The 264871-nt window shown below is 39.5% G+C and overlaps 3 protein-coding genes across 6 annotated transcripts; 2 read left to right on the forward strand and 1 right to left on the reverse strand.

The window, feature by feature from the left end:
- The first annotated feature begins 35514 nt into the window (after positions 1-35514).
- LOC104604184 (uncharacterized) lies at positions 35515-51946 on the forward strand. The gene is made up of 5 exons (XM_010268450.3): positions 35515-36026; positions 45811-45923; positions 45997-46368; positions 50185-50893; positions 51529-51946. Exons 1-5 carry the CDS (start codon positions 35804-35806, stop codon positions 51597-51599), a joined length of 1488 nt encoding a protein of 495 aa, XP_010266752.2. The 5' UTR covers positions 35515-35803; the 3' UTR covers positions 51600-51946.
- Positions 51947-92830: 40884 nt separating this feature from the next.
- Positions 92831-207637, forward strand: LOC104588783 (Tryptophan/tyrosine permease). 3 transcript variants are annotated; one of them, XM_088899381.1, is made up of 14 exons: positions 92838-93238; positions 93461-93501; positions 94295-94387; positions 96659-96733; positions 99024-99073; positions 113087-113176; positions 145017-145073; positions 176428-176497; positions 193606-193707; positions 193780-193832; positions 205717-205867; positions 205982-206066; positions 206694-206822; positions 207327-207637. In XM_088899381.1, exons 1-14 carry the CDS (start codon positions 93001-93003, stop codon positions 207506-207508), a joined length of 1416 nt encoding a protein of 471 aa, XP_088755507.1. In that variant the 5' UTR covers positions 92838-93000; the 3' UTR covers positions 207509-207637. The 3 variants fall into 3 exon arrangements, 2 of the variants coding, with proteins under 2 accessions (XP_088755508.1, XP_088755507.1); XR_016083105.1 differs by lacking the exon at positions 205982-206066 and having other exon boundaries at positions 92831-93238; positions 207327-207389; XM_088899382.1 differs by lacking the exons at positions 176428-176497; positions 193606-193707; positions 193780-193832 and having other exon boundaries at positions 92835-93238.
- A 4927-nt stretch (positions 207638-212564) lies between these two features.
- LOC104588773 (uncharacterized) lies at positions 212565-225108 on the reverse strand. 2 transcript variants are annotated; one of them, XM_088899380.1, is made up of 3 exons: positions 224849-225100; positions 223811-224013; positions 212565-214706 (listed from the first exon to the last, which is right to left on the reverse strand). In XM_088899380.1, exons 2-3 carry the CDS (start codon positions 223833-223835, stop codon positions 212731-212733), a joined length of 2001 nt encoding a protein of 666 aa, XP_088755506.1. In that variant the 5' UTR covers positions 223836-224013; positions 224849-225100; the 3' UTR covers positions 212565-212730. The 2 variants fall into 2 exon arrangements, with proteins under 2 accessions (XP_088755506.1, XP_010245149.1); XM_010246847.3 differs by lacking the exon at positions 223811-224013 and having other exon boundaries at positions 224849-225108.
- Between the last annotated feature and the right edge of the window lie 39763 nt (positions 225109-264871).

Below are 264871 nucleotides of genomic sequence, written 5' to 3' on the forward strand. Positions count from 1 at the left end.
AGCTATTCCCATTTCAATTGTGGCTTCCGAGTCTGCTTTCAACACTAGTGCTAGATTGGTGAGTCCTCATCATAAAAGACTTCATGTTGAAACTTTGGAAGCATTAATGTGTACTCAAAATTGGTTATTGAAGCAAATATAATGTACTGAAATTAATATTATAAACTATTAATTTTCTTTGATGTATTTCTAATTTGATGTCTTTAATCTTATTTTATTGTCTTTTCTTTTTAAGTGTTCATTTAAAAGTTACAAATGCATATTACCATACAATTGAATATGATTATGATGTTGATGAGGTAATAAATATGCTTCTTAACTTGATTATTGATGTTCATGAATTTCGTGATTCTTATTTATATTTGTAATTGAAAATTACTTTAATTTTTGCAAAAAAGTGTCTTTACAACAAGTCAATCAAGTTAGACTACTTGGATATTTAATGATGCCATGATAAACCATGAATAGGTTGTTTTAGAGTTAAACTATTTTTTAATTTAGTACATTTTACTTGGTGATGTTGAATGTTGGACAAATGTTAATTTTAATGTTATCTTAGTGACTTACTCCCTTTTAGTTAGTTGTTTTTACTAATTAAAGTATGTTAATGGATTGCATATGTACAGTCTCTTTATTGATTCAGGTATGTGGTGTAACCATGTAGTCTCATTCAGAATTTCAATTTTTTTTGAACTTCATTTGTTAGTTGACTTAGTCAAGTTGGAAAAGAAGCCAAACAAGTTGAATAATGGATTGCCTATATCTAATAATGTTTTTAGATTGAATAATTAATTCCAAGTGTGCCCACATTGAGCCTTATTACATAAAATTGTGACATCAAACCCAAGTGTATTAGAAGACTATAGTTGGAAAAAGACAAAAAAAAAACTCCCAATTGGGGTTGATTGAAGTCACAAATGAATCAAAGATTCAAAATAGAGTAATAGACTTAAAAAATGAAGGCAATAAGTCATTCAATTCAGATAGATAGATAGATATAGATATATTTCTATATATATATATATATATATAGATAGATATAGATATATTTCTAGCTTGCAAATTCCAAAAGAACATTTATGGGAAGATACAGTAATACACCCAATGGAGCATTAATTGATTCATAATATGTTAGCAATTTATGATTGGAATTTAGAAATGGACTCAATAATTGGAAAAAGATAAAAATTCAATGGCTATAATGTTATATGGTCCGTGTAGCTAGCAAGGGTTGTGACACTTACATATGGCTAGTCTGCATGCTATTGGTAGAAGTCTAAAAGAATCTGTTAATGGGTTTCAATGATCCACCCATCCACTATCCATGACAGTTAATTGTATGAAGAGTTTAGAAGTCCATTTTAACAATTGACCCATAAAATGGTTTTGTTTTTATAGTAACTGGTAACGAAGTAAAAGAAAACTTATAAAATAGAGTAAAACAATAATTCGTGTAATATTGTCAAATGCAATTGAGGATCCGGGCCTCCGATAGGGAACTCATCCCCATCAGGGTCGAGGATGGGGAAGCATTTCTTTCTGAGATGGGGGTGGGGGATGATTCAGAAATGGGGTCGAAATGAGGAATGTAATCCCCTCCCTGAACCCACCCTATTGCCATTCCTAATTTTTAGCTGAAATTTGGTAGGGTGGGGTTTTTGGACATTCTGAGTTGATTGGTGGGGTTGGATTAAGCCAACTAGGCCTAAATCAGGCAGATCTTGAAAAGTACTGGTTTGGTCAATCTAGGGCTTCGAAATGGGATCTTGGTGCGATGAAGGGGTAAATAAAGGCAGTTTTGGGTCAAATTTCAAAGGGTAGGTTTTTTGGGCAGTCTCAGGTGATTGGTAAGATCAGATTGGGCAAGATGGGCCTAGATCAGGAGGATTTAGAATCCAGTCAATCTAGAGTCTCGAAACAAAATCTAGGTGTGATGGTAAGTAAGGTGTTTTGGGCTAAAATTTTACATGTGGGTATTTGTTGGTGTCCGAGATCTGATGGTGATGTTTGATTAGTCTTGGAGGGTCAACATCGTAAGAATTTGGGTCAATGGAATGATACTAAATGGAATCTTGGTTTGATGAAAGGGTTCGGGGTTCAAACTTTATGGACAAGCATATTGGTGTATCTGGAGTTTAATAGTGTGTTCTGATCAGTTCGGATGTGTTAAGAACAAGGGGACCTAGGTTGTGCGTGTTTTAAGATAACGAAAGGGGTTGAAATGGAATCTTCGTTTGATGGGAGGGTAAATGAAGGAAATTTGATTTGAGATTTGTCGAGTAAGTATTTTGGGAGGTCTTGAGTTTAATGGTGGTATTTGATCTAATGATTAAGGTGTAAATAGGGGTTGATCGAGGCTATCGAATTGGTATCAGGTAGATTTAACAGCGGATTTGAGGGTTTTGGGGCTAAAAGTTGGGCCTTTTGGGTATTTGGATGTTTTAGAGAGATTTGATGGTTCGATCAGGTGTTTGGGGTAAATTGGAAGTTTAGGTGGCGAACTGAACAAAAATTGGTTGCTAACAGCTACCCTTCTTTGTTGTGAGGTAGGAAAGTATAAAATAACAAAGACCAAAATAAGCACACACAGATTCTTGTGACGGGTATAATTGGAAAAGGGGTGAAGAAAAGAAGGAAGAAAGATTGAGGCAAAGGAAAAAAAAAATCCATAAAATAAAATAAACAAATAAAAGAAGAAAATGAGAGAAAAGAAGATAATCCAAGCTTTCCTTTTTCAAATTATGGGTAATATACAAGTCCAAATAAATTGCTCAATGCAATTGTTTATTAATCTAAATCAAGCTTTTCATTAGTTTTGATGAGTTTTGAAACAGTTTTTGTTCTCATGATAGAGGTCTACATTACTTAAATCGTATTGCATTTTGCATTCCTTTAGCCTAGTTGGCTATAAAAGCACTACCAGCCTTTCCAACTACAGGATAAACTTAAGTCACCTTCCTAGATTGGTTCCCCCTATTACCCTTAGTTAATCCATTCCCATTCTAATGCAATTAGAACCTAATAAATCAACACCCATCACACTCAGCACCTTAACTCTGACCTTTCCATTAGTATCCTAGGAACTCTTTAATTAGATAGCCTACTCATAGCATCTTACCCTCATCATAGGTGGCCAATCCACTCCTAGCTTCATGCATATTTCTTTATCTACCTAGGTGTTCATCCCAACTGGTTTTGAACTAGGGGCAGGCCGGTTTTATTGGTGTTTTCTCGATGTTTTGTTGGTATTGCATGGTTTTCACAATAAATTTTACATTCTTCATCATCCCATCTTAGTTGCCTTAAAGAAAACTTCCCACCACATAACCCTTAGCTGATTTCTTATTCCCTTAAGTTGTCTAGATAATTTAATATATATATATATTCACAATAAGATGTTACATGAATAGACTAGAATGCCCCTGATTAGTGATGGGACACCTAGGCATAATAAAATAAAATAAAATAAAATATGTTTAGGCCCAATAACTAAAGGCCCATAACAGACTAAAGAACTTAAACATAAAAGATAAAATAAGCCCACCAACACTTAACCACTCGAACCACCACTCTCCCTCAAGCTAAGCAAGGATGTCAGACATGTTTAGCTTGCCAAGTAAGCCTAGGAGCTTCACTAAAGATAGTCCTTTTGTCAAAATATCAACAACCTACGTCACGAAGGGAGTATAAAGAATGCAAAGTTCACCCAAGACAATTCTCTCTCTTACAAAGTGTCGATCAATCTCAATATGCTTAGTCCTATCATGCTATACTGGGTTATTTGCAATGTTGGTGGCAGCCTTGTTGTCACAATACAAGTTGAGAGGACCATCAACCTTCATCCCAAGCTCACCAAGGAGGGTCCTAAGTCGCAATAGTTCTACAACACCATGTGCCATAGCCTAATATTTAACTTTTGCACTTGATCTTATAACCAAATTTTCCTTTTTACTTTGCTAAGTAACCAAATTCCCTCTAACAAATGTGCAATATCTACAAGTAAAATTCCTATCTCCAAATAATCCAATCCAATCTACATCAATATACACCTTAATTTCAATTTTATTGTGCCTTTTAAACAAAATTCCTTTCCCTGGACATGTCTTTAAATACTTAATGATCCTTTCAACTGCTTTCATATGAGGAATCTTTGGAGAGTCCATGAACTAGTTGAAAACATGCACTACATAAGCTATATCAGGTCAGGTAAGAGATAGATATATCAATTTTCCCACTAGCTTTTGTTATCTTTCTTTATCAAGGTAGTCCTATCCAACTGATTCCTAGAGACACTGATTCTGCTCTTTTGGAGTATCTGTTGGTTTACTCCTCATCATACATATCTCCTCCGGAAGATCAAGGACACACTTCCTTTGACATATATAAATGCCATCTTGTAATCTTGCAACTTCAATTCCAAGAAAGTATCTCAGATGGCGTAAATCTTTGATCTCAAATTCAAATGTCAATAACTCATTCAGTCTTTTTATCTCTTCTGGATCATTCCCTGTAATCACCATATCATCCACATAAACTACAAGTGTTATAAGCCTACTATCCTATTTTCTTATGAACAGGGTATGATTTGCACCACTCAGAGTGTATCCCACTTTCTTCATGGCCCCACAGAGCCTTTCAAACCAAGTTCAAGGAGATTTCTTAAGTCCATATAATGCTTTCCTTAGCCTACATACCTTCCATGAAAATCATAATCAGGTGGAGGGTTCATGAATACCTCCTCATGTAGATCACCATTCAAGAAAGTATTCTTCACATCCAACTGATGTAGCTCCCATGAAAAATTTGTAGCTAATGAAAATAGAACCCAGATTGTGTTAAACCTTACAAATGAAGCAAAAGTCTCATTGTAGTCAATTCCATCCTTCTGAGTAAATCCTTTTGCCACTAGCCTGGCCTTATATCTTTCAATGGACCCATCGTCCTTGTGCTTCATAGTGAACACCCACTTACATCCCACAATGTTCTTCCCTTCTGGTAAATCAACTAATTCCCAAGTCCTGGATTTCATTTCCACATTCATAGCCTCTATCCGTCTTGGGTTAGACACTGCCCCTGAGTACTTAGTAGGAACATGAATAGAGGAAAGAGTAGACACAAAGGATTAATAACGAGGAGATAAACATGAATAAGAAACATAATCAGCAATGGGGTGTCGAGTAGTACAAGAACGAGTAGGCTTACGAAGAGAAATGGGAAGGTCCAAATAATAAGTATGAGTGATGGGATTACTTGGAAACAATGAGACAGATTGATTCGAGTGTGATTAGTTGTTGCCATAAGTTGGAGGATATTTTTTTCTTCTTTTGTAGGGAATTATCGTATCTTTCTGTTGCATATTAGTATTATCAATTGCAAAAGATGTAACAGGTTCAGAGGGAGTCTCACTAGATTCACTTGGGTAGTCAGGAGAAGTAACAGGTTCAGTGGGAGTCTCACTAGATTCACTTGGGCAGCTAAAACTAGAATTATTATGAGGAGGAGATGGAAGGCATGAGGCTAAAAGAGTCACAAAGAAGGAGGGAGAAGAAGAATCCTCTTCCATCATACTAGTCTCCCCGTGAAGAAAATTCCTAGAGGATTGAAAATAGGATTGAGACTCAAAAAACACCACATCCTTGGTGACATTTTTTTCTTTGTAACTGGATCATAGCACTTATGACCTTTTTGTGTGGGAGAGTACCTAGAAAGACCCCTTTTGTAGCCCTAGGATCCAACTTAGCCTTCTTAGGATCCTTGACATGAACAAAACACACACAACCAAAGACTCTAGGAGGAAGAGGGAAATCTTGAAGGTTATAAAAAAGGATAGAGAAAGAAATTCTCATGCCCAATACCCTAGATGGCATTCGATTTATCAGATATGATGCTGTGAGGACTGTTTGATACCAATAGTGCTTGGGAACATTGTGTTGAAATAGTAAGGCTCGAGCTGTCTCCAATAAATGTCTATTTGTACACTCAATAACCCCATTCTGTTGAGGGGTACTAGCACAAGATGACTGATATAACATGCCCACATTCTCCATGAACAGATTCAAGGAGCTTTCAAAATATTTAGTAGTATTATCTAAATAGAATTGCTTAATTTTCTTGCCAAACTGAGTTTCAATCATTTTACAAAATGCCATGGTTATCCATGGTAATTCATCACATCCTTTTAACAAGTATATCCATGTCCATTGTGAATAGTGATCAATAAAGTTGATAAAGTAACGAAAGTCATTTATAGAAATAAGAGGTGAATGGCCTTATACATTAGAATGAATTAAATCAAAAGGAGCTTGAATTTCATTACTAGAAATTGGATAGAATTCTATGTTGTTTTGATAACTGACACACTTCACAGACCAAACTCTAACTCGAAACACACTTGAACAACTCAGGAAACAACCCCTAAATTGAAGAAAAAGGTAAATGACCTAGTTTAGCATGCCACAGATGTAACTTAGCTACTGACTCCTCATTATCTCGACTACTAAAAGTAGATGATCGTAAAGCTGAACTGATGTCTACATCAAAATAATAGAGACCTCCAGACTCATGATCGCTCCCAATCATTCTCTTCGTTAATCTGTCCTAAAAGACACAATGAGTAGGAAAGAATGTTATACTACAGTTTAATTTTTGGTAAGATTAGAAACATATAAGAGGGTGGAAGCAAGATTAGGAACATGTAAAACAGAATTAAGAGAGAGATCCTTGCTTAGGTTAACCTCCCCTTTCCCAAGGATGGTGGAGAGGGAACCATCAACAACTCTCATCTTATCTTGGCTAGACATCAAATGATATGAAGAAAATAAAGAAGACATGTGTATCATATGGTCAATAGCACTGAAATCAATAATCCAAGAATTAGACACTATAGGACTAGTCACATTGTGAGCATAGACAATACCTGGTTTGGCAAGAGAGGTGGAAACAAGGGAATTGTTCCTTAGACAAGCTAGGGCTCGGCTAAGGATTTCTACATCATCAACAGTGAAGTCAAAGGACCCTAATGTGCGGGAATTAGTGGTCTGTCCCAATGGAGGAGCTACAACTATAGGTATGTTCTTTGGGCTTTCACCATTGTTACTTGTGACAACATTTCCACTTGTTGTTTGACCCTTTTGAGGCTTCTTGTCTTTCCTTAATGCAGTTGGTTTCAGGTGAGGATAAAGAATCCAACAAGTCTCTTTCAACAATATATCACCACAATGAGAGCACTTGAGATGCCTCTTATCAGAATGCTTGCCCCCTTTTGGGTTGAAGAAATCAAGGTTAAATGCTCAACAAGCGATACTTGGACGTCAACTTGCATCTCTTTCTTTCTAACCTCTTCATTCCTTACAAGATAGTAAACATGATGTAAATCTCAAAGTTCATCCCTTCCCAAAATTTGGGATCTTATGCTCTCATACATCGGGTCTAAGTCAGCCAAGAACTAAAAGCTCTGCATTTTTCAATTTGTTTATCATGCCTGTCCTTATCTCTTGTATTTTCCCAATCAAGTACAAGGTGGTGTCTAGTTCTTCTCATAGTCCTTCTAAAGTTGCAACAGACATATATCCCCTTGTCTCAATGCAACAATTTCTTGGGTTAGCCTATATATGCTTGCATTGTTTTTCTATTGTCCATAGGTTTTGGACACCTTCCAAATCTTAAATGTTGTAGTGAAGTTCTAAACAATCCTGGCTACTCTTAGAGTCATTGAGGCAAGCAACCAGGACATAATAATAGCATTCTCCTTATGCTAGGTTGAGTAACCAACATCATCCTCTTTAGGTTCTTGTTTTTGTCCATCTATATAACCCATAAGTTCCAGGGAAGTAATGAAAAGCTTAGCTGAAACAGACCATTCTCTAAAGTTGTATTCATCTAATAACACACTGGTGATCTGTAAGATATGTAGATTTGGATTTTCCAGGTTTGAAGACCTCCCACCAGTCCTATTGTCCTTAGAGGTCACTTCTCTAAATATTGAAAACATATTCTTCCTCTTACAATAACTATAGCTATAATCTCAACAAGAGGAACAAGATTTCAGACTTACAGGAGATGTTACTAGGTTGGAAACATTCTCTATAACTGGATTGAAGCACTCTCTGTAACTAGTTCTGGGCTGAGAGTAGCTTCTATGTCCAAAAGAACACCACTTCTGAAAGTCAAACTTGGGCTATGACCACCCCTTGCGATCTGTTCTAACTCCTAGACAACAACTAGGACTGTCCACTCAGTCCTTCTTCCTAGATCTGTTCTACACAAATCTCTCTAGTAGTTGAATGGCTACTAACTGTTGTAGAACCACTAGTAGGGCATAAACTATTGAAAAAGAAGCTCTCCTTAGGCCCTACACCCAAGAGAAACCCTAGATACAAACCTTTCTATTGCCAATGATCAGTCCTAGGGCTTATTCACAGTAGCAGAGATAAGAGAAAAAGAAAAAAGAAGTGAGAAGAGGGAAAGAAGAAAGGAACTAGCTGTAAGCAGTCAAGCTGAATGGTGCTCTGATACCATGTTTGCTGAAATACAGTAGTAGAAGAGAAGAGAAGAGAAGAGAAGAAGTTTGAGAATGGGCAGCAATGTGTTCTCAGCCAGATAACTAAAGGCCCATAACAGACTAAAGAACTTAAACATAAAAGATAAAATAAGTCCACCAACACTTAACCACTCGAACCAACAAAAACAAAAGTGCAAATAAAGGAAATGTGACATTAATTCATCACTAAAAAGAGCAAAAACAAATAAAAAAAGAAAAGGAAGTTGCCAACAACCTTTCTAAATCAGAGGAGTTTCTTTAGGACCATGGTTGCTAGTTTCAAAAGGGTTAAGATAACAAACTCAGAGAACCACATGTCATCAAGATCAAAAGACTTAAGGAAGCCAAATGTTGGGATAAAGAATCAAAATCAGTCCTTAATAAGCTCAACATTGCCACTGAGCATAGTGCCCATTTGTGAAGATATAACCAAGTTAAAGCAAGATCTGGAGGAACTAAACCATATTCAGTTCTCTCCTACACCAAAATTTAATGAGTTGTGCATATGTGCAGGGTTGGAACTACCAAAAGGTGTTAAAATTCCAAACTTTGAAAAGTTTAATGGGAGAAGCTGTCCTAGAGTGCATCTAAGCACATACTACGGAGAGATGTTTCAGCTTGGAATAGATGAGAAGATCCTCGTTAAACTTTTCCAACAGAGTTTGGATGGTGAAGCACTAACACGGTTCGCATCGCTTGAAGTAGATATGAAGAAGACCTGGAATCAAGTGGCCACAACTTTTCTAGAATGGTTTGATTACGACATAGACTTGGCTCTGGCAAGAAAGACAGTAGAAGGCATGCGAAAAGCATTGGAGGAAAGTTTTGCTGAATATGCATACCAATGGAGATCCATTGCTGCTCAGTTGAAGATTGCCAACCCTTTGGAAAAAATGATCGAGTTGTTTCTAAGGACCTTAGAGCCACCATTCTCTACGTTCATGAAGTATGAAGATTTCAAGGATTTCAAGAGCATAGTCACTATTAAAAATAGAATTGAGCATGACTTTCGATCAAGAAGCCACAATCTGACTACAAGCCCTTTACCATCTTAGGAAGTAAATGAAGTACAAGTTGTTATTGGTAATTACAAGGAATTTAGTCTCTAGATCGAAAGTGTCCTGCTTCTCCTTCGCAATCAGATAGAAGGGTTAAGTGAAATCTAACTCTATTCCCGATGCCACTTTCTCAGTTACTTCCTCGGATGGTACAAGAAAAATGTTTGGTTTTTCTTCAACTAAAACTAGTTCCAAATCCACATGCTCAAAGGCTCAAATTGAGTACATTCTGCAATTATTGTTAAATGTCAGGACAATCTACTGATCAATGTGTACCTCTTCGGCTTGTAATATAGAACCTTATCGACATTGGAATCTTTTAGCCTTAACGATATACCGCGAGTTCTATTCATTTGGTTTTGTATTCCTTTCCCATCTTGCTTATAATTGAAGTTGTAAATAACCCGAACTACACTCAGTTTGATCCCTTACGAGGGGTACATAGGCAGCCTGGGTAGTGGCACTTGGGTTCGACCAGGATAATAAAGTAAAAATAAAGTTCATAATCAAGTAAAATAGTGGTTAATCATCTTTCCTTTAATCTGACATTTCAGTCCTAGACTCCTTCATACCTACTGAACAGCCTTAGGTTGCCTCCTCAATAGGTTCTACCTTACGTTAGCTAAGCATCTTTTGCATCATTTTCTCGCATTTCAATCACACCACCAATGGCACCCACACATGTGCATGTTTCTATCTTTTCCTCTTATTGTGAGTCTGCATATGTTATCCATTGCTTGAGGTTCAGTGCTCCTAGGAGGTGAAGTAGGGAAGATAAAGGATAAAGAAAACTAAAAACTTGATGAGGTTAACCTAAAGGTTCTGGACATGCTGCCAATACTCTCGAATGATAATACTAAGCGAACTAATTCTTGAATTGCTCAGTTGTGCTTAATGAAGGCTTCATTATGAAATCATCTTTTCACCATCTCTTATTTCCATTCTCTTTGTATTTTGCATAATAAGTTCAGCTTCTCTGGTTTGGTGTTTTACTCAGAAAATGTTAGGTCCTGTTGGTAACCGGTTTCTAACCCACCAAGAGTTTGATATCTCAAACCAGAGCAAACCCATTTCACATACCCCCATCTGGCATGCCTTTGTCCTTTCTAACCCTTGTAGTATCCACACCTGCTCCCACAACTTTTAGACCACCACCTCAACCAACATCATCATATTAAACTAGTCATCCAAGAATGTTCACCTAGTGGATCTACATTTCCCAAGAAACTATTAGTCATATCAATCTCACCCCCAACAACTTCGTCTCATGCATCTTCATTACCTAAGCTGGTACCACAAGCTCCAGCCTAAGCAACCCAACATGATCGGCTACCCCAGAAGAAAGAAAGAAGGGTACTCACCCAATGGCCATGCACTCATGCCCAATTGTTACATTTTCTTGTTTCGAAGGGATATCTTAGACCATTGAAAAGGAAACCACCTCTAGAACCAAAGCCGAGGAAGTATAATGAAAATGTGTTTTGTGCTTATCACTAGGGACCCGGGCATACTACCGATCAATGCTGGCCACTGAAGTTTGATATTCAAGATCTCATCAATGGGGGTGTATTCGATCCCACGAGGGAAATTCCAGACATGGCACCACCCATGCCTAAGAACTTGATTCATTAGAGGATATCATCAGTTTTGTTTTGCTACATTAGGAACTTTTTAGTTATTACTTTCTATTTCTCTTTTACTCTTTGGTAGTTTGGAAATGAACTCGATCATTATACAACTCATATTTCGTATTAATGAAAGTTTTTACTTAGTTGGTTGATTTTAGTTTGACATTTTTGTTTTAAATAAAACAATGAGTTTTAATAAGGGGACTTTCTAGCCTAGGAAAGAGATAAAGTTGTCGCTTCCCTCAGGAAGATTGTACAAAGCATGACTTTCTTGGATCGCAGGATCAAAATAAGCCTCAAAGACATAACTTTGTGAAAAAAAATGATTGTTAATCGAAGGTCCGCCGTTGGAAATGTCTAAAGAGGGAGGACAATCCTATCAGACCAAAAAAATAGTATCCATTCCCAAGCACATCCATAGATAAGCCCACCATTAATAGCTTAAACTAGGGCAGTCATAAGGTTGAAGTTATTGTGATGGGACTAGAGGCCATTATCGGTCATTTTTATTTTTCCTTAAATTCCCTGCACTGTCAACATCGCTAGTTAACTCATTGAGCTAATTTCATCAAACCTTCTTATTTGTTAAACCAATCAAATTCCCAAGATGTTTTTCTCTAAAGGGGATACAAAAAAATTAGAAAAAAAAAGACAAATGGGAAATGGAAAAAGAAAAGAAAAGAAAAAAAAAAGGAAAAAGAATCACTCTCATTCGAGAAATCTCAAAACATTCAAGTCTTGAAGCTATCAAATGACATAAATACCCTTGAGTCAATTGAACTCAAAATGTGTGCTCGACATTTATTTCTTCCCTATGTGTTAAGTATTTAATGGTGAAATGATGAGAAGCCCTCTTTTGGTCAATTGCTTTATCCCTTTTCATTAAACCATTTTTATTATTCATTTCACTAGTTATCCCTTTTGAGCCTTTGTAGCAACCATTCCTTTAAATAAAACCCTCCTAAGAGGCGAATATCAAATGTCCAATTCTACATGTGAATCTCAATAAATTGAGAAGAAATAGAAGGAAAGAAATTAATTTGAAGAATTAGGGCAAGTGCACAAATTAGAATAATAATAAAAAAAGAGCAAGAAAGAAAAGGGGTTGCAAAGATAAACTGGGGCAGCCAACTGTTGCTAGAAGAAGAAGAGAAGAACAAGTGAGAGTGACTAGGGCAGACTTGATGATCAAATTGATAAGATATTGTCCAACAGCGACATCTATTCTTAGTTTTTTTTTAACCATACCTATTTACATTTCTTCTTACAATAAATTCCTCCTTGATCACCCAGATGCATAAACCATAGTATTGAAAGACATGAAGAGCACTTTGTTTCATTTATGGTTGTGAGAGTGTTTGATTGAGGAAAAATAAGAGTACAAGAGCATAATATTGAATAAAGCCCTAAATATGGAGTTAAGCATTCGATACCCATTATAGTTTAAGTTTCTTGGGCCTTTTATCTCTTGTTTTAGGACCCTTGTCCTAGGCCATGTTTTGTCCTAGATGGAAGTCCTCATCGATCTTTGAGAAAATGGTAAATAGGACTAGACAGACCTAATAAGCTAGCAAGGAAGGAATTGAAAATAAAGAAAAAAGAAATTGAGCCCGGTGATCCTCTAAAACCGGGGAAAAATGGTCCAAAAGAATAATTTATTCGTTAGAAATACCATGCATCAGAAAGTTGAGTAATCAAGTGAAGTGATCAATCACCTGAAGTGTAGTAGAATTACCATTTAACCCAATTTGAGCATGTTCAACTCTATCTCTCATTTGGAGTTTTCCATATATACCCATTTTTTGAGAGATCATCAACTTTGCTACCTTAATTGAGCAACCAATCCTTAGCGTTAAATTATCTTTTATTGATCCAAACTAGGGTAGCCCCCCTTCCGATGGGTGTTTCTGCATGTGAATCTTTGAACGGAAATCATTGCATATCCAATGTTGATGTCTTTGAGATTTGAAATATATTGATCATTATTTTTCGAGAAGGAAATGGTTGATTTTATCTCTTATATAAGTCTGAATAATCCCTGATGGAACTCTATCTTTGAATATCCATTGCTTTAAATCATCTGAATATGGCATTTTGCATTGTGTTTTCCTTGATTAATTGATCAGTTAAAATTTTCATTTGAAAGTCATTCATTATATGATGAATTGTGTTTTTAAGTTAATCATATCATGCTTTTTAAAATCATCTAGCATCTATATAGTCATATCATTTCCCACCTATGGCATACAAATCATTGTTTGATCATGATAATCATATTTGTTTCAAAGTCCCTTGTGGTAGTAAATTCCTTCATGGCACCAAAGTCCTTCGCAGAAGAATGACAATGTTTTGTGAATAATTGCATCATGGCATAGCATGGCTTTTGTTGACTTTCTTTGCAGCATAGTGCATCCTAGATACATAAGTCACTACTATTCTAGTTAAATATCATTAACTCCTTGTCGGGTTTCAGTTAAAAAAATCAATAATCTCTCATCCGAATTAAATCTTCTTCAAAATCCTTCGTGGCATCAAAATCCCTTGGGGCATTAAAGTCTGTTATAGCACTAAAGTCCTTTATGACATCAAAGTCCCTCGCAACAAAATATCAATGTTTTGTGTATAATTGCACCATGGCATAGCATGACTTTTGTTGATTTGCATCGCGGCCTAACACATCCTAGATACAAAAATCATCACTATTTCAGTTAAAGACCATTACCTCATCAAATTTTAGTAAAAAATCATTCATTTGCGTCAAATTTGTTTCAAAGTCCCTTGTGGCATTAAAGTCCTTCATGGCACCAAAGTTCCACGTGACAAAATAATAATGTCTTGTGGATAATTGCATCGTGGCATAATATGACTTTTATTGATTTGTTTCGCAACATAACGCATCCTAGATATAGAAATCATCATTATTTCAACTAAAGATCATTATCTTATAGCACTAAAGTCTTTCATGGCAGCAAAGTCCCTTGTGGCAAAAAAAAAAATCAATATCAATTTATCGCCTTTAAGCATAAAATTCATTAATATTTCAATTAAAAGTCATTAACTTCTCATCTTAATTATATTAGTATCAAAGCCCCTCATGGCAGCAAAGTTCGTTACGACATCAAAATCCTTTGTGGCATCAAAGTCGTTTAAGGCATTAAACTCACTTGTGGCAGAAAAATCAATATCAGGTTCTCATATTTAAGCATGGAAATCGTCTGCTTCAACTAGAAATCATTAATTTTTTATTTGAATTATATTTGCTTCAAAGTATGTTTTGGCACTAAAGTTCCTTATTGCAACAAAGTCCATCGTGGCGTCAAAAGTCCCTTGTGGCACCAAAGTCACCCAGGTGAAGAAAATTAATATTGTAACAAGCTTCTCGTTGATTTATTGACATATAGTGGATTATTGATTGCACCGTGACATAATGCACATTTTATCGTCATCATTGTCTTTATTTCTAATTACAACACAACATGTCATAACTCAAAAAAAAATGATGATGAAGATGAAAATGAAAAATAAAAATGATAATAATTAGAACTTGGTAACAGATCCTTCACCACCTTTTAAGCGTGTGACAACATGTCCATAAATCCCACATCCTTTGATGATCTCCCTATTGTGTTAAAATTCCCCATCATTTGCCATGGAGCACAAAGGAAAATCATAGCTCAGGGCATCATATTAATCATGCATTATTATGTTAATGAATACTGGCGTGCACTTGAAAGGACAACACTTTACACCATCATTACATTTATCGAGTGTTTGGTCAAAATTGTAAGCCTCAATTGCTCTTGCTTGGAAGGATGCATCTCACTTAACCAAAGAGCAGTTGCGCTATATCAATTATAGGACCTCTGTCAAGTTTTCAAAATGTTTTACTAAATCTTTTAAAATGTTTTCTGAATAATTTGTATTTGTGTTGTGATTGTGCTTTGCGATAAGCTTAAGTATTTTGTTTTTGAATTACTTTCAATGTTGTATTTTGATCAGCTTTTAATGCCTTCCTTTACGACAAATTTATCCTGATTCTTTAAGGTTTCTAATACCTAAGAGGAGTCACTTTTACAAAAGTAATTGGTTTTCACAATGGGTTGCTTTTATCATTGTTTTTCTTTATGACAAATGTACCCTGATTCCGTAAGGTTTCTAATACCTAGGGGGTTACTTTAACAAAAGTAATTGGTTTTCACAATGGGTTGCTTTTCTCGTTGTTTTCTTTAAGGAAAAGGTACCCTAATTCCGTAAGGTTTCTGATACCTAGGAGGGGTCACTTCACCAAAATAAATAATTTTCACATTATGAATTGCTTTTATTGTTCACTTCACCAAAATAAATAGTTCGCACATTATGAATTGCTTTTGTTATTTTTCTTTATGGCAAATGTACCATGATTCCGAAGGTTCTTGATGCCTAAGAGAAGTCACTTTGCCAAGAATATAATGGCCTGAACACGATGAAATGATGTTGCATGGTAATTCCTCTTCTTCGCCTTTTCCCCCTTCACCATAATCTTCCTTCTTTATCTCGCCCCTCTTCCAAGCCTACCATTTACAAAAATATCTATGTGCTTCTTTTGGTCTTTATTGTTTAGTAATTTCCTACCTCACAACAAAATAGTTTTCACATTATGAGTTGCTTTTGTTGTTTTCCATTATGGAAAATGTATCATGATTCCGAAGGTTCTTAATACTTAGGAGAAGTCACTTTGTCAAGAATAAAATGGCCTGAACATAATGAAACAATGTTGCATGGAAACTCTTCTTCTTCGCCTTTTCCCCTCACCATAATCTTCCTTCCTTGTCTTGCCCCTCTTCCAAGCTTACCCATCATAAAAATCTGTGCTTTTTTTGGTCTTTGTTATTTTGTATTTTCCTACCTCACAACAAAGAGGGGCAACTATCAGCACCCGGTTTTTGCTTAGTTCACTGCGTGGACCTCTAATTTACCCCAAACACCCTATCAGACCCTCTTAATCTCTTTGAAACACCCAAAAACCCAAAAAATCCGTACTTTTAGCCCCAAAGCCCCTAAATCCACTATTAACCCATGTAATACCAATCCAATGGCCCCGATCAACCCCTATCTACACTTTTACCCTCATATTAGACACCACCATTAGACTTAAGACCTCTCAAAATACCTACCCATAAAATTTTAACTCAAGATTCCTTTGTTTACCCCTTCATCAAGCGAAGATTCCATTCTGATAATTCTCGTTAGCCTAAAAACTCGGAACTCAACCCTTGATCTTAAAACATCTGAACCAATCAAATCACATCATTAAACTTCGGATACATCAAAACACATGTCCATAAATTTTCAACTCCAAGTTCTCTCATTTCTCCCTTCATCAAACTAAGATTTCGTTTCGGATCATCTTGTTAACCTAAATTCTTATGATCTTGACCCCTAGATCTATTAGACATTACCCCAAGATCCCAAATACTTTAGAATATCCACTTGTAAAATTTCAACCCAAAATGCCTTTGTTTGCCCTCCCATCGCACCAAGATTTTATTCTGAGACACCCAATTGACTGCCTGATTCAGGCCTATTTGGCTCAATCTAATCCCACCAATCAACTCAAAATGTCCAAAATCCCTACTTTGCCAAATTTCAACCGTAAATACCCATGTTTGACCATTCATCTAAAAAGATTTTATTTTGGCAAATCTCACTAACTTGTACATGTGTTCGTTTGGAATCCCATGTGGGCCCCACCTATTGGACCCAAGAGAGGGGTGCTTAACCCCTTCCCTCTCCTATCCGAGTCTTACTCGGACTGATGTAGCCAATGCCCTGGTTTTTGGAGTCACTATTAAACCAAAATGAGTTTTGATGTAGTTCCCGGAGGTCCCATCACCTCCACTTCCTAATCTGATAGGTGGTGGCTCCAAATCCAGCCCAAATGAGCCATTTTTCGATGCTCACACTTATGGATCTCATACTCAATTCTCAAGTTTAAGCGAATTTAAACTTACCAATAACCTTTCTTTGAACTTTGTACTCTATGTTCCATAATTGCATAGAAATCCTTTATCCGAGACTTCTCTTACAAAGTCTCATAATTGTTCTATAACATTCTTTCCATCTCATTTTCTTTCAGGATTTGAGTATAGGGAAGATGATTGGTAGTGGACATGAAGCCGATCGAGTTTATCTTCTTGATCAATCTCCAAAATTAGGGTTAAGTCAATTGAAATTGTGGGCATGTGTCTTTTGGTTCTTTAAAGTTTTTGTTTTCTAGTCCTTTTATGTCCTTGTCTAGTTCTGGTCTACAATGTGAAGTTTGTCAACTATCAAAGCAATATAGAACCACATATTTTGCAAGTAACAAAAGAAGTAATGTAGTTTTTCATTTAATACATACTGATGTTTGGGGACCTTATTTGATTCCATGTATAAGTGGCTATAAATATTTCATTTTCTTTATTGATGACTACTTGCAGTATACTTGGTTGTATTTGATGAAGAATTAAGATGTTTTTTCAATTGTAAAAGGCATCTTCAGTATGGTGGAGACACAGTTTAAGAAGAAGATTAAGATTATCAGATCTGACAATGCTAAGGAATATTTTGAAAAGCACTTACAAACTTTCATTGAAGAGAAATGAGTGATTTACTAGAGTTCTTTTCTTCATACTCCCCAACAAAATTGGGTATTAGAGAGGAAAAACAGACATGTGGCTGAAGTTGCTAGAGGATGACTATTCTAGATGCATGTTCCAACTTGATTTTGGAGGGATATTGCTCTAACAACTATATATCTTATTAACAAACTTCCCTTGCTCACCTTTCTTCTCTAGTCTCCTCACCAGTTTCCTTTCCCTGATAAGGATACCTTCCATCTTCCTTCTAAGGTTTTTAAGTGTGTTTGCTTCGTCCACGACATAAGTCTTTCTAGGTTAAAATTTGATCTAAAGTCTATCAAGTGTGTCTTATTGGGATATTTTTCAATCCAAAAAGGGTACCATTGTTATAACCCTTGTTTAGGAAAAAGGCATGTGTCCAAAGATGTCATATTCTTTGAGTATACTCCTCCTTTGACCATTCTTTTCACGGGGAGAATGTTAGTGAAGATCGAACTCCTTTTTGTATGTCAATTTTTGTTTTGGCTGCAATTGATGTTGTTAATCCTTCTTCTTCTCTTCCTCTTCCTCCCTATGGTGGCAGTAGTACTCCTCTTGTGCTTTCTCCTTTGCCTCCTCCTATTCCTTGGTCTTGTCACCAGTGATTCATTAGATGGAAAAAGAGTGACTCTAGAGATTGGATGTCCATTACAATTTGACTTCTCGAACTTAGGTCATTTGGATTCTAAACCTCTTATTATTTCTAATGCTTATGTTAAATCTGTTACTAAGCCTCTTAGTGTGGATTCTAACATTAACCTTCCTATTGCAGTTTGTAAAGCAAAAAGGGCATGTGCTAAATATCCTATCTCAAACTATGTCTCTTATGATACTTTATCTCCTTCTTATTGTGCTTATATCTCTTTTATTGGTTTTGTTTTTATTCCTCACAGTGTTACTGAGGTAGTGAAATTCCCTTATTGGAAGGATGTTGTGAACCAGGAAATAGAGGCACTTGAAAATAAAACTAGACATGGGAAATTGTTTCTCTTCCAGAAGCCAATGTTCCTATCGAATCTAAGTAGTTGACATGGTGAAGTATAAAGTTGATGGCTTAATTGAAAGATATAAAGCTTAACTTATGGCAAAATGGTACACTTAGTCTTATGCCATTCATTACCAAGAAACCCTTGCTCTAATAGCCAAGATGAATTTAATCCGAGTTATCATGTCTCTTTCTACCTACTTTTTTTGGCTCTTGTATCAAATGGATATTAAGAATGTCTTTCTTAATGGAGACCTTCAGGAAGAAGCTTACATGGAATTTCCTCTAGGAGTGCACATCTTAGGAGTGAAGGAAATGTTTGTTGTTAGAAAAAATCCCTTTATAGCCTTAAACAATCCCCTAGATCTTAGTTTGATAGATTCATAAAAGTTGTCTTGAAAATTAGCTTCTTAATATCTCAAGCTAATCATACCTTGTTTATTCAGGAAAGCGGATGAAAAAGTGATTATGTTGATAGTATATATCGATAACATTGTTATCACAGGGGATGATATTTCTCAAATTGCTGAACTAAAGTGTTTTCTTACTATTGAATTCAAAATTAAGGACCTTGGAAATCTCTGGTATTTCTTAGGGATTGAGGTCACAAGGTCAAAAAGGGGCATTTATATTTCTCAGAGGAAATATGTCATTGATCTACTTCAGGAGTAAGGAAAATGGGATTGTGAACCAGCTAAAACTACAATTAATCCCAATCATAAGTTGGGAGTTGATGATGGAGATGTCCTTCCTAACAAAGGTGTGTATCAAAGACTTGTCGGTCACCTTCTCTACTTATATCTGACTAGACCAGATATATCATATGCTGTGAGTGTGGTCAACCAATATCTGCACAAGCCTAGATCATCTCAAATAATAGAATACTTGCCTATTTAAAGGCATGTCCAGGAAAGGGGATGTTGTATTCTAATAACTGGCATCTGAAGGTAAAGGCCTATTCTAATGCTAACTGGGCAGGTTCTATTGATGATAGGTGGTCTACTTCTAGCTATTATACCTTGGGATGGGTGGTAATGTTATATTTCTAAGTAAGAAATAATCAATTGTTGCTCAATCTAGTGCAGAGGCAAAGTACAAAGTTATGGCTCGTAGAGTTTCAGAATTGTTTTGACTGAAGAACTTGTTGACAAAAATGGGTGTGTAGATTGATATTCCAATGATATTACATTGTGACAATCAAGTTGCCATAAACATAGTTTGCAATCCTACTCAACATGATCGTATAAAACATATAGAGGTTGATCAACATTTCATTATAGAAAGAGTTGGCAATGGAGAGATTTGTTTTACCTTTTGTGAATTATAAGGAATAGTTAGCTGATTGTCTTACTAAAGGTGTCCCCAAATAAAAAATTGATAACAATTTGTACAAACTATGCATGACAAATATCTATGCTCAACTTGTGGGGAGTGTTGAGAGTGTAAGCACATTTATGTCCTTTTATGTTTTTTTTGTACTAATAAGTATGCATGTGGCAATTCTAGATGGTGGTCATTATAGTAAAAATATATCCAAATTTTTCTATAAACTTTATATGTTTTTTTATTTTTTGTTTTTCATTATTAATTAGATACAGATTGCAAAATTCAAATCTAATTACATAAACACCTCATCCAAATATGTGATAATCAGATTAAATTGTGAAGTTTCAAATATCATTGGCAGGCTTGCCTATTTGGCTAGACTCTTCCTTTTATAGTGTTTTATCTTGTTGGTGTATCTTTTTTTATTTTGTTCATTTATAAAAAAAAATGTAATATTTAAATAGAGGGAATTGAATGAGGTGACAAATAGCTGTTCAATTTACAATTTAAACCTTATAACTAAATAGGGACTAAGTTCAAAAATGAGTATTTTAGTAACTATTTAAAAAATTGAACCAAGCCGGATGGTCGAACCATTTGTCCCAGGAACCGATTAGTCATCAGTTCCGTTTTGGCCCTGAATCGCTATTTTACAAAAAAAAAAAAAAAGAAAAACCGTTTAAATGGTCAGAGAACCGCTAACCAGGACAATTTAACCGTAAAAATGTTTAACCTGATTAATAGCTCTCGAGTTCCTTCCAAACTAATTCCAAATTTTTTATTTATTTTAAAGTATAAATTAAAAATTAAAAATTAAAAAAACTTTCATATCTCATAATCTTGTTTGATTATTTCCAATGACCAAAATTAGTTAGGATTTTTAGTTTTTCCACTTTGATTTTGAGTCTTCTCATTTCTATAATTCTTTTAAGTTGTAACAACAAAAAAATGCAACTCGAATGAAGAAATTAAAAAATCGACGCAAGAGATGAGAGATTAAACACCGATCTTATATTAAAATCTGAGATACACCAATAAAGCAAACAATCTGGGATTTGAGAGAGATTTAGAGACATGGGAGAGGTGTGTGAAGAGGGCAAACGGTGTTTTAGCGGCGGTGATGATGAACATGGAGGTAGCTTATGGGTGCAAATGGATAAGATCATGATCTGATCTGAGATCCGATCCTATTTGGTCGAATTCGGATCACCCCCTGTTCAGATCTGCATATCGAATCAGATACTATGATCCAATCAGAAATCAGATCGGATTTGGATTACCCCTATCCGATCCAGTATATATTATATATTTATATTACATATATGTGTTACTTATTTATTTATAAATATATTTTTTATATTATATTTTTATAAATTTGTTATATTATTTATTTTTTACAAAAAACATGTATATATATGATGAAAATAATTAAAAAAATACTTGTATTTTTTTTACTTTATTTAAATTAGCATGTTTTATTTTTCTTTTGATAATTTAATTTTTAAAGAAAATAAGTCAGACCGGATCAGATCAAGCTTACCGATAGGATTTGAATTCAAATTGAATCTTATCAGATCCAATCGGATTAGACCTGACATGAACATTGTCTAATCAAATTTGAATATACCATGATTCGAATCCAATTCAATCCGTTTGCATCCTAAGATAGCCACTAGCAGCAATTCCTTCTTCTTTTCAAGGCAAAACAGTTATGCAACAATGATCTATGAACATGGTGACAACCACCTCTGACGATGATTTCTTCTCTTCATCATCTTCTTCTTCTCTTTCTTTTTTCTCACTTTTCAACTTTAACTGATCATTCTCAAAGTCTCACACTCCCCTCTCATAATAATGTATATATACGGTGGACTTTAACCTAATCTTAATCTAGCAATTAAAATAAAAAGATACATTATATTTTACATCTTACTAGTTTGACCTGTTTAAATTAAACAGTTGAACCGTTGGCCCGAAAATTGGAAGCCAAAGTAGTTTTGTTTCTATGTTGGTTTTTAAAACCTTGATTTTAATCAAAAGAAAGTTCAACAATATTATTCATAGTTTTAATAACAGTGTAAATATAGAATTATAGATATGTTCAATTTTTTCAATAGTTTTTTAGTATTTTTAAGTGTGAAAATAATTATGACATGTCACATTTAATTTTTTGTTTAATATGATAAATACATGATATTATACATGTCCCTACATGCTTTTTTGCAAAATTTTTGTATTTTATTAATTTTTGTTATTTATTTATGACATTAAAGGTTAACACATTTAACCCAAAAGTTGAACTACTTATTATTCACTTTTATATTTCATTTTTGGTTAGTTCTAAATTATGTATTTTATTTTCATTATCAATAAAATAATTATTGTTTCTTAAACTTATTTTTTTAATTTGATTAACACAAATACCATAAATGTGTCTAATTTTTTCTACATTTTTTATATTTATTTCTATTTAAAAAAATTTATTACCTAGTTATGATTTCATAGGTTAATCAATTTGATTCAAATGGTTGAATTTCTTAGCCACCACTTGGATAAAGAATGGTTTTATTTTTTAGTCAAATTTAAAATATATGGGTTTATATTGTTAAAAATACTAACATATATCTAATTAGTCACATTTATTAGTGAAAAATAACATAAAATATAGGATTTAATAAGAGAAAATGGGATTTAATAACTTAAGTATAAGACTTAATGAGAAGGGATTAAATGAGGTGGAAAGTAATAATTGAAGTTACATTTTCAACCCTTACAATTAGAGATGGATTAAATACAAAAATGTGGTCATTATAGTAGTCATTAAAGCTAGCATTAAAACTATAATAAAATGACCTTTATATCCTTTTTCAAACAAAGAAATAAAGGGTAATTTTAGTCCAAAAAAAGTTTCACACCGCATTCACACTTTTATATATAGTATAGATTTGGGTGCCTACTCAAGGCCTCCTTGTAATTTTGCTCAAAGGTTAAATGAAAGGTTTCTTAATGTGAACAACAACACACCAAGCATTCTCGACAAAACTTCTTCTTCTTCTTCCTCTTCCTTCATCTCTAAACCTTCTAACTATAATGTGGTTATGAAGCACACAACATGCTACAACAATCTTTATTTGTGTGTCGAAGTCCAAGTGTTGGGTGACATTAAGGATTGCCCAATGCTTCTTTAGAACACTGAAAGCATGGTCTACTACATTTCTAAATGACACTACAAGAAAAATAACTTTTAGCGGTATTCGCTAAAGGTCCCTAAAACTGCTGCTAGAGACTTTACCACCAGTAGCAAGCTGCCACTAAAAGACTGCTAAAAATAACTTTTAGCAGCGCAGTCACAACTGCCGCTAATACTTGATTGACTACCGCTATAAGTTTGGTGTGCTTTTGTTTTAGCAATAGTTGTGACTGCCCCTAAATCTTTTTTCTTTTCATTTTATCCATAATTTTTTTTTTAAATTATTCCTAGTTTGCTTCAAATAACCTATTTTGTCTACATTCATCTAAATTAGAATTAAATACAAAAAATAAATATAAATACAAATTAAAAGATCTATTTTTCATTCAAAATATTTTTCTACCAAAAAAATAATACATTTGAATCACAAATTAATACATCTTAGTTTCAAATTGATACATTCTCTAATACAAATTTCATTGTCCATTCTCAAAACTCAAAATACTAGTAGTTGGTTGACTCCTCTCAAAAGTCAAAACCCATACTTATTTAGATAATTCCTACACAAAGTTATCTAAAACAGTAGGTGGTCTTGCTTTATGTTCCTTGATTGACTCCTCTCTCAAACAACCACTTGAGTTATTGCTAGACATTGTTCACAATGTCTATAAGATTGATGTCCAGCATGTCCCAATGATTCCTATATAACACAAAGAGGTAATTCAAGACCAAAAGATTGTGAAGTACAGAAATTATAACATTAATGGATGATCATTTTACCTTTCCTTTGAAACCTAAGCCTGTCCGCTTACCAATGACTTTAATATGGATCTTTTCATTTAAAGGGGCTTGTTCTAGCATGAACTGGAATTCTTCCTTCCAACATGGGTCCCGAGTTTTCCTCATCATCTATAGCAAACAATATTAGACACAAATGAGATGAAGAAAATACTTCAAAACACAATTTAATTAATTGCAATAAGAAAGATAATGTAATTTGAAAGCACATTAACAAGTTGATGCCTGATGAGAATTCTAAATAGAAATGAACCATCAGAATCATCTCAAATTGAAACTTCCTAGTGAACACAATTTATTTTATACATAGTTTGGAAGAAAGGCAAAACTATAATCCAAGTTTTCTTCTGCTCCCCTCTAAAAAGGATAAGAGCATAAGTGTTGTTGTGATGCTTTCCCTCAACATCCTTAGCCCCTTGGATGACAACTGAAAGTAACCCTGCCCCACTCAAGGCTTCATCTTCACAGACCATCTTAGACAAGGCTAATCTGACTAATCTAGTTGATGGTCTAGAGGATTAAAGGATATAAGAATGCAGCAATTTGGACTTGTCCAAACAACCCTTAATTTTCCAGCTTAGAGCTAGATTATCTGAACAATAGACTTGAGTAAGTATTGTGGTTTTAGAGTAATGATGACATGTAATTTCCTAATGCCTTGTACATGCATGTTCTCTTGTAGGGTGGTTTGATGGGTTGATGATGTTGATATCAAATTATGCAATTTGTTCTTGGAATGTCCTTTTAGCAAATTGGCCAAAAATAGTGGTTTTCCTCTAGATGGAGATATCGGATAAGATTTAGTTTGGGGTTTTTCCTAGTACTAAGGACAAGCAATAAAGTCCTATTTGGATGTTGTAGGAGTATATTCTATATACTCTCTTATCCTTGTTAGAATCAATCGTAAATCCAAAGTCTAATGTAGCTCAAAAATTGATGAAAAATTGTTCTATTAGCCTAAAATTTTGATATGGGCAGTCATTAATTGGCACCCAACAGACTGCTAGACCTTCTTATGTCTCCTCAAGATCCTGACTCTAGCTGGCAGCATGCCCCATGGATTGGTTGGAACTCACTTTGGACTTAGCTAGTCAAGTTGACAGGCTTCCTGATCCAAATCCAATTAGAAATTTGGCTTTAGTACAAGTAAAACCTCAAATCAAAAGATGACAGCCCACGTTTCAGTCACCTATGGGTTAAGCTTGGTCTCTTTTTATCTTCATGAAGAAACAAGCCTCTCATGTCATGTCTATAAGATAGTCCAATGTTCAAATGCTGTTAGGTTAATAAAAATCTGTAAATGAATCTTTGTTTGCAAAATATATGTACCAACTGAACTATTAGTAATCATAGAGGTTGAACAACCTTGCGTTCATAGAATAAATCTCCATCCATTTTGGGTGCCAACTTTCTATCCTGAAACAAATTAGCTCATTTGTCAGCTAATGCTTGGGATGATGTTGCCCTTTTGGTTGGATGCAGAGCTCAGATCATCTCTTCTACTATTGGTGCTTGCCAACTCATGCTCTACTTAGTTAAGGAATTTGAACATTCTACTCTGAGCTAAGAAACTCATAATTTAGTAAGATATTGTTGTATTGTTGGAAGACCTATTGTCCACCCAAAAGGAACCATATTATCATACTAATAGATTATATACTCATTTTTGCCTAGATTAGATTCCAAATGAAATGAATAATATGAATAGGGGTAAATCTTTTACCATGAGATACCAGCTTCTAACAATCAAAGGATTGATCACGGATAGGAGAAACTGGGAAAAAAATAAAATTAAATGCAAATACTTTAAACAGATAGAAATGCCCCTATGAGAAAAATTTTAGCTTAACCTAACAATAGGTTGTTTACTAAGTCATTCGAGAAGTGATTGGATCTTTTGAAACAAATGGGTAAAAATTATATTGTTCCAGACTATAGCTATTACTCACCATGTAGTGTAGGAGGAAAATTCCTCTAGCAACCCCTCCAATCAAAGGAATTATTTATGTTTTTCAACAAAATAAAATAAATTAAAATGAGTTGCCTCGTCATAACTCATAAGTATTTCATACTTCATGCATAGTGTAGTAAACTTGTTTTTTATCTTCTTATCTATAACTTTTACATCAGTATATGGAAGTCATGGAGGACATTCATATACTTCTTCAAGAGGCTTGGCCTATTTCTTATACACATCATTCAAAACTATCTGTACTTACCTAACAAATACAATGGATTAACAACCGTTGGAGACTTCTCTTTCATGTTTCTTATTCATTTATGATTTCAATGATAACATTCTTGCATTTGTATTACTTGTTTTATGAGAACCTTATTGGTAATTTTGTCATCATTTATGCATCCATTTGATGAAATAGCTTGCAAATCAATTTCCACAAATATTTTTTTTTTCTCCTTTAGAAAATGTTCTTGAAAAAGAACTTAAACAAACATTTAAAGCAATTGACCATATGTATTTCAGATTGCAGTTATAACTCCACCTATTGAGATTCCAAACAAGGCAACTAGATCAACCCAATAGCTGCATCCTCCTCTCAACAAAAGGATACTCTCATCCATGTCTAGGAGGGCAGTTACTACACACCCCTGACATGATCTTGAGATAGGTACATGATTTAAATGCTACATGGCATCATTTGATAATTATTCAATCAGTCTTTATTTGTTAAATTCTATTTTAAGCATGGTATTCAAAATCAAACATGGAATTTTTAGTGTTTAATCTTTCAATTATCTGTGCCAAGATAATGACATCACAACTTATTGTATTGTATCTTTGGATTCAGGACTTGGAGCACCAAAATTTTTTAACTGTGTAAGGATACCATACTTGATTGATTGGTATCTGAAACTTGGGTTTCATGATGAGATGTGATTAATATCCAGGTATTGCAATTCCTATAATAAAGGCTTTCTTCCCTTGTAAAAAAATGTTAAACAATGCAATCTTCTGATATGTATTGACATAAAAAGTTTTAATTTTCTATTAAGTTTTCATCGGGGGGTCAAAATTTTGAGTTTTATGGTGGATGAGGCTCATTTTACTTATTGAATTTTACTAAAGAAACTTCCAATTCTTCTAGGTGGTTAAAATAGGAAAAGGGAATAAGGTGAAATATGAACTAGACAAAAAAACTAGCATGATCAAGGTAACCAAGGAACCCATAGTCTATCATATTTATTAGTTGACATCCCCTTCATGTTCATAAAGGGTTTCATTTGCAGGTCGATCGTGTACTTTATTCATCAATTGTATATCCCCATAACTATGGATTCATCCCACATACACTCTGAGGACAATGATCCAATGGATGTTTTGATCCTCATGCAGGTATATGCAAGTGTCTATATTCAAATCCTACTCACAATAGTATATTTGAATGATAGTAATGCAATAAGATTTGGAAGTTGAATTCCTGCACAAGTATGCAGGAATTGCTTGATATCAAGTTTTCTAAGTTTTGAAAACTCAAGAAATGTTAAAACTTCTTCTTGAGCAATAAAATTTGGATCTGTATCTCAATTCAACTCGGTTAAGCATTTTTTGGACTGCATGGAGCCAGCTACATGAATCTTGTTTTTTTTTTCTTTGATAAATTCTACATGAATCTTGTTTCACCCTCAATGCCATATCCACCGAAGATTTGGATCTTGTTTTCAGGGAGCCTAACACCTAAATGTGAGAGAGGGAGGGGGAGAACCATGGTCCGGAACATGATTTAGACCTATGGGTGGCGTAGAACTATGGGTCAGACCCATGGTCCAGAACTATGGGCCAGACCCATGGTTCAAACAATGAGCCAACCCATGGTTCAGACCCATGTAATGTTTAATTTTAGACAATTGATCCAATATATCCAAACAATAATCTTTCACCAATAAACCCATGGATGTCATATGATGCATTTGAAGATTTTACTAACCAGTTTTGCCCCATTAAGCACAAAACAATTTAATTTTTCTGATCAATGCGCAAAACAATTTAATTAGGTATATTTCTTTTGTTATGTTTTTTTTTTCCTTTAACAAAAACAACAATTGTTCACAAATATGGCAAAGTGGGATCCTTGGGAAAGTTGCATGCATAGCAAAATTAATGTTGAAAAAGGTCCTACAAAAGAAGGAAATTCAATTTGATCAAAAGTTAATGTTGTTAAAACTTCTTCATAACAGTAATGTTAATCTGAGCTAAACAATCTATCAATTAGGCTATTAATGACCAAAAATAACTAAAGAATAAAATAAGCTCATTTATAGTTTTGTGGTTAAAACATAAGGTTAAATCAAGAAAATACAATCAGGTCCCTTTCTGGTTCAACACCTAATACAGTTTTCAAAAGATTGCTTCTGCATGCGCATGGAGTGTCTTCTTATCTTAACTCTTAAGTTAGCTATTTGGAGATAAGGCAACAACCAAATGGCTACAAAAAGATAACCATATTTTATAAAAAGACAACAAAATGCATTTAAAGGTCCTCACTTGCCATAAAATGCTGACTAGTGAAGTGCAGTCCAACCATTCACATCATGGAAATTGATACTAATAACACCTGCAACTACTGTTGGTGCTATGGCCCAATCATAACCAAGAGCAGCTGCTAAATGCAACACACCTTGCCCTTCCTTATCTAATACACTAGGACCGTTTTCATCTTCAATTACGTTGTAAAGAAGTCATGCATGCAACTTCTCTTTCATTAACTTTTGCAGTAATTGATCCTTTATTTGATCTGGAGAAAATTCCTCTAAGGTAAACTTCTCCATATGGAGCCATTCATAATCATCTTCCTTCATTAACAAACTAATTTTATTGCTTATATGAGCTTTCTCACCAACATTGCTGGTGAGAATAGTTGGGTGACTGGAACATCCCATAAATCAACTTGGGTTTAGCTTGCCCTGTTTTTAGCACTTGCTTTGTGAGATTGAAAGGAAAAAATTCCTACTTAAGTGTACTTGATGCTAAAGAAGGGGAATTAAGATCTGAAATTTTGAATTAGGGAACAAAGCACACAGCTTTAAAACTAAGACAAACCTGCTAGGACACTCAAATATAGAATCTAATTCTCAATGCAACTCTAAATACCTAATAATAATCCTATTTAATCTAAACAAATTCCAAAATAATCTAAAAAATACTTAAGTCCACTCTGACATTGTAATCCAGTTTTACAATGAGAACCTATACATAGCTACCACTAAGTTCTCATGGTTGTTCTCTGTACTCAACATGGGATATATATTTTACTGTACTTCTTCCTTGTATTCTAATTAATTTGTTTTCAATGTACTATTTAGGTTGAGTCTGGGAAGAGTACAAATACAAATTTGTATGGTGCAAAACCTTTTTTGTTTTATATACTCTTTAGCTGAAGCAAGTCCATCTGTCCATGCTCCCTTGCAGCCTATAAATTCTTAAATGGTTGTTCTTTAGGAGATATTTTCTTTCTTTGATTTCTATCCTAGGGATAAAACTCAAAATCATGCTTTAGATTTCATGAACAAGACCCCATACTAAGACAGAGGAACATAGCAAACCCAAAAATGATGACATTTCTGGAAACCTAGTTTATGTATGTTCCAACTCTAAAATGTTTTGGGTATATAATACAAGGAACTGCAATTGCCCCTTAAAATGATGATATTTACATGGTAGTTACTCTTTGTGCCATGAAATAATAAGAAATAAAGAACTCCAATTCTACATGAACTATTATTTTTGAAATATGGAAATCACCTCAAATTTAACACTTGGAGAAAATAAAACTATAAAAGAAGATCATTATTAGGGTTGTGATTCAAATTCACTAAACCTATTACATCATTAAATGTGATTACTACCAATGTATGTTTTATACCTACTATTGGCTTAACTATCATAAAAAAAAAATCAAATAGATTAACTAGAAACAATCAATATAAACAAACAAAAGGATCTGAACCTATAAAAGTTAAAGAAATCACTAACATTCGGCTAAATAAGTTCCAAAAGCATCTACAATGAACATAGAGTGGGAAAGAGAGAGTCTCACATGTTAATGTCAATATCTGGTTGTCTATTTGGTGCTGATAAAGCGAAGATCGAGGTCACCCTTTAGTTACCGTTCGGTTCTGAGAAAATCCAGACCAAGGTCATTCTCTGGTTGTGAGAAAGTCGAGATTGAGATCGCCCTCTGGTTTCTGTTCAGTTGTGAGAAAATCCGACTGAGGTTGTTCTCCGGTTGTGAAAAAGTCAAGAGAGAGAGAGAGAGCGAGACAGAGAGGATGAGACACAAAGAGAGCGGGAGAAAAATGAAAGAGTGAGCAAATGAGTGAGACAGAGAGAGCGATAAAAAAATGAGAGAGAGAGAGAGTGTGTGTGTGTGTGCAAGCGGGCGAGCGAGCAAGACAGAGAGGGTGAGAGAAAGCAATTTTTAGGGATTTATGTGGGGAAGGAGAAGAGGAAATTTGGTGCTACCTCTTAAACAATGGCAGTCGACAATGTTTTTAGGCGATAATTTTAAACGACTGCCGCTATATATTAGCATTATTAGTGGTAACTGGCCTATAGCCACTTCTTGAACTACCGCTAAAAGTGTATTTTTTTTGTAGTGTGATGAACGTTTGTGGTTGAATATCTCTTTAGGGGATTTCAACAACCGCCCTCATATCTCTTTAAGGTGGTATTTGGTGTTGCAATTTTCTATGTAAGTCTAGCATTTTTTGTATCTAGCATCTACTAAATAATATTTTCCTATTTAAAGTGATAATTTATAACAAAAAAATCAGTTATAATGATAAAATTGGTTGCTGAAGTATCAAAATGGATGAAAATAACAATATAAGTTACCTTTTGGGACATGAAGTTTACATTCTCTTCATAGGGAATCTTAGAGGATTGTGACATCTATGGCGGAATCCTTCCATTCAGCCAGTACATACTTGAATTTTAAATCAAATGTGACTGTAACCATTACATTTTGAGTTGTTTTTCCCTTTATACCATGAAACTTGCCTTACTCTTCAACAAACACTTTGCATGGCATATGAGTGCCATCAATTTCACCTATGTAGTCATACAATTAACTAAATTGTGTCACATGTTTTGCCCATAGGGTGTTTGTGGAAATGTAATAATTACTAAATTATCAAAACATACCTTAAAATATGGTATAACTTTAAGGGTCATTTCTAATCTCAAGGGGTACTTATATGATTGTACAAGTAATAAAGGGTACAATTTAAGTACACCATGTAAGGCTTTGTGAAAATATTGACTTACGGTTTCTTGTTAATGCACGAAGGTAACATGTATAACATTATTTCTTTCATTATGCCCTATAGTGTGCAAAAACATTGCAACTTGTTTTTTAACAAACAAATTAATGGTTGGCTAAAATCCATAGTGCATTATAAGCAAGTGACACAATGAATTAAAGCATAGCTTTTTCATTCTAACTTGCAAGAGATGAAATGCCTCACTACTAAATATGTTGTTAAGAAAAATTTCTTTCCCCGATATCTTAACATCTTGCACCTTTTGACTTATAGATAATGTATAGTATCTGGCCATAACAACCATTGCAACAAAATTCATCATGGCACTAATGGCCCCATTGATTCATCGATGCTTGACCACAATTTCGTGTAGTACCATCATGTTTGGTGGACAAAACAAAATTATGTCATGAAACAAGTTCCATTATAAGATAATACAAAAAAATTAGTGGAAACATTTACCGGTTCCTTTTATCTATGTTTGACTAGGAACATTAGGTCATAGAAACAAAGTCCCATCTTAAATAAAAGTTGAATTTCGTAGTGGGACTAGGGACATTATTGTTACCTTTTTTTTCCCAAAAATATACATACTAATTCATAACAACAAACTTATATGTCTTTGATTAATTTGAACTTGTGGATTAAAGATCCAAACACATTCCACTTAGTTAAGGTACTTTGAATTAATAGGATGAGAGTGGGTCCAACTGCAATAAAGAACCACTCTAGTTGGTTCCATCTATTAAAAGCTAGGAGAAGTTCTTTAAATTGACGATACAAGGAAGAAGTTGACTAGCTTATTGAAAAAGGGGATATACTTGGTTTTGACACATTAAATCTACTTATAATATGTGTAATTTTGAAGAGGACACTAACAATGGTGTTGATGAGCCATTTAATAATAATCCTTTTTAGGGTTCACTATTGATAGAAGAACTTAATTTTGGAGGTCTTAGTGGGCATTGGACTTTCTTTTGTTATCATCCACAAGATGCTTCATGAGTAGTAAGGGACAACAGTGGGTAGTAGCCCTTCTATCCTCCTAACACCAAGTAGGAAGGGTGTTGACCCTTTCTAGCCTCTTAACACCAAGTGAGAAGGGTAGTGGCCCTTTCTAGCCTCCCAAACTTTCTTTAACATGGAAATTTGGCTTAAATTTCTTTATTTTGCTTTTGCTGGAACTTCCTAACATCATATACCCCAATTCCATAAAACCTATCTACCTTTGGTTTCATTGAGTACTTCTTAGAGACACTAGTTTTTTATACTTTTTTTTTTTTATGCTTCAAAGACCTATATTCTCTTTAGTTAAGTTTAACTTGTGCAATAATTCTTAGTTTTTTTATGTACCTTATGTACTTTATATGGAGAAATATTTTAACATCTAAAAGAAGGCACACATACTCAAATAAATATAAAAGAATTACTCCTTATTGGGTGTTACTTACCCAAAATGATTTTATCTTCATAATTTTAGTAATGGTATCTCAAATTAAATTCGTTTACTTAACTAACAAAAAAGTTATTAAAATGCTATACTCTTTGTATTTATTGTTATGATGACCCTTTAGTAGTGTGAACTTTCTTCTTTTAAATTTCCATTTATTTTTTTTCCATTGAAGTGGGGTGAAAGACAAAAGGCAAACTGTAATTGTTAAGTTATTACCTATAAAAAATTTGCTATTTCAAGGTATGTGCAAAAGATATGTTAGGAATAAACTCCACATTTGTGATTACCCTACATAGACAACACAATCTATAAGCTTCTGAAGTTAGAAATAAACATTCCATAATTCTAACACATGTGGCAAGTATATAGCCCCTACCCCACTGAACACAACAATTCAAATTGATTGTTCACCACCTTATTTAATTAAATAAACAAATAATTAAAGAAGTAAACCTTTCCTCATTTTAAACTGTTTAAATGATATCTCCTATTAGGTGTACTATGAAATGAGACATTTTGAAACAAAAAACTTATAATAATAAGAAAACATAAACATAAACTATTCTAGATGCTAATTAACATGGGTTTCAACAAGAGGGATTTGTCAAAAAAAAAAAGTTTAATAGGGGATTCAACTTCTTTAACTGAGGATTCAACAAATTTATAAGGGGTTTCAACTTTCAACTAGTTTAACAAGGGATTCCACAAGTTTAACAGGGGATTCAATGAGTTTAACAATGAATTTCAACAAGTTTAATAAGGGATTCAACTAACTTAACATTGGATTCAACAAGTTTACCATGGAATTTCAACAAGCTTATATTAACCAAAGAAAATTTTATTTTACAAGAGATGCATATCTTCTTGTAATAAGAAAACATTATATGATATTAAATTTTCTCTATAATAAGCAAACACGATAATAAATTAAGTTTTCTCTGTAATAGGGAACAATATAGGAATTTCAACAAGTTTATGTTAACCAAATAAATTTTTTAAGGGGATTCCATCTATTCTCTTCCTATGAAGAATGACGAGTACCATATATTATAAAGAATTAATTAAGTATGAAATCATAAAGAAATAACAAATAAACAAAGAAATTCAGGACAAATATAGACTTACTCAAATATTGAAGACAAATGATTAATTGGAAGCTTATCTAACCTAAGAAAAATAAACAAAAAAAAATATATGAATTTATCTTCACATCCATTGTTCAATCCTTAAAATGGATAGGAACAACCAATCTAGTACTCAGATTTATAAACGAACATTGTCAGTTTGGACAAACACATTCAATTTGAGTTCTAGATTGAAAAAAAGGTGACAAACACATTCAATTTGAGTTCAATCCTTAAAACACATTCAATTTGAACTCTAATGACGTTCTCATTTTTTTTTAATTTGTTTTTCTCAATGTTTTAGGACTATAATCTTCTTGAGAAGAATAAAAGTTTTGGTTGTTTATTGACATTTGGCCTTTTGGTGTCATTAATTGAATATAGTCTTGAACCCTATTTTACATTACCGATAGGGGTGCTCATAAAAAAACCGGAAAACTGAACTGGATCGAAAAAACCAAACCGAAAAATGCGATTAACCGAACTGATTGGTTCGATATTTCTGAAAAAAAATGAAGGACCAGTTCGATTTTCAGCTAACCTAGGAAAAACCAATGATTAACCGAATTAACTGATATATATATTTATATGTATATTATATATTGTTAATATATGTGACATTATATATATATATATATATATATAAATATATAAATATATACATATATTATATTTATTTTATAATATATGTTATAAATATAAAAACCAAAAAATCGAAATAAAAAACCAAAACCAATCAACTGGTTATCCAGTAGTACCAATTTGACTTCGATTAAGAGAGATGCAAAAAGCGATAAGACCAATTTGGTTTCAGAAAATTGCCCATGGTAAGGGTGTCAATGGACTAGACCCCGTCTAGTCTAAAATCAATTTGAACAGATTGGACGAACCAACAAGACATATTGCATTGGATATGATTCATCTGTAAAAAATTTATATTAGACTGGACCCCGTCTAGTCCATTGATATAAGATAAATATATAGGTGTCAACGGACTGGATTTGGGTTTTGGTTGAAACCAGTATAAATTAAAACAAATTTGAACAGATTGGATGGTCCATACATTGAATTAGACTGGTCCAAAATATTCATTAGATTGGATTGAATCTGGTTCATTTGTAATAGACTCACATTGGACTGGATCGAATTGACATCCTTGGGCCATGGTCGATTAATCGAGCTGTGAGCACTGAGCACCCGTAGACTTATCGATGTAGAACTTCTAGTCTAGATCGAGACCCGACAAAATAGGCAGGTCGGTCTTTGGATATGGGTTTGTCGGCGACCCGATTAGTGAAATGTCGCCAGGGATGTGGTACGTGCCGATAACCCTGTAGCTGAGATGGTGACTCGGTGTTCCTCTTAACATGGAAGCGAGAGATCAAATCTGCGTAACTGCAGATTGTGCATGATAAGGTCAGTAGACCTCGCGTTTATTGTGTCTTTTTAAATCTCTTTATTTTTTTTAATATTTATATCTTGAGGTTGAAAAATCCAGTGAGAGTGATTTGCAGTCTCTTAGTCTTAACTCGAGTCTTCATCAGTTCTTCTTGCCTCCAAAGCTCCACTAATCATAAACTAATCAAATTAATTGAATCAGTTAATCAAAACTATCAAAAACAAAACTCTCCAGGATCTCTCTCTCTCTCTCTCTCTCTCTCTCTCTCTCCTTTGGTCCCTTGTATCACTCTCTCGCTCTGATGAACAGATGGCAATGGAGGAGTTTGCTTCAAATTTAGGGCAAGTAGACGGAAATGGAGATTAAAGGGGTGATAGCTGGGTGTCAATGGGGAAAGTTGAAGAAGAGCAAGCGCTGCATTCGACTGTAATCGTAGGAATTCCAGATGAAAATGCGGGGAATCGATGTGAGATCAGCAAATTTGTTCGATTCAGATGTGTTATCGTGCTCCTGTTCGGTGTAGCAGTGTTGTTATCGGGGATATTTTCGTTGCCGCCGTTCTTCCGATACGGGAAACAAGGGGATCTGGATCTAGACGCGCAAATTAGAGGTAAACTTCGATGCTTTTCTCGGTTTTGTCTTTTGGGTGCTCAGAGGTGGTTTTTGGGACGTCTTCGTTGTGGCATTGTTTGCAATATGGGGATCTTCTGGTTATTTTGGTGGGTTGTTGCGGGTTTTGTTGATTTTAGGGTTTGTGGATTAATGGATGATTTATTATGCCGCAAATTTGAGTTTTGGTTTGATGGGATCTTAGTTCTTGCTAGATGGTTAAATTTTGTTTGGCTATAATTTGTGCATTTCTAATTTTGGGTGGCTTCTGAGGATATATTAAGGGGTCTCTTGACCTGCATTTTGAGAATGTTTGGTATATCCAAATTTGTGGTTGTTGTGGTTGAAGTTTGGAGTGTCAATAATCTTTTAGCAGCAACATTTGGGGAATAGACAATTTTCCCTACCTGCTTTTATCTTATTTTTCATGATTATTTATTTACGCACATTTGGTGGATGACTGGGGGCGCCAGTTTCCTAAATGTTTCCATATCTGCCTATATTCTAGTAAAGATGTTAAACTTCAATGCATTGTTTCTATCTTGAGAATTTTTAAGTATTTGTTTTGCAGCCCTAAATAATTATTGTTTCTATTTTGATGCCTTTTATTTCGATCAAATAAAGTAATTTTAGGGTATACTTTGCTGAACATGATAATTGAAAAGTGGAGTTTGAAAACCTGTGGCATGCACCTAGTTAAAAAAGGGTTACCTTAAGATTAGTGAAATCTTTGATTTTGGCCAGTGTTTTATTTTCACTTTTATTGAAATGGTTTCATTTAAGATCCAATTTTTTTTATCAGTGAAAATGATTTTATTAAAAAAGAGAATATTAGTACAGAGAATGGGTAGCCTCGGCTACCCCACTGTCCAAAGACATTCCACCTAAAATTTGCTTTGTAGACTTACAACAGAGCCCAAAAACAATGTTCCCTGTTAGCCCCTTGCTTTGCTAGCTGGTCTGCAAACCCATTTGCTGCTCTTGGAGTCCACTGAAATAAAACCTGCATATCCTTTGTGGAGTGATTAATTTTCTTAATTTCATTTCTGAATACCCATGGAGCCTTTCCGTCCTGCTTCAGCCAGCTTATCACCACTTTGGAGTCAGTCGCCTTCTACAACCAACTTCCTTACAGCTATTTCCGAGGCCTTTTGTATACCGAAAACCAGAGCTTTTAGTTCAGCTGTAATGGAGTCTCCCCACCCAATAGGGCCGGAAAACAGCCCCACTACATTCCCCCTATCATCTCTAATGACCCCACCAATACCAGCCATGCCTGGGTTGCCAAAACTGCTCCCATCAAAGTTTAATTTGAGGAATCCCACTTCAGGAGGATTCTAGTTTCTTACTACCTTCTTTTTAGCAGATGACGAGGAAGCTACAGTCCTCCAGTTCCTGATTATATCATTCACAGTAAAGTCTGAGAATGACTCCATCGATTTTACCCATGAAGTCACTTTTAACATAATCCCCTCTATCAGTAATTCCTTACACCTTTTTTTCCCTTCAAAAATCCTCAGATTTCTTTCCTCCCATAACATCCAAAGTACTGCTGCCCGTGTGCATCTCCATAAGGTTTTCCCCCTTCTCTTTGGCCACCTGAAAGTGGAGGCTTCAAACAAACTCCCCAGGCTCACCGGGGTATCCCACCTGCAACCAAAGAGAAAAGAACCACTCTGATATGCTGCTAGCTACAGGACAGGAAACAAAAATATGAAGAGCAGTTTCACCATTAGATTCACACAAACAACACCAATTAGGTGAAGGGCACCAGCCAGGCCTCCTCCTCTACATCAGATCACAGGTGTTAATTGCACCATGGTAAACTTCCCAACAAAAGGCACCCACTTTAGGGGGAATAGGGCGACCACCAGACTTCACGGAATGGAAAATGGACCGCAGGTTGAAAAGAAGTCAAAGCTTTGAAGAAGGCCGCACAACTGAACTCACCAAGGGGGTTCGGAATCCAAATTCTAGTGTCTTGCTTGGTAGAATCTATACAAATCCCATCAAGCAACTGAATAATAGGAGACACCAAATCCAATTCCGAGTCATGCACATTTCTACGGAGACCCAGGTTCCAAGCATACCCAGATTGTGAGGGAGAGGGGGACAGGAAGTCAGCAACCGGTTTTCCTTTAAAGCGGGACAGAGAAAAATCCTTTCTTCCCAGGACCCTGGATTGCTGGGACCAACTTTGAGTAATGACCCTTATTATTGAAGTTCTCTTTGTTCCTCTATTTCCAGTGCTGTATGTGGTGACAACTGTGTTTTCAAACCCAAAGACATGAATTGAGCTTCTATGACCTTCAGATGGATTATGGCATATACCTTGAGCTTGTGATTTAAGCATTCTATACCCATGTACCTTTTGAAAAAAAAAAACATAATAATTACAGAGTGGAACAATATATTTAACTCAGTAAAGCTGGTATTTGTTTCTTCAAGAACTAGGATTAGTATGCTTATCATGGAATCTCAAACTGTGGAGGTGGAAGGGAATTTCAGATGGATTATGTTATATACCTTGAGCTTGTGGTTTAAGTATTCTATACCCATGTACCTTTTGAAAAAAAAAACATAATAATTACGGAGTGGAACAATATATTTAACTCAGTAAAGCTGGTATTTGTTTCTTCAAGAACTAGGATTAGTATGCTTATCGTGGAATCTCAAACTGTGGAGGTGGAAGGGAATTTCCAGGTGGTGATAGGATGAATGAATAAAGGGGAAAAGACTTCTCTTGTGGAAATGCTAGATTCCTAGCTAATAGACTAAATGTCTTTCAGATGGATTTTTTTTGGGTGAATTTCAGATGGGTAAGAAGATGATACATTAGTGGATGCTCTTGTCAGGGAAGGTGTAAATAGGGGGAAGCTGTATCAGGAGCCTGCCAACTGAGGATAGTAAAGTGATGGTGTAAGTTTGTGGTGGTGACGTGGTGTGCAAAAGGTCTCTTTTGTAGTCATTAAGGGAGAGCCAGGTAGCTATATTATTTGTTGCAGGATATTATCCATATCTATATATTAAAACAGAATGTGCCGAGCTGACACTTTCCTGTTTTCTGGTTGATTTTGAAAGGTACTTATCTTTTTTTTCCTTTTTTTTTGAAGTTTTCTAATTTTAAAATTGAACAAAAAACTCAACTAGCCAATCACCTTTAAGACTTTTATCTCTCTTCATTAACTCACCATTAACTCTCCCTCTCCTCTTTCTCAATAACTCCATTAAATTCATTAACTTTATCTATATCTATATCCATTTTAATGTAACTATAATTTTAGATATTTACATTAAATTATAATAATTTATAAAATGTAATTATATTAAAATGGAGATATTTAATGATTAATTATATTATTAGGCCAAATAATCTACTTTTGTTTAAACGATAGTTAATTTTTAAATTAATTAATCAAGTAATTTGCTTTTCAGAATAAATATTATTTACTTCACTTAACAAATAAAACCAATGTTTTAAAAGCTGGCTTAGAGGCTGAATGTTTTTTGCGTCTAGGTAACAAGTCAACGGTTCAATTGTGCGAGTTGAATGAATCAAACCGTGACATGCTATCCATCTCTCACTCTCTCTCTATATTTATATTTATATATAATGTAATATAATTATATTTTGTGTGTATAACATTCTAATTACATTTTTTTTTCAGTATAGCGGGGTTGCAAAGATTTGTATGTTGTAACCTCTGACCCAGTGGGTCAAAAGGGTCAGTGGTTCAATTGTCCAAGTCAGTGACGAGTTGAAAAGATTGAATAAAACATCATAAAAATTATAATCCATTTATGTTCCATATGAAAATTATAAAAATTAATCAACCATAGTAAAAATAATTTAGTAAATTACTTAAATAAAATAAAAATAATTATTAATTGTTACTATTGACAAAAACATTTTTTTAATATAATAAAAATAATTTAATTACTAAAAAGTAACAAGATAAATTAAAAACTAATATCCATTTAAAATTAATATAAAACTAATACAAAATTATCTAACAATTGTTAGTTTATAACTAATTTCTACTAATTTAAAACCAACATAAATTCCAAAGGAAAAGAAAAATCTTAATATAATTAATTATAGTTAGTAAGGATTGATAAAAACAAAAATTAATAAAATTTTATTAATTTTGGATATAGTTTAATCAATTTAAATTCCATTTAAATATAGGGAAATTTATAAAAACCTCCTTGGATTTTCTAACAATCTTATGAACCTCCCTGTTTTTTGACCTTAACAAAAACCTCCCCTATTGTTTTTAAAAAAGGTGCAAATACCTTGCATCAGTGTTCCAAATGGAAAATGCTGATGTAATGCATTATTTTTTTAAATATCAAATTTATCCTTAACCAACTTCATTCAAATGTAAATTTACTACAATACCTTGAAAAAAAAAGGGTTTGCTTCTTTTTACTTCACTTCTACCTTTTAACCTTACTTCATCCAAGAAGAGTAGAGAATATTACTCTTTGAAAGTTTTAGTGAAGGGTGGAGTTGAAACTTTAAATTGTGTATGATAACACCTTAACAACGATAAGGGTATTTTGCTAACTTCGACATCTTTGTTATTGAAAAGCATTGATTAAAAAAAACTTTGTTATTTAAAAGCTAACGGAAAGGAGGTATTTGCACTTTCTTTTTCAAAACTATAGGGTAGGTTTTTGTTAGGATCAAAACACAAGGGTGGTTTATAGAATTGTTATAAGAGGAGGGTTTTTTTTGAAGAAGGTGAAGTATTGTATTAGATTAAAAAGAAGAACCCATGTGCAATGAGGACCTGTACAATGGGGCGTCCTTAAAGAAGCTCAATCAAAAAAAGGTCCAACACAAAAAAGAGGTCAGTTGGACGTCCTTAAATAGATCATGTACACCCAGCCAGTAACCAAGTAAACCTATAAGATTATTTTCAGCCTTCTCAATGCTTGAAACTTTAAGGTAAAAAATTTGGCGATTTCTTTCCTTCCAAATTAGCCAAAAGATAGCAGCTGGGAGGGTGTTCCACAAAAGTTTACCCCTCCTGTTCGGACCTCTAGCTGCCCAGCCTTGCAAAAGTTGAATAATAGATTCTGGGGAGCAAAAAGGAATACCAAAACAGGAGAGTACATTGTCTACAGTTGCTGAGAAAAGCTGCAATGGAGGAAGAGGTGGTTTATGGATTCTGGAGCAGCATTGCAAAGGGAGCAAAGAGAGCTCGAAGGGCATTTGTCTTTTCAATAACCTGTCCAAGGTTAGGCATCTTCCATGAGCTGCTACCCAAACCAGAAAAGCCACCTTTGAGTAGGGGTGTCCATGAAAAATCGAAAAACCGAACCGAACCGGAAAATGCGGTTAACCGAACCGATCGGTTCAGTTTCAGTTTGGTATTTTTGAAAAACTAAAGGAGCAGTTTGGTTTTCGGTTAACCTACAAAAAAACTGGCGGTTAACCAAACCGACCAGTATATATATTTATATGTATATTTTATATATATTTTTAATATATGTCACATATTTTCTATATATTATATATAAATATATGTTCATTATATATATATATAAATATACACATATATTATATTTATAATAATCTATTTATAAATTTATTATATATTTTTATAATATTTATAATATATTATATATCATTTATTATTTATAATATAATATTATACATATATTTATATAACATATATTATAGATATAAAAAACCGAAAAACCGAACCGGTCAAAAACCGAACTGGCGGACCAGTTAACCGGTGGTGCCAATTTGGTTTTGGTTTGGAGAAATGGAAAAACTGGTGGTACCGGTTCGGTTTGCAAAAATTGCCCATGGTTCGGTTAACTGAACCGTGGACACCCCTACCTTTGAGGGGATGTGGGGAGTCCAAATTTTATCCCAAGGAATATTAGGGACCTGATTATCTTCTTGTAGTAGGGAGAGAGAGAGAGAGAGAGCCGAAGAAAGAGCTGACTAAGAATTCACCAGAAGCAAAGGACCAGATTCTTTCATCTTCCAAAAGGGGTTAAGTTTGAAGTTCTCAAGATGGTTCATCAAATCAGCCAGAGGGCCCACGTCTCAAGTCATTTATATTCCTTCTAAAGGTTGGCTCCCAACTAAACTCCTCATTAACTTGATCGTAGCAATCTTCCGCCACAACATCTTTATCAAGGGCAATATCAACAAGGGAAGGGATTCTTTCTCTCAGAGTGAGGTCTCCACACCAAGCATCTTTCCAAAACCGGATCCGGTTTCCTCTGCCTAACATGTAGCTAATTCCTTTCAAATAATCAGGGAGAATTTTGAGGATGTTGCTTACTTGCTTCAGACTATGCACCCCAGGGGAGAAAGGCCAGGGGTGGAATCCCACCCAAGGGATGAAAGCCCGCATTTTCCAGCTACAGCTCTTCTCCATAGACTTTCTCTTTCCTTATTAAACCTCCAGCACCATTTACCAAGGAGAGATCTGTTGGCTTGCCTGAGGTTTCTGATACCTAGACCACCCAAAAAGTAGTACAAAATGAATAACAAACCAATAAAACTTAAAAATTAATAAAAAATAGCATTAAGATACAAGAATAATACAAATTTATCTAGAGCTTAGGAAATTGGCCACTCTCACTAAAGCACAACTTGGATTGTGATTGGAAAATTAGATGCAAAAAATAATGCTTGAACTGGACCTAGATGGCCACTGCTTCATTAGAAATGTGATAGAGTTCCTTCCTCAATTTTTCTTCATAAAACCTATGCATCGCATGGGTCCTGACTAGTTAAGTTTTAACAAAATTTTTTCTGATTTATTGATGTAGGACTGGGGTGACCAAGCATGTGTCTAGGAGAGTAATGATGGGTTAGGAAGAGTTTAAGGATGGTTTTAATAGAGATCTGTTATAACTGCAAGACTTATGTCTCAAGATAGTGAAAACATAGAGATCAGGAAAAGAGGTGTATGATAGGAGGTTTTCAACGAAATTTTGTAGGTAAGATTTAGAATGAATAGTTGCAGAGGGCAACCGAGTTTGGTAAAGTTTGGAGTATGTCTTGCACAAAAGGATGAAAATATTGCCTTGCCCGTAAGCTATGGAACTTAAGGTTCTAGCCTCTAAGTGAAATGCTGAGGTGAGATTAGAGGGATGAAAGGTTGTTAAGGTCTACGGGAGCAATCAGAGAAGGTTTGACATAAAAAGATGAAAATTGTTGGAAAAGGAAAATTTTGAGGTTTGATGAAAAACAGGAAGGCTTACATAGATTAGTTCTAATCCTTTTAGAATGTTGAATGAGTGCCTTTTGATGAAGAATTTAATTGCTGTCACTTTCACCCAAACCCATTCACAGTTGCATGTGACCACTGACTTGTTACTAATCTCCCACTTATATCTCTCCCCTTCCCTAATCTTTACCACATGTCTCATGTAAAGCTCCCCGAAGGGCTGTTATTCTTCTCCAAACCTCCTTTAACACCTATATGTCCACTCACAGCAATCGGAATTCCTTTAATACCCTAGTCAAGAGCCATCTCATCTTCTTCTACTTTCCACAATGTTATTTCATCTTTGTCTGCAACCCCACTTTCTTCATCTTCTTCAGAATTTGATCTCTCACAAGTAATGAGGATGATCTCTAATAAAATCACTTCCACAAACAATTCTGCCGTCCCCCACAACTGCAAGGTCCTCTCTCCTTTGATCATCACCTTAATTTCAGACAATTCACTGGCAAAACTTAAATCAATGAACGAGGTAACTGAAGGGCTAACAGCTTCAATAATAATTCTCACAACCTTGTTGAATTTCTATAAAATGATCATAAGCATCTCCAGTAGCATGGAATTTCTGAATACACCAAACATGTAGTTCAATCCCTGCTACATATATCTACAACAGTTCCTTTGGCATCAACTGATTACAAGAACCGAACAAAGGATTCCAATGATCCAATCACAAATCTGGACTGCGATAATGATGGATTTCCCACTGCAATATGCTGTCAGCGTCCTCTTTACTTGACAACATAGGGGTGGCCAATCCTACTATTGTACTAAGAAAAACACAATAAAGAATTGCCACTATCATTGGAAACTCAAATTTCACGTAAAGTACTTAGCTAATGACTATGAAAATATAGAAACAACTAAACCATGACTAGACAAATTAAACTATTAGACCACAGACCCTATAGGCAATATATGAAATGGCTGAAATGCCTTTACTGTCAAAAATATAGAAGTACATAAGAAATTTAAAATACTTCAACTTTGACTTATTTGCTCCTGCATTATCTATTTAATGATCAATATATCTTTTAAGTAATTTAGCGTGTTCACTCAACTCAACTTAGGAGCTGTTTGGTAACAGCTGAAGTTGCTGAACTGAATGACTTATTGATTTGTTTTTTAGTGGATAAAATAATTAAATAATAAAATATTCAAGGTATAGTAATCAGTTCAACTTCATCTTCAGCCATTAAGGAGCCTAGAACCTCCTTAAGAAAACTTATCCACTAAAAGACAAAGCAATAATCTGTTCAGTTCAGCCACTTCAGCTGTTTTCAAACAGCCCCTCAGCCTTGTCTCAACTATATAAGGTGAGCTACATGAATCCTTATCTGTCATTCCACTCTGTTTGGTGCCATATCTATTGTTAAATTATGGACCCCTAAAATCAAGGAAATTGGAGTTTTTTTTTTTTTTGGAAAAGGTAAAGTAATTTTATTCAACTCAAAAACATACAAGCTGGGATCAGACCCAGAAGGGCAATCTGAATACCACATCAGTTACACTTTCCTCCAGAATTCAGAACAATAAAAAGAAGACAAATTCAGACTTTTAAATTCCTCAGATACAGATATCCAAGAAATCAGTTTGCCCACAGCTCTCTGAACAAGGAAATTGGAGTATGATTGTTATGCATTATATATCAGCCTTGCGCCTTTTAATAAAATTTACTTTACCTTTTCTCATTTTTTTTTCTTTTAATTTCTAAATAGACAATATTATTTGCACTCTTCTCTATCATCAGGAGAGAAAAGATGGTTGGTTTGTAAGGTGATTTTAAACTCTATGGACTGCGGTATGAGAAACCAGATTCAGTCAGCGCAATGCCCATTCGAACAGCCTTTATAGCCTTGCATTGGGAATATCTTCCCATGAAATAAATCACGTAAATACGGAGATATTCCCAATGCAAGGCTGTAAAGGCTGTTCGAACGGTGTTCGAATGTGTCTTGCACTGACTAAAGCCGACCTCTGGTATGAGGCCTTTCTCTGAGCTTTTTGTCCATGGGGTGCTCTATTTGACACTGATCCCTTTGTGTGCAGTGTGCTGCAAACTCTTTTTACTCATGTTTTCTGTGCACTTATCTGATTCAAAAAATAAGATTATCTTGCTATCAAATAATGAAAAGTGACAATTATCTTGAAAAACACTGGAAATGCAATGTTCGCGTGGGAGTTGGGGGGCACTGGGAGACTGTCTATGGTTCAACATCAGCATTGTCAATCGGCCCTTGTGTTTCTTTCTTGCTATCTATTTCACTTTATTTGGTTAGTTCAATGATGCTTTCTTGTTTAATATGAAGCTGAGATGCCACTGAGCTGTGGCTAGTTGCTGTGTGAAAAATTTTAATAAATTTAATTTTTTCTTATTTATTTTTTATATTTTAGGCAATTTTAAATTCTGAAACTATAATTGCCAGGCATCAAATAGGTGGCATAATGCTTTCATATTTGCAATTGATGTTTTCTAATTTCTTAATCAGTTTATACTTTGACCTCACAAAGTCTGTTTTCCAGCATATGATGTAGTTGCAGCATTTAAATTGCAAAAGCCAGTTTCTCTGCTAAAGGCAAATATTCTGGAGCTTGAGTCGAACATTGTTGATGAGATAGGTGTTGCCAACTCTACGGTAGACAACCTTCCTCTTTTCCTTCTATAGTTCTGTTTGTGTATTTCTTCTACTAATATGGTGATCAAAACAGGTGGTTGTTATATCTCTGGAACCCTCAGCTTGGCCAAATTCAACGGATGTGGTGTTTGCAGTAGTTCCATACTCAAAAATATTGAATATATCTTCAACTGCTCTCAGTTTACTTAGATCCGGTTTTGAAGCATTGGTTATTCAGCAAACATATCTCCATTTGAACTCATCACTGTTTGGTGATCCATTCTTCTTTGAAGTGCTAAAATTTCGAGGTGGAATTACAATTGCCCCTCCACAGAGTGCATTTCTACTGATGAAAGCTGAGATATTTTTCAATTTCACCTTGAACTTCTCTATTTATCAAATACAAGAAAATTTCATTGAATTAAAGAACCAGCTGAAGTCAGGGTTGCATCTAACTTCACATGAGGTTTGGCTGTTATCCATTTTCATGTTATATTTTTTCTTGCACTTATATTTTCCTACATGGGACCCTTTTTTTGTTTGGATAGGGGGTATTAGTGTCAGAATATTAGTTCTAATTACTTTCTTGTTCTTATATTCATTTTCTGAAGTGTACACCAACATTCTCTCTTATAGCTAGTAAACTGCCACCATCCTTTGTTTTCTCTTATAGGTGAAGAAACACAAAAAATCCTGCTGTTAAACTGAGATTTTTTTTTTTTTGAAGAGTAAAAGGAAAATTTTCATTATCAATAAAATATGGAAATACAGTCCAAGAGATGACAAGGTGGCACCTCACCAATACAAGACAGGTACAGACTAAATAACAGATACTTGTTCAGCATTACAAAGTTGTATTTCAAGGACATTCCAACAATTTCCCCCCATATCTGATATACTAATTTGATCAAATTCTGGAAGCACCAATACCCAGTCCACCACAATATCCCCAACCAGGGCCACAAGCACCTCAATATCTTTAGACTTAGCTTCGAACATTCTTCTGCTTCTTTCATTCCAAAGAACCCAGCATATAGAAAAAGGGATGCAGCTCCAAACTATCCTTTCTTTCCTGCTGCCATTGATCCTTGGTCATTAGGAGAACAAATCTGCTGTTGATCTTGGCTGAAATACCCTGACCCCAAATAGGAAGGAATAGAGTTCCAAATGAAATTTGCAATCTTACAAGAGTAGAACAGGTGACATACTGACTCTTCATCTGAAGAGGATAAAACACAGTAACTTGCCAAGTTGAAACCTCTATATTTAAATGAATTTTTTGATCAATCTATTTTTTTTTTCTTAATTATCTGGAGTTAGAATGATGTCCAAATCCACTAACGATGCAAAGGCTTCCACTCTAGGAGGAACAGGATTCCCCCAAACTCCTCTTGGTCTGAATCCAGATGATTCTTAACCAAAGCCAGATAGAAAGATTTTACAGTAACCTTCCCATTGCTACTTTGAGTGCTTTCTTTCCACCACAGCCCATCTTTTGAAGAAGTTGTAACCTTTGATTGCTGAAGCTTTTCCAGCAATGATATGCACTCTTCTAATTCCTGATCCATCAAGGTTCTTCTAAATTAGGACACCACACAACATTATCACCCCCAGCTCAAAATATTGATCAACCTTGACTTGGTGCTCAGTCAACCTGTATAGCTTCGGGCATATCTCACACAACTTCCCTACTCCACACTACTCATCCTCCCAAGTCCCACCTTGAAACTAACTAAAGCTTTGAAGTCTTGGTTGAATTGCATTATCCCTTTCCAGACACTCAGCCCATTAGAGTTTGACACCTCCCTCAACTCCCACCCAAACCTCACCACCCCATACTTCCCAACTACCATCCTCCTCCAAAGAGAATCCTTCTCCCTCTCCAGCCCAAACCTCCACAATCATTTACCCAAAAGAGCCTTGTTGAAGATTCTAAGCCTTCTAATTCCCAATCCACGTCTTCCTTTTGATCTACCCACTTTGTCCCACTTTACTAGATGAAATTTCTTAGTTCCTCTCACCCCTTCTCACAGGACATCCCTTTGTAACTTCTCAATCCTTTCAGCGACCTTTGCTGGAATCTTCAACAGTAAAAGGTAATATGTTGGTAGACTTGATAGGGCACTCCTAATCAGTGTAATTCTGCCCCCCCAGAGATAATTTGCTTTCCACCTCTCCAACCTCTTTTCCACCCCTCAACTATTGACTTCAGACTTCCATATCCTTACTGCAGATGTTTTAGTTCCCACTGGGAGACCCAAGTAAAGAGAAGATAACTCCCCAATTTGGCATTCTAAAATCCACAACAAATTGCTCCAACTCCTCCTCCCTACTTCCCACACACCAATTAACTGGCTCTTTGCTAGGTTAACTTGCAACCCTGTGAGCATTTCGAAGTTAGCCAATATTGCCCTTAAACTCAGCATCTGATTCACTGAAGCATCCAAGAATATTAGAGTATTGTCAGCATACTGTAGATGAGAAATAGAAGGACCTTTTGATCCCACTTTAAAGCCTTCGGTCCAACCCAATTGAGCACCATTCTCCACGAGCAAATTCAGCACTTACATAACTAAAACAAACAACAATGGGGAGATTGGTTCCCCTTTCCGAAGTTCTCTGGATGCTTGGAAAAACTCCATTAAGAAATAAGGAGAAGGAAACAGATGAGACACAAGCATACACCTAGCTTCTCCACTTCTCCCCAAATCTCATCAGTCTTTGCATCTCCTTCAGGAAATCCCACTCTACATGGTCATAAGCCATCTCAATATCAATCTTGCACACCAGCCCTAGTCTCCCACTCCTTAGTCCTGAATCAATACACTCACTAACCACCAACACCCCATCCAAAATCTGCCTACATTCCACAAATGCCATGTGTGTTTCTCCCAGTAATTTAAAAGGCGTGCCTAGGCGCACAAGCGAGGCACATTTTAGGGTATGCGCCTTGCCTAGGTCCTAGGCGTAGCCCTTTCAAAAGGCGTCTCAGCCTAGGTGTGTCTAGCGGCTGGGCTAGGCGTGTGCCGAAGCTTCGAGAACCCCCTATTTGGTAGTGTTGTTCATTCATTCATCCTAATAAAATATCTTCTTAAAAAGCAATTAAAACTATAAAATCATTGTTTTTTTGTGTGAGAACTAAGAATTTAAGACCTTATGTGGACTTGTTTGGGCTTGCCTTGAGGGGCGTGGCACAAAAGCGGCTCGTAGAATCAGGAATGTAATATGTTTTACATCACATTAGCTACTTGAAGTAATGCAATTTAGAAAAAAAGAGATTGTGGGTTTTATATGCTTGAAAATGTTTTATATATTTGATTTTATTTTTAAATTCTCATTTGAATATGCTTTACATGTTATATTTATGTATTTTAATTTTAGATAATAGGTTTTTAAAACATTTATTTTAAAATTTTAAGTTTATATTTTTATTAATATTATGTTCAATGTTTTTTTTTTTTATTTTGACATTTTTTTTATTTTTAGCTTTTTTTTTACGCCTTGCTTAAAAAGGTGCACGCCTTGCCTTGCGCCTTGCGCTTTTAAAACACTGGTTTCTCCCACCACCTCTTGAATCAATACACTCACTAACCACCAATACCCCATCCAAAACCTGCCTACATTCCACAAGTGCCATCTGTGTTTCTCCCACCACCTCATGAATTACTCCTCTCAACCTCTCTTGCTGGCAGTTTCTGGTTTAGTTGTTCAATGTTTAGTTCTTCAAGACCATGACCATGACTTCTTCATGACATCATTGTTGTAGGCTTAGTACAAATGAAGTAACATTAAGGCAAGTAGTGAAAGAGGGTGCCAATAAAAAAAGTAGTGAAACCCGGTGACTTGAGAGGGATTCCTTGGTTACTTAGGGAACTCCAACTAAAAAAGTGGTAAAGAAAAGGAGAAGGAATCTTCTTCACCATATTCCCCATTTGTGTTCATTGAGGAATCTCCATGGTGGTTCCTTAGGCTGCGTTTGAATGTGGTGTAAAAGTAAAAGTACACTGATGGAGTTGTACACTGATCAGTTTAAAGTTATGGACCGTTGTAAACTGGAAAGTGTGATTACTGATGTAAATGTTTACATCGTTTTTGTTGAAGTTGTACTGGCCTCCTACAGAGAAGCGAAGATAAAAGAGCAAGATTTATTAATGTCATCAGCTCAACTAGTTTAACCACTTACAAGATTACCATGTTGTCTTTTCCGATTTGGCCCTTGGGGCTATTCATGGAAAGACTTTGTACTTATTATTTTGTGTTTGACTATGCTTGTGAAATGCAGAACTTGTATCTGAGCTTGACAAATATGCAAGGCTCAACAGTTGATCCCCCCACTACTGTTAAGGCATCTGTCCTGCCAGCAGTTGGGAATCTTCCACTGCCAAGGTCAAGGTTGAAGCAACTGGCACAAGCTATCACAGGTTCTCCTGCAAGAAACCTTGGTCTCAATAATACTGTATTTGGTCGAGTTAAGCAGGTTCGTCTCTCATCAATTCTGGAACACTCCCTCAATGGTACTGGTGGCAATAATGGTGTGTCTTCATCTCCTAGTCCCGCTCCTCTACCTCACCATCACCACCACCACCACCACCACCACCACCACCACCACCACCACCATCATCATCACCATCACCATCACCATCATGCTCAGATTCAGAATCATCATCAAGATATCCATCAGGCTCCTACACCTGCAGCTGCACCCGGTAATGGGCACCAGGTGAAGCCCCCCTCTGGTTGCCAAGGATCTATTACCAGGGCCAAAAGGCAGTCACATTTAGTTCCTACTACTGCACCGATGGTTCCTCCTCCCGGTTCTGCTTCGCCACCAGATTTGCATGTAGGCTCTCCTGCACCAACCTTGCATCAGCTTCGTGGATCTTCTCCTTTGCCAGCTGTGATTTTTGCACATATTCATCCTCCAAGCAAGAGCATAGTAGATGTAGAGCCGCCTGATATAACCCCATCTATTTCACCATTGCCACCTTCGTGTGAGTCATCTATTATGTTCTTTATTTAGTGCATTCTTTACATTTAACTGTGTTATCTGTAAGGCAAGTTGTTTTCTGAATTTCACTTCATGTACCATGGTTGGCATGTTTTTTATCCGTTACATATCTGTTTTCTGAAATTAGATGATGCTGTGCATTGAGGTTACATATCCGTTACATACATTGGTTAATTGGATGATGCTGTGCATTGAGGTTATTGGATTTAGACAGTTTTCCCCCTTCTATATATTGTTCTATTTATTGTTTATGTATGACACACCTTTTGCATGTTCTGTCTTGATCATGTGGCTTGATCGGTAACAGACATTAGTTAGAATGACAGAGTGGTGTTTAGTTGTTTCATGGCTAACTTTTAGGGCATCAAACATTCTTTCGGCCCAACTTTCATATATCATGTTATTTCAGTAGCATTGCTTTATAATGCTACTGAAATTGTAGAACATGGATCAATTTAGCATCATGATATCTCATTTTGAAATGGTTGTATAGTCATGTTTCTCGCTGTCTCAAAAGCATGTTAGAAATAATTACCTTATTGGTGTTTCTATTTGTGAATGAATGAATCCCAAGATCTAAGCATTGCTTTATAATGCTATATTTTTGTGTTACTTCAGCTTCTGCAGGTCTTCTTCCTCCTGTCGAATTAGCAATCGTACTGCTGTTATTGGTAGTATGTCTTTTCTGACAGAGAAAGGGAAATGTGTTCTTTTTTTTCCTCGGCAAAGTCGTCTCCAGTTTCCGACGGACAAAAATGGCACGTCGGACCTGGGCATTTCAAGTGGAAAAGAAGCTGGAGGAGCTCCGCAAGTAGGAGCTGCGTGAAGAATGTGCCCAGACATTGGAGTCAATGGAGTGAGTATATTTTGTTTTCTGTGTAAATATTGATATAATCAAGTCAGCAGATGTGTTTCAGGTCAAAGCCACAGAGGTGGCAGGCCCTTGGTAACATGTATTACTGCTGGTCTGCTGTATGTGTATGACTGTTCAAAAAATCCAAGGAAAAGAAGTGATCTTTTGCCACGAGAAACCAAACCATGGTTATCCTTTCATTTTCCTGATATTTTCCTGAGAAAGTATGATTGTCATACTTTAATGACCAAACCATGGTACCGGGAAAGTATGACAATTTAATGACCAATCAACCTGTATCATCCAACCAACTGGTAATCAATCAATCGGTATTTCTTCAAATTCACGTGGGTTTTCTGGTTATGCTACCTTTTCAGTATACAGAGATTGTCCTACTGCTAGGGTGGTATTTGGTAAAACTGAGCTTTTATGCAAGGTCCAAAATATCACAAAAACACCAAGTTCTGATTTAAGCTGTTTAATAGGTATAAGTTTAAACATTAATGTTTATCTTCATATATGCATTTTTTAATTTGTCAAATTTATTTGTTTGTACAATCGGAACAGAGAAAGTGGGAGAATGAACCAAAATTCAAGGGGAGGTAGTGAATCATAGGTGGAATTGTTGATAAAAAAACAACAAAGATTTTTGAGGTGGACTGAACCATAAAATTCTCTAAAAAAAGTAGAGTAATGATTGTTAGGCTTACCTAGGAAAAGCGCAAATACAAATATGTAATACAAATGAGATGGCGTTAGTGAACACTCTGAAACCAGATTCAGTCAATGCAAGGCCTGTTCGAACAGCTTTCATAGCCTTGCATGGGCAATATCTCCCCATTTAATAAAGCACAGAAGTATAGAGATATTCCCAATGTAAAGCTGTTCGAACGGGTCCTGCACTGATTGAAGCCGATCTGAACACTCTCGAGTTGGGCTTCAGTCAGTGCAAGCCCATGCTCATACTGTTCGAACAGCCTCTTGCAACTTTGTGTTGAAATTATCTCCCCATGAAATAAAACATAAGTTGTTGCATTGGGAACATCTCCCCATCAAATAAAACATATAAGTAAGGAGATATTCCCAATACAATTCTGTTCGAATGGACCAACTCAACGCTCTCTGTTAAACTAAATCTTCTCCGGCAAACTTAATCCTACTTTTCCAGCGGAATATTGATATGGAGGGTTATTTCAGCGACAAATGGAAGAAATATATGATAGTGGAGAGGAAAAGGTTTTTGTTTGAAGAAACAGGCGGAGGTAAACAATATTTGCATTTACTGGAACAAGTTGAAAAGATGAGCTGACCAAGAAGGGAAGAAGTTCACAATGGATGGTATGTCTTCTAAGGGAAGAATAATAAAAGGGGTTGTTTATTGAGTTGAAATGAGTCGTTTGGGAAGGGTAGGCAACAGATGGTATGTCTTATAAGGGAGAGAAAGACAGTGTTGGGTGAAAGTTCCAGAAACCTTAGACAAAGAAGGTGGTTGGTGGCAAGGTTAAAAATATGGATACGTATTGGGAGACTGGATCTGCTCATTCCACCGTACATTGGAAACATCTCTCATATTTATGTGTTATTATTTATTGGAGATGTTCCCAATGCACAGAGGGATGTGCCTGTGAGGTCGTTGTCAAGTGCCCTGTGTGAGGAGCATATCCCAATTCACGTATTGCGGTATTGGGCCATACACATATACCTCTTGATATGTCCTTATAGTGGGTGTTTCAAGGAGTAGACGGGTCTTAAATTGACCCCTCTGAACCAGTTTTAAAAAAATAAAAAAGGGCATATTGGCCAATATCGATATTTTGAACCCTGGCTAGTAGAAAAGATGATTAAGGGGCCGTTTGGAAAGTCTTTTTTGAAAGATCTTCTGGAAGTTCTGACAGTCAAAAGATGTAGTGAGTTTTTTTTTTTTTGCATTAAGATCTTGATAGCCTAAAGAGCGTTTGGTTAAGGTGTGCCTTTTCATGCATCTTTATGCGCGAAGACAAGTTGAAAAAAAAAAAAAAACTTAGGAAGCTTCCCGAAAATCATCCAAAATGTGCTTTGTGCATCTTTTCGGTGCAACATCTTTTGGTGGCTAGATGTTTTACCAACAAAATGAGAAAAAACAAAAACACGAGTTGTTGGGCTTCTAAAAAGCCGAAACTCGCACGCAAAGACACCAAACAGGGCCTTATCGGTAGAAGATGGAGGATCGGGTAGTGTTCTACAAGAAAAATGGTCAAAGCTGGCGGATGTAGGACCGCAGCCTCAGATCTAAGCCAGCGATCGTGAGTCCACCCCCTAAACCACTACTGGCCTAGGTTAAGATGGTCGTCTTTGAGGACCGGTCCGACGTGGTTCAATCATTCCTAAACCGGCGGTATGACCAAATCGTTGGCTCAAAGTTAATAAAGGTGGCGATCTTGACCGCCGGCTTAGATATATTTGGGTCATCGCCTTAGGTCCATCAAAATGTTGCTTATATTTTTAGGTGGCGGTCTAGACCGCCGGCTTAGATCTCTTTGGACCGCCGCCTTAGGTCTCTTTTATGTATAAGGCGACGGTCATATGACTGTCAACTTTATTTTTTAATTTTTTATTATTTATATAAATTTGATTTCAACATTTTTTGGTACCTGTTTAATACAAATCTCGTGGCAAATAATGCATAAAAATCAATTTAAAAAAATTGAAAATTAAAAATAAAAAACTTTTAATTAAATTATTAATTATATAATATACAAAACAAATTGCTTAAATACAATATCCAATTAATATAAAAAAATACAATGCATTTAAAAAAATCTTCTTGAATAATGTAACACATCTTTCAATGCAAATTCACTTCTTAACATAATGGTTTAACCTTCTCGGGCTTTGCTTGGTTGGCTATTGAAATGTTCCACCTTTGCATCCAAGGAAGCAGTTGTGCAGGAGAACTCATCAATGGGTTCAATGAAGCTCCATATATAGTTGGGTCTCCAGGACTGGAATTGGGTGGAGGGGTTGCGGGCGAAACACCAAGATTATTGCTTTATTCGAGATGGTCATGTGGTCTAAGAGCCATGAAAATTGCAGCATATTGTCGAAGGCATCGATCATCACCATTTTCTTGTGGCTGAACCACCAATCTTCTAGTCCTCACCATGTATCGGCGCCAAGAAAGCTGTATGTTCACGGCTGCCCATGTCCGCCAATTTGATGAATAATACCTTGTCGTCCCTTTAAGCTTGTCATTAGCAAATTTGTAACTGAAAACGATCGGTAATATATCAGAGGCGATGGGCATCTAGACCAAATGCTTCTGTTCCCTCTACATAGATCATTCCAATTTCAATTCCAAAGGATTTTGATTCTGATTCTGATTCCAACTGTGAATCAAAAGGACCCTCAAATGGGTCTTATCCTTCATAGTTGAGAGTTGGGATCAAGTTATTAGTCGTCTAACGAAGTGGGATTAGTTGATTAATAAAGAAAAATATTCCCACTTGCAACTAGTAGTTGACTAACAATCGACTACCAAAAATGAAAATTTGACATTTTAAAGGCTAAATGGCTAGTTTCTTGTTTTGATATGCCTTGTATACGTTGTTGGGGCTAAGTTCTGAGCATTGCCAAGAATGGCTACAAGCCAACCTAATGGCTCTCTAATAGTCATAAGGTCTCAACATCTATAAAATGACGTTTGGGGATCGATGAAGAACATGAAACTGGATTAGAGAGTCAAAGATTCTTTGACTGATTCAAATAGACTGAAAAAAATAATAAAAAAAGGGTAACTCAAACTCATTTGCACAATCCAACTTGTCATTCTCGTTGATGGAGGGTTGAAATATTAAGTGAGCTCTGGTAGCCTTCCTGAATAGATGAACATGCAAAAGCCACAAAGAGAAATTGTACATGCGACATCTCCTCTTCTATCACTATGAAAATTCAATAGAAAAAACTAAACACAAACAATCGTATTCATACATTTTTTCTAATTGATCCTGCAACTAATTAAGCCTACTTGGGTTTTCTTTAACACAAATTGAATAGATGGAGAGAAGATCGATATACCTGCAATTTCTCTAACACAAACAAAGAGATGATTAAAACAAGAAAAAAAATAAGCTATTCTGAATTGACATTGGTGCCCCAAAACACATCCCAGCTATGTATTAGAAACATCTCCCAATAACAAGTACAGGGTACAGATGTGAACTCGAATATAGTGTTGAAAACAGAAAGTGATTATAGTTTAGCAAAATTTGAAAAGTTAAAAATGAAAAATATGGAAAACTAAGGTTTCCACCGAGAAGCCAGGATGTGGCTAATGCATTTGATTCATAGTGTGGGGGAATTATGTGGTAATCTATATATATTTACTAAAGTAAAATGATGCCACGTCATGGCTTGCCCCAGTTGAGAACTCTCAACCCCTCTCATTTTAGCCTTCCTTGCTCCCTCATGAAGCTACCTCATCACTCCCTTCTCCCTCTCTCATAATCACACCTCATCATGCCTGACCCACCCTTCTTTCCTCTATGTTTATCCTTTTCGATATCCCTTCCTAAAACTATTCCTGAAATCTCTCTCTACCAAAATCTAATCTAATATAGTCAAGTGGCACCACTATCCCCTACTACTTTTTCCTAAATTATTTATAATTCCTATTTATCTCCTAAATTATCTCTAATTTATTAGAGATTCTCTCATAAATTATCTTTAATTCCTATTTATCATCTCCCCCACTTTTCATCTTTATCTATCAAAAGATAGTTTGAATTAAAAAATTTAAGAATCATATAAACATTATAATAAAATTATGTAATAACTTTAAAATATTTATTAAAACACAAAAAATATCATAAATTTACTAATATTCATATTATTAATAATTTTACACTTTTATGAAATTCATAAGGAAATTGTGTACTAACAATATACATTATAATTTTATGAATTATTCAATTTAAATATCATTCAAATAACAAATATTTATAATTCAAAAAAAAATATTATTTAAAAATTTCAATAACTAAATATTATAAATAACAAAATATTAAAAATATTATATAGCAAAATATTTAACATTATGTACTAACTTTAAAATAAATAAAATTTAAATAAAGAAATTATTTATTAAATTTTAAAAAGTTATAATAACTAAATCTTAATAGTTAAAATAAATAAATAACTAAATAACGAAATTTTAAATAGTTAAAATAACGAAATTATGCAATAAACTTAAAAATTTTATTAAAATTAGAAAACCGTTATAATAGATTTCATAATATTTGAAATAATAATAATTTTATATTTTACAAAATTAATATCATAATTATGTAATAATAGTATAACTTATAATTTTATGGATTGTTGAATTCAATAAAAAAGTTATATTGAAATAACTAAATAGTGATGTTATTGAAATATATGAATAATATTGTAAATAACTAATTTAAAATATTTTAGATATTAAAAAATTAATAACTAAATCATATTTTAAATATTATTTAAAAATAAAATAGATTAAATAAATAAGTTAGGTAATAACCTTAAAAATTTTATCAAAAACACAAAAATAATTATAATAGGATTAATAATATTTTATAGTAATATAAAATATAAAAATTTTAATTTTTTTAAATATTATTAAAATAATGAATAATAGATTAAATAATTTAGAGGTATTAAAGCTTTCAAATAAAAAAACTAGGTAGTAACTTTTAAAAAAGTTTTCAATAGATATTAAAAAAATTGAATAATAATTTTAATTATTAATGTACTAATAACAAAAACATTATTTAACTTATATCAATTAATAATTCTAGAAAATAACTTCCAAAAATTGATATTTATCAATAATAATATTAAAAATCTTAATCTATATTTATTATATATTTATATATAACAAAATTTATATTTATTGTATTTTTAGTAATTATATTTTGTATTTTGCGATGAATATATTTTCAATATTTATGTGTAAATCTGTTTTTGTTTTGTTATTTAATAAAAAATTTTCAATACACACACGCACACACACACACACACACAACACACACTAAAGTAGAAACATGCCACTACCACGTCATGGTCTGAGCTTTCTCCCTTACCCTAACCAAGAACTCTCAGACACTCTTCATTTTAGCCTTCCGTGCTCCCTCGTGAAGCCACCTCATTACTCCCTTCTTCTCTCATATTGAATTATTTAATTTATTTAATTAATTATCAGCAATACATTATTTAACAATATTATTAATTAATTATAGTATTTATTTAATTAAATACCAAGATTAATAAAAATGTTGTTACAAAATATACATCTAGTATTGTTAAATAATTAGATTAATACCATAATTAATAAAATATTGTTAACTAATGAATTACTAATGAATTATATCAAAATACCATTAATTAATTAATAGTATTTTCATAAATACTGTTTATTAATTAAATAAATTAAATAATTAAATAAATATTGTAATTAATAACAAAAATATCGTTAAGAAAAATACTATATTAATTATGGTATTTATTTTAGATATTTTGGTAAGCTTGGGGGTATTTTAGTTAATTCAGGTCTAAGGAGGCCAAAACAAAATTCTAATACAATGGTGGGTATTTTGAGTATATATAGTGGTTTTGCGCGTAGGGGCCAATGAGATTGGGCAAAATGGAATCTTTTATAAAGAGGGCAAACAAGGGTATTTTTGGATGAAATTTTATAGGGTGTGGTTTTTAGGCATTTTGAATCGATTAGTGGGGTCAGATTGGCCTAAATAGGATAGGATTAGGTAGGTCTAGAGGGGTAGTGATTCAGTTAATTTATAACTTTGAAATAGAATCTTGGTGTAATTGAGGGGAAAATAAGGGAATTTTTTGTTGAAAATGAGAGAATTTTTTGTTGAATCTTGATAGGGTATTGTTTTTTTTTTTTGGTCAAAATTTGGTAAGGTCAGATTGGCTCAATTATGCCGAGATTGGACAGATTCGGAAAGGACTTAATCCAGTCAATGCAAAGCTTTGAAACAGAATCTTGGTGTAATGGAAGGGCAAACAAAGGTATTTTGGACTAATTTGTGTGGTATAGTTTTTAGGGTGTCTAGGATCTTATGAAAACATCTGATTGATTTTGAAGGGCCAAAATCACGAAAAGTTGGATCGACGAGAGCATTCAAAATGAAATATTTGTTTAATGATGGGGAAAATGGGCAAATTTTAGGTTGAAAATTTATGGGTAGATGTTTTTAGTGTGTCTAGGGTTCAATTGTATGGTCTAATTGATTTAGAGGTGTTAGGATCAAAGAGATTTGGGTTGTGGGTGCTTCAGGCTAACGAGAGGGTTCGAAAGGGAATCTTGGTTTGATAAAAGAACAAACGGAGAGGAATATGGGGTTATAATTTCAAGGGTAGATATTTTAGGAAGTCCTAGGTTTGATGACAGTGTTTGGGGATTTTTAGGTACTTTGGAAGGATCGGAACAGTCTAATCGGGTGTTTGGGGTAAATTGGGTGTTGACAATGGGTTTTCTAGAGGTATTGGTCTCTTTGATCATTTGGTGGGGTTTGATTGGTCCATAAATGGTATGATCAAGGGCGCTTAAGAAATGAATATCTTAGCCAATGAGATAGCCCAAATTAAAATCATAGTGTGATGAAGGGTTAAATGGGGGATATCTGTGATGAAATTTTGTGGCAAGTTGTTTATAAGTATCTTTGGAAGCCCATTAACTCTAATTTGCAATTTGGTTAAAAAATCATGTACATCACACCGGTTCTGACTAGTGCTAATCTAAGATACCGTGACAATAGGAGATTAAGAGAGGCCACTAAACGTGTGCCTTTGCATATGTTTACATGAGAGACGAATCATCTCCAATCAATTTGGTTTATTGCTAAGAACCTAAAGTCAAATCCATTTTATTAGAAGAATTCATTTTTAACTGATTTATTTAAAAAAAATAAAAACAAAAAATTGAGAAGATGAGTTGGGGTGGAAAAGGGAGAAATATGGTTTGTTCAATGTGCCCAATTATGTGGCTTTAAAAAAATAAGAATATTAAAAAACATGAGAAATTATTGAGGGATTTTGTAGCAAATTTTGAAGGAGAGCAAGGGTGAAATGTGGGCTGTTGTATATATAATTATTAAATTAATTAATTAATAAATACTATAAATGTTTTAATTACTATTTGTAAGACGATGGATTTACTAAAGTACATTGGCCTAGTTTGCCCGGTCTAAACCCGGGTCAAACCAGATCGTTTTTAGGCTAATTAATGAATTAACGGATTTTTTGTATTTATTATGTGCCAGAACCATTCCATAATAATAATTAAGGCTGCGTTTGGTTTGAAGGAAAAAGTAGGGAAAGGAAAGGAAATGTAGGAAACCTTTACAAACTTTGTAAGATTTCCCTACCTTCCCTTCCTTTCCCTACCTTTTCCTTCAAACCAAACAAGCCATAAAGGCATGTGCATTAACTAAGTGTTCAGAATATTTCAGAATAAGGGTAAAATCTAAAAAGGATTAAAATAAGAAAATTCTACAATATGGAAGACCCAATTGGTTACAAATAGGGGCTTTTAACCCATTATTCATCAGTCAGTTTCTCTCTCTCCTCTCCTCTTGCAGTCACCAACGCCTGGATTTCCCTTTTCCTTTTAGACTTTTGGAGCATGAAAAACAACTTGTCTTATTGTTGAAAAAGACCAAAAATGAAAATTATTTTAGCATTTTAGTAATATTCCATGAATTTGAATTGAATATGTTACACATGTAATGGTGTGCAAATTTTTACAAAAATCCTCCAAACATTGGATAATTGCTCTATAAAAAAAAACTAAAAAAAATGAAAATTTAGATTCATACTCAAAAATAATGGAAAGGGGACATTGGCACATGCATAGATTAATTAATTTAATTAATTACATTATTTTTTATTATAAATCATTAATACATAGATAATGTATGAGTCAAAATGGCACATGTAAGCTAAGTATAGAATTTTGAATTAATATAAATAATTACCTTAATTTTAAAATTTAAAACTAATTAAAACACAAAGGGTTGGTTTGAAAGTTCAAATCAAATGAGATTAATCATGGACAGATTAATTGTCTCAAATGAGAATCAGGATTGTGGAGTACATAGGCAACATATGAACTAGATTGAACCAATTAGTTTGGTTTTGGTTTGATATTTTTTGAAAATTGAAGGACCAATTTGGTTTTTGATTAATTTAGAAAAAATCCGTAATTAACCAAATCGGTTGGTATATATATTTTTATGTATATATTTATATATACATATATATGCATTATGTACATAAATATATATATATATATATTATAATATTTACATATTATATGTTATTTATGATATATATTATAAATATAAAAAAATCAAAAACCAAAGAACCGAAAACCATTAACCAATTAACCAGTGGTATTGGCTCGATTTCGGTTCAGGGAATTGCAAAAATGGGTGGTACGTACTGCTTCGGTTTCAAAAAAGACCCTATGAATAGCCCATCTTCTTCACCCGTGTTTGTAGTTCATTATGAAGTGATTAAAAAATGGCTCAAATCTGGCTATATAACTAACGAGGTGATGTTGCAATGAGGTTGTTCGTCTTATTCTTTAAAGCTTGTCATCAAATTGTTCATTAGCTCATTGTAGGATTGCTATTGCATAAGACTCCTAACAAAGATTGATCAGAAACAGGCGATGGAAGACAACTCTTTTTAGTTTACTGATATAATATAGATTGGGAATAGTTTTGGTTAGGGAAAGCAAAACAAAGATTGGGAATGATTTTGGCTGTAGAAGAAAAAAAGATCATTAGAAACAAACTCTTCTCAGTATCCAAATATGGCATGCACATTTTCTATTTTGGCTCAGCTTGAAAGGAGTACAAATATAAATATGTAGAGTGCAAATTCATGTATTTTGTACGTATTTGCATTTTACATATTTGTATTTGTACTCCTTCCAAACTAAGCCGTTAGAAACATAATTTCCAATGAGAAGGGGGAATGTGGAGACGGAGAGATATAATTTCCAATGAGAAGGTGCCTTTGAGTATCGCCATTCAATTTGCCAACTACATCGTATATGCTTCCATGCGGTTGACTAACTCTTCATATCTGATGTTGGCGCTAGTAGCCTCATTCCTAGATTGATGGAGATGGTGGTGAGTTTCATTGGTTTCGGCTTCCAACATTTGATTCTCTTGAAGTGCCTTTGCTAATTTCTCCATTTTTTTCAAGATGACTTGTTTAGGCTTCACTACTATTTTTTCTTTGATTTTCCAATTTCTCTTTTAATTCCATAATTTCCTTCGTTAAATCTGACTCTTCTATTTCCATTTGCCATTTTTGCTTGATGTGCTCTCTTATTTGCTTCGTTATATTGTGCCTCCTGATCCTTACTTCTTTCTCATCATTTACCCTATTTTGCTCATGAAGTTCTAGTGTTGCTTTCAGATATAGATCATCTAAAGGTCGTTTAAGATATTCCTTTGATATAGTACCTTTGGATGGATACTTAATCGGGATGGGGAGTTTAGGCAGTGGCCCTAGAGGTGATAGGAAACTTTGACTACACACCCAATCCCTATATGTATGATCATATGTTGGCTTGGAGGTTGGCAACAAGGTTGAGAATTCCCTTTTGATGGAAGCCTGATGCTCTTTAAACCTCATTTTCATGTTCTCGCAATATTTGATAAAATCAACCATGTCCCCTTTAATGTCATCAGTGGTTGATATGAACTATAAGAAGCCCAGTTGCCTTAGGACTCGTACTAGGACATATGGTGCCAATCCATATAAACCTTATAGAACCATGCTTTGTCTTCCTTCTATGGCTAAACGGGGTTGATTACACCCTTCTTGGATGGACAACCCAATGTTCCAATTGATCTTTCCTTCTGTGGCTCTTTGCAATAATGCCAAGTTTTGTTTCTTTGTCAAGGTTGTTGCCTGTGGATTAGTGATCAATATTTCTTTTACCTTGTATGTGGGTTGAGATAAAAATTTCACGGTGTGGATGACCAAATGCGGCAGATGTTATATCAACCAAAGCTATAAGATTTGGAGGAAATCATGAAACCATGCTCTACATGTGTGCAACATGGTTAAGCCCCGCAAAATTTCTACTAAGATCATGGGGCCCAAGGTGACCGGTGGTGCTTCTTTGATTTGACACAACACTGTCACTATTCTCGCATGAATCCTTTTACTATCAAGTGGGAAGAGGAGATGACCCATTGCAGTCATGAACAAGGCATTTTTCTATCATTCTCTATCCTTCTTTGGTTTATCTGACTTGAAGACTTAGGTGTTGCAGTTTAGGAGAAACTGAATTGTGATGAATTCTTCATATACAATTTGTAGTTGGGGCTTTTTGCATGCTAAGAATTGCATAGGTCTGCTTTGTATCACTGCTTAGCGATTGGGAAGGCAATCTCAACTTCGATGGGCATTCGTAAGAGATAAGCTACCTTTTCTAATGTTGGACACATCTCAATTTCCCTAGTAGAGTCTCCAACTGTGAGATCTAGGAAGCTCATGGCCGGTTCAACGAAATGGAGTCGCCACCCATTTTTAGAGGAAATGGGCCTTCATTTCAGATTCAAAAATTCAATTTACTAGCTTTGATAGTGACTCCATTCTCCCTAGAAAAAGCGCACAACCTAGAGATTCTAAATCTAGAAGAATTGGGAAAGGGAAGGTGTTAGCCACCCCTCTCTCCAAGTTGTTGTTGCAGTCCAAAATGGGAGTAGTTCAGGCTCAATTTCTAATAAAACACCAATGAAAAGGGTTGCTCAGAACTCTACAAATCAGGTGAAAACGCTCCCAACTTTACCCAGAATTGATTTGAGGTGATGTTATCGAGTCTTAGGTACTGATTTCCCTAAGACTCTCGCCTCTCTGCCTCTTTTTCTCAATCTAGATAAAATCGGGAATGCAAGTTTCCCACGGTTTTGGGACCTCAAGCAACCTAGAACACTGAAAACAAAGATTTTTGAATTTAAACTTAGAAAAATAGACGGTGGAATGTGAGACTTACCTCTCGTGTGCGATCTTGAGGGAGGTTTTCCAACAACTAAAAAAACTTTAAATGAAGCTTGGGCGAGCTATCGAGTTGGGATGAGTGTTTCTAGCTTTAAATCTTTAGTTTGGAAAACAAAGAACCTTCCTTCTTTGTGTAACATTTTTCCTTGGGTTTGGACGGGTCGTCTAGTGAAAGCTTAGGGGCGTAGTAGACATTGTAGTCCCGTATTTGGGCTGACAGTAGACTTGCTCATGGGCTAGGCTTCAGGCCCAACTTTACATTGTCTTGGGCTCGGCCTTCGGGTTGAGCCCATTAGAATTTTGACAAAAGCTAAGCCTGAGCCTGGCCCATGAATAGGTATAGCTGGTAGTGGAAAAACGTAAATTTGATGAACTTTTGAATGTGATTTTGTTCTTTCTTAGCTCTAAGTGTGGGTACCTTTGGGTTTTGGGTTTTTTTGGGTCTATTAGGCTCAAATTCATTGGTCTAGGAGTTTTAATGAGGTCAAGGAGCCAACATCAGAACCCACCCTCTTGAGATCCTAGGTTGGGACAACTGATGTGGCAATTCAATCTGATGCTTTGAAATTGTATGTTTTTAGTTTAATGGTTAAATGGGTGAATTAGGACATGAAATTTGACGTGCTGGGGGTTTTTTGGGTCTTTGAACATGTTGGTGGGGCATGATGGTCAAATAAGGCTTGGATGATGGAGATCCATGATAGGTAAGCTTTTGATCAATAAGATTCATCAAAACAGAATCAAGGTTTGATGATGGGTCAAACAAGGGAATTTTGAGATGAAATTTGGTGGATATGTATGGATTGAGATTACGAGGCTGTTGGGAGGGTTTTGATTGTGTCGGGTATGTACAGATCACAGGTTTTAGGCTCAAGAAGCGTCATAGTGTCAGACGCATTGAAATAGAATCTCTAATGGATGATAGGCTAAATCAAGGAATTTAGGGCTGAAACTTTGTCTGGTTGGTTGTTTAAGGATTTTGTTTCACGTTATTGAATTTGATTGGGGATTAGTATGGTGATGTGGCACAATCAAGACCATCAAAAAGGAATCATGTAGATTTAACGATAGATTTATGGGCATTTGAGCTAAAATTTGGTTTGTTAGGGTTTTGACATGTTTTAAAGAGATTGCTTTGATCCGATCGGGTGTCCAAAATGTAGAAGATGGGTCAAAGAAGGGATCGAGCAAAAGTTTGGTGTTGACAATTGCTCCTCTTTGTTAGAGCTAGCAAGCTGCTGAATCAACAAAGAAAAAGAAGCACCTAGAGGTTTTTGTGAGTGACAAGAGGTTGGGGGAGGAACTTTTGTTGTTGGAATTTCGGCCGAGGTCGAAGTTAATGTAGTGTAATACCTTTGCCTGGAAGGTGTAGTATCATCCTAGGTCTTAATAGGCAAATGCAACTATCACACAAACAATAAAGCGATACCATTCCAGAAGAAGTCATTGATTCTTTTGTTTCTCTTTTTTTTCATGTTTTTTTCTTTCTTTCTTTTTTTTTTTTTTTTGACAACTTTGATCACTTGATTTGATTTCAGTATCAACCTCATCTTGAGCTTTCTAATGCTAGATTACATTTTACAAAAGCACTTTTATGAAAGTACTTTTATAAAAAAACTTTTACAAAAGCACTTTTACGGAAGTACTTCTATAAAAGTATTTTTACGAAAGCATTCTTACAAAAGTATTGTTACAAAAGCACTTTTACGAAAGCACTTTTGTGAAAGAACTTCTATAAAGTACTTATACAAAAATACTTTTATAAAAGAACTTCTGCAGAAGTACACTTTTGTGAAAGTGCTTTTTCAATGCCAAAAGGGTATATTTTTGTAATTTTTAGATTTTCTTCATTTTAATATATTTTTGTAATTTTTTATACGTTCTATTTTTTATATTTCATTCAGTTTGGATTGGATGCAATCCAGTCCATTTACATTTTAATGGATTGGATTGGATTGGATTGGGTCGAGTCCATTTGCAAGTGGACTCACATTGGACTAGATCGGGTTGGACTAAATCCAATCCAATTAACAACTCTACTACTATCAAGGGTAGAGCCAGGGGGACCCAAGGGAGTCATGCCCCCCCCCCCCCCCCCCCCCCCTCTATGGTTCAGAAATCCCTACTTGTGATTTTAAATTTCCCCCTCCCTCTACTCCCCACCCCAATAGTTTCCCCCCCATGGCCATCCATATTTATTTATCCCTCCCTTCTCAATCCATTTTAGGTTTTGGCCCCCCTTATGAAAAATTTTTGGCTCCATCCTTAATGAGGGGTCCAAAACTTATGGATGGGCTTGGGTGAGAAGTGAGGGAAGGGAGGAAACTTACGTTGAAAAATGTATTAAGTGTGGGGATTTTTGAACCATAGGGGGGCCATGGCTCCCCTGTATCCCCCTAGCTCTGCCCCTACTTGCTATAATACCACAAATAGCTTACGGGTTCTATCTAAAACTTTTCCATGTTGAATCCTTAAACACTTCACAACACTTAGCTAGAATCCCTCTAGCAACTTGAGAGCAACAACTCTCTTGCAAATACGATACAAATAAGAGATAAGAATAGTAATACTTTTGCCTCTACAATGTGAATTTAATAATGCAACATAAACTATTCAGATGGCAAGAAAGCTCAATAAAACTAAGGCTAAAAAGATTTTTGGATTTGATGTATTCTTTCACTCAAAGTGATGATGCGTGATGTATTCTGACTTAAGCAGTGCCGAGCTGTACTGCCGAGCTAGAATCAGTATGCCTAAGCTGGAAGAGCTATGAAGAAAGAAAGATTATAGTGCCTGGGTAGGTTTTACCCAGGAGAACACTCCGATGCTTAAGTCAGAATAGGGGTTTTTGTGAGAATATGTAAGAGAGTTCAAGAGCTTTTGTGTGCATACCTCTTAGGATGGATTTGGAGTCTTTTTATAGTTGTCTAAGGTTTAGGTGCCATCAGGCAACGTCTTTGAGTCTTCTACGGAGCTGTTTTTGCAGTTTGAGGCATGCTGGAGTGTCAGTTGCTAGATTTGCGCGACAGTTACAGGTCGCCCGCGGGTCTTATGGTGTACGGTTCGGCAAACTGTTCCTATGGTCGTGGTAATGGTACTCGTGTGGGTGTCGTGTGCGGAACAGTTTTAGACGAGCTTGAGTCGTTGGCGGGCCGAACCCTACCCAACTTGGCCGCACACCTGATGTTGGTTGCCACGTGTTGACTTGTCAAGCTATCTTGCTGACTTGGATGTTGTGTCATCAATAGTGTCCACGTGTCGGTAGTTGTGCGGGGTGACCAAAATGCCCCTCATCAATTGTCCCCCACTCTCGAGCCGATGCTCAGTGGGCAAAGAGAGTAGGAACTTTTGGGGCGTTTTGGGTTTGCTCGCCTTTGTTGATGGTTCAACTCGCCTTTGGTGGTAGTTCTGTTCGAGCCGCTTCTTCTAGAATCTTCTAGAGTAGGTAGTTTCACGTGCGCAGCATCCGTGGCGGTAATTTGAATTAAAATGTGCACCTAAATTCAAACTGAACGTGCGTGTTGGGTTTTAAGTTTCAGAATTGGCGCACTTGTTTCTGAACCGTTGCCAGCTGTCCTGCACTTGTGCCATTGGATCCCTGGCTGCGTGCCTCTGCCAGTTGTAGTTCCCATTTGGGTCATCAGTTCCGCTTCCTGCGAGCTATAAATATGGGGGTCCCTAATGAGGTTCCCACATATTCACTAGTTTTGGATTTTTTTGGAGGAAGAGGGTGTTCTGCAAGTTGGTTTCCAACACCGAACAGCTGAGGCGAGCTTTGTTTCTTAGTGGTGAGCTATTCTTTCTCCTTACCTAGAGTGTTGTTGTTGTTGTGTCTGGTCCCGTGGTAATGAGGAGTCTAGCTCCTCTGGTGAGGGTTCATATGAGTCCTATGGTGGGGCCCTAGTGGGCAAGAGGGAGGAAGTAGAGGCTATGATAGATGCATTTGATCCGACCTACCTGTCTGGGGAGGAGATAGTGGAACTATGTCAGAGATATGAGGTTTCCGACGAGTATCGTTGGACTGAGCCTGTTGCCAGTCACTATCCTTGGGATCACGGCAGGGAAGGGTTTTGTGTCTATGAGGAGTCGCTGGCGGCGGCTGACCTCCGATTCCCCCTTCATCCATTCATCATTGCTGTATTGAGGTGCTACAGGGTGTTGCTGGGTCAACCCGCCCCAAATGGGGTTAGGACACTGGTTGGGTTGATCAGCTTATGCCACCATCAGGGCTTCCCTTCGAGTATCGAGGCCTTCTCAACTTTGGTGCAGATGAAAGGAATTTCTAGCCCCTTTTGTTTCTACCTTCCTTTCCACAGCGGGAGGAAGATTTTTAATTTTCCAACAAGATTAGGGGCTGGAAGTAGATATTCTTTTTCCTTGAGAAGGATGGTGATTGGGATGTCAACATTGCCTGGTACAGTAGTCCCCAAAAAGTTGTTGAGTGCAAGGATGTCGAGCTACAATCTGTTGTTCAGTAGCTCGCCCAAGAACGTGTTAGGATTGAAGAGTTTCTGGCCAAGCCGATGCTTGTACAGGCGAGACTGAGCCGTATAGGTGGGTCGGTTGTTAGGTCGTGTGTTGCATGTTTTCTTTAGGTCGTGCATCTACTTGTTCCCTTTTTCCTGTTAGCTTGGTTACTGATGTTTTGTCTTTGTCTACAGGTACGACAAGCTTGTCTTCTATGATGTCGGCTGAGGAGGAGCTGAGGTCATCTTGCAAGAAGCGTTGAGCTGAGTGTAGGTCATCTAGGGGGAAGGTATCCCTAGATACCTTCCTGACAGCTGAGCTGATGTTTTGTCTTGGTCTGCAGGAAGCCATTGCTTCTTACTTGCAGTCTCCCACATACAGAAAGTAAAGGGCATTGGACGGTATCCCTTCGATGAAAAGGGGATTCAAGCTATGTTGCCGCTATCTAAAGTCCCTGTACCCTAATCTCGATGTCAGCTCCGTCACAGCATGTAGGATCCCGCACAAGCTCGTTTTGCAGGTAAATGAAGAGCCTTTGACCCCGAAGAAAGAGGAGATAGATGACAAAGAGGGGGTTGAAGAAGGAGGCGACGAGGAGAGCCTGGATGATGACGGCGATGATGAATAGGTCGACCTGCAGCTTGGCTGGTTGTCTGGTGGAGACGATGGCAGTTTCCTTTACTGTTCCGTGGGCTTCGTGCTCCTATAAGATTTTTGGGGCCTCCGTGCCTTATATTATCTGAACTTTATTGAACCCTTTCTTTTAGCAGCCACTTGGTCTGCTTTTTGTAAGGCCATTTGGCCCATTTTGCTAATAAAAATGGTTGTTCCTTATAGTACCTCTTGTTTGTTCTACTGATGTTGTTCAGCTCGCTTCTGTTGTGGAGTGCATTAGCGTTGTTGAACCATCTTCATAATGTTGACCTATGTTGTTAGTTGATTCTAATAAGCTCACAGCTCAAAACACTTTTATTAGAGATAGTATCTACACAAGTTGTCCACATTCCAGGCCTGGGGCACTGCCTTCCCATCAAGTGTTTCGAGCTTGTATGCGTTCCTACCAATGGTCTTGGAAACTCTATAGGGGCCTTCCCAATTCGGGCCGAGCTTCCCCACACTAGGCTCTGGTTCCATAACCTTTCTAAGCATCAGGTTGCCAACTCTGAAGTTCTGTTTCCTGACTCAGGCATTGTAATACCAATTTACACGCTATTGATATGCTGCAGCCCGAATGTAGGTGAGGTCTCTAGCTTTTCTACTAAGTCAAGGATGGCTTACAAGTCTTCCTCATTTGAATCTTAAACATACACTTCAGACCGTAGTGTTGGGATCTCCATTTCAATTGGTATTACTGCCTCAGTCTCGTAGGTTAGGTTGAAGGGCATCTCGCCTGTTGCCATTTTGATGGTGGTCCTATAGGCCCATAACACGCTAGGTAGATCGTCCACCCACAAACCTTTAGCTCAAGAAAGTCAAGCTTTAAGGCCACGTAGAATAGCCCTGTTGGTGACTTCATCTTGTCTGTTAGCTTGAGAGTGTTTTACCAAGGTGAAGTTTTGTCTTATTCCCATCTGAACACACCAATTCTAGAACTTAATGTCTTCGAACTGCTTCCCGTTGTCTAAAATTAATACTCTAGGTAAGCCAAACCCACAGACTATGCTTCGCTAGAAGAAGTTCTGGACATTGCGAGTTGTTATTGTGACTAGGGGTTCGGCTTCTACCCACTTGGTGAAGTAATTTACTACCACCACCAGGAATTTTTCCTATCCTTTAGCTGGTGGGAAGGGACCCAGCAAGTCTATGCCCCATTGTGCAAATGGCCACGGGCTAGTTAAGTGTCTCAAGTCGGTGGTGGGCCAATGTTGGATATTTGCATGTTGTTGACACTTGTCGCATCGCTGGGGCCAGTTCGGTTGCATTTGTTTGCATGGTGGGCCAGTAATATCCTTATCGTAAAGCCTTCTAAGCGAGGGCCCTGCCCCCCATGTGTCCTCCGCAGAGACCTTCATGGATTTCGTGCAAGATTTGGTCCGCTTCAGCTCGCTGTAGGCACCACAGATATGGTAGTGTAAAGGATCTCCTATAGAGCAACTTTCCTACTATCACGTAGAGGGCTTTCTGTCGTTCTATTCACCAGGCTGCATTTCCCTCTGTCAGTAGTGTTTCGTGTTTCAGGTAGTTGTAGATTGGGTCGATCCAACTTGACTATGCGTTAGTTATATTGGCAACCTCCTCACCCCCTTTTTCTATCGAGGGGCGAGGTAGTTCCTCTATGTAGACAGTTCACTATGTCGAGTCAATCGTGCTCGCAAGTCTAGAAAGGGCATTGGCCTCTGTGTTTTTCGATCTTGAAATTTGTTAGAAGTACCAAGAGTCAAAACTAGGACGGAGTTCTCTTACTTTGGCCAGGTAGGCCGCCATGGAGGGTTCTCGGGCTTCAAAGTTTCCATTTACCTGGTTCACAACGAGTTGCGAGCCGCTGCAGACTACTAGGTGTTTAGCTACTACCTCCTTTGCTAGCACCAAGCCAGCCAGTAGTGCCTCCTATTCGGCCCGATTATTTGAAGCTCAGAATTAGAACCGGAGCGCATACTCCAACTTTACATTGTTAGGTCCGTAGAGCATTAACCCAGCTCCACTTCCACCCTAGAGACGAGCCATCCACATGAAGTATGTAGGGCTCCTCATCCCAGCCTGCTATCTTGCGAACTGGAGGAGGTGCTGCATTGGATGAAGTTTTTACTTCTAGCTCTGTCGGTTCAGGGGATGGCAAGCTGAAGGTATACTCGACAATGAAGTCTACCAGGACTTTTGCTTTTATTGTTGTGCACGGCTCATACCGGATATCATATTCACTGAGCTCGATTGCCCATTTGATAAGTCTTCCTAAGACCTTAGGTTTCTGGAGAACCTGCTTCAGAGGTCAATCGATCAGTACTATAATGGTGTGGGCCTGAAAATAGGGCCTTAGCTTTCGAGCAGCTAGCACCAATGCAAAGGCGAGCTTCTCTATGTTGGGGCACCTTGTCTCGGCATCGTGGAGAACTTAGCTTACATAGTAAATCGGTCGCCATATTTTACCTACTTCTCTTATTAGGACTAAGCAAACTACCTCGTCACTCACAAAGAGGTAAAGTTTGAGGTCGTCCCCAATCTAAGGCTTGGTCAGCAGGGGTGACAAGCTAATGTACTACTTCAGCTCGTCGAAGGCGAACTGGCACTCCTCAGTCCATTCGATGGCTTGGCTTCTCTTTATAGCCTTGATGAAGGGCAGGCACTTCCCAACCGATTTAGACATAAATCAGTCCAAAGCTACTACCCTTCCAGTTAGTCTTTGGGTTTCCTTAACTGAGCTAGGTGGTTTCATGTCTAGGATAGCCTGGATCTTCTCAGGATTGGCCTCTATGCCATGCTGGCTAACAATGTAACCCAAGAACTTAGCTGAGGTCACATCGAAAGCACACTTGCTTGGGGTTAATTTTAAATTGTGCTTTCTCAAAACATTGAACACAAGGTTTAAATTGGAAATCAAATTCTTTGAAAAAAGTGTCTTTACAACCATGTCATCTACGTAACATTCTACTTTATCACCAATTAAATTGGAAAAAAAACAGAATAGACTAGACATTGGAAGGTCACCCCAACATTTTTTTAACCAAAAGGCATGACCTTGTAGCAGTATAGGCTTGTTTCAGTAATAAAAGCGGTCTTCTCTTTGTCTTCTGGATCCATCAGGATCTGGTTGTAGCCTGAGTAGGCATCCATAAAGTTAAGTAGCTCGAATCCCGAAGTTGCATCCACTAGGTGATCTATGCTAGGTAGGGGAAAGATGTCTTTTGGACAAGCTCGGTTCAGGTCTATAAAGTCTATGCACATTCGCCACTTGTCGCTCGCCTTCTTTACCAGAATTAGATTTGCAATCCAGCTCGGGTATTGGACTTCTTTTATGAAGTCTACTGCTAGCAACTTTCCCACTTCCTTGTTCACTATGTGCCACCCTTCTGGGGTGAGGTTTCTCTTCCTCTGTCGGACGGGTCTAATTGTAGGGTCAACTTTGAGATTATGAGTTATCAAACTAGGGTCTATGCCAGGCATTTCAGCCGTTGACCAGGCAAAAATATCAAAGTTATTTAGCAAGAAGCTTACCAATTCAGATCGCAGGGGTTCCACCAGGCGAGCTCCGATTTGGAGCGGTTTTTTAGGCTCTATTCTAGAGATTGGTATCGCAATAGTTTCTTCAGTTGGGCGAGCTCTTTCTTTTGTATTTTCTAGTGGTGGCTCCAGATCGATATCGGCAGCAATTTTGCCCTTGGCCTTTAGAGACGCTACATAACACTTCCTGGATTCCAGTTGGCCTCCTCGCATCACTTCTACACTTGTGCCCGTTGGGAATTTTAATGCGAGGTGATATGTGGAGACAATAGCTTGCAACACATGTAGAATTGTTCATCCTAGGATCGCATTGTACGGCGACAAGATGGCAACCACCAGAAAATCATGTTCAAAGCGCACTGTGCGTGGTGGCGAACCTGCCTCAACTAGCACTCTTACCTTGCCAATCGGGCAAACTACCTCACCACTAAATCCCACTAGCGGTATATCAATGGGCTATAGGTCAGCTTTGCTAAGCTCCACCCTCTTGAAGGCTTCTGCAAACAAAATATTTGTCGAGCTGCCGGAGTCCACTAAAATCCTCTTCACTTTGAAGTCATTTATCAATAGCTTTACGACTAGGGCGTCGTCGTGTGGGTATACCCATTGGATCCCACACATATCATCCTTTGTAAAATAAATTACCTCATCCTTCCATGGGCATTTGGACGGATGACAATCTTCTTGCTCTAGCTCCCTGACCACATTTCTTCCTGCTGATGAGGTGCACCCAACAACTATAAATCCTCCTGTAATTACATTAATAGTCCCTCAGACCGGTCGTTCCTGGGTGAGCTACTGGTTGTGGGGAGCTGGGTCCTGCTGTCTACTAGTCTGAGGTGCTTGTCCACTGGTGTCTTCTTCAGGTCATTGTTCATCTTTGATGAAGTGCCTCAGGTAGCCCCTCTTTATAAGATCTTCGATTTCATTTTTCAAATTCCAACAATTTTCTGTGTCATGCTCTACATCTTTGTGAAAATGGCAACACTTGTTTGAGTTTCAAGTGGTGGGGTCTCCCCTCATCTTAGGTGGCCACTTCATGTAGTTGTTGGACTTGATTTGCATCAGAATTTCTTTCCTCTTGGTGTTCAGTGGTGTGACTATTCTGGTATATGCTAGAGGCGTGGCAGATCGCCTGCTCGATCTCTTAGCTGGCGATTTGCTTCTTCGGCACGGCGAGCTGCTGCACCTACTTCATGGTGACTTGCTCCTCCGCTTGGTTCTTCTTGTATTTGCCTCTTCTTCAGTTTGCTTCCTCTTTCCATTCTGGTCAAACTCTGATCCCACTGCCTCCTCTGCTTTGATGAATCGATGGGCACATCCAGAAATGCGTCCATGGTAGCTGGTGGGTATAGATCAAGTTCCCATTCAGCTTGTAATGTTTCACTCCTTTCTTTGCTGCTATAAGCTATACAGTGGGATCCAGGTCCGAAATCTATAATCGCTCCATGTTGAACCTCCTGATATATTCCCTGAGTGTTTCGTTCGATTTCTATACGACATTGAACAAGCAAGTTGCTAATTTAGAGTGCCTCTTACTAGTGGCGAATTGACTGATGAAAAGCTTGGCGAACTGGTCCCAATTTTTTATGGAGCCAGGAGTCAATCTAGAGTACCAGAGCCATGCCTCTTCTTTCAGTGTTGTGGGGAATGCTATACACATGTTGGCGTCGTTTGCTCCATGGAGGAGCATGAGGGCTTGGAAGTTGTTCACGTGCTCAACTGGGTCTGTCTTACTCATGTAGAACTCCAAGTTCGGAGCCCGCAAGATCTTTAGATGCAAGGCTTTTAGGATTTTAGGGGCCAATGGGATCTCACGTGTCAGGCAAGGTGGTTTTTAAAGAGAAATTATTCTGCTGGTTGCAATGTTGTTTTCCCTGTACCGAGCCTTGCTACTTGCGCGGGCGAGCTGAACCTTTCTTCCAATGCGGTGTGTGCGCTTCTTGTGCTTTTTCTTGGTGCATTCGATACAACTGGTGACATCAGTCCCAACTGGAACCTCATCTCAGCTCTTTGCTGGGACCTGGTCATTTCGAGCTGAAACATCGGCATGATCCCGGTCATCAACCCTGTCAGGGACCTGAACCTGGCTACGTACCCATGGGCGAGGTGGGCCTTCGCGGTTCAAGCCGTTTGTTCTGAGGCAGTTGTTGCTGGTTGTTCCTGGGTGCTTCCTGATTGTTGCGTGGTACTTTTTGATCATTGGCCGACACTTGCTAGCTATAAGTAGTTGCTACTAACTGTCGCACGATACATGCTGACCATCCTGCGGTATTTGCTGGCTATTCTGTGACACTTGATGAATTGGTACTTGAGGATGTTGTTGTTGCTGATATTGCTATTGTTGGTACTATTGTCCATAAATGGAGGCAAACTTGTTCTCCCAGGACCTAAGTTGCTTAGTCATGGTCTGCACACATCTTACTAAGTTGTTGAATTGCTGTACATCGACTGTCGTGGGGGCTGCTGTAGGGTCAATAGGCGGGGGAGGTGCATTCATGTTGCCTTGAGCTTTAATTGGGGCCAAAGGGACATCAATTTGGCCCACCACGATAGTGGGAATCTGGCCTTTGATGTTGTTATTAGCAGAAGGGTTGTTCGAAGATTCCATTAAGGAAATTTTGGGAAAGAAGGAAAGAAAGAAACACAAGCTTTTTGTTGCGTTCCCACAGACGACGCCAATTGATGATGCGTGATCTGCTTACTCCCTCGTGTCAGTGACCGGGCCCGAACTAGGTTCTAATCTGGCAGTGTCGAGTTGTACTGCCAAGCTGGAATATGTATGTCCAAGTTGGAAGAGCTATGAAGAAAGAAAGATTAGAGTGCCTGGGTAGGTTTTACCCAGGAGAACACTCCGATGCTTAAGTCAGAATAGGGGTTTCTTTGAGAACATATGAGAGAGTTCAAGAGCTTTTCTGTTTATACCTCTTAGGATGGATTTGGAGTCTTTTTATGGTTGTCTAAGGTTCAGGTGCCATCAGGCAACGTCTTTGAGTCTTCTATAGAGCTGTTTCCGCGGTTCGAGGCGTGTTGGAGTGTTAGTTGCTAGATTTGCGTAGTGATTACAAATCACCCACGGGTCTTGTGGGGTACAGTTCGACAAGCTGTTTCTATGGTCATATGGGCGTGGCGCGCAGAACAATTTTAGACGAGTTTGATTCGTTGGTGGGCCGAGCTCGCTCCCAGCTCGGCCACACACTTGATGTTGGTTACCACATGTTGACTTGTCGAGCTATCTTACTGACTTGGATGTTGTGTCGTCAATAGCGTCCACGTGTCGGTAGTTGTGCAGGGTAACCAAAATGCCCCTCATCACAAAGCTTGCACACTCTTAAAGTTTTTTTGTTTTTCACTCTTATTTTTTCTCTTGGGAAGCTATCTTGATTTTTCTTTCTTTTCTTCCTTATTCTTATTTCTATTTTCTTGTTTTTTTTTCCATTTTTTCCAAGAACTTATATCATAGATTTAAAGGCTAAGCAATATGACCATCTGAATGAAATGTAGCACTAAATTTCTTCAATTGGATAGATTTAGAGATGATTTCCAAGAGATTTTGAAGCATTCCCAAAGAGGAAATAATTGTTTGAGGCTTGAAGACTGTTTTAAAATTTTTGTCAGTGTTGAGTGCATCGGGGAGTTGATTGGTTGGCACAACAAGTTAATTACTTAGCTATTAGAATTAAAAGCTTTCGACTAAGTTGGGTGTCAACTTCTTAGCATAAGAAGTCAACTCCTAAAAGTGTCTTGACTTTTGTCACTAAGGTTGTGTTTGGTTGCAGTGCAAATAAATTTGTATTGATGCAAAACTATGGCAATGCAAATGATTTGAACGTAAATTCTGACCTATTTTTGTTTCAAACTTTAGCTTATTTTATTTGATTGCACTACAAATGAAGTAAATTAAGATATAAAGCAAAATAAAGTAAAATCCAAAACGAAATTAAACAAGAATTTGTATTTTTTTTCATGGGTAAAATACAAAAACCTCCCCAAGTTTTCTAACAGTCATAAAAACCTCTCCTGTAGTTTTACTTTAATAAAAACCTCCCTTATACTTTTTAGAAAAGACGCAACTACCTCCCTTTCTAGACAAAAAAGCCGACCAAATGTGTTTGTTTTTTTAAAATGCCTATTTTGCCCTTATACCTATGTATTTAGATGTAGATTTATTAAAATACCATCCAAAGCATTGTTCATTTTCTTTTGATAACTGAGAACTAGAGCCACCAGCCTTCTCTATCTCTTAAGTTTGAGCCACTGTCTTAGTTTGCCATGTCCATCGCATACCCATGGCCTTTCTCCTAAACAAAATCAATTTTAGAGGCTCCTCAACGCATCTTGAAAATGTCTCAAAGGATTGGCAACGATACAGAATCCACCATTGTAGTAGACGGAAGAATCTAAGTAAAACTTTTGGAGATCAAATGATCTGTAAACAAGGATCTTCTATGCTTTTGGTTGGCAATAATGAAAAATCTAAAACCCCTTTGTGCTCCAAGCATCTTTTCTACATTTCAAGCAATCCACCTACCTTATAAATCTCAAAAAGACAACTGTTTCATCAAATTTTAGAACACCATAATGAAATTAAATAAGTCCAAACCTACTTAATTGAGAGCATAAGACAACCACGAGCTTTAACACCAAGCTTCAGAAGATGGCTTATATATATTAACGGTTGCAGCGTCCATCAACATAAGCGCTTGTTGTTGTATAGCTGGACCAACCTTCTTCATTGCAGCCGCGTGGATGGAAGCCATCTCTTTAATGGAGGTGCACTTAAACAGTTTGTCATAAGCATACATCTCCAATGGAGGGCAAAAGAAAGGACGAGGACGAAGAATACATACCATACGATAAGAGATCACAGGGTGATGAGGAGGGGTATGCTTTTGAGTCCATGTGTGAGAGAAGCATTGTTGAGGAATGACAGCTGATCTTGGAGATAAAGCTCATCAATCAGATCGGTACCACCATCATAGAAAGGAAAAGCCAAAGTAGTAGCTAAGAAAGATCATGTGGGTGGAGGAGAACCCGCGGCCATGTTGTTGATGCCATTTATTCCCGCTGAGTAGAAGGCAGAGGAGTTGGAACCAGGACTTACAAGGTCAGTGGTCTTGGATGGGGATATCTCAGAAGGCAGAAGCAGTCTAAGGCGACAATAGTGAGGGCGATGTTTTGCCAAAGAGGGAAGTCGTCACCATGCATCCACGAAGAAGGATCCTGTCTAAAATCAGAGGAGTTGGAGCTGCTACAAAGAATGGAGATGGAGACAAAGGGCGCGGATGGTGTTGACAGTATTTCAATATATATAAGGGCAAAATAGGTATTTTAAAAATCAAATACATTAAGTTGGCTTTTCTGTTTAAAAAGGGAGGTAGTTGTATATTTAAAAAAACAAGGGAGGTTTTTGTTAAAGTGAAACTACAAGGGAGGTTTTTATGATTGTCAAAAAATTCAAGGGAGGTTTTTTTTTTGGTATTTTACCCTTTTTTCATTTGTATTCTCATGCATTTGTACTAATGCAAATATAATTGCACTGCAACCAAACACAGCCTAAGGCTTAGTTTGGAAGGAGTACAAATACAAATATGTAGAGTGCAAAACCTTATATTTTGTATTCTTTTGTATGTATTTGTACTGTACATATTTGAATTTGCACTCTTTCCAAATTGAGCCTAAGGAGTCCATTGCTTATCACAAGAATCAGCTTAGCAAGCCGCAAGGAGTCAACTCCTTGTTACAAGGAGGCGATTCATTAGGTTCCTAGAACCCAAAATTCACAAGGAGTTAACTCCTAATCTCGGGGAGTCGACTCCTTAAGCTATTGAATGTATAACATTGATTTTTAATTGAATTTTTTAACCAAAAACATGGTCTGGGAAATTGCCTAGGGGTTTTACTAAGCTAGTCATTGGTCTCTATGGTATTTGTTTGACCAAGAAAAGTTTGAGATATGCCCTAGATAAGATTTTGCAACTAATTACATAAATTTCTTAAAGAATATAACTTTTGAACTTCATTCAACTTATTTTCTTCTTTCAAGAGAGAAGAGATTCAGGCCCCCCATTTGGTTCGTGGGAATAGGGGTTTGGAATCAGAATGGCCTTTTCCAATTCCAACTGTTTGATTGAATAGAATTAGAATCCCATTCCCATTCCTGCTGGAATGACATTCCACCATTTGAGGGAATGGTCATTCCCTACCCCTCCCTTGGGAATGAAATCCCCTTCCTGTTGATTTTAATTTCTATTTCCATTCCTGTCTGAACCAAATAGACTATGGGAATATACCTAAGGATTAAAGTATCGGTATTGAGTATCGTATCGAACAATTTGGATGTGGATACGGATAAAGATACGGATACACTTTAGAAACACATAGATACGGACAAAAAATATGAATACACTAGGGAAGCACATAAAAATTTTATAATACATTAATAATATTAAATTTAAGGTCAAATAACCACAAATAATGTATAAATACATAGAAAATATATATTTTAATGGTGTATATGAAAAATATATTACAATTAGTATAATATGATGCATAAATATCATACAATTTTATTGATAATGTATCATTCAAGAGTCCAAAATGCAAAACATATTTTCCTATTATATTTTAATTATTAAATCAATTATTTTTTATTTTACTATTTTTACTTTTTTACATTAACAAAGAGGTCAACTAAATATTAATTTTTCTATGTAAATTAAAATATCCATTAATAATTTATAAAATGTATAATCTCAACTTAAAATATATCAAATCTATTAAAATTTCTAAGATGCATATCATATGCAAATTCATAATTTTTAACTTTTAAAATGATTGTTCCATTATTATATTTTTATTCCTATAATTTTCTAATTAAAAATATTTTTTTTGGGTATAAATGTAGATTAGTAGATCTGTTAGGTTCTATTTAAGATTATATTCTTGAATATTCTGTAAATAATGTTTTTATTATCTAAATAATAAATATGGTTTTATCTAATGTAAATTAATACATATAAATTATACGTACTAAAATAATTATTCTCTTATTAATATTATATTTTTATAATTTTTTTGAGACTCAAATAATATTTTGATATAAATGTGGAGTTGATATATTATTTATTTCTATTACTTTATAAAATACTAATTTTAAGTATTATTTTTTTAATTTTTAGTTAGAGTTAACCATAATATGTATTATTTATTTAAATTACAAAGAAATATGGTGTGTAATCATTTACTCATTCATAGTGATAAATGATGCCAGTTTCACTTTGGATTGTTTGTTTACACAAGATAATTGAACAAATTTGCTAGGACATTTTAAGAGCCGTTGATTCTAGATCGTCGGTGCCTTAGTTAGAAAACAGGATTCATCTTGTCTCCTCTGGAATATAGCTAGATCAACATTTCAACTACTACTCCCCAGACAAGTCATGCTCCATGACAGGTGAGGTTGATAGATAGGATGCCAGAGAACTAGCTAAACTCAACGTTGGTGATCACTAATTCCTCTCCCAGATCAACATTTGAGAAGACAACCGGTTCTATATAGCGGGATTTTTGGAGAAATTTTTAGTTTTTGTTGTAGTGGAGGCAGGATTGTTGTTGCCATTGGAGGTGGCGTCCCTAGTGACAACAATGGTGAGGATGGCAGCCGCATGCTACACTGCAAACCCCCGAAATATTCTTAGGTGTTCAGACTTCAGATATACTATCAACCAACACTCCCAACATGTCCCAACTGGCCATGGAAGTCGCACGTTGGGAATATCTCCCCATGAATGACAAAATGGTAAGGTAAATGTTTCCAATGTATGGCTGCAATTAGACATGCTCATGGGCTGGTATTTTTACACTGTATCGGGTTCGGGCTTCGGGCTGAGCCCATTCAAATTTTGTCAAAATCCCACTAGCTGCAATGGTTTGTTGGTATGGTATTGGGAGCATTTAGTTGGAGTATGTTTAATTGTAAGAAACGTGTGGTTGTGTTTGAAGTCGCATCCTTTTCACTTCATCTGGACCGATGATCATAACCCAAAAGATCATGAAGTCAAAGCAAAAGTTCAAATACCTATTATTATGAAGCAACCCTATACAATAAATAAGGTGTAAATAATTGCAATTGGTGCATGTGTTTGTTTCTCTTTTGATGATGTGTGATGTTGTTCAATCTGAGGTAGTGCACGAACCGAGCAAGGCGATCAGACAGTCCTTGTTGGTAGGGCGGGGCCGAGCTATAAGGACGAGGCCGCGCTTTAAGACCTGTGATCAAGGAAACAGAAGTCAAGGACTTGAGGAGTTATCCCTGGGTAAGAACTCCGATGCTCAAGTCAGTAGGTGGTGGTAGGATGGTCAAGCTGAGCTATAAGGATGTCGGTCCGAGCTAACTAGCTGTGTAGGTCTCAGAAATTGGATCCCTTACCTTGAGCATGGAGTACCTTTTCATAGCCAAAGATCCATGTCCTGATCGGATTGGTTTTTCGAGGTTGTCGGTATGAGGTTAGCCACCGAGGTATTCGAGATAGAGTCCCATTCCCCGGCGGAGTCGTCTTTCTTATTCCTCTTTATCCGTAGTTGTTCTCATCCACGTGACGTGTAGTTGATGTGGCTGAAAGGAGAAGATGGGGAGCCACCATAATAGCGTAGCTCGACCAAGCTATGCCGACATGGCTGAGCTAGTCCGATGTGGTCGGGCTATGCCAATGTGGCCGAGCTGTGCCGACGTGGTCGAGTTAGGATGATGTGGCAAGGCGATAGTTGGGCGGCCATGTGTCTCGCAGGACCAGCTCGGCCATGACCCGAACACCACTCCCCTAGTTCTGAAGTCGAGGAATGAAGTCTCCTAGGTTCGTTGCCCGACTGAGGAACTTCTGAGCATGTGTATCGTCCATGCCGTGTTGGTCGTTGTTGAGGAGCCCTCCGATCGTCGACTACAAAACTTAAATAAGAACCAAAATTTTGGTTCCTGAACCACTCCCCCAGTTCTGCTGTTGAACTAGCGCAATTAATGGGCACAACCATTGCCTACCGAGGGTGTTGCTTCAGTTTCCGAGGTGTTGTTAGGGATGCTTCATCTGTATTGTTGATCTCTCCTCAGTCTATGCCTCTGATAGTTAGAAAAGGGAAAAGGGGTCTCCCCCCTTTCCATCCTCAGTATTGCTTGCAAGAGTTTGGCATCCACTGCTCGGCAAATTCGTTGGTCACATAGTTCGGTAGATAGCTCAGTAGACAGTTTGGCAGATAGCTCGGTAGCTTTCGTCCTTCGGCTCTGCAAATTGCTGAGTATGTACTCTTCATCTCGTCGGTCCTCTTCCTCATCCAGGTCCTCTAGTAGTTCTGGTTCTAGCTCTTCTCGTAGCTCGACCTATGAGCCCGAGTTGAGAGACTTCGTGGTTGCCGAAATTGAGGAAGCCGAGGCTGGTCCCTCTGGGATGGAGATAGATCTTTCTCTTCGGGTAGGTCGCCAGTTCGGTACCACGCCCGACATCAAGATGCCCAGTGATATAGCTTGGATCCAAGCTACGTATGCCATTCCCGTGGAATACCAGATGAGGTGTCCGCAGCCCGGGGAGATGGCTACTGATGCTCAGCCTGGTGAGCTGTGTGTTTATGAGCATAACTTGGAGGCTGGGCTAAGGTTCCCATTGATCGAGGGGTTCGCCAAGGTGCTAAACTAGTACGGGGTGTTACCGGTGTAGCTGATGTCGAACTCCTTTAGGTTTTTGCTTGGCCTCATGTCCTATTTTACGGTACGCGATATTGATCTGACCTTGGGGTGGTGAGCTTTATGGTCCAACTGAAACAACAACAATAGGGGTACTATTACTTCTCCACCCGGCGGAACATTCGGTCATTGGTCGGAGCCCCTTCTTTTGTGAAGCACTGGAAGAAGTCGTTCTTCTTTGTGCGAATCCTAGGGGTCTCCCTTTTTCTGCCAAGCTGCGGGGGCCGAAGACGTCTCTGCCACAGCCCCAATGGTCAACGCTTACTTGGGAGGAGAGGTCGGCCCTAAGCATGATTCACGAAATCAACGTTACCGCGTACACATGCTCAGAGATGCTGATGCTCGTCGGGTTGATGGAAAAGGTGGCTGGTCTATTTTCTTTTACTTCTGTTTGCGAATTTGATTTTATCTTGCCTGCTTTGTACTTATCTTAGGCCTCCTATGTTGTAGGTGTGAGTATGGCCAGCAAGGAAGAAATTGTTCATTGGATGAAGGCGCTTCGACAAAGGCAGAAATGAGCTGGTGTGCAACTGGAGGTGCACTGGAGAGGGAAGTGTCCAAGCTAAAGGTGCAACTGGCTAAGCAGACTGGTCTTGTCTAGGAGCTGAAGCAGGTGATCATCGAGCTCAAGGCTAAGTGGGACAGGCTGAGGTAGGAAGCCATCAATGAGTACAAGGCGTCGGAGGAGATACAACTACACATGGACGAGTATGTCGAGGCCTCCTTTGCGGCTGGGTTCAACATTTTCCGACGAAGGATCCTTCGCCGTCACCCAGAGTTGGCCGATGAGTCGCAAGGTTGGGACGCTTTTGATCCAAATTCTCCACAAGGGTCCACTGAGGGAGCTAAGGATGAGGCCGAGGCTGCTGATTCTGCCGTCGAGGACTAATCGATGGCCTCATATGTTCATTATTCCCTATGTTGTTTTTTTTGTTGGCTCGGTATGCTGAGCCTTAAATGATTGTAATAGACCATCTTAAGTTGAATATCAACTCTTCTTCATGTTGACTATATATGTGCCTCTTGCTGTTGTCGCTATACTTGTGCATGTGCATTTTTTTTTAGCCAAAGCATGCCCAGCTAGGCTATTACGCGTACCGAGTCGAGCTACGCCTCGGCCTCTTGTTACTTGTACCATTTTTCTATCGCTGGCCCAGGTGAGGCCGGATGGGCTACTGTGTGGGCCGAGACAGGCTGTGCCTCGAGCGTCCTCTTTGTACTTCGCGATTCTAGTTCATTAACCGAGGTATAGTCGACCGAGGTATGGTTGGCTGAGGCATGGACGGCCCTACTAAGCCTCAGCTTCCCCCGTCTTGCGCTGACCGAGGTTACCATTGGCCGAGGTGTAGCCGGCCGGGTTATACCTTGGCGTCCTCAGTCTTGTGTTGATCGAGGTTACCGTTGGCCGAGGTGTAGCCGGTCGGGTCATTCCTTGGCATCCCCAGTCTTGTGCTGACCGAGGTTACCGTTAGGCGAGGTGTAACCGGCTGGGCTATGCTTTGGCATCCCCAATCTTGTGCTAGCCGAGGTTACAGTTGGCCAAGGTGTAGCCGACCGGGCTGTACCTCGGCATCCCTAGTCCTGTGCTGACCGAGGTGTCATTGTCCAAGATCTTTCGGTTTCCGAGCTCTCAACCATGGGACGCTCAGTTTTTGTTCTCGGGAGCCTTTGGGGCCCTTCTAGGGCTAGCCGTTTCCCAACTAGCTCAGTCGTTAAGCCAGCAGTAGTGCGGAGTTCCTCGACCGCCCTCAAGCCTTGGTGGGCAGGGGCGTTCTTCCTCCACATTAGTAGCTGAGTCGGGTAGCTTGCTTGGCAATGTGCTTTCGAACTAGGCATAATGGGCTCAACCATTTTTGGGGATCGGCGGAGTCAACTCAGTTGGCTGTGTGACTTAGCATGTGCGGGTGTAGTGTGTGCGGTGGCAGTGGGCACACCTCTGGGCCGAAGAAGTAGCTTAAAAGGAGACTTTCATTGCTTGTGGGTCTACAAGTAGTACATCTTGAGGTTTCCCGAGTTCCAACTTCTCAGAATTGGTCAACCTTCGAGGTCTTCAAGTCTATAAGTGTTTGGTCTGAGGACTCTGGTGACCCTATATGGCCCTTCCCAGTTTGGTTCAAGCTTCCCTTCTCCTAGTGTGGGTACAATGACTTTGCGTAGAACGAAGTTGCTTGTCTTGAATTCGTGTCTTCTTACCTTAGAATTGTAATGTCGTGCCATCTTCTACTGTTATGCAACCATCTTCACATGTGCTTGGTCCCGAGCTTCTTCTACCAGGTCCAACTCGACGCGTAGATCTTCGTCATTCTATCCCTCATCATAGAGCTCAGTCCGAAGGGTCAGGGAACCTATCTCCACGGGGATCATGGCTTCAGCTCCGTAGGTCAGATTGAAAGGGGTCTCTCTAGTGGTTGTTCGCGGGGTCGTCTTGTAAGCCCAGAGAATGCTCGGCAGCTCTTCAACCCATCTTCCTTTGGCCTGATCCAGGCGTGTTTTTAGGCCATGTAGTAGGATGTGGTTGGTTACCTCGGTCTGTCCATTGCTCTGAGGTCGATGTACCACAGTAGTCTGGTGATCGATCCTTAAGTCGGCACATAGGGCCTCGAACTTCTTGTCGGTGAACTGGGTTCCGTTGTCTGTGATGAGCACATGCGGGATACCAAAGCAGCAGATGATGTCCTACCAAACGAAGTTCTAGGCATTGTAGGCAGTGATGCGCGCTAGGGCTTCGGCTTCTACCCACTTCGTGAAGTAATCTACTACTTCGAGAAGGAACTTCTTCTGCGTAGTCGCGGTGGGGAAGGGGCCAAGGATGTCCATTCCCCATTAGGCAAACGACCATGGACTGGCGATTGGTCTCAAAGGGGCCATAGGCTGGTGATGTAAATTAGAGTGACATTGGCAACTATCGCACTTTTGGACTAACTGGGTGGCATCCTACTTCATCATCGGCCAAAAATACCCCTATCGGAACGCCTTATGGGCCAGTGTGCACGCGTCGGGGTGATCTCCGCAAATGTCCTCATGTATTTTCCTAAGGACGTAGTCTACCTCGGCTGGGGGGAGGCACCTCAAGTAGGGAAGCGTATGGGAACGACAGTAGAGTTAACCTTGTATCAAGCAATATCTGGTTGCTTTGTGTTAGAGTCTTCTTGCTTCTGCCCAATCTTCCAAGGAGGTGCCTTCTCGAAGATACTTGATTATGGGGTCCATCCAAGACGAGCCATGTTGCACTAGAAGGATGAGGACGGCTGATGGTGCGATGCTCATCTGGGCTAGCATGTCTAGCCGGATGGTTGAGTCAAGGTCGGATTGCGGTGAGCTAACGAGCTATGAAAGGGCATCGGCTAAAGCGTTCTTGGCCCGAGGCATCTGCGGGATGTTGAAGTGCTCGAGCTATTGAGTGAGCTCTTGTACCTTCTGTAGGTAGCTCACCATAGAGGGAGTTCGAGCCTCGAACTGGCCGTGGATTTGGTTGACAACAAGCTGAGAGTTGCTGAAAGCTTCGATCCGTCATGCCCTGAGGTCTAAAGCAAGGTGGAGTGGGCCGTTGAGCTCAGCGAGTATGATCTCCAGTACAAGCCGCGAACTGCCATTAAGGCCCAAGCCTTAGCAGATTTCATCGTCGAGTGCACATTCAGCTCTGAAGCCCCCAGGCCAGTTGAGCACGAGGCTCCCAACTCGGGTGAGCCCGAAGCTCCCAGGCTGGTCGAGTCCGAGCCCCGTGAGGTAGCAACCAGTGCGGCATCTCTCCTAGTTCGGCCAAGCCCGAGCTGGGATGAGGAGCCCTGGATCCTTCACGTAGATGGCTCCTCGAACCAGCAGGGCAGTGGAGCCGGAATAGTCCTGCACGGCTCAAGTGGCACGAAACTGGAGTACGTGCTACGCTTTGAGTTTGCGGCATCTAACATTGAATCGGAGTACGAGGCGTTGATAGCTGGACTAGCTCTAGCCAGAGAAGTAAAAGCCAAGCACATCGTTATCTGCAGCGACTCCCAGCTTGTGGTCAACCAGGTCACCGGCGAGTATGAAGCTCGCGAGCCAACCATGATTGCCTACTTAGCCAAAGTCAGAGAGGTCCTGCTCAACTTTCAGTCATATCAGACAAATCCCTAGGTCAGAGAACGTTGAGGCCGACGCCCTGTCCAGGTTAGCCAGCACCAGCGACATCACCATGAGAACCGTGTACATAGAGAACCTATCTCGGCCTAGCATTCCCAGGGGGGCAGAGGAGGTCGCTCCCGTCGTTCAAGCAAAGCCGAGCTGGATTGACCCGCTCGCGAGCTTCTTGCTACACAGGACCCTCCCTGCAGACCGCAATGCAGCTAGAAGGGTGCAGCGCCAGACAACCAAATATGTCATGATAGACGAACAACTATACCGGAGATCTTACACACTCCCCTACTTACGTTGCTTGCGACCTACCGAAGCCAAGCTCGTACTCCGTGACACCCATGAGGGTCTGTGCGGTGGGCATTTGGGGGGCAGGGCCTTCGCCCAAAAGGCACTCCGACAAGGGTATTATTGGCCAACAATGAGGGCAGACACTATTGAGCTCATCAGAAAATGTGACAAATGCCAAAGACATTCCAATATTCACCACCAACCCACTGCCGACCTCAAGTATCTCACCAGCCCATGGCCCTTTGCGCAGTGGAGCATCGATCTACTCGGGCCATTCCCGCCAGCAACGGGTGGAAGGAAGTTCTTAGTAGTGGCAGTGGACTATTTTACCAAGTGGGTAGAAGCCGAGCCCCTCGTGACGATCACAACCCGAAACGTCCAAAACTTCTTTTGAAAGAACATCGTGTGCTGCTTCGGATTACCTCGGGTATTGATCTCCGACAACGGCAAGCAGTTTGAGGACATCAAATTTCAAGACTGGTGCCGAGACATGGGGATCCAACAGAATTTTGCTTCAGTCGCGCACCCTCAAGCAAACGGTCAGGCAGAAGTCATGAACAGAGCCATCCTCCGCGGACTAAAGGCACGGCTGGACCGAGCTAAAGGATTGTGGGCAGATGAACTACCTAGTGTCCTATGAGCCTACCGGACCACGGAGAAGACCTTCACGGGAGAAACACCCTTCAATCTCACCTACGACACCGAAGCAGTGATCCCCACAGAGATCGAAGTACCTACGTTGCGCCTAGAAACATACAGTGATCAAACAAACGAAGATGAGCTACGTACCAACCTCGACCTACTCGACGAAGTAAGGGACCTCGCGTACATTAGGACCGCAGCCTACTAGCAGAGAGTAGCTCGGTACTATAACGCCAGGGTCAAGAAGCGAAACCTCCGCGTTAGTGACCTGACCCTTCGTAAAGTTATGGTGCTTGAGCCTGGCACTGGAAAGCTCGGGTCCAACTAGGAAGGTCCTTACCGAGTGAAATGAGTGCTCGGGGAAGGAACATACAAGCTCGAGACCCTCGAAGGGAAACAAGTACCTCGAGCATGGAATATTGTCAACCTAAGGCAATATTATCTGTAAGAATCGAGTAGGCCACGGGCCACTCCGAAAGCCTAAGGGCCAGAATACCGAGCTAATGTGACTTCGGCACAACAGAACCCAGTCGCCTCTATGGCATGGGCAGATCCGAGAGTGGGCCACGAGCCACTCCTTCAGCCCAAGGGCCAAAACACCGAGCTAACAAAGACCTCGGCGTGAAGAAAGACTTAGCCACTTCAGCGGCAAAGGCAAGGTATGAAATATCAAAGGCGTAAGTAGCTCGGGTTTAAACCCCACGAAGCATAGCTCATCTCAATACGTAGGTAGAACTGAGGAATAACCAACCAATGCTTAGTTCGAGCATACATAATAATCACTTCGCGGTATACCATAGAGGCCTTAAACGTTAAAGGACAAATCGGGATAACGACTACCAAAGAGTCCTACTTCGGGCACGTAGCTTTAATAGCTCAAATGATGAGATCGCTTTAGCAAAAATAAAGGGAGTTCATCATACTAAGAAGAAAAAAAACTTTCATTGTGAAAAAAAAAAGAGAAAGAAAAGGAGAGAAGAAAAGAAAAATAACAAGCGCAGTAACCGAGCTAAAAAGCTCGGGAAAGGTTTGATTATCACATGGCACAACCACCCAGCCGAAAACTTGTGAAAGACCGGGTTTACGGCACCCGAGAGCCACCAGAAGCCCAGAGAAATGCTGCCTCAAGGATCCGCCTCCTCAACCTCTAGAGAGTCAGGCTCCTCTTCATCCGCTTGGTCCGCTGTCTCAGGAGACAGATCTTTCATGGTAATGCCGTCGAGGTTGAGCCCGGAGAACTTCTTCTAAACCAGCCACCGACAGAGCTTAAATCCTGAGCGATACGAACTCGAACCATACTCCGCCTGGAGGTCCTGAAATTCCTGGGAGTCTTTAAAATCCCAGACCGTTTTCTCTCGCTCAGCCTCCACCATTTGATCAAAGTTTTGAGTCCGGTTCAGAAGAGTGGACTCCAAGTCCCGCACCTGCTGCCTGAGGAGCTCCCTCTCTGCCACCATCCTCGACGATTCCTCCTTGTAACGTGCGCTCTCTTTAGTAAGCCGGGTGATTTGAGCCTCCGGTCGAGCTCGCCCTGGAGCTTCTGGTTGGTGGCCCGCTGGTCGAGGGCATCAACACGGTGGATGCGCGTCTGGAGAGCCATGGCATGGATGGCAGAATTCACCTGTCAACGGAAAAGAAGATCAGAAGACAACGGAAAAGGGCAAAACAAGAGAGAAAAAGGGAAAAAGGTCACTTACCACCATGCAATGGGTAGAGAAAAACGCGGAGAGATCCCTAGGCTCCATGTTTCCCCACTGAGCGATCTCGTCATTAGTGATTGCCTTCTGACTCCTCTGGTGAGCTACCAGATAATCATTTACCCCTTCCTAGTTTCCCACAGGGAATCGAGGGTAAGGACGGGGTTGAAGGGGGTTACAGGGGGCCTCCCCCGGTTGAGGGAGGTCGCTTCCCCCAGGGTTAATCCCACTAGCCCCCTCAGGAGGGGGCATCGGAACCTCGGGAGGTGGAGAGGGCAGGACCGACTCGGCAGACCCGAACTCAGTGCTTCCCAAAGGAGGGGTCCGATCGGGGTGCGTCCTCTTCACATGGCGCCTCTGACTACTCGAGAGAAGGTGGCGTGAATCGACACTGGACATGATGGCTGCCAAAAGACCACAAGGTATTAGTCCGACAAGAAACAAAATACACGTGCACAATAGTCACAAGGCACTACGCGACCTAAAAGGCTGACCTACTCGGGCTCAAGCCTGCCTGCACAAGCTTCTCCTCGGTCAAGTAGTCCGAGCAAAGGAAGCATACCAATGCCCAGGACAGCATCATTTTCCAAATCTCAGGGTCCAGCTCGGCCCCGGGGTCCTGGATGGCGCCCCTCCAAGCAGTGGGAAAGGGCCACCCCTCGGGGTTACGAACCACAAAGTAGTCCTGCTTCCAGGCGGGAATCTTATTCAGCAGCTCGTACAAGGGCTTATAGTCGCGACGGGGAGAGAGGTAATAAAAGCGCCTCTCCGGAGGAACTCCAGGAGCAGCATTCTTTATACAAAGGATAGAGACAAAAATATCAAGGTCCAAAGGAAGGTAGTACTCGTGACATAGGGATATAGTCCCAACCATGTTTCGAATGGCATTGGGATGAAGCTGGTCAATAGTGACGTTGAAGTGATTTAACACCTCCACTATCAAAGGGTGCAGGGGGAGACCCAAGCCGACCTCGAGTTATTCCTGAAAGATTACTATGTCATCGGGACCGTGCTCCCAAGGGAAGTTACCAGTAGGGAGGCTGTAAACCAGGTCCCCAGGGAGGCGAAAGTAGCGGATCAGAGACCTGAGTCTCTCCGCTGTCATTAAGGAAGGGCCAAAGGTATCAGGCTCCCTCCCCCTAGAAGTAGATGCCATGTCACCAGAGGCCTCCCGAGCCTCCGGGATCTACCCCCAAGCACCCTCTGAGCTCGAGGGAGCATCATCATCCTGGCTACTGCCCCTGTGATAGGTGTGATATGGATACCCAGACATGGCTGGCAGCAATTGGGACTCACCAGAGTAGACGGAACGAAGCAAACTAAGGAATTCGGGTAGACTAGGTGAAGTGCACAACCTCAGAATCCGAAGACAGCAAAATGGCCGTGGGAGAAAGTAGAGCCTAAGGGGCCCCCCTATTTATAGTCTCCAGCCTTCCAAATTGATGGCCCAGATCAAAGCAGATCCAATGGTCTGCGGGCGCCCTGACCGCACGCCTTCTGAAAACCGAAGGCGATTGGCGGCACGTCTTCCGTAGTTGAAGTAGTCGCAGCCGCACGACGTTCGGGGTTAAAGGCCACCCCAGCATGTTTTCAGAATCCGAAAAGTCAGGAAGTCAGAAAATCTCTTGATTCCCGAGAATGCATTTAATAAGGACAGTCAGTCAAGTTTGAATTTCGGTCAAATCAGTTTGAATTTCGGTCAAATCAGTCTATCGCACTTCATAAACTCCCCGCGCTAAGGCAGTACTCTTAGCTCGAGGAGTGGGGGGCAATTGATGAGGGATGATTTGACCCAACCTATGAAATGGTGACACGTAGGCACCGACTCAGCATGAGCGATAGCTTAGCACTGAAGTCCGGAGCAACCAAGTGACGGGCCCACGAAGTAGTCCGCTACGTTACAGCTCACGAGGGGAGGAGTCTGCCGCAAGGCGAACTCCGGGTTCCCTAACAGAAGTCATTCCGAGGACCAATTCCACTAAGGCAATCCTGGAGTATCCCAAGCTCGCTACGAGATAGCTCGCGAACAAGCCACGTTGGCGCCCTCCAGGAAGCTTCCGACTGACAGACCGTACCGGTCAGACTGCACCATATCCTCTACTGACGGCGCAGTCCCAGTCCTTCCAATAGTCTGCACCCACGTCTATCAACAGGCGAAGGCGTGCTTGCCTCTCTGGAAACGTGTCACTCACCCGGGCGAAGCGTACACCACAACGACCACCTGCGCAGCCCTGGTAGGTAACGGCTGTGGCAGGAGCCCAGTGGCGGTTATGCCCGGCCTAATGTGAGTGTCCCTATAAAAGCCCTCAGGATAGAAGGAAAACTTCTTCGGGAAAAAATCTTCGACCTCCTAAACATAGTGATAACGCACCATCCTCACTCTTAGCCTTCATTCTCCTTTCACTTCTTGCACATAGTACTAACTTAAGCATCGGAGCGTCCCCGTTGGGAAACCCCTCGAGAGTTCTTCCTTTTTCTTCTCATCTCAGGTACCTCTCAGGAGCTACGTGAGCGCCAACTAGGAGTGACCGGACCGTGCTACATCAGGTTGTATGCTTCTGTCATCAATGTCTTGGTCGCTGGACATAGTCCTTGGTAGGATAACTGATAGCAATGTCGCGCTGTTTTCTGGTCCTCGCGTGCCACCCCTATGCCATACTTGGTTGGAAATTTCATGGCGCTGTTTTCTGGTCATGATAATTTCATCCAACTTCTTTGTCAATCGAAAAGCTACATATCTATTAACTTGATGAGTCCATCCTTCTTCTATTATTTGTTTACACGAATAATCTGATAACCACATCTCAAAAAATCTAAAATGTTTGGGTAATTTTTAATGCTAGGGGTGGAGGTTTAAAAACAATGGGTGGTGGTCAGGACCCCATTTTGACCGTAGAGTAAGAGAGGTATCTGGGAAAAGTTGAAGCCAGTCAGGAAATAAGATAGCTCTATCTAAGGTTCTATGGATGTGATCCATTGTTCTTTTATTTGACCAAGAGGTTCCACCACCTTGAAGATTAAGTTCTAGAAGGTTATGATTTAAAATTAAATTTCTATATTGAGAAGAGGTTAGACGATTGATATTAAAAGTAGAAGAAGAAGGATTAGAAGTATCTATTGAGGCAACTTCATTGAAATCACCAATTAAAATAAAAGGAAAATCAACTGTTTGTAACAAGACATTTGTATTCTCCCAAAAAGCATTTCTTTGATATTTAACTGAAGGACCATATATAAAACCTAGTAACCAATTTTCAAAGGTGGATTGAATTTTTAGGAAGACATACTTGATACTTGACCAAAAAATAGAAGCATTTATAGCAGCTCTTCAAATGACTGCTAATCCATCTATTCGGCCTTCAGGATTAATTATAATAGAGTTAGGATAGTGCAAAGTATTAATTAAAGAATTTAATTTAGTTTCTTGGATTTTGGTCTCATATAGAAAATAATATTTGAATTAAAACGAGAGACAAAATCCATTAACCCTTGAATTGCCTTAGGACGTGAGACCCCATGGCAGTTCCAACTCATGATTAACATGGATACTGGTGGGGCTGAATCAGGCCAGCCCATTCTCATAGTTCCTTGCAACCTTGCATTGTAAATATAAAAAAACTTTTGCTGTTAAAGGCTAAAGGCCTCTATGTTAGAACATTTTTGGGAATATCACGTTACGTTACCATAGAATGGGGTAAAATAATAATTCTTTTTTCAGCCTAAAAACACTCTTAACAGCATAGGCCAAAGTTAACTCATAAAATGCCATATAAATACCGAAATATTCGCAATGCACGGTTGTAAAAGGCTGTGCAAAGAGTGTGGTCAGGGTCTTCGCACGGGTATTTCTGTCATAAAATGCCAAACGACACCTATGTTTCCCAAAAGAGAGAGCCGTTACTTTTCCATACTGAACGGGTATTTCTGTCATTATGCAGAGTTCCTGATTTCTCACCAGTCACCACTGAGAGGATTTGTTATCGTCTCGGAGAGAAAAGTGTATCACTGGCTCACTGCCTCGTCATCTATTTGAAAACTCAATTTCCCTCCCCATAGAGCAGAGAGGAAGACGAGCAGCAATAATGGCGCTTTGCTCGTTCTCTCTTCAAATTCCTCTCCTCTCAATTCAATCAAGAAGACGCCAACCACTTCCAATTACACTTTCTCAGAATAAAATCTCCAGATCGTTCCAGTTCACATCGCCTTCTCGACCAATTTCTCCTTTTCGAACCCTAACGTGTTTCTCGCAGAGGCAACCCACCGAAAAATTTGAGAGGCTGTTTTCTAACTTGAATCAAGCAACATTGAAGAGGGAGCCTGGTCAGTTTTCAAGTTTCTATTGAATTTGAACTCCAATGCCTCCATAATTCAAATTTCTCCGCATTTTTTGTTTTTGATCAACAGCAATGTCTCCTGCGTTTCTTTTACCATTTTTTTTCTGTTTTTATTTTTTCTTATTTTTTGAGAAATTAGGTGTCCTTAAGAATGATGAGTGAGTTGGGCATTAAATAGTTTCTGTTGTTTTTTGTTTTTATTTTTCAGGTAGCCTTTCTAGTGGAATTTTTCTGGTTGCAGGAACCACGGTATGATTTCCTCGTTAACGGATTTCATACAGAGGTCAATGCTCACAGATATGCTTAGATGACTGCTGACGTTCTATACATAGAAACGCTATTGCGTATACATACTTTCGTACTAATGCTTCTCTAGGTGGTAAATATTTGTTTAAAGTTAATACAGTAAATGTATTCATTCAAGCATATGGCTTGCATATATTCTCTTATTTGTATTCGCTAACATGCTTATAACCGTAAGAGTTCATGCTTTTAAGTTCATGGTTGTACTTGCATGACACATTCATACATCTATTTCATATTGCACATAATCATTTTGCCAGCATTGATATGGTGCTGATAGGATAAACTTAGGTAGGTGAAAGCACGTATTTGACATACACTGATACAAGCTCAACTGTAAACAGACCTGGGGTTTTCTGGTTTGAGATATAAAATTAGATCTTTTTAATCTGCAACTGAACAATTGACCAATAATAATTGATAAATTGGCTAGTATATGAGCCTTAACATGGGTTTTGGAGAACCTTTTGTTGATAAAAAAAATTTCAGATCCAACCTTGTTTACAAAACATTGCAGTTTTATATGTAAATGCATTCATGCAAGTAAACATTCACTTACCTCAATACCGTTGCATTTTAGGAAGACATTGGATATGTCTTTTGATTCATAAATTACATATCTAGTTAGCTAATAATGAAAACTAACACCTATCTTAATCTAAAAATAGGACTATATTATTGATTAATCTGCTTTATTTGCTTTAACATTTTCATTTCCAAATTCTTTTAAATTTTATAGGTAGGTGCAGGTATCCTTGCAATCCCTGCAGTGACACAAGAAGCAGGATTTCTGCCCTCTGCAATTACATGCGTCATATGCTGGATTTATATGGTAATAGTTAGGTTGAATGGTATTATTCACAGAGCTGTTTGTTTATGAGTGATTACTCTATCCCTTTCTGTTTTCTTTTTCAATTGTGCATTACCTTTTTTGATGAGTTATTTACAACCCAAAAAAATAGAGAAAAAAAGACATGAGAAGAAAAAATTCAAGTGGCTGGTGGTATACTGGCTGAAGGGAGACAAAACTGGCATGTGGATGTACAGAAATGAGAAGAAAAAATTCAAGTCGCTGATAAAAGACATGGAAATTAAAGTAGCTTGGGTTAAGAGATGTGCGAACTCCTTTGCTGATGGGTTAGCAAAGCAAGGGGTGAATAGGGAGAACTTGTTTTGGGTCCAACTGTAATTTTTCTGCAATATTTCTTGTTTGGGGGAGATAAGAGAGGTTTTTTTAGCAAGTGTACAGCCCAAAATAAATCATTCCTTCCCACCCCTTGTTTAGCAAGTGTATCGGATGCAGAATTTGCTTCTCTTTTGACCCAATTACAAGACACCTCTACCCCTTATAGCAGTTTAACAGCTTTCCTCTTCTCATGAATGTAGCACCACCATCCCTCTTCTTCCTTTTTTTGGAGCCAACTAATTCCAAGCTTCGAGCCACCTTCTATTACCAGCTTCCTGATATTCAGCTCTTTAGCCTTCTGAATCCCTTCCATAACAGCCATAATTTCAGCTCTTAGGCTATTTTTGGTTTGAAGGAAAAGGTAGGGAAAGGAAGGGAAAGATAGGGAAACCAATACAAGGTTTGTAAAGGTTTCCCTACCTTTCCCTTCCTTTCCCTACATTTTCCTTCAAACCAAACATAGCTTTAAGGAATCTCCTTCACCAATTGGGCCTGAGAATAGTGCAATGATGTTTCCTTCTTCTTTCCTAAAAACTCCTCCTATACAAGAAGGGCTAGGATTACCTTCACTACTACCATCAAAGTTAAGTTTAATGGAACCACTAGAGGGTGGGGACCATAAAGGCCTAACCACCTCCTTAACTGGAGCAGAATCAGCCACCTCCCTCCACTTTCTCACACCTCAATGCCAGAAATATCTCTAAAAATCTCCAATGACTTTACCCAATGGACTGCCTTTATGGTGATAGCTTCAATGACAGCTTCTTTACTTGTTTTTTCATGGAAGAATCTTTGATTCCTCTTCTCCCAAATTGTCCAACACACTGCAGCCCTTGTGCATTGCCACAATATTCTTCCCCTCTTCTTTGATCAGCTTAGGAAATTGGAAGCGGATAGGCTTTGTACACTAGGAGGAGGGTTCCACCTGCACCCAAACAAAGACAAGAACCATTCCCAAATTGAAGAAGAAAAAGGGCAGGAAATTAATAAGTGATAGCAATTCTCACCATTAGCTTTGCAAAGGGAGCACCAATGAGGGGAAAGGCATCAATTGGGTCTTTTTCTTTGTAGTAATTTACAAGTATTAAATCTTTCCAAATACATTTCCCAGCACAAACCACCCATCCTGAGAAGAATAGGTTTAAACCAAATCTCTTTTGAAGGAAAGGAAGGCACTTGGATAAAGGCTGAAAAAAGGAACCATGAGAAAAGGAACCCGAGGGTGAAGGCGTCCAAATTCTCCTATCCCTTCCAAACACATCCCTTCCAAGTTCTGAAGAAGGTCAATGACAATGTTCATTTCATGATCATATAGTCCTCTTCTGAAACCCAAGTCCCGATCATTTTCTAATTAATGAAATCCTTTATGATAAAAAAAAATAGCATGGAATCCACTCAAAGAACTCCTAACTTGGCTCTGATACCAAGTAGAATTCTGCAACCCAGGAAAACAGAGAAAAATCTATGCAGCAATAGATTTTCAGCAGTTGGGAAGAAGAAGAGAAGGGAAAGAGAAGAATAGAAGAGAACGAAGGGGGAGCCAAAAGTATTGGGCCGTCCCATTCAACTTGTATTTATACTTTTGTCAAAAAGTATATACACAAGGACCAATATGCCCTTAGAAGGGAAACTGTTAAAGAACACTAATAAAAACTTAAAACAACTATGGGCCAAGGCCCATCAATTACACAAAAAGAATTGGCTGAAAATAAAAGGCCCATGTGGGGAAACTGTGAAGTGGCGAAACTACCATTCATCATGGTATTTTATTTAGTTAAGAAAAGTGAAGTGCTCATTATTAATTCTTCTAATAACTGGAGAGAGTTTTTTTTTTTTTTTCTTTTTATTTTTCTCTTTCTGAAGTATCAAATAAGTAAAAAAAAGACAAATATTCTATAGCTAACCAAGTTAATGCAGGTTGTTACTGGATTGCTCATTGCCGAAGTAAATGTAAACACCATGTGTGAACTTGGTTCTGGTGGCGTCTCTCTGGTAAGTTGTTTTTGCTCTCTAACTGCTTAAGATTGCCTCAATGATTAAAAACATACAGTATTTTGTTTTACACTAAATTGACATCAGAAGACCTGTAGATGACTATTATGTGCATTCTTTAACCATTTTGGTTGAGTACATAAGTTTATTCTTATATGTTTATAAACTATACATTTGGATTTTGGAATGCCTTGTGAGAAGATGATGAGAATTCATTGCTAAAAAGAGGAATTCTTGGTATAGATTAAAATCAAGAAGAAAAGGAAAAAGGTGTTGGTCTAGGGGATCTAAGCAGCCTTCTATAATGAAGGAAAAATCAGAAAATATAGTGTTCTTAAGAACTAAGGGATTTCAGAAGGATCTTGATGAGGGAAAAATTGGGATCCTACTCCAGGGCCTCAAGTTGATGGCTTCACTGGGTATTGAGGAGGTAGAGGTGGAGAGCACCTTGCAGGTGGTTTGGAAATGGTGTTGTGGAGGATCATGGGCTATTGCTAGAGCTAGATAGCTTCCAGGTAAAAATTCCATTCACCTGGATTTTGAGATCAGCTAACTTTGAGCCTAATGGTTTGGTTGGCTGGAGATGGGGGGTGGTGATGTCAGCTTCACTGAGTGTATTGAGCAGGTAGAGGTGGAGGGCACTCCCAGGTGGTTTGTTGGATGGTTTAGAAATGAAGTTGATGGATCATGGGCTAGATCTAGCTTCCAAAATAAACATTTCATTCAACTAGACTTTATGATCAGTGAACTCTAAGCCTCTATTGCAGTGAGAAGATTTAGAAGATGGAAAACCAATCAAACGATGCAAGTCTCAAAAACTTTTGCCAGGTTAAAGTTGGGATGTTTGGGATGGGACTAAAGAAGAAGGGGCAGAAGACAAAGAAAGTTTCTCAGACGAGCAGTGAGAGCTATGCTTCAGACAATGGATACACGGAGAAAATGGATAAAGCTTGAGTTGTGTTTTTCAGTGGAAATGGATGGTGGGGATTGAGGTGTTTTCTTCTGTTTTTTTTTTTGGCAGGGGTTGGAAGGGTGTCGGACCTGCAGTTTCCCGCTTATCTATTCCAGTGATTGGTGGGAGGGGTATACATGATATTTGTTTGGGGTTTTTGCAGTTGTATCTGGGTTTGGATTTCTGAGGGTGTACTAGACTTTGTAGGGCTGGTTTTCTGTTTTAGTTTTTTTTTTTTCTTTTTTTTTTTTGTTTTTGGGTGGGCTTGTTTTGCTGAGTGATTTCTTATCACCCTGTTGTATCCTCTCTAACTTTCTTTCCTTTTTTCATTAATGAAGTTTATTCTTTTTTATCTTCAAAAAAAAGAATCCTTCCCTTCATGACTTATTGTATTACTGTTTCATGATCATTTTATGTTGAGATTCTTGGTTTGCATTTGTAGTCTCTTAGCAAATGGAGAGAAAAATTTTTGATGATAGAAAAATGGAGGGAAAAATTTTATTAAAAGAGAAAGGAGGGTATGTAAAGAGGGAAAGGGTGATGATCAGATCAACAAAGCTTTTACTGACATTTCTGAAGTAGACCAAAAACAAGATCTGACAGTCTCTTTGGACATTATTTATAAATAAGGAGTCTCTTTGGAAGGGAAATGAAGCCCAATGTTTGTTTAAGAGTCCACCCTTCCACCTGAAAATCTTTGGGTCATTTCTTTATTCCCATTGGTGCAATTGTGCAAGAACAATCTCGTAGTCGTTTTTGTAGAAACTGTAAAGATTGTTGCCTACCATTATGAGTTACATCAACATCAATATCCAATGCTTCATTTAGGAGTTCACGTTTCTACCTGAAAAGCTTTGGGTCATTTCTTTATTTCCATTGGTGCAAGAACAATCTCATAGTCCTTTTTATAGAAAACGTAAGGATTGTTTCCTACCATTGTTAGTTACATCATAATGAAATTGCCAAGGTCTACCAAGAATAATGTGGCTAACATCAATATCCATAACATCAAATATGAGCTCATAAAAGTATACTTCATCAGTAGAGAAGGTCACCTTGGATTGTTGTGAAAACCTTTTCCAGTTTAATTTTTCTTCACCAAACCAGCAATAAATGGGTTGGTGCTAGGTTTGGTTGGCAAGCTGAGAGTTAGAGGGAAAAGATTAGGGTCCATTGACCTACTATCAAAGAAGTTAAGTATGGTCTAAATTTGTTAAATTCAATTTCTTAGTGTTGCCCATGTTGTGCATCCACTGGAGACACGTATCAATTCATATATCATGGATACTGTTTCTATGTGCACATTATATGATTCTGATCCTCTGTCCTTAATTTCAGGTGTCAATGGCCATGCGAACGCTTGGAAAAATTGGAATTCAAATTGCTTGGTGAGTTAATGTATAATCTTTCATTCAAATTTTTAATAAGTATTGTCAAATCAATTATATTGTTAATTGCTCATGTTTTTGATAATATTGTTCAATGGTGATTTATTACTTTGTGAAGAAAGAAATTTATTAGTGGATATTGAAGGCTTATGATCATGTGGATTGGTGATATCTACAGTGGGTGAGTAAGAGAATGGCGTACGAAGAAGTTTTTTCATCAACAACGAAGTGGAGAAGGGAAGTGGATATTGAAGCTAAGAGGTTTTGGTTTGAAGAAGGCAGAAACAAAGTAGGTGGACATTAAAGATTAGAGAAGAAAAAAGAGGCACCATTCGTGTAACTGAGGAGGTGATTGGATGGCTGAAGGGATTCATGGATGGGACGGCATTCTCCATTTAAAAACAAGGTTGGAAGAGTGCAGTGGGTGCAGATGGGAAAAAGTTTGAAGTTGAGATAAGGAGAAATGTGAAAGGTTAGTTTGTTGTGATCATGGAAATATTTGGTGATAACAGAAAACATATGCTATGTGTACCAGAGGGTAGAAAGAGAACAGGGTGGAGATCGTTTGCAGATTTATTACAGGAGTTTTTGCTGAAAGTGGAAGGAAGACAAACTCCAAAACATTGCAATGGTTCAGAGGTCTGCAATAAGCAGAGCGGCAATGAGAATTTGAAGGAAGAAAAATAAAAATAAGGAGATCCATAAGCTTAGTGTGCAGCAAAACTAAAAGTTCAAAGGTGCTATTAGATGGGGAGAAAGGAGTTTGGGAAAAGAAAGTAATTATTAACAACAGACAAAAAAGTTATAGATTAGGGGAGGATCCTGGAGGCAGTTGTGAAGAGATTCAACTTAAAAGATTCTGTGGATATTAAGCCTTTTGATGATTCGAGGGCCATGCTATTTGGAGCCGACGAAGAAGTCGAGCTCCCCACTCCTGAAATGCATGGAGTCTTCAATTGGCAGGATTATGGCAGAGGGCTGGTATACGTCTTGTAATCAGAATCTGATCCCTAAAGGAATTCTTCAGCTTTATCTAGTGGGACTCCCCTTTAATTTATGGAATGAGGAATTTCTTGAAAAGATGATCCAGGTCATGGGTGGAAAGTTGATAGCATATAATCTCCAAGATCTTCATGCCACGAGAATCAGAATCATGGTATTGAAACCTAAAAAGTCCCTAGATGCCTAAATCTAGGGATGCAAATGGATCAGATTGGATTCAAATCTGAGAATCCGATCCGACACTGTTCATGTTGGAGCTGATCTGATCCGAAGATCCGATCGGATCTGATAGGACTCGATTTGAATTCGAATCCTATTGATAAGTTGGAGCTTCAGATCTGATCCAATTCGACTTGTTTTCTTTAAAAATTAATAAATTATTAAAAGAAAAATAAAATATAGTAATTTAAATAAAGTAAAAACAAAAAATATAAGTATTTTTTAATTATTTTCATCATATGTATACATGTTTTTTTATAAAAACTTTAATAATATAATAAATTTATAAAAACATAATATAAAAAATATATTTATAAATAAATAAATAACAAATATATGTATTATATATGTTTATATATATATATCGGATCGGATCGGGTAGAGGGTGATCCAAATCCTATCCAAAGATATGAATAGGGGTGATCCAAATTCAACCAAATAGGATCGGATCTTGGATCAGATTGGATCATGATCCGATCCATTTGCACCCCTACCTAAATCTGCTTGTTGAAGGTCTCTAGCTCAAGGTTTGGGTTCTGTTGGAAGTTGAAGTGTCACTATGGATGAAGTATACCAAGGAAGAAGATGATCCGATCCATTTGCACCCTTACCTAAATCTGCTTGTTGAAGGTCTCTAGCTCAAGGTTTGGGTTCTATTGGAAGTTGAAGTGTCACTATGGATGAAGTATACCAAGGAAGAAGATGATGGCATTTTCGAGGGATGGGTTACATGTGGTAAGGAAACATCTAGCCAAAGGTCAAGGGCTGTTTGGCCAAATGTTGGAGGTTAACGAAGAGGGTTCACACAGGTTCTTTGGGGAATCAAAATTACTTGAAAGTGGCGAACTAGGGACAGGTGAAAAGTCCTTTGTGGAGGTTGTTAATTGTAGGTCCACATCATCTAAGACGTTGGGTCCAATAGATAATTCAAAGTCGAGTCAGAGATGGCCCGAACTGGCTCGAGTTAAAGAGGTGGAACCGATTTTAGGACTTTGGACGGGTAAGTAAAAGACGGTTAGGTGACTTTTTAAGTCACCACGTGAATCGAGTAGAGAGGTTATCTTCTACCTCAGTTCAGTAGGACCGACTGAAGTGTTCGACTCGTCCAAAAGGGCTTTCAAACAGAGCTCTAGATCTCAGCGCTGCTGGGCATAGTGGAAGACAAGAAAAAAAGATTAGGAAATCTGGCAAGAGAAAGTTTCTAGGGCTCAACCAACCAAGTTTTAAAAGAAGTGGAACTGCAGGTAGGAGTTCCTAGACGGAGGTTAGAGATAGAAAGGGAGAAAGATGGTTATGGGAGATCACAAAGTTTGATAAACGTGGTAAGAAGAGGATTGTTGGTGATATAGAAGTGAGTTTCGACGATTGCACGCCTTCTTTGGTGATTAGAGATGTCAGAGATGGAGTGCAAGAAAGAAGGGGTACGGATGGGACTTGCACCTCCTCCGAACCTTGGGTTTCAACTACAGTCAGATGTGGAACTGAAAAGTCAGGGTCTTTGACTTTGGGCAAGAATGTTTCAGCTGGTTCAGAGAGGTTGGGAGGGGGGAGGAGGAAGATGGAAAAAGGAGTGTTAGTGTCGTTGTTGAGGTTGCGAGTAAAGATGAGATTGTAGGTAAGGAAGCTTGAGGTGATAGGTGTTTAGGTTTTTGGGCAGATTTGTGCAGATTTAGTAGTTGTTTTTGTTTATTTATTGTTTAGATAGGGAGTGGGGACCACAACACTCTTGTTGGGTTCCTTTTAGTGGTTATGTTGAGTTATATAGGCAGTTTTATGTGTTAGCCACTCTATAAGGGCATATTAGTCATTGTACCCATTTTTAATTAAAAGTTTTATGTGAGGAGGGTGCGGCCAGAAGTGATTGCTCTCTTTTTCTTTCTCAATTTCTTCTCTTCTTGCCTAGTTAAATTTTCTCAAAAAAATTTCTCCTCTTCTCTCTCTTCTTCTTTAAGAAATATCTCTTTTCTTTACAAATTCTTTGCTTCAACAGTTTTCTACTTGGTATCATAGCAAGACTAGGGTTTCTTGGAGTTCTTCCATGCAGTCCTAGATCAGCCGATTGCAACAGGAGATAAAGGGCTGATCAATCTACTTCAGACTGCCCAGTTCTTGGATTTTTTTGGTGGGTTCCAGTCATCAAGAGGGTGATTTGTGTTTTGGCATCAAAATCAGGAAGAACTAGAGTGTGGGGAAGAGTCCTAGTCAAGTTGGACTCTTCAATTTTGATCTAATCTTGGGTGCTTGGACTTTGTTGGACTTCTCTAGGTTATATACAAGGGGTAGTTTGGTTTATGGGAGTTTTTGAGCCCTCTAGAGTGATCAATTCAATTTTCTCTCCGATGGGAGACGGTGAGAGAAGAGGGATTTCTCTCTGGATAGGCTTTTCTTCTTCCGGAAAGGTCAGTTACCCTTGTGTGTGAGATCGATTTGATCTTGGAGGCTTTCTACCTAGTCCACCGGTAACATGGGTCTGGGTGTTGGAGGTACTAGTGATATTTTTGGGTTTGGAATTATTGTCGTAATGTAATTGCATGGTGCAAATTATTTAGAATGGGTACAATAAGCCAAGATGGCTATTGGTGCTCGTGGGAAACTAGGGAGGAGAAGAAACCTAATACAGATTCCTCCTAGTGGGTATATGAGAATTACATGGTGATGTCCTGCTGTGTAATTCTATGTTACCTCACATTGGTAAAATTTTTTTGTGAGCTAATATTGCAAAGAAAATTTAGGATGGAGTGACTGAAACCTATTCCCATAAACCAAATGTAGCTAGAGCCTATCAGTTAAGGAATCATGTGATTAATACAAAACAGAGAGATGGACCACTTGCCATGTATTTCTCCATGCTGAAAACACTGTGGCAGGAGATAGATCACTTAGAGACTATGGTTTGGGAGAGTACGAAGGATGCAACAACCTGTTAGAAGACTTAGCATACCAGAGACACTTGTTGGAAGCTCTACCCACATCTCATACTGGCTCAGGTCAAGAACAAGAAGGGAAATGCAAATATGGGAATTATAGGAGACTCTTTGGGGCATCTTACCCAAGCTGACTTGGAGTACATTGCAGTAGTAGCAGTTAGAACTGAATTGGAGAAGTATGGACAACTTATGAGCAAGCAGGATTCAGCCAGTTCTAGTTCTTTAGATGGGCAACAGAGTGTAGGAGCCAATCGTACTACTTCCTTTGCTCATACAGGTAGTTCATATGCAGTTGTAAATTATGCATCCACGTTAGGTAAGGAGGGACTTCCCTGGATTATAGACTCAGGGGGGCATCTGAGCACATGACCAATATACCTACCCATTTTAGTTCTTACCAGTTGTGCTCTAGTAGAGACAGAGTCTCTACAACAGATGGTTCCCATATTCCCATTGCTAGGAAAGGGACAATTAGAGTGATTGATGACATCACTTTATCCTCTGCCTTACATGTCCCTAGACTCCATACTAATATTCTTTCTGTGAGTTCTTTGACAAGAAATTTGAACTGTTCAGTGACTTTCCTTCCTGGTAATTGTGTTTTGTAGGATTTAGAATCAAAGAGGACAAATGGGAGTGGTCGTGAAGTGAATGGAGTCTACCTTTTAGATGAGATTCTGAGACATCAGAGCCATCATGTTAGTAGCAGCAGTAGTAGTGGATTAGAGTTAGTGAGTTCGATTATGATCTGGCATAATCGCTTGGGTCATCTTTCTTTTATTTCATTAAGATCTTTGTTTCCAAAGTTGTTTGAGCCTCTTCAGTTATCTAGTTTGGAGTGTGAAAGTTCTTAGTTGGGAAAACATTGTAGACATTCTTTTAAATCAAGTAATAAAAGAAGTTCTTTTGCTTTTGATATTGTTCACACTGATGTATGGGAACCTTATCATATTTCTTCCATGGGTGGTTACCGTGATGAGGTACCTATTTTGGTGCGATAGTTCTACTAGATGGTTCTCACACAATTTGGAGTGAGGACTAAGGTTTTCAGATCAGACAATGCTAGAGAATACTTTAAGAAGGATTTGACCACATTTTTTGAGCATGGAGTGATTCATCAGAGTAGTTGTGCATATACATCGCAGTAGAATGGGGTAGCAGAGAGGAAAAATAGTCACATTGTGGAGGTGGCAAGAAGTCTTATGGTGTATGCTTCAGTTCCTACTCATTTTTGGGGGGACGCAGTTCTCATGGTTGTGTACTTGATTAACCATGTACCTTCATGCATTTTGGGGTTTAAGGTGCCATTTAGTCTTCTTTTTCCAGATGGGGAGATATTTCATATACCTCTGAGAGTTTTTGGGTGTGCTTGCTTTGGTTCACAGTCTTAGTCCTCACCGCAAGAAGTTGGATCCTAAGGCTAAGAAATGTATTCTCCTTGGGTATGCTCAAAACCAAAAGGGGCATTGTTATGATTTGGTGTCAGGGAACATGTTTGTCAGTACTTGTGTTACCTTTTTTGAATCTACATTCTTTTTCTCTCGTGGTTCTCCTTGGGGGGAGTTTCTTGGGGAGGAGAACTCATAGTTTGTTCATTTTCCTGTTTCATTTGATCCATTAGTTCCACCTGTTGTTACACCATCAGCAGCTCCAGTCCCACTGCTTCATCCACTATGGCTAGCCTCATAATGTTATCAGCACCAACGGGTTGACTCCACACATGCTCCACTAGGAGAACTCACAGTTTGTTCCTCTTCTTGTTTCATTTGATCCATCAGTTTCACTTGTTGTTACACCATCAGCAGCTCCAGTTCCACTGCTTGATCCATTACGGCTAGCCTAACAATGTAATCAGCACCAACGGGTTGACTCCACACATGCTCCAGTAGAAGAACCTGCACCATTCTCCGTCAGTCCATCTGAGATTCTAGGTTCGGCTGATACAGTTCTAGGTATTTCCCTTGAGCTTGAGCCTGTTATTTCTCTTGATGGTGATGTTTTTGTACCTAACACTATTGTTGCAGCTGATCCCATTGATCTTGATGTTCCCATTGCACTCTACATGGGAAAGAGAAAGTGTACAGCCCATTGCATTTCACACCATCTTTCCTATAGATGTGTGTCTGTCCTTCAAATCTGATATAAAACTGATAAAAGAAATAAGGAAAAGTGAGAGATTACAACAGAATAGAAGAAGATGGAGAAGAAGAGAAAGAATAAGAGAGTTCGATGGATATCTCTCTCTCTTCACTCATCTTTTATTAAACTTAATTAATCATGCTAATTACAAGTCTGCTCTTTAAGTGGGCGGCCAACAAAGTAGTAACTTAAAAGAACTTAAATAGAGGTTAACAGGCTCATTAAGAAAAGGCCCATTAACACAAAACAGATTTAACATTACTTAAACATAAAAGATATATTAGGGCCCATTTAGCCCAGTCTCTCTACACTCCTCAAGCTGAGCATAGATATTAATCATGCCCAGCTTGCTTATATAGTGCGTCAGCTTTCCTTTTGGAACACCTTTGGTCAAAACATCAACCAACTACTCTTCTCAAGCAATAAATGGCAAGCGGACTTCCCTTGAAGCAACTTTCTCCCTTATGAAATGTCTATCAACCTCTATGTGCTTAGTTTTGTCATGCTGAATAGGATTATGTGCAATGTTGATAGTTGTCTAGTTGTCACAATAGATCATCATTGGCTTTTCATAGTCAATACCCAACTCTCCCAAAAGCGATATGAACCACAATAATTCTGATACTCCATGTGCCATTGCCCTGTACTTTGCTTCAGTTGAGGATCTGGCAACCATAGACTGTTTCTTACTTCTCCATGAGACAATGTTCCTTGCCACCAAAGCACAATATCCTGAGGTGGGTCTTCTATCATCAATACATCCGGCCCAGTCAGTATTAGTGTATGCCTCTAGTTTCATGTCTTCATGCTTGGCAAACATAATATGTTTCCCTGGAGTGCCTTTCAAGTAGAACAAAACTCTTTTATGCAGCTGCTAAATGTGCATCTTTGGGAGAATGAATAAACTGACTAATAAAACTTACTACATAGGAAATATTTGTTGAGTCATGGTTTAAGGTGGGAGATGGGGCAAGAATTAGATTCTGGGAAGATGAGTTGTGTGAAGTAGGGAAGTTGTGCGAAGTTTGCCCGAAACTTTATAGGCTATCTAAACACCAGATTAGAATTGATCAATGCTTTGAAGTGTGCAGATAAAAGATTGTATGGTGTCCCAAATTCAGAAGACCCTTGTTAGACCAGGAAATAAAAGAATGTGTTTAGTTGTTGAACTTGCTTCAAGTTGTCTGAAACCAATGAGGTTCAGACCTGTTTAGTAATTAGAAAAGAAAATAGAGATGAAGAGAAGAGAAAGGAAGAAGAGAGGAGGAAGAAGGAATAGAAGAAAAAAGGGGTTCAAACTTGTTTAGTCTGCCACCCCAAGTACTATTTATATTAGGCTTACAATAAAAAGAGGTACAATGATAGGAATACCCCTATCACTAGAAACAACTAAAAGAAACATTCTAACAGCATTGTGATCAGAGAAACAAATGAAGAAGTGGGACCACAAGCTGGTCAATCATTTTCTCTACACTCCCCTTCAAGTTGGGAAAATATATTTATCATTCCCAACTTGCTTAAATTTGTTTCAAGCTTGATTCTGTTGACTGCCTTGGTGACGACATCGACAAGTTGCATATTAGTGGCAACATAAGGAAGGCATACTTCCGGAGAGGCAACTTTATCTCGGATTAAATGTCTATCAACTTCAATGTGTTTGGTTCTACCATGTTGTATTGGGTTATGAGCAATGTTAATGGTCACCCGGTTATCACAATATAGCATTAGGGGTCTTTCAAACTCAATTCCCAATTCTGTAAGGAGAGATTTCAGCCATAATATTTCTGCAACACCATTATCCATAGACCTGTATTCAGCTTTAGCACTGAAGCGAGCAACAACATTTTGTTTGTTGCTCCTCCAAGAAACTAGATTTCCTCCAACAAAGGCACAATACCCTGAAGTAGATCTCTTATCATCAATACAACCTGCCCAATCTGCATCAGTGTATACTTCTATTTTCATATGACCATTATTTTTAAAAAGTATACCTCAGCCTGGACACCTTTTCAAGTAGGCTAAAATCCTCTCAGTAGCAAGGAGGTGTGAGGTCTTGGGAGAGTGCATGTACTGACTAACAACACTGACAACATAAGAAATGCCAGGGAGAGTCAGGCATAGGTAGAGAAGTCTTCCTACAAGCCATTGATACATACCTTTATCTTCAAGAGGTTTACCATCCTCTGCATTTATTTTGTGACTTTGCTTAATGAGTGTATCAGTAGGCTTAGCTCCCAATTATCCTGTTTCTTCCAAGAGATCAAGAACATACTTCCTTTGGGAAATAAAAATGCATGCTTGGACCTTGCCACTTCAATCCCAAGGAAATACCTCAACTCACCCAGGTCCTTTACTTCAAATTCTTGATTAAACAGTTGCTTAAGAGAATTAATTTCATCAATATCACTTTTTGTCACAACAATGTCACCAACATACACAGCTAGGAGAGTCAAAGCAGATCCTTACTTCTTAATGAAAAGCTTTAGACCATACAAAGCTTTAGACCATACAATGCTCAACATTTCCACCATTTTCTCCTCTTACCACCTCTGCTCTGGTAGAGATAGAGTTTCCACAGCTGATGGATAACCAATGCCATTGCTGGGAAAGGGTCTATCAAGATAACCAATAACATTTCTAGGAAAGGGTCTGTCAAGATAACCAATACCATTTTGCCTACCCTCTGTTCTCCATGTTCCTAGACTAAGTACTAACCTTTTATCTGTTAGTAGTTTGACAAGAGTCTGTGGGTTAGATTATGCTTTGGCATAATTGGTTGGGGCATTTGTCTTTTTCTTCTTTGCGTTTCTTATTTCCAAAGCTATTTGAGTCTGTTAGTTTGTCAACTTGGAAAACATTGTAGACATTCCTTTAAAGCTAGTAATAAAGGATTTCTCGGCACTATTGGATATACTTGATGAGATCCTATGATGAGGTGCCATCCTTGGTTTGACAGTTTTATCAGATGGTGCTAACGCAGTTTGGGGTACGAGTGAAAGTGTTCAGGTCGGACAATGCCAAGGAATATTTTAAAAAGAACTTAGCATCATATCTATCAGAGCATGGAGTAATCCATCAAAGCAGTTGTTTTTACACTCCACAACAAAATAGTGTAGTAGAAAGGAAGAACAGACACATCGTAGAAATTGCAAGAAGAATGATGATACCTTCTATTGTTCCATTTCGGTTTTGGGGTGATGCAGTTCTCATAGCAACTTTCCTGATTAATCAGTTGCCTTCTCGTATTCTTGGATATAACACCCCGTTCAGCCTTCTTTTTCCTAAGGGGGAGGTGTTCCACATTCCTCTCAGGGTATTTGGTTGTGTTTGCTTTGTCCATGTTCTTGGTCCTCACTGCTCGAAGCTTGACCCGAAGGCAAAGAAGTGTGTCTTTCTTGGGTATGTAGAAAACTAGAAGGGATATTGTTGCTATGACCCAGCCTCTGGGAGTCGGTATGTTACTATGGATGTCACCTTTTTTGAGTCCACACCTTTCTTCTGGGGGGGTTCTTCTTAGGGGGAGTGTTTTGGGGAAGGAAGTGAGCAATCTATACCACTTCCGGTTCCAGTCCCCTTGTCCACTCCAGTGTTCGACCCTCCTATGTCACCTACTTTACTACCTCCCTTGCTTCCTGTTTCTCAATGCTTTACACGACAATGCCTACGACTTTGTAGGGAGGTTGATTTCACAGCAGAAGAACCCACATCATTTCCTATCGACTCCTCGGAGACTCCAGATTTGACTGACATTGGCCGAGGTATGCCTCTCGCTTCCTTTGATGTTTTAGTTCCTATTGATTCCGTTAACCCCATTGTAGATGACCTTGGCCTTCCTATTGCACTCAGAAAAGGGAAGAGAAAGTGTATTGCTCATTGTATCTCACACTACCTCTCCTATAGTGGACTTTCTCCTTCTTACCGAGCCTTCCTTTCTTCTGATTTGCAGCTTGTTGATGTTCTTACAAAAGGTGTTGCAAGAAACAAGTTGGAGCATGATCTACACAAGTTGGGAATGTGACATTTATTCCCAACTTGAAAGGGTATTCTTGTATTTGTACATTCTTTTTTATGAAGTATATAAATCAAAGGAAGGGGGCGACCGGAATTAATTCTTTTCGGCTTCCTCTCATTTTCTTCTACTTCTTCTCTTCCTTTCTAGACATCTCTTTCTTCTTTTCTTCACAAAGTTTATATCAAAAAATAGCTATCAACTTTTCTACTGTAATATAGTCCACTAGCTTCATGCCCTCCACCAATCTTCATCCCTATCTTGAGATCTTGAAAACACGAGAAGAAGGGTAAAAGGTGATAGAGCAATTAAGAGACTTGATTAATTTCATAACAAACATAAGGTTTAAAAGGGGATTTGGGAACACACAAAACTGAGGACAAGAGTAACGAATCCACGTTAGCATTACCAATACCACAGATAGAAAATGTAGAGCCATTAGCAAGTGTAATTGTGTGTGATGTAGAGGACTGAGAAAGAGAAGAAAACACACATGGAGTCCTAGTGCTATGATGAGAAGCTCCAGAGTCAATAATGAAGGAGTTTGGATGCCAGACAAGCCATACCTAAGTGGGCAAGGATAGCTATATTCTGCTGAGATGTAGCCCGAAGTAATCACTCATACTCATCTTGTGGAACACTCATCATTTCTTTCCAGAGGCATTTGTAGATGTAGAAGGTGCTTGATCAACTTGCTGAATTTCATCTCTCGTACCACCACCACTAGCCACCACATGATTGGCCCGGGTTGAGGGTGGCCCATGTAGCATAACAAAAATTGATAGTATGTCCCTCTAGTCCATAGTGTGTATACTTCCTTGGACTATTACTGTCTTCTACCATGAGCTCCCCCTAAATCTTGACCATAGTTTTCAAGGTGCCAAGGCGAGTCTAGGCTTTTGGGGGGCACCATGTCGCCTAGTCACCGGATGTTTTTATGTTAAAAACATAGATCCTATGGTATTTCCCTAGGTACCATAACCATATTTCTTTAATAATTATTCATGATTTTCATAAGAAAAGTATAAATTTCATTTAAAGTATAGAAAATCAACATATTCATGAGAAGAAAAGGAAGAAGGAAAATAAAATTAAAAAAATATAGGGGCTGAACCCTTATTTTTGTTATAGGAAAAGAATAAAATAAAAAGTATTGGTAGTAGAAGAAGAAGAAGAAGAAGAAGAAGAAGAAGAAGAAAATGTGTTGATTAGATAAAATTTTAAGTTCCTTCTTACTTATTGGTTCAGGTTGAAGTCTTTGAGGGTTCAATACAGCATTTAGCAATGTTTGTGTTGATTAAACCCCAATAAATAAGAAAATAATAAAAAGAAATGAGTATATAAACATACAAAATGATTATTTTAGTTTAGTAATGTCTATTTTATAATTATAATCTCAAAAAAGAATGAATAAAAAAGTATTTTATGGTAGGAAGTAGAAAACTGCTTGGCGATTAGGTGAGGCGAGCTTCAAAGGGCACCTTGTTGCCTAGGCATTGCCTAGGTGTCACCTTGACAACTATGATCTTGACCTCTAATGCGCCGACCACCATGAATGAACATGGGACCACTACTACCACCATGACCTGGCTGAACTCCTCGAGCTCCTCTGCCACCACAATCTCCCCCTCTTGTCACTACAAAAGCAGACCTATCAAACACAGTAGAGTACTCCAGAGGTCTAACAGAAATCCTCTAAAGATGGGCAAATACTTTTTTAAGAGAGGGAAGGGCAGATCCACCTAGTATTTGTGGTCTCACTGGTTTATATTCAGCCTTCAACCCTACTAAGAATCTGGTTACATCAAGTTGTTCTTTCTGTTGTTAAATTTTGACATTAGATGTAAGGGGATGATAAACATTCAACTCATTCTGAAGATTCTTGATGCTAGCATAATACTCCTCAAGACTTTGATTACCCTACTATAGATTAAAATACTCTTTCTAAAGTTGATATACTTTGGTAGTGTTATCTTGTCCAGAGTAAAGCTTCTTTTCATGGTCCCAAATCTCCTTAACTGTATCTAAGAACATAAAATTCACATTAATCTTGGGTTCCATAATATTCCACAACCATGTCATAATCTGTGCATTTTCTTGTTCCCACTCACTGTACCCATGAGAATCACCTGAGGGTTTTTCTTCTTTCACATGCTTCACCAAGGTGCACAATTCTCACCATTCAGTTTAATAGAAGTCATTGCACATTCAGGTAATTAGGGGGAATCATAACACTAGATTTGTATTCACTTCTATCTCCCATAGCTGCCATGGTAAAAAAAAGAAAAATCCACTCACTAGTATTTCACACCACCTCAATTGCTAGCCACCACACTGCACATTAATGTCTGGTTATTGCTGAAAACATCTGCTGTCACAGTTTTCAGCAATAACTGTCACTGCAGTCCTACACCTTCCACCAAAGAAAGCACCTGAATACACCCAAAACACATATTACTAGGTCTGCAACCAATCAATACTTGTTTCACACTGTATCACCCATAACCCACCTATTTAAACCACACAAATCAGTCCTGCACTAATCTACCCACTACACCTGAAACAGCCCTCTTCAATCCATCGATTAGAGGGTTTTTACCAACCCCCTGAAACAATCACTTCACCACCAATTGGAGGCATGAAAACCTCCAAAGACAGAAAATGATCAACTCCTTTTAAGCCCCTCTGTGAATCTCCATGTGGTTGATGAGATCTCTGCAGAGATCTAGGGCAAAGGGTGATGCAAGAATCTGGATTGACCTGAACTGACTACAGATGCTCTGATACCATGTTACAGAACTGATCTGTACTGGTGTCATCCCTAGAATAACAGAGAATAATAGCAGAGAAGAGAGAGAGAGAGAGAGAGAGAGAGAGAGAGAGAACTGGTTCGAACTAGAGAGAAGAAAAGTAGATCTCTAGTCAGCCAGATATTATTTATATGTTTCTAATTAAAAACACAAAAACACTTATGCCCCTGATTAAGTATGGGAAATCATGTAGGTTTACAAGAGAGATCCATATATGGAGAAGTAATGACAAAAATAAATATAATGGTCATATCTTATATACATAATTTAACAATGAATATGACATTAAAATAATGGAATGGCAAAACAGGATTCATGTCACTGGCCCCATATAGTTGGGATAAGGCTTGGATGATGATGATGATATCTTATATGCATACTGTCTCTGTATCATAAAGAAGATTATGTCTTATATACATACTGTCTCTATAGTAAAAAGATGATGACGATGATGATATCTTACCATATAACACAAACGAAACCACGTGAACACTTTAAAAAGTAAAACAAGTTATTGCGGTTTTCTTAAACCCTCTATACAAGGAGTTCATCTTATTAATTTACAAAATCACAATAGAAGAACTAAAGGGGATATCAGAAAATAGAAACAAAAAACAGAGAGCCATGATGCTATTTAACCAGGAGATAGGGTATGCCTGATGCATCTTCTTGGAGAATTTGTACTAAATTGGCTGGGAACTCATCCGGCAAGTTAAAAATGAAATTGCTTCTCAAATCACAAGCAATTTTATCTAGTTAAATCAGTTATCTGAGCCTATAAGCTAATTGTTGGTATTTTATGTGTTATCTTTGGTTATGTATGCCGTATTTCATAATCTTTAGTTTCGGTAATGCAATTTGTTTTAAATTTTATTTTAACATGAAAATGTTTGTATATATGTTTCAGCTTGTCATATATCTCTATACACTATGCCCTTCTGGTTGCCTATGTTGCTCGATCTTCAGATATATTAACGAATTTCCTCGGCATTCCATTGTATGAATCATGACTCTAGCTTCTATTTTTGTTTATAGAGGAATGATGGTGCCATTTTAATATGTGAGAATTATTCTATGTTTAGAATATGCATCACATGATTTTTTACCAGTAACTAAAAGAAGATTTCATTAATCAAAAGAGAGCATTACAATCATAAGCACGCCCCTAGAAGGCTAGCCTCAGATAGCCTATCCACTACTTTCAATACAAATATCTAGTTCAGATTACAATGGATTAGTGAGCTCTCAATATATCTCATTCCTATTAACTCTAAGCTTGGCTAGGCCATCTGCCAAAGCCATAATATGCATCATACAATTTTATACCCTATTCTTTTTTTTTTCTTCTTCTATTTTATACCCTATTCTATTAGTTGATTGTTTTACTTTTTTTAGTGTGTTGAATAATGACATGTTTTTCGTTGATGTGTTCTTCAGATATCCTATTTTGTAATATGTCTCTTCATGGTTTTGTTCTCTATTTTGCAATATCAGCCAATTGTAATCATATTTTAATGGGTTATTCTATGGTAGGAACATGTCTTTTTAGTACTAACACCACAAAAGCATTGTAAGGCTTTATGAGTTTGCATGCTTGGTCTATTACGTCTATAATTGTTGCATCCAAAGACCAATGTACATTTAGGTTGTAAATCTTGTGAACAAGGTGTAAATATTTGTAGCCTTAAACTCTTGTCAACTAAGAATAGTCTAGAATAATGACATGTTTTTTGTTGATGTGTTCTTCAGATATCCTATTTTGTAATATGTCTCTTCATGGTTTTGTTCTCTATGAAACTAACAGGTATACAAATCTGAATTTTGTCAATTTGTTATAATCGAAGGTTATTTATTTAATGGAAATCAATTATGCATTCTTGAAGGGTCACTATGGGAACAAATCATATGAGAGATGCATGGAGGAGGGTCAACAATAAAGGGACATGACTCAGTTTTTGTTGTGGATGATCGATTTTTGAAGATGGCACACTTTATCCCATGTTATAAGATAGTTGATGCTACTCATGTAGCGGATTTGTTCCTAAAAGAAGTTGTGCGATTGGATGGGGTTTGGGGACCCAACTGAAATAACCCAGCACATGCCATTCCCAAACTAATGGGCAAGCGGAGGTTGTTAATAGAAATTTGGGTAATACGCTAAGGAGTATTGTGGGAGAAGAGAACATGTGAAGATATGGGATCAGGTCTTGCACCAAAGTGGCAATCAACTTCAATATGCTTTGTTCTCTTGTGAAAGACTGGATTAGAAGAAATGTGGACTGTGGCTTGGTTATCACAGTACAACCTCATGGGTCTGTAAACTGAGAACCCCAGCGCCTGCAAAAGATTTTTCAGCCACACTAGTTCACATGTATTATGAGCCATGGCCTTGTATTCAGCTTCAACACTACTTCTTGCTGCCACAGTTTGTTTATTGCTCTTCCAAGTTACCAGATTACCACCAAGGAAGGTACGATACCCTGTAGTGGATCTCCTATCAGACACAAATCCGACCCAAACAATATCTGTGTATCCCTCTATCTCAAGAGTTCCTCCACTCTTGTATAACAGTTCATGATCTAGAGCTCCCTTTAAGTACCTAACAATTCTTAGAACTGCCTCCCAATGTGGAACTCAAGGGTGTTGCATAAACTGACTCACCATACTTACTGCAAATAATATATCTAGCCGAGTAATAGTCAGGTAGTTCAATTTACCCACCAACCTCTTTTACCTTCCAGGGTCATCAAACACTTCACCTGCATCACTACTCAACTTGACATTTGGTTCCATGGGTGTTTCAGCTGGTTTGGCACCCAAAAACCCTATTTCTTCAAGTAAATTAAGGACATATTTTCTTTAGCACAAGTTAATACCATGCCTTGACCTTGCAACTTTTATTCCCAAAAAATATTTCAATTTACCCAAATCTTTTGTTTGGAAGTGATCATGTAGAAAGTTCTTCAACCTGTCGATTCCACTGCTATCACTACTAGTTATGACAATGTCATCCACATACACCACTAACAAAATCTTCCCAGCTTCTGATTCATAACTAAACACATAATGGTCTACTTGGCATTGTTTCATGCCAAAGTCCCTCACTACTTTACTGAATTTGCCAAACCACTCACGTGGAGATTGTTTTAGCCCATGCCTTCTTAAGTCTGCAAACTTGATCATCTTCCTCTTAAGCAACAAACCCTGGTGGTTTCTCCATATATACCTCCTCAACAAGATCTCCATGTAAGAAGGAATTTTTGATGTCATGTTGAAAGAGGGGCTAATCATACATTGCTGCTAGAGAAATCAACACCCGAACTAAACCAATCTTAGCAATAGGAGAGAATGTCTCCATATAGTCAACACCGTACAACTGAGAATAGCCTTTGGCCATTAACCTAGCTTTCAACCATTCTACACTGCCATATGGAAGATATTTCATTGTGTATACCCACTTACATCCAACAACATGCTTACCAGGAGTGAGAGTGGTAAGCTCCCACGTGTGATTGTGTGCCAGTGCAGACAATTCCTCTTCTATTGCTTGTCGCTACCTTGGAGAGGTAATGGCTTCTTGGACATTCTTAGGAATGGAAACAAATGATAACAAAGATATAAACTATCGATGGGAAGCAGAAAGGTGAGCAACAAAAACATAATAGGAAATAGCATGAAATGTACAACTACGTTTACCTTTCCTCAATGCAATAGGAAGATCAAGGTCAGGAGGAGGAGGTGCAACTACAAGATCCGTTGACGAGGGCTGAACTAGAGGAGGGGCCGGTGCTCTTTTGTGAGTATACACTTGTGTGATTGGTGGCCTTTTGGTATTAACCTACACTGGAAAAGACGACAACTGAGACATGACATTAACCGTAGGAAGGGGTCCTCAATTGGAACTAGAAGAGGAAACACTAGAGTAGGAAGAGGAACATTAGAACTAAGAAAGAATGGAATATACTCAAAGAAAGTGACATCAGAACAAGCGAATGACCGATGAGAGCTAGGGTTGTAATACTTATACCCTTTCTAGGTTTTGGAGTAGCCAAGAAAGATGCATTTTGAAGCATGTGCATCTAACTTATCCAGCCTAGGTCCTAAATTTTGAACAAAATAAACACAACCAAAGACTCTGGGAGTAAGAGGGAATGGAGAAAGAGTAGGGAACAAGATCGACTTCCAAGGATAGACATGGGCATCCGATTGATGAGAAAACATGATGTAAGGACAGCATCACTCCAAAAACACTTTGGAACATTCATATCAAGCATAATAGACCAAGCATTTTCAGGTAAGTGTCGATTCTTCTGTTCAGCCACACCATTCTATTGTGGGGTATAAGAACAAGAAGTTTGGTGAATTACCTCGTGGTGCTCTAAGTATTGCTAAAATGCTGTTGAGGTGTATTCTTTTGCATTATCTGAGTGAAGAATTTTAATATGAACGCCAAATTGGGTACGAATTTCAGCATGAAACTTTTGAAAAATAGAGAACAACTCACTTTTGTCTTTCATAAGATAAAGCCATCTCATCCTTGAATAATCATCAACAAAAATTACAAGGTACTTGTAGCCATTGTACGACACTACTTTATTTGGACCCCAAACATCTGAATGAAGTAAAGAAAAGGACTTAAAGCACGACTATCAACTCTAGGACTAAAAGAGACTCTATGGTGTTTTCCAAGCTGACATGACTCGCAATCCAATGATGAAAGATGACTTAAATAAGGAACCAGTAACTTCAGGGCCTTAAGTGATGGATGACCAAGTCTATAGTGCCACTGGAGAGGAGTAAGAGAGGATTGAAGAGCTACTTTCGGACCACCACCATTAAGGTAATACAATCTACCTGCTTCATGCCCTCCACCAATCTTCATCCCCGTCTTGAGATCCTGAAACACACAAGAAAAGGGATAAAACGTTATAGAACAATTAAGTGACTTGGTTAATCTACTAACAGACACGAGGTTAAAGGGAAATTTGGGTACAAGTAAGATAGAGGGTAAAGATAAAGAAGTGAGATCAGCATCACCAACACCATAAATGGGAGAGGTAGAACCATTAGCAAGGGTAATTGTTTGGGACTTAACAGAACTTAACAGTATGCCCCTCTAATTCACAACATGTGCACCTTCTAGGACCAGTACTCTGTCCTCTACCATGACCTCCCCCTGAATCTCGACCTCCACTCTGACCACTAGTACGGTTGAACATAAGACCACCTCAGTTCCCTGGAAATCCATGACCACCTCCACCACCTTTATTTCCACAACCTCCTCTTGCCACCACGAAAATAGACCTATCCGAGAGAGTGGAAGGCTCTGTAGGTTCAATATAAATCCTCCAGAGTTGAGCAAACACCTCCTCAAGAGAAGAGAGATCCACCTAATATTTTTGCTCGAATAGGTTCATATTCAGATTTTAAACTCACTAAAAACCTTGTCAAGAAGTGACTGATGCAGTCCAGACATCACTATGTATAAGCTCAAAGGGAGAGGTAGCGTGCTCAAACATGTGAGGAAAAGGTAAAGTATGACTCTTACTTAAACAACTGCAGACAGACGACCCAACCTATGCCCCTTCCTTTCACCTTCCTAGTGTTCCAATCCTGAATAAAACATTCATCACGAAAAAAGGTTAGAATGTTACCTTCATCAAATAAATGGCCAACAAAAGTCAGATTTGTAGTGAGATCAAGAACAAGAAAAACTCTATCAGAGGCCATTTCAGCAAGGAAACTGTTGGTTCGGCTGATTTAATGTATATTTTAGTCATTGCTGGGTCTTAAGTCATTAGTTATTGGGCCTAAACTTGTTTAATGTTTTATTTGTCTAGGTGTCCCATCACTAATCAGGGGCATTCTGGTCCATTCATGTAACACTATGTGATAAACATATATATAAGATAGTAGGGTCGGCTGAAAGGTTTAGAGCCGCCATTCTCAAACTTTCTCCTCTTCTTCTTCTCTTCTTCTTCTTCGGTTGCAGTGTTCCAGCAAACATGGTATCAGAGCATTAATCCATCTCCTGGTTATAGCCGCCGCCACCTTTTCTACTCTTATCTATTCTTTCTTTTTTCTTCTCTATCTTTGTCGCTATGAAGAAACCCTAGGGTTGACCGTAGAACACAGCAAGATCTGTATCTAGGATTTCCCTTGGTTGTAGGGCCCAAGGGGAGTTGTCCCAGAAGCTGATGCCCTACTAGACTCCTTACAGTAGGTATTAGCCATTCTAGGTGGAAGGACTGATTCGGCAGTCCTAGTACAGGTCGTAGGGGTGATTGTTAGACAGTTTTGTATGCCCTTAGCTTCAATCATTTTGATGTACTTTTGTTATTTAGTGGAAATAAATAAAGTGCATGTTTGATTCATGTTGTTTGGTTTAATTCTGTGTAAAACCCTAAAACTGGACATTTGTAGAGACTCATGTTAGTTTTAAATGTTCACGGCCGTTGGATAAGTCTGGGGAGATTTATCCTGCCAAGGCTGATACTGGTGTGCCACCAAGTGTTGGGATGGCCTGTCTCTGCCATCAGGGTAAGACCCGAGGCACATACAGCATGGGATTACTTGAATCCTTGAACCGGACCAGATTTCCAGTCTTGCCCTGGACCTTGGAGATAGATGGGCAAAACTGGAAAGTTACACCTGACCCCTAGACTCGATTATGACACTTCACTAGGTGCTGGATCAGCCTGCCTTTGATATGCCAATCAGTGAGATCCTTAGTGGGGATCAAAACCTGGGTATGTTGGGGCAGTTTGAGAATTCATCTGAGTGGGTGGTCATAGTGACAGAATCAGCCACTTTGTCGGACAAAGGGTAATGATCGGGAATGCACTCTCTGATGGAAACCAAACTGCCGGCAGTTGATTTCAATCGTTGGAATTTTGTTTTTGCAAAATTAATATATTTACATATATATGTACGGTTTCAAAATGTTTGCAAATGGTTTTAATTCCCGGGATCCATGTGAGAGGAGAGTGCGGCACTGTTCCTTGCAGCCGAGGGAGAGGTCCTCTCTTGTCGGGCAGTGCTTGATCATTAAGGGCTGAGAGGTTAAGTGTAAGACCATTTAGGATAATGCCTGATGGGCTAATCTTGCACCTGCCCACAGTCCCTGGGTTTTTATAAGATGGCTTGGCCCAGGGACCACTTAATGTAAGTGTTGGGCCCATAGGGTTCATACGATGGACTCAAGGGGTTCATTGAGATTTTCAGTGAATTTGGCTGGGCCTTGTATTAAAGGCTGGGCCGAACCCATGTGGCTGGTGTGTAGATCAATGCTTGGGTCCCACGCCATACAAAGAAGCCCAACTGGGCAGCAGATTGGAAACTAATTAAACACTGAATACTTAATGGGCCAAAAGCCCATTTCGAAGTGGGCTGATATGATCACCCATCAATGGGGCGAATTTGAGATTGAAGTTAGCAAAAAGGATTGGGCTCTTAGCCTTATCCACTCTTAGAGACCAAATTCAAATCAGATTTGAATCTGGTAACCTCCTGATAAGATCAGGAGTAAGCTAACTCTATCTGGGAAAGGGATTAAGATTATCCCCTATCCAAATACTGATTTGGATTGGGATAACTCCTAATTAGGAGATTTCTTAATCAAGAAGAAAAGAGAGGAGATTTTCGAATGAACCAAGAGAGGGAAATCAGATTTCGATCCAAGAGGTTCTGGTAAGCAAGAAAGGTTCCTGCGAATTGAGATTAGATCTCATTCTCTCCAGAAAAGAAAACAGTTCAGCCTTTTCGTTTCTGGAAATCTCTTCCTGCCGCCGCCATCTGCATTGTTGCAAGATTTGATCTTTGCAGAAAAGAAAGTCAAGAAACCAGTTCTTGACATCAGTCTTGCAAGAAAGACTGAAAGAATTCAGTGTTTAGTACATCCAGGGGATTCTTGTGAAGGATCCAGTGTGTAGGACGCACCCTGCTGGTTCTGTTCCATCCACAGCTGTGTCATCTTCAGCAGGGACAGATCTTGGAGCATTCTTTGGGCGTGAACACCAACTTTGGGAGATACTGCTTCTCCGGATCAGGTATAATCCTCCCATTTATCTTTTGATACAGATCTGGTTTGATTAGGGTTCAAGTAGATCCTTGAATATTGTATTCTAAATTCAGGGAATATGATTCCCAGTTGGGAGAAGGTAGGAAATTTTTGAAATTCGCCCCACCCATTCCGCAACCTTTATGGCGTCCATTAGATGGATCCTACCATTCTTTCAGTGATTACAGTCTACGATAACAGAAGTCAGCACAGTGCAGCGGTGGGTTGCTCTTGGTTTCAGATCTAATACGAGTTCTCAGGATTGTAACAACCTCGGTAAGTCTGGAACAGTATTATTTGTACTGAGTTTGCAATCATGATCATTGTAAGAGGGAGTAGATGTCTTTAATATTGGGGGAAGTGTCTTCTAGGGATAATAGATCTGGTGGGAGGTCTCCTAATCTAGAGAATCCAAATCTGCACAGCTTGCAGATCACTAGTGTGTTGTTGGATGAATACAATTTCAGAGAATGGTCTGTTTCTACCATGCTCTTCATTACTTCCCGGGAACTCACCGGTTATTTAGATGGGCAGAAGAAGGAACCTGAAGTGGGTAGTGTGGAGTACGTAGTTTGGCGTAAGGAGAATGCTACTGTTATGTCCTGGCTGCTTGCTTTAATGACTCCAAGAGTAGTCAGGACTGTTCAACACTTTTTCACTACTGCTAAGATTTGGGAGAAAGTGTCTAAAACTTATGGACAGAGAAAGAACAATGCCAGAATTTATAGGCTAAACCAAGACATTGCTGCCTTGATATAAGGAGATATGACAGTTGCAACGTATTTTGCAACCCTAGAAGGACTCTGGGAAGAGCTTGATCACCACCTTATTCTTGATTGGGAGAATGCCAAAGACAAGGAGAGGCATGATAAACAAATTGAAGAGGGTAGAGTCTTTAAGTTCTTGGTTGGTTTAGATCCAATGTATGAGAGCATATGGTCTCAAATTTTGGGAAGGGATGAAATGCCAGATTTACATCATGTTTATTATCTAGTAAGGAATGAAGAGGTTAGGAGGAAAGAGATGCAAGTTGACACTCAAATACAGCCCAACTAAACAGCCTGTTGAACATTCAGCCCTGATTTTTTCAAATCAAAAGGGGAACAAGTATTCAAACAAGAGGCATCTTAAGTGCACTCATTGTGGAGGTGAAAGGCATGTAAAAGAGACGTGTTGGATTCCTTGAGGAAAGACAAGAAGCACCAGAAGGGTCAAGCAGCAAGTGGGAACCTTGTTACTAGTCACAGTGGTGATAGTACAAAGAACACATCAACAGTTGCTTCTTCTTGTCTCTGCTTTTAGTGCAACTAGTTCTATTGACTCTACTTCTTGGATTATTGATTCCTGTGCAACTGACCACATGACACATGTCCTCTTTATTTTCTTCCTATCACTTATTGTCTGGTCAAGATAAGATGAGAGTTGTTGACGGTTCTCTCTCCACCATCTCTGGGAAAGGGGTAGTTGACCTAAGCAAGGACCTCTGTCTTAAATTTGTTCTGCATGTTCCCAATCTTACTTCCAATCTCTTAGTGTCTTTCAGGACAGATTGACGAAGAGAACGATTGGGAGCGGTCATGAGTATGGAGGTCTCTACTATTTTGATGTAGACACCAGTTCGGCCTTACAAACATCTGTTGCTAGTAGTCAGAATAATGTGGAGTCAATATCTAGGTTACATTTGTGGCATGCTAGGCTAGGTCATTTACCTTTTTCATCATTGGAAGGGTTGTTTCCTGAATTATTCAAGGGTATTTCAAGTCAAAGTTTAGTTTGTGAAATGTGTTAGTTGTCAAAACAATGTAGAATTGTTTATCCAGTTTCTAGTAATGAAATTCAAGCTCCTTTTGATTTGGTTCATTCTGATGTTTGGGGCCCTTCACCTCTTGTTTCTGTTGATGGCTTTCGTTACTTTAACAGTTTTATTGATCACTACTCACGATGCACATGGATCTACTTGCTAAAAGGACGTGATGAAGTGCCACAAATAACCATGGACCATTTCGGACTAGATTGGACCAAAAATGTTTGGACCGAATCTGGGTTTCGAAAGGGGCTGTTCTCAGTCCAATTGTCTCACACTTTTGTTCCAAATCTGATGTTCAATTACAGGGATTAATTCGGCCCACCTGTAAAGCCCAGTTTTAAAGGGTTAAAACTGCAAAAGCCCATTATTGTGAGATAAGCTGTATGGGCCGAACTGCTATCTGCGATTCAGCCCATACACCTAGTGGACATTAATCGTTAATGACTTGGTTTTTAAATGGGCCGTTGAATGGGCTTTACAACAATTAATTGATTGGATCAATTCCTCCTTTACATGTGATGTTTGGATGTTTGATGTGCTGCGACCATGGGCCATAAGTACTTGGCCCGTGATGACTCGTTAGTGGCTCTTGCGCACACCATGGCTGAATGCACATCATTGCCATGGTGTCCCTGAAGGTCATTGGATGACCCCCTCTTTGCCTGGTGGGCCCCACAACCCTGAAAAGGGATGCGTACGGAACCCCTAGCCGATGAAGGCCCACCAGAAATCTGACTTTATGAAAGTCAGTGGGAGCCACTTTGGTTTGACCTAAATTAGAACTAGGCCGTAATTTTGTTCCCTCCAGCAAATATGAATGCAAGTGATAGGGAGATCCATATGATGGACTCTCTAAAGGCCTTCCGTCATTAGCACAATGATGGGTCCATCAGTAATGAGGAAACGCACCATAAAATTGGGCTATCCATTTGCTGTTGGATCTGTTAGAGTGTTTCATAAGATGATAGGGGCGTCATAGACCGATGTGGGAGGGGCTTCACCAGAAAATGGGAACTCTCTCACGGTACCTTGGCGTAACCTGAATATGATGGGTGTGCACTCACTGACAGAAGGGTTTACCTGAAAACGGCTCTGAACCTTGTCTGACAGAGGCCAAAGGGAAACTCATTTGATGAGTGGATATGATCCGTCACAGAAAGGTGGTGGGGTTATGCAGCTGAAACAGTTGGCTTCACGCACCCCATGTGATTTCCCACATTTCCAGAGACATTTCGTCGCCTCCGTCACTGAGATAGGAGGGAAATCTCAGAGATGAACAAATGGGAATGGAACATAGATTAAAAGCCATATCTATGTAGGTAAACATGAATCAAACTAAGGTTGTGGACTAATGATTTTGCTGTTTTATCAGAAAATGGCAAACGGTCAATTTGCAAAGCTTCTAGACGATAACAAGCTTAAGGGCCCAAACTATGCCGACTGGTACAGAAATCTTATGCTGGTCCTAACTTCTGAAAAGTTAGACAAGGTAGTGAAAAATCCTGCCCCGGAACGTCCGGGTGATAGGGCTTCTGAGGCCCGTAGGAGGGACTACCAAGATTGGGAGGATAAGAACTCCCTAGCCCGCTGCTTCGTCATTGCCTCATTAGACAACTCAATACAGAGGCAGTTCGATCAGATCGAACTTGCCAAGGACATATTGGACAGTCTAAGGACAATGTATGAGGAGCAGAACCGTTCTACTCGACAGAAGGTCCTGAAATTGTTCATGACCGCGCAGATGACCAAAGGGCAGAAAGTTCATGACCATTGTCTTCGGATGATGGGATACATCAACGAACTTGAAGCTCTTGGATCCGGGCTAGATCTTGGCACGCAAGTGGATGCCATCCTAAATTCTTTGCCCTCTTCCTTCAATGCGTTCACTATGAACTACAATATGAATAAGCTGAATGTCAGCGTCCAGGAACTCAGCAATATGTTGCAGAGGGCCGAGGATTTACTCAAGAAGGATGAGCCTGTGGTTATGCTTGCTGAAGCTAACAAATCGGGCAAGAGAAAGAGAAAGGCAAAGAAGCCCCAGAAGAAGACTACCAAACCCAAGAAGCAGAAGAAGAACAAGGCATCTGATGTCTGTCACTTCTGCAAGCAGATCGGCCACTGGAAGAGGAACTGTCCTACCTACCTGGAATCTAAGAAAGGTAATATCGAAACTTGTGTCATAGAAACTAATATGTTAGTTACTTCTGTGTCCTGGTGTGTTGACTCCGGGGCTTCAACTCATGCGTGTAACTCACTGCAGGGGTTCAAAGTTAGCAGAAGGCTGAGTGAAGGTGAAGTGACACTGTTCTTGGGAACAACTGCAAGTGTTGCAGCTGCGGCAATAGGAACCGTAGAATTAGTTTTTAAAGAAGGAGTCCTTGTACTTAAAGATTGTCTTTATGTACAGAACTTGAGAAGGAATTTAATTTCTGTTTCAAAATTGTGTGCTGATGGATATACTGTTTACTTTAGTAATATGATTACTGTTAAACGGAATAGTAAATTCATCGCATGCGGGGAGCTAGAGAACGGTCTCTATGTTCTGCATCCTTCTTTGGAAACTAACTTAACCGAAACTACGTCGGTCGAAAATCCCAAGAAAAGGACTCGTGATACAGTAAATCCCACGTGCCTCTGGCATTACCGACTTGGCCACATCGGTGTCGACCGAATCACAAGACTGGTAAAGGATGGTCCTTTGGATTTTCTAACCGTAGAAAATCTTCCCACTTGTGAACCTTGCCTCCAAGGTAAGATGACTAAGCGGCCATTTGACGGTAAGCCTGAAAGAAGTGCAGGCACACTTGACCTAATACATACTGATGTATGTGGTCCCCTGAGTGTTAGGACACGGAATCAACACGTGTACTTCATCACCTTTACAGATGATTTTTCACGATATGGTTACGTGTACCTAATGAGACATAAGTCTGAATCATTTGAAAAGTTCAAAGAGTTCAGACAGGAAGTCGAGAAACAGTTAGGGAGAGAAATTAAGGCCCTTCGATCAGATCGAGGTGGCGAGTATCTCTCTGACGAATTCAGGGACTACTTAAAGGCCAATGGGATAGTGTCACAACTAGCTCCTCCTGCTACACCTCAACTCAACGGTGTTTCAGAGAGGAGAAATAGGACCTTGTTAGACATGGTCCGGTCACTTCTCGTACGCTCAGAATTACCCACATCCTTTTGGGGATACGCATTAGAGACTGCTATCTACGTGCTGAATAGGGTTCCAACCAAATCAGTTCCGAAAACTCCATATGAGCTTTGGACCGGAAGGAAGCCAAGTGTGAGACACTTGAAGATTTGGGGTTGTCCTGCACACGTTAAAAGAACAAGTGCGGACAAGTTGGAATCTAAAACCAGCCGTTTATAGGCTACCCAAAGGATTCGGTGGGTTATCTATTCTATGACCCAAGTGAGCAGAAAGTGTTCTGCAGTCGAAACGCCCGATTCTTAGAATCCGATTACATCCTGGACACCCATCGTCAGGAAATAGTTCTTGATGAGGAGAGCTCAGGAGCAGTGGGAGATGACCCACAAGTTCCAGGTAATGACCAACCTAGAAGGTCCACCCGGGTATCCAGACCACCAGTCCGATATGGTTATGACCAGGATAGTTACCTGGTGGAAGCCTTGACTAGTGAAGAGGATCCCGTGTCTTACGCGGAAGCTATGTTAGACATAGACTCCCAGAAGTGGGTGGAGGCCATGAGAGCCGAGATGGACTCAATGGAGACCAATGGAGTCTGGACTCTAGTGGATCCGCCCTCCGGGGTAAAAGCAATTGGTTGCAAATGGATCTACAAGAGGAAGAAGGGCCCCGATGGCAGGATTGAGACCTTTAAAGCTCGTTTGGTGGCGAAAGGGTATACTCAGAAAGAAGGCATCGACTATGAGGAAACCTTTTCACCGGTGGCCATGCTTAAATCCATTAGGATCCTGCTAGCTGTAGCAGCGTACCATGATTACGAGATTTGGCAAATGGATGTCAAAACAGCGTTCCTGAATGGAGATCTTAGTGAAGATATCTACATGCAGCAGCCGCAAGGCTTCATTGCTGCTGGTCAGGAACACATGGTATGTAAACTTAATAGATCCATATATGGACTTAAGCAGGCTTCTAGGAGTTGGAACATCCGTTTTGATTCTGCAGTCAAAACGTTTGACTTTGAGCAGAATCCGGATGAGCCCTGTGTTTACAGGAAATCCAGTGGGGATAAGATCACCTTTTTAGTCTTGTATGTGGACGATATCCTACTCATTGGGAATGATGTAGGAATGTTGACTTCGGTCAAGGTATGGCTATCACAGCAGTTCTCCATGAAAGATCTTGGAGAAGCTTCATACATACTGGGTCTTCGACTCTATAGAGATAGATCGAAGCGGATAATTGGATTATCCCAGGCTGCTTACATTGACAAAATTGTCAAAAGATACAGCATGGAAAACTCCAAGAAAGGAAACGTTCCTTTCAGGCACGGAGTCACTCTCTCCAAGAAGATGTCTCCCAAGACTTCTGAGGAGATTGAGAGCATGAGAGACGTTCCCTATGCCTCAGCTGTGGGGAGCATCATGTACGCCATGTTGTGCACTCGCCCGGACATAGCTCAGGCGGTGAGTGTGGTAAGCAGATTCCAGGCAAACCCAGGACAGGAGCATTGGACCGCTGTGAAGAACATACTCAAATACCTTCGAAGGACGAAAGAGTTTTGTCTGGTATTCGATGGTAGTTCACTACAAGTTCTAGGGTATACCGATGCCGATTTCCAGTCGGATCCAGATGATAGAAAGTCTACATCTGGGTATGTTTTCACGATAGGATCGTGTGCTGTTTGCTGGAAAAGCAGCAAACAGGGGTCCACTGCAGACTCCACAACCGAGGCCGAGTACATTGCCGCAAGTGAAGCTGCCAAGGAAGCCGTGTGGATGAAGAAATTCATACACGAATTGGGAGCGATTCCATCCAGCACATCACCCATCCCGTTGTTGTGTGACAACAATGGAGCGATCGCCCAGGCTAAAGAGCCTCGGGCCCACTCGAAGTCAAAGCACATCGAGAGGAAGTACCATGTACTGCGGGAGATCGTTGGTAGAGGGGACGTCCTAATTCAAAAGGTAGCATCAGCGGATAATGTGGCAGACCCATTGACTAAGCCACTGACACAGAAGGTGTTTGAGAAACACGTGGAAAGTATGGGACTCCGGCTTGTACCAGATTGGACCTAAGTGCAAGTGGGAGCTGTTAGACAGTTTTGTATGCCCTTAGCTTCAATCATTTTGATGTACTTTTGTTATTTAGTGGAAATAAATAAAGTGCATGTTTGATTCATGTTGTTTGGTTTAATTCTGTGTAAAACCCTAAAACTGGACATTTGTAGAGACTCATGTTAGTTTTAAATGTTCACGGCCGTTGGATAAGTCTGGGGAGATTTATCCTGCCAAGGCTGATACTGGTGTGCCACCAAGTGTTGGGATGGCCTGTCTCTGCCATCAGGGTAAGACCCGAGGCACATACAGCATGGGATTACTTGAATCCTTGAACCGGACCAGATTTCCAGTCTTGCCCTGGACCTTGGAGATAGATGGGCAAAACTGGAAAGTTACACCTGACCCCTAGACTCGATTATGACACTTCACTAGGTGCTGGATCAGCCTGCCTTTGATATGCCAATCAGTGAGATCCTTAGTGGGGATCAAAACCTGGGTATGTTGGGGCAGTTTGAGAATTCATCTGAGTGGGTGGTCATAGTGACAGAATCAGCCACTTTGTCGGACAAAGGGTAATGATCGGGAATGCACTCTCTGATGGAAACCAAACTGCCGGCAGTTGATTTCAATCGTTGGAATTTTGTTTTTGCAAAATTAATATATTTACATATATATGTACGGTTTCAAAATGTTTGCAAATGGTTTTAATTCCCGGGATCCATGTGAGAGGAGAGTGCGGCACTGTTCCTTGCAGCCGAGGGAGAGGTCCTCTCTTGTCGGGCAGTGCTTGATCATTAAGGGCTGAGAGGTTAAGTGTAAGACCATTTAGGATAATGCCTGATGGGCTAATCTTGCACCTGCCCACAGTCCCTGGGTTTTTATAAGATGGCTTGGCCCAGGGACCACTTAATGTAAGTGTTGGGCCCATAGGGTTCATACGATGGACTCAAGGGGTTCATTGAGATTTTCAGTGAATTTGGCTGGGCCTTGTATTAAAGGCTGGGCCGAACCCATGTGGCTGGTGTGTAGATCAATGCTTGGGTCCCACGCCATACAAAGAAGCCCAACTGGGCAGCAGATTGGAAACTAATTAAACACTGAATACTTAATGGGCCAAAAGCCCATTTCGAAGTGGGCTGATATGATCACCCATCAATGGGGCGAATTTGAGATTGAAGTTAGCAAAAAGGATTGGGCTCTTAGCCTTATCCACTCTTAGAGACCAAATTCAAATCAGATTTGAATCTGGTAACCTCCTGATAAGATCAGGAGTAAGCTAACTCTATCTGGGAAAGGGATTAAGATTATCCCCTATCCAAATACTGATTTGGATTGGGATAACTCCTAATTAGGAGATTTCTTAATCAAGAAGAAAAGAGAGGAGATTTTCGAATGAACCAAGAGAGGGAAATCAGATTTCGATCCAAGAGGTTCTGGTAAGCAAGAAAGGTTCCTGCGAATTGAGATTAGATCTCATTCTCTCCAGAAAAGAAAACAGTTCAGCCTTTTCGTTTCTGGAAATCTCTTCCTGCCGCCGCCATCTGCATTGTTGCAAGATTTGATCTTTGCAGAAAAGAAAGTCAAGAAACCAGTTCTTGACATCAGTCTTGCAAGAAAGACTGAAAGAATTCAGTGTTTAGTACATCCAGGGGATTCTTGTGAAGGATCCAGTGTGTAGGACGCACCCTGCTGGTTCTGTTCCATCCACAGCTGTGTCATCTTCAGCAGGGACAGATCTTGGAGCATTCTTTGGGCGTGAACACCAACTTTGGGAGATACTGCTTCTCCGGATCAGGTATAATCCTCCCATTTATCTTTTGATACAGATCTGGTTTGATTAGGGTTCAAGTAGATCCTTGAATATTGTATTCTAAATTCAGGGAATATGATTCCCAGTTGGGAGAAGGTAGGAAATTTTTGAAATTCGCCCCACCCATTCCGCAACCTTTATGGCGTCCATTAGATGGATCCTACCATTCTTTCAGTGATTACAGTCTACGATAACAGAAGTCAGCACAGTGCAGCGGTGGGTTGCTCTTGGTTTCAGATCTAATACGAGTTCTCAGGATTGTAACAACCTCGGTAAGTCTGGAACAGTATTATTTGTACTGAGTTTGCAATCATGATCATTGTAAGAGGGAGTAGATGTCTTTAATATTGGGGGAAGTGTCTTCTAGGGATAATAGATCTGGTGGGAGGTCTCCTAATCTAGAGAATCCAAATCTGCACAGCTTGCAGATCACTAGTGTGTTGTTGGATGAATACAATTTCAGAGAATGGTCTGTTTCTACCATGCTCTTCATTACTTCCCGGGAACTCACCGGTTATTTAGATGGGCAGAAGAAGGAACCTGAAGTGGGTAGTGTGGAGTACGTAGTTTGGCGTAAGGAGAATGCTACTGTTATGTCCTGGCTGCTTGCTTTAATGACTCCAAGAGTAGTCAGGACTGTTCAACACTTTTCCACTACTGCTAAGATTTGGGAGAAAGTGTCTAAAACTTATGGACAGAGAAAGAACAATGCCAGAATTTATAGGCTAAACCAAGACATTGCTGCCTTGATATAAGGAGATATGACAGTTGCAACGTATTTTGCAACCCTAGAAGGACTCTGGGAAGAGCTTGATCACCACCTTATTCTTGATTGGGAGAATGCCAAAGACAAGGAGAGGCATGATAAACAAATTGAAGAGGGTAGAGTCTTTAAGTTCTTGGTTGGTTTAGATCCAATGTATGAGAGCATATGGTCTCAAATTTTGGGAAGGGATGAAATGCCAGATTTACATCATGTTTATTATCTAGTAAGGAATGAAGAGGTTAGGAGGAAAGAGATGCAAGTTGACACTCAAATACAGCCCAACTAAACAGCCTGTTGAACATTCAGCCCTGATTTTTTCAAATCAAAAGGGGAACAAGTATTCAAACAAGAGGCATCTTAAGTGCACTCATTGTGGAGGTGAAAGGCATGTAAAAGAGACGTGTTGGATTCCTTGAGGAAAGACAAGAAGCACCAGAAGGGTCAAGCAGCAAGTGGGAACCTTGTTACTAGTCACAGTGGTGATAGTACAAAGAACACATCAACAGTTGCTTCTTCTTGTCTCTGCTTTTAGTGCAACTAGTTCTATTGACTCTACTTCTTGGATTATTGATTCCTGTGCAACTGACCACATGACACATGTCCTCTTTATTTTCTTCCTATCACTTATTGTCTGGTCAAGATAAGATGAGAGTTGTTGACGGTTCTCTCTCCACCATCTCTGGGAAAGGGGTAGTTGACCTAAGCAAGGACCTCTGTCTTAAATTTGTTCTGCATGTTCCCAATCTTACTTCCAATCTCTTAGTGTCTTTCAGGACAGATTGACGAAGAGAACGATTGGGAGCGGTCATGAGTATGGAGGTCTCTACTATTTTGATGTAGACACCAGTTCGGCCTTACAAACATCTGTTGCTAGTAGTCAGAATAATGTGGAGTCAATATCTAGGTTACATTTGTGGCATGCTAGGCTAGGTCATTTACCTTTTTCATCATTGGAAGGGTTGTTTCCTGAATTATTCAAGGGTATTTCAAGTCAAAGTTTAGTTTGTGAAATGTGTTAGTTGTCAAAACAATGTAGAATTGTTTATCCAGTTTCTAGTAATGAAATTCAAGCTCCTTTTGATTTGGTTCATTCTGATGTTTGGGGCCCTTCACCTCTTGTTTCTGTTGATGGCTTTCGTTACTTTAACAGTTTTATTGATCACTACTCACGATGCACATGGATCTACTTGCTAAAAGGACGTGATGAAGTGCCACAAATAACCATGGACCATTTCGGACTAGATTGGACCAAAAATGTTTGGACCGAATCTGGGTTTCGAAAGGGGCTGTTCTCAGTCCAATTGTCTCACACTTTTGTTCCAAATCTGATGTTCAATTACAGGGATTAATTCGGCCCACCTGTAAAGCCCAGTTTTAAAGGGTTAAAACTGCAAAAGCCCATTATTGTGAGATAAGCTGTATGGGCCGAACTGCTATCTGCGATTCAGCCCATACACCTAGTGGACATTAATCGTTAATGACTTGGTTTTTAAATGGGCCGTTGAATGGGCTTTACAACAATTAATTGATTGGATCAATTCCTCCTTTACATGTGATGTTTGGATGTTTGATGTGCTGCGACCATGGGCCATAAGTACTTGGCCCGTGATGACTCGTTAGTGGCTCTTGCGCACACCATGGCTGAATGCACATCATTGCCATGGTGTCCCTGAAGGTCATTGGATGACCCCCTCTTTGCCTGGTGGGCCCCACAACCCTGAAAAGGGATGCGTACGGAACCCCTAGCCGATGAAGGCCCACCAGAAATCTGACTTTATGAAAGTCAGTGGGAGCCACTTTGGTTTGACCTAAATTAGAACTAGGCCGTAATTTTGTTCCCTCCAGCAAATATGAATGCAAGTGATAGGGAGATCCATATGATGGACTCTCTAAAGGCCTTCCGTCATTAGCACAATGATGGGTCCATCAGTAATGAGGAAACGCACCATAAAATTGGGCTATCCATTTGCTGTTGGATCTGTTAGAGTGTTTCATAAGATGATAGGGGCGTCATAGACCGATGTGGGAGGGGCTTCACCAGAAAATGGGAACTCTCTCACGGTACCTTGGCGTAACCTGAATATGATGGGTGTGCACTCACTGACAGAAGGGTTTACCTGAAAACGGCTCTGAACCTTGTCTGACAGAGGCCAAAGGGAAACTCATTTGATGAGTGGATATGATCCGTCACAGAAAGGTGGTGGGGTTATGCAGCTGAAACAGTTGGCTTCACGCACCCCATGTGATTTCCCACATTTCCAGAGACATTTCGTCGCCTCCGTCACTGAGATAGGAGGGAAATCTCAGAGATGAACAAATGGGAATGGAACATAGATTAAAAGCCATATCTATGTAGGTAAACATGAATCAAACTAAGGTTGTGGACTAATGATTTTGCTGTTTTATCAGAAAATGGCAAACGGTCAATTTGCAAAGCTTCTAGACGATAACAAGCTTAAGGGCCCAAACTATGCCGACTGGTACAGAAATCTTATGCTGGTCCTAACTTCTGAAAAGTTAGACAAGGTAGTGAAAAATCCTGCCCCGGAACGTCCGGGTGATAGGGCTTCTGAGGCCCGTAGGAGGGACTACCAAGATTGGGAGGATAAGAACTCCCTAGCCCGCTGCTTCGTCATTGCCTCATTAGACAACTCAATACAGAGGCAGTTCGATCAGATCGAACTTGCCAAGGACATATTGGACAGTCTAAGGACAATGTATGAGGAGCAGAACCGTTCTACTCGACAGAAGGTCCTGAAATTGTTCATGACCGCGCAGATGACCAAAGGGCAGAAAGTTCATGACCATTGTCTTCGGATGATGGGATACATCAACGAACTTGAAGCTCTTGGATCCGGGCTAGATCTTGGCACGCAAGTGGATGCCATCCTAAATTCTTTGCCCTCTTCCTTCAATGCGTTCACTATGAACTACAATATGAATAAGCTGAATGTCAGCGTCCAGGAACTCAGCAATATGTTGCAGAGGGCCGAGGATTTACTCAAGAAGGATGAGCCTGTGGTTATGCTTGCTGAAGCTAACAAATCGGGCAAGAGAAAGAGAAAGGCAAAGAAGCCCCAGAAGAAGACTACCAAACCCAAGAAGCAGAAGAAGAACAAGGCATCTGATGTCTGTCACTTCTGCAAGCAGATCGGCCACTGGAAGAGGAACTGTCCTACCTACCTGGAATCTAAGAAAGGTAATATCGAAACTTGTGTCATAGAAACTAATATGTTAGTTACTTCTGTGTCCTGGTGTGTTGACTCCGGGGCTTCAACTCATGCGTGTAACTCACTGCAGGGGTTCAAAGTTAGCAGAAGGCTGAGTGAAGGTGAAGTGACACTGTTCTTGGGAACAACTGCAAGTGTTGCAGCTGCGGCAATAGGAACCGTAGAATTAGTTTTTAAAGAAGGAGTCCTTGTACTTAAAGATTGTCTTTATGTACAGAACTTGAGAAGGAATTTAATTTCTGTTTCAAAATTGTGTGCTGATGGATATACTGTTTACTTTAGTAATATGATTACTGTTAAACGGAATAGTAAATTCATCGCATGCGGGGAGCTAGAGAACGGTCTCTATGTTCTGCATCCTTCTTTGGAAACTAACTTAACCGAAACTACGTCGGTCGAAAATCCCAAGAAAAGGACTCGTGATACAGTAAATCCCACGTGCCTCTGGCATTACCGACTTGGCCACATCGGTGTCGACCGAATCACAAGACTGGTAAAGGATGGTCCTTTGGATTTTCTAACCGTAGAAAATCTTCCCACTTGTGAACCTTGCCTCCAAGGTAAGATGACTAAGCGGCCATTTGACGGTAAGCCTGAAAGAAGTGCAGGCACACTTGACCTAATACATACTGATGTATGTGGTCCCCTGAGTGTTAGGACACGGAATCAACACGTGTACTTCATCACCTTTACAGATGATTTTTCACGATATGGTTACGTGTACCTAATGAGACATAAGTCTGAATCATTTGAAAAGTTCAAAGAGTTCAGACAGGAAGTCGAGAAACAGTTAGGGAGAGAAATTAAGGCCCTTCGATCAGATCGAGGTGGCGAGTATCTCTCTGACGAATTCAGGGACTACTTAAAGGCCAATGGGATAGTGTCACAACTAGCTCCTCCTGCTACACCTCAACTCAACGGTGTTTCAGAGAGGAGAAATAGGACCTTGTTAGACATGGTCCGGTCACTTCTCGTACGCTCAGAATTACCCACATCCTTTTGGGGATACGCATTAGAGACTGCTATCTACGTGCTGAATAGGGTTCCAACCAAATCAGTTCCGAAAACTCCATATGAGCTTTGGACCGGAAGGAAGCCAAGTGTGAGACACTTGAAGATTTGGGGTTGTCCTGCACACGTTAAAAGAACAAGTGCGGACAAGTTGGAATCTAAAACCAGCCGTTTATAGGCTACCCAAAGGATTCGGTGGGTTATCTATTCTATGACCCAAGTGAGCAGAAAGTGTTCTGCAGTCGAAACGCCCGATTCTTAGAATCCGATTACATCCTGGACACCCATCGTCAGGAAATAGTTCTTGATGAGGAGAGCTCAGGAGCAGTGGGAGATGACCCACAAGTTCCAGGTAATGACCAACCTAGAAGGTCCACCCGGGTATCCAGACCACCAGTCCGATATGGTTATGACCAGGATAGTTACCTGGTGGAAGCCTTGACTAGTGAAGAGGATCCCGTGTCTTACGCGGAAGCTATGTTAGACATAGACTCCCAGAAGTGGGTGGAGGCCATGAGAGCCGAGATGGACTCAATGGAGACCAATGGAGTCTGGACTCTAGTGGATCCGCCCTCCGGGGTAAAAGCAATTGGTTGCAAATGGATCTACAAGAGGAAGAAGGGCCCCGATGGCAGGATTGAGACCTTTAAAGCTCGTTTGGTGGCGAAAGGGTATACTCAGAAAGAAGGCATCGACTATGAGGAAACCTTTTCACCGGTGGCCATGCTTAAATCCATTAGGATCCTGCTAGCTGTAGCAGCGTACCATGATTACGAGATTTGGCAAATGGATGTCAAAACAGCGTTCCTGAATGGAGATCTTAGTGAAGATATCTACATGCAGCAGCCGCAAGGCTTCATTGCTGCTGGTCAGGAACACATGGTATGTAAACTTAATAGATCCATATATGGACTTAAGCAGGCTTCTAGGAGTTGGAACATCCGTTTTGATTCTGCAGTCAAAACGTTTGACTTTGAGCAGAATCCGGATGAGCCCTGTGTTTACAGGAAATCCAGTGGGGATAAGATCACCTTTTTAGTCTTGTATGTGGACGATATCCTACTCATTGGGAATGATGTAGGAATGTTGACTTCGGTCAAGGTATGGCTATCACAGCAGTTCTCCATGAAAGATCTTGGAGAAGCTTCATACATACTGGGTCTTCGACTCTATAGAGATAGATCGAAGCGGATAATTGGATTATCCCAGGCTGCTTACATTGACAAAATTGTCAAAAGATACAGCATGGAAAACTCCAAGAAAGGAAACGTTCCTTTCAGGCACGGAGTCACTCTCTCCAAGAAGATGTCTCCCAAGACTTCTGAGGAGATTGAGAGCATGAGAGACGTTCCCTATGCCTCAGCTGTGGGGAGCATCATGTACGCCATGTTGTGCACTCGCCCGGACATAGCTCAGGCGGTGAGTGTGGTAAGCAGATTCCAGGCAAACCCAGGACAGGAGCATTGGACCGCTGTGAAGAACATACTCAAATACCTTCGAAGGACGAAAGAGTTTTGTCTGGTATTCGATGGTAGTTCACTACAAGTTCTAGGGTATACCGATGCCGATTTCCAGTCGGATCCAGATGATAGAAAGTCTACATCTGGGTATGTTTTCACGATAGGATCGTGTGCTGTTTGCTGGAAAAGCAGCAAACAGGGGTCCACTGCAGACTCCACAACCGAGGCCGAGTACATTGCCGCAAGTGAAGCTGCCAAGGAAGCCGTGTGGATGAAGAAATTCATACACGAATTGGGAGCGATTCCATCCAGCACATCACCCATCCCGTTGTTGTGTGACAACAATGGAGCGATCGCCCAGGCTAAAGAGCCTCGGGCCCACTCGAAGTCAAAGCACATCGAGAGGAAGTACCATGTACTGCGGGAGATCGTTGGTAGAGGGGACGTCCTAATTCAAAAGGTAGCATCAGCGGATAATGTGGCAGACCCATTGACTAAGCCACTGACACAGAAGGTGTTTGAGAAACACGTGGAAAGTATGGGACTCCGGCTTGTACCAGATTGGACCTAAGTGCAAGTGGGAGCTGTTAGACAGTTTTGTATGCCCTTAGCTTCAATCATTTTGATGTACTTTTGTTATTTAGTGGAAATAAATAAAGTGCATGTTTGATTCATGTTGTTTGGTTTAATTCTGTGTAAAACCCTAAAACTGGACATTTGTAGAGACTCATGTTAGTTTTAAATGTTCACGGCCGTTGGATAAGTCTGGGGAGATTTATCCTGCCAAGGCTGATACTGGTGTGCCACCAAGTGTTGGGATGGCCTGTCTCTGCCATCAGGGTAAGACCCGAGGCACATACAGCATGGGATTACTTGAATCCTTGAACCGGACCAGATTTCCAGTCTTGCCCTGGACCTTGGAGATAGATGGGCAAAACTGGAAAGTTACACCTGACCCCTAGACTCGATTATGACACTTCACTAGGTGCTGGATCAGCCTGCCTTTGATATGCCAATCAGTGAGATCCTTAGTGGGGATCAAAACCTGGGTATGTTGGGGCAGTTTGAGAATTCATCTGAGTGGGTGGTCATAGTGACAGAATCAGCCACTTTGTCGGACAAAGGGTAATGATCGGGAATGCACTCTCTGATGGAAACCAAACTGCCGGCAGTTGATTTCAATCGTTGGAATTTTGTTTTTGCAAAATTAATATATTTACATATATATGTACGGTTTCAAAATGTTTGCAAATGGTTTTAATTCCCGGGATCCATGTGAGAGGAGAGTGCGGCACTGTTCCTTGCAGCCGAGGGAGAGGTCCTCTCTTGTCGGGCAGTGCTTGATCATTAAGGGCTGAGAGGTTAAGTGTAAGACCATTTAGGATAATGCCTGATGGGCTAATCTTGCACCTGCCCACAGTCCCTGGGTTTTTATAAGATGGCTTGGCCCAGGGACCACTTAATGTAAGTGTTGGGCCCATAGGGTTCATACGATGGACTCAAGGGGTTCATTGAGATTTTCAGTGAATTTGGCTGGGCCTTGTATTAAAGGCTGGGCCGAACCCATGTGGCTGGTGTGTAGATCAATGCTTGGGTCCCACGCCATACAAAGAAGCCCAACTGGGCAGCAGATTGGAAACTAATTAAACACTGAATACTTAATGGGCCAAAAGCCCATTTCGAAGTGGGCTGATATGATCACCCATCAATGGGGCGAATTTGAGATTGAAGTTAGCAAAAAGGATTGGGCTCTTAGCCTTATCCACTCTTAGAGACCAAATTCAAATCAGATTTGAATCTGGTAACCTCCTGATAAGATCAGGAGTAAGCTAACTCTATCTGGGAAAGGGATTAAGATTATCCCCTATCCAAATACTGATTTGGATTGGGATAACTCCTAATTAGGAGATTTCTTAATCAAGAAGAAAAGAGAGGAGATTTTCGAATGAACCAAGAGAGGGAAATCAGATTTCGATCCAAGAGGTTCTGGTAAGCAAGAAAGGTTCCTGCGAATTGAGATTAGATCTCATTCTCTCCAGAAAAGAAAACAGTTCAGCCTTTTCGTTTCTGGAAATCTCTTCCTGCCGCCGCCATCTGCATTGTTGCAAGATTTGATCTTTGCAGAAAAGAAAGTCAAGAAACCAGTTCTTGACATCAGTCTTGCAAGAAAGACTGAAAGAATTCAGTGTTTAGTACATCCAGGGGATTCTTGTGAAGGATCCAGTGTGTAGGACGCACCCTGCTGGTTCTGTTCCATCCACAGCTGTGTCATCTTCAGCAGGGACAGATCTTGGAGCATTCTTTGGGCGTGAACACCAACTTTGGGAGATACTGCTTCTCCGGATCAGGTATAATCCTCCCATTTATCTTTTGATACAGATCTGGTTTGATTAGGGTTCAAGTAGATCCTTGAATATTGTATTCTAAATTCAGGGAATATGATTCCCAGTTGGGAGAAGGTAGGAAATTTTTGAAATTCGCCCCACCCATTCCGCAACCTTTATGGCGTCCATTAGATGGATCCTACCATTCTTTCAGTGATTACAGTCTACGATAACAGAAGTCAGCACAGTGCAGCGGTGGGTTGCTCTTGGTTTCAGATCTAATACGAGTTCTCAGGATTGTAACAACCTCGGTAAGTCTGGAACAGTATTATTTGTACTGAGTTTGCAATCATGATCATTGTAAGAGGGAGTAGATGTCTTTAATATTGGGGGAAGTGTCTTCTAGGGATAATAGATCTGGTGGGAGGTCTCCTAATCTAGAGAATCCAAATCTGCACAGCTTGCAGATCACTAGTGTGTTGTTGGATGAATACAATTTCAGAGAATGGTCTGTTTCTACCATGCTCTTCATTACTTCCCGGGAACTCACCGGTTATTTAGATGGGCAGAAGAAGGAACCTGAAGTGGGTAGTGTGGAGTACGTAGTTTGGCGTAAGGAGAATGCTACTGTTATGTCCTGGCTGCTTGCTTTAATGACTCCAAGAGTAGTCAGGACTGTTCAACACTTTTCCACTACTGCTAAGATTTGGGAGAAAGTGTCTAAAACTTATGGACAGAGAAAGAACAATGCCAGAATTTATAGGCTAAACCAAGACATTGCTGCCTTGATATAAGGAGATATGACAGTTGCAACGTATTTTGCAACCCTAGAAGGACTCTGGGAAGAGCTTGATCACCACCTTATTCTTGATTGGGAGAATGCCAAAGACAAGGAGAGGCATGATAAACAAATTGAAGAGGGTAGAGTCTTTAAGTTCTTGGTTGGTTTAGATCCAATGTATGAGAGCATATGGTCTCAAATTTTGGGAAGGGATGAAATGCCAGATTTACATCATGTTTATTATCTAGTAAGGAATGAAGAGGTTAGGAGGAAAGAGATGCAAGTTGACACTCAAATACAGCCCAACTAAACAGCCTGTTGAACATTCAGCCCTGATTTTTTCAAATCAAAAGGGGAACAAGTATTCAAACAAGAGGCATCTTAAGTGCACTCATTGTGGAGGTGAAAGGCATGTAAAAGAGACGTGTTGGATTCCTTGAGGAAAGACAAGAAGCACCAGAAGGGTCAAGCAGCAAGTGGGAACCTTGTTACTAGTCACAGTGGTGATAGTACAAAGAACACATCAACAGTTGCTTCTTCTTGTCTCTGCTTTTAGTGCAACTAGTTCTATTGACTCTACTTCTTGGATTATTGATTCCTGTGCAACTGACCACATGACACATGTCCTCTTTATTTTCTTCCTATCACTTATTGTCTGGTCAAGATAAGATGAGAGTTGTTGACGGTTCTCTCTCCACCATCTCTGGGAAAGGGGTAGTTGACCTAAGCAAGGACCTCTGTCTTAAATTTGTTCTGCATGTTCCCAATCTTACTTCCAATCTCTTAGTGTCTTTCAGGACAGATTGACGAAGAGAACGATTGGGAGCGGTCATGAGTATGGAGGTCTCTACTATTTTGATGTAGACACCAGTTCGGCCTTACAAACATCTGTTGCTAGTAGTCAGAATAATGTGGAGTCAATATCTAGGTTACATTTGTGGCATGCTAGGCTAGGTCATTTACCTTTTTCATCATTGGAAGGGTTGTTTCCTGAATTATTCAAGGGTATTTCAAGTCAAAGTTTAGTTTGTGAAATGTGTTAGTTGTCAAAACAATGTAGAATTGTTTATCCAGTTTCTAGTAATGAAATTCAAGCTCCTTTTGATTTGGTTCATTCTGATGTTTGGGGCCCTTTACCTCTTGTTTCTGTTGATGGCTTTCGTTACTTTAACAGTTTTATTGATCACTACTCACGATGCACATGGATCTACTTGCTAAAAGGACGTGATGAAGTGCCACAAATAACCATGGCATTTTGTAAAATGATTGAAACACAATTTGACACGAAGATTAAGCAATTCCGGTCAGACAATGCTGCTGAATATTTTGAAAGATCCTTGAACCTGTTCATGGAGGATGCTGGCATGCTACATCAGTCATCTTGTGCTAGTACCCCTCAACAGAATGGGGTTGCTGAGCGCAAGAATAGACACCTATTGGAGACCGCTCGAGCCTTACTATTTCAGCACAAGGTTCCCAAGTACTACTAGTCTCAAGCAGTCCTTACCGCATCATATCTGATAAATCGGATGCCATGTAAGGTGTTGGGTATGAAAACTCCTTTCTCTGTCCTTTGTCCTAATCTTCCAGACTTTCCTCTTCCACCTAGAGTCTTTGGTTGTGTATGTTTTATACATGTAAAGGATCCAACGAATACCAAGTTGGATCCTAGGGTTACGAAAGGAATCTTTCTAGGGTACTCTCCTACACAAAAGGGTTACAAGTGTTATGATCCCATCAGCAAGAAGAAATATGTCACAAAAGATGTGGTATTTTTTGAGTCTCAATCCTATTTTCATTCTTCCCAGAATCCTCTTCAGGGGGAGACTAGTGGGATGGAAGAGGATTCTTCTTCCCCCTCTTTTTTTGTGCCTCTTTCTGCCTCAGGCCTTCCATCTTCTCCTCTTGATCCTCCTAGTTGTAGCATTCTGGGTGAACCTAGTGAGGCTCCCATTTTGCCTGCTACCACTCTTGATGCTGCAGATGTTACTGAGGATTCTAGTAGGCAACAAAAAGATATAAGAATCATCTACAACAGAAGGAAAAAAGGGCCCTCTAAATCATGGCAGCAACCAATCGGACTCGGATCAACCTGTCTTAGCAACTCCAAGTAATCTTATCACACATACTTCTGATTTGGATCTCCCTATTGCTCTTCGTAAGTCTACCCGTTCTTGTACTATCCAACACCCCATTGCTGAATTTGTTTCTTACTCACGTTTATCTCCTCGTTATTATTCCTTTGTGTTTGCTCTCTCCTCCGTGCATGTCCCTACTAGGTACTCAAAGGCAGTGTCTGACCCAAGATGGAAAGAGGCTATGAATGAAGAAATGAAAGCCTTAATGAAAGCAAGGACTTGGGAATTAGTGGATCTACTAGAAGGGAAGAGCACTGTCGGATGCAAGTGGGTGTTCACTGTAAAGCATAGAGAGGATGGGTCCATTGAAAGGTACAAGGCCATACTTGTGGCAAAGGGGTTTACTCAAAAGGAAGGGATTGACTACAAAGAAACCTTTGCTCCAGTAGCGAAGCTCAACACAATCCAGGTTTTTTTGTCATTAGCTGCAAACTTCTTATAGGAGGTACATCAGCTGGATGTGAAGAATGCTTTCCTAAATGGCGATCTACATGAAGAGGTATTCATGGATCCTCCACCAGGTTATGTTTTTGATAGGAAAGTGTGTAAACTGAGGAAAGCATTATATGGTCTTAAGCAGTCTCCTCGGGCTTGGTTTGAGAAGCTTTGTGGGGCCATGCAGAAAGTGGGGTACATTCAAAGTGGGGCAGATCATACCTTGTTCATAAGGAAACAAAATAACAAACTTACAACACTCATTGTCTATGTGGATGATACGGTGATTACTGGGGATGATCTGGAAGAGATAAAAAGATTAAAGGAGTTCTTGGCTTCTGAGTTTGAGATCAAAGACTTGAGCCATCTGAGATACTTCCTTGGGATTGAAGTTGCTCGGTCAAAAGAGGGCATCTATATATGTCAACGGAAGTATGTCCTTGACCTCCTAGAAGAGACAGGTATGATGGGGTGTAGGCCAGCAGATACTCCAATAGAACAGAACCATGGTCTATAGGAATCAGTAGGAGAGGACTACCTTGATAAAGAGAGATACCAAAAGCTGGTAGGGAAGTTGATATATCTGTCTCTCACTCGACCAGATATTGCTTATGCTGTACATGTTGTCAGGCAGTTCATGCACTCTCCTAAGATCCCTCATATGAGAGCAGTGGAAAGGATTCTTAGGTACTTGAAGACTTGCCCAGGAAAAGGAATTTTGTTCAGAAAACACAATAAAATTGAAATTGAAGCGTATACTGATGCAAATTGGGCCGGTTTTGTTGGGGACAGGAATTCAACTTCTGGGTATAGCACGTTTGTTAGAGGGAATCTGGTTACATGGCGGAGTAAAAAGCAGAATGTGGTTGCTAGATCAAGTGCAGAGGCTGAATATCGAGCTATGGCTCATGGTGTTGCTGAACTTCTGTGGCTTAGGACCCTTCTTAGTGAACTCGGGATAAAGATCGAGTGTCCTCTCAGGTTGTACTGTGACAATAAGGCTGCCATCAACATTGCAAATAACCCAGTGCAACATGATAGGACAAAACATATTGAGATTGACCGACACTTCGTTAGAGAAAGAATAGTCTCAGGGGAACTCTGCATTCCTTATACTCCTTCCGAGATGCAGATTGCAGATGTGCTAACAAAAGGGCTAGCTTCAACGAAATTCTTAGACTTGGCAAGCTAAACATGACTGACATCCATGCTTAGCTTGAGGGGGAGTGTTGGTTCGGCTGATTTAATGAATATGTTGTTAGTCATTGCTGGGTCTTAAGTCATTAGTTATTGGGCCTAAACTTGTTTAATGTTTTATTTGTCTAGGTGTCCCATTACTAATCAGGGGCATTCTGGTCCATTCATGTAACACTATGTGATAAACATATATATAAGATAGTAGGGTCGGCTGAAAAGTTTAGAGCCGCCATTCTCAAACTTTCTCCTCTTCTTCTTCTCTTCTTCTTATCCGGCTGCTGTGTTCCAGCAAACAGAAACAACAGTCCAGACACAGGGATATCAGAGAAAACCAAATTCAGATACAGTCCAGTCCAGGGGGAAAGAGAAGTATTCCAGTACTGGAGGAAGTCAGGGGACCTGAAAATATACAACAAACAACTTCAGCAATCAAGAACTCAAAGTTGACAGTCCAAAAAAAGGCAAATTTTAGGACTGTCAAATCTAAAAGCTCTCAAATATCAATCTGAAATCTGAAACAATTAAATGGGAAGCAAGAAAACCCTAGTACGGCACCAGATATAAGGTTACAGGTTGACTGAATCAGCCGATTGAGAGAAAACTGTGATTTGCCAACATATCAGGCGTCTTTTCCAAGAATAAAGTGGTACCTTGTGCTGGTCGAAACAGCACTCAGAAAACTCCAAACCAGAAACTAAGTGTAGGGTTGAAAAGAGCTTGAGAGAACCCTTCAATCTGGAGAGAAAAATCTAAATCACTGGCTGGTTTATAAGGCCTGAAGTCCGAAGCTGTTGCAGTCAAAAAGGGTAACTGTACAGTATTGCCGCCCCGAGAAGAAGATCAGAACTCCTTCAAAAACTTCACCAAATCAGATGCTGTTCGTAGGGTGAATAGATCAGGTCTAGGTAACACCAGATCGGAAGTTTGGCCTCGAACCAATGTCTCCCAAGAAAGATCTAGGCGACACCAGATCAGGTTATCACAACCACAAATTGGAAGAGATTCACCATTAGCAGTAACAATGTGATTTTCAAAGGAACATGGTTTAGGGGACTGACCAAAGGAAGCCCTAGTCATGTGGTTTGAGGCTTTCAAGTCAATGATCCACTTATCTGATGGGGAAGAACAAAAGTAAATAGACTTACCAGATAGACCAATAGCTGAAAAAGCAGAGGAAATAGCCAAATGACATCAGTTGACGGATTTTAACTTCAATAAGAGAGCTAGAAGAATCTGCCTTTGGAGCTGAAGTGGAGGAAGATGAGACATCAGGTGATTCAGCCACTGCATGATAGGCCTTAGGCTCTCTCCCTTCTTAGGGGGCCAAATGGGGCATTCATCAATGATATGACCAGTTGCTTATAGTAGGTAAAAAAGTTCTTTTTCTTGCAATGAGATGGCACATAACCAAAGTTGCACTCATAACACTGTATCTTTGATAAATTTTTCTTTCCTTTTTGCTTAGTAGCCAGAAAAATGACATCTAAGCCATGCTCTATTATCAAGAGAGGACTGAGTAAGAAGCCGGTTTCCTCTCTCAATAGTTCACAAAGACAACAGTTTGTGGTTAAATCCCCCAAGTGAACCAACTCATATTCAGTCCAAAGATTTAGAAATCCATCATAGTACTCTCGAATCCTTTTCTCTCCTTGAGCAATATTGTCTGGAGATATTGGATTGCTAATAAACTTTCTCAAGGTAGTCAAACATGTCATGTGCAGTCTTAAGTCCTCTCATAGGAATAGCCACATCAACAATGACTGAACCTAAGATCTAGGAAATGACTTGTTCATTCTCAATCTTCCATTGCTTCAGCCCCTTTGCATCACTAGTATCGGGCATAGTTGTAGAGCCATCTATATAGCCCCTTAAGAAAGACCTCTGAAGTTGAGGAATGCTGTCCAAATCGCAGAGGAAATGAGAAATTAAAATTGCAGTCCAAAAATGGAAGGAAACCCTGCTGCCACCCAGAAGAGAAGATCAGAACTTCTCCATATCTCCAAGACTGCATGAAAAATGATGTGACATCTAGGGAGAGAAAAACTGGATGAGGCAACACTACCAGTAAAGTTTCAGCTCAATCTAATGTGTTACAAGAGAGTTCTAATAAGAACTCTTCTGCTGGTTGCTCTGAACAGAGAAAACCGTTTTAGGGATGATCCCACAAGATGACTGCTGTGAACAATTTGCCTAAGCCAAGTGAAGCAGAGAAGATGAAGATACAACAGATATGTTCGGTTGGTCTCAATCTGTCAAGCCAATCCAGAAACATAGCTTCATATTTAAAAGGGGTAAAAGTACAAGTTTAACATTATAAAAGAAAATAAGATATCAACTTTGCTGTTAATATTTAATGATGAGGTCAATTATCAAAGTACTTGGGGGTATTTTAAGGGAATTTTCAAATAGTTGGGTATGTTTTAGTCAATTGTCAGAAAACATAGGGGTAGTTTAAGTACTTTGCCCTAGATTTATTTTTTGTATACTTGCACAGGTGTTTGTTTGATATTTAATTGGAATTTATGAATGTTCTGGTTTTCATTTTTAGCACTCTTAGGTAGCAATATTATAAGTGACATTAGCTTTTGAATTATTCTTGCAGATGGGAAAGTGCAACCTTATTTTCAATGGTTTTGGGAGGTATATGCTACTTTGGAAGGTTGGTTGTTATGTCAGTTTTTTCTCAATATCCTATACCTAATTGAGTTAATGACGGAAATACCCTCTAAACCTCTCAATATTGTTTCTAGTATCCCCTTCAAATAATGGATTGCATATAAAATATAACCTAGCTTGTTACAAATGTTATCAACCCTTCTTTAACTAAAAAATTTAGTAATCAAATCTCTTACAGTGAATCTCAACTGAAGCTTTTATATTTTGTCCTTTAATAAAATACTAGATTGGATGAAATGTGAGCAACAACCTGGTTTTTAGAGAATTTCATGGAAGGTGAAACCATATATTCAATCTCTTACAGTGAATGGTTTAACCATATTCATTAACATGCAGTACAACCATTGCTCCATACTTCAACATTATTTATTGAAGTTACACTTCATTTCGTGCTCTTCTTGGCAATGTTCCCCCAGAAAGGTTCAATACCCTAATGTAGATGACTTTTGTTAGAAGAAGTTCCTGTCGAATGAGCATTTATTTACCCTTCAACCTACAAATGACCTCTTGAGTATATTCATTGTCTAGGAGTTCATTTGGGATATCACAATATTCTATTAACAAAGTCCTAATGGGGAAGCCCAGGAACATGCATAAATCGATTCATCACACTAACCATAAATGAGATGCTAGGTCTTGTGATGATTAAGTAATTTAGTTTGAACCAACAACCTATATTTTTCTAGATTATCAAATAATTCTCATTTATTAACACACTCAGCCTCAAATATGCCTAGGGGATATAAGATTGAGGTTTCTATTTTCTTAGGGCTAGGATTTAACATAAGAATACATTATCCATCTTCTCTTTTGGTTGGAATCTTTATTTCCTTTTCCAATTTATGGTCAATATTAGAAAGACATCCTATAATTGTAGATGTAATATGCCCAAACTCCTAGCTAGTTAATATAACCAGAAGTTGCAAACTAGCACACCAAAAGAATAATAAGACAAAAGTCTCTAACAACAATCAATAGAAGTTTGAGGATGTCTGAATAATCCGTCCTTAATAGCAATCAACTAGAGAGAATAGTTGGAAGAAAGCTGTTGAGGTGAATAGATTTCTTGTATTTGGGGCAGTAGGTTAGTATTTCCTTTAGTAGATGTTCAAGGCTGCAGCCTTGAACCCTAATAGATTTCAGGTTCGAAAAAGGAGGAAAAAGTATAGAGGAGAGAGGAGAAAGAGTAGAGAGAGAGCAGTAGAACACAAGAATTGAAAGGAAGGATAGAATCTGAATGTTCTGCCGCCGCCACTTCTATTTAGTATTTATAGGTCATGCTAGTTACATGAAAGGACAAATCTGCCCTTGGTATTTACATAACACAAAACAATATAAAACTGAAATATAAATAACAACTAGAATAACAGATTGACCATCAGCTAACCCTAGGATGACTAGGGAACATTCTACCCTACGGACAGAGTGGGACCACAGCTGTGGGGCCCACATCAGTGTTCTCTGCACTCTCCCTCAAGTTGGGAATAAATGTTTATCATTCCCAACTTGGATAGATCCGCCTCTAGCTTCTTTCTTGATACGACTTTAGTGAGGATATCTGCTAGTTGCATACCGGATGTGATGTAAGGGAGTTAAACTTCTTGAGATGAGACCCTCTGTCGTACAAAATGTCGGTCAACTTCAATGTGTTTGGTTCTATCATGTTGCACTGGATTATGTGCTATATTAATAGCTGCTTGATTATCACAATACAACATCAAGGGCTTCTCATACTCAATACCCAACTCCTCAAGAAGAGATCTCAGCCATAGGATTTCAGCCACTCTGTTAGCCATTGACCTGTATTCTGCTTCAACACTAGATCAGGAGACAACACTTTGTTTCTTACTTCTCCAAGAGACAAGATTACCTCCCACAAGAGCACAATATCCTGAGGTAGACCTTCTGTCATTAACACTCCCAGCCCAATCAGCATCCGTATAGACCTCCACCTTCATGTGGTTATTGTTCTTGAGCAGTATACCCCTACCCGGGCATCTCTTCAAGTACGCTAATATCCTTTCTGCCGCAAGAAGATGTGTAGTTCTAGGAGAATGCATGTACTGGCTGGCAAGAAGATATAGGAGCTTTCCTACCAACCGCTGGAACATAACCTTGTCTTCAAGAAGCTCCCCACTCTTTGCACTAATCCTGTGGTTCTGTTCAATGGGTGTATCCGCAGGCTTGACACCTAACTTTCCAGTTTCTGCCAGCAGATCTAGGACATATTTCCTCTGAGAGATAAAGATCCCCTGTTTGGATCTAGCAACCTCAATACCCAAAAAATACCGAAGTACACCAAGGTCTTTCACCTCAAATTCTTGATGAAGGAGCTGTTTAAGGGACTCAACCTCATGGCTATCATTCCCTATCACCACAATATCATCAACATATACTGCAAGTAGTGTCAAGGAGGACTCTACCCTCTTGATGAATAGAGTATGATCTGACTGGGCCTGTACGTAACCGAACTTCACAAGGGCTAGTCTGAATCTATCGAACCAAGCCCTAGGTGACTGCTTCAAACCATACAAAGCCTTGTTGAGCTGACAGACCTTCTTACCTGTTTCTGCATCATAGAATCCAGGAGGCAAACGCATATAAACCTCTTCCTGCAAGTCTCCATTCAGAAAAGCATTTTTCACGTCCATTTGGTATAAAGGCCAAGTGTGACTTGCTGCAAGGGATAATATGACTCGAATGGTGGTCATCTTGGCTACCGGGGCAAAGGTCTCAAAGTAATCTATACCATAAATCTGGGTGAACCCTTTTGCAACTAACCGAGCTTTATACCTCTCAATGGATCCATCTGCATTGTGCTTCACGGTAAATACCCATCTGCAGTCAACTGGTTTCTTTCCTTTGGGCGGATCAACTAGCTCCCAGGTGTTATTTTTCAACAGGGCATCCATCTCAACCTGCATTGCATCTTTCCATTCCGGGACGGATAGGGCTTCTTGCACTGTTCTTGGAATAGGGACATTGGCAACGGAGCTAAGGTAGGACCTGTAGGTAGGAGATAGGCGATCATAGGATAAAAACAGGGAAATACAGTGGGTTGTAGATGTGGTACAATGTCATTTCCCTTTACGGATGGTAATCGGAAGGTCAAGGTCATCTGCAGGAGGTGAAATGGCAACAATAGAGGAAGTCTCTGTGGGCCCTAGGACTGTAATACCTCCTGGACTTGGAGCTGCAAATGAGATTGGAACTGGCCTGGACTGCTGATGACCGGGATCAACTTGCCCGCATCGCCTGTGGTAGACCCTCAACTCCTAATCCCTCTGACCACCCTCACCATTGCAGCTCTCATCGCCCAATGGAATAGGTAAAGGAACTGCCCCACTCTCACTGCTCTCCCCCTGAAGAAAAGGACTCAAACCCCCACTCTCACTGCTCTCCCCCTGAAGAAAAGGATCCAAACCCCCACTCTCACTGCTCTCCCCCTGAGGAGAAACCCAAGGATAATAGGGTGTCTCCTCAAAGAAAGTGACACCCATGGAAACAAACTTCCTCCCTGAGATAGGATCATAGCAGCATTAACCCTTTTGAGTTTGTGCATAACCAAGAAAAATGCATTTGGAGGCCTTGGGTTCGAACTTGGAGTGATGGGGTCCGAGAAGCTGAACAAAGCAGGTACAACCGAATGTTTTAAGGGGAATAGAAAACAACTCCTCACTTGGGTATAGAAGGGAAAAAGGAGATCTCATATCAAGGACCCGGGAAGGAACCCGATTAATAAGATATACCGCTGTGAGGATAGCATCACCCCAGAAGCGAATAGGGACATTGGAGGTAAACATAAGACTTCTAGCCACCTCCAAGATATGCCTATTCTTCCTTTCTGCAACTCCATTCTACTGAGGTGTATGAGGACAAGAGCTCTGGTGTATAACCCCATGATTAAGAAGGTAAGATGCCAATGGTTTAGCAAAGTATTCCTTTGCGTTAACAGATCTAAGAACTTTGATCTTGGCATCAAATTGGGTTAGGATCATTTGGTGAAAGTTTTGGGTCAGGACAGGAACCTCATCTCGTGAACGCATGGGATAAACCCAAGAAAAACGGGTATGGTCATCAACAAATAACAAGAAATATCTGTACCCACCCATGGAAGGGATGTGATAGGGCCCTCAAACATCAATATGCACAATATCAAAAGAACTATTACTCCTTTTATTACTCAATAAATAAGACTTTCTACAATGCTTAGCAAACTCACAACTTTCACACTGCAACTGAGACAACTCAATAGACCCAAATAAAGCAGGAAACAAACTCTTTAGAGACCGAAAGGACAAATGACCCAATCGGTTATGCCAAAGCATAACCGAACTCACACTCTGAGAAATAAAAGACATCTTCTCTACTGACTCTTCCTAACGAGACCTCTCCCCGAGCAGATAGATCCCATTCGTCTCACGGCCAGTCCCAATCACCTTCTTCATCTCCAAGTCCTGAAAAACACATCAGTCAGGGAAGAAGGTTACTGAGTAGTTCATATGCTTGGTAATACTACTGACTAAAAGAAGATTAGTATCAAGCTTAGGAATGTGCAAAACAGATGACAGGGAGATAGTATCTGATAACTTGATGTCACCCTTCCCAGAAATAGGAACCAGGGAGCCATCAACAATAGATACTTTATCCCTACCTGAAGACAAATGGTAAGTGGTAAACAGTGAAGGCAAGCTAGTCATGTGGTCGGATGCACCTGAATCTATTACCCAACAAGGTTCAGTAGTACCTGGAGCTGAGGCATGGTAGGCTGAAGCTCGAGTACCTGAATGTGCGAAGGCAGATGTGGCAGGAGCTGATGGTGACTGCGGTGGCTGAGCTGAACTTCCAACTTCCTTTTCTAACTGTATTAGGGCAGCCTAGACTGCAGCTAAGGTCTCTAAAGGTGTTCCTCTTGTGCCAGATGAGGATGCTGAATTAGTGTTCACGGCCACATGAGCATTGCCCTTCTTGCTTCTCAACTTTGCCAGAACCAAGTGAGGATGCAATTTCCAACATGTTTCTTTTGTATGTTTGGGTTTCTTACAATGTTCACATACCACATCCTTTTTGTCTTCCTTCCTTCTGTCCTTCTCTGAATCACCCCCTGATTTGGGTTTGACAGCTACAAAGGCTGGTGTGAGAGGCTGAGGTTAAATCATAACTTTCCTTCTGGTCTCTTCACTATGTAGTAAGGAGTATGCCTGAGAGAGAGTCACACTGTCTCAAGTCAAAATCTGTTGCCGCACAATATCATACTCTAAATTTAGGCCCGCCAGAAACTCAAACACCCGGTTTGTCTCGACTTGATTTCTATATATCTATGCATCTTTGGGACTCTCCCACTCAAGAGTCTCTAAGTGATCAATCTCACGCCACAGAGACTGCAAGGTAGAGAAGTATACTGAAATCGGTTTCTCTCCTTGTTTAAGGTTTTCACTTCACATTTCAACTCATACTCTGGCAACATTAAGGGGTTGGGAATAAGTTTCTTTCATAACATCTCATATCTCCTTAGCTGTCTTTGCCCACAAGTAATTTCGGCTAATATGAGGCTGCATAGAATTACACAGCCATGTCATAACCAAGTAGTTTTCTTGGATCCACTTGGTATACGTAGGGTCTCCCTTGGGGGGTTCTTTCACATCTCCCAAGAGGTACCCTAATTTACCTCTTCCCCCAATAGCCATCACGGCTGATTGGGCCCATTCCAAATAGTTTGATCCACCAAACTTTACGGTTGTAATCTGACCACCTGTCTCAGAAACACTACCATAACTGTTGTTCCCAAAACTGCCTTCTGCCTGATTTTTAAACTCCATCTCGGTCAAGTCTCAAAAAACAGCACTTGGACTACCAATCACAATCAAAACAGTGTAGGACCAATCTGTATTCACAGTATATGTGCACAAAACAGGTATAAATCTAATCTGAAACCAACTAGCAAACACAACAGTAGCAGTCCGTACAGTTCTCACCCCTTAAGAGAGTTTGAAAACCCCAAAAAGATCTGAAAAATCAGCTTAGAAGCAGGTCTGATATGCTTGGCAGAATTAGGGTTTTAATCAGTCAAAGAAAACATTTCAGTTGCACATTTCAATCAGTACCGTACAGATAGACTTGCAGTAGGTGCAGTAGGGTTAATATGAAACCCTAAAAGCTGATCAATGCTAACAAAAACTTGGGGACAGCTCTAGGTAAATCGCAAGGTTCAGTCTAACATTAGGGCTTTCCGCAAGCTTACTTTCAAACCCTAGAGTAGGAGAAAAGAACCCTAAGGCAGTTCGGCCCAATAGTAGGGTTTGCTGTAAAACCCTAGAGAATAGAAGGGTGAAAACCCTAGAATGGTTCGGCCACCCTTTCCAGGTAGGTCCAACCTATCCTCTCTGATAGTATTTCTCTTAGAAAATAGATGACTTACAAGAAAAAACTGTTCGCTGCCTTCCAAGGTTACCCGAACCCTAGTCTTCTCTGATTCTTCCTGATCACCAACACTCTGCAACCGTGACAAGTCTTCAACAGCTGCTAAACCCTCTGGCGATCTCCAAGAATCAGTCCACGAACTCCACTTTCTCAGCTTCCAGCCCTAGTGGACTCTCATGTGGTCGGCTGGACTAGACTCACATGAGAAACCCTAACCTTGTTCTGATACCAAGTAGATGTTCAAGGCTGCTATCTGCCTTGAACCCTAATAGATTTCAGGTTCGAAAAAGGAGAAAAAAGTATAGAGGAGAGAGGAGAGAGTAGAGAGAGAGCAGTAGAACACAAAAATTGAAAGGAAGGACAGAATCTGAATGTTCTGCCGCCGCCACTTCTATTTAGTATTTATAGGTTATGCTAGTTACATGAAAGGACAAATCTGCCCTTGGTATTTACATAACACATAAAACAATATAAAACTGAAATATAAATAACAACTGGAATAACAGATTGACCATCAGCTAACCCTAAACAGGGGTATTTTTGTAAACACCTTTTATTTACACTAATACAAGTAGTGGGCCGACTGGTTTAGAGTATTAGTGACTTCTAAACTATTCTCTAATCAGTTTTGACCCAGTTCTCTTCTCTCAGTCTTCTCCTTTGTCTTTCTCTTCCTCTTCGTTCTCTACTTTCTCCTTTTTTCTTTTATTTTATTTCTGGTTGTTGACTCATTACTGATTGACAGTGATTACCATCTTTTCATGATATCAGAGCAGGTGAAGTGATTAGGGTTTCTTTTCTTCTTTCCTTCCTAATTGTTTGATTTTTTTTTCTCTTCTAAGTGTGCTGCAACTATTGTTGGTGATTGGAGTCGAACCCAGATAGATTTCTGGGTGATTTGTGATGGTCTATACCATTACAGCTTCTGTGAAAAGTGACTGGTGATGTGTTGTGACCCTCTAGTGGACTCAAACCAAGAGGGAATCCATTGTGAAGTGAAAGGTGCTGTTTTTTTATGATCGTGAGAGTGACAAGGTTGGTATTTTCATCCCCTATTTGCTTTCAGCAGTTTTGTTAGGCCAAGATAACCTTTGGAAGTGTGTGCAACTTTGATTGAAGATAAAACTCAGAGTGGATACAAGAAGATGCACAAATTAAGACTTGGTTGTGCCGTGGATACCAAAATCAGCAGCACACTTATTTTTCTGGATACGTCTAAACAGATTTGGGATCAAGTGAAGAGGATGTATTCGAGTAGCAATAATATCACCTGAATATATAAGTTCTTTTAATCATTATTTAGTTTACAGCAGGGAGATAAAACATTCACCAGCTTGCCACTAGTGATATTACAGTTATGGAAAATCAGAGGAAAGAGTTATATGTTGCTAAATTTCTCCCAGGCATCAAACCTGAATAAGTACGAGCTCAAATTCTTGGGGGTCCAGAATTACCTGATTTAAAGGATGTGTTCTCTAGATTTCAAAGGGCTAGGTTACCTGAATCTACTCCTTTATCTGACTGTGCTGCTGTTGTTATTTCTAGAGGTGGTGGTTGAGGTGTACATAGTGGAGGATGTTGAAGCGGTGGACATGGCCCATCTGGACCATATGGTGGGAGAGGTGATATTGGAGGTAGAGGTGGTCATGGTCGTGGAAGGAATACAACTTTTAGATTTTGCACTCACTATTGGCTAGAAGGTCACACCATTGGATACTGTAAAGACTTGTATGGAGTTTGATTTTGCTCACACTGCCATCATGAGGGCCATATAGTTGATTGCCATTTGTTGAAGAAAACGGGGAGTTGTGCAAATCAAACCACTTAACATGATGGAATGACTAATACATCTTTGCAGACTATTGCTATAGATAATCAATCAGAAGGGGAAACTATGACCATCTCAAAGTAAGTGTATAATAAATTGATTGCAGCTACATCTTCATCCACTACTACTCTTGCTCAGACATCAGGTATTGGCTCCACTTGCTTTCTTTCTACCACATCTCCATGAGTCATTGACACAGGAGCTACCAACCACATGACAGGTACTTCATCCGCTTTTACCCAGTTTCATTCTTTACCTTCTTCTACACAACATGTTACCCTTGCCAATGGGTGTACATTCCTATTTTCTGGAATTGGAAGTATCAATCCAACTCCACAACTTCCTTTATCATCTGTACTTTATGTTTCAATTTCCTTTTAATCTTATGGCTGTGAGTAAACTGACTATCTCTGTCACCTTTTATCCTTCATATTGTGTGTTTCAGGACCTCAAGACAAAGAAGCAGATTGGTGGAGGACATGAGTCCAGTGGTCTCTACTATCTAGAGGGTAGCTTAGAGAATATTGCTTTTTAGTCATCATCTTTTAATGTGTCACCTTTCCAGCTACACTGCCGACTAGGCCATCCTTCCTTATAGTCTTTATGTTCTGTTTCCTCCAATACTAGCCAACATTAGTGAAGAAAACTGAAGAGAGGAGAGCTTGAGAGTTCAGCAATGAGGGTCTGAGATTGAGAGTTTCGAACCTACTCTCTCTCAGCACCCTAACACTCTTTTATTAAGATATATTTGAATAATTACAAGGAGGCCCTTAGTTGGGCAAGAATTTACAAAGAACTTAATATAGACAGGATGGGCCCAGAATAAGGCCCATTACAGAAAAACATAAATAACAAGAAAGAATAAACAACCTATGGGCCATTCGGCCCATCTTCTCTACACTCCCCCTCAAGCTGAGCATAGATGTCAATCATGCCAAGCTTGCTGGTATCATGCTGAAGTTTTGCCTTGGGAATGCCTTTGGTGAGAAAATCTGCCAACTATCCTTCAGATGTGATGAAAGGAAGACACACTTCACCCGAAGAGACCCTTTCCCTAATGAAGTGTCGATCAACTTCAATATGCTTGGTTCTATCATGTTGCACTAGGTTGTGAGCAATGTTGATGGCAGCCTGATTATCACAGTACAACATCATTGGCTTGTCATATTCAACTCCAAGTTCTTCCATCAATGATTTTAGCCATAATAACTCAGAAACTCCATTTGCCATGGCCCTGTATTCTGCTTCAGCAGAAGACCGAGCAACAACCGATTGTTTCTTGCTTCTCCAAGAAACAACATTACCAGCCACCAAGCTCCAATACCCAGAAGTAGATCTTCTGTCATCAATGTTTCCGGCCCAGTCAGCATCGGTGTAGGCTTCAAGTTTCATATGACCATGCTTGGCAAACAAAATACCCTTTCCTGGGAGCCCTTCAAATAACATAGGATTCTCTCTACTGCTGCCATATGAGTGTCTCGGGGAGCATGCATGAATTGGCTAATGCAACTGACTGCATATGCAATATCTGGCCGAGTCATGCATAGGTACAAAAGTTTCCCAAGAAGTCTCTGAAAGATTCCTTTGTCTTCTAACAATGTCCCTTCTGAGGCTGAGAGTTTATGACTCATATCAATAGGTGTAGCAACTGGTCTAGCACCCATCTTTCCAGTTTCAGAGAGCAAGTCAAGAACATACTTCCTTTGGGAGATAAAAATCCCATCTTTGGATCGAGCCACTTCTATGCCAAGAAAGTATCTCAATTTCCCCAATCTTTAATCTCAAACTCTGTATGGAGAAAAGATTTTAGATCATGAATTCCTTAAACATCATTACCAGTCACTACAATATCATCTACATACACAATGAGGTATACTACCAGAGGTCCACTCCTCTTCACAAAAAGAGTATGGTCGGACTGTGTCTGCACATAACCAAAGTTAACAAGTGCTGTTCTAAATCTCTCAAACCATGCTCTAGGGGACTGTTTTAGTCCATAAAGAGATTTCTTCAGCCTGCATACCTTCCCTTTCATATCAGTTCCATACATCCCTGGAGGAAGAGACATATAAACCTCCTCATGTAATTCACCATTCAGAAATGCATTCTTCACATCCAATTGATAAAGGGGCCAGTCAAAGTGAGCAACTAAAGATAGAAGAACCCTCACAGATGTCATCTTGGCAACAGGTGCAAAGGTCTCTAAATAACCAATCCCATATGTCTGTGTATAGCCTTTTGCAACCAGCCTGGCCTTGTATCTTTCAATGGTGCCATCAGCTCGGTATTTGATAGTAAAGACCCACTTGCAACCAATTGGATCCTTCCCTTCAGGCAAATCCACCACTTCCCATGTGTCATTCTTGTGTAGGGCATCGATTTCAGATCTCATAGCATCCCTCCATTCTGGAATCTTAAGAGCTTCTGACACAGACCTGGGAATAGGATGAGAAGCAACAGAAGAGAGATATGCAAAGTACTTCCGTTTTCCCTTCCTAACAGCAATGGGAATATCAAGGTCAGGGAAGGATGACTCCAAAGGTGTTGAAATAGTACCTGTTGTCTCTTCTGTGACTGGAAGTGTATGAGGCTCATGTGTTGTAGGAGAAACAACCTGCACATTTCTGGATCTTTGCCTTTGATACACCTTGGGATTGAGGATAGGACGAGGAGGTAAAGTACTGGGACAAGGAGAATGGAACAACTGATCCACCCTTGATACATTTGAAGGAGAAGCAGACACATCAAGAGACTCAACAGGGACAGGAAGAGGAAGAGCAAACACCTGTGACAAATCCTCCCCCTGTGGACAATGTCCTTCTGGAGATGAACCATAAAAGGGGGAAAGCTCATCAAAGGTCACATCCATTGAGACATACCGATTGCCAAACTTTGGATCAAAACAACAATAACCCTTCTGTGTGGGGGAATAACCAAGGAAGATACACTTTTGGGCTTTGGGTTCAAATTTATGCCTTTGGACACTTGGAGCATGTACATAACAGGTGCAGCCAAAGACATGAATAGGAACAGGAAAAAGGTCCTTGTCCGGATGAAGAAGATTGAAGGGAGACTTAAACCCCAAAACCCTGGATGGCATACGGTTTATAAGGTAGGTAGCAGTAAGAACAGCATCATCCCAAAACCTGGTAGGAACATGTGAGGCAAATAAGATACTTCTTGCAACTTCAACAATATGCCTATTTTTCCTCTCAGCAACCCCATTCTGTTCTGGGGTCCTAGCACATGAGCTTTGATGAATAACCCCCATGTTAGAGAGATAGCAGGATAGGTTTTTCTCAAAGTACTCTTTTGCATTGTCAGATCTGAAGATTTTAATCATGGTATCAAACTGGGTTAGAACAAATTCATGGAATTGTCTTACAAGTCTTGGAACTTCATCATGGGATTTCATCAGGAATATCCAAGTGAACCGAGAAAAGTCATCAATAAACAGGATAAAATATTTGTAGCCACCCATGGAGGGTAAGTGGTAAGGCCCCCACACATCAGAATGCACAATATTAAAAGGAAAAGAAGATCTTTTATTGCTCAAAGGATAATTGTTTCTACAATGCTTTGACAATTCACAGCACTCACAATGAAGACTGGACAAACTAATTCCCTTAAACAGTTCAGGGAATAGATGACTCAAGGCAGAAAAAGACAGATGACCAAAACGATGATGACACAACATAATCCGACTAAAGACTCTGAAGAGACAGATCCAAGAGCATCATTCCCAAGATGATCAGTGCATTGTCCCGGAGTATCAAGCAGGTATATTCCGTTCGCCTCATGGCCACTCCCAATCACCTTCTGAGACTCCAGATCCTGAAAAACACAGTAGGAAGGAAAAAATGTTACACAACAGTTTAGTGACTTGGTTAAACTACTCACAGACAACCAATTTGTATTCAGTTTAGGTACATGGAGGGCAAAAGGTAGGAACAAGGAATCCGTAGCCTTAATGGTTCCCTTACCAGAGATGGGGGCAAGTGAACCATCAACTAAAGTGATTTTATCACGTCCAGGAAGCAAGTCATATGAAACAAACAAGGTAGACAGATTGGTCATATGGTCAGAAGCTCCTGAGTCAATAATCCAAGGGATCTTGAGATTACCTGAAGTGGTAGCATGATTGGCAGAAGCCCTTATACCTGAATGAGCAAATGCTGAAGCAGCAGAATTTCCTGAAGGGTTGGAAAGAGAGGTCACATCACTCAGCTGACTGATCATCTTCCCAAACTTTTCATATTCTGCTCTCATGGCTGCCAACTGTGCAGAAGCAGACATCTCTTCACTATCTGGCCCGACAGCTACATTTGCACTTCCCGATCTTTTACTATCATGTTTTTTCTGAAACCGAATGGGAACAAGATTAGGATGTAATTTCCAGCACTTGTCTTTGGTGTGCTTTGGCTTCTTGTAGTACTCACATATCTGTGCCACCAGAAGTTCCAGCATTCCCTTTAGGTTTAATCCCCACATTGGCAAAGTGATCATTAATATCAGCCCCTTGAACCTGGACATCCCTTCTGCTCTCTTCACTACTCACTAATGCATAAGCTTGTGACAAAGAGACACACTCCTTGGAAAGAATATTCTGTTTTGTGATATCATATTCTGGGTTTAGTCCAGTTAAGAACTCAAATACCCTGTTCCTTTCAACCAATTTTCTGTAGGTCTCTGCATCATTGGTGGTGTCCCAAGTTACAACTTCTATTAGGTCAATCTCTTGCCATAGGGACTTCAAGGTTGAGAAATATACAGCAAGAGGTTTCTCCTCTTGCCTTAAATTCTTTACATCACTTCTCAATTTATATGCTCGGGCCACATTGAGTTTTTGGGAATAGGTTTCTGCAACACTATCCCAAATTTCTTTTGCTGAATTCATCCATAGGTAGTGTTGGCTGATTTGTGGCTGCATTGAGTTCACAAGCCACCCAATGACAGTGTAATTTTCTTGCATCCACTTCTCGTAGGATGGATCATCTTCTGGGGGAGCCTTCTTACTCCCGGAAATGAACCCCCACTTTCCTCTACTACATACATGAATCTTTACTGATTGTGACCATACTAGATAATTAGTTCCATCTAGTTTAACTGTAGTCACAGTCAATAAGGAATCACTTGGAGTCCCCTGAACCAGTCCATATTCAGCACCACTTTTGTTTTCAAACTTCGAGGAGTACATCATGTAAATACTTCAAATATGATTTCAGATGACTTCTACAAGTATACTGAATGAGGGCAAGCAAGAACAGAGTTCAGCCGACCACAAGAAGGCAACACACTGAGTTCAGCCGACCACAAGAAGGCAATACACTGAGTTCATCCTTCAAGAAGTAAACAGAAACTTCTAGGCACTCAGCCGAAGTACCTTTTCAAATCTGGACTTCAAGGTAAATACCACTTGGTATTGCTGAAATAGCCCTTTTTACAAACACAGTGTGGGCAATAGAGACAACCCCACTGTCAAAAAGAAAAAAGGCCTTAAGAACAGTTCGTACAGCCCCCCAAAACAGCCAAATATAAGTAACAATCCACAGCCTTGTTACAAGGATGTTTCGGCAGTTTTGACAGTCCAAGAAGGAGTGAAAAACAGCCCAGAAATTTCTGGGTTAAACCAGATTCAATGGCAGCCGAAGGTAGTACAGAACAACCAGAGTTTTCGGACACTTCAACAGTCCAAACACAGCCGAGAGTAATACAGAACAACCAGAGATTTTCAGACACTTCAACAGTCCAAACATAGTCAAAAGTAATATAGAACAACCAGAAAACTGAGCACAACTTACAGTTCGAGCTTCAAAACAGAATCAAGTTGTTCCCCTTCCCTTTTCTTCTCTGATTCTTCCTGGCCACCGAACCACTTCTCCAAGAGATTCTAGTCTTGGGCACTTCCAATGACCTCCAAGAATCAGGCAATACGAGCCTAAGCTTCCAGCCCTAGAATATTGAAGTTCGGGTATGATCTGATACCATGAAGAAAACTGAAGAGAGGAGAGCTTGAGAGTTCGGCAATGAGGGTCTGAGAATGAGAGTTTCGAACCTACTCTCTCTCAGCACCCTAACACTCTTTTATTAAGATATATTTGAATAATTACAAGGAGGCCCTTAGTTGGGCAAGAATTTACAAAGAACTTAATATAGACAGGATGGGCCTAGAATAAGGCCCATTACAAAAAAACATAAATAACAAGAAAGAATAAACAACCTATGGGCCATTCGGCCCATCTTCTCTACAATTAGCTTTGAGTGTGATGCATGTCAGCTTAGCAAGCATCATTGGGCTACTTTTCCTCCTTGTGCCATCAGTCGTGTGTAGTACTTTGTTACTTTTGTTGATGATTTCACTCGAGTTACTTGGTTATTTTTGTTAAAGGAAAGATCAGAGTGGGAAAATTCCTAATTAGTACCCTGTACTTTGGGCCTAATGCCACTTTAGTCCCCAAACTTTGAAATGCAACAATTCAGTACCCAAACTTTTAAAATGTGACAATCCAGTACCTTCCATTAATTAGTTGTTAAGTGGCATTTGAAAAAGACACAAATGCCCTTCAAGTGTTATTTAATTTTCTTTATAACCATCTAAACGTTGACAAAAAATTTAGTCCCAAATAGGTACCCAAATACAAAAAAAGGAGAAAAGGACATAAATGCCCTTACATTCTCAACACTCCCCCTCAAGCTGAGCATAGATATTTGTCATGCCCAACTTGTTCAAATTGTTGTCAAGCTTTGAATTGGAGATACCTTTAGTAAGACAATCGGCCAGTTGATCTTTAGATCTAACAAAAGGTAAACAAATCTCTCCATTGACAACTCTTTCTCTAATGAAATGCCGATCAACCTCTATATGCTTTGTACAGTCATGTTGAACAAGATTGTGGGCTATGTTTATGGCTGCTTGACTATCACAATATAATATCATTGGAGTAACAATCTGCACTCTCATTTCTGTCAACAAGTTCTTCAGCCATAACAATTCGGAAACTCCACGAGCAATAGCTCTATACTCTGCCTATGCACTAGATCGAGCCACAACTGATTGTTTCTTACTTATCCAAGATACAACATTACCACCCACCAAGGTACAATAGCCAAAAGTGGACCACCTCTCATCAATAGAACCTACCCAGTTAGCATTAGTAAGCCTCTACCTTGAGATGCCCATAATTAGAATACAACATCCATTTTCCTGGACATCCTTTTAAATAGGCTAGTATTCTTATTCACTGCTTGCATATGAGATGACCTAGGCTTGTGCATATATTGGCTAACCACATTCACAGCATATGATATATCTGGTGTAGTCAAACACAAGTAGAGAAGATGATTGACAAGTCTTTGATGCACAACTTTGTCAGGAAGGACATCTCCATCATCAACTCCCAACTTATGATTGGGATCAATTGGAGTTTCAGTTGGTTTATAATCCAATTTCCCTACTTCCTGAAGCAGATTAAGAACATATTTCCTTTTCTTCCTGAAGGTCGCCATTAAGGAATGCATTCTTAACATCCATTTGATACAAGGGCCAAGAATAATGGGCAGCAAGAGACATGATAATTCGAATTGAGTTCATCTTGGCTATTGGAGCAAAGGTGTCTTGATAATCAATGTTGTAAGATTGAGTGTACCATTTTTCCACAAGTCAAGCTTTATACCTTTCAATTGAGCCATCAGCTTTATGCTTCACTGTGTAAACCCACTTACACCCAACAAGAACTTTGCCCACTGGAAGAGAAACAATTTCCCATGTCTGAGTTTTCTCAAGCGCCTCCATTTCCTAGTTCATAGTATCCTTCCAATGAGGGAACTGTACTACCTCAGTAACACTATGACGGATAAAAACAGAAGCAATGGAAGAGATATAGACACAATAAGAGGGAGATAAGGTATTATAAGATACATAATTGGAGATAGGATATTTAGCACATGTCCTTTTTTCTTTACGAACCGCAATAGGAAGGTTAAGGTCAGAAACCACACTAGGAGGCTCAATAACAGGTTCACCGCAAGTATCAAAAGCAAGAAGGGGTTCAAAATCCAGATTACATGAGTCTGGTAGTCAGATTGTAATGGACATTCAATCTTTGGAGTCCTCTTTTTTTCGTCTAACAAACCACTAGTGCCAAGACCGAGGAATAGGAGGAGGCACAGGAGTATTACTACCACCACAAGGAGGAAGAGGAGAAGGAGAAGGATTGACAATATCAGTTACAGCTAGAGCAGGAATCGGCATACAAAAAGGAGTCCGATCTTCACTAGCAGTCTCCCCATGAAGAGAAGGACGAGAAGAGTAAAAGAAGGGAGTAGACTCAAAGAATGTAACATCTTTGGACACATGCCTTTTTCTAGAGCGAGGGTCATAACAACGGTACCCTTTTTGGGTTGAAGAATATCCCAAGAAGACACACTTAATAGACTTTGGATCAAATTTCAACCTAGAAGGACTCATGTCATAGACGAAACAGACACACCCAAAGATCTTAGGAGAAAGATGGAAGGTATCCTCATAAGGAAAAAGAAGCTGATGAGAAGACTGGAGATGAAGGGTCCGCGAAGAAAGTCTGTTAATAAGATATACAACTGTTTGTACAGCATCCCCCTAAAACTGAGTTGGGACATGCATATGGAATAACAATTCCCTAGCAACTTTAACCACATGTATGTTTTTCCTCTCTGATACCCCATTTTGTTGTGGGGTATGAGGACATGAACTTTGGTGAATTGCTCATTTCTTTTCAAGGAAAGTTTGTAAGTGCTTCTCAAAATATTCCTTGGCATTGTTAGATCTAATAATCTTAATCTTCTTTTCAAATTGTGTCTCCACCATATTTAAAAAGCCTTTTATAATTGAAGGAACTTCATCTCGGCTCTTCATCAAATATAGCTAGGTATACTGCGAGTAGTCATCAACAAAGAGAATAAAATATTTATAACCACCCATACATGGAATAGAATAAGGTTCCCAAACATCAATATGTATTAAATGGAAAGCAACATAACTTCTCCTATTACTTGCAAAATATGTGGTTCTACATTGCTTTGATAGTTGACATACTTCACATTGTAGACTAGACAATTGATTTAGTTTTTCATCATGACAGGACTCAGATTGACACATTTACCCAAACTTTGGAGACTGATAAAGAAGATAAACTCTATTGGCTTCATGTCCACTGCCAATTTTCTTCCCCGTACTTAGATCCTGGAAGACACAATAAGATGGAAAGAATGTTATAGAACAATTATGAGACTTTGTAAGAGAGCTAACAGATAAGAGAGTGGTTGGTGTGTTTAAACAGCCGCCCCCCTCTTAAATTTATATACATAGTATCATACTTGTAAAAGGACTGAATTGCTTACATGGCAAGATAAGATAAGATAAGATAAGATAAAGTTGAAAAAAGACTAATCCTAATCTTATCCTAATTTTATAAAAAACTAGTCCTAATCTTATCATAAAGAACTAATCCTAATCATAACTTATCACCCAAACACCTTTCCTTGAAGGTTAAACACAGGCTACAACAATAAACAGAAGAAAAGAAGGTGTTGGCGACAAAATAGGGGAAGAAAAAGATTCCCAAAAAAGGTTTTAGGGCTCCAAAAAATCTAAGACTGCTTCCTATAATCTCAAAAAATTACCACACTTCAAACGCAAGTGGGTTTAACAGCAACCAGCCCACCATGCGAACATGCAAGCCCTAAACTCCAAATCTATAATCCAAGAAAAATTTAAAAAATCTTCAAAACTATATGAAATGTATATCAAAATTCTTCTAAAAATGAGGCGCATCAAGGGGTGCCAAAACTACACATGAACGTAACTGACTGTACGGGCTGCTGACGTCAGCAAGTTTGTCTGTGAGTCACGACCAGCTGTAGATGCTTTCCTTGATCTTCCGATGCCCTAATACCAAGTTAAAGCAATTGAGATTCGAGAAGAAGAAGAGTTTTTCGAATAACTCAGGTGTGTTGCTGTTCACACCTTGAAGAGTTTCTTTTTAACATTTTAAGAAAATTACAAATGGGCCCTTGAATAGGCACCCAAATACAAAGAAAGGACGAAAGGACATAAATGACCTTATTACATTCTCAACAAATACATATGAAGTTTGGTCGGTTTTTTATTGGAAAATGGTCATTGGAACACTCACCAACATTTGTACAATGGTAACCATGTAGAACATCAACATTTTGTTGCAATAGAAGAGGGGGTAACAATTTCTGTGTTCACTACTTCAAGCGAACATTGTAGTTGATAACGGGTTAATAAGAAAGGCTTCCTGGGTCGGATCCAACCCAGATACGATCTAAACCCATGCTACCAGTTACCAACCTAGATACATCCTTATTTTGGAACTTTTTATAAATTACCAAAATAAGCCAGTAAATTATTGGAAAAATTAATTCGTTTACTTTTAATTAATTAATGTTAAATTACTGTTAACTAATGTTAACTTACCATTAATTATTAAATAATTATTAAAATTACATTAATGTAATTCAATAATGTTAATATACTATTAAATAATTATTGGCAAAATTATTTTCAAGTAATTTTGGTAATTTGCAATTATCTGTGATTATTCATTTATAGTAAAAACTTCTATCACACAACTATGTCTGAACACACATCACATCCCAATTTCTACCATAGGAAAATACCAAAAAATAATAGGTTTCTTCAATTACCAGCTGACCCTATAATCACATAACTCAACTACTGCTACACCAAAACATCTCACACAATCACCACAAAGTGATGGACACTTACTGCAACCATTTGAAACCCAAAAAAACAGCCCTTCTTCAAACTATTGATTAGAAGGAAGCTTAGAATGCCAAAATTCTCAAAACCTGTTGCAACTTGAGGGCCTCGAGGCATCAAAGCCCCTTTACTATGTATATAAATTAAGGAGTGGGGCGGCTGTTTTAAGCACTCCAACCATTCTCTTCTTTCAAAGCTTCTCCCACAAGTCCTCCTTCTCTATCTCTCTTCTTCTCTTCTTCTCTTTTTCTTCTTCTCTTTTATTTTCTGTTCAAAACCTAAAGAGTCTCTTGTACGACTACTTGGTATTAGAGCCAAATTTAGGGCTTCTCATGAGAGTTTGATCCAGCCGACCACATGAGAACTGCCTACAGCTAGAAGAATAGAGAAAGCTCCCTTCGGCTGATTCTTGGAGGTTATCTACAACAGCAGTCCAAAGATTGGATCAGATCTTTGACAACCAGGAAGAATCAGAGGAAGAGAAGAGGATCAAATCAAGTCTTAATCAAGACTAGAGGTGGTGATCAAAGTTTCAGAAGAATTCTTGTTCAGGATCGGTTTCTTCTATTCAAGACTGAAGCTAATTATCAAGACCAGAGTTTCTCAGAATTTTATGGTAAGTTTTCAAGCCTTACCAGAAATAAGCAGCAAGGATCTCTTGATATAAGAGGTACGATTAAGAAAAAAACCCTTTTTGCATTTTTTGGATGATCCAGTAGTTCTTTTTAACAGGACTGATACAATTCAGTCTCAATAGGCCGACTATCACAAAATTAGGATTTCTAAATCAAAACCCTCCTGTTATCTGCTACAGACCCAGTACGCCGATTGGTACAGTAATTAGGAAGCATTCTAATGGAGTTTGAAAGCTAAGGGGAGGGTGTTTTTGGGGCTGGTTCAGGCAGCATGGTTGAAAACACCTTCCAGATTATAACTGTAAAGTTTGATGGTTCAAACTACTTAAAATGGGCCCAGTCAGCTATGATGGCCATTGGGGGAAGAGGAAAGCTAAACTATTTGTTGGGAGATGTGAAGGAACCATCCAAGGAGGATCCCACTTATGCTAAGTGGATTCGGGAAAATTATTTGGTGATGACATGGCTGTGCAACTCTATGTAGCCACACATCAGCTGAAATTACTTATGGGCAAAAACTGTAATCTGAAGTGCTATACTCGAAGTAGCAAGGAAGAAAAGAGAATGACAGAAAAGAAGAGAATGTCGAACTGTACTAGCCAGTCGACCAGTTCTTTATTTATAGATGAATATAGTACAAGGTACAAGAAATTACTGGGATGCCCCTGATTAGTGATGGGACACCCAGATGACTTAAACATTAAACAGGATTAGGCCCATTAACACAAGCCCAGTTACAAGATAAGTTAAACATAAGAATGGGCTAATCAGAACTCTTATCAGCCGAACATAACTCTAATATTCTAACACTCCCCCTCAAGCTAAGCATAGATATCAATCATGTTTAGCTTGCCAAGTATGTCCCTGAACTTTGTTGATGCCAGCCCTTTAGTTAATACATCTGCAATCTGCATCTCTGATGGAGTATAAGGCACACAGAGTTCTCCTGAAATAATTCTCTCTCTGACAAAGTGTCGATCAATTTCAATATGTTTTGTCCTGTCATGCTGCACAGGATTGTTGGCAATGTTGATAGCAGCTTTATTATCACAATACAGCTTGAGAGGACCCTCTGTCTTGATACCAAGCTCATTAAGGAGAGTCCTGAGCCATAAGAGTTCAGCAACCCCGTGTGCCATAGCTCGGTATTCTGCTTCTGCACTTGATCTAGCCACAACATTCTGCTTCTTACTACGCCATGTGACTAGGTTTCCTCCCAAGAATGTACAGTAACCTGAGGTTGATTTTCTGTCTCCAACAGACCCAGCCCAATCAGCATCAGTGTAGGCTTCAATTTCAAGTCTGCTGTTTTTTCTGAATAAAATTCATTTCCCTGGGCAAGTCTTCAAGTATCTGAGGATTCTTTCCACTGCTCTCATATGAGGGGTCTTTGGTGAGTGCATGAATTGACTGACAACATGCACTGCATAGGCAATGTCTGGCCGAGTAAGGGATAAGTATATCAGTTTTCCTACCAACTTTTGGTACCTTTCCTTATCACAGTATTCCTCACCCATTGATTCTTGTAATCCATGGCTTGGTTCTATTGGAGTGTCTGCTGGCCTGCACCCCATCATGCCTGTTTCCTCTAGGAGATCTAGCACATACTTTCTTTGACATATGTAGATTCCTTCTCTTGATCTAACAGCTTCAATTCCAAGAAAGTATCTCAGATTTCCCAGGTCTTTGATCTCAAATTCTGAAGCTAAGAACTCCTTCAGCCTCTTCATCTCTCTCACATCATTTCCAGTAATCACCATATCATCCACATACACAATGAGTGCTGTAAGTTTGTCATCCTGTCTCCTTGTAAACAATGTATGATCTGCACTGCTCTGAGTGTACCCTACTTTCTTCATGGCCAAACAAAGTCTCTCAAACCATGCCCGGGGAGATTGCTTCAAACCATATAATGCTTTCCTTAGTTTACATACCTTCTTTCCAACATCATATCCAGGTGGGGGTTCCATGAATACCTCTTCATGAAGATCACCATTTAGGAAGGCATTCTTCACATCTAGCTGATGAAGTTCCCAAGAGAATTTTGCTGCTAGTGACAGTAGAACCCTGATTGTGTTGAGCTTTGCTACTGGGGCAAAGGTTTCCTTGTAGCCAATTCCTTCCTTTTGTGTAAACCCCTTTGCCACGAGTCTGGCCTTGTACCTCTCAACTGACCCATCTTCCCTGTGCTTTACTGTGAATACCCACTTGCACCCAACATTGCCTTTCCCTTCTGGCAGGTCCACCAATTCCCATGTCCTTGCTTTCATTAGGGCTTTCATCTCCTCATTCATGGCTTCTTTCCACCTTGGATCAGATGCCGCCTCTGAATACCTGGAAGGGACACATACAGAGGAAAGAGCAGACACAAAGGAATGATAGGCAGGGGATAAGTGTGAGTAAAAAACATAATCGGCTATGGGATGCCGAGTGGTACAAGAACGAACAGGCTTACAGAGAGCAATAGGAAGATCCAAATCTGAATTGAGTGAATCAGAATTACCTTGGATTGCAGAGACAGATTGATCTGAGTTCAACTGGTTGCAATCATGAGGTTGAGGGGCCTTCTTCCTTCTACTGTATGTAAGTATCTCTTTCTCTTGTTTACTGGAACCTTCAGAAGTATCAGCCAAATCTGGAGAAGCAACTGGCATAGTGGAAGTCTCACTAGGTTGACCCGGAATGTTATAGCTAGTAGTAGTGGAAGGTGCTGAAATGGGAACAAAAAAGAAGGGAGAATGAGAATCCTCTTCCAACCCACTACTCTCCCCCTGAAGAGGATTCTGAGAAGACCCGAAATAGGGTTGAAACTCAAAAAAGACTACATCCCTGGTGACATATTTTTTCTTGGAGACAGGATCATAACACTTATACCCCTTCTGCGTAGGAGAGTACCCCAAAAATATTCCCTTTGTAGCCTTAGGATCCAGCTTGGTCTTCTTTGGATCTTTCACATGTATGAAGCATGTACAACCAAAAACCCACGGGGGAAGAGGAAATTCTGGAAGAGTGGGACACAAAACAGAGAAAGGGGTCTTCATACCCAGTACCTTAGATGGCATCCGATTTATCAGGTATGATGCAGTGAGAACAGCTTGAGACCAATATTGCTTGGGCACATTGTGCTGGAAAAGAAGGGCTCTAGCTGTCTCCAATAGATGTCTGTTCTTGCGCTCAGCGACCCCATTTTGCTGAGGGGTGTAAGCACACGATGATTGATGTAACATGCCTGCATCTTCCATGAATGAGTTCAGGGATCTTTCAAAGTATTCAGCTGCATTGTCTAAACGGAATTGCTTGATCTTTTTATCAAATTGTGTTTCAACCATCTTGCAAAACATCATAGTTATCCGGGGAACTTCTTCACGTCCTTTCAACAGATAAATCCAAGTGCACCGAGAATAATGGTCAATAAAACTGATGAAGTAACGGAAGCCATCAATGGAAACAATGGGTGAAGGACCCCAAACATCAGAATGAACCAAGTCAAAAGGGGCTTGAATTTCATTACTAGAAATTGGATACATTGATCTACATTGTTTTGACATTTGACACATCACAAATTAAACTCTGACTCGAAATGCCCTTACATAATTCGGGAAACAACATTGCTAAGGAAGAAAAGGACAAATGACCTAGCCTAGCATGCCACAAGTGCAGCCTAGCTATTGACTCCACACTCTCCGGACTAGTAGTAGAAGCTTGCATGGCTGAGCTGACATCTTCATCAAAGTAGTAGAGGCCCCCATACTCATGACCACTCCCAATCGTTCTCCTCGTCAATCTGTCCTGGAAGACACAATGAGAAGGAAAGAAAGTTATACTGCAGTTCAAGTTTTTTGTAAGCTTTGAAACAGACAACAGATTTGAGGTAAGACTAGGAACATGTAGGACTGATTTAAGAGAGAGATCCTTGCTTAGGTCAACCACCCCCTTTCCAGAGATGGTGGAGAGGGACCCATCAGCTACTCTCATTTTATCCTGGCCAGACAACAAATGATATGTGGAGAATAAGGAGGACATATGTGTCATATGGTCAGTGGCTCCGGAATCAATCACCCAAGAGGTAGAATTAATGGAACTAGATGCACTAAATGCAGAGGCTGTACCTGATTTGGCAAGAGAGGTGGAAGCTAAAGAATTGTTCTTCAGACGGGCTAATGCCCGACTGAGAACCTCTACCTCACTAGCTGTGAAGCCCAAAGTACTTGGTCCAGAGGAGTTGGCAGCCTGCCTTGCGGTGGAAGATGACACTGTCTGAATACTCTGTGAGTTGTCACTACTGTTGTTGGTGGCAAGATTCCCACTTCCTGTGTGGCCCTTCTGTTGCCTTTTGTCCTTTCTCAGAGCAGCTGGCTTCAGATGAGGGTACAGGACCCAACATTTCTCCTTTGTGTGTTTCTCACCACCACAATGTGTACACTTGAGGAACTTCTTGTCTGAAAATCTATTCCCCTTAGTGGAGACTAAGGCTGAATGTTCTCCAGGTTGTTCTGTTGACTGTGCCTAGGAGTCAACTTGCATCTCCTTTCTCCTTACTTCTTCATTCCTCACCAGGTAGTAGACATGGTGAAGCTCTGGTAATTCATCTCTTCCTAGAATCTGTGACCTTATATACCTTCATATACAGGGTCAAGACCCGCCAGAAACTTGAAGACTCTGCCCTCCTCAATCTGCTTATCATGCCTCCCCTTATCATTAGCATTTTCCCAATCCAAAATCAAATGGTGGTCAAGCTCTTCCCAGAGGCCTTCCAGTGTTGCAAAGTAGGTTGCCACAGACATGTCTCCTTGCCTTAGGACTGCAATGTCTTGGTTCAGCCTGTAAATTCTAGCATTGTTCTTTTTCTGGCCATATGTCTTCGATACTTTCTCCCAAATTTTAGCAGCTGTGGGGAAGTGATGAACAGTTCTGGCCACCCTAGGAGTCATAGAGGCCAGCAACCAAGACATGACTGTGGCATTTTCCATACGCCACACGGTGTATTCAGGACTGCCAATTTCTGGTTGTTTCTTGTCTCCATCTAAATAGCCTGTGAGGTCACGAGAGGTAATGAACAGCATTGCTGAGACAGACCACTCTCTGAAGTTATACTCATCTAGCAGCACACTTGTAATCTGCAAGCTATGCAGATTAGGGTTTTCCAGGTTTGAAGACCTTGTAGGTGATTCTGTTTAGGACTGGCCAAAGTGGTCACAGTGTTCACCGTGCTGGTAGAAGTGTTCACAGTTCGGGTACTGTGCAGTGCTGTTTAGGACTGGCCGAAGTAGCAAGTACAGGGCTGTAACTGAACCAGTTCACAGTGCTAGTAACTGAAGTTACTTCAGTTAGGGCTTGTTGTGCAACTTGAAGTAACTGTGCAGTGCAGTAACTGAAGTTCACAAAGTAGGACTGATAACCGACCTGAAGAGAATCTGTAACTGAAGTTACCACAGTTCTGCCCAAGTCTTGCTGGGGCACGAAGCTGCAACTATAGAGAAGGCTAAGTCTTTACCACTTGTTCTGTGCAAGTCTTGCTGGAGCACGAAGCTGCAACTGTAGAGGAAGCTCTCCCTCTTTCGGCTAGTGCTAGGACTGCTGAAAACAGTCCTCAACTAGGTCTGTCCTATACAGACCTCTCTTAGTAGCCCAATAGCTACTATTTGCTGGAGATAATCTAGTAGGACATCTACTTCTGGGTCTTACTTCTCTTGAGTCCTACAACCAAGAGAAACCCTAGGTTCGAACTTGCTTTACTCTCTTACACTCCTAGGTCTTCACTGCAGCAACCCAGAAAAGGAAAAGAGAAGATGAAAAGACAGCAAGAGAAGAGAGTGCGCCTGCTGAAACCAGGAAGGAGCTAATGCTCTGATACCATGTAATCTGAAGTGCTATACTTGAAGTAGCAAGGAAGAAAAGAGAATGACAGAAAAGAAGAGAATGTCGAACTGTACTAGCCAGTCGACCAGTTCTTTATTTATAGATGAATATAGTACAAGGTACAAGAAATTACTGGGATGCCCCTGATTAGTGATGGGACACCCAGATGACTTAAACATTAAACAAGATTAGGCCCATTAACACAAGCCCAGTTACAAGATAAGTTAAACATAAGAATGGGCTAATAAGAACTCTTATCAGCCGAACATAACTCTAATATTCTAACAAAAACAACTAAAGAAATTTGGGATGTTGTGAAAGAAACCTACTCTCAAGGGGAGAAACAGGGTCTCTGTTTACTTCTCAACCCTAAAATTCCTATGGCATGAGATTGACCACCCTGAGACAATTGAATGGGAGATTCAAAAAGATGCACAGACTTACAGAAAGCAGATTGAAACTAACAGAGTATTTGAGTTCTTGGCTGGTCTAAATTCTGAATATGATATTGTAAGACAACAACTATTGACAAGAGAAAGTATGACTCTATCTCAAGTCTATTCCCTAGTGCACAGTGAAGAAACTAGGAGAAAGGTTATGTTACAGCAGAAGCCTTTCGAATCTGCCCTGGCAGCAGTTAAACCCAAGCCAAGGGGAGATAAGGAAAGGGATATGAAGAAAGAGGCTAAAAAGGACCTAGTATGTGAACATTGCAAGAAACCTAAACACACCAAAGAGACTTGTTGGAAGTTGCATCCACATCTAGTTCCGGCAAAACTCGGAAACAAAAAGGGTAATGCCAATATGGCTGTCAACACTGATAGTGCAGCCTCAACGGCTTCAAGAGGAGCTCCTCTTGATACCCTAGCTGCTCTGACACAATTAGAAAGTGAAGTCAGTAATTTAGTACCATCTCCTCAGCCATCATCAGCTCCTTCAACCTCATCTTCAGGTCCAGGTAATACAGAACATTATTGGATAATAGATTCAGGAGCATTTGACCATATGACTGGCTTGCCATCACTATTCTCTACCTATCATTTATCTTCTGGTAAAGACAAAGTGTCCATTGCTAATAGATCCCTTGTTCCTATTTCTGGCAAAGGAGACATCAAGTTGTCTGATGCAATCTCACTATCCTCTGTCCTGCATGTTCCTAAGCTTAACACTAACTTGCTCTCGATTCTTAACATTACAAAAGGCCAGAATTGTTCAATAACCTTTTTTTCCTGATCGATGTGTGTTTTCAGGATCTGGAAACAAGGAAGGTGATTGGGACTGGCCGTGAGACAAATGGAATCTATCTACTTAGAGGAAGTGCTCATCAGGAAGATAGTGAAACTAAGAAATCCTTTGTTTCTCAGTCTGTTGATTAGGTGATGCTTTGGCATAATAGATTGGACCATTTATCCTTTCAGGCTTTGAAAAGTTTGTTTCCCAGTATATTTGAATTTTTTCAGATGACTAGTTTGAAATGTGAAAGTTATGAGCTTGCAAAACATTGTAGGACTACCTATTCATTAAGTAATAATAAAAGCAATATTCTTTTTGAAATTGTGCACACTGATGTTTGGGGACCCTATCATACCACTACCATGGGGGGTACAGATATTTCCTATTATTTGTTGATGATTACACTTGATTTTCTTGGGTTTACCTTATGTGTTCTCGAGATGAGGTTCCAGCATTAACCCGGATCTTTCATCAAATGATTTTAACCCAATTTGGGGTCAAAATTAAAATTTTTAGATCAGATAATGCAAAAGAATATTTTGCAAACCCATTAGCCTCCTATGATCATGGGATTATCCATCAGAATACCTGCCCACATACACCACAGCAGAATGGGGTTGCTAAAAGAAAGAATAGACGCATATTGGAGGTACTAGAGGCATTATGTTTACCTCAAATGTGCCTATACGTTTCTGGGGGGATGTTGTTCTTACAGTTGTTTATCTCATCAATTGGATTCCCTCACGGGTTCTTGACATGAAAACTCCATTTACCCTTTTATACCCTGATAAAGAATTGTTTACCATTCCCCTCAAAACCTTTGGGTGCACTTGTTTCGTTCAAATCCTAGGCCCTCATCATTCCAAATTTGATCCCAAGGCCTCCAAATGTATTTTCCTTGGTTATGCCCAAACTCAAAAGGATATTGTTGTTCTGAACTGACTTCTAGAAAAAGATTTGTCTCAATGGACGTCACCTTCTTCGAGGATAAACCCTATTATCCAAGGGTTTTTCCTCAGGGGGAGAATAGTGAAGCCGGGAGTAGCTCATCGGAAGTTCCTTTTCCAATCCCATTAAGTGAAGAAGGATGTAATGGGGAAGGATGTCAAAGGTGCAAGGATGTGAAAGTCTATCACAGACAATGGAGACAGGTCGATTTTGGACATCAGCAGTGCAGGCCAGTCTCAGTCCCCACTACAGATCCAGATCCCGGTACCACAGTAGCTCCAGTTCCTTCTACAGATCTAAATCCAGGTACCACAGTAGCCCCAGTTCCTTCTGCAGATCCAGATCTAGGTACCACAGTAGCTCCAGTTCCTTCTGTAGATCCATATCTAGGTACCACAGATACTACAGATGAGAGACATTCAACCATGGAGCCTTCACCTTCATTCAGTGACCTTGATCTCCCCATAGCAGTCCGTAAAGACAAATGCCATTGCACCACAGCTCATTGCATTTCTCGATTCCTATCCTATGATCATTTATCTCCCTCCTACAAGTCTTTTCTCGCATCCATTGCTGATATTCCCATTCCCAGAACAATACAGAAAGCATTGGAAGTACCAGAATGGAAAGATGCAATAAAAGTAGAAATGGATGCCCTCATCAGAAATAATACCTGGGAGATAGTTGATCAACCCAAAGGAAAGAAATCGGTTGGATGTAGATGGGTATTTATAGTGAAACATAATGTTGATGGTTCTGTTGAAAGGTATAAGGCCCGATTAGTTGCAAAAGGATTTACTCAGACATATGGTATTGACTACTTAGAAACTTTTGCACCAGTAGCAAAGATGACCACTATCAGAGTACTATTATCTCTTGCAGCTAGTTATTCTTGGCTATTGTATCAGATGGATGTTAAAAACGCCTTTCTCAATGGAGACTTGCAGGAAGAAGTTTACATGCAATTGCCTCCAGGATTTTATGGTACGGAGACAGGAAAGGTTTGTCAGTTGAACAAAGCTCTATATGGACTAAAACAGTCCCCCAAAGCATGGTTTGGCATATTCAGACGAGCCCTTGATAGGTTCGAATATGTGCAGGCTCAGTCAGATCACACCTTGTTTTAAGAGAGTGGGTTCCTCCGTAACCTTGCTTGCCGTGTACGTGGGCGATATTGTAGTAACCGGGAGTGATACTAGTGAAATTGAGTCTCTTAAGGAACTCCATCAAGAGTTTGAGGTAAAAGATCTGGGGGAACTACGATACTTCTTGGGCATTAAGGTAGCTAGATCCAAGCATGGGATTTTTGTCTCTTAATGAAAGTATGTTCTTGATTTGTTATAAGAAACAGGAAAGTTGGGAGTTAAACCTGCGGACACACCTATTGAACAGAACCACAAGATTAGTGTAGAGGGTGGAGAGCCTATTGAAGATAAAGCTATGTTTCAACGGTTAGTTGGAAAGCTAATCTATCTTTGGCTCACAAGACCTGACATCAGTTATGCAGTCAGTGTATTTAGTCAGTATATGCACTCTCCTAGAACTACTCACCTCCTTGCGGTTGAAAGGATATTAGCATATTTGAAGAGGTTCCTAGGAAGAGTAAGAAACAAAGTGTTGTTTATCGTTCAAGTGCTGAAGCTGAATATAGGTCCATGGTAAATGGTGTGGCTGAGATTCTATGGTTGAGATCATTACTTGAGGAATTGGGCATTGTTTATGAGAAACCCCTAATGTTGTACTGTGATAATCAGGCTGCCATCATATAGCCCATAATCCAGTACAACACGACAGAACTAAGCATATCGAAGTGGACTGGCATTTTATTAGAGAAAGGGTTACATCTCAGGAAGTATGCCTTCCCTACATCACCTCCGACATGCAGTTTGCAAACATTCTCACCAAGGCTGTTTCAAGAAAGAAGTTAGAAGAAGATCTATGCAAGTTGGGAATGACAAATATCTACTACCCAACTTGAGGGGGGTGTAGGAAACTATGGACCCCACATTAAGAGTAGTCATGTAACACCCTGAGATGTACTTTCTCCCACGAGTGCTCCTTCTCTATCTCTCTTCTTCTCTTCTTCTCTCTTTCTTCTTCTCTTTTATTTTCTGTTCAAAACCTAAAGAGTCTCTGTAGTCTTGTACGACTACTGTTAGAATGAAACCTGGAGCTCTGATACCATGTAAGGGTTTTCAGGAGAGAGGGTATCGAACCATTATATCTCATTGTTGATCCAAGTAATATCTGCTTCTACTATGGTGATGGAGCTTACAATAATAACTATCATCTTATGCCGTGCTACAACCTAATGAGGGGCTGTTTTATCTCTTCATGTATTTTTCTTAAACCCTCATATAGATGATAGTGCAGGGCTGGAGAATACTGCCCATTTCTCTTAAACCTTGGTTGAAATTGGTTGAAAGTACTCTCAAAGTACCCCCATTGTTAGAAATACTTGAATCTGTTCCATACTAAGTACCATTTAATAAAACTAGCAAATAATATTTGGTACCCTATTCCTTAATCAAGTACTTTAATTATTAGGATAAAAAGGAATTCTTTAATGTTTAGACTCATGCAACTCACATTGAAGACTAGAGGAAGGAGTAGACACAAACAACTTAAAAAACATAAGTCTTAAATATTGCAACCAGGAAACCCACAAGAAAATATTGCTTTTATTTTGACTCTGATTGGGATGAGCAGTTGAACTACCACAAAAAGTAGAGCTGATTGATTGAAGTGCGGGGTCCAATATGTAAAAGCCATCAGCTTCTTTCTCATAGCCAATCATCATCCCTGATGCCAGATCCTAAAGGACAATGATCCTGAAAGATACTAATGGATGATAGGTTAATAGAGAAATCAGGAAAATGAAAAAAATGGATAATGCTAATAGATCATAGATCCTAATGTTTCCATTCCCTACAATAGTAAAAAGGGATCAGTTAGCAATTTTAACCTTATCCCTACTAGAAAGTACACTTATGTAGAAAACAAGGACAAATGGGTCATATGATTGGAGGCTCCATAATCAATGGCTCAAGTAGGAGTGGATGAATTGAAAATCTCTTGATTAGTAGAAAAAAGTTTACTTAAATGGCTGAAAGAGATAAAAGTTATAGAATTACCCCCTTTTGAAGTTCCAATTAAGGCATTGACTTACTGAACTTGACCATCTCTTCACTACTTTTTAAGAACTAGTATGAACTAGTGTTGGCTGTATTACCACTAGCTACACCTCTCTTGACCCCTTTGTCTCATTGCCAGAAGATGCAACGTGAGCATTATTTCTCTGATGTTTTCCCTTCCCAAATGCAAACCAATCAAATAGCTAGAAACTTGTTTTCAATCCCACATCTGTAGTGCTCTGATACCATGCCAATCAAGTATGTACAATTTGAAGGTCTATGTGAAAAGTGTAAACAAAATATAAAAAGTAATAAATAATTCTACATAATGCAATAGTACTTCACCATATAAAATGGTACCATGCATCTCTTCCTCATCTACACTAGTAGTTTCTCTTCATGTTACCTCTATTTATATGAGATCATATAAGTTAATAACTAAGACATTTTAAATGACCAAAAGAGTTCTGATTTGGAAGCAATGCTTCATGCAGCCAGCGGTTTATTGGTGCTATTAATGGGTTTCTGGTTTTCGGTATCATAATTTCTTTCACAGCTCTTGTGGTAATTCTCCTACCCAGAAGCATCTCTTAGTTTTAGTTATAATTCTTCCTAGCAAAGATAGATTCCAAGCATCCATCATTTGTCTAACCACCAAAATTTATAATTACTAACAATGAATTTTTGTGGTATGCCATTGTGTTCTAGAATTCAACCAAGTATTGCTTACTTATTGTCATAAAGTCTCAAAAAGGTACCTACTAAAGAAGAAAGAACTCAAAGACTAAAAGTGAAAAAGAAGAGAAGAGAAAAGGAAAGAATCGATAGGAGAAAAAACTAGTCTCACCTATTTTCCAATTTTTTTTTTCTGTTGGGGATATGGTTACATATTGAAATACTAAATTACCCCTACCCTAGAATAATGAGACAAAACTACCTTTCCACCTAATATCTTTGTGTTTTCCACTACTTCTAACACTTTCACTCAAGTTGGATCATATATATCATATAATTCTAGCATCTTATTAATTTAACCCACTCTATTCCAACTTAGGCTTTTAGTAAACTGTTTTCCACCTAGAACCAGTAGGAAGGAGAGGAGAGGAGAAGAGAATAAAGGAGAAGAGAAGAGTGACAATGGAGAGCCAAGAAACTTGGGCTGGTGGTGCCTTGTTTAATATTTATAGTAGGGTGACATAATAAAAGGTGGAAGTACAATAGTACCCCTGAGTGTCACACTCTAACATAAAAATGAGAAGTAAAAATCAGAAAAACAGTAAACTAACAACATTCCCCCTCGAGTTGGATTGTATATGTCAGTCATGCCCAACTTGTCACATAATTCATTGTGCCACAATCATTGGAGCCCCTTTATGAGAACATCAGTAAGTTGCTCCTTTGAACTCACATAAGGAGTGCAAACTTCACCCTTCTCAAGCTTCTCCCTTATAAAATGCTTGTCCACCTCAATATGATTTCTTCTATCATGGAAGATAGGATTAGTTTCAATGCTTATGGATGCCTTATTGTCATGGTAAAGAGACATAGGGTTGTCAATATTAAATCGTAGTTCTCCCAACAAGTTATTTATCCAAAGCACATGAGCCACCCCATGTGCCATAGCACTCGACCTTGCATTGACACTTTACTTCTTACTCCTCGTAACTAGGTTTCCACCTACAAAAGTACAATAACCCTCTGGTAGATTTCTTGTCATCAATAACACCTACCCAATCTGCATCTATAAAACCTTCTACCTTCAAGTGATTGTGCTTTCTGAACAACAAACCAATCCTTGGATACTTCTTCAAATACCTAAGAACCCTTTTAGTAGCTTCCAAGTCAGGTATTCTAGGGGGATGCATAAACTGACTTAAGACTTGTATAGCGTAAGCAGTGCCAAGGCGTGCAATAGATAAGTACAATAATCTTCCTACTAACCTTTGAAACTGTTTTACACCCTTTAAAGGTTCTCTTCACAATCACTGAGCCTGTGATTAACATCAATATGGGTATCAGTTGGTTTTATGCCTAGTTATCTTGTGTTTTATAAGAGATCCAGGATGTATTTCCTTTGAGAAACAAAGATACTATCAGTACTACAACCTTTTCCTAACACCTCTTGAGAAAGAGAGTGTGATTAGATCAGAATTGTTTGAACCCTACTTGCTGAATCCCCATATGAAACCTGCTAAACCATTCTCTAGGAGATTGTTTCAAGACATACAGGGACTTCTTCAATCTACACACCATTCTCTAGGAGATTGTTTCAAGACATACAGGGACTTCTTCAATCTACACACCTTGCCTTTGTTGCCTCTAGGAGATTGTTTCTAGATCACTATTTAAGAATGCTTTTTTTATATCAAGTTGTTGCAACTCCTAGTGCATATTAGTGGTTAATGAAAAATGGACCTGAATAGAATTCATCTTAACTACCGGTGCAAATGCCTTAGCATAATCAATACCATAAACCTAGGTGTACCCTTTTGCCACCAACCTTGCCTTCCATTTTTTCACTATCCCATCTTTGTGCTTCAATGAAAACAGCTATTTACACCCTACTTGGTATTTCCTTTTTAGAAGATCCACCAACTCTCAAGTATTATTCTTATGGAGGGAATTAATCTCCTTCATAGCATTTGTAGGATGGGCCTCAACATTATTTTTGGGTACATGGATACTATCAACGAAAAACAAAAAGGCATGATAAGAGGGTGAAGTATGGTCATATGACATGTAATGGGCAATGGGATGTCTTTCAGTACATGACCTGACACCCTTTCTCTAGGCAATGTAAATGTCAAGGTCATCTATACAACCATCAATTGAATTAGGAACAAAAGAATCAACAGGAATAAGAATACTTGGTTAAGGTGTACTTACCTCTTGGAATTTTGACGGTATTGGTTGCATAATATCTAGGAGCTCCACATCCTTGGAACCTTGCTAATCTTTAAGACGGAAGATGGACCTGCTTCTCCTCCACACAACTACTACTCTCCCCCTGAGGAGGAAGGTAGAAGGGCTCAGACTCAAAGAAGGAAACATCCATAGAGACAAGATACTTGTGAGTGATTGGATCAAAACAACAATACAGGACGGAAGGATCTGGGAAGACGAAGTTGCTTCTCCTTCACACAACTAGTACTTTCCCCTAAGGAGAAGCATGGTAGAAGGGCTTAGAGTCAAAGAAGGAAATGCCCATATAGACAAGATACTTTTGGGTGATTGGATTAAAACAACGATACAGGATGGAAGGATCTGGGAAGACGGACTTGTTTCTCCACACAACTACTACTCTCCCCCTGAGGAGAAGTGGGGTAGAAGGGCTCAGACTCAAAGAAGAAAACATCCATAAAGACAAGATATTTGTGAGTGATTGGATCAAAACAACGATATGGAATGGAAGGTGTTGTGGGACTTAACAGTGTCCTGTGCTTCTTTGTTTTAAGTTACTCCATCTCTTACTAATGGGGGGGTAAAGTTGTAATCTTATGTTTTTTAATGCTTCTCTAATATAAGTATCAGTCTAGGAGATTAGTTTATAGTCCAACTAAGCTTGTTTGCAAAGTGCGGTAGTCAACTATTAGCAACATGCTATTGTTTTGAGTGAGTTCATAATGTCTTCCAGCATTAGTGAGGTATCCTCTAGAGGTTCTTCGACTGTTGGCAATGTTATTCACCTTGGAAACCCTATGGTACAGATAATTAATGTGAAGCTAGATAAAAACAACTATAGGGAATGGGCCATTTCAACAAGATGGTCCACAGTGAGTCATTGACTACAAGAATACATTGATGGGAAGATTAAGGAGACTTAGGAAGATGAACCAAGTTATAGGACTTGGTGCAGGGAAAATGCAACCGTGATGTCATGGTTGATGACTTCTATGACTCCCAAAATTGCAAGGACTGTTCAGCATTATACAACAGCCCACAAGATTTGGGAAAAACTATACAACACCATGGTCAAAAGAAAAATATAGCAAGGATTTACAAGCTGAATCAAGACATCTTTAGTTTGACTCAAGGGGACATGACTGTAGAAACTTATTTTTCTACATTAAAAGGCTTATGGGAAGAGCTTGATCACCATTTAGTCCTTGAGTAGGACATCACCAATGACAAAGAAAGGCATGACAAGCAAATTTAAGGAGGAAGAATATTCTAGTTTCTAGCCTGTTTGACCACTCGTATGAAAGCATTACAACTCAAATTTTAGGTAGAGATGAACTTCCAGGTTTGCATCATATGTTTTGCCTGATTAGGAATGAGGAGATGAGGAGGAAAGAAATTGGAATTGGTGTTCCACTTCAACCTTGTGAGCAGTCTGCATTTGTCAGGCTATGGCTTGGTTGAAACAATCATCCATTACTTCCTTCTCATTTGCAAAGACAAGTATAACATCTGCCCTTAGTGTTATTCAGTCCTCTTCATCAAACTCTTGGGTTGTTGACTCAGGAGCCTCTGAGCACATGACAAATTCATCTTCTTTATTCACTTCTTACCATATCTCATATGGGAATGATAAGGTAAAGATTGCTGATGGCTCTCTTTCCACTATTTTTGGAAAGGGGGTGTTGTCAATTGTTTATGTATTCAGATTTAGTACCATAAGGGTACTGTTGTAATTTCTCCTCTGTTTATATTGTTCGACTGTACTAGTATAAATTATAAAATCATTCTTTCGCCCCCCCTGTTCTGGAGGGCTTTCAGTCACTCAACTCATCTCTCTTCTCTCTTCTCCTCTCCTCTCTTCACTTGCTCTTGCTCAACATGGTATCAGAGCAAGTCGTCCAGGCCTGAAGGGTGGTGTCAAGCTAACTACTGTTGCATCCAGTGCTGTCTCCAATCGAACTCCTGATCTGGTGAAGTCAGTTCGACCTAGAAGTTACAGAGTCTTTTCGTCTTCCAGCCCAGAAATTGCTCCTCCTGTCTGCTCGACTGTAGAGAGACTATTGTTTGCAGTTCGTAGAGGGTGTTTTGTCTTCAGAAATTGCTCATCTTCTGTTTGAGGATTCATAGAAGGAGCTCTGGTTTACAGTCAAGGAGTTCTGGTTTACCATAAGGGAGACTATCATCCAAAACTAAAAGAGGTACTATTGTTTGCTGAACTGTTTGATGACTGTTCGGCTACCCTACTGTTGTCTGTTCGACTGATGAACTGATGAACTGTTTGATGCCTACTATTTGATACCTATTGTTTGTGGACTATCATCCTTGTCTGTTCGGATGCCTATTGTTTGCTGAACTGTTTGATGACTGTTCGGCTACCCTACTGTTGTCTGTTCGACTGATGAACTGATGAACTGTTTGATGCCTACTATTTGATACCTATTGTTTGTGGACTATCATCCTTGTCTGTTCGGATGCCTATTGTTTGCTGAACTGTTTGATGACTGTTCGGCTACCCTACTGTTGTCTGTTCGACTGATGAACTGTTCCGCTGCCCTACTGTTAAGCGACTGTATTCCTTAACACAGTAACTGTATTCAAACTTTTTTGTTGTTGGTATTGTGGACTGTTGATGGTCTGTTTTAGCCGACTAATTGTCTGCTCAACATTAATCTTATTAAGCCCTACTAAGTAGGTCATTCAGACCTGTTCTTGTACTACAACAGCAGTGTGCAGACTTGTTTCAGTGAAACCGTGTAGGTCAGAAGGACCTGTTTCAGTACTGCAACAGCAGTGTTCAGTTTGTTACTTGTTCTCAGTGAAGCTGTAGGTCAGAAGGACCTGTTCTTGTACTGCAACAGCAGTGCTCTTTCTTTTGTTCTCAGTGAAACCGGTGGTTAGAAGGACCTATCTCTGAAATAGTCTTGTACGGCTATGCCTTTTTTGGTTGTTGTTTCAACTTTTTATTCAGATATCATGGGCAGTGAAGATTCAGCCACGTCTGGAGTTTCCTCAAGGCTGAATGGAATGGGTGGGGGTGACCTATCCTTTCCCATGGCTGTTGTCCCTCTTGATGGTTTAAATTACCTGGAGTGGTCAAGAGGGATCAAATTATACATCACTGCAAGGGGGAAGATAGGCTATATTAATGGGAGGATAAAAGAACCATCCTCCGGGATTGCTGAATATGATAGGTGGAATCAAGAGAACAGTATTGTTATGTCCTAGCTCTTGGTGTCCATGCAACCTCAAATCAGGAAGAATTTCATTTGGGCTGAAACAGCGAATGAAATCTGGGAACAAGCAAAGTCTACATATTCAGAATTGCGACACTATGCCAAAATTTATCAACTGTAGGCAACATCTTCTACTTGTAGACAAGGGGAGAGGTGTTTATCGGTCTATTGCTCTGACTTAACATCTGTCTAGAAGGAGTTGGATCACTACCAGAGTGTGGATTGGAAGTGTGATGAGGATGTTAAGAAGTACAAACAGCTTGTCTCCCAGCAAAGGGTGTTTACATTCTTACATGGTCTGAATCCTATGTATGATTCTATTAGGGTTCAGATTCTCAGCTCTAAGAATCTCCCTTCTGTTCAAGAAGTCTATGCTCTTGTATAATCTGAAGAAAGCAGGAGAAATTTGATGAACAGCCCTGGTGGGGATGTTGTTGTGTTAGTTGCAAAAGGAGGTGTATCTACTGGTGTGGGATCTTCTTCCCGGAAAGGAGATCTCCAGAAAAAAACAGAAGATAAGGAAAAATTGTGGTGCACTCATTGCCAGAAACCCCAACACACCAAAGATACCTGTTGGGATCTTCATGGGAAACCAAAATGGGCTCAAGATCTGACTAAGAAGCAAGGTTCAGAGGTGAATAAGAAGTACGGACAGCAAAGTACAAAGAAACATCACATGGCCAACATGGCTACTCGGGAGAATCAGCCCCCCATTTCTACTGTAACTCAGACACATCTCACTGGACCTGACCCGAGGGAGGACATTATGAATTCCTTCCGTGACCATTTAGAGCTCTATGGTAGAGCAATTCGTCAGATGGATACTCCTCCCTCAACCTCATTTGCATCTACCTTAGGTAACCCTGCCACTGCTTTCCATGTTGCTTCTCACACCCCTGACTCTCCATGGATCATTGATTCTGGAGCATCAAAACATATGACTGGTACGTCCTCTTACTTTCAAACCTATCACCCTCTTTCTGGAAGAGACAAGGTGAGACTAGTCGATGGATCATACTCTTCCATAGCTAGTCAAGGAACTCTCTCTCTTCTTCTTGGCCTTACCCTTTCTGATGTTCTTCATGTTCCAAATTTTCCCATTAATTTGTTCTCTGTTAGTAGTGTTACTAATTCCTTGAATTGCTTAGTGACCTTTTTCCCTTCTCATTGTGTGATTCAAGATCGAGGATGATTGGTAAGGGTCGTATGGCTGATGGACTTTACATGCTGGAGAATAAGGCTGGTCTTCATGTTACAGAGTCTATGAGTCAGTCCTGTAAGAAAAAAGTCTATTTATAGCATTGTCGTCTTGGTCATTTGTCTTTTGAGTCTTTGAAAGTTGTATTCCCAGAATTGTTTAAGTCAATGTCTGTTTCTGATTTTTCTTGTCAAATGTGCCAGTTGAGTAAGCATTGTAGAACTCATTTTCTTCAAAGAAATAGTAAATCTGAATCTCCGTTTCACATTGTTCATTCTGATGTGTGGGGCCTTGTTACTTTACCATCTGAGAGTGGCTACAAGTATTTCATTACCCTCATTGATGATTATTCTAGATATACTTGGGTATACCTGATGCGAACTAGAGAAGAAGTACCAAAAATCATTCAAGATTTCCAGCGGATGGTCTTCACTCAATTTCAAACTGAAATCCAAATTTTCCAATCAGACAATGCAAAAGAATTTTTTCATAGTGACCTCACGGAATTTTTTGCTTCGCATGGTTCCCTTCACCGTAGCTCTTGTGCCCGCACACCACAACAAAATGGTGTGCCGAACGGAAGAACCGACATCTCCTTGAAGTGGCTCGAGGTTTACTACTTCATATGAATGTTCCCAAACGGTTTTGGCTTGAAGCTGTTTTTTGTTCCACTTACCTTATAAACCGTATGCCCTCTCGTCGGTTAGAGTACAAAACCCCACATCAACTTCTCTTTCCTAAGGCTCCCCTTCTTTCTATTCCTCCTCGTGTCTTTGGTTGCCGGTGTTTTGTCCAAAATCTGTCTCCCACCCGTGGGAAATTGGATTCTCGTGCTATCCCTTGCATATTTCTTGGTTACTCCTTCACTCAAAAGGGATACCGTTGTTTTGATCCTGTTTCTCGTAAATTCTATGTCTCCATGGATGTTTCTTTCTTTGAAGATGAGCCTTTCTATCCTGTTTCTCCTCAAGGGGAGTGTAGGCATGAGGAGAAACTGGTTCAGCTTCCCTCTCTCCCTAACCCTCCACCTTTTCGTGTTTTTTCTCGTCGTCGCAAAGGCCAACCAAATTCAAGAGTTGTAGAGAATCCGGAAGCTGTACCTCCAGTGCCACCAGACTCCTCGGGGGAGGATCATACTCACTCAGGTATTTTGGCTCCCAATGATGTCCTTGAATCTATTGAAAATGATTCCTCTACTGCTAATGATCTTGACCGTTCTATTGCTCATAGGAAGGGTGTTAGATTGTGCACCACTAAACATCCCATTTCCAACTTTGTCTCCTATGAGAACATTTCATCCTCATTCCGTGCCTTCCTTACCTCTATTGACAGTGTCCCTATCCCTAAGAATGTGGCAGAAGCTCTTTCAGTTCCTGAATGGACAAATGCCATGAGGGAAGAAATTAATGCCCTTCACAAAAATGGCACATGGGAACTTGTTGATCTTCCTAAGGGAAAGGTTCCAGTTGGATGTAAATGGGTGTTCACAGTCAAGCATAAGGCTGATGGAACAATGGAAAGGTATAAAGCTCGCTTAGTGGCAAAGGTATTTACTCAAGTGTATGGAGTTGATTATGTAGAAACTTTTGCCCCCGTTGCCAAGATGAATTCCATTAGAGTCCTTTTCTCTCTTGCGGCTAATCTGGATTGGGTTTTACACCAGCTGGACATCAAGAATGCATTCTTGAATGGTGACCTTGAAGAGGAAGTGTACATGATTAAACCTCCTGGTTTTCTAGCCCAAGGCAATGAACAGAAAGTGTGCAAGTTGAAGAAGTCCTTATACGGGCTGAAACAATCACCAAGAGCTTGGTTCCGCAGATTCCATGTGGTAGTTCAGTAGAAATGATACAGGCAATGTCAATCAGATCACACACTGTTTGTGAAAAAAGGAGAAGGTAAAATTGCTGCTCTAATTGTATATGTGGATGCCATAATTGTTACTGGTGATTGGGAGGATGAAATTCAGAAATTGAAACTTTTTCTTGCCACTCAGTTTGAAGTGAAGGATCTAGGACCTGCCAGATACTTCCTTGGAATTGAAGTTGCCCGATCAAAGAAGGGTATCTTCATTTCTCAAAGGAAATACTTCCTAGATTTACTTCAGGACACTGGAAAGATGGGGGTGAAGCCAGTTGACTCTCCCATTGACCCCAACCATAAAGCTGACAACTGCGGTGAATCGCTCAAGGATGTGAAACAGTTTCAGAGACTTGTAGGGAGATTGTTATACCTTTCTATGACTCGCCCAGACATATATGCTGTTGGTGTCCTCAGTCAGTTCATGCATACTCCTAGGTCTTCTTATCTTGAAGCAGTAGAGAGAATCCTCCGATATCTAAAGAAGTATCCGGGTACTGGTTTGTTGTTTCAAAAGCACGGACATTTGAAAGTTGAAGTTTATACAGATGCAGATTGGGCTGGATCCCAAAGTGACAGAAAGTCTACCAGTGGCTACTGCACCTTTATAGGAGGGAACCTTGTTACATGGAGGAGTAAAAAGCAAAATGTGGTAGCTAGATCCAGTGCTGAAGTTGAATATCGTGCTATGGCCCACAGGGTTGCTGAAGGCATGTGGATAAAGAATTTGTTGGGGGAGTTGGGTTTCCTAGTGACCAAACCTATAACTCTATTTTGTGATAACAAAGCAGCTATAAGCATTGCTGCCAATCCGGTGCTACATGATAGAACAAAGCACATCGAAGTTGACAAACATTTTATCAGAGAGAAAGTTATCACAGGCGAAGTGTGTACCCCCTATGTCACTTCTGAGAACCAGCTTGCAAACATCTTTACAAAGGGTTTAAACCTTTCCAGACATCATGATCTTTGTGACAAGTTGGGCATGATTGATATCTATGCTCCAACTTGAGGGGGAGTGTTGTCAGTTGTTTATGTATTCAGATTTAGTACCATAAGGGTACTGTTGTAATTTCTCCTCTGTTTATATTGTTCGACTGTACTAGTATAAATTATAAAATCATTCTTTCGACCCCCCTGTTCTGGAGGGCTTTCAGTCACTCGACTCATCTCTCTTCTCTCTTCTCCTCTCCTCTCTTCACTTGCTCTTGCTCAACAGGGGGCATTCAGCTAGCAAAGGGAATTCTTCTCAAATCCGCCCTACATCTTATAGATTTCACCACTAATTTACTTTCAGACTCAAAAAATAACCAAAACCCTAGATTGTGGTGTAACCTTTTTTTCCCACTCATTGTGTTTTCCAGGACCAGATGACGAGGAAAATGATTTGGAGTGGTCATGAAGCTGGTGGCCTTTACTACCTTGATGATAATACAAACTCTGCTTTGAAGGCTTCTACTAGTAGTAGCAGTAACAAGGAACCAAGCACAGTCCTTTTCACTTTCCATGCTAGATTAAGTCATGTCTTTTCCATTGTTGAAAGTTTTATTAGTAGAATTCTTTCAAAATGTGTCTATTGGAAGTCTATTTTGTGATGTGTGCTAGTTGGCAAAACATTGTAAGGCAAACCATTTGAGTTCTATTAGTAATGTTACTACCTTCTTTGAGTTCACTCTAATGTGTGGGGTCCTTCACCCAATGTTTCTATGGATTGCTATCGCTATTTTATTAGTTTCATTGATCACTTCTTGAGGTGTACATGGGTTTATCTTATGAAAGAATGTGAGGAAGTTCTTAGAATCACTAGGATATTTTGTAAGATGGTTGCAACTCAGTTTGGAAAGAAAGTTAAACAATTCAGGTTGGACAATGCAACTAAATACTTAAATAACACCTTGAACACATTCTTTGAAGATGATGGAACTTCACACAAATCCTCTTGTAGTTACACCCTAGAACAGAATGGGGTAGCAGAGAGGAAAAACAAACATCTCATGGAGAAAGCCCGTGCTTTATTGTTTCAACACAAGGTTTCCAAGAAGTATTGGTCTTATGTAGTACTTACTCCATCATATTTGATTAATAGGACACCATCCAGGATATTTGGATTGAAACCTCTTTTTTTGCCAACAAAAAGTCTTTGGTTGTGTCTGTTTTGTTCACGTTAAGGATCCTAAAAGAACCAAATTTGATCCAAGGGCAATTCAGGGGGTTTTCTTGTGTTATTCACCCACACAAAAGGGATACAATTGCTTTGATTTGTATACAGGGAGAAATTCATCACCAAAGATGTTACCTTTTGTGAGTCACAGTCTTTCTTTGAGTAGTCGATCAAGACTACAATCAGTCTTGAATTCAAAAGAAAAAGAAAGAAGAAATTTCAGAAGAGAAGAAGAGAGGGAGAAGAGAAAAGAAGCACACGAAGAGATTTTGAAAAGAGAGAGAGGGTTGATCAGTTGATCTGCCGACCCACTCTTAATATTTATATATGTTGACTAATTGTAAAAGGGCTAAATTGCCCTTATTGCTTACATGGCAAATAAACTAATAATAAAGCCGAAATGTGGTGCAACACCGTTTGCCTTTACGGACTACAATGGGGAGGTCAAGGTCATCCAAAGGAGGTAAAGTAGCAACAGTGGAAGGTATCTCAGTGGGACCTGGATCTGGATTCGCAGAAGGAACTGGGGCTGGCCTGGATTGCTGATGACCGAAATCAACCTGCCTCCACCGCCTGTGATAGACTCTGAAATCCTAACACCTCTGACAACCCTCCCCATTACATCCCCCATCACTCAATGGAACAGGTAAAGGAACTTCTGATGAGTTAACCCCACTCTCACTACTCTACCCCTGAGGAGAAACCCTAGGGTAATAGGGTACCTCCTCAAAGAAAGTAACATCCATCGAGACAAATCTCCTCCCTGAAGTAGGTTCATAGCAGCAATAACCCTTTTGAGTTTGTGTATAACCGAGAAAAATACATTTGGAGGCCTTAGGATCAAATTTGGAACGATGAGGTCCAAGAATCTGAACAAAGCAAGTGCAACCAAAGGTTTTAAGGGGAACAGTAAACAATTCTTTATCGGGGTATAGAAGGGTAAATGGAGGCTTCATGTCAAGAACCCGTGAAGGAATTTGATTAATGAGATACACTACTGTAAGAATAGCATCTCCTCAGAAACAAATAGGCACATTGGAGTTAAACATAATGCTTCTAGCCACCTCCAATATGTGCCTATTCTTCCTCTCAGCAACCCCATTCTGTTGTGGTGTATAAGGACAAGTACTCTGGTGAATAATCTTATGATCAAGCAAATAAGAGGCTAATGGGTTGGTAAAGTATTCTTTTACATTATCGGATCTGAAGATTTTGATTTTGACCCCAAACTGGGTTAAAATCATCTGATGAAAGATTTGGGTCAAAGCAGGAACCTCATCTCAAGAACGCATAAGGTAAACCCAAGAAAAACGGGTATAATCATCAACAAACAACAAGAAATATCTGTATCCCCCCATAGAAGTAATGTGATACGGGCCCCAAACGTCGGTATGCACAATATCAAAAGAATTACTACTTTTATTACTCAAGGAATAAGATGTTCTACAATGCTTTGCAAGCTCACAACTCTCACATCTCAAAATGGACATCTGAACAGACTTGAACAAATTTGGAAACAAACTCTTCAAAGACCGAAAGGATAAATGACCCAACCGATTATGCCAAAGCATAACCTGACTAAGAGATTGAGAAACAAAAGACTTCCTATCTTCACGATCTTCCCAATGAGAACTCTCTCCAAGAAGATAGATCCCATTCATCTCACGGCCAATCCCAATCACCTTCCTTGTCTCCAAGTCCTAAAAAGCACATCGGTCAGGGAAAAAAGTTACTGAACAATTCTGATGATTTGTAATACTACTGACTGAAAGCAAGTTAGTATTAAGCTTAGGAACATGCAGAACTGAAGATAAGGAAATGGTATTAGACAACTTGAAGTCTCCCTTGCCAGAAATGGGAACAAGGGAACCATCAGCAATGAACACTTTATCTCTACCAGAAGATAAGTGATAGGTAGAGAACAGTGATGGCAAGCTAGTCATATGGTCAGATGCACCTGAGTTTATTACCCAACAATGTTTAGTGTTACCTAGAACTGAAGCATGGTAAGCTGAGGCCCGAGTACCTGAATGAGCAAAGGCTGATGTGGGAGGAGCTGATGGTGGCTGAGATGATTGAGCTGAATTCCCAACTTCCTTTTCCAACTGAGTTAGGGCAGCCTGGACAGCAGCTAGGGTGTCTAGAGGCGTGCCTTTTGTTCTCGATGAAGATGTAGAGTCAGTATTAACAGCCATATGAGCATTACCCCTTTTGTTCCTCAGTTTTGCTGGGACTAGATGAGGGTGCAACTTCCAACATGTCTTTAGTATGCTTAGGTTTCTTGCAATGTTCACACACTAGATCCCGCTTATCTTCCTTCTTTATATCCCTCTCCGTATCACCCCTAGACTTAGGTTTAACTGCTGCCAAGGCTGGTTGGAAGGGCTGATGCTGCATCATAACCTTTCTCCTAGTCTCTTCACTTTGCACTAAGGAGTAGGCTTGAGATAAGGTCGCACTGTCCCTTGTTAGTATTTGTTGTCTCACGATATCATAGTCAGGATTCAAGCCAGCTAGGAATTCAAAAACTCTATTAGTTTCAACTTGCTTTCTATGAGTCTGTTGCATCTAGGAATTCAATAACTCTATTAGTTTCAACTTGCTTTCTATGAGTCTGTTGCATCTAGGAATTCAAAAACTCTATGAGTCTATTAGTTTCAACTTGCTTTCTATGTCATAACCAAATAGTTCTCCTAAACCCATTTGGTATAAGTTTGGTCCTCCTTAGTTGGTTCTTTCACATCTCCCAACAAGTAGCTGAGTTTTCCTCTACCCCCAATGGCCATCATAGTCGATTGAGCCCATTCTAAGTAATTTGATCCATCAAACTTCACAGTTGTAATCTGAAATGCATTTTCAGACATGTTACCAACATTGCTAGTCCCAAAAACACCTTCCCCCTGATTCTTGAACTCCATTCTTGGTCAATAATTAATAATAAAAAACCTTTTAAACCACTGTAATAGAAAACAGCACCCAAACAACTGATAACAGCCGGCCTAGGTCTTCCAAAGAACAAAGAAAACAGAATTCTATACGAAACCAGTTTAAAAATCTGATCTGAAACCAACAACAGTTCTGAAATTTAGGGTTTTCTCTCAAAACCCTTGAGGAAAAAACACAGATTTTCCAGCCGCACCTCTCAGAATAGACCAGGATGATTTTTCCAAGGTTATTCTCAAGAAAAAACTTACTTCATGAAAGAAAATCTCTGGCTGCCACCTTCTGTCTGATGCAAAACCCTAATCTTGAGGATCCGAAGCCTTTTCTGATTTTTCCTGACTACTGGAACTCTCCCAGCCTTCTACAATCTTCTTAGTAGTAGCCGCACACTACTAGTAACCTCCAAGAATCAGCCGATCCTCCTTCTTTGTTGAAAAACTTCTAAACCTAGGAGATCAAGACTAACATAAGAGCTCCTAGATCGGCTCTGATACCAAGTAGTCGATCAAGACTACAATCAGTCTTGAATTCAAAAGAAAAAGAAAGAAGAAATTTCAGAAGAGAAGAAGAAGAGAGGGAGAAGAGAGAAGAAGCACACAGAGATTTTGAAAAGAGAGAGAAGGTTGATCAGTTGATCTGCCGACCCACTCTTAATATTTATATATGTTGACTAATTGTAAAAGGGCTGAATTGTCCTTATTGCTTACATGGCAAATAAACTAATAATAAAGCTGAAATAACAAGTTATAATAACTACCAACTAACACTGACATAACTAACAAAAGTATGCTGCCATACGAACACAGTGGGGACCACAGCAGTAGGGTCCACATCAGTGTTCTCTACACTTTGAACCTTCCCAGAATCCTCTTCAGGGGGGGGGGGATTGCGGGGTGGAAGAGGAGATTTCCTCAGAAGTTAATGCATTTGTATTGACTAGAACAATTCAGAAAACAAACATCTTATGGAAGCAAAGGATAAATGACCAAGATGACAATGCCAGAGATACATCTCATCTTTATTACTACTCTTTTGTAGACTCGATTGACTCAATAAATTGGTGCTTGTAGAAGAAGCAGACGCCACTGAATCCAAAATGTGGAGTCCATCTGTCATACGTTCCCTACCAATCATCCTCCTCAAAGTCAAATCCTGAAACACAGAAGAATTAGGAAGGAAAGTTTAAACCAACAGGAAGGGAGACAACTCCCTATCTAGAAATAGAAGAGAAAGAGCCATCAACAAGCTTTACTTTATCTTTTCCAGACAAAACATGATAAGAAGAGATTAAGAAGAAATGGTTGAAACATGAAAACCATTGGCATGAGTACCTGAGTTTGCTGCATAAGAAGTGGAGGGAGTAAGGGAAGTTTCTTCCAACTGTCTGAGAACATGCCCAAACTGCTCAAATCGATTACGTATGGTACTCAAAAGACCTTCCCTAGGTGTAGAGCCCGTAGATTGAACAGTGGAGGAGCTACCCTTACTTGGCTGTTGTTGGATCCCTTGATTTGGTGTAGTTGAAACAGTATTGGCTGCATTAGGTTTCTTACTTTACTTCTCTTGGAACTTTTTAGGTTTTCCATGTGAATCCCAACAAAAATCCTTAGTGTGTTGAGACCTTCTACAGTGGGTACACCATAATTTATCCTTACCAAAATTACTTCTTTTTTGCATATCACCTCTCTTGTTTTCACCCTTAGGAAAGCAACCTGCTCCCCCTCAGGAGGATTGATAGCTGTCCTCCTAATTTCCTCAGACTGAACCAAAGCAAAGACTTCTTCAAGACCTGATGGTTCCTTGCTGCCCAAAATTTGAACTCGAAGAGGTTCACAAATGGAATTCAGACCTGCCAAAAAAGCAAATACTCTTTCTTGAGAAAGTAATTTTCTATAAGCAGAAGCATCATCATTGTTTTTCCAGTCAATAGTCCTATAGTGGTCCAACTCCTTCCACATAGATGTGAGAGATTCTAGCAAAATGCACCGAATGGAAGAAACAAGCCAGGACATGATTAAATAGTTCTCTCGTTCCCACTTATCACAGCCAGCTCCCTCTGTAGTATGTCTCTTGGTCTTCCCAGTTAGATACCCCAACTTTCCCTTGGCTCCAACAAAGATTTTTATACTTTTAGACCACTCCAAGTAATTTAAACCATCAAGAAGGATGATGGAAACTGGGAAAGTAACATTCTCCATGCTGCTATTAGCACTACTTTGTCCTCCAAGAGGATTAGATGTGATTGAACTACCAGTTCAAATGGCTGAACAAATTGTTTACATCACACCATTAGGTCCCGAAACTGGTCACACAACTGATACATTTCTAGGAAACACACCAACAGATGAATAAAAGATAAAAAAAAAAAAAAGAGCTAAACCGAAGCTCAAACATCCACACAAACAACTCAGGAGGCTTCTAACACCAAGGAAACATTTTTTCAAACAGTTCAAGGGCAACAAACTTACCAGATTTCAAACTTGTTTACTAAATAAACTTGGTTGACTACTGCTGGTCTTCACACAGTTATCAAACACTTTTGACATGGAAAACACCCAAAAAACTCTTCCTTCGAAGGTCACAAAACCTTCCTACATGTGCTGAAAGGTGAAACACCACCCACAAACAAGAGACAACTGGTCCTATGACCAGAAAAAGAAAAGGAAAACACTGAAGAGATGATAGCCAATCAGTCCAAGAAGATTACAGAGCTGCACCCTTTAAGAAACCAGATTGCTGTAGAAGATGAGAAGAAAAAAAATGGTTTTCTATGACAGATTATGCTCTGATACCATGTAATCTCTCACAGATACCTCATGAGAAGAGAAGAAATAGAAGAGAAGAGAAGAAAAGAAGACAACAGGATGTTATATTAATAAATATAAAAGTTACAAGGAAGTCCCTGAGAATAAGAAAAATTACAGAAATATCCCTGCACCTAAAATACATAATAAAAAACAAAAATAAGAGAAGAAAAAGGAGAAATTGGTGGGGAGAAATTTGTCCCAACCTCTAGGGGTGGAATTACATATTGAATTACCCCTACTTAACTAATATGTAACGAGGCAAAACTACCTTTCCACCTAATATCTTTATTCTTTTCACCACTAACACCTACAAATTGAGAATTGTTTTCTCTAGCAGAAAAGCTGATCATCCTTTTAGGCATTTCATTCATCTGTTAAGCAGTTAATCTTGCCACCTCTCATAATGCATGGCATTTGTTTTAGCATGAACAACATATTATAGTAGGATTATACAAAACATTAGTCATCCCCAGTTGGATGCTATCAGAATTATGTCTTAATTTGTGTCTTCTTGTGGGAAGTTATGCCATTTGTAGTAAAAGTAAATAGAACAAAGTTTCTTTCCTTAGGGAGTGACCAGTGGGAACCTGCAATGGAACACACTTCTGCAAGGCAACTTTGAAGCTGTCCCATCAAGTATACCCATAATTGTACTCTCATTTGTTTACCAGGTAACTGCCCTACTTTTCATCAAGATTTCGAGATTCAAGATTGACATCATTTGAATATTCCGTCTATTGCAGAACGTAGTGCCTGTTCTTTGCACGAATCTTGAAGGGGATCTGTCAAAAGTAAGGTGACAAATTTTATCGTCATACACGTCACTTGGATTTTGTAGCTCAATAAAGTATATATATTTGGTGAGTTCTGTTAGTAAGTGTGATATTTTATCACCTGGGATAACTGGATATAACGGTGCTGATTGCCTTACTGTCCACGACATCAGAAAGGGAATCATCTCTTCATATAATGAATTGGGCAAGGCAGCACATTACTCTTGATGGCATTCCGACTGCATAACTCTCTTATCATTCTACTTTTGACTCGAATAAAGTTGTAGAGAGACTGGGACAAATGGGCCCTAGTGTCTATTTTATGTTTTAGTAGTAGGTTATTTATTTTGTATGCTAATGGGCTTGTTAACTTCTTTTAAGTTATTTTAATTTTATCGCTGGACCCCCCACTTAAGGGCTGATTTGTAATTAACCACATTAATGAAGATTAATAAAAGGATTAGTGAGGGGAGAGAGGTGATTAATCGAACCCTCTTCTTCTTCTCTATCCCCTTCTTCTATTCTGCTCTTTTCTTCTTCCTTTCTCACGTTTTACCTCTTTAATCAAGTTCTCATCAGATTTAGAAGTCAGATTTACTTCTTGGTATCAGAGCAGGTTTTCCCTCTTTTTTCTTTTCTCTTTTCCCATACACCCTTCGATTAGGAGTGTGTATGGAGAGATAAATTCTTGATAGATCAGAGAATATTTTTGCCTAGTTGGTAGAGGGTTTGAAGAGTTAGAATCTGGCCGAAAACTGCCAAGAAGTGGAGCTGTAATTTTCTGCCCAAAACTCTAGCCGACTAGAGATCTTTCAAGTTACAGGTCAAGGAGAAGATTTGGGTGTGGCACTTAGGACTTGGGAGGTTTAGTTTGATCTCTAGAAGTGTGCATATGAGACTTGTAGGTGGTTTGGAAGATTTGCTAGGAGCGGCTACCTCTTCTCTCTTCCTCCCTGACAGCCAGGTGCAGCAAAACCCTAGTTTTCAAGTCTCGAGGTACTGTATTGACCTCAGATAAGTTTATATAGACTGAAAAAAAAAAAAACTGGTTTTTTGATTTTCATTTATCAATGGAGCATTTCGGAAGTGAATCGAAGTAGATGCTGGTATTTGAGGTTGGCCCGATAGATTCCTTTTTTACTGGAGTGACCACAATCAAGCTAGATGGCACCAATTGTCTAGCTTGGGCACAATCGCAGAGTCAGGCCCTACATATGAGAAATGGATGCAGGAGAACTACACTGCTATTGGATGGTTGGTTAACTCTATGCAACCCCATATAAGTAAACATAGGGTTACAGAAACATATTCACAAAAGTTGAATGTGGCAAGAGTCTATAAGCTGAAAAGTGTTGTGAAAAATATGAGACAGGGGGAGAAGAGTGTAGCGATCTACTATTCCATGCTGAAATGACTATGGCAGGAAATTGATGTTATGAAGACAGTTGTTTGGGAGAGTACTAATGATGCAAAAACTTCTAGGAAACTAGTGGAACGAAACTGGGTGTTTGAGTTTCTTACAAGACTCAACCTTGAGTTCGACATTACCAGATAGAATCATAGTTTAAAAGGTGCCTAGGCGAGGCTAGGCGACCACAGGGCGCATAGGCGTTGGAATTTTAAAATGCTTGTTTTATTGAGTTTTTACTTTATATATGCTTTTCAGACATGTAATTCAGCCATAAAAAAAACATTTGATTCAATTCAGCCATACAATCACTGAATCAGCCATAAAAAAAATCAGTCATAAAAAATTTGAATGAGAAGAAGAAGAATTAAAGAAGAGATTAGAGAAGAGATTAAAAACTGAGATGATTCAAGACTTCAAGTGTGAAAGGGAGGACACTACTCATGGGGTGGGTGGAAGAAGAAAGGGAGGACTAAGGAGTATAGGGGCGGAGCCCCTGTTTTTTTGACTGAATTGATATATGAGAAGAGAGAGAAGAAGAAGAAGCAGAAGAAGAAGAAGAAGAAGAAGAAGAAGAAAGGGAGGACTGCCAGAGCCTCTATTTTTCAAAAAGAAGTAAAAAATGCTAAAACTCTAAAATCTGAAGAAGAAGAAGAAGAAGAAGTGCATGCTCGAACTAAGGTGCGAATGCGACTGCGATGGAGCTGGGCTACTCGAGCTTGCAGAGTTCGCCTGTTCGGTTCTCCTCCCTCTCTAGTCAAACCAAAACCCTTGTAAACCCTTGTCTTAGTTTAGTTGTATATACTATTCTATAGTTGTCTTAATACTAAACTGATATAGTGTAACAAGGCTTATTTTAAAAGAATACAACAACCAATGAATATTAAACTAATAAATTTAAAAAAATATATTTTAGATACATTAGGCGCCTGCCTTGTATGTAGGCACCCGCCCAGGCACCTAGTGCACAAAACATCTGGCGTTTGGGCGAGGCAACCTTCAAAAACCGCCTAGTCGCTTAGGTGTTGCCTTGACAACTATAGACAGAATATTTTGGCAAAGGATGAGGTCACTCTTGCTTAGGCATATGCTATGGTAAGAAGTGAAGTGAGTAGACGATAGAGGTGAAATTACAAAGTTCACCTACAGAACATTTTGCACATGCTAGAATAAAGTCGAAAGGTCCGACCAAGAAGAAAGAAGTGATATGTGAATACTACAAGAAACCAAAGCATACTAAGGGCACTTGTTGGAAACTCCATCCTGATCTTCTCACGGATAGGTTTCGGAATAACAACAATAACAGCAATAGCAGCAATTTTAAGAAGAATCTACAAACAAGAAATCCTAAGAATGCTAATGTTGCCACAATACCTGAAGGAGGGAACAAGGAGAGTGAAGAAACGTTATCTATAGAGTAGTTGGCAGCAGTAAAGGCAGAGTTTGAGGAGTATGGGAGGTTACTGAATCACTTAGGTACCACTGTAACAGCATCCTACACTTCTGGCAGCACTTCATCATCTGCGTTTGCTCACTCAGGTACTCGTGCTTCTGCAAATCATGCTTTTCTTTCAGGTAATCATAAAATCCCTTGGACTATTGATTCTAGTGCATCAGACCATATGACAAGTTTGCCTAACCTCTTTTGTTCCTATCATCTCCTCTGGTAGAGAGAAGCTATCTCTTGCTGATGGGTCTCTTGCTCCCATCTCTGGCAAAGGAGATATCAAAGCCTCTGACACACTTGTTTTATCCTCTGTTCTTCATGTCCCCAAAGCTTAATACCAATCTTTTATCTATTAGTAGCATGACTAAATCCATGAACTATAGTATAACCTTTTTTTCCTACCCATTGTGTTTTTCAGGACCTAAAATCTCAGAGGACGATTGGGAGTGGCCATGAGACGAATGGAATATACTTGCTGGACACACCTGATAGGTGTCTTGGACCACCCAATGGAGTAGCTTTGGAGTCTGTTGTGTCAAAGTCTATTGATAGAGTCATGTCATGTCATTTGTGGTTTGGTCATTTACCTTTTTCAGCCTTCAGTCATTTGTTTCCCGATATGTTTAAGGGTGTCTTTATCGATTCTTCATTGTGAGTCATGTGAACTTGCAAAGCATTGTAGACACTCTTATTCAGTAAGTAATAAAAGATCCATTTCTCTTTTTCATATTGTGCACTTTGATGTGTGGGGTCCATATCATTTGCCTACTATGAGGGGTTACAAGTATTTTATCCTCTTTCATGAGATCCCGGGATGAAGTACCAACTATTGTGCAAATTTTTCACAAGCTTATCCTTACTGAGTTTAATACACAGATCAAAATATTCCAATCTGATAATGCTAAGGAATATTTTGAGAAGAACCTTTCATCCTACTTTGAGACCTTTGGGGTTATTCATCAGAATTCTTGTTCCTACACTCCATAACAGAATGGAGTGGCAGAAAGGAAGAACAACCATGTGGTTGAGGTTGCTTGATGCCTCCTTTTTGCATCTCATGTTCCTATTAAATTTTGGGGGGATGTTGTCCTTACTACCACCTTCTTGATTAACCGTATGCCTTCTCAGGTTCTGGGCTTCAAAACCTCGTTTAGCCTTCTCTTTTCGGATGGAAATCTCTTTTCTCTTCCTCTTCGAGTCTTTGAGTGCACTTGCTATGTATATGTTCATAATCATCAGAGACACAAATTTGAGCCTAAGGCACATAAGTGTGTCTTTCTGAGATATGCCTTCACACAAAAGGGATATTGTTGTTTTGATCTAGCTCGTGGCACCTTCTTTCTCTCTAGGGATGTCACATTTGTTGAGTTCATTCCTTATTTTGGTATTTCTCCTAAGGGGGATCATCTTGAGGAGCCATTTGCTAAGTCTCCAACTATTCCTCATCCAGTTCCTTTTGAGTCCCCTATTGAGTCATCTTCTTTTGGTGCCTCCCCTTCCACTATGTCTCGACCACATGTTCCTGCTCCCCCTCCAACTCATCCTCCTACATTTCCTTCACATCTTGTGCTCTAAAGGTGGTAACAACGGCAAAGATTCAGGCATGGGCAAGTTGTTTCCACTCCTTCCGCAAAACCTCTTGCACCTTCCATCACTACTGAGGTAACAGGTCAACCCTCCTCTGACCTACCTACCTTCCCAGACCTTGACCTTCCTATTGCCCTTCGAAAAGGATAGTGGAAGTGTACAACACATTGTATCTCCAAACACTTGTCCTACAACCTTCTATCCCCTACCTATTACTCTTTTCTTGCCTTTGTTTCTACCCATGTGAGTCTTAGGTCTATACCAGAAGCTCTGTCCAAACCTGAATGGAGGGATGCTATGATGACCGAACTTGATGCTTTGCATAAGTACCATACCTGGGATATTGTGGATTTTCCTGAAGGGAAGGAACCAATGGGTTGTAAATCAGTGTTCACTATTAAGTACCATTCTGATGGCACTATTGAGAGGTTTAAGGCTCGATTGGTTGCTAAAGGCTACACTCAGATGTATGGTTTCGACTACCTAGAGACCTTTGCTCTTGTGACCAAGATGACTTCAGTTTGAGTTTTGTTGTCTCTAGCTGCTACCTTTGATTGGCCCCTTCACTAGTTTGATGTTAAAAATGCCTTTTTGAATGGAGAGCTCCATGAAGAGGTCTATATGTCTTTGCCTCTAGGGGTGTATGGAAAGGAAATGCAAGGGAAGGTGTATAAACTACAGAAATCTATTTATGGTCTCAAGCAGTCTCCTCGAGCCTAGTTTGAGAGATTCAGAACTGCTCTTGTATCTTTTGGTTACACACAAACCCAATCTGACCATACTTTATTTCTGAAAATAACTCTTTGGTGCTTTTCTGATTGTTTATGTTGATGACATTATGGTCATGGGTAATGACACCTAGGAAGTGATTAAGCTCAAAAGATTTCTTAACTCTGAATTTGAAATCAAGGATTCGAAGGATCTCAGATATTTCTTAGGAATTGAAGTTGCTAGATCCAAGGATGGTATCTTCATTTCTCAACACAAGTATGTTCTTGACCTCCTTGCAGAGACTGGTAAACTTGGTGCTATACCAGCTTCCACCCCTATAGATCCCAATCATAAGCTCTTTGCCACTGATGGTGAATTGTTGCCTGATAGGGGAGTGTTTCAAAGACTACTTGGGAAGTTGTTATATCTCTGCATGACTCGGCCGGATATTTCCTATGCCATGAGTGTTAGCCAGTTTATGCATTCTCCCAGAGACACATATTTAGCTATTGCAAAAAGAGTTGTGTGTTATTTGAAAGGCATTCCAAGGAAAGGTATTTTGTTTTCCAAACATGGACACGAAGTTGGAAGCATGCACTGATGCTGATTGGGCTAGATGTATTGATGATAGGAGATCCACCTTAGGATATTGTGCTTTAGTGGTAGGGAACATTGTCTCATGGAGGAATAAGAAACAATCTATAGTAGCTAGATTCTCAATTGAAGCAGAATACAAGGCAATGGCACATGCAGTGTCGGAATTACTGTGGCTGAGATCACTTCTGGAAGAGTTGGGTGTTGACTATGAAAAGCTAATGATGCTCTATTGTGACAACCAGGCTGCTATCATCATTGCACATAATCCTGTTCAACATGACAGCACTAAGCACATAGAGGTTGATAGACATTTTATACGGTAAAGAATTGCTTCAGGAGAGGTTTGCTTGCCATTTATTTCTTCAGAAGAGCAGTTGACTAATGTCTTTACCAAAGGTGTTTCAAAAGGGAAGATGACACACTATATAAGCAAGTTGGGCATGATTGACATCCATAGTTGTCAAGGCATTGCCTAGGCACCTGCCTAGGCATCACCTAGGTGACTAGGCACCCTTGGCTGGGCACCTCGCCCAAACGCCTTGATTTTTAGCAACTAGGCACCCTTCTAGGCAACTAGGCACCCGCCTAGGCAACAAAAATGACAAGGCGGACACCTTTTATAATATCATTTATATTGTTGTATCTTATTAATGTATGTGTTAATACATTTTATTATATGCTATATATATCAATTATACTTTGTTTTAATGTTTTACTATTGAAATTTAAAAGATCAAAGGGTTTTGAGAATAGAAAAAGAAAGAAAAAAAGAAAAGAAAGAGGAAAGAAAGAATAGAATAATAAAGTTATTTTTTTCTATTATCTCTCTCTAATTAAATAAAACAGAAACTCCATCCTTGTTTTTTTTTCTATTTTACTTTCCATCTTGAATATTTATCATATAAAGCTAATAACCTTATTTAGTTGCTAATTAATATGAATTTGCTCTATTAAGTACTTTTTATAGTAGTATTATTTTTTAAAATAATGAAATTAATATATGTAAGATTTTTATCTTTTAGATGTGATGATTTGCCACATTTTTAGAGGAAATTTAATGTTCTTAATAAAGAGAATTGCTATTCTTTCAATTAGCATACATGCTGAATGGTATATAAATCTAGGAAACTAGCCAAAAGTCAGTTTTTTATATTATAAAATTTTTATCGCCTAGGCAACTAGGCGCCCTAGTGTTGCCCAAAATCGCCTAGACGCCTTGAAACTATGTTGACATCCATGCTCAGCTTGAGGGGGAATGTAGAGAGACTAGGCCAAATGGGCTCTAGTGTCTATTTTATGTTTCAGTAGTAGGTTATTTATTTTGTATGCTAATGGACCTGTTAACTTCTTTTAAGTTATTTTAAGTTTATGCTTAGCTGGATGCCCCACTTAAGGGCTGATTTGTAATTAACCACATTAGTGAAGATTAATAAAAGGATTAGTGAGGGTAGAGAGGTGATTAATCGAACCCTCAACCCTCTTCTTCTTCTCCATCTCCTTCTTCCATTCTGTTCTTTTCTTCTTCCTTTCTCACTTTTTACTTCTTTAATCAAGCTTCTTATCAGATTTACTTCTAAAGTAATTCATTTGAGGACAAAAAGAGAGAAGAGAAAAATTAAGGGATCGCGGGGTTCCTCCTAGCGACTCCCATCTTTTATACTTTAATGTAATGAAGGGAGAAATTACAAAGATTGCCCCTACATGGGTGGCAGTAGTTATAATGTCTCATAAGTTGGCTTAATAGGTAAAAGAAACATAACAGGCTCATAAAACTCACTTCTCTGTACAATCCCCTTCAAGCTGAGCATAGATGTCAATCATGCCCAGATTGCCAAGAGTTAAACTAAAGAGCTGTCTTAGAAACCCCTTCATGAAAATGTCTGCCCATTGTTGATCAGTTTTCACAAAGGGAATACAAGCATCACCAAGAACAACCTTCTCATTTATGAAGTGTAAATCCACATCTATATGTTTGGTTCAGTCATGATTTATTGGGTCATGAACAATGTTAATTGCAGGCTTATTGTCACAGTATAGCAGCAAAGGCAACTGAATTACAACACCCAACACTTCCAACAAGGACTTAAACCATAAAGCCTCAGATAACATATGTGCCATGGTTTGATACTTTCACCCAACTAAGGTACAGTAACCTAATGTAGATCTTCTATCATCTAGGGACCCAACCTGGTTGGCATCCGTATAAATCTCCACATTCATATGATCATGCTTCTTGTACAAAATACCTATGCCTGGGTTCTTGTTTAGATAAGCAAGAATACAATTTACTACAGCCAAATGTAATGAATGAGGACCATGCATATATTGACCACACTAAATGCATAAGAAATGTTTGGTCGACTCATGCATAGGTAGAGCAACCTCCCTAGAAGTCATTGGTACATGGAACGATCCCTTGCTCCCCCTTAGTAGCACACAACTTATAATTAGGTATATCTGCAAGTTTCACTCGAAGTTTTCCTGTTTCCTTGAACAAAGTCCAACACATACTTCCCGTAGGAAATGTAATATCATGCTTGGTCCTGCTACCTCAATACCTAGGAAATATCTCAACTCACCTAGGTCTTTAATCTCAAAGTCAGAAGCTAAAAATATCTTAAGATGTGCAATACCATCTATATCACTACATATCACCACAATGTCATCAACATAGACAATAAGAGTAGTAATCAACTAACCCATCTTCTTCATAAATAATGTGTGGTCAGATTGAGGCTACTAAAACCGATCCTTTGTAATGCTTTTTTGAACCAATCAAACCAAGCATGAAGGGACTTCTTTAAGCCATATAAAGACTTCTTAATTTTGCTTACTTTATCATTGTGCTCCCCACTATAAAACCCTGGAGTTACCGCCATATACACTTTATTACTAAGATCACCATTTAAGAAGGAACTTTTTACATCAACTGAAGCAATGGTCAATCATACTGAACTGCCAAGGACAAAAGTACAGGGACTGATAGCATTTTGGCAACAGGACTACAGGAGAGAATGTCTCCTCATAATCTACACCTTAAGTCTATGTGTATCCCTTTATGGATCCTGGTACTCAGCTTCCTACTATTATTCTTCTCTATACAAATAATATAAGTGCTATCAAGATTGCATCTAGCCTTGTCTTCCATGAGAGGACTAAGCACATCGAGGTGGAGTACTACTTTATCTGACATCTTTTCAGTACTGAATCTATATTGCTTCCCCATGTATCCTTGGACATGCATATTGCTGATATGCTCACCATGGCTATGACTAAAGCTCAAAACATCTTTCTTATAAGCAAACTAATGCTTATGTCCATGCAACAATTTGAGTGGGAGTGTGGAGATTCTAACTTATATCTTACTACTATAGTCCCTGTTGCACATTACTTGTATTCTTTATTCTTTTTTCTCTTTCAGCCCTATATGGGGCATTCTCATAATTGTACATATCTTTCAATATATAAGAGGCCCTTTGAAGTTGAGGTCGACTATTCTAGACACCCCTAAGATTATTCGTGTTATCTTCTCTATTCAGCCAAGAGTGTTGACATAGTATCAGAGCAGGTTGCTCTCTGATCTATTTTATCTTCTCTTGATCCTCACTGAAAGTAGTAATCCTATCTTCCTATTAGGATTTACTTCCCTCTCTGTTATGTGAAAGAGATTAGAGCTGTTTCGATCAACCCTAAATGCTGTCCAGTCTACTTTGTGCAACTAGCAGGAGAGATTTTAATAGATCTCTCTTGGGAGATCTTGGATCGAGGCCAACCTTCAGATCTAGTGTCGCCTAGACCTGATCTATTCACCCTACAAACAGCATCTGATTTGGTAAATTTTTTGAAGGAGTGTTCACTTTCCTTTTTTGGACTGCAACACCTTTAGGCTTCATGTCTTTTACACTAGCCTGCAATCTAGGGTTTTCTCTCCAAATTAAAGGGTTCTTTCAAGGATTTTCAACCGCTACACTTGGGGGTCTGGTTTGGAGTTTTTCTTAAGGTTGTTTCTATCAGCACAAGGTACCTCATTTTTCCTAGAAAAAATACCTGATAGGTTGGTAAATCACAGATTTCGCTCAATCGACTGATTCAATCAATCTATAACCCTAGATCTTTTGTTTCCCTGGGGCTTTCTTGCTTCCCATTAAAGTGTTTCAGATTTCAGATTGATATTTAAGGGTTTTTGATCCCTTCTTGGATTTGACGGTCTTGAAACATGCCTTTTTTTTATTGTCAACATCGAGTTCTTGGTTGCTGAAGTTGTTTGTGGTATTTTTTTATGTCCCTTGACTTCCTTTGTTGTTGGAATGCTTCTCTATCCCCTTGGACCAAAGTGGACTGTTGTTAGATCTGGGGATAGAGAAGCATTCCAACAACAGAGGAAGTCAAGGAACATCAAAAAATACCACAAACAACTTCAGCAACCAAGAACTCGATGTTGACAATCCAAAAAAGGCATGTTTCAAGACCGTCTGAATCCAAGAAGGGATAAAAAACCCTTAAATATCAATCTGAAATCTGAAACACTTTAATGGGAAGCAAGAAAGCCCCAGGGAAACAAAAGATCTAGGGTTATAGATTGATTGAATCAGTCGATTTGTGGTTATAGATTGATTGAGTCAGTCGGTTTAATGGTTTTCTCTAATATTTTTGTGCTTGGACTGTTGTTTCTTTGTTGAAATAACCTCTGATAGAGTTGATATTATTCTTGTGAAAGTTGATGGATTAACCTATGGGATTGACACTGCTTTTACAGCACATGGGAGTAAGAAATCTTCTACTAGTGGTGATTCTTTTGTTAAAGGTGATTCTCTGGCATCTATGGTTGAGGAAAACATTCGAGAGCTAGTAACATCTACTATTTCTTCTCCCCTTTCTGCTATTGGATTATCTAATGAGTTCTCCGGTTGTTGTTCTTCTCCTTCTCATGTTTGGATCAACCATATGATAGGAGCCTACCCTAGCTAACCAAGTAATCTTACTAAAACCCATCACAAACATATTTTTACTACTAATGGTGAAAAGTTAAACATCACCGGTAGCAATGTCTATCTCTTAAGATTTCTTCCACTGCGTCATTCCCTCTTAACAAGGCCTTTCTTGTTCCTAACCTCACTACACATCTCATTTCTGGTGGCCAATTAGTTGATGAAGGTAGCATTCTCACCTTTTCCCATGATGGATACTTGATTCGGGACCGGAACACTAGGAAGGTGAAAGGGAAGGGGGCACAAGTTGGACTGTCTGTTTGCATTGGAGTTCGAGAAGTCTCAAACTGCAACATCATTCGCTTATTTTAGTTCCTCTACTTCTAGTTCCTTTCTGAGTCACAAAAATATGTTTGGGACTTACGGAATAAACATTTTGGTTATATACATGCTGAGAAATTAAAGTTTTTGTTTGATTCAAGTTTGATTAAGAATAAAGTTCCTTCATTGCAAACCTTTGATACATCTTGTGTTTCCTGTTGTTTAAGAATTGCAGTTCTTTACCTCACATGTTTGAACTTGCTACCTCTCCCTTTCAGCTTATACATAGTGATGTCTGGACTGCATCCATCACTTCTCAACTTGAATCAAACACTTTGTATTGTTTATTGATGATTGTGCCAAATACATGTGAATATACTTTCTTCGCCACAAGTTAGAAGTGTTCCCAACATTTAGGGTGTTTCATTATATGGTACAGTTTTGGTTTTAATCACGAGTGTGTATTCTCCATTCATATTCAGGGGGAGAATACATTGATGGAAACTTTTCTTCCTCAATTACTTTCTTCTTCCTTCCCTTTCTTCCATATTCTTCCTCAATTACTTTTCTCTCTTCCATCTTCTTCTTTTCTGTTTTTCTTTTCTTTGTTCTTTATTTCAGATTATTGCAGGTGGGATCAACAACTTGAATAAAAAGCAAACAATAAAACAAGCTGTAAATAATGACTAATAAAGACTGTTAACATATTGAATTGCATGATATTGGCATACATCTGACTCAAAGGTGCCCCACATAATATGGTTTAATATTCTAAATCAATGCCTTGAAGAAAGTTCCTTTTATAAACTTCTTGTATGCTTTTATATAGTTAGAGGTTACTAATCAATTGATTGCATTTCTGTAGTCTTTAGTTCCATGGATATTATTGACTCTTTTAACTTTTGCAGGACCGCCATTGTTCTAGGAACAGCTATTCCTCTTCTTCTCTTTCTTTTTTGGGATGCTGTAATTCTTGGAACCATTTCAAATCTGGGTTCAGATAGCTACAAGATCACGGACCCATTAGAACTGTTGCGGTCTGGCAATGGGATTGTTGGAGTAAGTTGTTCAATGGTCATTCTTAAATCTCTTTATTGGAAGTTTAAACAGGATAAGAGAAGAGTGTAAATTGATAGGGAAAGTCTGGTAAATTTGAATTTTCATTTTTTGCAGCCAATTATTGAGGTTTTCTCATTTCTTGCGATTGCAACATCATATATTGGATTTGTTTTGGGTCTTTCCGACTTCCTAGCCGATTGTGAGTGGGCCTCATTCCTTTTTTTAAGGGAAAAAAGTAATATTTATGTGCTTTGGAATAATGTAATTTTTTATTATTCTTCTCCATTACCATGTCCTGTATCCTACAAATACATGACCAACAGACTTATCCAGAAGTACTATCCAATCAAGACTACAAAATTATTTATTATTCTTCTCTACTTTCATATTCTCTATCCTAACCGCATACATGACCAACTGACTTATCCTCAGGGATTATAAAATCAAGATTATAGATCATATTTGCTATCATCCTATGGTTTCACCAATGGAACCCAATCTTGTATTCATGTTCTTTCTGGTGCTTCACTAATGTGGCTTTTTAAACCTTGGGCTATCCTAAAGGACAAAATTTTAGAAAGGGATGCAGTGATAAAATCCCCATTAATTACAGGAATAGAAGCTAAGCATTCTTACAGAACATAATTTGGGTCATGCAAGTGCATCTGAAATCACATCTGAACAAAATACAAATAATTATACATAACCATGCATTTATGTCACAAATCTCAATCATTCTTGCATTCTTTTGGTTTCTTAGTTCTACTGAAATGCATTCCCCTTCTTGAATTTTACTCTTTACCTTGTCATTTTGGTGAATCTCTAGTGTTAAAACTGCCAAGTGGCCAGAGCAAGCCTCTCCCTTACTTGTTGACTTTATTTCCGCCACTAGTTCTGTCACTGCTTGACCCAGAGATATTTTTCAAAGCATTGGATTTTGCAGGGACATATGGAGGTAAGCCATTTTTCTGACAGATCCTTGTTTTATTTATTTGTTGTTGCTGCTGTTTGTATTATGGCTTTTGAAAAGCGACATTCTCAAGTCAATTCAATAATTCCTTATCCCAAACTAATCTGGAGCCTGCATGAACCTGGCTTTGCCTTTCCATTCTGCTTAGGCCCTAAGGCCTATATTTTCTGTTAACTCACAATTTGTCAAGTTCTTTCTCATATTCTAATCTATATGCTTATGGACTTCAACCTTATCCTTTTATAGGGACCTACCCCCCTTTGCAGCACTTTTTAGATGCTTAGTAACAGTAATTTTCTAAGAAGTTCAGACAAAGTTGTGCCTACTGCCTGATTTATCAAAATAGAGAGACTTAGGAGATTTATTATAAATTTTTGCTGTTAGCTGCCCTTGTTGTTACCTACCCCCCTTACTCAACAGTGTCTTTTACATGTGAAGTTACTTTATTTCTGAGCTTGTATCTGATATGGGGCTCTTTCCAATTCATAGTTTTGGTCTTGTTCGGAATTCTTCCTGCTGCCATGGCATGGTCAGATAGGTTCAATGATTCAACCCAGCCTCCAAAGCTACCTTTACTTGTCCCTGGAGGAAGATTCACCCTATCTATCGTAATTGGAGGAGCAGGGTATGTTATTCTCTCAGAAATACTCAAGAACTTGGGAAATCCATGATTACAAAAATTGAAGGTTCTATCTATTGTTGTAAGTTTCAATTGCATGAAAGCTTTTTTTAACTCGAGGAAACAATTGACGGAAAAAGAAATTCAGGAAAAGTTATGAGAATTTGTTTGGTTATGCACATTTTCCCTTTTCACCTCTTGTGGTCTAAAAGATGAGTTGAGTTGAGTCAGTTGAGTTATACAATCAGCTTCAGCTGATCGGTTGAATTTCAAATGCTTCATTAAATATAAAAAAAGGGAAGAAAAAACATTTCAGAATGTGTATACCAAGCCATCCATTGGATTTGCCAGTCGAGAATGCAACTTATCACAAGAAATCCTCCCAAATAGATTACAATTTGGAGTTTGTAATTCACTACTTGCAATTTTGGTGCAAGACCTCGATTGTAGTTTGTATCCAATGTCTTTGAGTAAGAAGGATCACAATAATACCATAAAGTCTGTCTGATAAAATCGAAAACCTAATCTGGTTTCCCGCAACAAGTTATATCTATATCTATAGAAGGGTAGAGAAGTACACAAGGCTCCTGCCAATGTGGGGTCTAGGGAGGGACAGATGTGTGCAGCCTTACCCCTGCACATACAGAGAGGTCTCAAAGATTTGAACCCCGGTCGCCCAAGTTGCAATGGAGAAATCAAGGCGCACCCTCTTATATCTATGTATCTATCAAAGCATTAAGACTGTTGGGATGAAGTCAGCAAATCTATTTAATCAATATTAGGGCTGCTCATGGTTAACCGAACCATGGGTATTTTTTGAACTGAACTGATGCAACCGGCTGTGCCTATATTACGGTTTTTCAGTTTTTCTATACTATAGCTTTGCACTCAAAATTAAAAAAAAAAAAAAAAAAAGAAGAATAAATGTCTGAAAGAAATTTCTGAGATTTTGCTAGGCTAGACGGCATTTGTCTAAGACATAGTTGTTAGGCTCTGGTGGTCTTCAATGTCGTGGTCATGGTGTCAATGGAATTGACAATACTTTCTTCAGTCCCTCTTGTTCATATTTAACCTATCTTCTCAGACCAATGGATGTAATCCTTGTCCTAAATCTGCACTAAGATTTGGACTCTCGTGTAGAGGGGAAAGTACTTTTTGTGCTATTTGTCAGTTTGCTCCTTGCCGTACTGCGTACTAGCTATGGAATTTTCGGCATTAATGTACTTTTCTTGGAGGGGCTCGTTCGAATTCTACTTGATGATGAGTAAGCTTGTTGAGGCTCTTCAGTGTCTCCTATTGCTAATGAAGTGCCCAACAAATTGTTTGTTGAATTGCTCCCAAAAACTAATGGATTGAGGTTGAAGCCTTAAATACCACAACCAAGTTGCCTCTTTCAAGGTCGCTCGAAAAACTTGGCACATGTTCACTTTAGAAGCTCCATGTAGGAGCATGAGGGCCTTAAATCTCTCGAACTAGTTAATCGAATCCCCAAAACTGGGCATTTTGATTTTTGGTGGGAGAGGCTCCTCCATGATGTCCAAGGTGAATGGTGGCTCTCTAGAGACTTCAAGATCTACATTCTTGCTTCACTCCACCTCGATTACAACAAGCCTGGCTATCATTTTCCAAATCTACCTATCTTGGTCATGCACTCAATTTTGGGGATTAGGTGAACCTGTCAATAACCTAGCTCGATTCAGCCTTGGAATGACTGGATATAATCAACTTGAAGGGTTGTTCATTCAAACGAATTCTAGGCGGTGCTTGGATGGCAGAATGCCAAGCTTGGTGGTCAGAATGGTGGGCTAGCAAATCAGTTCCACTAGCCTTCCTCTCCTACCCTTGGTTGTTGTCATTTGGAAGGGGTGCAACATTCCTCATCATGGCAATGATGTCCTAGACTTGTCTCTAGAGCATGTTAAAAGACTACCTAATAGGCTGGAGTTAATTCTGAGGTGTCCTTCCAAAAGAGGCATGCTAAGAGTTACAAGATTCTCTCTGAGTGTAGTTCTATGTAGGTTTCGTCTTGGGTAGTGGAATAGGATTTTTGTTTAGGTTTCCACAGACAACACCGGTTGTTGATGCTCGGTCTCTTAACATGGAGTGATTTAGAATTCTTTCCAAACTCAGCTAACTTGTGATCACTAAATAGCACTAGAGACTAGGTCTGTCAATGGGTTAATTCTGCTCGACTGCCCAAACTGGTTATGTTAGTTCTGGTTCCATGATTTTGTCTCAACTAATAATTGGGTTTATTCTAGTTCTTGCCCGTTCTAACCCAATTTAGACTCAAAATTGGTTATTTTATTAAATATATAATATTTTCTTAATTTTATCAGATTTTATGTTTTAGATGGTAAACTTGATAGGTAATATAAGATAATATTAGTTTAATATTTAATTTATTAACATATAAAAAATTTAGGGTCCGTTTGGTTTGCAGACAAGGCCAGAATCGAAATTGGAATCAAAATCCTCTGGAACCGGAATCGGAATCGCCTATTCCTAATGCATGTTTAGTCCAATCAAGAATGGTATTGAATTCTGATTGTTGTTCTTTGGTTCATTCAGAGTTGGAATCGGAATCAACTAGAAATGTTCAAATTTGTATTAGTCTACTTATTATATCATTATTACTTTATTAATATTTTATGACTATATAATTATTATTTTATCAGTACTTTGTTATTATAAATTAATTTATGAATATTTTATTTATCACTATATTTATTAATAATTTATTATTATTAAATAAGTAATATATTATTATGTTATTGTTACTTTAATTATATTATATTAATATCTTATTTGTACTTTATTATTATTATTATTATTATTTAATAACTAATATTTTCATTTTTTTAATTTATTGATATTTTATTTATAACTTATTATTATTACATTTAACAATTAATATCTTTGTTTGTTATTATAGTACTATTATTTTATTACTATTTTACTAATGTCTTGTTAATAGTTTATTAATATTAGGGTTTATGGAGCATTTCGTCATGAGTTCTTTACTTTTTGATAGACTCTGGAATGGAAACCCCATTCCCTAGGAGGCGCAACAATGGGAATCGGAATCCAATTCCTACCAAATAAATGGTAGGAATCGTAATGGGTCATTCCAATTCTGATTCCAGAAACCTATTCCTCAAAACCAAATGGATCCTTAGTATTTTATCATCATTTTTATTAAGGTTATATTATTATTTAAATAAATAAATGTAATTTTCCTTATAATTGGATCTGTCGCTCTAGACTTGATAAACCTAACCATTAATTAGGATAGTTCTGGGTCTATGATTTAGTCCCTGTTAATAATTGGTTAGGAGCTGGAAACACCATGTCCCAACCCAGATCCAGCCCATTAACAACCTTGTCAGAGACTTTAAGACTATGTTTGGTTTGAAAGAAAATGCCGGAAAATGGAAAAGGTAGGAAAATCTTTACAAACTTTGTTTGGTCTCTGAAGAGGATCTTTTGACGATCAAGTCAGTGCAGAGGTGGAATGCATAGCAGGTGAATAGCTCAGTGAATAAATGAGGTATGCCAAGGTGAATAAAAGGCAATGAGTGTTGAGAATAAGGAGAGAGATTCCAGAGAGAGAGACTCTACCTTGGTGAAGGGTGTGGAGTGATTGGCCACTTTGGTCGTTCCAATATCCACACTGGAAACTACCCAATCGTTATTTGACTGATGTATGGTCAACGGCCTGCTGAAGTGAAGCCATTACTGGGTGGTTCGTCGTGGTCAGCAGCTCTGATAAATCTCCATTTATCCTTTTGGCATGGGCCACCTGGCGTGTTCTTACTGGTCGCTTCTTTCTGGCCATATCACCTCTCTAGGAAAAAATAACTTGTAATGCTCTTCTATTCATTCTCCTATGAATCAATGAAGAGATATATATAAGCTACTTCCAAGGTTCAAGGTATCGATACAACATGGAATTTCAGTCATCATTAGTCTAAATAGTCATTTGACATTTGCAGTGACAAATGGTTATGCAAAATAATAATAATAATAATATTTTATTTAATAGAACTCTTGATACACATCTGAGGCTAACCCAAACCCAGCCCAAAGTTTCAGGTTGATAGGGTTGGGGTTCAACAACTCGGGTTGGATTAGGGACAGTTGACCTCAACCCCAATTAATCAAGATCAGATCACCTACCAACAAAACACATTCTAACCCTATACAAACATCATCTCATACATGGCAAGTCCCACTTTTATGGTGAATCCTAATCTCAAGTTGAAATGTACGGTGTAAGATAATGTTGGTAGAGGGTTGAAACGTATTTTGTTGGCAGAAAATCCCAATTCCACTTAACCCGGCTCAATTGGACCCCTAGTATCCTCGAATTAATTAATCCAATCTTATCTTTTTTCCTCCCTGATAGATGTAAAGACGGGTAAGAAAAAGAAACTCCCTTTTCACAAGGTCCCATTAGCTCTCCAACCTGCATTATGCACGAAATCTGCAAATCATACCACCATGCCACGTGCACATCACTGTGGAAATGAATAAAATACGCCCTATATCAGGTACCTCATGACTCATATAAATACCACTAAACCTTGCACAAAGCATTTCCCTTTCCCTATTTTTCTTTCAAACCAAACACAGCACCAAGACTGACATCAACATTGTTTGCAAAATACAAAGCCAAAAACTAATGAAGTGAACCTAAAGGCAAGGTGAAGCAGAATTTGCACTCCCATGCATGTGTTGTTATGTGTACCAGCACAGATGAATTTACACCACACGCAAATGAAAACACAAAGTAGCCTTGCAAATTGCGTATGCGTTTCCAAATTTTGAACCTCGACATGTGCTGTAAGTTGAGAGTAGATAGATCATTAATTGAAAGTGGAGATATGTGTGGTATACTACCATGCCTTCCCTGATATCCAAGTCCTAATTCCTAAACATATTTTAACTAGAATGATGAATCAAGCATGATGCCAATGCCCTATTCTTTTTGCTATTGCCACTCCTTCCCATATTTTCGGTCGTAATTCTGTTCAGGAAGGGAAAGGGAATAGCAAGCGGAGTGATGTTGAAGTTGAACCATTAATGAAATGCTTAAGCAAGAAAAATAAAAGAAATAGAAAGGAAACCAAATATCACCCAGGAACTAAATTCTTTACACTTTTTTAAGCAGCAACAACCATCAACACGGCATAGAATCAACAGCAGCAAATCCAACCTCTTTTATCTGTCCTTTTATCCTTTTTTTTCTATCTTTCAAAGTCCTTCCCCGTCCTACAGAGAAGGGGAAGTAACAAACTCCCTGGGTAGACTAAAAAGATCCTTCCCTGCAAATGGTGATGTCCACTCGTGAGAACCTGCAGAAGATGATGTATCTGTCGCCACCACTCCATCCTGCAATCCCGTGATGCAAACACCACTTGAAGTTGCTGACCTCATTGCAGGCATTGCAGCTGCAGAAGTTGCTGACGACCATGAGTCATACATCCGACTGTTTTTCACAAATGAAGCAAGCCCCAACCACAGCCCATTTGGTCTTGAAGATGTTGACTCCAATGTCCAGTCTATGTTGGTGTAGTCACATTGTGGCATAGAGTCCCCGGTATTCCAATCAACTGGTGAATTTGAACCTGATGCACCTGTTGAGCCCCACCCAGAGAAAAGCCCCAGAGAGGATGGCACAGAAAGAGATGATGAATTCCCTGTGCTGCTCCAAGAACCACCCCAGCCATTTGTTGTGGACTCCATGGGACTGGATGCAAAAGGTTGATACTGAGGTTGGTAGAACTGTTGTGAGCTCATATTGCTCGAACTCAGGCTTGTTGGTGGAATATACGGTAAACTACCGCATGGCTTCATCATTTCCATACCTGCAATACTGTTAGGATACCATCTGGTACTCACAGTAGGGGGCGCATTGATACTTGTGGCTGAGTTCTGCTTTGCATTAGTTGTTTGTGGGCGCTGCATCATGATCACTGGTTCTCTCACTACTCCCGTTTGAAGGTTCTTAACTTCACCTCCAACAACAACATACCGAGTTTCGGTCTTTGTTGGTGGAGGTGCAACTTGGATAGAAGATGCCAAAGAATATGAAACAGAAGGGCTTGACCCCACAGTTGGCCACCTCTTCTCTGCTGGTGCAGCCACTTGCGGCCTTACCCACTCTGATTTTGGCTGGATCCTCCTCAAAGACTGCAAGTTCTTGTTTCCAGATTCAGGAGACACTGCCACCATTGTAGCTGTTGCCTTTGTATAGTTGAAATCTTTTTCATCCCTTCTCTGTTGTATTGTAACAGGAATAGTGGGCTTCGCTCCCTGTCTCATTGGATTGTGGGTGACAGAAACTGCAACCTTACCACTACTGACCACTGGAGGATCTCCAGTTTCTTCTGGCTTCGGCAGAGCAGTAGGTGGATGCTGTTTCTGTGGCTTCAAGGTTTCTGCTGCTTTCTCCAAATCACCTTCACATGCTACGACAACTCTTTCAACCTCCTGCTTTGAGCACTTGAACCTTATCTCCATCTCTGCAATCCGAGCAAGCTCTTCAGCAATATCAATTTTCAAGTTACCCCCACCATCAAGGTTTGAATCCTTATATTGAGCTGCTTCTTCACCTCCCTCAAATAACCATGCAACTGATTCCTCTACCTTGCCTTCATTCAATATAAGAGCCATTGTTGCTCGCTCAGAAGAGAATCCCATAGCCACAAGCTGCTGGGCAAGTGCTTCTAGTTTTCTGGACATGAGATAGCCACTGCACCGCTCATGCAACTCCTGGGCCCTCCTCTCCCTTTGGCGCTGGTGCTTCCTCTCATTCTTCTGTCGGATCTTCTCCCGTTTATCATTGTCTGCACCAGGTATCGTTTCCTGCCGGACAGTACTATTTATCTTTTCTTTTTGTTGATCTTCTGATTCACCAGAGCAACTATCATTATTTGACACAGAATCATATTCTGCCCCAGTCCCAAGAGAGCTCCCAGAATGATCATCTGTCTCATCTATATTTCGGAACCGACCATTACTGTGGGGAGGTGGAGAAGAGACAACTGGTGCTGTCTCAAGGGAATGGAATGTTCCTGAAAGTGGATTGTATGCACTTGCTGGAATGCCATTCCCTGTAGTAGAAGCTGTAGAAGGCTTGGATAAAGCCTTTGGCTGCTCCTTGGCAGCTTTTGCAGAGGACTTGTCCTTAGATTTGGATCTGGAGGCTGGAGACATTTCACTGGTTTCCGAAAGCAGAAGAATCCCTGAAATGTCACAAAGATAAAACGTTTAATTCCTCGGAATATATATCAAAGGATTAAAATCACACAATCAAGTAATAACTTCCCAAGGTTAACATAATGGACAAGAACTTTGTTAATAAAGATTTGCATGCATGCCACAGAGCTTCAGATAAGAAATGAAAGCTATATAACATAATGAGATGTTATAATCATACAATACGTACCAAATGTGAAACTATCAACAGAAACAGATTAATCTCACAATTATTCGACTTATATATTGACTTTCTAAGGTTATATATATATATATATATCAAGGAACTTGGGAGGCACTAGCAAGGGGGTTTATTGCCCAACTATGATAATAGAAGGGCTTCCTTCAAATAAGAACAAAAGGCAATTTATAACATTGCAAGACAAACACTTGTCCATAAGAACAGGAATAGCAAACCGCATGCATATCCATTAGAACTGTTTCTTTGCTTGTTACCCCCATGACTAACAATGGTAGGATATGCCTGACATGAATGAAACAGAAACTTAAATATTTATTGCCCAATACACATATATGCCAAATTGCCAATAAGGCTTAATCCTTTAAAATTTGTAGATTACAGGTTGAAATGCCATTTCCCTACACAATGACACCAACAAACTTAGATCCTTTTTAATCAATAACAATATATAGATCTTCACCTTTTTTATTCAAAAATCTCCATTAAATGGGCAATAACATTGATACTCCACACATCTACAATATTGTCACCAATTCAGGTTATAATACCATATCTTGTACTCAACATAGTGCTAATAGTGTTTACAGGGGAATACGTCGATTCCAGTAAAACTTCATGTTGGTACCCATGGAAATAGAAATGTCATGGAAATATTAGGAAATTCATGAACATTTTAAACCTTCAAGATCTCACGTGATCACTTGAGGTGATACTATACCTATAGTAAAATAAAATGCATATTGAGAAATCACATTGAAACTAAAATTTATTGAACCCAATTCCAGTGCCCACAACAAAAACCTTGCTTCTCCCTCCCTCTCCTCTCAGCTGAGTAGGGGGTACAATGTAAAAGTCCCCCCACCCCTTTCCAAAGTGATCAGATGCCAATAACAAAACTCAGCAATTTATCCTGTTTATTGTGCAACTCTTTAATTCTCTTTTTCCAAAAATTGTAAGGGTACATTTCATTAGAATGGCAAAAGATACAGGAAATTAAAACCCATGTATACTAAGGTTCTGTACAATGAAAATATACAGTCATATGCACTCTGCCCTTTCCCTACCCTTCTTATATACTTCATGTTCTCTTAGACACCTTACAGTTAGCATTCAAACCATAATCAAAATCCTATCATAGGAAACAATGCTAAAACAAGATGTGCATAGAGTTTGTCCACTCCCTACAGTGGCAACTATCATCTATTTGATTTCACTCCATCAGCTCCCCCAAATGTTTGTCTACAATCATTATTTCCCACTACAGCAAGAAAACACAGTCATATGCACTCTATCCTTTTTACTTCCCTTTTTATACACATTCTGTTCTCTTAGACACCTTACAGCTAGAACTCCAACCATAAGCAAAGTCCTATAATAAGAAACAATGCCGAAACTAAATGTGCTTACAGTTTGTATACACCCTACAATCACAGCTACCATCTATTTGATTTCAGTCAGCTGCCTCAAATGTCAATCTAGAATCATTATTCCCACTGTAGCAAGACAACACACAGGTAAGAGTTCTGCATGTAATCAGTGTTGCATGGAGACAGACACAGGAATTGAAATCCAATGCATGTCCAAGAGTCTAGCTTATCAAGATGTGTTGGGTGCTGCCTAACTCAGGGTTCGTAGAGTGAACCAAGCTCGTGAGGGAAGAGGAAACTGAAGGGAAACAGAGAGAGGGGAAGAAAAGGGGATTCAGAGGGAGGGAGAGAGAGAGAGAGAGATTTGTTCAGATGGAATTCCATGGCTCTTTATTTCTTCTTCGGGTTTTTATAGACAGGTAAGTTGTTTACAGTTGCAGTCTGTTACAAGATGGTTACAGCTTGTTGGACTGTTATTCTGTTCTAACAGTCAGCCACTTGGACTACATTCTTGCTGACATGGCTTCTCCCTTTTTTTGTAAACTTGGTAGGCAGGCTGGCTATTCCCGTGCACAGACCCTAGTTTTCCGCAGCTCTTGGTCTTATCAATACCCCCCAGGTTAAGCTGGACCTTGCCCTCAAGGTCAATATGGGGGAACTGGTGTTGCAGTTGTAGATAGGGTTCCCATGTGGCATCCTCTTCCGGTAGTTGTGACCATACAACTAAGGCTTCTGGAACAATGTGGGAGCCTTTTTTGACCCATCTGAAATTAGTGATACGCACCGGCTCTGTTTCTAGGTTCATGTCACTTGAGAATTTTGGAAGATGTGGTTGAGTTATAGCCACTGGTTTCAGGCATTTTTTGAGAACTGAGACATGGAAGACTGGGTGCACATTTGGTGGGAGATCCAATCTGTATGCAAGAGGTCCAATTTTCTCCAAGATCTTGAAGGGTCCAATGTAGCAAGGTGCCAGTTTGTTCCATCTCTGTTTTTGTACAGAAAGCAATTTGTAGAGAAGCAATTTCAAGTAAACCATATCACCAACTTGATAGTGTGCTTCCCTATGGTGTTTATCATATGATTGTTTCTTCCATTGTTGGGCCCGGAGTAGGTTCTGTTTAAGTTCCTATAGAATGCTGTTTCAATTTAGCAGGTGTTCTTCTAGTGAAGCTACTGCTGTGGAGCCCCTTTCATAGGGAATCAGTGCGGGTGGATCACGACCAAATAATGCCCTTAAAGGGATCATCCCAGCCGATATTTGATAGGTAGTGTTGTACCACCATTCAGCCCAATGCAGCCAGCTGAACCATTGTCTCGGCTTTGTTCCGATGAAACATCGTAGATATGTTTCTAAGCAACGATTGACCACCTCCGTTTGCCTATCTGACTGTGGATGGTAGCTTGTGGATTTGCTGAGCTGTACACCTTGGAGGCGAAAAAGTTCTTTCCAAAAGAGGCTGATGAAGACTGGATCTCTGTCAGAAACAATAGACTTTGAGAACCCATGGAGCCGAGCTATTTCCCGCACAAAAGTGTTAGCTACTGTAACTGCAATAAATGGATGTGACAGTGCTAAGAAGTGGCTGTATTTTGCAAGGCAATCAACCACTACTAATATAACTGATTTACCGGCAGAGGTCGGTAGCCCTGTTATAAAATCCATAGAGATATCTTCCCAAACTTGGTTGGGTATGGGTAATGGTTTTAGCAGGCCAGCTGGGAATTGGGCCTCATACTTGCATTGTTGACATACCTGGCATGTAGATATGTATTTCCTTGTGGATTTTAGCATACCCTTCCAATAAAATTGGGACGACATCTCTTATATGTGCGTAGGACTCCCAAGTGTCTACCCATCGGTGTCGCATGGAAGTAATTTATGAGTTGGTCCAAAAGTGCTGAGTCCGCTGGTAACACCATTCTACCTTTATAGTACAGTACTGACCCTTGGATAGAATACCCCGGTTTGTCCCCTGTTTGCTGCAACAATTGTGTCTTTATTGCTTGGAGTTCCTTTCCTTATCACTGCCGACTGCCTCCCTTAGTTGGTCCCACAGTGCTGTCGTGGGTTGTTGGAACACCTACAATTGGAGTATGCTCCCCACTCCATGTTTGGGTTGATGTGACAACGCATCCGCAACCCTATTTGTTGCTCCCGGTTTGTATTCAATAGTGTAATCAAAGCCCATTAACTTTGAGACCAACCGCTGCTGATCTGGAGAAAGGACCCGTTGTTCCAATAGGAATTTCAGAGTTTGGTGATCAGTCTTAATTACAAACTTACGGCCTAGCAGGTAGGAGGGCCAATGCTGACTGCTAATACAACTGCCATCAATTCCTTTGTAGACTGAAGAGTGGTTTTGTGTGATGGATGATGCCTTACTGAAGAAGGCAAGGGGCTGACCATCTTGCATCAGCACTGCTCCCACGCCCAGTCCCGATGCATTGCACTCAACCACAAATGGTTTGTTGAAATCCAGTAAGACTAGAGCTGGTGGGGATGACACCGCTGCTCTTAAGGCTTCAAATGCTACTTGGGTTTTGTTGTCCCAGCTGAATGAGTCCTTCTTTAGAAGGCTATCAATGGGGCTGCAATTATGCCATAGCTTTTAATGAAGCGTCAGTAGTACCCTGTGAGTCCTAGGAATGCCCGGAGTTCCTTGGTGTTACGTGGCGTTGGCCACTGTTGGACGACAGCTATCTTGTCTGGATCTGCTGAGACCCTTTCGTCTTCCACCACATGGCCTAGATAATGTACATGACCATTAGTAGGAGGCGCATCCGGCAATAGTGGGATTCTATGGTCATGATCCCTTGTTGGAGGTAGGTCGTTGGCTCCTTGAAAACTGCAACATATTGATGGAGGATGTTGTGGAGCTGCTGGTTGTATTCAGCTTGAGTTGTTGTATCCTGGGCCTATATGACTTGATCCCCAAATGATGAGCTGATTTGTGTATCATGCTTGTTTCAACATGGATGCCAAGCTTATTGGGCTGGCTCGGCTAGCTAAGTGGCCTTGCAAATGTACTCTAGTCCCTTCTATCATGAAATCCAAAGACAAACAGGCCCAGTCGCAGAGAACAGGCCCAAGTTGCTGCAACCATTGAATTCCCAATACAATGTCAGCCCCACTTAACTCTAGTGGATACAAATCAACCTGAAATTGTTGATCTTGGATGCGTAACCCAGTGTCTGTGCAAATTCCATCGCATTGGAGTGAGGTCCCATTTGCCACATGGACCTTAAATGAGGTTGTGGGCTGAACTGGCAATCCTAATCGTCTAACTACCACAGCGGTTACAAAGTTTAAAGTGCTACCACTGTCAATTAGGATAGACACCTAGCGACCCCGAACTAAACCCGTCACCCTCATGGTTTGGGGTGATGAGAACCATGTCAAGGCCTGTAGCGATATTTCTAGTTGTATAGTCTCGACCCAGTGTTCTTCAATTGACGATCCTTCTTCCGGTTGCTGATCCTCCCCTTCCTCCTCAATGTGTAACAAGAAGGCTTGTTGAGTTTTGCATCTATTACCGGGGACAAACTTTTCTTCACAGTTGTAGCAGAGACCTTTGTCTCGACGATTTTGCATTTCTGCCCACATTAATTTCTTGAATGGAATTACGGGACTCGGGCCTAAGTTACCTAGTGGTTTGCCTAATATGTTGTTGTCTTTAACGAACCTCATCCCTTCTGATCTTGGTGCAGTAAATGATTTGTTCGTTTGTTTCCAGGGCCTGTTTAGACGTCGGGCTCAAGCTATCTTTTCTTCTTGGGTGCGGGCTAGGGTTGTCGCGGCCATTACCGTTGCTGGGTGCATCGCCTTAACCTCCAACTGGATTTCTTCCTTGAGTCCTCCCACAAAAGCTCCGACCAGAGCCTTCTTTGGCCACCCTTGGACTCTCAATGATAGACGTTCAAACACCAATTGGTAATCACAAACACTTCCAATTGTTTTATCTTCGCAAGACTCTCGTCAAAATCTTCATAACCGGAAGCCCCAAATCGGATGCACAGAGCATCCGTGAAGTCGAGCCATGAAATACAAGGATGTCCTCAACAGTACCATTGATACCAAAGGATGGCATCTCAGTCCAAATGCATTGCTGCCAATGCCACCCTATTTGGTCCGATGTCTCGTTATATTCAAAAAATCTTTCCGCCCAACATACCCATGGGATGGGGTCTCCGCCTGAGAAAATTGGGAAGCTCGGTTTGGTGTTTCTCTCCAAGATGGAGCTACTTCTTCGATTGCTTCCTTTGCAAGATTTCTGTTAAAGTATCCTTGATACCTAGCATCTCGCCTGAAACTCGGTGGAGCTCAACTTCCACCTGATCAACCCGGGCCTCCAGGGCTGTAGATCGCATATTGGTCATGCTCTGATACCAATCTGTTAGGTGCTACCTAACTCAGGGTTCGTAGAGTGAACCAACATCGTGAGGGAAGAGGAAACTGAAGGGAAACAGGGATAGGGGAAGAAAAGGGGATTCAGAGGCAGAGAGAGATTTGTTCAAATGGAATTCCATGGCTCTTTATTTCTTCTTTGGGTTTTTATAGACAGGTAAGTTGTTTACAGTTGCAGTCTGTTACAAGATGTTACAGCTTGTTGTAGGACTGTTATTCTGTTCTAACAGTCAGCCACTTGGACTACATTCTTGCTAACGTGACTTCTCCCTTTTTTTGTAAACTTGGTAGGTAGGTTGGCTATTCCCATGCACAGGCCTTGGTTTGTCGCAGCTCTTGGTCTTATCAAGATGAGAAAACATGGATTCATGGAACATCATGGAAAAGTATATACTATTAAAATAATTCATATTTTATGAATTCTAACATTATATACCTGCAAAAAAAATTGCCCTTTTAACCAAGTAATGTTTGATATAAAAAAATAGCATAAATCTTATACATTAGCTGCTATTTATGTCAAATAAGCTAGGAGATTAAAAGGAAATGTTACATAGAAGTGTCCTTAAGAAACCACGGAGTGTAGAACTTCAATGTGTGCCCAACATGAGCACATTGTCCTTTTGGGAGAGGTAGTGATTTAAAAAGCACACGTAGGCACACAGGAAAGGTGCATTTTAAGGTATGTGCCTCACCTAGACCCTAGGAATACCACTTTCAAAAGGCACATGCCTAGTGTGCCTAGACATGTGTCTGATGCACCTTGCACCTCAGACCAGGCATGTGTTTTTTTATCCTTTTGAGTTGTTTGGTGTTTCTTAAGAACCCCCTATTTGTTAATGTTGTCCATTGATCCATCCTAATAAAAGATATTTTTAAAAGATAATTAAAATAATAAAATCATTTTTATGGATTAAGAATTTAACACCCTAACGTGGATTTGTTTGAGCTTGCCTCAAGGGGTTTTGTATAAAGACATTTTGTGTTGTAGAATTAGGAATGAAAGATGTAACATGACACTAACCATTTGAAATAATGCAACTGAGAAAGATATAAAGAAACTAAAAGTTTGGCATACTTGAATATGTTTTGTATGCTATTTTTTTATTTTATTTTTGCAGTTTTCACTTTGAATATGTTTTATACGTTATGTTTATACATTTAAATTTGAGCTAATAGGTGTTTTAAAACATTTAGTTTAAAATTAAAGTTTGAAATTTTTTAATTAATACTATTTCTCAGTATTTTCTTAATTCGCTTTGAATTTTTACCTTTCTGCATTTTTTATTTTTCTTTAAATTTTGCACCTTACTTCAAACAGGCATGTGCCTCGCCTTTGCACTTTTTTGCACCTTGTGCTTTTAAAACACTTTGGAGAGGCCACACAACACCACATGCAATGTACACCATCTACCCAACATTGCATGCAATGAAACAATGTACACCACACAACACTGCATGCTAGTGCTTTCATGCTATTGACTCTTCCAAAATAGAAAATCTTTTAAAGAACTGTGGGACTCACTCACAGATATATCTTTCTAGATCTTAATCAAATAAATATGCCCCATCAAAAGTGACTGAATTTTTACTTTCCAATTGGTTAATGCCTCTCAGCAAGGAATTTAAATCAAACTTCTCTAAGAACCCAGTATCAATAATGGTGTTACAAAAGAAATAATGCAAGAAAGAACATTGTTTATGGAAAGGGACATCAACCCCCTATTGCAACAAATTGTGCTCTCCTTTTCAGACAAAACCTTACACACCATGTGGATGACAACTCCAAAATGGACAGCATAAACTGATCATAAACATTATCTTCATGTAAGCTTTTGGGGTTGGCTGCATGAATCCTGTTTCACCACTCCATTCTCTTTAGTATCATATCCACTTTTAAATAATGAGAACTTCAATCATTCCTTACTACTTCCACTATGTTCTTTTTAGTCTGCCCGAACTTATCAGAAACATATCATTTAAAAATTTTGTGTACAGCCATGTCAGAACAAGAATACCTTCATACTGCAACTCCTTAATAGTATCTTTAAAGACACAAAGTTTCTAGGATTTTTTTTTTGGCAAGTAACAAATTTCTACAACAATAAATATAGCGCTAAACAGAACGGAATGGTGAAACAAGACTCATGTACAACACCATATAGATGGGATTAGGCTTAGATGATGATGAAAAAAAATTATTTCAACAATGTCAAAAACAAAAGCAAATGTTATTTGTTGCAGTTTTAATGGATAAGCTAGAGTAATTGCAGATTTCCCGAATTGAGATATTGCCTCAGGCTCAAGATTTAAACTTTAAAATGTCAATGTCTGGAAATGTCAGTCATCCAAATATCGGATGGAAATATTGTAAAAATTATAGACATGGTGGAAACATTGTAAAATATGCAAAATATAGAATGGTATTTTATGAAATGACAAAGGAACCATAGGCACACCTTTTTAAATTATTATCTTGTTCCAAGTTATTAAACAAAACTAAGAAACTAAGGTTATAGACAAAAGAATACATTCTGAAATTGCCTTGTAAACCTTAAGCTTTAGAACTTCCTGATAGAATTAGTTAAAGCAAAATTTAAACTCATAGAAAATGAAATGGTTGTAACAGATCAAATCTACATCAGAAACAAAAACTATTATTTAGCTTCATGTTTGAAATGAATATTGAACTAGCTCAAAGTTGTAATCATGTAAGTTAGGTGGACAATAACTTGTTACTTCACATATCTACAATATTGTGACCAACTTATGTTATAATACTATCTCTTGTACTCCACATAGTACTGGTAGTGTTCAAAAGGAATATGCCAATTCTAGTAAAATTACAGGTTGCTACCCATGGAAGTGAAAATGGAAATATGTCATTGATACTATCTCTTGCACTCCACGTAGGTCTGGTAGTGTCCATTGGGGAAATGTCGATTCCAATAAAATTTTATGTTGCTACCCATGGAAATGGAAATATGTCATGGAAATATTAGGGAAATTAGGGACATTTTAAACCATGCTAGTCAAGCTAATAAAACTATCAATCCACCACAAGTTAACTACCATAGTGATCAAAGCAAATAAAGAAGAGAATAAAAACTCAACTGTTCTCCACTAATGGGTATACCATACATGGCAGATTGGCAGTAAACCTTTTTTGGTAAGCAAATGGGCTACACAATGGGGGAGACCCTTCCACAAACCCAAGACCCCCCACAACCCTGGTGAGGGTGGGATTTGATTCTATGTCTCTGCTACGACCAGCTAGAGACCTTACCAACAAGCCAGCTGGTACCTTTGGCAGTAAACTGCAGCATTGGATAAATAAAAAATGCACACATAAGAAAAAAAATGTATGCGTGGCACCAGATTAACCAAGATGAAGTATAAATTCCTGTAGAACTCATTTTAGTTTCAAGTACTTCTATAGTTTTATTTCCTGGTGCTCGCCGTTGCATAGATTAATCATCGAACAATGTACAAAAATGTGAGAGGATCACAGAACTATATGTTCTCCATCTAACCAAACGACCAACTCCAGGGAGTGGAAAATAACCAAGCCCCCAAACAACAGTTAAGTGCAAACATATATTGGAAAACAAACGTAAACTCTGCAGGCTAATCATTATCCGCATTGAATATCATTCCAGATTCAGTCCATCCAACAACTCAGAACTAGATTTCCCAAATGAGAAAAAAATAAAAAAAAATGAGTATATTTCTTAAAATTCTACAATCTCAGGAACACTACTACCGTCCAAAAATTCAGATCACGTTCACATCCCAAAAAAAATCGAAAAGAAAACCTAATCTGGAATCTTCAAACTTCGTCCTACTGCATCAAAACTGAACCCTAACTCAACTGCCACGCACGATACCAAAGATCTCAATAACATCTTCCCTCACTCATAATGCCCAAACGAACCAGAGATCAAAATCCAGAAACAAGAAAACCACATTACCAATCGAATCACGAAACCCCAACGGTCAAAAAACCAAAATCCCAAGCCGATCCACCACAGACCACGAAGCATACCAGAAAACCCAAACATGAAACACAAAATCAAATAAAAGAACGAAAAGGTAGAAACAACTGAGAGCAAACCAGCAACCAGACTCCGAAGAGAAATTAGAGAAACTAACCTGGCGAAGAGAAGCCGATCGGGCGGTCCTTCTTCAATGGCGATCCGGAACCGAAACCTGGAAATGAAGATTGGAAGGGTGAAACGGAAAGCAGACAAAATTAGGGTTTTGGTTGCGAGATTAAAATTTTGGGGTAAGCAAGCGAGCAAGGGAAAATAACAGAACGGGTGTTGTGTTCTCGTCGTCTGCTCGCTCTCTCGATCTCTCGTTCCTTGTTTCCCTTTTTTTCTTTTTCTTTTTCTTTTTTTTTATTTTTACTTTTTATTTTTTATAATTTTATTTATTGTCATTTTCTCTATTTTCTGTGCGCGAAATGAACATTTTGGGCGAATTAATTGGAGATTTGGAGTCCGTCGATTTACCTAAATAGAGATCGGCCGGCACTCGAGTCCGAACCAAATGGGAAAGTCTCCGTATAAAAGGCTGTTAAATACCGGGCGTTTCGAATTCATCGGCAAATAAAACACGGATCGGTTCTTTAGGGGTGCAAATCGGGCCGGGTTGATGTCAATCTAACCCAACCAGGTCTAGAAGTTGGTAGGGGTGCAAATGGGTCGGATGATTCAAAGTTCAATCTTGTTTTGTTGAATTCGGATATCTCTATTTTGGATCTTCAAGTCGGTAGGATAATAGGATCTGATGGAGGGTGATTTGGCCCGACCTCGTAGCACGGGGACACGTGGGTACAACCTGGCATAAGTGACAGCTTAGCGTGGCAGCCTGGCCATAACTCGGCGTATTGAACTCGCCGGAACCCAGCAATACAACTCGGCAGACGTAGCAGCTCGCCAAGAATAAACATCTAGCATACTCCGAATTCTCCCCAAGGGAGGAGGACTCCCGAGCTCCTCCTAGTGAGCCCCAAACTCTTCCTTCCTGAGAAGGGAACACCCCGATCTACGGGAAGTATCCCGAAGTGGGGACACTTCGGGATAGCCCCACTGACGCTCCTGCCCGTACTTGCCTAAGGCTCGCCTCAAGCACTCGCACCTCGGCTACCCCAGCACCCCAGTGTAGGGTAGCTCGGACCAAGGTAGCTCGGACCAAGGCAGCTCGGCGCAAAGTAGCTCAGCAACCTACAGAAAAGATCTACCTAACAATAGTACATGCCGAATCTGGAGGTTGCGCCTGACAGGTCCGTACCCTGCAACAGCTGCCCACATCCGCAACCTCGGCTCTGGCAATAACGGCTGTGGCAGAGGCAGTTATGCTTGATTTGAGAGATCTTCAATATAAAAAGACCTCAACCCTTGAAGAGAAGAGGTATTGAAGTTGTGCCATCTGCACTCTCACTTCTTTGTTTTGTATTCTTCGGTTTTCTCAGAGTTCTAACTTAAGCATCGGAGTGTTCCCGCCGGGCGAGCTCCTCGGGAATTCTTCACCTTCTCCTTCGCGTCAGGTACCGTCCGTCACCAGCTGGGAGCCAGGTTTCCGCCAGTTAGGAGTGCCCGGATCGTGCAACATCATTTGGCGCCGTCTATGGGAACACTTCAAAAAGCCTTCCTCTAATCTCCACAACTCCCTCTCAAAAATCCAGCATTCATGGCTTCTTCCAGCAATGTCGGACGAGGTGCAAACCGAAACACCTCTGAGGAACAACCCCAACTTTCCACTGTCTGCATCGGATAATTCACCGTCCCCCTCTCTGCAGACGGAGTTCCCAGTCTGAATGTGCCTCAAACAGTGGCACCTGTGAACGTTCCACTTCCCCCTATGATTGGAACAACCTTCGCTGAACCCTCCGTCATCCCTCCGGTGGCCAGCCAAAGCCAACTTGAGGACCTGATGCAGTGCATGCGAGTTATGCAAGCTCAAATGCAATAGTTTCAATAGCTTCAACTTTATCAGCAGCAAGTGTTGCACCAAGTTTCCCAGTATCAGTATCAATAGCAATTTCCCCCACTGCCTCAGGCCCAGCAGCCACTCCCTCCTCGGCATCCGGCCACGCAGCAAACTAAGCCCCGCCGCCGGAACGAACTTCCTTCTCGCCGAGGAGAGACCTCGGCATCGTGGCAGAAAAGAGAGACCAGCTACCCCTGCCTTGCAGCCTGCAGTTAGGTCGGGGGCCTCCCAGCCAGTTAGGCCCGCGTCGCCTCAGCATTCGTAGTTCTAGCTCTCACTTGCGGAAAACCAGTTCAAGGTGCTGGCCACAGACTTGAGGCAAGGCCCCTCAGTTCACAGCTACCAACAGCAGTCTGAGCCCCTCCCTGGGCCCATCGAGCTCGGTAATACAGAAGCCAACAGCATCAACGTTGAGCCAATAAGGAAGCAACGGAGACGCCGCCAAGCTCGCCGAGCTCCCACTCACGATCTGCCGGAGCTCCAGGGTAAGGAAGAGGTAAGCTCGGGTGAAGTAAAAGTTACCCCACTTCTTTCATTTTCTTCTCCTCTATCGCCAGAACTTCTTGCTGTTCCTATGCCAAAGGATTTCAAGCTTCCCCCATTAGATAAATATGACGAATCCTTTGACTCGAACAACCATGTGGACGCCTTCCAGTCCCAAATGCACCTGGCAAGGGCCAATGAATCCTGTATGTGCGTAGCTTTCTCCACCACCTTCAAAGGGGTAGCCTGTACATGGTACCAAAACCTTGCGCCCGGATCTATAAGGAGCTTGGCGCAGTTCGTGCAAGTCTTTGTTTCCCACTTTGTCACCAACAAGAGATGCCCAAGAGCTCAAGAGAGCCTCCTTGGCATAGTCTAGAAGGAAGGGGAGTTCATCCAAAGTTATATCAAGCGATTCAACGACGCTTGTTTGCAAATACTCGACTTGAACCCCACAGTTCGGCTCATTGCGGCCAAGCGAGGTATCACCCATAAAGAATTCAAGTGGGATGTGGTTGTTAATCAGCCCAAGACTATGACCGAGTTCCTTAAGCTCGTGGATCAGTTTATAGGGACGAAGGAGAAGATCAACTAGAAAGGTGAATAGGCCCTTGAGAAAAGAAAAAGGGAGATAAAGCCCTCAACCCAAGGCGATAATAAGAAGAAGAAGGACCAAGCTCGGGGGGCAAGGCCAGGATAGCCTTTCCGAGCTCCGGCAGCAGAAAGGGCAAACAACACGCCCCTGAACGTGAAGCGGGCCGAGATCCTTATGGCCATCAAGGATGCCCCATATGTGAAGTGGCCACCTCGGTTGAAGGCAAACCCTAATGCAAGGAATAAAAATTTGTATTGTAATTTCCATAAAGACCACGATCATAGTACCAAAAACTGTAAAAACCTTCGCAATGAGATATAGGAGCTCATCCATCGTGGATACCTAAGGAATTTTGTACAGAATAATAATAATAATAAAGCAGGTCGGCAGGGGGAGCAGAGTAAAGACGCTCCTGAACCCAGCAGGCAGGCAGAGCAACCGCAGAGGTAGCCCCCAGAAGAGAGACCAGTTCGGGGGACTATCCACGTGATCATTCGAGGTTCAATTGTCGCGGGCTGCACTTCGGCAGCAGCTCGGGCATCAGCTCGCGAGGCCGCTAGGGAAGAGCAGAATCCCCCGAAGCAGCCAAGGATGGAAGACTCGATCTTCTTCACAAAGGACGACACACACAGGATCCACTACCCCCATGATGACGCGCTCGTCAGAAAGATAAAGATTAACGACTTTGAAGTCAGGCATGTCCTCGTCGACTCAGGCAGCTCGACGGATATCCTTTTCAAAGCAGCATTCAACCAGCTCTAGCTCCAAGAAAGTAACCTGAAGCCCGCAAATACTCCCCTGGTAGGCTTTAGCGGAGAGGAAGTCAGGCCCCTGGGAATGATTACAGTACCTGTGGAAGTCGGCACTTGGCCTAGCATAGTGAGGCTCAACCACGACTTCTTAGTGGTCGCAACCCCCTCCCTGTACAATGCCATAGTAGGTCGGCCGGTCACCCATGCCCTACGTGCTGTGGTTTCCACTTACTATCTGGCAATGAAGTTCCCCACAGACTTCGGAATCGGGATAGCGCGGGGTGACCAGCTTGAGTCTCGCAAGTGCTACATCGCCGCCCTCAAAGGGAAAGCTAAGGTGGCCGATGACCTCGAGCTGGAACGACCTACGGAGCAATGCGAGGAACGAGCTGTACCCACAGAAGAGACTGTCTCCATCCCGGCATCAACAGAGGACCCAGCTCGGACACTTCAGATCGGCGCTTCTATTGAGGAAACTCTACGATCCCAACTAGTAAGTTTTTTACTCAAAAATTTAGAAGTTTTTGCATGGTCCGCGACAGAGATGCCCGGCATAGACCCTAGCATTATGACTCACAAGCTGAATACTGATTTTGTAGTTAGGCCCATTAGACAGAAGAAGCGCAACTTATCCCCAAAGCGATGGAGGGCAGTCGACGAGGAGGTCAGGAAGCTCCTCATAGCCGACTTTATCAGGGAAGTCCATTACATGAGCTAGGTGGCCAACCCCGTTCTGTTAAAAAAGGCTAACGGTAAATGGCGCATATGCGTTGATTACACCGACCTGAACCGAGCTTGTCCAAAGGACTGCTTCCCACTCCCCAGGATCGACCGTCTGGTGGACGCGACCTCAGGGCATGAGTTGTTGAGCTTCTTAGATGCCTATTCGGGCTACAACTAGATCAGGATGGATCCAGCTAACAAAGAAAATACTGCCTTCATAGCCGAGCTCGGCCTGTACTATTACAAGGTCATGCCCTTTGGGTTGAAAAATGCTGGGGCAACCTTTCAGAGACTTGTAAATAAATTATTTGAGCCACTGATTGGTAGGAAAATAGAATGTTATGTAGACGACATGGTCGTCAAAACCCAATTTTCACATGATTTAATATAAGATTTGCATTCGGTTTTTGAAATTCTGCGTAAGTTTAACATGGATTTGAACCCGAATAAGTGTCTTCGGTGTCACCTTGGGTAAATTCCTAGGGTACATCATTAACCGGCGCAGCATTGAGGCCAACTCGGACAAACTTAAGGCTACCCTAGAAATGAAACCACCCCGGAAATTGAAAGAGGTTCAGAAGTTGAACGACCATTTAGCCGCTTTGAGCCGTTTCATGTCCAAGTCGGCAGACCGTTGCCTGCCTTTCTTTAAGGCAATAAAAAGCAAAGGCTTCAAATGGATTGAAGAATGTCAGCTCGCATTCGATGAGCTCAAAAAGTACCTCGCCAGCATCCCTGTCTTAACCCGACCTGAAGAGGGTGATGTTTTAGAGCTGTACCTCTCGGCAAGTGACGAGGTGGTCAGCTCGGTATTAATAAGAGAAGTAGATCGGTTCCAACGACCCGCCTACTATGTTAGTAAAGTGTTGCAGGGAGCAGAGACGAGGTACCCAGAGATAGAAAAGCTAGCCTATGCACTGGTCATTGCAGCTCGAAAGCTCCATTCGTACTTCCAAGCCCACACCATCGTCGTCCTTACCAACAAACCTCTAAGGCAAGTCCTGCTCAAGCTCGAGGTCTCCGGAAGGTTAACGAAGTGGGCCGTCGAGCTCAGCGAGTATGAGCTCCTGTACAAGCCGCGAACTGTTATCAAGGCCCAAGCCTTGGCAGATTTTGTCGCAGAATGCACCTTTAGCTCTGAAGTCCCCAGGTCGGTCGAACACGAGGCCCCCAGCTTGGGCGAGCCCGAGGTTCCCAGGCCGGTTGAGCTCGAGCACTGTGAAGTAGCAACCAGCGTGACATCTCTCCTAGTTAGACCAAGCGTGAAGTGGGATGAGGAGCCATGGATCCTTCACGTAGATGGCTCGTCAAACCAGGAAGGCAACGAAGCTGGGATCGTTATGTATGGGTCGAGCGGTGTTAAATTGGAGTATGCACTACGCTTCGAGTTCGCGACATCCAACAACGAAGCAGAGTACGAGGCGTTACTAGCCAGGCTGAATCTAGCAAATGAGGTGAAAGCCAAGCACATTGTCATCTGCAGTGATTCTCAATTCGTGGTCAACCATGTTACGGGTGAGTATGAAGCTTGCGAGCCAACCATGATAGCTTACTTAGCCAAAGTAAGAGGAGCTCTGCTCAACTTTCAGTCACACTTCATCCAGCGGATCTCGAGATCAGAGAACGCTGAGGCCGATGCCCTATCCCGGTTAGCCAGCACTAGTGATAACACCATGAGAACCGTGTATATAGAGAACTTACTTCGGCCTAGCATTCTTGGGGGGGCAAAGGAGGTCGCTCTCGTCGTTCAAGCAGAGCCGAGCTGGATCGATCTGCTCGCTAGCTTCCTGTTACACGGAACCCTCCCTACAGATCGTAATGCCGCCAGAATGGTAGAGCGTCAGGCAGCCAAATACGTAATGATATACGAGCGGCTGTACAGAAGATCCTACACACTCCCCTATCTGTGCTGCTTGTGACCCTTTGAGGCCGAGTTCGTCCTCTGTGATACTCATGAGGGTCTGTGCGGCGGACACTTGGGGGGCAGGGCCCTCGCCCAGAAAACATTGCGACAGGGGTACTACTGGCCAACGATGAAGGCAGACGCAACCGAGCTCGTCAAAAGATGCGACAAGTGCCAGAAGCACGCCAACATCCACTACCAGCCGATTGCCGACCTAAAGTACCTTACTAGCCCGTGGCCATTCGCACAGTGGGGGATCGACATACTCATGCCATTCCCACCAACAACAGGGCAAAGAAGATTCCTAGTGGTAGTAGTCGATTATTTCACTAAGTGGGTTGAGGCTGAACCCCTCACAACAATCACAACTCAGAATGTGCAGAACTTCTTCTGGAAGATCATAGTGTGTCGTTTCGGACTACCTCGGGTACTGATCTCTGACAACGGTAAACAGTTCGAGGATATCAAATTTCATAACTGGTGTCAAGACATGAGAATTCAACAAAACTTCACCTCGGTGGCACACCCTCAAGCAAACGGTCAAGTGGAAGTCACAAACAGAGCTATCCTCTACGGGCTAAAGGCACGCCTAGACCGAGCTAAAGGACTATGGGCAGATGAGCTTCCCAGCATATTATGGGCTTATCGGACCACAGTAAAGACCGCAACAGGCGAGACTCCCTTCAATCTCACTTTCGGCACCGAAGCAGTCATCCCAGCCGAGATCAAGGTCTCCATGCTACAACTAGAAGCATATGAGGACAAGGCAAATGAAGACGAGCTACACACCAACCTCAACCTACTTGATGAGGTACGGGACCTCGCATATATCAGGACCGTGGCCTACCAGCAAAGAGTAGCTCGGTACTATAACGCCAAGGTCAAAAAGCGGAACTTCCGCGTTGGAGACCTGGTTCTTTCGTAAAGTTATGGTGCCTGAGCCCGGCACTGGTAAGCTCGGGCCTAATTGGGAAGGACCCTACCTTGTAAAGCGGGTGCTCAGGGAAGGTACATACGAGCTCAAAACCCTAGAAGGGAAACAAGTACCTCGGGCATGAAACATTGTCAACTTAAGGCAATATTACCCATGATCATCGAGATGAGTAAACTACAAGTCGCTCTCTGAGCCCAAGGGCCAAAATGCCGAGCTAACGATGACCTTGGCACTATAGGACCCAGTCGCCTCTTCGACATGGGCAAACTCCAGGAGGGGGTGGACCGTAGTCGCTCCTAGAGCCTAAGGGCCAAAATGCCGAGCTAACGACGACCTCGGCACTATAGGACCCAGTCACCTCTTCGGCATGGGTAGACTCTAGGAGGGAGTGACTAACCCCAGCCAAAGGGTTAAAATGCCGAGTTAACCAAGGGCCTCGGCACTGCAGTGCATAGTATGCCAAGGACGCAAGCAACTCAAGTATGGACCCTACGACGCTTAGCCCACCTCGGCATACAACGGGTTGGACCCGTTAGGGATAGCCAGCAAGTCAAGTACTGGAAGACAGTTCAGGCATATGCCTTACTATGTCGCTCACCTCAGTGTACGTTATAAAAACCACCCCTACAAGGTACTAGGAGACAGTTCGGGGAGGCGACAGATGAAAAACCCTACTTCGGACACTCAATAGTTCAGATAAAGCAGTCACTCTAGCAAAAGTATAAAGTGCGCAGTACTTAGCAAAAAGGCAAAATTCATTGATTGAGAGTTCCATACAACGAGCTCGGTAAAAAAGAAAATAAACTAAAACTGAGATCATAGGCTCAAGGTACAAGGACTACACAAACTATTTGGGGGTCTCGTCATCTTTACTCAGGACCTCCTCAGGAGCTTCTGCCAGGTCGGTGGCATTTGCCTCTTCATCGCCGCTCTCCTCTTCAGAATCCGGGTCCTCTATGGCCTAGCGGGCTATCTCGTCCGTGATCCGCGAAGTGGTGATGGCGCTCGTGTCGAGCTCGGGGTATGTGTGCCTTATAAACCACCTACTAAGCTTAAAGCCCTTACGATAGGCCTCCATCAGCACGACATCAAACTTGTTCGATCTGACATAGTCTAGGGTGGCCTTTACCTTGGTCTCCTCTATGGCCTGGTTGAAGATCTCAGTTTTCTCCTCAATATCGGCCTTGAAGAACTCCACCTCGTGCTTCAGGACCCCTTTATCCTCCTTAAGGCCTTTCACCTTGAGCTCTAAAGCCCCCTTGCCTGCCTGGAGGGTGTTCTCCTCGTCTTCAGCTCATCCCTCTCGTGTGCCAGCTCCTCCTTCTCCGCCATCAGCGCCTCGATGACATTCTTCTAAGTTGAAGCATCACTCTCCAGCCGATAGATTTGGTCGCGATCTGCCCTCAAATCGGTGTGGACTGTGCAAGCCGAGTCCTCGGCAGCTAGAGCCCGGTTCAGATGCCTCTTGGACTAAAGGGTCAAGGCATGCACGACGGAGTTCACTTGACCAGAGAGGATTGGTTAGCACCGAAGAGATGTACAAAAAAAGGGGGCGGTTATAAAAGAGAAGAGAGAGAAGGGTCTTTATAACTTACCACCATTGTGTGGGTTGCAACCCGGGCTTCGAGTTGAGCAGGAGTGAGGTTGGCCCAAACGGAGACCTCTTTGGCATAGACAGCCCCCTTGCTCTTTCGAAGTCTGCACTGAGGAATCAGGATGCTCTGGGCTCCATCTCTTGACTCCTTGAGCTGGAAATGGCCGTCTCGGCTGTGCGAATGGGCTCAACGGAAGCTTTAGCCGCTGCATGAGCGGCCTCAGTGGCAACCTCGGGCTCCGCAGCTGCCTGTGGCAACCCGTCACGCCTGACAGGTCCATACCCTGCAATGGCTGCCCACATCCGCCACTTTGGCTCTGGCAATAACGGTTGTGGCAGAGGCAGTTATGCCTGATTTGAGAAATCTTCAATATTTAAAGACCCCGACCCTCGAAGAGAAGAGCCATTGAACTTGTGCCATCTGCACTCTCAGCTCTTTGTTTTGTATTCTTCAATTTTCTTAGAGTTCTAACTTAAGCATCGGAGTGTTCCCGCTGGGCGAGCTCCTCGAGAATTCTTCACCTTCCCCTTCGCCTCAGGTACCGTCCATCACCAGCTGGGAGCCAGGTTTCCGCTAGCTAGGAGTGCCCGGATCACGCAGCATCGGGATCCAATAAAAAAAATCGATTTTAGATCACCCCCCATTCCTTATTCGATGTGGGAGGATCCAATAATATATATCATTTATTTATTTATAAATATGTTATTTATATTGCGTTTTTGTAAATTTGTTATATTATTTAAGTTTTTTATAAAAAATATGCATATATATGACAAAAATAGTGTAGGTATATATTGATTTCCATGACTATAGAGACATAGAAGGTGCTAAACCGACACCACAAAAACACCTATGGCGAATTCATGACTCAACTCACACCCGCAAAGACTTGCAATAAACTCAAAACCCAAAAACAAGCTTGCGATGAGCTCAAGACCACCACAGGCCCGTAATAGACCTAGAACCGTAATAAAGAAAGCAAACTCGGAGCCATCGCGAACCTGCGATGAACATAAGGCCATCGTGAGGTTGCAATGAGCTCAGATCCATCGTAGACCTTCGATGAACTCAAAACTATCATGAACCTGCATTAAGCTCAAACTCATCGCAAAACAACGGTGAGTCCAGGACCATCGCAAGTCACAGCGAGTAAAGAAACACGCGCTCCATTAATAAAGTGCATGACAAAATGTCCAGTAGGATTAGAAAAAGATGTGAGATAAGTATTGATGTCACCTACACCATGTCAGTCTAAGAGACTTGCAAAAGGAAGTAGCACATGTGTATTATGAGAATCCTCAGATGAAAGGAAACCTCGTCCCTGAGATATCTCATAAGACATGTGGCAAAACCATAGCGGTGTTCCCCGACAACTGACACCGAATCCAAGATTCCCTTTCCTAGTGGGAATCAAACACTTTTAATTCCTTCCTTTCAGGACCTCGAGATCTCTCCCTATAAATAAGGGTCCAAATCATAACGAGAACATCATTTTGACATTCTATTCGCCCAAGCCTTTAGCCTACCCTTAGCCTTTAGTCTTCCTTCGTCTTTCAAGGAGACCCTTGCATGTAGTTTTACCTCCCCACTCACAAATAGTTGAAAAGATATTGTATTTTTTGTTTTTCTTTATTTAAATTTTTATATTTTATTTTTCTTTTAATAATTTATTAATTATTTTAAAATTTTAAATTGGATTCGAATATACCCTAATTTGAATCCAATCTGATTTGTTTTCATTCCTAGAAGTTGGGATCAAGTTGGCTTAGGATCATGTGGGCCCATGTACATAGATGTGTGTTTGCATCCCTAAAAGTTGAGATCAAGTTGGCTTGGGATCATGTGGGCCCATGTACATAGACATACTCACACCTATATAAAGTCCTCACTCTGACCAGTGAAGGTATGTGCCATTAAGCTCTCAAACTCTCTTGTCTTCTAAAGAATTCTCTAAACAACTCTCTAACTTAAGCATTAGAGTGCTCGCCCTAGGTAAAAATAGCCCAAGCACTCTAACTCTACCTCTCTTGGAGAACAAAACAGCTTGGCCTAGCACAACTCGACCTTGACAAGGTAATCATCTGAGTTAGTGTTCGAGTCACCTAACATGTGAGAACAGCCAGATCGCGCTACATCAATTGGCGTCGTCTGTGGGAAACTGATACAAAAAGCTAAGATCTCATCATTTTATTCACAAAATCTTAATACCAATGGCATCCTCAAGCAACTACCCCTCCAACAACAACAACCAAATTACTAGGCAGCTTGGGATGATCCTGGAAGTGCCCTTAGTGACCATTAGACAAATAGATGTCCCTCTGAACCTGACTCCTGCTGGGGTCGATTCGCACCAGTTCTATGACTTGGTGCAATGCGTGCGGGGGATGAACGACCAGCTCAGATTTTGGGAGAACAAGTTTACCACCATGATGGGGGAGGGACAACAACAACTGCAACACCAGTAGCCCCACTAGCAGAACCAACAGGTACAACCACCCCGGCTACAACAATAACAAAATGCCGGGTTGAACTAGAGCAACAACCAAAATCAGGCCCTAGCTCGGATTCCTAGTTAGGTACCCAACCAAGTCTCCAACCAGGTTCTTGAACCAATCAACAACCAGCCTCCGGCTGACAATGCAATCCCCAACTAGAAGCAGAACCATCTTCCGATGGAAAGTTGAGCTATTGCTCCCTCAAAACAGAGGCTGCCAGATCCTCCAAAGGCTCCAAAAGAAGGCATCGAAGATGTGCTTATTGCACCTTAATAAAAAGTCAGCTCGCTCCAACTGGGAGTGTGATGGACATGAAGGAAGAAAGGAAGGCAACCAGCCAAGTAGGCGTCTCATTCGAGCGCATTATAACTCGAGAGTCACCTCTTGCTCCAAAAATCCTCAAGGCCCCGAGGCCAAAGAGCTTCAAAGCATCGAGCTTTGAGACTCGACAGACCCAGTTGATCACGCTAACAGCTTTTCAGACCTTGATGTTGCTCCATAGAGCCAATGATGCAAGTATGTGCATCGCCTTCCCTACAACTCTCTAAGATGAAGCTTGGCTGTGGTACTCAGGGTTGGCCCCTGGCTCCATAAAGAACTAAAACCAGCTCGCTAGCTTGGTTATCACCCACTTGGAAACTAGTAAGAGACATTCAAAATCTGCAACTTGCTTGCTAAGTGTCATGCGGAGACCTAACGAAACACTCTTGGGAATACATTAAAAGATTTAACATGGAACGCTTGCAAATCCTAGACTTGGACCCAACAATGCATCTCACCGCAGCCAAGAACGACGTACGTCACCCCGACCTATGCTGGGAGATAGAACTAAATCCTCTGGCCACTATGGAGAAATTCCTCGCAGTGGTAGACAAATTCATAAAAGTAGAAGAAGCCATGGAATCGCGATTAGAGTTGTTTGAAAAAAGGAAGCAAGCTGAAGAGGAAGCAGGAAGCAGCAAGTTGAAACAAAGAAGCAAGTCTCCAAAGAGAAGTCGGTCAAGAAGCCACGGTATCGCGATTAGAGTTGTTTGAAAAAAGGAAGCAAGCTGAAGAGGAAGCAGGAAGCAGCAAGTTGAAGCGGAGAAGCAAGTCTCCAAAGATAAGTCGGTCACCAAGAGGATGGCGAAGCAACTTGCCCAGAAGAAAAAGCAAGTCTCCTCAGCAAGGTTCAGGTTCAGGTCGGAGATCTAGAACCCCACCTTTGTACACTATAGGGTTGCTCACGGGTCGGGTTGGGTCAGTTTAGTAGTGTTTTTTCAACTGACCCGACCTGGTCGGGTTACCTATAGACCAAATAGAAACCAACCCTCTATTAAGTAAAACTGACCTGATTGGTTTGAGTCAATTTGGGTCGGTTTGGGTTTCAACCAACTCCAAGCTTGCAAATGCACATGAAGTCAAAGTGCTAATATTATATATAATATTTCAGAATATATTTTCTAGAAATATATATTTAAAACCAAAACATATATACAATTATATCAAAGTCTATATTTTCTAATTTCTAGAAATATATATATCTAATATATTTTAGAATATATTTTTTCAGATATATATTTATTATTTAAAACTAAAATATCTATATTTAACATATATTTTTTTAGAATATATATTTTTTCATATAACTTGGTTCAGTTCATTTCGGTTTCAGGTACTGAAACCGAACCGAATTATCAGTTTGTTCATCTTTGCAACCCGAAACTGATCGGTAGTGAAGAAAAACTGGCCAACTCGGGTTGGGTCAGGCCAAGTTGGTCGGTTTGGATTTATTTGTGAATAGCCCTAGTACACTAAAACATATACCCCCTGAATGCAAAAAGGGGAGAAATACTAATGCAAATAAAGTTGGCATAGTATGTAAAGTGGTCGCCCATGATGAAGGACGACCCCTCTAACAAAAATCTTAATAAGTACTGCCACTTCCACCGTGACGTAGGTCATGATACTGAGAACTATTGGAACCTAAAGAACGAAATTGAGGAACTAATTTGACATGGGTACCTCAAATAGTTCATAAAAAGAGAAGAAGAAGGCCGACCTATCGAGCAACGCAGGGAGGCACCTCGGACGAGCAGGGAACAAGATAGACACCCAGCTCCCCGAAACCAACAATAAGAGCGGCCTATCCGGGGGGGTTTATCAACATGATCACTGGAGGGTCCATAGTAGCGGGATGTACTACCTTGGCTGGGAAGAACTCGGTTAGAGAACTTGAAGATGACAATGACCACCCATCGAAGCGACCCAGAAGAGAATAAGTGATATACTTCATAGAAGATGACACACGCGGAATACAATATACACACGACGATGCCCTGGTGGTAAAGTTACTGATAAACGACTTCAAAGTGAAGAGAATCCTTGTCGACTCAGGGAGCTCGACTGACATTATTTCTTAGGAAGCATTCAAGCGCATATACAGGCTTTGGGCTGGGACACGGGCTTCGGGCTTTATATAGGCAGGCTCAAGATCTAGGCCTGATAGTCAAGCTAGGCTTGAGCTTGGGCTTGGTAATTTTATGTTTATAGAGGCAAAGTGCAGCTTGGCCCATGAATAGGTCTAGTCCCACATAACTCCTCTCTTCAAATCCTGGGCCCTACTAGGTCCCACATAGCCCTCCTCTCTCTCCCTTAACATCGGACCCAACACAACCCCCTTTCTTTCATCTTCTCCCTCTCTTTCCCCTCTAATTATGACACCACATCCCACATAACTCCTCTCTCTCCTCTTCATTTTGATTAAAAAAATAGTAAAATCATAAAAAATGAAATTAAAAATATTTTAAGGAATGTAATTAGTATAATATTAAAAGTACAATATAATAATAAAAAGTATAAAAACAAAATTATAAATTAATTAATTAATTAATCTAAGTTTACTTGAGTACATAATATTAGAAAATATAATTATTTATGTTAAAGAAATATTAATTAATTAATTGTTATTAAATGGATAGGTTTTCATCATACACTTATGGGGGACAAGAGAGGGAGAGAATAAAAGGTTATCATGATAGGAGTTCTTGAAATTATTGTTTTAACTTAATTAATTATGTTAGTTATAATTTAAATTAATTAACCGAACTGAATTCACTATTGATTAGAGAGAGAATAAAAATTGGAGAATAGAGAGACAAAAAGAGAATAAAAATTGGAGAATAGAGAGAGAGAAAGAGAAAGTTGGCATGATGTAATAGTCATTATAACAATCAGAGAGAGAGAGAGAGAATGGAGATTGGAGAAGATAGAGATAGTGGAAGTTAATGTGATGTTATAAAGAGAGGTTGAATGGGATTGATAAAGGGGGGGGGGGGGGGGGGGGGGGGGGGGGGAGAAGGAGTTAACATGAATAAAGAGAGGGGGTTGAAGTGAGAGGGCAATGTTATTGCACAATGAGATAAAAATAGGGTTTGGTTGGCACGAGTTTCACATGCTCATATGTCATTTCCTAAACAAAAGAGCTCACTAGATTCCATTTTTTGAACGCATAAGAGCTCATTTGTATTGATGTTGTCTGAGTTGAGGTGGACGAATATAGTAGATAAAAGTTCCGTCGAGCTGGACAAGCTAAGTGGATGATCTGCACTAGAGAAGGTGATGAGTTTGATGACCTGGAAAAACCAAAGTCAAAGGCCTCGAGGTAGTTCCTAGGGAGGAATGCTCTGATGCTTAAGTTAGTAAGCAAGAAAGGGGAGGTCAATTAGGCTGAGCTACTAAAGATGAGTTAATCATAGTCGAGTAGAGCTAAATAATAGGAGAGAAAGAAGGGCAAGAGAGCTAGAATACCAAGAGTGTTAAACAAGAAAAATACCTTGAGTGTGGTTTGCCCTTAAATACTTAAGGGGAGTGTTGTGGTGCTCCTCGCTTTCGGGACATGTGGCATGCACTAGGGTGTCCTTCACCCGAGTGCAGTTCCGTGCTCCTCAACCATGGGAGATTGTGGAGGGTTCATCATTAGCCATGTGCCTCACTCCATCCGAGGTTTGCTTCCACGTGGTGGTTTGGTTAAGTTGGGATACGACCCCATCACCAACCCCTAATTTTGCAGTTGAGTAGTGAAGTGCTCGACAACCATTCAAAGGACAATCTCCTGATGTGCTCAGCTACGTAGTTCGGCGGTAAGTTCTAGCCTTGGTCAAACTACTTGACTCATGATCTGGTCTAGTTTGAGGCAATGATGATGGACCACATGGGAAAAGAATTCAAATTTGGAAATTTGAATATACAAAATAAGGGTCACATTGTTTCATCTTCTTGAGCTCACACACATGTACAAAGTGCGAGACTTGATCTGGACCATTGATCGGTCTCGATGTACTTGTTTTGGCTACCTCTATATAAGGCGGGGGGTGGGTGATTTTCATTTGTCATTAGAGCAAGAGTGCCTTATGGAGTTTAGCTAGTCCTCGTCCTCGTCTGGTGATTTCAAGTCCATAGTATAGTTGATCCTTGGTAAGCTAATATGTCTTTGTATTCTTTGTTTTTGTCTTTGAGGTCTATTGGCTCCAACTTAAGTAGTGAATAGAGTTTGGGGTCGTCTCGGCAAGAGGCAATTGATCAAGAGGATATATTGCATGTACTATAGAAAAAAATTAAAAGAACTCCCCTTTTCCCATGGAAATGATGAGATTTGAGAGAAATTCTAAAATAAAGCATAGATCGAAAGGGTGAGGTCAAAACCCGAAAGGACACCTCGAGTAAAACATCAATCCATTGTAAAATCAAAATTTGTTAGCCTAGATGAAAACTAGAAATGGCTTTATGGTGCAATAATTAAGTGATACCCAAACTTGGCGAAAACCTTGTCACAAGGTGCTAGGGGAAAAAAGGATTAAAAGAAAGAGAGCATGGCCTGAAAGGGTGGGGTGGAAACCTGAAAGGGAACCTCATCTGAAAACATCAGGTCATTGAAAATCAAAATTTGCCAACTTGGATGAAAACAAAAAATGGCTCCAATGTGCAACAATTAGGCGATACCCAAACTTAGTGAAAACCTTGTCCCAAAGCATCGAGAGAAAAAAGGGTTAAAAAAATGAGTGGAAGAAGACCATGTTTGTTTCTATGAAAAAATCTTCAATACTCAGGCATTGGTCGAAAGTATAAGACCAAGCAAATTCGACTCGAGTTGCTTAGCTTAGAGAGCTTGTTTATGGAATCACCCTAAACTTCTATCTCATCTTGAATAATTGTATCCCTTTTCTCATATTATAAGTGTTTCTCATTTCTTAACGCTTTCTATGCATTTATCCTCTCACTCTAACTTCACAAAAAAAAATGTGTTGTAAAACAAAACACCTGAACATTGCCATATGTCATCCAAATCAAATGCACAAACATAACTTTAAGACTTGAAGGAGTTGACTGAATCAAAAGTGGTTCTTAATACAAAATGGCTAAATAAAAAAGTTAAACATAAAAACAAAAAAAAAGAGAAAGAAAGAAAAATATATATAATCCATGAAGAAAAGATGAAACTAATGGTAACAAAATAATGAAAAATGGCAATATTATAGAAAATGAATGAAAGTGATTAAAAGGAGGAGAAGCTTGAAAAGAAAATAATATTGTGCTTATCTTATTGAATGCGACAAGTTAATTAATTAGCAAATAAATGAACGATTAACAAAGGAAAGAGTTCCTCATGTCATATTGTACTTGTATTTCTTCCCTTGTTTAGCTTCGGGTTGCGTCACGACATAAAGTGTTTTTCCTCAATATTCGTGCTTTATTTTAAATTGTATCATAATATAACATGATTTTTGTTGATTTCTTAACATATAATGAATATTCGATTGCATCATGGTCTAACATAGCATAACATTTCTTTTCTAGGTGTCTATTCCTTATTTTAATTTACATCATGTCATAACGTGATTTTTATTAATTTCTTGGCATATAGTCAATTTTTTGTTTCATGATGATACAATGTGCTTCTTCTTATTGTTTGTTATTTATATTAAGGGAAAATTTCACTTTAGTGCCCTGAACTTTGGGGGTAGTGCCAAGTTAGTACCCGAACTTTCAAACGCGTCATTGTAGTACCTAAACTTTTAAAAAGTGTCAAGTTGGTTCCTGTCGTTAACCAACCGTTAGTTATCTATTGAAAATGTCAAAACTACCCTTCAAAAGAAGACATTGTTCATTGTCTTCTACCTTAGGATCAAAATTTTGTTACGTATTGGCTCGTATTGATCAATATTATCGTATCGATGCCTTCTTGAAATGGAGTCACCACCCATCAATTATAAAAGTGGAGGTGATGGGATCTTTGGAATTTTCATTGAAAAGCATTTTTGGTTTATTAGTGACTCCAAACCCAAGGCACAGGCTAAACCTGTGCAGGTAAGACTCTGATGGAAGAGGGAAGGGGTTAGGCACCCCTCTCCCAAATCCAATAGGTGAGGCCTACATGATATTCTCAGGCAAGCATGAACACAAAACATTAATATTTACATAATCAAAACATACTAGTATCAAAATGCAAAACACAAGAACAAGTCAGTAAGAAGTACTTGTTATTGTTTTTATTATTTATTTGATGCGTTACTCATTCATTTATTTTTGTTTCCTATTTTCTTATGAAATCCTATTTATATATTTATTCCTATTTTTATCAATATTAATCCTATCAAGTGAAAACCAATTACTTTTGGCAAAATGACATCTCCTATGTATCAAAAACCTTACCGTATTACGGTACATTTATCATAAAGGAAAATATTAAATGCAAGCAAAACACATCATTGAAAGCAAATTAAAAAAGATATTTAAGTTTATTACAAAGCACAGTCACAAACATAAACATAGATATTCTTTAGAAAACATTTTGAAAGCTTTAATGAAACATTTTGAAAACTTAATAGATGTCCAGTAGTTAATATATCGCAATTGTTCTTTTGTTAGGTGAGATGTACCCTTTTGTTAGGCAAGAGTAGTCTATGCTCGAAACCTTTAGCAAAAAACTCGAACAATCTAATGAGATTGCAAATTGTTATGCTTTCAAGTGTGTAGTAATGTCATTAAGATTCTAATGAATGATTAACATGATTTCATAAGTTACTATTCTCATCTATGCTCTTTAGAGGATGATGGGGAATTTTAAGATAATAGTAAAATCATCAAAGGTTGTAAGATTTTTGGACATGTTCCCACACACTTAAAGATGAGTGAGGACGCACCATCAAGATTTTCATTGTCAATGTTTTTTTAATGATATGTTGTGCTATAATTGGAAATAAAAAGAAACAATGACGTTAAAATGTGTGTTATGCCATAGTACAATCAATAATTCATTATATGTCGATAAATCAACAAGAAGCATATGTCATAATGTAAGACAATATTAATTTCTTTGCCATAAGGGACTTTAGTGCCGTAATAGGCTTTCAAGCATATATAATTCAAATGAGAAGTTAATGATTTTTAATTGAAATAAATGATTTTCATGTCTAATGTGCGTTATAGTGTATTGTGAATAACAATCTATAGTATGCTAGGAAATGAGCAATCAAATGCTGATATCTTGGCCACGAGAGACTTTAATGTCATGAAATGCTTTGATGTTGCAACGAATGTTAAAATAGATACAATTAAAATAAAAATTTAATGATTTATAATTGAAATAAATGGTTTTCATGTTTAACATGCATTATGCCGTGATGCAATTATCTATAAAATATTGATATTTCGCGACGAGGGACTTTTGTGCCATGAAGGACTTTGATGCCATAAAGGGATTTTAAAATAAATTTAGTTCAGATGAATGATTTTTGACTGAAACTTGATGAGGTAATGATCTTTATTTGAAACAGTAATGATTTTTATATCTATGATGCGCTATGTCGCAAAGAAAATGCTATGCCATTATGCAATTTCCATAGAACATTGATATTTTGTTGCAAGGGACTTTTGTGCCATAATGGACTTTAATGCTGTAACGAACTTTAATGCCACAAGAAACTTTGATGATGTGAGGGACTTTGAAACAAATTTAATTCAAATGATAAATCATTGATGTTTTAATTAAAACCACTCTTAAGCTCGGTGAGGTAATGATCTTAAATTGAAACATTAATGATTTTTGTATCTAGGATGCGTAATGTTGTGAAGAAAAAAAAATGATATGCCATGATGCAACTATCTACAAAAACATTGATATTTTTTCGCGGGGGACTTTGATGCCATAGAGGACTTTAATGCCATAACAAACTTTAGTGTCACAAGGAATTTTGATGCTGTAAAGGACTTTGAAATATATTTAACTTAGATGAATGATTTTTAATTGAAACCTGATGAAGAGTTAATGATCTTTAACAAGAACAATAACAATTTATGTACCTTGGATGCATTATACCATGAAGCAAATCAACAAAAACTATGCTTTTCCATGATGCATTTATTCACAAACATTAATATTTTGCTGCGAAGGACTTTGGTTCAATGAAAGATTTTAATGCTGTAATGGACTTTGCTACCACGAGGGATTTTCTATGCCATAGGGCACGAGGGACTTTGTGTTACAATGGACTTTAAAATGAAATAATTTATACAAGAGATTAATGATTTTTAATTTGTTGAATTGGAACACTAATTAAAGTAAAGTACTAATGAATCTTTAAATCATTTATGGTTTCTATATCTAAGATATGCTATACAATGATGCAAATCAATAAAAATCATGCTATACCATGATGCAATTATGAACAAAACACTGATATTTTGCCACGAGGGACTTTGGTGTTATGGACTTTAATGTTGTAATAAACTTTAAAACAAAATATGATTATCATGATTAAACAATGATTTCTATGCCATAGGGCAGGAGAATGATATGACTATCTGAAAGTTAGATGATTTAAAAAAAAGATCTAATTAACACAATTATTCATATGATGGGTGACTTTCAACTAGAAATTTTAATTGATCAATGAATTAAGAAAACATGATGTATATTTTTTTTGTAAACAAAATGAAGTATGATTAAAAATCCAAATACAATAAAGATGATATGCAAAGTACCACATTCCGATGATTCAAAGTAATGGATATTCAAAAAATATCCTTCCATTGGGAATTTTTGCCAGACTTAAATAAGAGATAAAAGCAACCACTCATTTCTTGAAAAGTAATGATCAACATATTTTAAATCTCAAAGACATCAACATTGGATATGCAATGATTGTCAATCAAAGATTCACATCGAGAAACACCCATTAGAAGGGGGTTACCCCAGTTTGGATCAATAAAAGATGACGTAGTATAAAGGGATTGGTTGCTTAATTTAAGGAAGTAAAGCTTCTGATCTCTCCAAAAATGGGTATGTATGGAAAACTTCAAATGAAGGATAAAGTGAATGTGCTCAATTTGTGTTAAGTGGTAGTTCTGTCACACTTCAAACGATTCACCACTTCACTTTCTTTTGATATTCAATCGACTATTGCATGATGCTTTTAACGATGAAGTTCTTCTTTTAGACCACTTTGCCCATAGTTTTAAAGAATCACTAGGCTTGATTTCTTCTTTCCTTTCCTCTCTTTTCTCTTTCTTGCTCTCTTTTTTTGTTTATCAAATCCTTCCTTGCCAGCCCCTTAAGTTTGTCAAGTGCTAATTACCAATTCCTCAAGGATCGAGAAGGACTTTTGGCTAAGACAAAACATGACTTAGGACAAGGGTTCTAAAACAAAGGTTAGAAGGCTCAAGAAACTTAAACTATAATGGGTATCAGATGCTTGAATCGATTTATAGTGCTTCACTAAAGACTATGCTCTTGTACTCTTATTCTTTTTCTCGATTTAACACTCTCATACCACAGATGAAAAAGCTCTTCTTGTCTTTCAATACTATAGGTTACGCACTTGGGTAATTAAGGAGGACTTTATTATAGGATGAAATGTAATTAGGTGAGGTTAAAATGAAGACAAAAAGGTTTACCTGAAAACGGCTCTGAACCATGTCTGACAAAGGCCAAAGGGAAACTCATACGATGAGTGGATTTGATCCGACATAGAAAGGTGGTGGGGTTATGCAGCTGAAACAGTTGGCTCCACGCACCCTATGTGATTTCCCACATTTCCAGAGACATTTCGCCGTCTCTGTCACTGAGATAGGAGGGAAATCTCAGAGATGAACAAATGGTAATGGAACATAGATTAAAATCCATATCTATGTAGGTAACATGAATCAAACTAAGGTTGTGGACTAACGTTTTGTTGTTTTAGCAGAAAATGGAAAACAAACAATTTGCTAAGTTACTTGACGACAACAAGCTTAAGGGACCCAATTATGTCGACTGGTACAAAAACCTTATGCTGGTCCTGGCTTCAGAAAAACTGGATAAGGTGGCTAAAAATCCTACTTCGGATCGTCCGGGGGACAGGGCTTCTAATTCTCGAAGGAGAGAATACCAAGAATGGGAGGATAAAAACTCCCTGGCCCGCTGCTATATCATAGCCTCTTTGGATAATCCGATACAGAGGCAGTTCGATCTGATCGAACTTGCTAAAGACATATTGGATAGTCTGAAGACTATATACGAAGAGTAGAATCGTTCTACTCGACAGAAGGTCTATAAACAGTTCATGACCGCGCAAATGACTAAGGGGCAGTAAGTGCATGACCATTGTCTTCGGATGATGGGCTACATAAACGAGTTAGAGGCCCTTGGTTTCGGGCTAGATCTGGTCACACAGATCGATGCTATTCTCAACTCTCTGCCTCCGTCCTTCAACCCGTTCATTATGAATTATAATATGAACAAGCTGAATGTCAGCGTCCAAGAGCTCAGCAATATGTTGCAAAGAGCTGAGGAATTAATAAGGAAGGATGAGCCGATAACCATGCTTGTTGAAGGTGGCAAGTCTAGCAAGAAGAGGAAGGCAAAGAGAAAACCCCAAAAGAAGGCCACCAAATCTAAGAAACAAAAGAAAGACAAGGCATCCGATGCTTGTCACTTCTGCAAGCAGGTCGACCACTGAAAGGGGAATTGTCCTGCCTACCTGGAATCTAAGAAAGGTACTTTCGAAACTTGTGTCATGGAAACTAATTTATTAGTAACTTTTGTGTCCTGGTGTGTTGACTCCGGGGCTTCAACTCATGCGTGTAACTCACTGTAGGGGTTCAAAGTAAGTAGAAGGCTAAGTGAAGGAGATGTGACACTTTACCTGGGGACTTCTGCAAGTGTTGCAGCTACGACAATGGAAACCGTAGAATTAAATTTTAGAGAAGGGATTCTTGTACTGAAAGACTATCTTTATGTACAAAATCTAAGAAGAAATTTGATTTCAGTTTGTAAACTGTGTGTGGATGGATGCGGGGAACTGGAGAACGGTCTCTATGTTCTACATCATTCTCTAGAAACTAACTTAACCGAAACTACATCGGTCGAAATCCCCAAGAAAATGACTCGTGACATAGTCAGTTCCATGTGCCTGTGGCATTACCGACTTGGCCACATCGGTATTGACCAAATCACAAGATTGGTAAAGGATGGTCCTTAGGGTTTTCTAACCATAGAAAACCTTCCCACTTGTGACCCTTGCCTTAGAGGCAAGATGATAAAGCAGCCATTTAACGGTAACCCTGAAAGATGTATAGGCACACTTGACCTTATACATAGTGATATATGTGGTCCCCTGAGTGTTAGGACCCGCAACCAATACGTGTATTTCATCACCTTTACCGATGATTTCTCACGATATTGTTACGTGTACCTAATGAGACATAAATCTGAATCCTTTGAAAAGATCAATGAGTTCAGACAAGAGGTCGAGAAACAGTTAGGGAGAGAAATTAAGGCCCTTCGATCAGATCGAGGTGGCGAGTATCTCTCTGACGAATTCATGGACTACTTGAAGGCCAATGGGATTATCTCACAGTTGGCTCCTCCTACAACTCCCCAGCTTAACGGTGTTTTAGAGAGGTGGATTAAGACATTGTTAGACATGGTCCGGTCACTTCTCAAATGCTCGGAAATTGCCCACATCCTTTTGGGGATATGCATTAGAGACCGTAATTTACGTGCTGAATTGGGTTCCAACCAAATCGGTTCTGAAAACTCCATACGAACTGTGGACCGAAAAGAAACTAAGTGTCAAACACTTGAAGATTTGGGGTTGTCCTGCGCACGTTAAAAGAACGAGTGCAGACAAGTTGGAATCCAAGACCAGTCGTTGCCTATTTGTAGGCTACCCAAACGATTCAATGGGTTATCTTTTCTATGACCCAAGTGAGTAGAAAGTGTTCTGCAGTCGAAATGCCCTGTTCTTAGAGACAGATTATATCTTGGACACTCATCGTCAGGAAATAGTTCTTGATGAGGAGAGCTCAGGACCAGTGGGAGATGTCCCGCAGGTTCCAGGTAGTGACCAACCTAGATGATCCACCCAGGTATCCATGCCACCAGTCCGTTATGGTTATGACCAGGATAGTTACCTGGTGGAAGCCTTGACTAGTGAGAAGGATGCCGTGACTTACGCGGAAGCTATGTTGGACATAGATTCCCATAAGTGGGTGGAGGCCATGAGAGCTGAGATGGACTCAATGGAGGCCAATGGAGTCTAGACTCTAGTAGACCCGCCTTTCGGGTAAAAGAAATTGGTTGCAAATGGATCTATAAGAGGAAGAAGGGCCCCGATGGCAAGATTGAGACCTACAAAGCCTGTTTGGTGGCGAAAGGGTATACTTAGAAAGAAGGCATCGACTATGAGGAAACCTTTTCACCCGTGGCCATGCTTAAATCCATTAGGATTCTTTTAGCTGTAGCAGCATACCATGACTACGAGATTTGGCAAATGGATGTCAAAACCGCGTTCCTGAATGGAGATCTTACTAAAGATATCTACATGCAGCAGCCGCAAGGCTTCATTGCTGCTGGTCAAGAACACATGGTGTGTAAACTTAATAGATCCATATATGGACTTAAGCAAGCTTCTAGGAGTTGGAACATCCGTTTTGACTCTGCCGTCAAATTGTTTGACTTTGAGCAGAATCCGGATGAGCCCTGTGTTTATAGGAAGTCTAGTGGGGATATGGTCACCTTCTTGGTGTTGTATGTGGATGATATTCTACTCATTGAGAATGATGTAGGAATGTTGACTTCGGTCAAGGTGTTGTTTTCACAGCAGTTCTCCATGAAAGATCTTGGAATAGCTTCCTATATACTGGGTCTTCGACTCTATAGAGATAAGTCAAAGCGGATAATTAGATTATCCCAGGCTGCTTACATTGACAAAATTGTCAAATGGTACAACATGGAGAACTCCAAGAAAGGAAACGTTCCTTTCAGGCACGGAGTCACTCTCTCCAAGAAGATGTCTCCTAAGACTTCTAAGGAGATTGAGGGCATGAGAGACGTTCCCTATGCCTCAGCCGTAGAGAGCATCATGTATGCCTTGCTGTGCACTCGCCCTGACATTGCTCAGGCGGTGAGTGTTGTAAGCAGGTTCCAGGCCAACCCAGGGCAGGAGCATTGGACTGTTGTGAAGAACATACTGAAATACCTTCGAAAAACAAAAGAGTTTTGTCTGGTATTCGTTGGTACTTCACTACAAATTATGGGGTATATTGATGTCGATTTCCAATCGGATTCAGATGATAAAAAGTCTACATCTGGGTTTGTTTTCACAATAAGATCGTGTGCTGTTTGCTGGAAAAGCAGCAAACAGGGGTCCATGGCAGACTCCACAACCGAAGCCGAGTACATTGCCGCAAGTGAAGCTGCCAAGGAAGCCGTGTGGATGAAGTGGTTTGTTCACGAATTAGCCAGAACCTTCAGATTAACCTCATTATGTTTTTACTTTTCTTATATTCTTTTTCTTCCCCCTTTCATCTTATACGAGCATTGAACTTCAAACAACAAATAACATATGCATGAGAAAAAAAGGGAAAAATGTACACATATGTGTGCCATTGGTGGTGTGTAAGAAATGCAAGAAAATGGTGCAATGAATGATGACTGAGGTAGGGTAGAACCTATTAGGGAGGTAACCCGAGGCTGTTCAAGAGGTACGAGGAAGTCTAAAACTGAAAGATTAGATTAATGAAAGGATGATTAATCACCATTTCACTTGATTATGAGACCTCATTTTTATTTTAATATCTGGGTTGAATCCAAGTGCCACTACCCAGGATGCCTACGTACCCCTCGTGAGGGATCATACCGATTGTAGTTTGAACTATTTACAACTTCAACTATAAGTAAGAGAAAAAAAAGGAACAAAAAACCAAATGATCAAAACTCGCGGTATGTTGCTAAGGTTTAAAGATTCCACTATCGATAAGATTTTGTATTGCAAGCCGAAGCAAAGCACATTGATCAGTAGGTTGCCCTAGCATTTGATGATAATCATAGAATGTGCTCAATCTAAACCCTCAAGGAAGTGGATTTGGAATTGACTTTGGCTGAAGCAGAACCAAACATCCTTCTTGTGCTAACTGAGGAGGTAACTGAGAAAGTGGCATCGGGAGTGGAGTAAGCTTTCTCTTAACCTTCATATCTAATTGGAAAGGAGAAGTAGGATGTTGGACAGTTTTTGTATGCCCTTAGCTTCAATCAGTTATGATGTACTTTTGATGTTTAATGTAAATAAATAAAGTACATGTTTGATTCATGTTATATGATATATTTCTGTGTAAGACCCTAAAACTGGACATTTAATGAGTCTTGTGTTGGTTTTAAATGTTCACAACTGTTGGATATGTCTGGGGAGATTTATCCTGCCAAGGCTGACATTGGTGTGCTGCCAACTGTTGGGGTGGCTTGTCTCAGTCGCCAGGGTGAGACCCAAGGCACACGCAATGTAGGATTATTTGAACCCTTGAACTGGACCAGATTTCCAGTATTGCCCTGGACCTTGGAGATTGATGGGCAAAACTAGAAAGTTACACCTGACCCCTAGACCCGATTATGGTATTGCATTAGGTGTCGGATCAGGCTATCTTTGATATGCCAATCAGTGAGATCCTTAGCAGGGGTCAAAACCTAGGTATGTTGAGACAGCCTGAGAATTCATCTAAATGGGTGATCATAGTGATGGAATCAACCCCTTTGTTGGACAAAGGTAATGATCGGGGATGCACTCTCTCTGATGGAAACCAAACTGCCAACAGTTGATTTCAATCGTTGGAATTTTGTTTTGCAAAATTTATATATATGATATATAGATATATATGGTTTCAAATTGTTTGCAAATGGTTTTAATTCCTGGGATCCATATGAGTAGAGAGTGCAGCACTGTTCTTTGCAGCCGAGGGAGAGGTCCTCTCTTGTCGGGCAATGCTTGATCATTATGGGCTGAGAGGTTAAGTGTAAGGCCATTTAGGATAATACCTGATGAATAATCTTGCATCTCCCCACAGTCCCTGGGTTTTTATAAGATGGCTTGGCCCAGGGACCACTTAGTGTAAGTGTTGGGCCCATAGGGTCCATGTGATGGGCTCAAGGGGTTCACTGGGCTTTCCAGTGAATTCGGATAGGCCTTGTAACAGAGGCTGGGCCGAACCCATGTGGCTGGTGTGTAGATCAATGCTTGAGTCCCATGCCATACAAAGAAGCCCAACTGGGCAGCAGTTTGGAAGACTATTGAGCACTTATTACCTAATGGGCCTAAAGCCCATTTTGAACTGGGCTGATTTGATCAATCACTAAAAGGAGGCGGATCTGAGATTAGGATGAGCCCAAAAGCTTATATAATCTGCAGATAAGATTAAGAAGAGTCCTAATCCAAATACAGATTTGGATATGGGCAATTCCTGATATGATTAGGAGGTTTTCTTAATCATTAAGCAAGTGGAGGAAACCCTATTTGAATTACAAGAATTCGTACCCAAGGGAATTCGCAGAGAACACACCTGCATTCTGAAGATTAGATCTCAAAAACCCTAGAGGAGAAAAGCAGTTCGCCACTTTCTTCTCTAGTTCTCTTCTCCATCAGCCGCCGCCAACCACCACCAGTTCGGTTTCTTTGTAAGGGAAAGATCAAGAAAGAGTTCTTGATATCAGTCTTTGCTGAAAAGCTGATTCAGATCGGTGCTCATTGTTTCCAGAGGATTCTTGTGAAGGATTCAGTGCGTAGGATGCACTCTGCTGGTTCTGTTCCGCAGTTGCTGTGTCATCTTCAGCAGGAGCAGATCTTGGTGTCTTTTTTGGGCGTGAACACCAACTTTGGGAGATATTATTTCTCTAGATCAGGTGTAATCACTCCCTTCTCTTTTGGTTCAAATTTGGTCTGGTTTGGTTCAAGTAGGATCATTGAATACGATTCTAAAATCAGGGAATGCGATTTCCAGTTGGAAGGAAGGTAGGAAATTTTTGAAATTCGCCCACCCATTCCGCAACAGTTTTGGCATCCATACGATGGATCTTGCCATCCCTTTCATATGATGCTTACAACCCAAAGGTCAACTCATTGATAATTACCTATAATGGCTTGTACTTCATTCACTTCATGTGATGGTGGAGGGCTTGTAGTTGGGCAGTGGCTTTTTAATCGAGAGCCATGCTTAATTCTCTTCCCGACAATGGTTATTCTCTTGAAATCCTTGAAATCCTAATATTTCATCAATGTAGAGAATGGTGGTTCTAAGGTCTTCACAAACAACTTGATCATTTCTTTCGAAGGGATGAGAGTCTTCAACTAAGTAGCAATGGATTTTCATTGTTATGCGTATTCAGCAAAACTTTCTTCGAACACTTTTTGCATGCTTTCTATTGTCTCTCTTGTCGGAGTCAAATATATGCTGTAATCAAACTGTTCTAAAAAGGTTATGGCCACTTGATTCCAAGTCTTCTTATCTGCTTCAAGTGATGCAAAACATGTTAGTGCTTCACCCTCTAAACTCCCTTGGAAAAGCTAAATGAGGATATTCTCATCTACACCAAGCTGAAATATCGCTCCATAGTATGTGCTCAGATGCATCTTGAGACAACTTTTTTCATTGTACTTCACAGAATTTGGAACTTTGATCCCATTTTGGCAGTTGCAACCCTGGGTATATGCACAACTCATTGAAATTTGGTGCAGGGGAAGCTGAATGTGCCTTAACTCTTCTAAATCATTCTTTAACTTGGCTACATCTTCGTAGATGGGTATTATGCAGAGTGGAGTCACTGTGCTTGCTAAAGACCAATGCTAATCTTTTGTCCCAATGTATGATTCTCTAGGATTCTCTATTCTTAATAGCATGATATTCTTTAAATCCGATGCCTTAACTCTTTTGGAACTAGATGTCATGGTCTTAAAGGAACTCCTCTAATTTAGAAAGGTGATTGGCAATTCCATTTTTCTTTTCTTTTTTTCTTTTTATTCTTTTTAATCATGGACTTTCTCTTATTAATATAACATTTGTTTTATTTTTTTTAATCATTTGGCCAACTGAAGGGAGTGAGAAAATAAGCTAGCAGCCATGTAGTGGGAAGTTTACTTTAAGGCAACTAAGACAGGATGATGCAAAATGAAACATTTTATGTAAAAACCATGCAATGCCAACAAAACATTGAGAAAACAACGACAAAACTAGTTTGCCCCTAGTTCGAAACCAGATGTGGTGAAAACCTAGGCAAACAAAGAAATGCATGGGGCTAGGAGTGGACAGGCCACCTACGAGGAGTGTAGGTTGCTATGAGCCGACCATCTAATTAAAGAGTCCTAGGATAATAATGGAAAGGTGAGAGTTAAAGAGATGAATGCGATGGATGTTGATTATTAGGTTCTAATTGTATTATAAAGGAAATGGATTAATTAGAGGTGGTAAGGAGGAGCAATTTAGAAAAGCGGCTCAGGATTGGTCTATGGATAGAAAAGCCACTAATGCCTCTATAACCAACTAAGCTGGAGGAATGTAGAATGCAATACAATATAAACAAGGTGGACCTCTATCGTGAAAATCATAGAAATCAGGGGAACATTTTCAAAACACACCAAAAAACTGAGGAAAAAACTCGATTCGATTAAGCAGTTTATTCTTTTTCAATTCCCACTTTAAGTAAGAACACAACCAATCAATAAAAGTTAGCATACATGCTTCATTCAAGAATCCATAAAGATTACACTTACCCCTAAACTTGCAACCATAATCAAAGCATATAGAGGGGAATTTGTATTATTTTGTTATTTTTTTTATTTAACCCATTTACATTACCTTTCTCCATTATCCTCCTCCTTTTCTTCTTTTCCAATTATAATTTTCTTGTTTTTTTTTCTTTTCTATTATTTTTTGTTACTTCATTTTCTTGTCCTTATCTTCCTTTTTATTTGATTTTTATTATTTTTACTATGTTTCATTCATTATATTTTTACTTTTTATTATTTTTTATTTATTTTATGACTTTGTCTATTTTTTTGAGATTTTCACTTAGTACTTATTCTAATTTGCTTAAAAATTTATTGTTGTTTATGGTATTATGGAGAATCTCCTTTAGTCTTTTGTTTATTCTTTCCTCTCATTTTAGAATTTTGTCATTTTCTTTCATTTTTATTTTGATTATTTGATTTGATTTTTATTTTATAACTTATTGTATTTTTTGAGAGTCCATGTTTTTATTATTATCATTTTTGTGCTTTACTCTATTTATTTTTTATTTGGCTTTAGTTTTTTATTTATTATTTTATTTTCTCTTTTTTTTAGACTTTAATCTTTTATATTATCACACTATTTGGGTCTCGCATCCTATATATTTTAATTTTCTCTCTCTTCTTCCTTCTCCTTTTTCCTTTTTCTTCATCATTCATTTTTGTTATTATTTTCTTTCTTATTTATTTATTGTTTGATGCCATTCTTAACTCCTTGCCCACCTACTTCAATCAGTTTATCCTCAACTACAACATGAACAAGATAAAATCTACCTTGCAAGAGCTCGATAATATGTTACAACAAATCAAAAACTAATTAAGAAGGACAAATCAGTAGTCATGCTTATTGAAGGAGGCAAATCTAGTTAAAAGAAACATAAAGGAAAGAAGATGCCTCAAAAGAAGGATGGAAACTCAAGAAGCATTAGGGAGATAAATCATCAAATGAGTGTCACTTCTATGAGAAGACTAGGCACTGGAAGAGGAATTGTCATCAATATATGAAATCCCTTAAAAAGAAGAAAGAAGGTAATTTTGAAACTCAAGTCACAGAGACCAATATGTTGGTTACTTCTGCCTCCAGGTGTATTGACTCTAGGGATTTACTCATGAATGCAATACCTTGTAGGGGTTTAAGGAAAGTAGAAAGCTGATTTATGATGAGGTTGTGCTTTACATGGGTATGTATGCAATAGCTGTAATAGATTTGATTTCTATTTCTAAGTTTTGTATGGATGGTTATTTTAGTTTATTTAGTAATAAGATTACAATTAAGATGAATGACAAATTCCTTGCTTATGGAGAACTTAAGAATGGTCTTCATGTACTCTATAATTCTCTAGAAATGAATGTGACCACAACAACTTCAAAACACATCCCCATGAAAAGAACATGAGAAACCTTTAATCTTACCTACTTGTGACATTACTAACTTGGCTATATAAACATAGATCATATCACAAGATTGGTATAGGATGTTCCTTTGGATTTTTGTATAGTAAAAAATTTGCTAACTTGTGAACCTTGCCTACAAGGCAAGATGACTAAAATGCCATTTTCTAGTATACTTGAAAGAAGAATAAGTACACTTGACCTCATACATATAGATGTATGTGGCCCCCTAAATGTTCGGATATGTAATTCACATTCATATTTTATAACCTTTATCGATGATTATTCTCGGTATGGATACATGTACCTAATGAAACATAAGCTTGAATCATTTAAAAAGTTTAAGGAATTCATACATAAAGTTGAGAAATAGTTAGGGAGACAAATCAAAGCACTTTGATCAGATTGAGGTAGTTAATATCTCTCTAACAAATTTAGGGAATACTTAAGGGACAACAGGATTATATCACAACTACCTCCTCCTTCTATACCATAAATAAATGGTCTGATTAATCCTCATCTACTCAGAGTTACCCATATCTTTTCGGGGATATACATTAGAGACTGCAATTTACATGCTAAATCAGGTTTCAACCAAATCGGTTCCTGACACGCCATATGTGCTTTGGACTAGCAAGAAACAATTTAACTTCAAGACGTTGAATCTTCCAATTTGACTCAAATTTCAAACAATTTAACTTTGAGTAAAATCTGGATGAACCTTGTGCTTATGGAAAGACAGTGGGAGACAAGGTTGCATTCTTAGAACTATTTGTTGATGACATTCTGCTAATTGGAAATGATATAAGAATGTTATCAAAAGTGAAGGTATGACTTTCATGGCAATTCTCTATGAAAAATCTTATAGAATCTTCTTATATCTTGGTACTTCGACTCTATAGAGATAAATTGAAGCAATTGACAAGACAGTCAAGAGATTCAACATGTAAGATTCTAAGAAAGGGTTCATTTTTTTAAAACATGGAATCACTCTCTTCAAAAGAATGTCACCTAAGACCCTTGACAGTAGCGAGTATCGTGAATGTTATGTTGTGCACTCGACCTTACACTGTTCAGGTCGTTAGTGTTGTAAGTAGATATCGATCCAACTTAGGACAAGAACACTTGACAATTGTGAAGAACATACTAAAATACCTAAGAAAATATCAATCCAACCCAATTAAATTTAGATGATAGAAAATGTATATTTGGACACATCTTTATGTTGGAATCCTATGCTGTTAGTTGGAGAAGTAGCAAAAAATAGTCCATAACAGATTCCATAATTGATGCTAAGTACATTGTTACAAGTGATTCTGCCAAGGAAGTAGTTTGGATGAAGATATTCATCCAAAAGTTAGGAGTTGTATCTTTCAACATGTCACCCATTCCATTATTGTATGACAATACTAAAACCATTACTTAAGCTAAGAAGTCGAGAGCCCACTTGAAGTCAAAGTATTCAAGGAGATTATTGGTAGATGAGACATATAGATTCAGGAGGTAGCATTAGAAAATAATGTGGAAGATTCATTGACTAAGCCACTAACACAAAGTGTTCAAGGAACATGTTGACAGTATGAGACTAAGGCTTGTGCCTGATTGGACCTAAGTGCAAGTGAGAGCTATTAGATAGTCCTTGTCCTTAACTCCAATAGGATTGATGTAAACTAACTTTTATGTATTAATAATATCAATACATTATTCTTTTATAATCAAATTGGTATATTTCTATCAATTACTCCTTTAACTAGACACTTATAAAACTAGTGTTAGTTTAGAATATTCTTAATCATTAGATACTCTTGGAAAGTCTATCTTGACAAGGTTGACATTGACATTGGTGTGTTGCTGAATTGGCGGAACAACTTCTCTCAACTACTAAGGTTAAACCCCAAGCATAGTTAGTGGGTGTTTATGAGAAGCACTGAATCTAAACCAATTTCCAGTTATTCCATGGACCTTTGAGATAGATGGGAAAAATTGGAAAGTCGCACTTAACCCCAAACTTGATTATGATATTACGTAGGCCTTGGATTGAGCTGCTTTCGATATGTCATTTAGTAAGATCCAACTAGGGTTAAATACCTAGGTATGTTGGAGCAATTTGGGATATTACCTGAGTGGGTGATCATAGTGATAAGACCAATCCCTTTGTTAGACAAAGTGAATATTAAGGTTTAAACTCTCTCTAATGGAAATTTAAAATTGTTGGTAGTGAATTTGAACTGTATTTGGAATCAATTTAGAAAAGTGTATTTATGCTTATATTATATTATTTTTTTGAAAAAGGTTTGTAAAATGTTTTAATCCCAGGATCCATCTAAGCAGAGGGTATGGCACTAGATTTTGTAGTTAAGGAAAAGGTCCTTCCTTGTGCACAATATTTTGATCATTTAGGGGTTGAGAGGTTAAGGGAAAGAAACCATTATAGGGATAATAACTTGATGGGCTTTTATCTTACATCAGTCCATTATCCTTGGGTTTCATAGGGTGGTTGAAATCAAGGGTCACTTGTACTTAAGTTTTGGGCCCAAATTATTGGGCTTTTATCTTACATCAGTACATTATCCTTAGGATTCATAGGATGGCTAAAACCAAGGGTCATTTAGACTTAAGTGTTGGGCCCAAACTGAGCCCAACTTGATTGGCTCAAGGGTTTATTGAAATTGTAAAGTGAATTTGGCATGTTTCTTTTCTGACATGGACTGAATCCATATGGACTTGTATGAGACCTTTGTGGGTTCCATGTCATATATTATTCGGGCCTAAAAAGCCTTGCAATGTCTATGTATGCAAATGCTAAAGGAAATGGGCCTAAGCCCATTACAAGACTAGTTAATGAAGTCACATGACAACTTAAGTTATCATATGATATGGATTGAATATGGATATGGAGCTCCATTATGTTAGTATGATTAAATCGTAATCCAAATCTAATTTGGATCAAGACCTAATCCAAGGTTCAAAATATCAAACATATCGGGATGTATTGGCCGATATGTATCATATTAATGACTTCCCGATATGCCCCTATATTGGATATTTTGGGGTTTGACCTAGTTCAAGGGGTAGGTGGGCCTTAAATTGACACCATTGAACTATTTTGAAAAAATAAAAAAAAATAAAAGGCATAGGTCAATACAGGATGATACACCCAACTGATGTATCGACCTTATTGATATTTTGAACCTTGGCTTAGTCACCTTTGGATAGAATTCTAGATATAGGGTTTGCTTGAACCCCAAGTACATACTCCAAACACCCTATTAGAACATTTTAATCTATCTAAAACACAAAATAACTCTAAGAGCTCAAGTTTCAACCTAGAATCCTTAAAATCAACCGTTGAATTTGTTTGACCCTAATCTAATAGGTTTAACAAATCCCCACTCACACCATGTCCACTAAATTGGACCCAATCATTTGATAGAGAACCCCAAAATACCCATTTATAGGGGTGGACTCGAGCTGAGCCGAGCCAAATAGTATGAGGCTTAAGCTCGACTTGAGACTGTTCTACAAGGCTCCTTCAAGCCAGAACCTTGAGCTCGAGCTCGACTTGAGTAAAAAATTCGCAAGCTCGAGCTCGATTTTGAGAAAAAATATTTTTTAAAAATAAAAAATTATATATAAAAATATTTTTCTTTGATATTTAAAAAATTAAGAATTATAATATTTTTATTATATATATTATTTTCTATAATTATATATATATACGAGCTGACTCGCGAGCCTTACGAACTAAGCTCTAGTAGGCTCGAGCTTGGCTTGTTTCATAATCGAGCCAGTGAATTGGGCTTGAGCTTGGCTCGATGAACGGTTAAAACCGAGCTGAGCCAAGCTTTTCATGACCCAAGCTCGAGGAGCTCATTAAAAGCTCGACTTGTTGCCACCCCTACCCGTTTAGATCAAATCTCAACCCTAAACTCAAAATTTCCATCATCCATCAATTAAAGATTTTAATTTTATTAATTTTGATTAACCGATCGCTTTAAATCCTAAAGCTATACAATCCCATCTCATTGATCACATTAGTCTCTACCACTAAGCCCAAAATTCCTTACTTAGACAACCTGCAAATTTTCACAACTAAATTCCAAGTTTGATCCAAAAACAATTCAAGATTTCATTCTGATAACCTACATTGGCCAACCCAATATAATGGAAGATCCTTCTAGCCCTTAGATCTCCTATTTGACCTATGTCTGATTGAAAATTTGTCTTCTTCTTTAAATTCCAAACATTCCAAAATACTTACCTACAAAATTTTAACTCAAAATTCCCCAATTTATCTCTCCATTACATAAAGATTCCATTCTATATTGGTTAAAACACTTGTAGTCTAGATTCCGATAATCTTAACATGCCTGAATCCATCAGACACTATCATTAAACTTTAAACATTCCAAAATGCCTACCCATAGATTCCCATAATCAACCCAAAAGGTTTCGTTTTGAGCCTTTTCATTAATCGAAACACTCACAACTTAGACTACCAGGATCTTAACATACTTGAACCTATTAGACATAGACATAAAACTCTTGACATCCCAAAATACCTATCCACCAAATTTCAATTCAAAACTCGCTCATTTACCCCTTTATCAAACAAAAATTCCATTTTGAACCTTCCCATTATCTTAAAACCTTGTACTTTGGATTCCCTTGGTCCCAATACCTAAGGGAATAAAGCCCTGCCAGCCTATCCAGGACCCTTGGAAGTATTACCTAGTTAAATTCCAATTCAAATCTCCCCTGTTTACCCATTGTGAGCTCTGGGAAGCTCGTGGCTGGCTCAAAAAGATGGAGTTGCCACCAATTTTTCAGAGGAAATGGGCCCTTATTTTCAAACTTGAAAGTTCAACTTTAGCTTTTTGATAATAACTTCGTCCTACATGAGAAAGGCACTAAACCAAAAGGTTTTGGATCCCAAAGATTGGGAGAGGGAAGGTGTTAGGCACCCCTCTCTCCAAGCTGCTATAGTAGCCCATTATGGGAGTAATTCAGGCTCAAATTCTAGCGAAGTACAAATTAACATGATTGCTCAAAAGCTCTTGAAATCTGGCGAAAACATTCTCAACTTCATCTAGAATTGATTTGAGGTGATGCTATCGGGTCTTAGGTACTAGTTTTCCTAAGACCCTCACCTCTCTACCTCTTTTTCTCAATCTAGAGGAAGCTGGGAATGCAAGTTTCCCAAGGTTTTATGACTTTAAGCAATCTGAACTAAACTAAAAGTTGAGAGGCAGTGGAATGAGAGGCTTACCTCTCGTATATGACCTTGAAACAAACTTTCTTGCAGTTAAAAGGATTTCAAACAAAAATTGAGCAAGGCACGAAGCTGGGCTAAGCGTTTCTGGTGTTAAGTTTGGAAAACAGGGGATGAGGCTTGAGCTTGGCTTCAAAGACTTTGGGATTTCAAGCATAATGGGTGTATTACAGAAGTTGGGAAACTGCCCTCCTCCTCAAGCTTAAGCTGTTTTGTATTTTCAACTTTTTTAAGCCCATTAGGCCCAAATTCATTGTTCCAGGTGTTTTAATGGGGTCAAGAAAGGAGTTGACATCAGTCCCTACCCTCTTAAAATCCTAGGATGAGACAGCTGATGTGGCGATTCAATTTGGTGCATCGAAATGGTGTATTCCTAGTTTAAAGGTCAAATGGGTGAATTAGGATGCGAAATTTGACGTGCTGGGTTTTTTGGGTCTTTGAACATGGTGGCGAGGACTGATTGATCAAATAGGGCTTAGATGATGGAGATTCGTGACAGGTGAGCTTTTGATTAATAAGATTCATCAATATAGAATCAAGGCTTCATGTTAGGTCAAACAAGGGAATTTTATATAAAATTTGGTGGGTAGGTATAGATTGGGCTTATGAGGCTGTTGGAAGGGTTTGATCATGTTAGGTATGTGCAGATCATGGGTTTTAGGTTCGAGGAGCGTTGTAGTGTTATATGCATCGAAATGAAATTTCAGATGGATGATTGGCTAAATCTAGGAATTTATGATTGAAATTTTTTGTGATTAGTTTTTTAAGGATTTTGTTTCATGTGATAGAGTTTAATCAAGGATCAAGTATGGTGATGTGAAATAGTCAAGACTACCGAGAGGGAATCGTGTAGATTTAACAGTGGATTTATAGGCATTTGGGCTAAAATTAGGTTTCTTAGGGTTTTGGCATGTTTTAAAGCGATTGTCGTGGTTCGATCAGGCATCCATAATGTAGGAGATGGATCAAAGAAGGGACCGAGCAAAAATCGGGTGCTAACAACTGCCCTCTTTGTTGGTAGTAGCGAGCTGTTGAACAACAAAGAAAAAGAAGCACCTAGAGGTTTTTGTAAGGGACAAGTGGTTAGGGTAGGAAATTTTGCTGCTGGAATTTTGGTTAAGGTCAAAGTTGATATGGTGTAATACCCTTGCTTGGAAGGCGTAGTAGCATCCCATGTAGGGGTGGCCACAAGCCAAGCTCTTCATGAGCTACTTGAGCTCAGCTCGTGAAAACCTCGGCTTAGCTCGGTTTCAATCAAGCTTTGAGCCGAGCTCAAGCCCAATTTATAGGCTCGATTTATAAACGAGCTGTGCTCGAGCCTAATAGAGCCTCGTGAGCCGAGCTCGAATATATGTATATATATAATAAAATTATAAAAATAATATATATATATATATATATAATAAAAATCTCATAATTCTTAATTTTTAAATATCAAATAAAAAATATTTTTTGTGATATGATTTTTTATTTTTATAAAACATTTTTTCTCAAATTGAGCTTGAGCCGAGCCGAGCTCGAGCTTATGAGTTTTTGACTTGAGTTGAGCAAGCTCAATGTTCTAGCTTGAACCGAGCTTGAGCTCGAGCCGTATATAACCTTGGCGAGCCATGTTTGAGCCTCATACTATTCGGCTCGATTCGACTTGAATCTACCCCTAATCCAGGCCTTAATAGGCAAATGCAACTATCATGCAAACAATAAAGTGGTGTTATTCTAAAAGAAGTCATTAATTCTTTTGTTCTTTTTTTTGTTCTTGTTTCTTATTGGCAACTTTGATCAATTGACTTGATTTTAGTTTCAGCCTTATCTTAAGCTTTTCTAGTGATGGATTATATTTTTTATACCTAATACATTGATTTGGTTTGGTTGTTTAATGATTTGATTTCACTTGATGATTAGATTGACTTAGATTTTGGATATCCTAATTCTTTATTTTTCTTCTACATTTTCTCTTCATTTTTAATAATTTTTATCTTTTCTAACTAGATTTGATAATTTTGAAATTAACGATTTGAATACTTGTGACTTTGGGAAACCTGATTTTGAATTTTGTCATCTAACGAATTTTGATATTTGATGAGGCTTATTCTTGATTTTTGGTAACTTGGATATTTGATGATTTTATTTAATTTGACAATTAGATTAATTTAATTTGATAAATTTGATTTTTGATATTTGATAATTTTGATAACTTTTGCTTTTTATATTCAATGACCTTATTTTGATAATTTTGAGGTTTGTTATTTGATGAATTTGATAACTTTGATATTTGATGAATTTGATTTGATAATTTCGAACTTCATAACTTTGACATTTGATGATTCGATATGGATTTGATATTTTGATGATTCAATTTTGACTTTTTATTTTTGTTATTTTATAACTTAGATGAGTTTGTTAATGTTGATATTTGATGATTTGACTTTGATTTTTTTGATATTTGATTTTTGATGAGTTTGATATCTTTTATATTTCATGATTTGATTTTGACTTTTGATATTTGATAAGTTTGGTATTTGAGGGTTTGATGAACTTGATAATTTTGATATTTGATGAATTTGATGACTTTGATATTTGATGATATGATTTTGATTCGATATTTGATGAGTTTGATAAATTTGATAAATTTGATATTTGATGATTTGATTTTTACTATTGATATTTGACATTTGATGAGTTTGATTTCTTCGATATTTGATGATTTGATTTGATTTTTCGATATTTGATTATTTGGTGATTTGATAATTTTGATATTTGATAAATTTGATTATTTGATTTTGATATTTGATATTTGATGAGTTTGATGTGTTTTATATTTGGTGATTTGATTTTGATTTGATAATTTTGATATTTTATGAATTTGATAATATGATTTTGATATTTGATGAGTTTGATGTTTGATGATTTGATTTTGATTTTTCGATATTTGATTGTTTGATGATTTGATAATTTTGATATTTGATGAATTTGATATTTGACAATTTTTATATTTGATGAATTTGATATTTGATATTTGATGATTTGATATTGATTTTGATTTGATTTTTGATGATTTGATAACTTTCATATTTGATGAATTTGATGATTTGGTATTTGATATTTGACGAGTTTGATATTTTATGATTTGATTTTGACTTGACATTTAATGAATTTGACATTTAATATTTTGATATTTGATATGTGATGATTTGATTTTGATATTTGATGATTTTAATAATTTTGATATTTGATTATTTGAATTTTTTATGAATTTGATAAATTTGATCTTTGATGATGACATTTGATTTTTTTGGATTTTTATTATTATTATTATTTATTTTGGAAGAATGTTGCGGGTGCATAACCTTAGAAGAGGGGCGAGGTCAAGGCTAACTTTGTTCAATACTTTTTCACTTGATACATGGAATGGATTACAATTTAGCATAGTACCTTTTCACTTGATCTAAGTTTACTGGCTCTAGATATATAACCTCTTTTTAACAATGTAAGGGCCTTCATAGGTGGGAGTGAACTTGCCTCTTATTTCTGGCTGATTTGGAATGACTCTTTTGAGTGGTAATTCACCTGGCTACGCGTCTCAGGGCTGTTCGCTTTTGATAGGCTCAAGTATGGGCCATAGCTTTCAGTCATGCTTCATCTAAGAACGCCAAATGCCTAGAACGTTCTTGGACCCAACCTGTCTTTGGGATCTCTAACCATAATATCACACACAAAGATGATACTTCAACTTCTGTTGGTAGGACTGCCTCCATGCCATACACCAAAGAATATGGCGTTGCCCCAGTTGATGTCCTGATTGACATGCGGTAAGCCAAAAGAGCATATGGTAACATGTCCTGCCAAAACTTGTAGGTAAGAGACATCTTCTTAAGAATTTTTTCAATGTTCTTGTTTGCAACCTCTACTACTCCATTCATTTGAGGTCGATAAGGGGATGAACACAACTGCTTAATCTTGAAATGATTG

This window comes from Nelumbo nucifera, chromosome 2 (genome assembly GCF_055504915.1).
Source record: "Nelumbo nucifera cultivar China Antique chromosome 2, China Antique-T2T, whole genome shotgun sequence".
Taxonomy (NCBI): Eukaryota; Viridiplantae; Streptophyta; class Magnoliopsida; order Proteales; family Nelumbonaceae; genus Nelumbo; species Nelumbo nucifera.

What these genes read in the sequence shown, in the direction of transcription:
- LOC104604184 (XM_010268450.3), top strand. Translation starts at nt 35,804, where the DNA reads ATGGGGAAAGTTGAAGAAGAGCAAGCGCTGCATTCGACTGTAATCGTA. An exon ending in TAGGTGTTGCCAACTCTACG is followed by an intron (nt 45,924 to 45,996) that starts GTAGACAACCTT and finishes TGATCAAAACAG; the next exon opens with GTGGTTGTTATATCTCTGGA. An exon ending in TTCACCATTGCCACCTTCGT is followed by an intron (nt 50,894 to 51,528) that starts GTGAGTCATCTA and finishes GTGTTACTTCAG; the next exon opens with CTTCTGCAGGTCTTCTTCCT.
- LOC104588783 (XM_088899381.1), top strand. Translation starts at nt 93,001, where the DNA reads ATGGCGCTTTGCTCGTTCTCTCTTCAAATTCCTCTCCTCTCAATTCAA. An exon ending in AACATTGAAGAGGGAGCCTG is followed by an intron (nt 93,239 to 93,460) that starts GTCAGTTTTCAA and finishes TTTATTTTTCAG; the next exon opens with GTAGCCTTTCTAGTGGAATT. An exon ending in TACTCTCATTTGTTTACCAG is followed by an intron (nt 193,708 to 193,779) that starts GTAACTGCCCTA and finishes CGTCTATTGCAG; the next exon opens with AACGTAGTGCCTGTTCTTTG.
- LOC104588773 (XM_088899380.1), bottom strand. Translation starts at nt 223,835, where the DNA reads ATGGTATACCCATTAGTGGAGAACA. An exon ending in ATACCCATTAGTGGAGAACA is followed by an intron (nt 214,707 to 223,810) that starts GTTGAGTTTTTA and finishes GTGACATTTCAG; the next exon opens with GGATTCTTCTGCTTTCGGAA.